General features: G+C 38.4%; 18 protein-coding genes, 1 long non-coding RNA gene and 2 pseudogenes across 42 annotated transcripts in view; 9 read left to right on the top strand and 12 right to left on the bottom strand.

Annotated features, from left to right (window-relative positions):
• Positions 1-1,756: 1,756 nt before the first annotated feature.
• Positions 1,757-24,743, bottom strand: LOC111327710 (protein FAM135A). Its single transcript, XM_022931951.2, has 24 exons — positions 24,675-24,743; positions 23,886-24,078; positions 22,192-22,277; positions 17,904-18,058; positions 17,222-17,292; positions 16,231-16,404; positions 15,668-15,779; positions 14,984-15,039; positions 13,577-13,674; positions 12,815-12,864; positions 12,350-12,415; positions 11,851-11,940; positions 10,882-10,955; positions 10,378-10,538; positions 9,820-9,921; positions 8,120-9,125; positions 7,364-7,423; positions 6,949-7,046; positions 6,225-6,316; positions 5,698-5,795; positions 5,048-5,199; positions 4,374-4,484; positions 3,597-3,713; positions 1,757-3,063 (listed from the first exon to the last, which is right to left on the bottom strand). Exons 2-24 carry the CDS (start codon positions 23,963-23,965, stop codon positions 2,858-2,860), a joined length of 3,315 nt encoding a protein of 1,104 aa, XP_022787686.2. The 5' UTR covers positions 23,966-24,078; positions 24,675-24,743; the 3' UTR covers positions 1,757-2,857.
• A 69-nt stretch (positions 24,744-24,812) lies between these two features.
• Positions 24,813-30,549, top strand: LOC111327685 (protein phosphatase 1 regulatory subunit 42). The gene is made up of 7 exons (XM_022931913.2): positions 24,813-25,014; positions 25,423-25,589; positions 26,438-26,576; positions 26,749-26,865; positions 27,704-27,821; positions 28,541-28,919; positions 29,558-30,549. The coding sequence occupies exons 1-7, from the start codon at positions 24,883-24,885 to the stop codon at positions 29,658-29,660; spliced, it is 1,155 nt and encodes a 384-aa protein (XP_022787648.1). The 5' UTR covers positions 24,813-24,882; the 3' UTR covers positions 29,661-30,549.
• On the bottom strand, positions 29,793-44,831 carry LOC111327684 (regulator of MON1-CCZ1 complex). 3 transcript variants are annotated; one of them, XM_088743410.1, is made up of 27 exons: positions 44,499-44,831; positions 42,235-42,314; positions 41,278-41,362; positions 41,087-41,143; positions 40,430-40,516; positions 40,141-40,212; positions 39,703-39,771; positions 39,348-39,451; positions 38,463-38,558; positions 38,294-38,363; positions 37,855-37,890; positions 37,557-37,665; positions 37,369-37,422; positions 37,059-37,112; positions 36,643-36,701; positions 35,564-35,633; positions 35,318-35,427; positions 34,667-34,713; positions 34,494-34,560; positions 33,789-33,866; positions 33,300-33,365; positions 32,978-33,016; positions 32,410-32,478; positions 32,230-32,283; positions 31,728-31,839; positions 31,455-31,514; positions 29,793-31,319 (listed from the first exon to the last, which is right to left on the bottom strand). In XM_088743410.1, exons 1-27 carry the CDS (start codon positions 44,592-44,594, stop codon positions 31,228-31,230), a joined length of 1,992 nt encoding a protein of 663 aa, XP_088599536.1. In that variant the 5' UTR covers positions 44,595-44,831; the 3' UTR covers positions 29,793-31,227. The 3 variants fall into 3 exon arrangements, with proteins under 3 accessions (XP_088599536.1, XP_088599537.1, XP_088599538.1); XM_088743411.1 differs by having other exon boundaries at positions 42,231-42,314; positions 44,499-44,541; XM_088743412.1 differs by lacking the exon at positions 44,499-44,831 and having other exon boundaries at positions 41,092-41,143; positions 42,235-42,290.
• Positions 44,832-44,888: 57 nt separating this feature from the next.
• Positions 44,889-49,075, top strand: LOC111327686 (uncharacterized). Its single transcript, XM_022931914.2, has 2 exons — positions 44,889-45,343; positions 47,242-49,075. The coding sequence occupies exons 1-2, from the start codon at positions 45,026-45,028 to the stop codon at positions 47,485-47,487; spliced, it is 564 nt and encodes a 187-aa protein (XP_022787649.1). The 5' UTR covers positions 44,889-45,025; the 3' UTR covers positions 47,488-49,075.
• Positions 49,076-50,084: 1,009 nt separating this feature from the next.
• Positions 50,085-75,807, bottom strand: LOC148718173 (otoferlin-like). 3 transcript variants are annotated; one of them, XM_088743415.1, is made up of 11 exons: positions 75,517-75,807; positions 56,878-57,048; positions 56,310-56,467; positions 55,561-55,700; positions 54,814-54,902; positions 54,190-54,430; positions 53,627-53,726; positions 53,164-53,342; positions 52,337-52,437; positions 52,081-52,228; positions 50,085-51,514 (listed from the first exon to the last, which is right to left on the bottom strand). In XM_088743415.1, the coding sequence occupies exons 2-11, from the start codon at positions 57,018-57,020 to the stop codon at positions 51,482-51,484; spliced, it is 1,332 nt and encodes a 443-aa protein (XP_088599541.1). In that variant the 5' UTR covers positions 57,021-57,048; positions 75,517-75,807; the 3' UTR covers positions 50,085-51,481. The 3 variants fall into 3 exon arrangements, with proteins under 3 accessions (XP_088599541.1, XP_088599540.1, XP_088599539.1); XM_088743414.1 differs by lacking the exon at positions 75,517-75,807 and adding an exon at positions 57,776-58,011; XM_088743413.1 differs by lacking the exon at positions 75,517-75,807 and having other exon boundaries at positions 56,878-58,011.
• Positions 58,053-81,253, top strand: LOC148718174 (uncharacterized). Its single transcript, XM_088743418.1, has 3 exons — positions 58,053-58,187; positions 60,268-60,403; positions 80,653-81,253. Exons 2-3 carry the CDS (start codon positions 60,352-60,354, stop codon positions 80,988-80,990), a joined length of 390 nt encoding a protein of 129 aa, XP_088599544.1. The 5' UTR covers positions 58,053-58,187; positions 60,268-60,351; the 3' UTR covers positions 80,991-81,253.
• LOC148718175 (uncharacterized) lies at positions 64,011-66,379 on the top strand. Its single transcript, XM_088743417.1, has 2 exons — positions 64,011-64,445; positions 64,641-66,379. The coding sequence occupies exons 1-2, from the start codon at positions 64,333-64,335 to the stop codon at positions 65,902-65,904; spliced, it is 1,377 nt and encodes a 458-aa protein (XP_088599543.1). The 5' UTR covers positions 64,011-64,332; the 3' UTR covers positions 65,905-66,379.
• LOC148718176 (uncharacterized) lies at positions 65,896-67,904 on the bottom strand. The gene is made up of 2 exons (XM_088743416.1): positions 67,649-67,904; positions 65,896-67,506 (listed from the first exon to the last, which is right to left on the bottom strand). The coding sequence occupies exons 1-2, from the start codon at positions 67,820-67,822 to the stop codon at positions 66,454-66,456; spliced, it is 1,227 nt and encodes a 408-aa protein (XP_088599542.1). The 5' UTR covers positions 67,823-67,904; the 3' UTR covers positions 65,896-66,453.
• Positions 81,254-88,564: 7,311 nt separating the features above from the next.
• Positions 88,565-131,393, bottom strand: LOC111327721 (otoferlin). Of its 10 annotated transcripts, none has more exons than XM_088743399.1 (52): positions 131,158-131,393; positions 128,632-128,687; positions 128,073-128,161; positions 127,831-127,930; positions 127,058-127,494; positions 126,174-126,237; positions 125,478-125,609; positions 125,293-125,355; positions 124,811-124,864; positions 124,241-124,348; positions 124,069-124,119; positions 123,821-123,861; positions 123,570-123,658; positions 123,333-123,379; positions 122,786-122,836; positions 121,180-121,248; positions 121,026-121,069; positions 120,279-120,352; positions 116,113-116,208; positions 114,986-115,009; positions 112,816-112,913; positions 112,164-112,283; positions 111,710-111,818; positions 111,352-111,599; positions 110,527-110,627; positions 109,732-109,948; positions 109,006-109,158; positions 107,998-108,126; positions 107,764-107,818; positions 107,569-107,646; positions 107,038-107,219; positions 105,556-105,717; positions 104,751-104,867; positions 104,167-104,328; positions 102,621-102,780; positions 100,089-100,210; positions 99,488-99,508; positions 98,205-98,447; positions 97,411-97,545; positions 97,190-97,315; positions 97,004-97,039; positions 96,516-96,607; positions 95,819-95,989; positions 95,211-95,368; positions 94,034-94,173; positions 93,288-93,376; positions 92,660-92,900; positions 92,097-92,196; positions 91,632-91,810; positions 90,804-90,904; positions 90,548-90,695; positions 88,565-89,981 (listed from the first exon to the last, which is right to left on the bottom strand). In XM_088743399.1, the coding sequence occupies exons 1-52, from the start codon at positions 131,234-131,236 to the stop codon at positions 89,949-89,951; spliced, it is 5,994 nt and encodes a 1,997-aa protein (XP_088599525.1). In that variant the 5' UTR covers positions 131,237-131,393; the 3' UTR covers positions 88,565-89,948. The 10 variants fall into 10 exon arrangements, with proteins under 10 accessions (XP_088599525.1, XP_088599529.1, XP_088599528.1 ...); XM_088743403.1 differs by lacking the exon at positions 116,113-116,208 and adding an exon at positions 117,425-117,490 and having other exon boundaries at positions 131,158-131,392; XM_088743402.1 differs by lacking the exon at positions 114,986-115,009 and having other exon boundaries at positions 131,158-131,392.
• Positions 131,394-141,268: 9,875 nt separating this feature from the next.
• On the bottom strand, positions 141,269-141,980 carry LOC148718177 (uncharacterized). The gene is made up of 2 exons (XR_015994826.1): positions 141,840-141,980; positions 141,269-141,623 (listed from the first exon to the last, which is right to left on the bottom strand). It is a non-coding gene; the product is annotated as an uncharacterized LOC148718177 (long non-coding RNA).
• A 1,941-nt stretch (positions 141,981-143,921) lies between these two features.
• Positions 143,922-148,732, top strand: LOC148718178 (melanocyte-stimulating hormone receptor-like). The gene has a single exon (XM_088743674.1). The coding sequence runs from the start codon at positions 143,969-143,971 to the stop codon at positions 144,911-144,913; it is 945 nt and encodes a 314-aa protein (XP_088599800.1). The 5' UTR covers positions 143,922-143,968; the 3' UTR covers positions 144,914-148,732.
• Positions 148,733-151,152: 2,420 nt separating this feature from the next.
• LOC111327737 (intraflagellar transport protein 52 homolog) lies at positions 151,153-160,953 on the top strand. Its single transcript, XM_088742724.1, has 15 exons — positions 151,153-151,188; positions 152,132-152,268; positions 153,391-153,478; positions 154,133-154,262; positions 154,832-154,911; positions 155,105-155,169; positions 155,611-155,737; positions 156,837-156,923; positions 157,535-157,603; positions 157,856-157,933; positions 158,804-158,883; positions 159,410-159,497; positions 159,934-160,042; positions 160,223-160,368; positions 160,843-160,953. The coding sequence occupies exons 1-15, from the start codon at positions 151,156-151,158 to the stop codon at positions 160,891-160,893; spliced, it is 1,368 nt and encodes a 455-aa protein (XP_088598850.1). The 5' UTR covers positions 151,153-151,155; the 3' UTR covers positions 160,894-160,953.
• Positions 160,954-161,848: 895 nt separating this feature from the next.
• Positions 161,849-163,858, top strand: LOC111327695 (uncharacterized). The gene is made up of 3 exons (XM_022931928.2): positions 161,849-162,054; positions 162,221-162,703; positions 163,290-163,858. The coding sequence occupies exons 1-3, from the start codon at positions 161,945-161,947 to the stop codon at positions 163,717-163,719; spliced, it is 1,023 nt and encodes a 340-aa protein (XP_022787663.2). The 5' UTR covers positions 161,849-161,944; the 3' UTR covers positions 163,720-163,858.
• Positions 163,859-164,531: 673 nt separating this feature from the next.
• Positions 164,532-175,458, bottom strand: LOC111327696 (palmitoyl-protein thioesterase 1). Its single transcript, XM_022931929.2, has 11 exons — positions 175,301-175,458; positions 174,186-174,295; positions 174,049-174,087; positions 172,915-173,003; positions 167,801-167,871; positions 167,617-167,704; positions 166,645-166,659; positions 166,226-166,316; positions 165,710-165,808; positions 165,248-165,319; positions 164,532-164,773 (listed from the first exon to the last, which is right to left on the bottom strand). Exons 1-11 carry the CDS (start codon positions 175,404-175,406, stop codon positions 164,651-164,653), a joined length of 903 nt encoding a protein of 300 aa, XP_022787664.1. The 5' UTR covers positions 175,407-175,458; the 3' UTR covers positions 164,532-164,650.
• LOC148718179 (uncharacterized) lies at positions 168,754-172,014 on the bottom strand. Its single transcript, XM_088742723.1, has one exon. It carries the CDS (start codon positions 171,872-171,874, stop codon positions 168,995-168,997), a length of 2,880 nt encoding a protein of 959 aa, XP_088598849.1. The 5' UTR covers positions 171,875-172,014; the 3' UTR covers positions 168,754-168,994.
• Positions 175,459-178,902: 3,444 nt separating the features above from the next.
• On the top strand, positions 178,903-185,132 carry LOC111327711 (L-threonine 3-dehydrogenase, mitochondrial). The gene is made up of 6 exons (XM_022931952.2): positions 178,903-179,130; positions 179,472-179,514; positions 180,164-180,234; positions 181,237-181,559; positions 182,369-182,726; positions 183,086-185,132. Exons 1-6 carry the CDS (start codon positions 179,013-179,015, stop codon positions 183,229-183,231), a joined length of 1,059 nt encoding a protein of 352 aa, XP_022787687.2. The 5' UTR covers positions 178,903-179,012; the 3' UTR covers positions 183,232-185,132.
• Positions 185,133-185,755: 623 nt separating this feature from the next.
• On the bottom strand, positions 185,756-200,873 carry LOC111327681 (uncharacterized). Of its 6 annotated transcripts, none has more exons than XM_088742928.1 (8): positions 200,849-200,873; positions 197,354-197,435; positions 196,077-196,327; positions 193,896-194,216; positions 191,342-193,060; positions 190,461-190,652; positions 189,533-189,781; positions 185,756-188,990 (listed from the first exon to the last, which is right to left on the bottom strand). In XM_088742928.1, the coding sequence occupies exons 2-8, from the start codon at positions 197,362-197,364 to the stop codon at positions 188,617-188,619; spliced, it is 3,117 nt and encodes a 1,038-aa protein (XP_088599054.1). In that variant the 5' UTR covers positions 197,365-197,435; positions 200,849-200,873; the 3' UTR covers positions 185,756-188,616. The 6 variants fall into 6 exon arrangements, with proteins under 6 accessions (XP_088599054.1, XP_022787643.2, XP_022787645.2 ...); XM_022931908.2 differs by lacking the exon at positions 200,849-200,873 and adding an exon at positions 199,693-199,832; XM_022931910.2 differs by lacking the exon at positions 200,849-200,873 and adding an exon at positions 199,448-199,586.
• On the bottom strand, positions 194,432-195,251 carry LOC148718180 (uncharacterized; annotated as a pseudogene).
• LOC111327682 (uncharacterized) lies at positions 200,159-201,346 on the top strand. Of its 2 annotated transcripts, none has more exons than XM_022931911.2 (2): positions 200,159-200,291; positions 200,964-201,346. In XM_022931911.2, the coding sequence occupies exons 1-2, from the start codon at positions 200,159-200,161 to the stop codon at positions 201,167-201,169; spliced, it is 339 nt and encodes a 112-aa protein (XP_022787646.1). In that variant the 3' UTR covers positions 201,170-201,346. The 2 variants fall into 2 exon arrangements, 1 of the variants encoding a protein (XP_022787646.1); XR_015994580.1 differs by lacking the exon at positions 200,159-200,291 and adding an exon at positions 200,307-200,704.
• Positions 201,347-207,110: 5,764 nt separating this feature from the next.
• On the bottom strand, positions 207,111-209,915 carry LOC111339790 (uncharacterized; annotated as a pseudogene).
• Positions 209,916-210,973: 1,058 nt separating this feature from the next.
• Positions 210,974-213,595, bottom strand: part of LOC111327729 (uncharacterized) — a 17,574-nt gene continuing 14,952 nt past the window's right edge. For all 5 annotated transcript variants that reach the window (XM_088743757.1, XM_088743756.1, XM_022931973.2 and 2 more), the window contains 2 exons: positions 212,188-212,330; positions 210,974-211,284 (listed from right to left, as the gene is read on the bottom strand). In XM_088743757.1, the coding sequence (XP_088599883.1) occupies positions 211,172-211,284; positions 212,188-212,330 (256 nt within the window). In that variant the 3' untranslated portion in view covers positions 210,974-211,171. The remainder of the gene's footprint in view (positions 211,285-212,187; positions 212,331-213,595) is intronic.

Consider the following 213,595-nt stretch of genomic DNA (forward strand, 5'->3'; position numbering starts at 1 on the left):
GGCTTCGGCTGATAACGCTTACCTCGACTTTGGTTGTTCCGGATATCACAAAAACTGAATCCAATAATTGTTGCCAAAAATTATGCTAGCATAATCTATAAAGGCCTACTTCCGGCGCGCCAAGGTGGTTGAAACGTCCGCTCGCTACCATCGACAACAGCGGTCAAAGCAAACTCTCGAACTCGTCAAAAAACAATTAAACTAAGTACAGCATGGGTTTTTCAAAAAAGAGAAGGAAGTTTGGTTCGCTTTAGACAATTCAAGTCAAGCAACTGGGAAAGAACGACAGTTTTTCGTAAATTCTAACTGACTACAGACAATTTTTTAAACTGCGATATTGGATTCATAGGAAACTTCTGCCTCTGGACATCTTTTCAATCAAGCAGAAAAATATAAGAACGCTCCCTGGATGCAAATAAAACACGATCACCTAATAGCTACTGCCCAGACCGTTCACATTAATTTGTCTTTTCTTAGTATTTTAAAATTACTTGCTAGTCAGTGAAAACAGGGGAAAACAAACAAACAAACAAACAACTGACTTGGACGCGTAAAGTTCGCCAAACGAATTCCCCGCAGAGGTGTCGACGGCCAGAAACTTCATTCGATATACTCGTGAGGAGGGTCACTGCTGCTTGCGTTTCGTCAAAGAGAATTAGACCGCAATACTATAAATTTGGAGATATTGTGAAAAGTCTTTTTATATTTTTAATCACTTTCGCCTGAGTATGGTGAGGGTCGCACAACAGAGCGAGGCTCCAAATTAAGTGCGCCCAATATCCCACCCCAGGGGAGGACATCCATCACACAGTAATCTCGTGTGTGGGAAATTAACGTCTCCTACCCCAACCCTGCGGGAGACGGGACCTCCATGTATTCGTCCCTATCTGAGAAGACTAAAACATCTAACCATTTCTTGATGTTATAGAAAGGTAGCAAATTCTTCTCAATTATTTTAAGACCCTGAGTGTTGGTCCGGCCGGGGCTCAAACCCTTGACCTCCCGCACAACAATCCAGCGCTCTATCCATTGAGCTACCCGGGAGGCTGTTGATGAAAGGCTAGGTTTCTAGGTATTAGTAAAAGGCAAACAAACTTAGAAAGTATTTGTGACGTACACGAAAGGAATCAGCAATCTCTCAAATGAGCATATAAACTGATAGGGGACTTGGACGATGACGTCAAATCGCAATGTTTACCAAAATGTCCAACATGGTTATCCAAATCAAAGTTTTTTTTCCGACAGTAAAAGGCGAGATGATCCGTAACACATCTTCGCTTGCACGCATTACGTGACTGAATGTGCCCCCCAGTGGGATCTATCACATCTTTCTACTGGCGTGCTATTGGTTTAGCTTAATTAGGGAATATCCTGTGAATTCAAGCAATATTCCCACTTACTGAATCCTTGCATCCCAATGCCATGAAAATGAGATTAACCCCAAAAAGACCAAAAAGAATTGCAACATTCGCCACCTCGTGCCAAGAGTGACTCATCACTTCCCGAGTTTCTCGTCCCATTGCCGTTGAAGGAAGATTTTTCTGGGTATCTGGAGATTTCTGGTATCTCAGAAACTAACTGATGGATTCAAAGTATGGGTGTATACCTTTGTCATCAGATAGAATAGGGGGGGGGGGGGGAAGGGGGAATATTTGATGCGCAGAGCGGTGAAACACCAAAATTTACCTTGGATATTCTATTTACCAAAATGAAGCAATGCGTATTCACATTACAGTTAACCCACAATTAATTACAATTCTTTGTTGACAACTCTTTATTACTTTTTACGTTGTCCGTTGAGTATTTATTAATAAATATTGCAACCGAGAGTCAAAATTACGAGTTACCACAACGAGTCTTTTTATCCTTCCTAGATGATTTGTGCACTGTCTTAACTAAGATCTACGGGCAACAGCAGCCTTGTCAACTAAGTAACTCAGTCACATGTTCCAAACCAAAATTATCAAAATTTTTGAGTCCCGCTCAAGCCTTGCTTTATGATTTCAATTGTTTACTTGGAGCAAATAAAAAATTCACTTCAAAAAGTTCACTAGCCCAATTAAACTATACAAATCCCATCTTAAGTGCTTTGCGATTGGTGATGCGAGGAACCGCAAATCACTTCATCAGGATAAGGAAGAATAAGAAACAACAAATAATCAAATAAATAACAGAAGGAAAACACGCAAGAGGCGTATAGCGTGCAAGGGAAACACCAAGGAAGATATTTATAATGGAGAAACAAAAAGTTAGATGCATGTGCTCAAAATATTGGAAGGAAAACCCAATTTTCTAGAATTGTTTTCAAACAGATCTCTCTCTAGAGAAGAAGACTGAAGACCACATAATCAGAATATTAGAACTCGCAACTACAGGTACACACGATTTTCCTGAATTCTCTCGCTATTAGCCATATAAAATCCTAATAATAGTAAATAAGCTATTATAACCGATTAATCAATCAAAAATTAAATTGAATCTATACTATACCATAATTCAATTTACCTGGCATTACAACACTATTCAACTACCTTTCCCGTCTATGTCTTTTGTCATCACCGGTTCCTATGGTCCCGTAAAACAAGTTGAGCGCAAGAACAGTTCTAGTTTTGGGCTAAGGTATGATCGGAAAGACGTCGGAGAACTACGATATTCAGGCGAGTTGCCGATCACAACATCGTAAATTGCGCGTTGTTCTTTCGGATTGAGTGATTACTGTCATGAACTCTTCGTGCGTGTTTCGAAGGGTTGTCGAAAATGTACCGATAGTTTTCGGCAACGCAACAACGTCTTACATCTTTGACAAGGTTTACATAATGTGCTACGCGCTTTCTTCTAGCACTGTTCAAACGTTTACCTATCTAAAGTAATCTAACGCAGAAACTAACAGCAATTTTTCGATAAAAAGTTCTGAATCGAGCATTGCTATGTGAGCAGCTCGGCCAATGAAGGAATTTGCTGAACTCGGAAGATTGTGATAAACACTGTAACGGACAAGGTTCATGTCTTTCCTCCCTTCCAATGGTTTCAGAAGGTTGTCAATCATCTCTCTGTAAGCAACAGCTGGTAGAAGTAAAAACAAATTCAAGTTAGTTACATTGCAAGCCGTTGTTAAAATGAGTTAATCACTTGAAAAGTGGAGGGAATCCTAACGACGAACCGAAACCACGTTCAAAGAAAAAACACGTAATCAATTCCAAACTCGAGGAAATACGTGATCAGAACGTGCCTCGTTTTGGTCTTCCATCTCACTAGTTACAAAGACGACGTCGACGCAAGTTTCTAAAAACCAATCACAACGCACGCCCAAGAAAGCGCGGAAAAACGTTTGTGATCGAGCAATCTTCGGGTCTTGTTTTGGGATCTGATTGGTTACGGAAAACAGCATTGAAAATGAAATTTCCCACTCTTCCAAATTGGCCACTGTATCAGTAAGAAGATATATTTAGAACATCTCTCTGCAAAAAATGCTGTTGCAAAATATATTGCACTTGGGCCTTAAAGAGTTAACGCCCCCACAAAATCCAACATTACCAACAACCACATAAGCAAAAGTGCTCTAAAATACAATTAACCATTCTTCGCCGAATACTCACCGACATCAGAGTTATCTTTCACGGCAGCTCGACAACTTTCTATCCTGGCCGAGTGATAAGGAACATAATGGTCTTGTACAGAGCTGACCAGAAGAATATTTTTGAAGTACTGTAGGCCTGGAAAAAAAAGGCGCAGAGAACCTCGAGTTTCATAAAATTCACCAGCTTGGTTATGTCTAACCCAAGCTTAAACTGAGAGAGTTTAAGACGCCGTGTATCAGATTCACATGAAAGTGATGAATTCCGAGACGATATCTGTTGCTGTTATTTAACACGAGACAACTTTGTTGCGGCAACGGTACCTCACACAAGACAAGATGTCTAAAAAAACACTCACAGAAAAAGGAATGACGAGACAGGGAAATACAAAAGGAAAAGAAGAAGGAAAAGGGCAAAGAAAGGAGCGAGATTTAGCACCGTGCTTACGTGAAACGGCAAACGTCTGCTTTGCCTTTCACGTTTCGCGTAAAATAGCGTGAATCTTGCTGCTTTAGCTTCACGTGAGCTTGCGTCATGGTGGATTTGAAGGCTTCCCTGTATGACTTACAAGGAACAGTTTTGGTTCCCCTTTTACCGGCAATTAAATTCTACACTGTGAGAGAAAAAGAGAAGAAAATCTTACGTACACAGCAAAAGCAAAACAGATTACTTTCACGAAGAAACGGCAAAGCCCAACCGGCAAACGTAAAAAAATGGCGGGAAAAACAAGGTCACGTGGTAACTCTTGCCGTTCACGTTTCATGTAAACGCGGTGCTAAATCTAATAAAGGTGATTACCTTCTGACTGACTAAGTCGATAAATAAACGTCTGCCGAGGGTCAGAATGATCATGTAATGACAATTGCAACAACGAATCGGACTTCTTCCATTTCTGCATGAACCACAAGCCTAGAACGAAAAGACATGGATAGGTGAAAAAAAAATAGATATATTTGGGCTCCCTGTGGTTCAATTTAAATTTGGTACAAATGGGTAGTTTTGAAGGCCAACAGAACCTCTATTCCAAGGGATACCCTGTCACATTTTGAACATTTAGACTACTGCGGTTTCCTTTTCCTGCATTTTGAGGTAAAATCTTAGTAATGTTGCTTTTTTGTGCCTCTAAGTCATAAATTTGAAGAGAATTATGCGCATGTTGGAGCACAGTGTCATTTCTGTAAAGCTTACAAGAGGGTGGCTATTGCATTGTGAACGGGTAGATCTACCTGCCACCCGGCTACTGTTGGAACACTGGAGGCTCTTTGAGGTTGATTGAAGTAAATTTCAAGCCAAAGTAATTATAAAGGTTCTGTAGAAATGAAAAGCACCACAATGAGCCTCTAGACAGTACATAATACACCATACAAACAGCCAGAAGAGCATGAAAACCCTTTATGTCACACAGAAACCGGAATAAACGCCGGCAGCTTTGCGAGGCAGTCTCGTGTGAAACAAAACTAAACCCGCCTTACCAGTGCTGACAAGTGAACTTGTTGGAAACAACATTCCCAAATGAGGACCCGAAAGGGACAAAAACGTGTGGATCTTGTCTAGGAAGGGCCTCAATTCAGGGTGGCCGAGAGCGGATCGGATGATAATGTTCCCAAGAGAATGACCAACAAAACTGTAGAGACAAGAACAAAATAAGGAGTCTTATAATACTTGTTCGATTACCAAAACAAACAAACAAACAAACAAAAAGGTAAGCGAAAAAAATAATGTTGAAAACTGGATGCCCTGCGAATGGGGCCAGTAAGATTTTAAGTCAGAGGTGGATGTTCTAGCTGGCTTTTGTATCACTCAGATTTTAAAGGTCATGTGTAATACAAAAAACACTTTGGGAAAAATCAAACAGCGGGTACGTTTAGTAACCGATGGAGTCGAGTCAGTTCTAAGCACATAACACAAATCCCATTCCTGCTATCAAAACAACCTTTTTCAGATGCAGAATCAGGACACGACGACCTTAGTTACCTCGTCACAAGTTACCGAGTGCCACGCTACAAAGTTCTTTTACAAAAATAATTGCGAGTTGTCATTTCACGTTCAGTCACCACATGGCCAAAGTGACAAGGAAATCGCAGGGCAACCCTAGGACAACAACCATCAGTCACCAACAAACCTGATTTTCGTGGGGAAGAGATTATAAGCTTCGATGTGATGCGTTATTTCTTGAACCAGCTTCTCAGTCATTTCTTCAAATGTCACAAAAGTGTCAGGCTGCGAAGCGGAGAACAGGGGATCACACCGTGGTTTGATTATTGATCGTAAGTTAAAATTCAGAATATTCTATGGGTTCAGGAATCGTAAACCAAACCCACAGTGTAGCCTACAGGCTATGTTTTGCACTAAGGAAGAGCATACCTCGAAGGTATAAGTCGTTATAATGGGTCCTGTGGTTCAAACGCGGCTGTGCACGTTACGAACTAAATTAACTATAGAAACTTTGGATTAATGTCAGTTTCTGAGCAACTGCGCAGCCACCCCCCCCCCCCCATCCCCCTAGCCCAACATCAGCCCTAACTTGTTATCAGTTGACTGTTGTTGGGTTATGGGAGGGGAGGGGTAGGTGCGAAACTTTGAGACAAAAATTCCAATAGATCATCAGCAGTGTAGTCTACAATGATAGCGATAGTTTTTTTTTTCCACCTGGTTGATTTCTGACATGAGGAAGTCTAGTCGTGTAGAAGGAAGGGCCATTTCTAAGTAACAACGTACAAGACGAAGATCACCGCTGTTACCTGGGGAAAAAAAATACTGTTATCAATTCTGTGTGCTATGTAAAGTTTAGGCCACCAAAATATCTTACATGTCTAGACAATTTATTAAAATTCATTAAATTTAATAAATTTTTAAAAGTGCAGTCAGTACAGCTTTAAACTAGTTACAGAAAATAAGCTCGTTGTGAAATTATACTGACCGAAGCTAAGAAAGTATTACTTAACGCCATGTAAACCATGTAAGTGAAAAAACACTCCAACTAACTTCTACTTTCAACACACTACTGCGAAAACTTCAAAACTCAAAGTTTTAGTTTTGAAGTTTTCGGAGTAGTGTGTTGAAAGTAGAAGTTAGTTGGAGTGTTTTTTCACTTACATGGTTTATATGGAGAAAATAAGCTCAAGTTTGCATAGTGCTTAACCCTTGAACTCCCAAAATATGATTGTTAATTCTCCGCTCTAGCTGCTTCACATTTCCTTGTAAGTAAGTTACAGGAATTTGGTGTTAGACCAAGATAACAATGTAACTCTCATTACCTGTTTGCTGGATGATGTACGGATATTACAGGGAGAAGTTAAATATTAATCACTTTTCGGAATTTAAGGGTTGTAAGCGATAAAGAGGTTTTGTAACATGTACATGTAAAGCTTACCGTCCAGACCATGGACACACACGATCAAATGCGTCTCTATGCCTTCAGGTGCCCCAGCGCTAAAGTACGGCTCACGAATTCCTACCAACTGGCGATCACTAAAAAACCAAATAAATGCTTTTTAATCATGTCGAGCTAAACCAAATGAAAAGAAATATGAATAAAAAGGGTGGAGGGGGTACGTTATTTTCCAAAGAAACTCTGCTGCTGCGACGTTAAAAGTGCTTTGGAATATGGCTGGGATCTTGGCAAGCTTGCCAGAAGAGCGGATCACTTGGAATGGCAAGTTGTTTTAGACAAAAAAAAGTCGAGTATAGATGTCGTTGTTCCTTCCCTCTTACTCGACGACAACTATCTAACAACTAGTGCATTAGCCAGGGCACTTCATATCAAAACTCGCAGACTGCCGACTCACCTGTATACTTGACATGCGTAGTTTAAACTGCGTTTGACTGATCTTTTCGCAATTTCAAATCTAACAAGAAGAGTGCACAAAAAATGAAGACCAGCGAAATTTTTGTTCGGGTAAGCCCTTCCTGGGACTTAGAACAACTGGGCCCAGAGTATAACTACGTGCCCGCAAATTATCAGGGGAGTCTAACGAAATGCTGCGGAGGAGGAACATTACGATGGACTAGACTCCCATCTAGGGGGGGGGGGGGGGAAGGAAGAAATACAAGCTCCAGCCAAATGAGTCACTTGGCTAGAGTACAGAATAAACCTTTTGACCCCTTAGAGGGACTGGCACTTAATTTCTCCTTACAAGATAGATAGACGTTTATTAAAAATACCTTAATAGCAGCTGGAAGGTGAATTGCAAAGGTGTATAATTTATGTAATAGAACTATACAATAAAATCAAACCTAAAAAGGAACTAATTTACATATACAATTATAATAAATGTTAGTTAAAATGTCTTGCGCTTGCTGGAATGAAGGTATCTCTGAACCGATTTGTTTTAAAGGAAACTCTGAATGGTCTGCGTCGTCGTAATTCCATAATAACACTTCTGAATCACACATTACGGTCACACGAATAAAGGAAATGATCACCAACAAAATAAGCTCTTGATTGGTTCAAATTCTTCTTGCCAGCATCTTAAGAAATGTAAAAAGAACAGTATGGAGAATATGCATACTGATGTTAGGGTACCTAAGAAATTTCAACTGACCTCGATCTCAGGCTTCCTCCGTACACAGAATCTCCTCGTGACAAAGTAAATGCAGGTGATGTGTTTCCCGCGCAAGCCAAAGGAAAACAACCTCCCAATGAACTCGAGGAAAGTCCTTTAGGGACGCTTTTCTTTTTGTTTTTCCTCGTTTGCCCAGTGGGCGCACCATCGGTCACAGTCACCGAGTTACGAGACGAAATCCCACTGATGTTCGGCTGTTCAGTCACGACGTCGGATTGATTTCCCGAAGTTGCACACGTGGACGCTTCGGAAGACATCGGCGTTTCGTTATTACTCGAGTCTGCGGCAGTGTCGGTTGCTGACGAAGAGAGTAACTCATCCTGGGAGCCATTAGCGATAAACAGTGGTTCAGGATCCTCGGAATTTTCCTCGTTCGAGCTGTCAGTGATTTCAGCAGACTCTTTGACAGTATCATTGCAAACCAGTGCTGACTCAGCATCGCTTTGAGCATTGGCTTCCTTTTCAGTTTGTTTTTCTGGTGCGTTTTGCGAAGGACTATCGATTTCATCTGACGGGTCAGAATTCTCAACGTCTATCGTAGCACTAGGGGACATTTCAATCCCATTTATTGCTGCAGCGTCTACAAATTCCGACTCTTCATCACATTCGAATGGTTTTACCTCACTAGTCCTTTCGACTTTAACATCTTTATCTTCAGACTGTGTTTCACAATCAGAAATGTTCCCATCCTCGGCAATGAGCGGTTGAGTACTTTCTGAGTTTCTCAAAAATGATGACAAATCTTCTGTTAAATTAGAAGAACTTTCGTTTGGTGTATCGTCTATCTCGCCATTTAAAGCAATGTTTATATCATCTAGAGCAGCAGTGCCATCTCCTTCGCCTGTCCCCTCTGTTAAATCCGTTTCTCTGTTGAGTACCTTCTCTGTTGCACGGCTTGGATCACCTTGTTGTATCTCTGGTTGATGAACACTCTCTTCCGAAACTGTTTTCGACGCTGTACTGTTCTTGTCAGCTTCATCAGAATCTAAAGAAGTTTAAACTGTTTGTTATTTTCAGGCAATATTCAAAGCTAGACAGATCTCCCACGACCCCATAAGCTGCATAGCTTTTATTACTATCTTGCTAAAATAAAGGTTGTCTGTCTGACGATTAAAAGAGCCTAAATTCGAATAACTAATAACAGAAGTTTCTCCATTATGTGGTTGAAAAACTCTGGTATAAAATCCACCCGACCAATCAGAAACGAAACAAGTGTTTTTCTTTAACCAATCAGGAATGAGTGCAAATTAGTCGTGGAATGATTTAGGCACGTTTTCCGCGCTTGGCCCTTTTTTCTTTGCGCTTTGAAATCGTCGATCTTTTGCTAACCTTTCGCAAGAAGTCCGTTTGTGGGAACGAGCGAGCGAGGACTACTGATTCTATCTTGTCCTTCACTGACTCTTTTCCTCTGAGCACTCCGAAACGCTTCACTAAACAGCTAACCAACGTGATACCTAACTATGGTCGTATAATTCTTCAACCTGCTGGCATGCTAGCAGTATAGCAGGCGAAGTATCGCTACCATCATTTGAAAGTGACTCACTCGATAGCAATAGTGTGATTTACCAATTATTAATGGTGTTCAACGCGACAAACAAACCCATCTGTTACCGCAAAATGAGTTGTATTCAGCGAGCGGGAAACCACAGAAAGGGTAAAAAAGGCCTAAGAAACATTACCTTGACCATTGATTACAAGAAAACTTTCATCAGTGATATTATCAGTCTCATCCGAACCAACTGTGAAAAACATTTCTTCCATCTCCGGGTTTCTGGGGATGTCTGAAAAAACAGGTCATAAGAAATAGACTCTGTTATGACGTCAGTTTTTAAGCACGTGTTTGCAAAGGAGCGCTTTTCGTTTGACTGACTTGACACCAAAACAAAGTAATCACAATAGCCAATCACAGCCAGGGAAAATGTGGCAAGGAGCCAATGGGAATTCAGAGGAAAAAAAAAACCAGCAAACTGCACGCGTCTTAGTTTTCCAACTGATTGGTTGAGAGTATGGCGCGAATTTTTTGGACCAATCACAGAGCAAAGTTAAACAAAAGCGATGCAAACCTAGATCACTTTAGACTCTTACTAAGAACTTGCTCAAAATGCATTCTACAAACAATTGTTTCAAAGTATTAAAAACAAAAACTCTTTGATATAATTTATATTATTAAAAGTAGAAACTTCTCACTCCAAGAAGTGAACTAACGACTGTCCGTGTCTAGAGCGATTCGACAGTACCTGGCTCTCTAGGCTCCAAGAAACTAAACTTGTCTTCAAATATTATTGGAATAGAAGAAGGATCTCCATCTAACAGAGGACACTCGACTTGCACTGGAGGAATACTCTGGTAATAACGAGATGTCTTCACACTCTGAGCCAAGCTTTGCTGCTGTTGATATCTGTGGGGGAATGAATGGTGACGTGTTTAACCAACCCATTTCACTGTACAGATCTCTGATCTTACTCTCAAACCAGTACTAGTCTTACTCAGCCAAATTTCTCAACTGGAAACTGAGGTAATCGTGTCAACTCTGTTCCAAGGCTCACTTGAAAAATAGCTAATGTAAACAGCTGACACAGAAAAGCCTTGTGCCAAATGTTCTCTATGTCACTGATTTTAACTCTAAAAAGTCTTGTAACAACACGCAAGCCAGTACTAGTCTTACAAACAGATGGCAACGAAAGGTCTTCGGATCCCTGTACTAGCTCAATTTAAGATTGTCACAAAGATAAATTACTTACAAAAAGTGTGGCGCATTTTGAAGTTCATTCCACGGATACTCCTTGATGAAAAATGCTTCAGAAAAATGAGAGAGCTGTGAAAACAAGTACAATGAAAATACATCATCACAGCATTTAAAATATAGCCGAATAATTAGATGAGCTTTTAATCTCACCAAAGTATTAAGTCATACTATTGTATTTCATTTAGAATCCCACGGAAGTTTGCCTCTGAATTCAGATTTTACTGCAGTGAAATATCAGAAAAAAACATTGCAACTCCTCTCCTCTTGGGTAGCAGATTCCTCCTGATATTCGCTTTGACCTTATCTTTTCTTTACACTCGCTTTCCTCGTGTCATCGTTTCATCATTCATTTCTCTACCTCATCCCCCCATTTTTTTTCAGCCTCCTCTCTCCTGTTCCTTCTCCCCTTTCAAACCACTCCTGATCCTTTCTAAAGATTTGTACATTAAACAGGTGGGAGAACAATAGGACATGTAGTCCCCCCTACTAGGTTCATCCACCTAAACCCAACCCACCCATCCCACCCTGGGAAAGGACATCTTTAATCACACAGTAATCTCATGCGTGGGAAATTAACATCTCCCATTCCATTAAAAATCCGCACCCCCCCTATTGAAGGCTTTCCTGTAACACCCCTCCAGAAAATAAATTTTTTAACCCCCTTCAGAATTGCTTGAAATTACCCCCTTCAGAATTTTATGTGGTTATCAAGCAAACCAACTGAACCCCCTTCGGAAACTATTCGTGAGAATTTCTGTCAAGGGTACTTTATGGCGACCCCTCTCAGATATATGGTTCAACCCCCCTAAGAAAAATATAGCATTGACCCCCCTCCCCCTAAGAAATCCCAGGCCTTCAATAGGGGGGCTGCAGATATTAAATGGAATGGCCCGACCTCCCGCACAACAGTTCAGCGCTCTATCCATTGAGCTAACCGGGTGGCAACAACATACTTAATTCTTACCCGCTGTTTGTGGTGCTCTCTTCTCATAAAAGGCAAGATAGCTTTGTTGAGGCTGAAGAACTCAAGAAACTGTGACCATACTAAGGAAAGCTGTAAAACAATAAACAAGCCACAACTTAAGCAAGTCCCAAGTTTGGCAAGGGAAGCAAACTTAAGCTGTATTTTTATCCAATTCTCTACAGGAAAATCATGTCTTCCTCTTCTTGGAATGCCATGCAATCTTTACATCATTTACCATGAAAATTTCAGGAAAAATGCACGAAAATTCTTCTTTCAAAACAGTCAGACGGGGTTGAATTTCACAACACATTACTGGTAAGAATAGAATACAGAATATAGTTGACTATAAATAATAGTTGACTTGAAAAGTCCAGAGTGCTACAAACTATTGATAAGCAAACCAATCATTTCCCTTGTGGAGACATGATTTTTATCAAGACAATAGTTCACTGGATCTTCGAGCTTTCTTAATCTACCCAAACTAACAAGTTTAACTTACTTCAGAGCTAAGGTTGTTAAGGTCACTACAAACTTGAGAAAATGTTTCTTCACAACCAACTGTACCCTGGAAAAAAGAAAATCACAAAATGTTAATTAATTTTTTTGAGAAAAAAGTGTCATAATTTCAATACAACTGATTAGTGTGTAGTTGTTCTGTTGCACCATAAATACTCAAGGGTGAATTTTCTCAGGAGTTTTAATAATTTACTTCTTCTATAAGCAGCTGCTGATGGTGTACATGTATTAGTCTGCTGTACCTAGGTGTCTGAAAAGGGGCCCTAAAGTGCACCTTCCACACAAGACAAGAGTCTACTTGCAAGCTAAACAGATGGCACTCAGATGTCTCAAAGGCAGCCAGCGGCAGACTGCATGTAACTGGCTTGTAAACTTTCCAAAGAATTCACATGTAACAGTCGTAACTATTTTCACTCAATAGACCAGATGAGAAATTATGACCACATACCTCTACTGCAGTACAAAGTACATCAAGCTTTTCCCCAAAGTCGACAAATCCTGACAAACAAGAAAGATTTTGTAGCTGTTGTAAGCTTTAGGAATAATTTAAGTCTTAAACCTTCACACCCTAACATCAGTATCTGTTTTCTCCAAACTGTTCTCCATACATCTCCTTGGGTGCTGTCAAGGAGAATTTGTACAACAATCAAGAGCTTCTTTAGTTGGTGATCATTTCCTTTATTCTCGTGACCATAAAGTGTGATTCAGTGACGATTTTGTGTGGAGAAATTAGATGTTGGTCACTATTAGAGGTCAAAGGGTTGGATAGAATCATTTGTGAACAAGCTCACCAGTTTGATTTCAAATTCTTTGAAGTAATATTTCAAAAAACGAGTGCGAGTGTTTCATCGGGGTTGAGTGTTCGAAAACTCCAATGAAACACAAAGCATGAGTTTTTGAAATTGCTTCTCAATCGTGCATCATTAGCCAAGAACAATGAAAAAATTCTGACTGATTTTGGCATCAGTGGGGTTTGACATTTTATCAAGCTCTAGGATTTGATAGTATAGTGGAAACGCCTCTGTCCAGTGTTTCATCGGGGTTTCTAAACGCACACATGTGGCCAAATTGGCGTATCGTGATTGGTTTGTAACCTGATGAATTATTAATGAGTTTGAGAAACAATTATCTTGGTCATCTAAATATGCATTGAAGTTCAAAGGACTCTTTCTGCGTAAATCAGGCAGTAGCAAAAGACAGTAAGTCTTACCGATATCCATTCTTTGATTATCAGGAAGCAGCTCACTCAAGCATTGGAAATAAGCTAACAGATTCACTTGGGCAGACAACAAAGTGCTACACAATGACCTGAATCAACATTGAAAAAATATAAATTAGCTCATTAGAACAGTAAAATAATATTATGTGCATCATATTCTCACAATTAGTGAATACTTGATATCTGCTTATACAGAGAGAAATGATTCATGAAACAATAGTTATCATTTTTTCAGCCACTGATTTCTCCTCCCTCACACTATTCAGAGTTATTTCCCCTTCTTGCCCACAACACACCCACCCCCCCCCCCCTCCCCCACCTCTTGGAAGTAATATATGGCAGTTAAGAATGCAGGGCTTGACACTGACAGTAGAAATTCAGTTTTGACTAGTGGTTTTTTATTTCCACTTCGCCTCCCGGTTAGCTCAATTGGTTAGAGCGCTGGATTGTGTTGTGCGGGAGGTCGAGGGTTGGAGCCCCGGCCGGACCGATACTCATGGTCTTAAAATAAGTGAGGAGAATTTGCTACCTTTCTATAATCAAGAATTGGATAGATATTCTAGTCTTCTCAGATAAGGACGAATAAACCGTAGGCCCCGTCTCCTGCAGGGTTAGGGGTAGGAGACGTTAAATCCCCACACACGAGATTACTGTGTGGTGGATGTCCTCCCCTGGGGTGGGATGGGTGGGAATTGGCTCTGAAAAGCCCCAATGGGGAGTGGTCAAGTAACGTACGTATGTGTGTACTTGTCATTTTTGCTAGTAAACAAACTGAAATTGTCATAACATAATTATAAGTTGTCACTAGCCACTTGGCTAGTAAGTTGAAAAGTTAGAGTTGAGCCCTGGAATGTTATCTTTTAATTTGAACATGAGGACAACTAGTAATAAAAGTCAAACAACAACGAACATATGAAACATATGTGTGAACTGCGGTTATGAGACGTATATGAGCACGATCCTTCGCAGTAAAGCACTATTTGAGCAATAGTGAAAATCAGACCTGAAAAAAATTTCAGGCCTGTACGGGATTCGAACCACTGACCTCTGCGATACTAGTGCAGCGCTCTACCAATTGAGCTAACAAGCCAACTGGGAGCAGGCCATCAAATTAATTCGACATAAACCCGTAGATGATAAATCAAACAACAACAAACATATGAAACATATGTGTGAACTGCGGTTATGAGACGTATATGAGCACGATCCTTCGCAGTAAAGCACTATTTGAGCAATAGTGCTTTACTGCGAAGTAAAGCACTATTGAGGTCAGTGGTTCGAATCCCGTACAGGCCTGAAATTTTTTTCAGGTCTGATTTTCACTATTGCTCAAATAGTGCTTTACTGCGAAGGATCGTGCTCATATACGTAGTAATAAAAGTACAAGGACTGTCAAACCTGTGTGTGTCATAAGCAAACTGCAGCTGCTTCTCAACAAGTGATGTCTTAGAACTCTGTAAAGTTAGTATACAAGCATGTTAGTATCCTAATGATGACAAAGTTGCAAACAAATAAATAAATATTATGGTATTGGTGGCTACCAATAGTCCCCTTTCCAACCACTGTTTGGTTGGGTCACACAGTGGCTGAAAAGGAGAAAAGTTAGGCACATGTAGCTTGAGCACATATATTTTTGAGATTTGAACTTTCCATTAGAGGAGAATAATTATGTCTTCTTCTGAAAACTCTTACATTGATCAGTCCATTTAGGGCTCGACACTAACTTTTCAACTTGCTAGCTATAGCCAAGTAACATCCTAGGTGTTTTTAGATGTTACGACAATTTCAGTCTGTTTACTAGCCAAACTGGCTAGTGGAAATTTAAAACCACTAGCCAAAACTGAATTTGGACTAGTCTGTGGCTAGTGGGCTACTGTTAGTGTCAAGCCCTGCCATTGGAAAGCCCTTGGTTTTAGTAATATTTTAAACTGATGTTACAGAAAATGGATCTGTAACAAGCCCTATGCAAAAGAGCTTTACATTGATGGCTGCTATCTGTCTCTCTGGGCATCTGATTAGCATCCTCTTGTTTTCAAGAGTACAACTAATCTGATGCCAGTTAAGAATGAAAGGATTCCTAACCTGAGGTATTAAAGCTTTATTACTGAAGAGTACAACATAGAAAGCTGGTGTTGATACTCGCATATTTGATGGTGGTTTGCCAAGCCAGTTGTTTTTCACAGGTCTAACAATGCTAAATGAAGAGCAGAGAGGAAAGTGAGAAAAAAAAATTTTCATCACTGAGGTGACTTAACAGCAACAACATAAATTACATATTCTTCTTTTTACAAAAATGCAATGTTTTTCTTCTACCATGTACAGGGTTGTAGCAAAGAAATTACGCTGCTGGCTGAAATTTCAAGTGAAGTGGCTCAAAGATGGTCAACCATTGTAAGTGTGTAAAATCAAAGTGCCTGTTGTGTTGTACCAAGCGATCACAGCTAAAAATCAAGCTGGCAATCACCACTTTTTCCACCGGTGAATTTTGCCAGCAGCTGGTGCTTAGCCACAATCTTTGCATGCAGACTGTCGTTCTGTTGTCAGTGTACTGTTGACTTGTGCAAGCCTTAATCAATTAATAAACACAATATTTTAGAATAAAGTGACAGGCTTTGCATGCATCTAGAGAAATTTTCTGCAATTACCTGTGATCAGGAAGACCCAGTGCTGTTACGGTGGCATGAATTGTCGTGTCGATGACAGCAAAGTGATAGTAGTCAAACAAGATAGGCACATGGTGATGCAGACCTTTCACACAGGACATGTGCAGTTTTAACGTTTGTGTGCTTACGTTTGTGAGAGATTCAACTGAGTCAACTCTGTGTGATAAGAAAACACAGATGATAAGAATTACGCCTTGACTGGAGAGAGCAAAACACGAGAAATGTGTCCTCTTGGGATTGAATTAAAATATCCAGTTTACTCAAGTCCCCAGAGTCTATAAGCAGTCCTTAATAAGGTCTGTTATGTAAGTCAAACAAAAAAAATATGTGCAATAAAATTGATGTTAGCCTGGTGCACTTACATCAATTTTTTTCTCACTGATTTTTTTAACTCCCATGACAGACTTTGCCAAAAAGGAGGGACTGCTCATAGTCTACTATATTTTCCTTCAAGTTGTTCAGAGAGAGGACACAACTGATCAAGTTGCTACAGAACTGATGAATTAGTGACAAGCAAAGCTGGAGCAAAGAGCATGAATATGTTATGTGGAAAATCTCACACTAGGAAAAGTACCGGTATGTCATTGACAAAATCAAAACATTTCAAACTCTCAAACAAGGAATGGTACATGTATGTTCCTGACATAACCGAAACATTTCAAGAATTGCTTTTCTTCCTATTAAGGAATAATAGCAGCAGTCATAAATTTAACATTCAGGAGAAACAGAAAAAATCCTCCTAAATTTTAATACCTTTTTTAGAGTAGATCAAAATACTTAGAATTGTGAACAAACAAAAAAAAAACTGATTTCTGGGATTGAGATAAAGAAAAGACAGCCCTCACAAACATCCATGTCACAGCAAGAAAGTAATTAAAATGAATTTTCCACAGTATTAAATATATGTACTTCAAACCATTATGTGAGTGGGCAAACTTGTTGATGGTGTTTATCTAAGAAACAAATTTCTTACCCATAGTCTGAGTCCGAGAAAAACAGTTCCACCAACATTTGATAATCTGCTTGGTCAACTTCCTGGACAATCTAATATGAACAATTATAATAATAAACAATAATAAGATCATTTTCAATGCAGTATATCTGAATCCATTACACCCTGATACAGGTATGCATGTATTCTCCTTTACTGTTCTCTATAAATTTCCTAGAGTACTGATAAGGAAGATTTGTTTAACAAACAAGAGCTTCTTTTATTCGTTACTAGTGATCATATCCTTTATTCTTAGCTTGTGAACTTAATATTGTAGGGAGAAATTAGATGCCAATTACTCTCAAGGGCAAAAGGGGTTAAGCCATCTCTTCTACATCTGTTTAAAGGATGCTAGCCTTCCTCACTGCATGCAAAGATTGCTAGGATTTGCCAGTCCTGGTAACAGTCACAATCTAAGAGTTCTCGAAGGGTCTTCTTAAGTTTTTGTGTGGCTTACACAAAGTATGTAGCCACATTATGGCACAATCAGATTTATTTTAAGTAGACAAGATGTTGTTGGAAAGTAGCTCGGGTTTGTTACTACCACCAGTTACTACTAACACCAGTCAATCTTTTTTATAACTCTCACACCATCTTGAGTTTCTGACACTCAACCATACAGTTTTCAAAACTAATTTGAGAGAGAGTTCAAAAGGACTTTTACCTTGTCACTGTTAACCAATAAATGGAGACGAAAAACAAAAGAATCATTTAACACAACAGACTCATTTCTGTAAAGAATTTGAAATGTTCTGGAGATGGCTGTCTGTCCAGAAGAGTCGATTGTTGCTCCAAATTGGTATTCTGCCCCTTGGCTGTCTGTGATGTAAAATGAAAATAATAAGTTGTTATAGTGATGTCATAACTACACCATAACTTCTTATCAACCAAGCACAAGGCCGCACTATATCTTATTAACCAAGCGCGAGGGACGTACTGGGAGAATATAGGCCCGAGGTCTTGACAGTATGGACCGAGCGCAGCGAGGTCCGTACAAAAAAGACCTCAGGCCAATATTCTTCCAGTACAGTCCCGAGCAAGCTTGGTTAATAAGAGATTTATTACACGACATCACTGAAGTTCAAAGGGACACAAGTGCGGTATCATTCGGGACCATTCGGGACAGTGCCCGGGTCCAATACTCAGAGAATATTGACCGGCTATAGAGCATTTTGATTGGTTGATTTTAGTTATTGGCCCTTTGACTGCCAGAGTCGTGTAATAATAGGGAATATTGGCTGGTCATGGTAGTTCAAACCTAATGCAGCAAGATCTGTACAAAAATGACCAAGGAACAATATTCTCCAATACAGCTCAAGCAAACCAGGTTGGTTAGGAGTTTATCAAATGGCAATCCGACCAAACTTGTTTGTTTTGAATTTAGCAGCTTTCATGCACAAAATAGTTTGATCATCACCATTTCAACGTAAATGTCCATATGGCAAAATACTGACCACTTGGAATGCTCCAATTTACCACATCGCTACCTTCCCAAATAATAATAATACCACACACTACCCTTATAAGATAGTACAGCCCAATACAAATAATAAAATAATAATAATAATAATAATAATAATAATAATAATACCACACACTACCCTTATAAGATAGTACAGCCCAATACAAGTAATAAAGTAATAATAATAATAATAATAATAATAATAATAATACCACACACTACCCTTATAAGATAGTACAGCCCAATACAAATAATAAAATAATAATAATAATAATAATAATAATACCACACACTACCCTTATAAGATAGTACAGCCCAATACAAATAATAAAATAATAATAATAATAATACCACACACTACCCTTATAAGATAGTACAGCCCAATACAAATAATAAAGTAATAATAATAATACCACACACTACCCTTATAAGATAGTACAGCCCAATACAAATAATAAAATAATAATAATAATAATAATAATACCACACACTACCCTTCTAAGATAGTACAGTCCAATACAAATAATAAAGTAATGTGAAGATGATTGTTTATTATGATATTTTTTTCAGTAACATAGGGATATAAAGGAAAAAGAAATGGAAATTTTTAATTTTGGGAAGCCATCCTATGACATCTTGAATGCTCTTGTATTGAAATTAAGTGGGTTTGATAAAAGTCATGGTCTCAATAAATGGGGTTTTCATGAATTAAGGCCTGATCCAGCCTCTAACTGCTGTCTGTTCAGAATTTAAATCAGAGATTTGTTTGGCTTCTTTTGAGATCACAGCCGGTAATTCCGCCCTCAACTGCTTCTTGCAAAAAAAATTGAAACCAATGCTATGAACCAATATTACTCTATAGGTGTGCCTACTTTTAGGATTTAAATGCATATCTAGTCCCTGATTTTTTAAGACTTTAGCTGTGACCAATTAACAACTAACCCACCAAAGTAGAGGTGGTTAGTGGTGGATATGTTGTAGTTCAATTTTTTCTTTAGTTTAATTTTTTTAAACTGGTTTAAAAATTTTAAATTGGTTTAGAATTTTCAAACTGGTTTAAAATTTGTAAGCGCACAGCCCATTCTTATTTATTTGATGTTTTACATGCAAAATGTACTCTGTATAAAATAAAGTTGTGTTTTTAAGGTGTCCACATTTTAGCAAATGTTCATTTTGCTGGTTGGAGTTAAGATTAGGGTTAGGGTTAGGGAATGTATTGCAGCAGTGTATTCAAGTAAGAAAACCTTGAATTGTTTGAACAAGTCTAGCTCTTTTTTTTTCTTTAAAAGTACTGAATAATGTTTTTGCAACACATAAATTTTATTACTGAGTCTTAAGTAACAAGCAATACAAAAATGGGAAGGTAGTGAAGTCATTATTTATAATCTTAAATGTTAAATAACAATATTGTCCAGGTGTGAGGTTCTGTGCAGTTGCATGGACTGTCTCTGAAATCCATTAGGTCAATCTCAACAAGAGAAAGGAAATGCAGAGACTGAAGGGGTTTTTCTACCATTTTCACACGACTGGTAATAGAGTTTTGTTCAGCATGAAAATGACATGAAGCAACAAACAGGCTGATTACTTTACTGTTGACTTCGCCGTAGTTATTGTTGATCTATTTGCTGGATATCTGTCTTCCTCAGTGATTTATGTGTTTGTGTGCAAGGCTTAAAACCTTATGAAGCTGTCCTTTGGCAATTACTTTCTTTTTGTCTTTCGTTACTAGCGAATCATTTTCATAGGACCAGTTCTTTCGCTTGATTGTGTCCATCTCCCATTTGGTCATTTGTAAATAGGTTTGTTCTCCTGAATCTAGCCCGAGGGACTTTTCGGTTTGCTGTTTTGAATATCTCTTCGCCTTGTCAAAAAAATTGTCGCCGATAAACAAAGTTACTAGCGATTCATTTTTGGTTTGTTGCGCTTTTAAATCATGTAATTTTTGAAGAAAATTTTCTTTTGAGATGCACGAGTTCTCTGCCATTTTTTCTTTCGAAGTCCAAATTTGCATCAAATGTGCATGTGTGTAAGCATACGAATATTTTAATAATAAATTTGGCCGAGCAGAGGAGAGCCTGGGACTAATAAATTATAATAGAGTAGAAAGTGGTGAGAGTTGTCAACGAAATCTAGCGTGGACTAATGGATCAAAGAGACGGCAACAGATTCTGAAAATGTTGGTGCATGGTTCAAGTCCAGGTGAGTTGAAATAATGATAGAGCGCCTAGTCTTAAGTCAGGAATATAAAAGAAAAAAAGATCTGAGGAGTATTAGGGGAGTAGATAAGGAGAGAGTAAGGAATAATATGGTGATGAGAGATAAATGGAGAAATTTCGTTCTTATCTGCAGTCTACTTCTTTTTCAGAATTTCCCCCCAAAAAGCCGAGCCCCATTTTTCAATCCACACCCCAAAAAATGAAGGCCCTTTTTCAGACAGTTGATTGAAAACTGCCTTACAAAAATTAAACTGGTTTGGAAAAATTAAACCAGAAGAAAAAATTGAACTACAACTGATATTTACCGAGCCGCGAAGCGGCGAGGTAAATATCCACCACTAACCACTGACACTGAGGTGAATAGTCGTTTTAGTATATACTAAAACAGTGAGATAATACATGCCACCGTCATTACTTTGAGTGATCTCTTCGCTTGTCATGGATGCAAACCAGGATGCCATTTTTTCCTGAGTTGCTCAGAGGTAAATAGCAAAGGATATTAGGATTTTCACTAGCCAATCAGAGCGCACCTTCAACGCTATCCACTGCAGGGTTCGACACCTGGCTACCTGCACTACTAGCCACCGGGCTAGTGATTTCTAAAATTCACCAGCCCGAAACACAACTTGGTAGCCCGGATCAATTTCCCTCAAGGTCTACTTAAACCCCAAACAAGTAAACCTTCCTCTAAACTTATTGGCAAGGTCTTCTAAAATGATAAAGAATGGCATTTTTTTCTTTAATTGTGATAACATAATGTGCTATTTAAGGAAAAAGTTAAGTAAATTTTCAAGTGCGAGGGGATCGTGCAAGGCGATGTGCAAGGGAATGCAACATTGGTAGGGAGAAGACTGGGAAAGATATTGACCATTAAGAGCAGTCTGGGATCTAGCAATGTTTACGATTGACACTTGAGACAAAAAAAAGATGCCAGAAAATGAAAGGTTTATGCCTTCTTTATTGGCATTATCATTACAATTTAAACCTTCTCATCTTTTAATCAACTGCGAGCAAACTAATTATAAATAATTTCTTTCAATTTTTCTACTAGCCAGCAGGCTATTAAACGTGGCTTTTTACTAGCCCAACCAAATTTTTACTAGCCTTGGGCTACCGGGCTAGCAGAGATGTCGAACCCTGCACTGTTTTAGTATATACTAATTCTTGATATCCGTAAAAATGCAGCGGATATCACAGTGACTGTCATTCACAAAAAATGCAAAAATACAGTGCTACCTATTGCAATTAACTCTTACACTTATTGAATTACTTACCTGAAACAGTGTCAAGCCTTTTCTCTACCTCTACACTTGCTGCCGCTTTCACAGGAGGTTTGAGAGTACAACGAACATGGTAATACCTGCCAGTAAAAATATGGTACCTCAATTCATAATCATATAAAATCTTTTCGCACACAGTACTCCAAGCTGTACTGTGCACCATGACAACTTGGAGAAAAAATATGGCACGTGAGTTAAATAATATGTCATTTGTCAATTTAGCAACCCGTGCTTGACACTCTTTAAACAAATTGCTAATAATTTCCACGATCTAATGTCAAAGAGAGATAAAAATAAAAAAAAAAAAAACAGTACTCCTGTTCCCTTGTCATTTTTATATAAAATTTGCATCTTTCTCCTTGTGTTACAATTTGAAATGTTGCATGAACCTCAATCTCCTAGAATGAATGCCAGCCATACCACTTATAGTCAGCATTAATTTTAGCATGTTATGCAATATTGCACAAAGTTTTTCTCTCTCTCTTTTTTTTTAATGAGGACCATTTTATTATTTCAAGTCACTGTGTGATGCCTTCAAAAAGATGAGCCTGTAGCCTTGTTAGGGCATTTCTAATCTCTTAAATATTTTTGGATCAAACAAGAATAGTCTAGGACACATCAAAAATTTAACACTTAACACAAACTAAGAAAATAACAGTTTTGTGAATTGTGCCCTTTGTGACCTTTTAAATCTGTGATTTCTCTTCTAAATTCTGGATTCCTTTCTACCCCACAACGTGCTAATAGCAGATCTCCATTTGAACTTAATATCAGTTCCTATTTTTGCACTCAACAGGGGGTACCATTTCAATATCATTTAAATCTAACCCCACTCTGAACCAAATCATTTTTCAATATTCAATTTATCTGTTTTTCATCCAAACAAAGAAAAAAAAATGTGTAATAATCGGAAGAAATCAAAGAAAACCGTGGACAGAAACAAAATTAATTATAGTACGTAATGAGGAGGTCTAAATTTAGAAACCATGACGTCTATGATATTGGGCCTCCCTATAATGCTTTTATTTAAATACAAATTATTACAATATAAATTGATAGAGAAATTAACTGTTAGGGAAAATATAACAAAAATTTATTAAGTTTCTTTAAATATATCTCAGGTATATCTTTAAAGAATGCAAAGAACTTGAATAAAACTCAGTTAGAATTTTAACAGGAAAAAGAATTCCCAACAAAAATAGGACGGTGTCTCTACAAATATAAGAGAACTTGTAATAGAGTACGTGTAAATGCTTCTTTTGGAGAATGTAATTAGATTACTTCGTCTAGAGCTGACGCCTGGAGGGAGTATGTTTCTTTTTTTTTTATGACAAAAGATCAAAATGATGAGCAAAGTAACTGACAGTGGCAGTGTAGCTTCCCTTAACAAATCTCAAATTTCTGAGTAGGGTGTTAAGATCAATAGGTTTCTCACATCTATGAATTTCCACTCATTACATTCTGATCCTATAATAAATAGATTTAGATGTCAAACAAGAAAATCCTCACTAGAAAAAAAAAATCACGCGATCAAGGTCACTGACTCAATTTTTGCTTTTATTATTACAATTTGAAGTGGTACATTTCTTTCTAATCCCTGGAGTAATCAAGGAAATACAGATACCATAAAAATTTAATTAATTGGCCACACACTTTCTGCATAAAAAATGATTTCAAGTGTTACATACCCTCGCTGAAACAGATCAATGTTGTGAAACGTGGAAAATTCGACGGCAAATTCTATCGTTGCTTGTAAATCCCCGGACATCGTGGGATCTTCAACAGAGTAACAACTTCAAGTGGTAATTCTTTTTATCAAGGCAGCGTCCTACATCGTTGTTGATATTCTAATCTTCTTCACAACTTTACGCCTTGAGATTGCTGAAAGAGATTGACACTAATGACAAGTTACCAATATATTCAATTCGATTCCTTGACCGGCATGGACTGAATAATACGCGCGCTTTCATGCGCGACACGAACCTGGTCAACTTCAAAAGTCAGCGTTGTTAAACTCAAGACTTTAAAATCGGCATTACCCTCAAGTATTCTATGGGTTGTGGTTTAGGGGTGCTTGAAGCAATCTTTCACCAATTTGAGAAGCTAGGGAACACGTCATAATAATTAGGCATTTTCGATCCGTGGAAAAACACGAAACGTTGTAGTTACTCCCATTAAAATAACAACTTCAATGTCAAAGACGAAAGTACTCAAAATTAGATAACGAAAAGTCGTCTCTCAATTCCATTTGACTGTAAATATGACCAACCCTCTTAAGAGCTATGATCTTTACGATGCCAATTAACCCATGCACGAATATTTATCCTTTTATGTCAACTTGACCATTCATAATTTACTAAAAATGTCAATCGCTCTCGAATAAAACAACCGTGCATTAATAATGCAAAGAGCACATGATACGTATTTATTGGAAGTTGTTAAGAGGACTTCCAAGTCTCTTAGAGAAAAACACAAACCTGTCATACATCGACCCTCCGGCCGCCATCTTGTTTGTCGTCGAGCGTGTGGCAAGAGTACTTCTCGTCCAAGTAATTCCGGAGAGTCTGGGTACCAGAGATTTGTTTCCAAGGAGACGAATAACTGTTTTCTAGTCACGTGACAAGTGCTTTGATAAATGCCCAAAAATTTCTGGACAGATAGTAAAGTTACAAGTATTATTTCAGAATGGGAAAGATCACCTTAGAAATGCTGGCGAAATCTCCAAGCCATACAAAGAAGAGAAGAGATGAAACTGTGCAACAATATGTGCGGAGGTTGACTCACTTGTATTTCTCAGAGAAAAACATTGATGAAATTGTAAGTAATGATCGATTAGCAAAGCGTAGATTACTGACCGTAGATGGCGTTTTCCACAGATATCCTTGTCATTTAGCCGTCGTGTTTCATGTTAATCCAATAACTTATATATTCGACATGAAGCTATGGATAACAAAGCTCTCCCTTGGGTCAGGGAGCTCACAAAGTTCTTAGTTTTCAGATGGTTGTAACTAAAGTTAGCTTACAATCATCGATCAGAAAACTTAGCACGTAGCTACAGGGCCTAGGGTTAGAGATTTTGTAAACGTTTAATAACTTTAATATGTTATAGTAATTGTACATGTGTTGTCTGCAATACTTTGCATACCTTCTGTAGGAGTGAGGAAATTCTTATATGTGATCAGGGTGAATTTACAGCGATTTGTTGCTTGTATTGATATATTGCAGGATAATCTGCATCACTGCCGAAATCTATCAGTTCTCTACCTTTATGACAACAATATCGCGAAGATCAAGAATCTTGGTTTTGCAACCAGCCTAACACATTTATACCTTCAGAAGAATGAGATTACTAAAATAGAGGGACTTGACAATCTCAGGAGATTATCAAAGTTGTAAGTATCTTTGTGTTAATTCACCTTGGGACGTTTAAACTTTTTTTTTTTAACTAAGAGGTACACAGTACTGCTCAAGAAAGGTTGATGGTCCCTTGAAACTCTATCCTCGATCTTTGATCCTCGATTGAGCATCAAGCCATGTGTTAAAGTTAAAGAAACTTGGCTCATCCTCGGTGTAAAAACCTGTGAAGCTCACGAGTGACGTAAAACAAAGACAATAAAACATTATAAACAATAGCATAGTACAGCAAAACAATACCTCATGAAACAAAGAAAACCTCATCAGGTTTTTACACCGAGGATGACCCAGAAACTTTATGACCAAGGTATGGCTGGCCTGAGCTTTGGTGCATGGGATGTTGACGAACAAGGTTATGTCCTGATTCATTCTTGCTCACTGTATGCAAAAAATGAAGCATGCTTCAATCAAGGCATGCTCAAGGACAATGGCAGAATTTTCGTGTATGGAGTCCTTCAAATTCTTTAGTATCATACTGGCATTGAGGGGCATACATGGTTGTTTTTCATTCCTAATCTTTTCACTCTGCCCTGTTCTATTTCTGTCTTATGTTTCCTAGTTCCACTCTTTTACCTTCTATCAAAATTCTATTCTGGTCACTCCAGAAGGTAAAAGGGTCAGAATTCATTCACTTTTCCTTTCATTAAGGGGGCATAACTATTCCTTATGACCCCCCCCCCCCCCTTGAAGTCAAGCAATATCACCCCAAAAGAGGGAAATGGTCAGTACAAGTTATACAATCAAAAGTGCAACACCCTTGTTTCAGATAGTTTTCCTTTGTAACTAATGACAAGTGATTTTATCAATTTAACTTTTTCACCTGTAGATATCTTGGGTCTAATTCTATCACTGTTGTGGAAGGGTTGGAGAAATTGGAGAGTCTGCGAGAGCTTCACATTGAGAAACAGAATCTACCTCGTGGTGAAAAACTTCTCTTTGAGCCAAGATCACTTGAAGCTCTTTCTGTGAGTTCAAAATTTATTTTTAACAGTTAAATGTCTCAGTTATCTATCACTGCCAGTAATTGGTTTGAAACCAGTTGTGAACAGGGGATTGTGTGTAATCATGTTTATATATTGAAACTAGAAATAATGCCAGCTATAGCTGTATTATAATAATTACTTTTCTTTCTGGTAGAAATCACTCTGTGTGCTGAACATATCTGAAAACAACATGGACTCCGTTGAGGAGCTGAGATGTCTCAAGAACATGACACAGTTTTTCACAGAAAACAACTGCCTCTCAGATATGAAGGTACAAAACTTAAATAAAAGTTTTTCCATGTAAAATTTTCTCCTTGTATCAGCAAGAAAGTATAATCCTTCATCCAGGAGGTACTGTTAGTTCCCATGTGGGGAACATTTTGCAATTAGCACTTCCCTTTTGAATACCAGCCAATCACAGCTGAACATATTGTTTCATAAATATAAGATAGCAAGTATCCAGTTGACCTAACTGCATAATTGAAGAAGAATTGCAGTATGCATTCAAATGGTACAATCCACATTGGAAAGAATGCATGGCTAGCATCCAATTTCTTCTTGCAATTTCACCCCTGAATCACACATAAAGGTCACAAGAATAAAGGAAATGATCACCAACTAAAGAAGCTCATCACTAACTACAAAGAAACTTTTGATTGTTAAATAAATTCTCCTTGTCAGCACCTTAGGAAATGTATAGAGAACAGTATGGAGAATATGCATACTGATGTCAGGGGGTAAAGGGTTAAATTAAAAGTCACATAGTGTATTCACCAGAATGAGTGATTACAACTTTTAACATAATATCGTTTATCCATTACGTCTTTAAGATGGCTCAGGAATTTAAGAAATATATTGACCAGGCTCCAGTTGTTCAAAGGACAGATAACTCTATCCAACGGATAAATCGCTATCCAGCGGATAAGTGTTAACAAAACGTACTGCGCTCTCCACCGGATAGAGATTTATCCAGTCCATAGCGTTATCCATCCTTCGAACAACCGGGGCCTGATGTTGAATTTGTGCATTTTATTCTGTGAACTCTCTGTTGTAGAGAATCTTTTTCCAACATATTTAATTAATAAACTTTAAATGATTTGTTCATAAAGGAGTTTTCAAGAGTCTTGGTATCCTGGCCATCATTGTGGAGGTTAGAACTGACTGGGAATCCTATTTGTAACAAGAAAAAATACAGGGACAGAGTCATTGTCATGTCCAGATCATTAGGTAAGTAAAGGAGCAGGGGAATTACCATTATACAAGAAGTATGATTTGTAGTCTTGTCACCTGTACCATTTGTCTGTAATGTCATTCTAACAAAGGAGCAGGGGAATTTCCATACAAGAAATATGATTTGTAGTCTTGCCACCTGTACCATTTGTCTGTAATGTCATTCTAACAAAGAAGCAGGGGAATTTCCATACAAGAAATATGATTTGTAGTCTTGCCACCTGTACCATTTGTCTGTAATGTCATTCTAACAAAAGAGCAGGGCAATTTCCATACAAGAAGTATGATTTGTAGTCTTGTCACCTGTACCATTTGTCTGTATGATGTCATTCTAACATAAATAAGTTATGCACAATCATAGCCATTGCATAAGTGTAACATTAATGCTAAGGGTTTCAGCTCAGATATTAATTAATTGGGCTGGGGGCTGAAATTTCAAGTGAGGTAGATAGCATTTTTTGGAAGTGCATAACGTTAGAAGTGCCAGACTGGGCTTTACTAAGTGATTAATGGTCAAAATTCAGACAGCAAGGGGGGGCCACTCTTTAATTCATCCAGCAAATTTCATTAGTAGCTGGTACTTAGCAACAACCCTGAATATTGATGATGGAACGGAGAGAAATCTAACTTAAAAATAATTCATTCTTGAATTGTACATCCTCAGTGTTCGTAACCATTTTTTAATAATAGTTACTAAATCTTGTTTTAATTTGCAGTTATGCTTGATGGCAAGGAAATCAATGAAACTGCCAAACGATTTTTGATGAACTGGAAAGCCAGCAGGGATGCAAGAAGGAGACAAAGAAAACAACTACATTTCCTCGAAGGCGGAGCATCAAATCTCACATCAGATTCATCAAATGTATTGTCTAATATACCCTCTCTTCCACCCATTCTGGGGCTACCAAGTGCTGATGAAGGATATATGATAAACCCTGGGGTTAATCCATTTCTTTATGAAGGAGTTGTGGCTGGTGGACCCCAGTCTCTAGCACTTCCCAGGGGCACAAAACCATTTGCAGCCATAATGCAAGCGAGAGCTCCAAACTCAACTCTTCTAAACAGGAAACCTGTAGAAGATGTGTCACAATCAAGGTATGGATAATCTCAAATATTGTATGAGTAATCAATTGAAAGTTACAGCTGTAGAGATACTTTTTTATCGGAAGAAATCCCAACTGAGGTACCAAATAATTTGAGACAAATGTGTGCAAGAATCCTGGACTTTTTCGCTTTTTAGCAAGTCTTTTTGTTTTGCAAATTCAGTACGGAAAAGCGAGGCAACTTTGGTCAGGGTTACAGCTTTTATTTAGTGAAACCCCTATTTTCTTCCTCCCTTGATTTGTTAACCTGATCTTGTCAAGATATATTTGTGTTAGTCACTCAAGACAAACTTTTTTTTTCACTAATTTGAAGTATTGATGTGGATAGTTTCCATGTTGTGAAGTGACCAATTGGACTCACCCTCAAGTCAGTTTGTGGATAAGATTATACAAATTTTAGAAAGCATATTCACCCTAAATGTCCAAATTTTCAGGTAGAAATAATAATAAAAAAAAAAAAACTGAAAGAGGTTTTTTTCTCTCAAAGGTGCAATTTTGGGATCATGATCATTAGTTGACCTTGATACATTTTTATTCAGAGCTCATTAATATGTAATTCCCACACATTTATATATGAAACAAAATCTAATATAGTTTATTAAGTTTATTAATTTCTATGTTTTATTTCAGGTTTCCAAACATCTTTGCACCACCACGCCCTATCATTTCTGAGTCAAACTGGGACACTGACAGTGATGTCCACAGTGGACCACCTGTGTCACTACAGACATAGTAGATTTTGGACAATAAAAATTTCTAAAAAAATTCTTCATCAGTAAAACAAATTTTTTGTATGTTTTGGATAAAAAAAAACCCAATGTTATTGATACCAAAATGTCTAAGCAATAAAGTGAGCACTTGAATATAAATCTTCAAAATTTTTTTTTTTATTCAATTGGTAAATATAATTCTAAATTGTGTTTTTCAATTCAGGAAAGGTTTACAAGTATATCTAATTGTGTGATTCATTACTACTAAATTATATCCTAGATTATTGCTGGTGAACTTGAGCTATAGATATTCAAGACTGTTGCAGCCCCCTGTAAATTGTAAATTAGTCTGTATATACATTGTTAAATGTACATGTTAATAATTATGACAGAATGTATTTATTAACTATACCTAGTGCCAAAAAAGCACAAGACTGAGTTCGTCTAGAGTCAAAAAGACACCAATTTTGATACATCGAAAAAAATTATTTCAAGGGTTTTTACCACTTCTCACTTGATGATTGAGATATGTATTTTCTAGCTTTATCACACATTACAGGATAAATGTAATGTGTGACTGAAAACTAAATATGTTTCTTTTTTTTAAGTTTGTTCCATGTTATTTTAGCTTGGCAATAGAAGGTATTTTTCTTCACTTGATGGGGTACCTCATTTTTTAGTACAATTTCAAAATGCTATAAAAACTTATTCGGCAACAATTCTAGATATGAATTTCTTCTCTCCAAATTTTGTATTTAATTTTATGGGTATGATCACTGAGTTCAATTCACAGTTAGATACAACATAAAATTCTTTTATAAAATGAAAAAAAAAAATGAAAGAAAACTTGCAAGGTCTATGTTGGGACAGATTAAGAGTTTGAAAAGAAATAAAGTTGTACAAGTGATGATCTTCTTTTTCTCCCACCTTTTATACTTAGTTTTATATTCCAGCTCACCATAGGCTTACAGTTTTGGCAGGCAATGAAAAACTGCAGTGCATGAAAGAGAACTGGGGCATATAGGAATTGCAGATAAAAAAAAATGAGAATTTACAATTGCACCGGTTCCTCCCATATATCCTGAGCCCAACCTCTCCTGTGCTCCAAGCTCAACTTTTTGTCCAAGTTGCCATATGGTGACCCATTGTCAGAAGACATACTAAACCCATGGACGCAATACTTCTCTTTGGAGTAAAGCTATATTTACTTATGAAAGACTTTTTAACTTTCAACCTGACAGCTGAATACAGCTAACCAGATTAGTGACTTCTGCTGCAAATTAGTCACCACCACTACCAAAATGGTCACAGCCAGGAACACTGCCATCTGTTAGTTTTTCTAGTACACACACTATTCCCCTTGAACCCACGAGCCAAAAGCCTGAAATGTCAACCATTTCTTTCTTACATCAGCTCTACTCATAAAATCTTGACACTTTATCCTGTACATTCAGGTTATAATCTAAAAACCTGCCAGCCATTAGCCTCTCACTGGGGACATTGATGCACAGGAAACTTGCTCCATCTTCAGCTTTACTCTGCATTCTTCATCTTATTTAACACTTGTCTCTAATAATGCTGCCACCCCATTCAGTTGACTCCACCGTTGCTGCTTGATTGTGCATTTCGATTTGACCCAAAACGGCACTCAAACTTTTTAACATACACATCACAGTGTTCCCCTGGACCAAGATACAAAGACGAAAAGCCTTAAGCTTAAGTCTGAACAGGTAGAAGTTTTCAACTTTGGAGGTCATATTATTCTTCAATCTCAATGGGTTCAATAGCATACAAATACAGAAATCAGATGTTCATACCTGGAGCAAAGTCAGGGCTTCCACGGAGCCGCACATTACGTTGTTCGAAAAACTTGTATACTGCAAAAGAGAACAAGAGATCACAATCAATTTCTTTAAATTTAGTTAGTGCTTGCAATCATGTTAAGTCAGAATTATCACATTTTATAATCATTTACGCTTAATAGTCTCTATTTGAGAACAAGAAGAGAGTTATTCTTCTCAACCATAACTTTCACAAGACATTTTGGGCAGTAGTTTAAGAGTAGCTACATTTTACAGCACATGACCTACCAGTATAGAAAAGCATGGAGTCCTCAGGATTTGAAGCAGCCTCTAAGAACTTTCGGGGTGATACAGAGTCTTCTGCACCTATGGCACGCACATAGCGCAAGGCAGGCAACAGCTGTGCAAAAAAAAAAAACAATATCTTGACAAATGTTAAAAGTAGAAGAGAAGAATCACCAAGAAAATGACATTCTAGCTTGCCAGCAGCCCCTCACAATCAGCAGGTTCCTCTGCCCATGGAATATTCAGGGGACGTTTTTCTAAAGTCTGGCACTAATAATCATTTTTTGCGCTGGCCCAATCTCAAGCCCAGGGTCATTTTGGTTCCTTGCCAGCAATATGGTCACCAAATGATGATCCTGGGCTCGAGATTGGTACTAGACTACTTGCCAGTTCTTGCAGTACAAGTCTTATGCTTTTCCTGCAGGCAAAGAAGTGCTCACACAAAATGCTAGTAAAAATTCTATCTGACTTAATTATCTTTTCAGTTTGGTTGCAAATGACTAACCTGGCGTTTTGAGAGAAGAACCTCAATTATTTCTTCATTGGCTGTGTTGAGTCTCTGGGGAGAGAATGACACTGAAAGTTCACTATCGGGCTGAATAAGTCTTGATCATTAATTCATAGAGAATGATCTAAGATATATAGGTACTATAAACAAATGAGACACCTGTTTTCAGTTGGTTACCTTTAGCATATCTAAGGCCAGTTGGTATGAAGGAGGGTAAGTACTCTCCAGGGACAGCATCAGACATGCCTGCAACACATAATAACATAATAATTATTTGAACATGCACTTATTATAAATTATATGAAAAAGTATGAAAACTGCTTATAATAATAAAATTTACAATGCTTTACTGAGAAACTCATAAAATATGTATGGAATAATACAACATTGTGTTTCAAGGAAAAAACCAAACCAGACATGAGAAAACTCAGCCGCAAATAGCAAAGGCAGTAAGTTTTGTGGTTTTGTGATTTTGTATCGTGTCTTGAACTCTTTGTGATAAGTCAAAACACAATTGACCTCTCAGAATTGCATCAAAGTTTTCACAGGTTTTTTTTAAGTTCCGCAGTAACTAATTTAAAAAAGATATTTGGGAGAATGAAGGGAGAATACCTGAGTTTAAACCACATTTTCAATTTATCCAGAAAGAAACAGCCAAGGTCTTTATCAATTGAAAGTTAAATTACGTAATAATTACTTAAATTGTTGTTAATTTTTATTTTAAAAAATGTTGATTTACTCTTACCAGCGGTTTAGAGTCACTAATGACATGGTATTGCAGGAACTAAAAAATACAAAATATCATAGAATCATTTATTTGTTTGCAATTGAATGCATGCATGGAATGTAAGACACCACATATCAGGTTATTCTCTGAGGAGTGTGTGCTCAATATTCCAATTGAGAGCTTATAAAAGCCACCATTTTGGATTGGTAAGATTAAGGAGAGCCTAGAGTAAGCAAAACAGGGAACAAGGTGTTTGTCAAAATAAAAAACAAGTGAGTGATTTTTCATTTGTTCAGAAATAGAACACAAAGAAACATATATTGTTAGAAAACCACCACACCTGGTGCAATTGGTAGAAACACTTGTTGTGTACCAGAAGATTTATGATCAGCTCATAGAGATAGTGCTGTTGAAGTGAGAAAGAAAAGGGTCACATCAGTCAGATCATAGCTACGTCTTGGTCACTCATGGAGTTAAAAGGTTACCCTACAGGGTAACCTTTTAACTCCATGAGTGACCAAGACATAATTTCTCCTTACAATATCAAGCAGACAAGTAATGAGAACAAAGAAAAATATAAATTAGAGTATTCCCATGTAATCCAAGACCAAATCCTCCAAACTAACATCATATGAATTGTATAAGGTACATGATATTAGGTTGATTAGCTGGAACTTGGAATTAAAAACAAAATTTCAACAAGACTGGGTGTCCAATGCACCAAGCCATCGATGACCAACTGAGGTCTTCTACAAACCTAATTTTTTAGGATTCATTGCTTTTTCATTTCTCAGATTTTAACTAACTTAAATTCTGTCATTTCCCTTACCTCTACAGCAATCTCAAACTGATTCAAAGAGCGTATATACTCCACCAGCACAGCAACCATGAATTTATAATTCACTTTCTAAAAACCACCATTGCAAGAGTAATGGAAAGAATTAGTGATTCAGTCTGTAACTTGGATTAATTAGTAGTAAACAACACAATGTCACATTAACTTTTAAGACACCACCCACTTAACTCAATATCCAATGAAAGTACCATTCATGATTTTTTCCAAGATAGTAATACAGATTTAGATATACAGCAAGTTTCTTTCCACTTGACATGTATGTTTGAACTCCTTTCCTCTCCACAACAGTGACAGGTAAAAATCAAAATCATAATTACAATACCAGGAAAGTGTAACAAATGACCAGCAGTTTATATGTATTTGAAATTGTGCACAAATTGGAAAACAGTCCATATTCAGTAATACTTGCTTTTTTTTTTAAATGCCTTTCCAAGCAGGCCCTAATAGTGATAGAAGTCTCTCCTTTTTGGCAAAGTCCATTGTACGAGTTTAAAAAAAAAATCAGCCAAAAAAAAAAGGAGAGGCTGGCACTAACCACTTCAACTAAAAGGAGGGACTGATCATAGTCTGCAAACTGGCCTTCACAGTTACAAACTAAGTTGAAAAGGTATTACTGGACAGGTTCAATTAATAAGGGTTGGATGAAGATGCAGTATAATTATAGCAGCAGTTTTGTACCTTACTCTCAACAAATGTAGAAAGCACATTGGAATACATGTCTTCTTGACTGACAACTGTCTGGCATCTAAAAAAGGCATGACTGCATTTAACACTTGAAGACACATGTGACAAAAAACATAACTAGCATATAGCTATAGTGAAGACAAGGAACAGAATCTGAGTTCACTAACCTAGAGACCTGTTTTTGGGGAGATGGGCTCTTGGAACCATCACTTGACTAGGATAACAAAAAGTTCATTCCTCAATCAGTTACACATAAATACTTAGAAAGAAATTTGAAGAGTCACAGTATAAACCTCTGATTGATATCAAAGGGGAAATCGATATGTATTAGCTTCACAAATGACTTCTTTATAATTTTTCTCTTCCTGTCTATTTTCTGTTGCTCTGCCATTTCTCTCTTCAAGTTCCTAAGATATACATTTTCTCCAATCTTCCTTCTTCTCCTGTCTCCATTTACTATGTCTTTACTCTGTTATTCTATCCAGTCGATCAATAATTAACACTTCATTTTCCTATCCATGTCATCCGGCCTCCCACCTTGCTTCCACTTAGTAATCTGCTCTGCTTCCATTCATTTCTACCCTCATTGTTTCATCCAGACCTTCATGCCTCTACAAGTTGTCAGTTTTGGTTTTTCACTTCTTTCCTTACCTAACCCTCTCATCTTTACTGTTCTGCACTCTTTAGAAAAATCTTTCCTGACCATTTTCTCTCACTGATATTTCCCTCTCCTAGCCTTTCTTTTTCTGTCACTCTCTTAATCATTATACTCACAGCAGGTGATAACTGAGTCACCTTGAGAACAAATAAGGACTAACCTGTTGTGCATTTTGTTCAGCTTCCAGCGAGTAATTTCTGTACACCAAGTTCACTTTGTCAAACATGCGAGCTATGACTGGAAGGCCGCTCTGCCTTCCTGGTGTTAAAGCTATTGCATGATGAAAGAAAGCAAAGAACTATGCTGTCACATCTTGTGAAAAATAGATGGCAACAATAGACGGAAAGGGTAATTCCAACCATTACAATTAAGACTATCAAATACATTGGCAAAATGGTGTACATACCTTGTTTGAAAACTGTTAGAATCACCATTTTGCTTTCTTTTCTCAGAAGTAGGAAGTCAATCAACAAGCCCTAGAACATGAAATAAAAAAGCTCAAATGTGTACAACATGCAACATTGACTTTGTCAATTTAGATACAATAATGAGGAAATATGATGCTAAGAGTGGACAATCAAAAAGTGACAAAATGATCCTCATCCATAAACTTAGTATATAACACATCAGATGAAATTATACTGCTTTCACACTCCCTGATTGGCTGGTTCAGAAGTAATTAGCAAGTTCTATTCAATTCTGAGCAGGCGAAGGGACAAAATCTTACAGCAAGAGTTTCATTTTCAAAACAATTTACTTTAAGATAATATATTGACGGAGATAAATAATATAGTATATTCTGTGGTTTTATGTGTGGTATATACAAATAAGAACAGATATTCACTCAGTGTCAGTGAAAGTGCAGGATATTAACCTCACAGCTCTTTAGTGCAGTAAATACCCCCCCCCCCCCCACCCACTATTCATCTCCACTTTCAGCAAATACAATTGCGAGTTAATAAAACTGATTATTACATGACTCGGGCAGTCAGAGGGCCAATAACTAAAATCAACCAATCAAAATGCTCTATTGCTGGTCAATATTCTCTCAGTATTGGACCAGGCACTGTCCCGAATGGTCCCAAATGATACCGCACTTGTGTCCCTTTGAACTTCAGTCGTATTATAAATCTCTTATTAACCAAGCTTGCTCGGGACTGTACTGGAAGATATTGGCCCTCGGTCTTTTTTGTACAGACCTGGCTGCATTCAGTCCGTACTGTCAAGACCTCCGGCCGATATTCTCCCAGTACAGCCCTCTCGCTTGGTTAATAAGATATATTTAACAACTACACGTGATAAAGCCAGAGAAAAAAAATTAAATAAAAAAACAGTATCCCAACTTCAATGGGGCTGGAACCCTGATGATATGACTACCATTATGAACCCACTGCCACTCTTTGTTAAAGGCAAGGGCGAGACCTGCCTCTGTCTGTTATACCAATTAATATCTCAGAGGACAAAAAGCATACGAAAAACACTTACCTTGTCACCAATCATGGCAACTAAGGGCTCCAACTTAATCACAACCTCCCACAAACAGCCTGAGAACAAAACATGACAGAAGCATTTTTGTCACTGACGTTACTTGGAAATACACAAGGTTGATTTTCCCAGTTCCAAGAAAACTGAACAGCCCAGAGAACACCCTCAGGCACAGGGATATAAATCTACAAAAAAACTCTTACTATTAGAAAAATTCGCATCAAGACACACCCACATTGAGAAATATTCTGACTAATTATCTGCTTTCCCTCCTAGCTTCCCCACTCTCCAAGGAAAAATCTTACTGTGGAAGTCCCATTTTAGTTAATTATGAGTCAATTAGATTTCTCATAGCAATAAAGGATGATAAGATGCAACACTTTCAAGAACCTAGTACAGTTGAATACAAAACTTACCAAGTTTAGCATCTATAATGATGTTTGGTTGAAACACAATCCAGTTTTGAGAATCTGGAATCAAGACCTTGTTAAGAAACATAGTGCTAGCACACAGTTAAAGGTAATTTATACAGTCATCTATCTGAAAATCCCTGTGTCAGATGTATGAATCTCTGAGAGGGTCTTAAGAGTTTTTCACATCCCATGTTAATGATATAGCAAATAACATCCTCTTTATCCAACAGCTGGGCTTAAAATTTACTATCTTCCCTTATCTATGTAATCTAATTATTAATCTTATTGCATGCATGAGTCTGTTTTTGGATACACATTTCACAGAACACCCTCTTCTTTTTAACTGCACCTGTAGAATCCTTCTCATCTGAAAAATAAAAGATTGGAAGAAATCAGCACACTAAGATTAGATCCACAAATTTTCCAACCCAATCATGAACTCAAGACAATTGTACAGCCAAAAGCTCTGTTGTCATATTTCAAACTCTGAACATGGCTTACCTGATTGCAAGACTGCTTGTTCAAGTGGCAAAGGTGCAAGCACTGGTTGAAAGTATGTGATCTGTCCATCAAAATCTCCTCCAAGTCGAATATCAAACAACAAAGACATCTGCAAAATCAGAGCAGATGAGTTGAACCTCAAATATCTGGCCTCGTGGAGACTTAGTTTATTACTCCCCATGATCAAAAATATGAATATAAATGATCATAGATAATAGGACCAGAGAAGCAAGTCTAAATAATTGAAAAATGCGGATACTTGAGTTTGCTTTTCCCTTCAAGTTGACCAAAAAATTACCTTTGAAGTTTGATGATGGACAATTACCAGGTTATCCTATGGAAAACAATTTAAGTGAAGAACAATCAATCTGCTTATCAAAGCTGCAAATAGCCATTGGCAACCTTCCATAGCACTGAGTTGGAAAAAAGATACTTATTTTACCCTATTAATTAAAAGGAAAATTTCACTGTGACAAAGAAAATGCAAAGAGGTGAATGACTCAATCCCTCATGCTTTTATAGATCAGAACTGTGACTTCAGAAGGACGTTAAAGAAAACCCTCCCACTTCATCATTTATTAAATAAATTATTTAATAAACAAAATGACCCAACTTAAAGAGGTCGTTGCTTTCTATTTGGTTTGAATAAATTAAATGCTATAGCACAAAAATTGGTTCATGCCATGTGAAAAATAAAATAATCTGACCATGTCATTGTCTAGTTAAAATATATTTACCACAACATTGACTGCAAATCTTCCGTTCATGTTTAGTTGAAGAACAGCTACCTTCTTGGCTGGGATATCTCTACAATTATAACACATCTAAAAATTATTTTTTACTCTCAAATGACAAACTCTTCCATTATTATGGAAATTCAACAAATAATGATTGACTTTGGCTTACCGCTGTAGCTGGTAGAGAACTATCTCTGCCCCAGTTGGTCCAGTTGTTTGACTTCTCTGTTGGTTTCTGAGAATTACCACGTAGAGCTGGCCATCGCTGAAAGAACAGAAGTAAGAGTAAATTATGGAGCCTCACCAACACCAATCTGAATGCCATAGTAACCCTCTACACCCTAACATCAGTGTATATATTCTCTGTACTGCTCTCCATACATTTCTGAAGTTGCAAACAAGGAGAACGGGAGGTCGAGAGTTCAATACTGGCTGGACCAACACTCACGGTCTTAAAATTAATTGAGAAGAATATGCTTCCTTTCTTTAACATCAAGAAATGGTTAGATATTCTAGTCTTCTCGGATAGGGACAAATAAATGGAGGTCCCGTCTCCTGCAGGGTTGGGGTAGGAGACGTTAATTTCCCACGCACAAGATTACTGTGTGATGGATGTCCTCCCTGGGGTGGGTTGGGTGGGTAGGTGAAATCACTACGGACTAAACACGGCTGCCAGAGGCGCCTGTCTGATTTCAACCTTAAAAAAAATTGTAACTAAACACGTATGTTGTTTAGAGAAATAGAGACCTTTACATTTACCTTTAGAACTTGTTTAACAATCAAGAGACTGTCTTTAGTTTTTGATCACTTCCTTTATTCTTGTGTTCATAATGTTCGATTCAGGGGTGATATTGTAAGGAGAAATTAGATGCTAATCTATTCACTTTAAAGATGGTTTTCATGCACATTAGCACAGAGCAATATGATCCAATAAAAATCAAACTGATAAAATCAGAAGTCAGAGTTTCTGGAAAAATGGTTCATAACTAGGTTCATTTTGGAGTTGAAAGGTAACTGACTGGAATGGATTTTTGGCTGGACAGTTACGACTCACATGTTTGCAAGAGTGACATCCCTTTCCAACAGTGCAGTTTTCTGAGCTTTGGAGGCTGCAGGGATATCTACCTCAAACTTTGGTAGCCTCATGACAGACCCTGCCTGTAGTGATATGAAAAATGGAACAAAATAAAATGATGCTTTATTTTCCTTCAATTAATTTCAGATTAATAATTAAAAACCACCAACTCTTAGAGGGTCACCATATATAAATTTTGTAAAAAACACCAAACTGCCCAAAACACTTATAGAAAGGAACAGTCAATAAGTATTATTCCTCTATTTGATGAACATTCTGCACAGATTTACTTCAGTGATAATAATTGATTAACCACATTGGGAATAAAACTCACCCTAAAGTGATATGGATGAATAACATTTCCAAGGCCAGATGAAGACAATAGAAGAACCGCACTCTCAGGCTTCAGAGAAAGAAGATGAGAGAAGTTAAGGTAACTTGGGTCATAAATTTTTCTGAAAAGTTTTACGGGTACCTCTCGGCTGTGAGGTTTGTAAAACTAAAGATCGTCATTATTCTAAAACTATACATCAATAGCTTAATCACTGCAGATGACCCTTCTGGCATTTAGAACAACTGCAAAGAGCACAGCCTGAGAAGAAAAAAAAAAACAGGATTTTCCCAGAGATTAAAACCCATACATTCCAAGGCCAGATAACAGTTGGGAACACCTACCAACTGAGCTAAAAAGCAACATGTCAAGACTGCAAGGAAAATTTCAACTCGCTGATGGTAAAATATTCATGAATACAGAAATAACATTTTGTCTTACCAAGAAGACAAACCAGTTGACTTGCACACTATAGTTCTTTATCATTTTAAGGCTTCGCTTTTCTGGTAATACCTTTGAAAAAATAGCACAAAAAGATTTATGATCCTTACTTTGGTTAACCCATAACTTGACCATCCTCAATGTAAATCATTTGGATTTTTCTGTTACTAGAAGCTTGAAGAAAGTTGTTGGACACTGAGTTGTTACAAATATGGAACAAACATAAAACTAAAACCATAATTTCAATTCAATTTCTAAATACCATTATTATATCAATTAACACCTGTACCTGATAAAATTCTAGACCTTGATTTGTAATAAAGACAATTTCATTCAAATTAGTCCAGTTGAAACCAATAACGTGGGCAGACTTGCTCTGTGAAGAGAACAAAATAATAACAAATTAAAGAAATTCTTTACATAAACAATTCCTGAAAGCAGTTGGATCCCCAGCTGTCAGGTTGTAAAGGAGGCAAAAAATTAAGATCTTGTATTCTTACTGATTAATGAGGTTAAGCTAGAAAATGAGGCTTTCTATATATTTGGTCCACATAATTCACAGCCGATCTTTCCATACAAGATACTGGTGTATGAAATTTTCCATTAAAACTGGGCCCAGTTGTTCGAAGGCTGATAAGTGGTAACTTGCCAAAGGGTAAGGGTAAAGTTAATTTATTTATTAACATTAACTAGGGTTAGATTTTAATCAAGTTTTCTTTATCCCTTTGGTTAAAAGCCTCTCTTAGATAATTTTCTCTATTCTTTGAATGGCATCCAGTCATCAAATTGTAGACAAAAGTAACTTTATTGAATTTTCTCTTTAAAGCTTTCAGATCTTAAATAAGATTTCACACTAACCCTGGGTTATCTTAACCAAGCTTTGAACAACCTGATCCAGCACCATAAGTGGTGTAAAGCTTAAACACAATAATTAAATGTACCACACCTTACATGTCTGACTATACGGTTGGCTATCAATTCCATCTGCAAAGTTAAGGAACTCCTGGAAATAAATTAGATTTATAGAGAGAATGCAAATATTTGAAAATACCCCTTTTTGATTAGTTTCAATAATTATTAAACATTTAAGTAGAGAGTGAAAATAAAACATGAGTTAAATTGAATTGAATTCCTTACCACAACTTTTAAGGATCTCTGGATTGCTAGTATCTTGCGATCATAGGAGAATTTAATTGACTGTACATATCCCATTGTTTGTATGCTGCGAATGCACATAATAAGATATATGAAATAACCTCAAATGGAAGGAAGGGAAAGGAGAGTAAAGGAATGGGAAGAGAAGCAAAGAGAAGGGAGGGGAGGGAAGAGAGGAGATGGAGACAGGAAAATAGGAGAGCAGTAAGATATGTAATCCACTTGTTTTTCAAATGGTCAGATCCACAGGCCTAAGGCTAAAAATCATGTGGTTTACAGCTTATAAAGTTAACTATCTCTCACTTCGCTCTGACGAAGGGCTAACGCTCGAAACGTCAGCTTTTATAATCGTAACAGTGTCCAATTTACCATTTCAATTTTGTTGATATATTCAAATTATCTCTCATTTAGTAACTTCACAAATTTTGGTACTATTTTAAAGTTAGGGAATTTCTGCCACCTCCCTAAATCCTTTATAAAAATGCTTGGAATTCTGCAATTCCATACATATCAGCTCCAAAAACATTGCAAGATATCTTGTTCCTTCTGCATCTTCATTGCATTTATTTATTAACATTAATATTTAGTTCTTATTAACCAAGCAGGAGGTCTGTATGGGAGAATCTTGACCAAGGTCGCCAGTACAGACCAAACGCAGTGAGGTCTGTGCCAGCGACCGAGGTTAAGATTCTCCCATACAGACTGACCTAGCTCGGTTAGTAAGAAGTTTAATATATGGCTGTGTCTTACATGCCAATTTTTTATATTCTTTTTTTCCCCTTTTTTTCTAGACCAGTCTAGATGCTAGTCTAGATGGGAAAATCTAGACCGCTTTCAATATTGATTTCAGCCAATCAAATTTGTGAATTCGGTAGTTCCCAGTCCTTGTGAGGCACAGCCATAGACTATAATAATGCATAATACAAGCCAACGACCTACTTGAAGACGACAAATGACTTCAGATCAGGACCTCTGACTACAACACAGGTTTTTCCATCCACACTGGTAACAGAGAAGACCTAAAAGAAAATTCTTACACATTTAAAGGAGCACTCTTATGAAATCACCCTATAATTTGAAAACCCAAGAAATTCAGTTATTTCATTGAAATATGAATTTTTGTGATTTATGAAGCCTTTTCAATGATAATTTTAGTTGAAAGTCAATTCTAGGGCGAGAAATCACGATTTGAAAACCATTTCACCATTAATTTCGTAATCCCAGCCAACTTATCTTCGGTCAGCGGTCACTCCCATTGTGATGTAGATTACTCAAAACACTGTTGGTGTCTTTTTATATTTATACAGAAACCTCGTGATATTTAGTGAAATAGTCTTAAAGGTAAAAGGTAAAGTCTGTTTACGAGCCTCGTGGCCTATCAGGCCGGTGCTTAACTCCAGTTTCTGTAGCATTAAGTGACTGGGAGTATTTCCACTCTCCCTGGATGGGATGCCAGTCCATCGCAGGGTTACCCCCAGCATTAAATTGCCGGTACCCATTTAAATACCTGGGTGGAGAGAGGCACTGTGAGAGTAAAGTGTCTTGCCTAAGAACAACACAATGTCCCGGCCAGGGCTCGAACCCAAACCACTCGATCCGGAGTCGAGCGCACCAAAAACCTCGTGAAATTAAGTGAAATAGTCTTAGCCTTAATGTTATAAAAGCTATACATACGATCAAAATACTGTTTTTGAAAATTAGCCATGAGCACGCTGCATCAAATGAGTAATCTACATCATGCTCCAAACTCACGCCAGTCTTCTTGAGTCTGGCAAGTGATTACGAAAATTAATGGCGGAATGGTTTTCAAATCGTAATTTCTCGCCATGAATTGACTTTCAACTAAAATATATTATTGAAAAGGCTTTATTAATCACTAAAAATTCATATTATAATGAAATAACTGAATTTTTTGGGTTTTCAAATTATAGGGCGGTTTTGTAAGAGCGCTCCTTAATGGCAGAAGAAAGTAATGAAAAGAAAATGAGATTTCAAGACTCTTTACCACACCAGTGCCCAGGCTCCACTCAAAAGTTTGAATTGGTATCACAAAAATATTAAGAAAACCTGACAAAATGCTGGTGGGAAGGGATAGTGAGATGCAGTAACCTCTGATTGACTAACATCCCATCGAGGAATAATGGGTATACCTCAAGGCACTTTATGTTGTACTCACTAGGATAGGTTGCCCTACTATGAGGGCCCCTTGGTACAAGAGGAGATGTTTACCTTTTTACTTTTTAGCCCTGATCAATGATATAACAAGTTTTCTAAGAATTATTTATGTCTGATTATGATCAATCTCATGACCCTCTCCTGCAATTCAGACGCTGTGACACCATTTACTAGTCCTCAATGTACATCAGCCGTGGAGGAGATTCACAGTGTAGGCAAATTAATTGTTTGCCTATTCCACATATACATTTAACAATTATTCCACAAGTGCGCGTTGGATATGAGATGATAGATAGCCAACGAGGCGCTACGCACCTCGTTGGCTATAATCATCTCATATCTAACAAGCGCGAGTGGAATAATTGTTTTATTAAAAACGCCCCTAAGAAATTATTAATTTGTAAGAGGAAACTGGATTTTTTAGCTCCCTTTTGATTTTAAGCTGATGCATACGCTTACCATATTTGTAGATTATGGTATATTGGCTGATATACCATAATGGCTAAGCCAATAAAAAGTCTTGAATTGCATTATCCAATGATCCAGTTTTTAATAAATATATAGATATACATCCAATCGTGTGCACTATTCAAAATTTCTAATAACGAAAGGTTTAGAAAAACACTTCTGAATAAAAATTAGCGATATTAAAACATGACATTTCGGCGACGACTGTCACCATTATTAAATGCAAATTATATATAGTAAGTTCAGTAACGTTATATAAGAAGAAAGTGTGAAAATACATATTATATGTTTATTTTCGCCTCACTGATATGTATTTTCACACTTTCTTCTTATATAACGTTACTGAACTTACTATAATTTGCATTTGATAATGGTGACATGTCGTCGCCGAAACTTCATGTTTTATTATCGCTAATTTTTATGATGAAGTACTCTTCAAAAGCCTTAAAAAAATAAATATGAAATTTCTTCTATCGTGTGGTTCCGCTGTGGTGGGCCGAGGGTAAGAGGTTCCCTGAACGAGATCCCAAGCTACGACTCCCTATCTTTAATTTCCTTACCTGCCGGTTTGCTTCGTCGAAAAATACACTGTTTTCTTTGGTCACAGGCTCAAACCGGAGAGGATTAGGGCAAAGCTGAACATAGTGGCCAGACATCTTTGTTGTTTCTTTTCCCGTTTGGGACGGATGGATTTTTCTGCAGAGAGCTGTTACTCTGTGATCACCTCAGCCTCAAAACTTTGGCTAATACCTCAAGCATTCCGAACCGAAATAAAGTATTATAAAGAAATCTAATTATGATAAGAGGGAGTGAAAAGAAAGCGCGAAACGCACGAATTTTCAAATTCTAAACCAGTCAAATGTGTCAAGTGAGTTTAGCTTTCCACCATCTTGATTTTGATGATGTTTGGAGAATTTATACTCTCATCAGGTGATTTAGTAGTCACGTGATACACGCACTTTACCCAGTGGGTGGGTGATTACTCTAACTACAGTACGTGGTCCTGCACATGAAAAATACTTCATCGAGCTGCCACTCTCAGAGCTGACATCCGCGATTATTCTCAAAACACCGGACTGTTTTCCAAATGGATCGCAGCTACGGAACCCCAAGATCTGTAGATGCTGTCGATCCCTCTTCTTCGTACGATGCTTGGCCGACCTTGCCATCTACGCGGTCGATATCCGAAGGAAGCTCGAGGTCTCGTTGCTTCTGCTGTCGATTGCGGCTGTCTTGGACAGCTGTTAGCGTGGTGGAGATCGCTCTGATGATTGCCACAGTTGTAGCGTATTATTTCCTGCCCAAAAGTTTTCTTTTAAAAATGTTACCGACTGGGAAAAGCGATCTTGTTACCGAAGTGGCAGAATGGATGATGCGGATGGTCGGAAGTATGGTTAGCGTTCAGGTTAGGAAAACAATACTTTACCTTTCGTTTAATGAATCTAGAGTCCTTCTTGATTAAGAAAAGGACTCTCATCCACTATATCAATTACTGTGTTAATTGCAATTTTGCAGTTAACTATTTAAGGTGTCAAATATGAGGTCATAAAAGTTTCATGAAGTTTTATTAATGCTTCCGTTTTTCGTTCGTGATGTGGTTCGAAACTGAGACATTATTAGCGCAGTTCGCTTTCAATTCAGTGAGTTGTTTATATAAATCGAAGAAAAATTAGGCTTTCTTATACTAGTCGTTTGAGATAATAATTGAGCGATGGTTATTCGGAGGTGTTTTCCAAAGTTTCCATTGACAGCTTCGAGATTAATTATGACGAGTTAAGAACCCCCCACCTCTCTGTGAACCTGCCACCCTCCATGGGAAATCACATGAAATATGGCCAATTTGTAACATATCGAAGAAGAGAACACATGTCTTTCACATAAGTGGTTGATGCAGAACTGCATGCACTTATAGAATATCTGTTTTTTTTTTTTTTTTTATTTTTTTTTTTATTACAGTGACACATACAGGTTTCCTAATTCATCAGAGATTATTTTCTGTGTCTGGGGTGGGGGGGGGTGGGATGGGGGTGGGATGGGGTGTGAGGGGTGGTTGAGCATAGAGAGGGATTGGTGGAACACTCATGTGCTCATATACAAGTAAGCTTTCCTAGTTCTGCCAGCCAGGGATTTGTCATAAAAGAAGTAAATTGAATTTGGAGCTATTGGCTCCATCAAATGGTAATATTGTTGATGAATTTTGAAAACAACCAACTGTGGAGCATACAAAGTTTAACTCCTTTACTCCCACAAGTGACAGACTTCCTCCTAACAATATGAACACAATATCAAGCAGACAAGTTAATTTAATTTAATTTAATTTAATTTAGTCCATTTTCACTGCATTAAGTTTTGCAGTGGGGAAGGACTAGAAAGGAACATAGGAACCATTCGTGCTAGTCCACCCTCCCACCTATCCCACCCCAGGGGAGGACATCCATCACACAGTAATCTCGTGTGTGGGAAATTAACGTCTCCTACCCCAACCCTGCAGGAGACGGGACCTCCATTTATTCGTCCCTATCCGAGAAGACTAGAATATCTAACCATTTCTTGATGTTATAGAAAGGCAGCAAATTCTTCTCAATTATTTTAAGACCCTGAGTGTTGGTCCGGCCGGGGCTCGAACCCTCGACCTCCCGCACAACAGTCCAGCGCTCTATCCATTGAGCTAACCGGGAGGCGGTTAGCTCAATGATGAGAATAAAGTCATTTAGTATAATTTCAGAGCTGAGCAAAGAGTTTCCAGCAATCTGATTGGTCCAGTGGTTCCTTATATGATGCTATATAAACCACTCTACTCGATTTATATAAAATGTTGAAATAAAATGTTAATAAATGTTACTAAAATATTATAATTTTAGAAATTTCTCTGTTTTTCAGCTCTAAAATTATACTAATTAAAACAATTATTTGCCTCAGGTTTGGTGAATATCGTCGAATAATCCCTTCGACTTCATCTCGGGAATTATTCGACGATATTCACCTCGCCTTCAGCGAATTATTGTTAAATACAAATTGGGAGATTACAGGTTGATCCAATACCAAATTTTCCAAACTAACATTGGGAGAATTATATTGCTAGCAGACAGTAAGTAAAGAGAATTAACAATGAGATCTTGGCAATGAAAGGGTTAATGATATAGATTTTTGATAATTTCAGAGAGTTTTTTATAATAACAGCTGACAGAAGATTTCTATTAAAAAAAATATTAAAAAATACAAATATAGCACCAAAAAATAAAATAGCTTGCCTTTGCTTGTGAAATAAAATTTGCATGGAATTGTGTCTTGTCTTTGTTTCAGATTATTCTTCTCATTGGTGGGATTGGCTGGGGAAATGCAATAACCAGGAAAATCATCTACTGGGGAATGTTAACGGGAGACATTCTGCTTGTCGCTATCCAAGCAGCTTTCGTACACAGTATGTCCAACTGGAACGCAATCAACTTGTCCATGGTTGTTACTGCATCAGTATTTGCCCTCTTCAGAATTATAACACTGATATTCAATCCAAGATGGTGGCTCTGGGCCCCTGAACCTAACTTCTAAAGATTGGGTTTCATTAATGTAATCACAGCTGGAGATGGATTCATTAAGAGACAGGCAGAGGGATGCAATTATCATGATTTTTACAGATTATGATTTACACCTAAATGTTTTTTTGATTGTACTAATGTTGGTGATATTCTTTCATTTTTTTTTGCAAAGCTGTTTCATGTTCAGTATTGTAAGGACCTGTAAAGCAGATCCTAATAAGACAAAAAATTTGAGTGTGAACAAGGATTCACCTGAACCAGGTGCCCAGTAAGTGGTTTAATAAGTGATTGAAAACTACGTGTGAATACCTTTTAATTAATTTATGTCAGGTACAAACAAGTCAGAATTTGACGGAAGCATCTGGTGTGTAATATAGTGAAAAAATTATGGAAGTTGTATTGGATTGAATTTTAGGTTGCATTACTGAAACTGTCATTTCTTATCCTCCTGAAAGGTTGGTACATCATGTGGATATTCTTGCAGGAACATTTTTCCTTGTGGGATCTTCCCATTTTGCAAGAAATTTAGCTTGTTCCAGGCATTCAGTTGCTATAATGGAGATGATGTGAAACAGCTAAAACCTCTCTCCCTTTTCGACCCAAGCCAAACCTTTCTGCCTTTTTTCTCTGCTGCTACAATCGTGCTTTTAATTTTACCATCACACTCTGTTTTACCAACTGAGTGCCTTGAACAGCCTACCAGAATTCTGTTTCCTGAGAAAAATTCAACATGTATGTAGAGAGTTTGCACTGGCATGTCCTCACACCACACCCTTTTTTGGGTGCCAACCCTCTGCTAAGGTTATGAGAAAGGTTTGAAATAATGAACCAATTAAATCCAAGCAACTTTTTACCATTTTTTGTTTTGAAAAATTAGATCTAGGTTGCTCAGAGTAATCATTCTTTTACAAAGGAGCAAGTATTTTTTGATGCTGTGAATAAGTATTTATAATTTGATTTAAGTTGCACACCTGTCAGTCTTTTTAACTTGATTAGAAGACCTGTTCTAATGCAAAGTCTCACCTTTTACTGATTAAATATGTTTTATAGAATTATTTTTTTTCTCTTCTCAAACAAAGTAAGCAACAGTGCATAAGACCTTTTGATGACCAGTGATACTAATTCTTAGATTTTGATGTAGTTTTATTGTTATTTCTTATCAGGATCATAAAAACCCCTATAATGACTAGATAGTTGTATTTCAAGGCAATAGGCCATTTTACAGTTGTGTACTTAGTTGCCAAGCCTTTGATTCAGAGTGAGGCTGAATGTGACCTTGTTGTGATAGAGACCTGTATCTACTTAGCATAACTAACAAAGTGATTTACATTTGAAAGGCAGCAAGGTTTGTATCATAACAAGGTCAACCCTTGCCTTACTCCCATTCAAAGGCTTGCGAACCAAGCACACAACTGTAAAATGGACTATTCAAAAGGTTGTTGGGTCACACAACTATCATGTTCATCAACAAAAATAACGAAATGTAAAGTGCCTTTTTAATGTGACTCCACTCGTAGAGATGGTTGTAAAATGTAGTGTTTAAAGTGTAAATAATTACATGGAAGAACAGCAATCAATTAAAAATGTTTGCATTAATCCTTCTACCCCTAAGATTGACTGGCTTCTAATTTCTACTTACAATTTCTCCATTATTGAGAAATATATGAGGCGTGAGTAGTCCAGTGGTCAGTGCGCTGGACTCTAGGTCAGATGGCCCGGGTTCAAGTCCTGGCTGGGGCTTGACGTTGTGTCCTTAAGCAAGACGCTTCACTCACATTGCTTCGTCTTCTCGGACAGGACGTAAAGCCGGAGGTCCCGTCTCCTGCACCTATCAATTAGTTAATTTCGGCTAGGGACGTTAAAGAACCCACATCACGAGATTACTGTGATGTGGTCTGGCCTGTTTACTGGGAAGGGGGGGAGGGGGCATCTGTAAAAAATTTCTCCTTTATTAATTGTAAACTGCCGCCGGCAGTCTGGAAAAGTCCCCCGCACAGTGTTGTAAAGCGCATTAGAGCATTTACATGGAAATGCGCTATAGAAATTGATATATATTATATTATTATTATTATTATCCCCCTTGAATCAAATGCACAGGTCAGGAGAATAAAGGAAATGATCACCAATTCAAGATGCTCCTGATCATTGAACAAATTCTCATCAGTCCCATAGGAAATGTATAGCAAACAGTATGGAGAATCTGCATACTGATGTTAGGGTGTAAAGGGTTAAAGATGTCTTGAGGCTCTGACAATTGATGGTAAGGAGTACATATTCACACAGTGGCACCACCAAATTTTAACAGTGTGGTTACAATTTTATTTTTTATTTACTTTTGGTCCTTTGTAAATCAACTGGTCAGTGACAGAATTAGTATTAAAACTCCCAACATTTAGAAAGTAGTTATGCATTGGTCAATTCAAAGCTGCAAAATCACGCCCCCCCTCCCCCAATGCAACCCCATTGGACATTTGAACTTTTAAAAGATTGGCCTATTCAAATAATATTCCTTCCCCTGCGCTAAAACTACATTCAAATGTCCCACCTAAAGTCAAATGATTGTTTTTGTGATCAAAGGCTACCTTGGAAGGTTCAACACAATACAACAAGTCACCACAATTCTCTTTATTGCTATGGATATTCACGTTACCCGCATGTATGACACTTCACACTGATTACTGATAACTACGACCCACTTGTAACTTTTACCTGATACTCATACCACGGTTAAATATACTACTTATATTATGCTACGTCATGTCATGATCCTCCGCATTATTTACAACTTGCTGTGGTACACGGGTGTGCCATCTCATTCTGTACAATTTCAACTCATTCCATGGCCTAAAGCCACTTAAATTTAAATTCTCTCCCACATCAGAGAGCTAATTAACATCTTCATCTGCGATAGAGAACCACTTGGTAAGTAACGCAATCTTCGATATTGTCACGCAATCTCTCGCGATGAAAAGTTTTGATTGCGTGACCACCAAGGGTCCGCAGAGAAGCTTGAACTCATGTGAGGTACATTTAGCACCTAAAAAGAAATCCGCGGGATAAATAAGAGACAAATAAAGAAATACATATCTTTCCCTCTCTAAGAATCGAGCAGTATATTCACTTTCTTAACGTAATGCACGTAGATTTCAATTCCATGCTCAACCCTTGTATCTACTTCAGCGGTATTCGTGAAAGTAACAAACCAGAGTTCTAAATTACAATTCAAAAGAACGACCTGCGCTAAAAATTAAAACGTACAAACTATTTAGAAGACATTTGGCCATATTTCGCTTGGCATTCTTCATATAGCCCGGAGCTCAGAGCCCGGAGCCCGGAGCCACGTCTTACCCAATGCACCTTAACCTAACTTCCAGTTCACTTACGATCAACGCTTAGAGAAGAAGAAAGGTACTATGTTTTAGGAATACTTTTCATTTCTTTTCGTTTCACATGAGATTTCTCGTTTAATATCATCGGCCACGAAAACTATTCCTTCTTGAAACATAACAATAAGCAAAAAACTTCCAAATTGTAAGGTAATCAATTAAAAAACAACAATTAAATACTTATAAATAAAAATGTCGGATAAATACTTTCAATGAAAGATTTTAACGAAGATTTTGGTCTTGCGACCCGTCTCAGGCGTATCAGTTTACCACGAACTTGATCAAACCAAAATGCCTCAGTAAGTGATTTTACTGAAGTATTCCTTTTGGAAAGGAATAAGTGCAAAACAAACGGAAATCTAGCTGAAAACCAAATACAAAACTGAAAAAAAAGTTAATAAAAATAAATCTCGACAATCGAATCTTGTAACTGTACAATGCTTTTTTATTTTAACAAAATAAACGTTTCTATAACAATAGCAGCTCCTATTCAAACGGCGCCTATATTGCGCCTTTTTAAATAAACCTTCTTCAACTAGTTTTTTTAACGTAATAAATAGATAAATAAATCGAGAGTAGTCCAGATAAGGATTCAACGGTTGTCTTTGCTTTGTACGCTGTTTATGCTCCGAAAATCTTCTTCACTGTATAACCCTGAAGGAAACCAAACACAAAAAACTTTTTAGTTAAAGTAAGGGACCATTTGATACTGGCTAGATGAGCTCACTTTTCATCCTGTAGGCTTCGGAAAAACAATTGTGGGAGAAGGGGGGAAAACTCGAAACGCCGGTCTTTGTGGTGGCAAATTTACATTACCAAATCTTTGTCACATGCGTGCGCATTCCTTTCATCAACTTTATAGATAGTCGTGGAAAGAGTCAAGAAATTCCGAGTAAATGTCGTTTGGAGAGGGCCATTAGTTACTGACATCTGTTGACAGCGGTTTAGATACGTACAAGAAACACACCTATCACGACCGACGGACTTGAGGTTAGCCTTACAGCCCGTGGCATCGCAGAAAAAAAACTGACCAAAAAACCTCTAGGTTATAGATTTGTTTTCGTCCAACGTAAAACAAATTTTCATTGTGACTTTGATCACTATTTCCGCACCAACAAAAGTTCTTTCTGGGGCTGCCCTACCTGGGATCATCACACCATTTTGATTACAAGACAAAAGGACCTTAATAGGAATGTTTCATGTTCAAAAGGGGCTCTTACAGGCATGGAGTAGAAGAACAAGCCCATAAGGGCTACAAGCAGTCCAATGACCAAGAACTTGATGAGGCACATCTTGTAGTTGTTCCAAAGAAGATACTTCAGGGACTTGAACGGGTTCATAAACCAAGTGAAGGTTGAATCAGGCCGGCTACAAAAACCAAGACAATTCAAATAAGTACACGACTATTGCCCAAACGTGGACCAGGTCATAAGAATTTATCCAAGATTGATGGAACATCGAGGGACATGATCTTACTTTGGTTTCTCTAGAGCCTGCGGGTCCTCACGCGCCCTTCCAGCGGGTTTTTTCTCAGCCTCTTCCTGGGTCAGTAATTCCAGTTCAGCTTCCACTTTGCCCTACCATTAAAATTGGAAACCAAACCCGTTAGAAATAGTTTTGAAATACCTTAGTTAGAGTCAGAATGTTTGTAATTTCAAAACACCCCTATAACCTTTTCACTCCGTAGAACTAGTTTATCAACTCTCCGCATCGCTTACGATAATTTTCTTATCATTTTAATTCTGTGAAATAGGAGAATTTGGAGTTACATTATACAGCCTTAGGAATGTATGGCAAGAATAGCAGAGTAAATTGTACTAAGTGCGTGGTCTACCGCAACAAGCCCTGTTGAGATCAGTAGTAAAGAGCTAGACCTACAAACGGGGGACTGTGGGATCGCCATGTTTTTCTTTTGTCTCGTGCAAACCTCTCTCCGTACGATATACGGCTGTTGGTAGAAATGTTGTCGGAAAAAAGGACTAAAGTGCAAATTACTGGATAAATTCATCAAAGCCGCTGTGCCTCGTTCTTACAGTGACCTCTTCTTGCATTTCCCTGAAATCCTGAGGACAAGGAACCGTGACCTGAAAACTACTCACATCACCTTTCGGAATTCCTCGCGTCGCGTGCACTTTTACGCTTTGTCTCCGGCAACCTTTCTCGAAACAGCTGAGTTTACGTCAATTTTGGCAAAAACGTTATTGCTTAACTATTCCAAGAGAGAAATCAGATTCGAGAAAAAAATATCAGCTATACTTCAGCCTTTTAACCCTAACGAACGAGTTTACAAACTGTGAACTTACGGCCAGTTCGGGTACTTCTTCATCAGTGTTGACAGTAAACGGCCAGAATCCCTTAATGTCCTTGATTTTGAAGAAGGAGACCTGGGGCACACTGCCGTCCTGTTTGAGTAGGTCTAACGTGCAAGTCTTAGCGGACTTCGCACCACGTGGCATGCGCGTGAGGTCAAGGGTCAGATCACCTGTTGAACACAACATGACAGTTTGTGAGGTTCCTTGACTGTGAAGTAATTGGTTGAAGATCAAAGGCTTTTTTTTTTAAACCAATAAGATCTTAGATGTAAGACCAAGCCAACTGCGACTAAGGTGAGAGCACGGCTTCCCGCGCTTTAAGCCGGTCACATGCTCTTGAAGCGATTTCTGATTGGTTCCTGGCATGACTACGTCTCTAATGATTGGCACAAATAAAAAGCTCTTTATAAATACATGAACTAAGAGTGGCTCACTTTTTTAGAATGTTACTCACCTATGAAATCGTCAGCCGAGAAGGCGTCCGCATCCCACACTTGCAGATGCAGTCTGGCAGGAACTTTCTCCTCTGATTCGTCCCAAGAGAAGAAACTGGCCTGTAAGACAATACACAATAAACAAGTGAAGACAAGATCCTCGCAAGAGAGCTTCAATAGAAGAAACTGCAGAAAAGAAGCCTGAACAAAAGCCAGGCTCGGAAAGGATTCAAATCCGTTCCTCTCAGTTACCAATTAGGCGCCTCTACCAACTGCGCCACAAAGCTTCATGTTAGGAACGAAGCAAATCTGAGTGAATGAACTAAGCTCTATTTTTAACCTGCGGAGGTCAAAACCTTAATCATTCCATACAATACACAATAATCAAATTTGAAATGTGGGCTCTGTAACTTTCAATCAGATGTTGTAATTCAAGGACGGTTCTTACAGATTCAACATGAAAGATAAGCTACCTTACAGCAAACCTTCCTAGACTGACTTCCTTGATGTTATTGTTTGGCTACATACTGTGCGAGATGGAACATAAGCAGAACACAACGCTTACAGATGAAACAAAGTTTACCTTTCGAGTAATAACAATTCTCTCTTCTGCCTTCTGGTACTGGAAAGGGAATATGAATCTCCAGTTGAAATTGCCTTCTCCAGTAAGGGACCTGTAATGCACATTTGTTTGTTGCTTGTCCTCTTTCATTCCTTCGAGCCAACCTTTGACAAAGATGTCACTGCACTTCTCTCCCGTCAGTATGTTGGATTCTTCCAAAAGGACATCTTCCGTGTTCCAGATAACAACTCGAAGCTCATAACTAAAACGAACACAAGTATCGCCCCGTGATATGAAGTGAGAAACACAGCATTTCTTGTTTGGATGATTGTTTGGTCTCAAAAGGGAAAAATTCTCGAAAAAAAAAAAAAATGGTCAACTCAACTGGAATCAATTGTTACTTCTTTAATAATTACTCTTACACTTTAACTTTCAAAATTATTCCACACTTCGATAAAAGGCCAAATGAACACAAAATGTTGCGGGCGTAACCTCCAAGTGGTCAACGTGCAATTTCTTCTCACTAAACAGCTAATTGATGTGACACCAAATTCTCTTCGGTATGTTTCAAGAAATTACATAGCAGCTAGACGGGAGAATGAGGAGAAGAGGTCTAAAAGTTAAATGACTAAGTGCCGTCCTTACGTTGTCGGTTTCCTTGGAGTAATGTCAACAGGAGCCCCAGGAGATGGCATGTCCATAGGGAACATGTCCACCCACATCTCAATTTTACCCTGCAGAGAGACGAGAATATCGGTGCTTAATTGTACAATCCATTCTTCATTTTATAATAAGAGAAATTTTGATTGGCTCTTACTTATGATCTGTAGGAGGACAAACGCATAGATGACGTCATCATCGACAGTTTTTATTTTGCTAGTATATATTATACAAAACAAATAGTTTCCATTTTGCCGTGAGTCTGTTCAGTAATAGATAACAAGAGGCATCACATGTGGTAAGAAAATTGGTGACACACTCGTTTGCGCCTCGTGTACCACTCTTTTGCCCTACTGAACATGAAATCTATTGTTCGAATGATTAAAGGACTGTGTTGCTACGTGTGGGGAGAGATTGGGGAGAGTGAAACGAACAATTTGAAACAATACTAACCTACGAACAAAGTTGAAATGGTAATAATAGTTTCTTTAGAAACTATCAGCCTTTAACCTACGAACACCCGTGAATATATCAAAACTAACATTTTACTCCTATGGTCATTTGTAATTACAATTATTTTGGACGTTGGCGAACTGGCATTAGACGCTGGCGAATCGACCTCATTCATTAGCGAACTGTTCGTTGGGGAACTGACACGTTGGCGAAACGAACCGTTACCGTTGTTACCCTTCAAATAGACTTGAGTGACCGTTCTGGTAACAGAACACCAACCTGTTCCACTCCAGGTTTCTCTGGGTTGTACAGAGACCGGGTCTCCACATGTTCTGGCACCAGATTGAAACCTCTCTTCAGCGCATGGAAACCACGTAGGGCTTTCAGTGCGACAGGTTCATCTGATTGTTTAAAATGACCTAAAAAAAAGTGAACACAGAAGTATCCAATGAACCACAAAGAAGTATATTAGCTATTTTTAAAGCGAGACCATGAAAAATGATTGCATTACCGCGCAAAATTAGAACAAAAGCAATCATCATTTAAACCTTGTTCACAAAGTTAACGTACTCTGGCCTCTTAATATGATTTCCTCTTCTAGCGAAAATTTGCCAAGATATTCAGTAATAATAAACAGAGAACAACCGGGTCCATTTATGCGTCATTAACACCCGAGAAAACCAAAGTTTTTTTCTTCTTCTAGGTTAGTCATGCACTTTGTTTTGATGACATACTTTGGTAACATTCGGATCTAACACATTCAACGGTGTTTGGGTATTTACTCGATACCTGGAATTTGCTATCCAGTGATGCCCCACATAATTCTACTCTTTGAAAGTAGGAAAGTTCAGGAAATGTTAAGAGGTACCTTTAGTTAACGGTCTGTAAACACCAGAGACATTTCGTGGGACATGTCACAAAGACAACTCCTTAACTTCAACATCGAGAATCGACTGATAGTTTTTTCCTTGAAAAAAGTGGTCGAGAGAAGATAAGGCAATTTTTCTTAGAGAAAAAGTCCAACATACCACTCTCCTCAAGAACTTGCGAAGTGGCTCCAAACACTTTGTTGTCAATGCGAACTCTTCCCGTAGAGTAATGAGGTCCGTCCAGGCCCTCATCTTTGCAGATCTTAGCAAGAACCTGGGTCGGGCGCATTGGGTCGCGCCATTTGTTGAATCCAAATCTGTGGGTAGAAGAAAAAAATTCCTTCTGGTATTAAATTATATTCCTATAATTGACAACAAAACTTCAGGTTTCCCTAATTTATAAATCACTTAAACAAACTTTTGTCCCTACCAAGAGCACAGAGAGACTTGAATACCAGACAGTTGAAAAGGAAGCCTAAGCAAACATTGGCAAGGGGGGAGGGTGGGGGGGAGTGACCTATGATGGACTGGGATCTCACCCCGTAGGAGCTACAATACTCTAACCTGCTCATTTTTTGCAAAGCAATGAAATGAAAATCTAGAGTTCCTAGGTACCTCTGTAATTCTAAGCTTGCCCGCTTCCTGCTCTATTTTTTTTTTAGCAAAAATTGGAAATCCTCATTGTGAAAGGGATTTGGGAAAATGCCAAAAAAATCTTAACATTTACGTTGCATAGCTCTCCTGCAGACCACACGTGGGTCGATGTTTGCTGTAGAATCTGTTCTCCAAATCAACTTTGCTCTCCCCAATGAGATCATCGCTTCCAACTAGATCCCAGTCATACACGCCAACAGTTAAGACTGAATCCATGGGGATGATCGCCTCAAATTCAAAGCACCTGTAAGCGTAGTAACATTTCAGTACATCACAGTTGCTACCATGACACATCGCGTCACACATGTCGTATCATGTGATCACACATCACCTAACACATATCATATCATGTGATCGCGCATCACGACACATTGTGTTACACCACGTAACAGCACGTTACGCTACATCAGAAACACATCTCTTGGAGAAAAACATAACAAGAAACCCTTAAGTTATATTTTTGCTCTTCACTGGCCCGGCGGAAAAGGTCCAACAGCCGAATTTCCCGATCCACTAAAGGCAAATCTAAGACCAGCGCAAGTAAGTTGAGCACATGCTCCTAAGAGGAAAGCACCGAAAGAAAGAGAAAATTCAGCGTCAAAGAAATAGAAATTATTCAATGACAACTGCCTGAACATTAACTACATAAACTACATGAACTGGCATAGAAACACAATCAGTATTGAGCGAAATATACAAAAATCCGCCGCTCGTATCTTACAAAAGAGGGCGATCGCTCAAAAACATGCTCGTGAGAGCCAAACTTTGAATAGGCTATTCTAAACACGCGCTGGGGAGTCGTGTAGGCCTGTCAACCCCCTTTTTACATTGTTTACATAAGAATTTCTTGAAAAACTTTGGCAGCAAACCATTTTCCCTGATCGATTGCCGGATCAAGGGTGTAATAATTCCCGCATCTCACACAGTCTGTACAAGATCTTCTCGTTTACCACTTAATTTTAAGCCCCTACATTTTAACCACCGTTTTAGCTGGTCTACAGTGTATTCTTCCGGTTCTCTTTCAAATTTGGAGCCAGGAACGCCGTCCTCTTCGGTCAGAACTGTAAGAGAATAAGCGAACTACTCGCCATTTCCCTTGTAGCTCTCAAAGAAGTGGAGTTTGTTTGTCTGAGTCACGCGGGGGGTCTAAAATTTCATGACGTCATTAGTATAAAGCGCTATTGTTCTGATTGGCCTTCTAAATTAAACAAGCAACCTTATCGGTTGAACTTCCCTTCATATCATAGACTTTTGCTTCTCAGCCACGTTTGTATATTGAGGGCGCTGGCTATCGGAGCACTTTACCAAACTATAGTGGAAGGAAACACAGAATGAAGTGTCTTTTGCTGAGCATTTTCGTTATTTGTGCAGTTCTTGTAACTGGTGAGTTTCTTTTTAGCTGTTTCTGTGAATCTTACATATAGCCAAGTCCGCGTGATCGCTCTTGATGAACGGTCAAGCACATACCTCGCTTTGATATCCCGTTGAAGAACACTAAGAGCTCTGAGATCGTCTAATCAAAGCTTCGACACCTTTTGCACGCGGTTGTCGGTTTTGATCGAATTCAGTTAGCGCTTTTGTGGTTTTGGATGATAATTTTCTACGGTTTTGCGTATTTCTAATGGACCCAATGCCGTCCTCCACTGCCAACAGTAATTCCATCACACAGCTTTTTTCTATCGGCTGGGATCTAGTCTTAGCCGAGCAGGAAGATCACAGTGTAATCGAATTTGCATCCAAACAGCACTAAAATCCTGTGATATAACATCGGTATCTAGAATCCAAGATTCAAGTTGTCATGTGATCACCGAAAGGCCACGAAGCAAACTCAACAGAATTATCTGAAGCTGTTATACAAGAAAGTGTAAGAAAATGGCAAGCAATAGGTAGGCGAGCCCAGAAATATGGTCCGACAACTCTCTGAAGGGGCACAAATAGCAGTGCCTGAAGTTCTTGGCCGACTACGCTTTAACACTACGGCATTTCGTGGCTGGTACGAAGCGCGAGCTACAGGCCGCCATCTTCAAAAAGGGTAGAAGAGCGATCCAGTGGCAGGAAGAGTTTTAAAAAGACGAAAGTCGGAAGACAGCATCGCATTTCAGTGATCAAATAAGTTGTAAAGTCCTTATCGTGCTTTCTCGTCGACTGGATTCATGACAAACGAAATCCTAAAACACGTAACGATAATCTTTGCAAAACAACTCTTTGAATGCAGAACCGTTTTCTGAGAAATCACGTGTAACGAAAGTCCTGACTGCGTGATCTTTATGAAAATAATTTTCCGTGTGTGGAATTTAAGTTCAAGAAAATGGCAAAAGTATTCGCCTTGCTTTCCTTATTTTAACTATTTGTCGTAAAAAGTCAGTCCAGTACAGTTTTGCCCAATTTACTGTATGAGTTCGTTTTGTATGTGTATGGTGGCCGAGAACTGCCATTAAAAATATTCAAATTTATAGGAATTATTTTTGTTATTTTTTTTTTTCAATTTCGATTTATTTCTCATTTTTCTTTTGAAATAAAAGCAAGTGAAAGTAAAATGTAAAATAAAAATAAAATTAAGTATAAACTTATTTGATCACTGAAATGCGATACTGTCTTTCGACTTTCGTCTTTTTAAAACTCTTCCTGCCAATGGATCGCTCTTCCACCCGTTTTGAAGATGGCGGCCTAGTAGCTCGCGCTTCGTACCAGCCACGAAATGCCGTAGTGTTAAAGCGTAGTCGGCCGAGTATAAAGCGGTTAGCAGTGATTATAAGGGCTTTCACACCAGGTATAATGTGGAAATTACCGAGTACCTTGGATGATAAGGTGACTGGCACCGATTATAGCAACCAGACCACCGAATATCATAATACAAGCACCGAAAATGATAAGAAAAGCACCACGGAGAAAACAAAATATCATAAGACAGTTATGGCGTTCCATATCAGTCACTGTTAAAATAGAGCTTATGTTTCTAAGAACTGCAGGAATTATTTTCTTTAGTCTTGAATCAAGACACCTCGTGTGTCTTTCTCACTTGTTATGTACCCAATCGTTGATGAATTAAAATGCAGTTCGACCCTAGAACTTTTGAAATTTTCCGTTAAAACCGTTCGGCTCCATTTACTGACTCTGGTTGGACTCTTCCTCATCGCAATTACAATAAAGAGGATTTCTGCTTAAGTATCAATTGTCAAGGACTCGAAACCAAACTCTTTTAGTTATTCTTACGAAACCTAACCGAAAGCAAAAGGAAAGACCAGTGACGAAGGCGTAAACAGGAAGTTGTCACAAATCAGTAACTGTTAAAAATATAATAGAGCTTATGTTTCTAAGAACTGCAGGAACCCTTTCGGTCCCTGTGTATTGATGTTCATTGATTTTTCTTGGAAACACTCATTGAAAGTTGACACATAGTTAAATATTGGCCTTCTAAATTAAACAAGCAACCTTATTGGTTGAACTTCCCTTCATATCATAGACTTTTGCTTCTCAGCCACGTTTGCATATTGAGGGCGCTGGCTATCGGAGCACTTTACCAAACTATAGTGGAAGGAAACACAGAATGAAGTGTCTTTTGCTGAGCATTTTCGTTATTTGTGCAGTTCTTGTAACTGGTGAGTTTCTTTTTAGCTGTTTCTGCGAATCTTACATATAGCCAAGTCCGCGTGATCGCTCTTGATGAACGGTCAAGCGCATACCTCGCTTTGATATCCCGTTGAAGAACACTAAGAGCTCTGAGATCGTCTAATCAAAGCTTCGACACCTTTTGCACGCGGTTGTCGGTTTTGATCGAATTCAGTTAGCGCTTTTGTGGTTTTGGATGATAATTTTCTACGGTTTTGCGTATTTCTAATGGACCCCAATGCCGTCCTCCACTGCCAACAGTAATTCCATCACACAGCTTTTTTCTATCGGCTGGGATCTAGTCTTAGCCGAGCAGGAAGATCACAGTGTAATCGAATTTGCATCCAAACAGCACTAAAATCCTGTGATATAACATCGGTATCTAGAATCCAAGATTCAAGTTGTCATGTGATCACCGAAAGGCCACGAAGCAAACTCAACAGAATTATCTGAAGCTGTTATACAAGAAAGTGTAAGAAAATGGCAAGCAATAGGTAGGCGAGCCCAGAAATATGGTCCGACAACTCTCTGAAGGGGCACAAATAGCAGTGCCTGAAGTTCTTGGCCGACTACGCTTTAACACTACGGCATTTCGTGGCTGGTACGAAGCGCGAGCTACAGGCCGCCATCTTCAAAACGGGTGGAAGAGCGATCCAGTGGCAGGAAGAGTTTTAAAAAGACAAAAGTCGGAAGACAGCATCGCATTTCAGTGATCAAATAAGTTGTAAAGTCCTTATCGTGCTTTCTCGTCGACTGGATTCATGACAAACGAAATCCTAAAACACGTAACGATAATCTTTGCAAAACAACTCTTTGAATGCAGAACCGTTTTCTGAGAAATCACGTGTAACGAAAGTCCTGACTGCGTGATCTTTATGAAAATAATTTTCCGTGTGTGGAATTTAATCAGAGAATGTTTAGAAATACATTTGATAATAAAAATTAACGGTAAAAAACTACGACGTTTCGAAGTCTGTATGACCTCATTATCAAGTAAAATGTTAAAACTGATGTAAAATTGTAGCTCAGAGATTATATACAAATAAAATGTGATAACTTCATTAGAATAATGAGCGTTCATTGTTATTGGTGTTTAGCATGTCAGATCGTGCAGTATATGTTTAAATAAATACTTTTGCACGTATTGAGTCAGACTGCGTGTTTAGCTTTGGTTTTTGTTCGCGAATGAATAACATTTCGTGAATTAGGCAGTCCATTTTCCCGCGGCATTTCTTGAGAACGGAAAACATTTCCTCTAGGCTAGTGGACGCTACACTGTGGGCTTCTTTCAGATGCTTGCCAATGACAGAGGCTTTATGTTCTTCTATGCGTTGATGAAGATGGCGTGTGGTATAACCGATATAATCCGCATCGCACGAATCACATTTAAAAGTGTAAACAACGCATTGGTGGTTAATTAAAGCGGGCTTCTCTTCTTGTATCTTGAGCTTTCCCTCGATCTTACGACTCGTGAAAACTGGTTGTAGGTCAGTTCCGATTTTCCGGCCAAGATCTTTCAGCTGATGGCTTACTGTGTCGGCCGATTTTTGGTCTTTAAATGGTAAAGTTATTCTGACAGGTTTTTGTGTAGCCGCGTCAAGTTCAGTTGGGGTTTCGTGACGGCTTTGGATCGTAGAACTCGTGTACCAGGCGATAGCTGAGTTGATGAGTTTCACTGGGTACTTAAGCTTAGTAAACAACTGGATCGCAACAACAAGTTACCAAGTTTCTACAAAAGGTACGTCGATGACACATTAGCCACGATGCCAAATATTCAAGCCGCAACAGCTTTCCTTTCAACATTGAACGAATGCCATCCTGCCATACAGTTCACAATGGAAATTGCTGAAAACAACAAGCTTCCATTCCTCGGTATGATGATTGAGAAAAACGGTTGCCACCTGACAACAAGCGTATATCATAAACCAACTGATACAGGACTGCTCTTACATTACCAGAGCCATGTCGATCAGCGTTACAAAAGATCTCTGCTGAATACAATGCTGAACCGAGCTTACCGCCTGTCATCAACGAAAGAATCTTTTACGAAGGAATGCCAGCATCTCAAGCGGATGCTTACTAAGCTTAAGTACCCAGTGAAACTCATCAACTCAGCTATCGCCTGGTACACGAGTTCTACGATCCAAAGCCGTCACGAAACCCCAACTGAACTTGACGCGGCTACACAAAAACCTGTCAGAATAACTTTACCATTTAAAGACCAAAAATCGGCCGACACAGTAAGACATCAGCTGAAAGATCTTGGCCGGAAAATCGGAACTGACCTACAACCAGTTTTCACGAGTCGTAAGATCGAGGGAAAGCTCAAGATACAAGAAGAGAAACCCGCTTTAATTAACCACCAATGCGTTGTTTACACTTTTAAATGTGATTCGTGCGATGCGGATTATATCGGTTATACCACACGCCATCTTCATCAACGCATAGAAGAACATAAAGCCTCTGTCATTGGCAAGCATCTGAAAGAAGCCCACAGTGTAGCGTCCACTAGCCTAGAGGAAATGTTTTCCGTTCTCAAGAAATGCCGCGGGAAAATGGACTGCCTAATTCACGAAATGTTATTCATTCGCGAACAAAAACCAAAGCTAAACACGCAGTCTGACTCAATACGTGCAAAAGTATTTATTTAAACATATACTGCACGATCTGACATGCTAAACACCAATAACAATGAACGCTCATTATTCTAATGAAGTTATCACATTTTATTTGTATATAATCTCTGAGCTACAATTTTACATCAGTTTTAACATTTTACTTGATAATGAGGTCATGCAGACTTCGAAACGTCGTAGTTTTTTACCGTTAATTTTTATTATCAAATGTGGAATTTAAGTTCAAGAAAATGGCAAAAGTATTCGCCTTGCTTTCCTTATTTTAACTATTTGTCGTAAAAAGTCAGTCCAGTACAGTTTTGCCCAATTTACTGTATGAGTTCGTTTTGTATGTGTATGGTGGCCGAGAACTTCCATTAAAAATATTCAAATTTATAGGAATTATTATTATTATTATTTTTTTTTTTAATTTCGATTTATTTCTCATTTTTCTTTTTAAAATAAAAGCAAGTGAAAGTAAAATGTAAAATAGAAATAAAATGGAACCAAAGATAAATGAAATCAAATCAAAATTAAATACTGCCATACATTTGTTCGTGGCCGAACGCTGCCACAAACTTTTTTTTTCCGACCGCGAAAAAAAAAAAAAAAAAAGAAGAAACTAGTGGCAGTCCTCGGCCGAGTAGTATTTAATTTTGATTTGATTTCGTTTATCTTTGGTTTAATTTTATTTCTATTTTACATACTTTCACTTGCTTTTATTTTAAAAAGGAAAATGAGAAATAAATCGAAATTTAAAAAAAAAAATAAAAATAATTCCTATAAATTTGAATATTTTTAATGGAAGTTCTGTGGCTACTCTTGGACGGGAAAGTTGTTCAAATTATGATTTCAACATCATTTCTTTCGACGCAGGAGGGGTCACACTGTGGCCTTAATTTTTTTATGTGGCGTCATAAGATGTCGAAAGGGTGGCATAAATCCATCAGTTGATTTGTCAGTCAATGCAGACTATCTGAGAAGTATATCTCAATATAGCATTTTGGTTTGGGTGTCTCGAAAACACAGACCTCGAAAACACAGACCACAGACTGTGGAATCTGGTGACTAGTAGTCTAGACCGCAATATTATTAACCTGCGGTGTGCGTTCGGCACATGCGCAGAGACAGTTCACGAAGCCGAAATTGCGGAAGATGACGTTGAACAGTTGAAGGCTGGCCAACAAAAGCTCGTAGATGCAAGACCCGAAATAGAGTGCCGAAGTGTGACGTCATGTTACCATGGTAGCATTTTTGCTGGATCTAAACACTATTTGGCGTCTTTCGTTACATCTCATCATAAAATGGGCCAATGCTTCGTTCCCGACTGCAATCATCAGTCAGAAAGTCACAATTGCAGCTTTTACCGTTTCCCCAAAGATCCTGCTCAAAGAAGAAAATGGATTTCTCTAATAAGGTAGGTTGATTTTTGGTACAATGACCACCATGATGCACGGCCACGTGTCGGTTATAGTTACGCGGAAGATGGTTTTATTTAACCACTCAAAAGTGCACTGACCTGTGGATTATACCTTTGAAAGACCTCTAGAGAGAAAAAAAGCTTTTTTTTACGTTATGATTAAAGTTTAAAACCTTCGTTTTCTCTCTCCAGACGAGCTGATCGTGAACCTGGCAAAGGCGCTCGAGTTTGTAGTTGTCATTTCCGAGGAAGTAAAGAAGAAGGCCCCGAGGTCTTTTCCTGGAATAAAGACAAACTATTTGAATCTCGAAATGCTCCAAAAAGGAAAAAGCAAAGAACTGAAGTCCCAGAGACAACGACTATCGAGCAGATCCTTTCAGAATCTTCGACGAAGAGCAACCAGAACGAGCCTTGCGAGCTCAGTTGCGAGGAGATGCAAATGAAATGCACTACTTTGCAGACTGAAAATATCCTGCTACAAGCAGAGCTAGGGACATTAAAGACCCAAGTATCCGAGTTGAAAGAAAAAGAAAGCTACTTAAAAAGAAACTACAGCTCTTTTAACATGGATTCAAAGGTAATCAACATGGAAACTGGCCTCCCAAACAAAGAAATGTTCCACATTGTTGTCGAATATGCCGAAAGATACCGCAACGATATTGTTTACGTGTGTGGCTGGAAAGTAGACAAGATATCTTTTGAAGATCAAATATTGATAACATTGATGAAGATTAGACATAATTATCATAACTTACATTTAGCTGAACTTTTTAGTTGCAGTACTGCTACAATAGCGAATATTGTGACAACATTTATCCATGTTTTGCACCAAATTCTATATGAAGATCAAATGGAGATAGCTGTTCCATCCAGACAAAAAAACAAAACTTCACTTCCAGGCTCATTTAGCTTATTTGGAGACTGTCGTATGGTAATAGATTGCACCGATATCGAGGTTGCTACACCTAAGCTTATGAGTGACCAAAAATTGACATATTCAACGTACAGGGGTATGAATTCTTTTAAGACAATTGTTGGTGTGGCACCCAACGCGGTTATAACTTATGTAAGTAAACTTTTCCCTGGCTCAGTATCAGATAAAGTAACGGTTCAAAAGTCAGGAATATTAAAGCATTTTGTTGCTGGGGATATTATACTTGCGGATAAAGGGTTTTTGATAAATGATATTGTTCCTAATGGTGTATATGTGAACATTCCCCCATTCTTGAACAATGGAAAATTTACAGAAAGTGAAGTTAAGTTAACAAAGAGCATTGCAAAATGTCGTATACACGTAGAACGTGCTAATGCTAGATTGAAGAACTATAAAATTTTAAATTTTGTGCCACCATACTTGCGATCCCTCTCTGGTAAGATTATACAGCTATGTGGTGCTTTAGTTAATTTACAAAACCCATTAATTAAGGAAACCAATGACACTGTTGACTTTGATTAGTCATTTTAATTGAAATATTGATCATCTTACATCAGTTTACTAAGGCCTGGTATACATTGGCATTGTCTGATCATAGTTAATCAATTAACTGTATTCTGATACAAAGAGTGGACAGGTGTTGTGTGATCTGTGAAAAGCTTGTAACCCTATTTTACTTGCTCATGATACAAGGAATCATGATACACAACTTAATGACAAACTATTTATTTCTGATCAGTATTCCTGCCACCACACCCTTATGCTAGTCTTATTATGAATTCAGATAACCAACTGTATTCAAATACGATTACAATGAATCTATCATTTTCTTGTCTCAAGTAGCTAATGTAAAAACCCCAGCAAATGTTGCTGTTTAAAGAAAAACAATTTTAAGATTAACATGAACATTTTTATTTTATATACACCCTTCAGTTACTGCATATTTGTTGTAAAAGTTGCAATGATTTTACCAAATAAAACAATATTTTAAAAAATATTTCTAAAAGTATGTATTATCAAATCCATTACTTTATAAAAAACTACATTAATTTTACAACAAAGTCTTAAAATTTAAAGACCACCATCAACAAGTGCAGGAATCATGTGAATTGTATAAAATTCTTGAAGTGAAAGAAGATTTGGTTCCCATGTGCAGTCTTTCTGGATTGCCAACACAACAGTTTGCATTGTTGTCCAAACCACAAAGTAACAGATTTGCTTCCCAGTTATAAACAGCTGACCCTGGACTTGATGCCAGTAGTGGTGGGATTGTTTTAAACAATAGCCAGCATCTCTCTTTACTAAACAGAACTTAGGGTCTTTAACAGCCTCCTCAATTGTTGAATTGCGATGTGTGTAAGGGCATTTGACTTCAATGATCGCATTGTCATCAACAAGTCCATCTGGTGATGCACCCAAAACACCAGACTTGTGTAGCCAAAGGCCACAATCCTTTACTACTTTCATTGTTAATTTGGTGAAGGCCTTTATTCCTTCTTTCTCGTTAACGACACCCCATCGAACAGCCTGCACTCGAGAGATGTCGTATTCTCCAAGAACACGCTTGATAAGGGAAGGAGTGACTCTTTTTGCTTCAAGAACTGGACCAAAATTGCTAGCAGTCAAACGTCCTTTTCTCACCACATGCCACTCTCCACATTCACGTTGCTCTTTCGTGATCTCACAGACTGATTTCACTTGCTGCTCACTTACTTTCAATTTTTCCAACAAGAAATTTGTATCAAGTCCGCTTTCAACAAACTCTCTCGATAAAATGATTTCTTCGACTGTGGAGATCGGCAGACGATTCTCTTTGTCAGGTTCGGGGCTCAAAAGCCATAACATTCCTGTGAACTCGCCGTATCTCTTCAGCTTGTTCCGTAGCCATTCTCTGTCCTCATCTGTAGTTTTTCGTTTTAGGACTTTAGTTTCTTTGGGTGGATACAGATCTTCTACCGTTTTAACCACCTCGGATGCCTTTTGTTTCTTCCACTGACATTCGATGTCAGTTCTACTTAAGTTGTGGTAGCCATGAAGGAACAGAGCTACAGCGTGACTACACTTTGAACCGCCACGAGGGCACTCGCATTCTGTGGAACGTATTTCGTTTTCTTGAAGATATATCTGCGAAGGAAAGAGAAAAAGAAATATAAGCTTACTTTTCAAGATTTCCTTTAAACGAAGATTCGAAATCACTTAATTTAAATAAGTTTTGGTTTGGCGATGTTAACGGATAGACATCGAGTAATAGAAATTTTACACTTACTGTGACTTTATACGTCGTACTTTTCATGCTCGCTTGCACTGACCCTCTGATAATTCCATCACAATAGCAAAAAGATAGAACGTGTCCAGATTGGTAATGGTTTTCGCCACGGTTTAAAGATTTAGGCTCATCTGAGAAGTATTTTGCGAACGATGTTATCGACAACGCCGCCATGTTAAACACATGTGAGTTTGTTTAGATCCAGCAGAAATGCAACCATGGAAACGTGACGTCAGGGCTTCGGTACTCTATGAGGCAACTGGACAAGGAGATTCAAAACCTTCGCGTAATACTAGGAGAGGAGGACACAGCAGATCAAGATTTCGTCGATGCGGACAATATTTCTGATACGCATTCAGCCTTGTTGAGACAAATCGAGAAACTCCTCCTTCGCGATCAGCAGCCGCAGAGCTCTAAATCCATCCCACATGCCGACTTGGGTGGCTCCAAGCAACTGAAACATTCTGCACTCAAGTTGCCGAAAATGTCATTGCCAGTCTTTGATGGGGATCGAAGGAAATGGCTCAGCTTCTGGGATGTTTTCAAGTCCGAAGTGCACGATGTGAAGGATATCTCAAAAGTCACGAAGTTCAAATTTCTGAAGGGCCAGTTGTCAGAGCATGTCAAAGTGAGAGTGGAAGGTATCATGGCCACTGAAGATAACTACGATTTGCTGATTGAAACACTACAGGATAATTATGGTGACAAAACTGCTATCAAAAATGCTCATTGTGTTGCTCTAGTTACAATGGTTAAGCCACAGCACACAGCTTCAGCTTTGCGCACCTTCTATGACAGTCTTATGAGTGACATGAGGTCTCTTGCCACACTGGATCTTCCCACAACCAGGTATGGAGACTTTTATGTTCCAATATTGCTTGAAAAGCTCCCAGAGAAGCTGTTAACCAATGTTTTGAAAGAATATCCATGTGCCAATCCCACCAATGACCAACTAATTCTGATGATACACAATGAAGTTAAAAGGCTTGAGCAAGTTGTCTATATTAGTAATAACAACCAACCATGCAAACCCAAACCTCCATCTCCTCCAAAAGCTCCACCTTCTTCAAAACCTCCATTGCCCAAGGTTCATCCTATCAATGGTTTCGTGAATGCAACAGTTCCACTGGGTACAGCCACCGCACTTCCTGCAGCAGTAACCTCTTCTGATCAGTATAAATCAAAGAAGTTTAAACAGTTTAACAGGCCAAAGAAAGTTCCATGTCGCTTCTGTGGGTCTACCAGTACCCACAATACATTTCAATGTGAACTTTCTATCCAGGATAGAATCTCTGCAGTTGAATCCAAGCAGTTGTGCTTCAATTCTCTCAAAGGGGGTCATGCTACTACTCAGTGTCAATCGCAGTTCAGATGTTCGGTTTGTCGGCAACCTCATCATACTACCCTTCATGGAGCTTCAGGTCTTCAATCGTCACTGACTTCCCCTCCCGAATTAATCAGTATGCATGCCGCACCTGCTTCAGAAAACACACTGCATGGTGACCCAAGCATCACTCCCACCCTCCCATCAAGCTTTGCCAACCACAACTCTGAGCATGGGCTCAATCCAAATGAAACTTTGTACTCATGCCCTTCAGAGTACAACACCGTGACTTCGTCCCACAGTCAGTCTAACCCAATTATTCTGAAAACTGCTGTCACTTCAGTCAATAATGGTGAAATCACTAAAACAGCAAACATATTTATTGATGAAGGATCGTCTCTTTCATACATCAGCACACAGTTAGCTAAGGAACTCTGCATTAAACCTCATTGCAGCAAGAGTGTGCGTATTAACACATTTGGTGGGGCTACTTCCAATAATATGTACCCAGTAGGATCAGTCAACATCATGACAGATGAGGGAGCAATCAGTGTAGACACTCTCATCAAAGATGTTATCATCACTCCTATTGATCGCACTAGTTGGGCCGATAGCCTCAAATCTCCTCACATCACCAGTCTTCAGCTTGCAGATGACTTCAGTCAGACTTAGTTTCCTGTTCAAATTCTTATTGGTCTGGATGCAGTGTGGCAGTTCCTGAAACCTGATGTCATCTATGGCTACCCTACTGCTCAAGCGTCTAGTCTGGGATATCTAATTTCTGGAAGACTCTTTCCAACCACTGACAGTACCAATGATTCCCAAACAGCTTCACAGTGTCTTGCAGCAGGTCACTCCCTTGACAGCTTTTCATTTGATGACAGTGAATGGTATAGTTATACTCGTGCAAAGGATCTTGAGGTCCACAACAAAGTTGCAGATTTCCTTAAAATTGAGACACTAGGAATAGAGGACCCCAGGGATACCAGTCAAGAGGAATATTTCCTAGAGCGCTTCCAATCCCAAATCACATACCGTGATGGAACCTACTTTGTTCCACTGCCGTGGCTGGACAATCACCCTCCTCTAGCTTCGAACTTCAACCTTGCTCACAGCGGTCTGCAACAAGTAAAGAAGAGGCTCCTCAAACTGAATCTTTGGACACCTTATGCAAACATCATTGCTGACCAAATTGACAAAGGTTATGTGGAAGCTATCCCTGCCAGTGAAAATCCCTTGAGTAAGAGTGATGCTCATTATCTCAGCCACTTCTTCGTTCTACGTCCAGAGAGCGAAACAACACCCATTCGCGTTGTATTTGCAGCCAATGCAGGCCATGTCTCTCTAAACGATTGTTTATACATCGGTCCCTGCCTTCTCAAGTCATTGAACACAATCATTCATCGCTTTAGAGTTAACAAGTTTGCCCTTGTTGCTGACATTGAGAAAGCCTTCATGAGAATCAAAATTAATGAAGAGGACCGTAACTATGTCCGATTTCTGTGGTTTGAAGATGGTGACCCAGACAAACAAATTAAAGTTTACCGCTACACATCTGTCTTCTTTGGAGGAACAAGTTCTCCATTCATCCTTAACTCCACAATTCTTCATCATCTTTCTAAGTATGAGAAAGATCGAGATCCAGTGGTCCAATTTGTCGCTCAAGACCTTGAAGAGAAGCTTTACTGTGACAATGTGCTTACTGGAACAGATGATGAGGATACTGCCATTCAGTATTACAACATCTCAAGGCATGTTATGAAGGATGCTGACATGAATCTCCGCCAGAGGTTTACAAATTCGCCAGAGCTGACCACCATTATTGACAAGATGAGGACTGGTTCTGAGAGAGATCATGCTGGCCTGTTAGGTATGAAGTGGAACCCCAAGGAAGACACGCTACAGTTTCCACGGAAAGCCATTGTCATTCCTCCTGACGTGAAGTTCGCCAAACGACGCGTCCTCAGTTCTGCTTCCTCAACATTTGATCCTATTGGCCTCATCTCCCCTGTACTTGTTCCAGTCAAGAAATTCATTTCATCTCTGTGGGATAAGAGATTTGACTGGGACGAAATTCTCCCTGACGAACTCCACCAGCAATACAACCAAATCGCCGAAGAAATAGAAGCAGCTTCAGCATTTGTCACCTCACGTTATTTGGACTTTGACAAAGCTTTACCAGTAGCACTGCATGTATTTTGTGATGCATGCCCCACCACTGCTGCCGGTTGTTGTGTCTTCTTTGCTCAGAATGAGAAGGTCAGATTCATTGGCTCCAAGGTCAAACTTTCGTCATCTAAACATGCACGAACAGTTCCCCAGTGGAAATTAATTGCCATGGTAATGGGTGCTCGCCTTGGTGCAGCTATAAGAAAAATTTTCAGCAAGGATTTCCCATCCATCTCATGCCACTACTGGACTGACTCCACCATCTGTCTCCATTGGCTGTTCAGTATCAAACAACTGTCAGTCTTCATTTGCAATTGCACAACAGAGATCTTGAGGCTCACTGACCTATCCAGCTGGTCCCATGTCAGTTCAGCAAACAATCCTGCAGACAAACTCTCCCGCGGATGCAGTGCCGATGAAATACAATCAGCATTATGGCAAAGAGGTCCTCCATGGTTAACAGACCATACACTCTGGCCAAGATGGAGTCCTCACAGCTTTGCAGAAGACGATATTGTCTCAGTCACAGCTGTAGACAGCCATGTTCATGGTAAACAGTCTAACATAGACAGTCTCCAAGACTTGATTGACATCTCACGCTTCCATTCCTATGAGAGCATGCTTCGCTCAATGTCCTATGTCTTGAGATTCATTTCCAACCTGAAGTATGCCTCTGATAAGTCACGTGGGTCACGCCAGTATCCGTCAGCTATTGATTTGGTAATTCCAGTTCCCACAGCTGCTGAAATATCCCAATCGGAGTTGGTAATTCTTCGTGCTCACCAGCTTCAGCATTTCAAGCTAGAACGGGACTATCTTGGTACAAAGCAGTCACGACCCACCCGTCAGCACTTCAAACCCAGACCTCCGTTGGTTCGTCAACTTAATCTGAAGCTCAACACAAACGGCCTTCTAGTTGCCCCCGGCAGACTCGAGCATGCAATGCTCCAACAAGACGCAAGAGAACCAATTCTCATCGCTAAAAAGTCTTATTTCACAACTCTGCTTGTTCGTTCAGTTCACGAGAGACAGCTTCACGCTGGAGTAAGAGACACTGTTGTAGCACTGCGTAAGAGATTGTGGTTGCCATCAGCTCGAAGTGAAATTGCAAGGGTGCTCAAGCATTGTGTCAAATGCCGATACCAGATAGGCAGAGCGTACAAGCTACCCCATTCACCCCCCTTGCCTGACTTTCGCCTTAACAAGGTGAAACCGTTCTCTACAGTGGGAATCGATTTTACTGGTCATCTGATAGTCAAGAATGGTAACAAGACGGAGAAATGTTAGGTCTGCCTGTTCACCTGTAGCACCACTCGCAATGTCAATTTGGAGATTGTTGATGACATGACCACCGATCAGCTCCTTCTTGCATTCAGACGTCCCTGTGCGATCTATGGAATTCCTTCACTAATCCTGTGTGATAATTCCAAGACATTCCAGAAAGGGGGTGAAGAAATTCAGAAGCTGTTGCAAGTCATAGAAGATCAGACCGTGCAGCATCACCTTGCCCAGAAGAGAGTTCAGATGAGGCATATTCCTGCCAAGTCACCGCACTGGGGAGGCATGTATGAGCGACTGATTGGAGTAGTTAAGATGTCAATCAAGAAAGTTCTTCGTCGCGCGCTCATTAGTCTACCCGAGTTACAAACACTCATCAAAGAGGTTCAAGGAGTCGTGAATGATCGCCCAATTACATTCGTCTACCATGATGCGAATGATCCAGAACCTTTGACACCGTCAAAGTTGCTGTATGGTTTTGATGTTACAGCTTTGCCACACCCTGTTACTGATCCAGACGAGTTGGAGGACGAAAACTTCAATGAACATGATCAACTCAAGAAGGCCTTCAGACGACGCTCATTGCTGTTTCAGCACTTTGTCCAACCATTCAAGAATGAGTACCTTGCTTCGCTGCGGGAGCGTCATGTGTAGCAGTCTAATAAGCGAGGATCGCAGGAGGAGATCATTAAAGTTGGGGATGTTGTACTTATACACACTGAAAGTGTTCCTCGTAGTTCGTGAAAGTTAGCCATTATAAAGAAAATTCTCCGTGGTAGTGATGCCCTAGTTAGAGCTGCAGAGATCAAAACAAACTCTGGAGTGACCAATCGTTCAATACATCTCTTGTACCCCTTGGAAGTCACACTGACGGATCCTAAGGAACACTTTACAGGAACTGAACTGCAGATTCAACAGGTCAAAACACTCAGAAGAAGCAAACGAATTGCTTCACGCCCTCGCCCCCAGTATGTGGAATCTGGTGACTAGTAGTCTAGACCGCAATATTATTAACCTGCGGTGTGCGTTCGGCACATGCGCAGACACAGTTAAAAAACATGTGCTCGAGTGCATGAGAGAACCGCCATGTCGAAACTTGTACTCGCTATGTACTCGTTGTGTTGTTTTACTAAGCGTGGCCGCCCCGTTTTATTCTGTCACTGTTAGAAGTTTCTGATTAAGTATTCGTTGATTAAAGTCGATCAATTCAGTCTTGTGGTTTACACACAGACCGCAGACCTCGAAAACACAGACCTCAAAAACACAGACCTCGAAAACACAGACCTCGAAAACACAGACCTCAAAAACACAGACCTAGAAAATCTTTTTTCGACATTTCGAAGAGAACCGCGGTTTTGAAGCAGTTTTTTTTTTTTGGGATGAGAGAGATTTAGTCAAAACAAGCATTACGTGCGACCGGAAGTAGACAAAGATTAATTACAATATTCGCTTCGTGTTAAAGCCAGTGGTCTACAAACAAATAAATTTTGGTAAAAGTCGCTCTGAGTTACTTGAATAAAGCTTACTTCGATAATTTACGCGAACACGTCCAACTTTGAGGGCGGTACAAACTCATTTATGGCTCCTTAATAGACAATCCCTGGTTTCAGGTCGCGGTTTACACATATTCCTTGAAGGCAAAAATTCAAGTCCCTCGTCAGTTCGGCGATAGCAATCGCTGCCTGGGAAAAACCACTACGGTGTAAAATGTTGAAAGGCTTCGCCTGCTTGTGTGCTATCCAGGCAATTCAAAAATGCGAGGAGATCTGAAACCTAAACATCAATACCGAATGGCTGGCAGGAAATGAAAACACTGACTCGTACGCCACCATTACGCATTACAGCGATCGGTTTAGGAGCTGGACTCAGCTGCGACCTTTAGATGCCGCACATTTTGTAACATCTTCGTCTCCTTTGCTACGACCTTCAGATTTGAGTCTCCCGGCGCCGCCGAAGAAAACAAAATCGCTTCACAACCATGGTTCTCTTTGAAATGTCGTAAGCAAATTTTCGGGGTCTGCGTTTTCGAGAAACCCCCTGGGTTTTCTCGAAAACACAGACCCAAAAACGTAGACCTCGACAAACTGCAAACTGCAAACTTTACTAGATGCCGCCTAGTTTATAACTTCTTGGTCTCACAAGCAACGCTTTACAACCATGGTTCTCTCCGAAATGTCTAAAACAGTTTTTAATTTGGGTCTGCGTTTTTGGGTCTGTGTTTTCGAGAAACCCCCTGGGCTTTCTCGAAAATACAGACCCAAAAACGCAGACCTGGACAAACCGCAAACTTTACTAGATGCCGCATATTTTATAAAACCTTAGTCTCATAACCATTTTCGAGGCCTCGACATTGCAGTTCTCGAAAAGGTTTTTTCGACATTTGGTTATGATAAAAAAAAGGACTTTTATTACGGGAGAATGCACAGACTTTAGCACACCAATGTAACTCGTCTCGGTTCCAAGTTTTTGTACACACGTTGCTCGTACCTCCGACGGATTCTTAAAGCTTTATAATCAGACGTCAACTAGACTCTTTAATAAAACATTCCTCTCCCCTCTTTGCTACTTTCATTCTCGCGATTAATAAACATGTCTTCAACACAATTTGACATAACGCGTTAGTCACGCGAGGCATTGCGTGACGAATATTCCCGCGCTTGGATCATCTGCTGGTGCTGATCATCTACTTCATCAACATGGTTGTGAAGAGTTGTTTAAAATATGCGGCATCTAGTAAAGTTTGCGGTTTGTCAAGGTCTGCGTTTTTGGGTCTGTGTTTTCGAGAAAACCCAGGGAGTTTCTCGAAAACACAGACCCAAAAACCCAGACCCAAATTAAAAACTCTGTTTTAGACATTTCGGAGAGAACCATGGTTGTAAAGCGTTGCTTGTGAGACCAAGAAGTTACAAACTATGCGGCATCTAGTAAAGTTTGCAGTTTGTCGAGGCACAGGCAGCCCAAGCTCACTACTAGAAAAGCGGACATGACTCTTACCATGTTGCGCAACGTTTTATATTTATAAAGGTTTGTATGGGATGTTATCGGTTTGCCTTAAAAGAGAGAAAAAATGCCTTGTTTTGAAATAAAACGGGCTTACCTTATTGCCGTGTTGTTTTCTTTGTTGATTCCTAGCGTCTCAGGCCATTTTGAAGCGTTTTCGGCGAGTTAGCGGTGTTCAACTACTAAAAGAAAGACAAGGCCGGAAACCTATTTTAGAAGTGTCCGTCGCCCGAAGCGAATAATTCCGCCAAAAGATTACCCCTAGTCTCGATTCCTCCAGAAAATCAAAGCAGAGATATTACAGTTCCATTTACATTCACTCGATTCTCAATTCCTCAAACAGATCTTTCACTAGCGATGCTTTTATCTCCAGATCGATCGGCTCTCCAATTTCGAATTTGGCTGGTTGAAACATTTGCGGGCCCGTTCGCCGATCGCACAGTATGTTGGGTAACAAAAATAAGCCCGGCGAGGGTAGCCAGCGGCCTGCAGTCGACAAACAAACCAGTTAGCTCCCCTGGCACACAAGCAGGCGAAGCCTTTCAACATTTTACACTGTAGTGGTTTTTCCCATGCAGCGATTGCTATCGCCGAACTGACGAGGGACTTGAATCTCTGCCTTCAAGGAATATGTGTAAACCGCGACCTGAAACCAGGGATTGTCTATTAAGGAGCCATAAATGAGTTTTTAACACCCTCAAAGTTGGACGTGCCGCGTAAATTATCGAAGTAAGCTTTATTGAAGTAACTCAGAGCGACTTTTACCAAAATTTATTTGTTTGTAGACCACTGGCTTTAACACGAAGCAAATATTTTAATTAATCTTTGTCGACTTCCGGTCGCACGTAATGCTTGTTTTGACTAAATCTCTCTCATCGGAAAAAAAAACTGCTTCAAAACCGCGGTTCTCTAGGAAATGTCGAAAAAAGATTTTTCAAGGTCTGTGTTTTCGAGGTCTGCGGTCTGTGGTCTGTGTTTTCGAGGTCTACGGTCTGTGGTCTGTGTTTTCGAGGTCTGTGTTTTCGAGGTCTGTGTTTTCGAGACACCCATTTTGGTTTAACTCACAGACTAAACATCATATTCCCATTGCAACACTGAGTTTCTTTGGTGCATACTGCAGAGATTAGTAAAAAGTGGTAATAAATATGAACAGTAATGCCTAAGTGGTATTTGATGTCGCTAGGATATGTAAGAAACGGCAAATAAAGGGTTGAACGGTTTATTAAAAATCACACTGCGCCAGGACGACCGAACTACGTGCTGCTCCTGGAATAACACAAGGTCCTCGCACATGCTTGGTTAGTTTGGACAATGACGCATACAAAGCTGATTGACAGGATCACAATAGAGTATTATAAAAAAGTCACACAAGTTGTCACAGATACACACATTTTACCTCTTATCAAACCATTTCCACTGTCTAGCCATTTTGTAAATATTTCTTGGGTAAACATTTTATAATCACAATCAGTTGGCTGACTACACTCAAGATGTCTTTCGATTTTGTGTCCTCTCGTCTTATCTGTGAAATCCACGCGTTTCGGCGATGTTGTGTTAGCTGTTTCTACTTTCACCGTTCTTCTCAACAACGATAGGTATACGGAATAGACTAATACCTTCCTTGTTTCCAGATTTTACTCCACAGCCTGGTATTATATTGAGAACCATCGCACTACAACTCACACACATCTCTCTCTGCACTTCTCTGTTTACTTTTAGAGGGGCTCCACAATGGCGGTTAACGACGGTTGTCAAGGACTAAGTGTTACTTTCATACCATAATAGTTCGTCTGTTTATATTTAGCCGTGATTCCTGCCTTGTCCTCGTTGATTATCTACTTCTTGCGCAACTGTACATACTTGCGTAACAGGTTTAGCGATCGGATCTCATTGGTGTAAGGGACGTAGTCCTTTGAGAGGTTTATTGTTGCAACGCTACATGTTCGCTAAACGCTACTTTCTTTTTCACCGCCACATACCAGCTACCCATTACCGCTAGGAGCCACACTAAAGTAAGCCATTTTATTTACTTGATTGTTATAGCTAGCTTCATTATCTTAATTAGCATGATTATCTTTAGCGCCTGTGTAGTTTCGCGATTCTATGCCACGTGCGTCTAGGTCAAGTAGTCCATCCACAGGCGTCGGCTTATTTAGGTTCCTTTCTTTGCTCTCTAGTTCGAACCACATCAAACCTCACTGCAACAAGATCTTACCGCTACGCAAAGCTACATATCAAATCACCTATCTATCACTCTACAAGCCGCTGCCCTTTTTACGCTATTCCAATTAAAGTTTACGTTGTGCGTTATAATTGTCTGGCCTCCAAATTCATCGCTTACGACCCTCGCTGCACATGTGACCTTTCGGGGTTACACTAAGGCCATATATATGGGTGAAAACCAAGAATATGTCGCGACATTTACGCCGCGGGAGTCATGGAGGTCGCACTTGTGCGACATAAATTATATTTGAAACCGGACTGTCAACTGTCATTTCACGCGCGAAAAGAGCACTAAATATAATTTTGTAGACATGACGGAGGTGCTAGTTTTATTAGCGACATTTCTTCAATCTCTTTTTGTTTGTTGTACGATGAGTGTTGTACAATGCGTACAAACCTACGGTGGCCTAGAAGGCTCAACGCAAACAAAAAATATACTGCAGCAAATAAAAAATATACTGCAGCAAATAAAAAATATACTGCAGCAAATAAAAAATATACTGCAGCAAATAAAAAATATACTGCAGCAAATAAAAAATATACTGCAGCAACTAAAAAATATACTGCAGCAAATAAAAAATCAAAACGCAAAGAAAAAAAGTACCGCAGCAAATAAAAAATGCAACGCAAACAAAAAATACTGCAGCAAATAAAATATGCAACGCAAACAAAAAAAATAAATAAAACGCAAACAAAAAAAATTGGAACGCAACGCCAAGGAAGACTGGGTAATAGTTCTTAGTTTCCGGCCAACACACGTTCCATCCTTTGCTTGTTCACCTTTCCGAAACCATGTTTTGCAGCGAACTTATGACAGTACCATGCTGCTCCTTAAAAAAATCGATAATAACTCTATTTTCATACCCTTGATGAAAGTAATCTTCTATAATCCTACGCAGATCGCTTTCGTCCATAGCCAAAAGCGAGTTCCACTTCATGCTGTTTTGGCGGGAAACTAAGAACTATTACCCAGTCTTCCTTGGCGTTGCCTTCCAATTTTTTTTTCGTTTGCGTTGCATATTTTATTTGCTGTAGTATTTTTTGTTTGCGTTGCATTTTTTTATTTGCTGCGGTAATTTTTTTCTTTGCGTTCTGTTTTTTTTATTTGCTGCAGTATATTTTTTGTTTGCGTTGAGCCTTCTGGGCCACCGTACAAACCCTATTGGTTTGTACGCATTGTACAATACTCACCAACGGCAAATGTTGGCTCTTGCAGCATTAAACCGAAGTCGACGGATGCAAAAAAATGGGAAAAGATCTGCGAGCCAAAGGGTGAAAACAAGCCATCCCCAAACTGAGAATAATCAGGTCAATAGTGCAAAGTTGTAAATTGGTATGGGTTGAAATTCACCCAAAGGACCAGATGAAACGTTGTAAAGAAAACTGGTAACATGTTGTCTTTGCAGAATTTCGAAAATTCAATTTTTGCCAGTATTTTGGACTTGATTGACGTTGCGACAGAAGAAAAGCAAAAAATTGTCATTTTAAGGCCATGTGTTAGAAAATTCTTTACTGGGTTAATCATGTATTTACCATCTTTAAATAAAGAACATTGTATTGTATTGTATTGTATTAGCTGTGGTTACACTAGACCTTTTGCCCACGGGAAAGTGAGACTTTACCCACGGGAAGTCTGTGTTTTGTGTGTGACCTCTATTCCCACGGTGAAACTGCCCATGGGAAATCGCTATGGATACATAAAAAAGAACAAAAGAATTACCCATGACGTTTCCCGAACCAAGTCGTAGGGTTCAGCAGTGGTTTATCTGACCACAAGAGTAGTTCAACCAGTCGGATGGAAGAAAATAGTAAATCCAGAAACCGCAGCACATGCTGGGCATTTTTGTGGTGTTGCGCTGAAATCGCGGCAAATATCCTCGCAAGTACCAAATTCAAGACACGCGGCATCAAACATGGCCGACTTTCGAGGTTCACATTAAGAATATTTTACTCGTCTTTGCTCTGAATACTCCTATAAAAACCATAAGTTTCGCGGTTTGTGATCTCCATGATGAATTAATTTCCCGCCAAACACTGCTAGGTCAAAAGTTGACCTCGGGTAATTATTTCCGATGTAGTCCGAGGATTAAACCTGATCGGAAACCCAAACCCATCCCAACCCAAGGTTATTACCCACTGGGTTACCTCGGGAAGGAGGTGAGTGTAACCACAGCTATTGCATTAGACAAGATATGACCTGCTTCGAGGCAGGACATCGGCTTTTTTTATCTTTAGGTCCTTCGGACCGTAGTTATGTCTAATCACGACAATAGGGGCGCACTTGTCGCAAGCATGCGATGACAGATTTTCTGTCCAATGTAAACACCAAAAGCGTTAGTGCGACCCTGCCTCTTTCATTTGCTTTATTTTCCTGCATCTTGCATTCAATGGTCAAATTAAATCGTCTGCGTCTGTGTCTGTGCGTTTGTGTCCTGTCACAGTTTTATCTGTGATATCATACCCCCTTTTTACTGAGTAAACTTAACTGCATTAGCAACTGTGAAGTGAACGGATAGTTGTCAATCAAGCAAGTTTCAATCATAACAATTTCTAGCTTAAAATCATTTTAGTAACGTAGTGTTTTGTTTTCTTTGTTGCCAATCTCCAATGGGCTTTTTGATATGTGCGAGAACGATTTTCACATGACAAGCTGATCTAATTGATTCGGCTGATTGGGTCCATGAGAGGTGTAAGAAGGTGCAGCACGCGAGAATCTATCCAGCAGGCAATTTTTTCACTTTCTCGAATCATTTTTTTTTTTTTACGAGCATGTCTCGTGACAGATGAAATTAATAGGTAATTTGCACGCAAAGTCGGACGTTTTAAGATGTGGACTTTTTTTTTATCCCGCCTGAACAAATAGTCAGAGGATATTGTTTTGTACAGAGTAAGAGCGGGAATTGATCACGTAATCGACGACGCTGCAGTTAAATTTTTTCATATCCGACTTTATAGCTGCCTTTTTATTTCGAGGAAACTTACACACGTTTCATAATTTATTCCACAACAGTTCACAGCCTCAGGTGTTATATGTGTGGGGGAACAGATGATGACTGCAATAAGTATAAACTGGAAGCTAACAAGATCAAAAACTCTACCGACTGTCCAGGCGGTACTTGTATCAGAGCCTGGAGAGAAACAGGTAATAAAACCATAGTTTCTAACTACTGTGGCACTGAAGCCCTCTGTGAAGCTGCCAAAAACGCATGTAACGGCTTGGAAAAAACTTTCAAGAACTGCGCAGTGGACTGCTGTGACACCGACTACTGTAACGCTGGTTCGTCTGTTTCCTTCAGTGTGTTCCTGATGACCATTAGTTCTGCCTTAGGCCTGGCACTACTAAAGTAGAATAAGAACACTGATAGAGCCCTAACGCGTTAAATTTTATCTAGCTGTAGTTGTTTTTTTTTTTCCTTTTTTTTCCGAAAATATTTTTCATTTGTCAGATAAATATGAAGAGTGGAAACTTGATCTTTGCTTTGCTTTTGCAGCTCTTTTTTCACCTTTTTTTTCAATTTAGTCACCTTGTAACCAGTTGCTTTGAACAGCATCATATTTGACAAAACTTCTGTAATTTGAAAAGTCTTATTACATTAAATGGGTGAAGTGTATTCAAATTCTGTGTTTTGAGGGAGAAACCTGATTACTGCCCAGTCATTTGCTCTCTTGTAACAAAGCTTATTCTTAGTAGCCATGGCACAAACCCAGATCTTGCATGAAAATAACAGAGAAACTCAAGGAAGTATAAAGAACGTGGACTCTTGAATGCTTTCACATTTACCATATTTTCCGTGAGAAAACAGAAAATGCTGAAACCTCCATGAAGGGTCTAAGAACGTGCTACTTGAGAAAATATTTTTTTTCAAAACTCGAAAGCCAAGGAAAAAATAAAACTAAGCAAAAATAAGATGTTCTGTCAAGGAAAATCTCATTAAAAAAGTTTAGTTAAATCATTAGTCCCTTAAATTAAAGATTTGAAACAAAGATACAGCAACCATTAACAAAGATATTTCAGGAGTGGTCACAATGAGCATTAATTTTGAAGAAAAGATCCTTCAATCTTACAAGGAGTTGTGACTTAAGAGTTAATAAGGCCAAAAATAGAACATTTTTGAGTTATTTTTTTTAAAAAAAATAACTATATGTTATCGTATAGATTGGTGTATTGTGGTGTAGTGTAATCTGATCAGCGCAATTTGGTGTATCTCTAAGCAATCTGATTGGCGCATCTTTTTTTTGGTGTATCTCAACGCAATGTGATTGGCCAATCTTTTGGTGTATCACAAACCAATCAGATTGTAGTATTTTTCGATGTTGCACCAATCAGAGCGTTCTCGCTTATTTGTGGTTTGACAGGTCTTCAAATTTCAGCGAATCAACGCTTGAGTCGGAGAGAGCGGTTCGCGAATTAAGGAAATGTATCAGTCGTGTTGGGAAAGTGGTGGAGTTGTGATCGTTGTACGACTACGCTTATTCTTCCTTCTGAAGGAGACTGAGTGGAACATGAGAAAAATTTTGAATCAAATATTACTTCAGATGTTGATAGGAGCAACTTCAGGATATTTCATTGCTATATATGAGTTCATCAGCGATTCCAATTTTGAATTTCGCTCAAGGAACGAGGTAAGATGACATCTACAAGAGTTGAAAGACCATCTATTCAGTGTAATGGCTCATGTCCTTCGTGAGGATTTTATCGCTATGCCGGATCTGTCTGGATTTGAAAGGTCGTCAGGAAACTTTTTCTACCGATTAGCGAGTTAAAACGTGCATGTTTTGTGTACCGCTCCTTCACTTACGATACACCGTCAGCTGGAGGCCTAACACGAATTTAGCGCTATAGCGTGTTGTTTCGGAAAGGCTAGTTTTATTGACTCTGGTAAATCTTGCGCAAGATATTTGCGTAAATCATATTTTATTGATAATCTTTTTTTTTGCCATATGGTTGTTCTTTTAGCAGGGGTTGAAACGACCACCAAGTTACATTTACTTTCTGCGTCGACTGCAATGTTACATATCCGTTTCTTTGCTTCCAAACTCCTCCATGAATTAAATATTGTTTAAACAATACTTTCCCGTTACAATTGCGTGTTACTTTTTACTCGCCAGTATGGATTAGATTTTTTTAGATGAAATGCCATTTTCCAGTAAACAACGCAAATTTTGACATAAATCTACCTCAATGAAAAATATTTCACAAGGGACAGAATGGTACGGTCGGTTAATTTTCCACGCAACTCTCACGTGCGTAGACGTTTTCTACCAATAAAATTCGCTTATAGCTAACCTGGACTTTACCCCATTGCGTGTCAATTTCCTGTAAACAACCTGCATTTTATCACATATTTCGCACGCAAAGGGCAAAGTCCAGATAGGCAACAATCAATTAAGTAGCCCACCTTATTATCCTTTGAAGAATGATACTTTCTCTTGGTTCAATCTACTTTCACTTGTTCGAAGAACGGAGACCGGAAAATATCTTTGTCCAGAGGCTGTAAGAGATTAAATAGAGCTTTCCACTGCAAAATTATATGGAAGAGTATTTTGAGGCAACCATCTGTTACTGAACAAGAAGCTACACGGAGCCTATATTTGGGCCGGATTTGTGGATCAGCGGATTGAATTGAATTGGTTCGAATTGAAGGCTTTGCTGTTTTAGCAAAATCGCTGTCGAGTGCTTTTCATGGTTTGTTAACATGGAGAGTTATGGAGACTAAGACTTCGGAACAAGTTGATGCCATCCATGACAATTTGGAATTACTAAAATCGCCGGAGGAAAGGCGGGATCACTCAATAAAATTTGCATTTGAACGCGATGACTTTATTTACAAGGATTTCTCTTGTTTACATCTAATAACAAACCTTTGAAGTTTTGTTTGCCTCGGAACGATATATCACAGAAGGCATTTTATAGACCTCAAGTTTTTTGACTGATTGAAATTAAAGGTATGTGGCAGTGACTTCCACAAGTTTTTTTTTTTTAGTCAGGAAAGTACAATTGTTTTGTTCGCAATATTTATTTACGGATGGTTTCAATCGCCAATGTTTACATAAGATGGTTGTTTTAATTAATCGAATTAAACAATCGGCCAAAAATTTTACTGTTCCCAAGGGTTGTTGTTTTCATCAATACGTTAACAATTGTAGTGATTCACAGTATTAGGTTTGTACTTTAAATAAATATATTTAAGTTCACTCGAAAGATGAGTATAAACTGTAACAAGGTTATCGTTGATGCGTGGCCAGTACTTCAAATCTGACTGACACTCGATGCTAAAACTCAATCTCGTTCCCTGGATATGCCACCACATCACTTTACGCCAATTAAAAACTGCACGCTATTGTGCATTTTCTTGCACGGGAAAAACCAAACAGAATTTCTGATTCTGGCCCTTAATGGTCAGAATAATAACTAGGACTTTGTTTCTGACGAAGGAACGGCAATAAGCACAATTTTAAGCTACGAGCAGGTCGTTGTTTGGTCTCGTCATGCAATGTTGGAAAGAGAGACAGAGCGTTGCGTGACAAGTTCAAATTAGGGCTGTGGAGGGGACTGCAAGGAGCGTTGTACCAATGCAGGTTATTTTTGCCAACAATTATTCACACACCAGCATCAGTTATTTAGTGTCCCATTTCAACCTACGTATCCAAAAAAATAACTCCCGCATGCGTTGCATGCCTATGTTTAAGATATGGTGGCAACAGCAAAGAAATCGATAAGGCTCATATTCTCAAGTTAGATGGGCCTTACGGTAAAACAAAGCACTACATAATTCGTTTGGCTGAATATTTATTTATTGTCGAGTAAATCGATAACTGAATTTCGCCAAAATGCCGCTTTTGAAACTCAAAATTTCAGACAATTCTCGGAGCGTCGCGCCACGAATTGAAAACACGTTGGAAAGATAAAAAGTACCACATATTGAAAACAACATCAATATAATACATATGCTGACAGCAATTAGAGCAATTCTTGATCGTTTATTTACACGATCTAATTTAATTTATCCGACCTTCTTCTAACAAGATTTAAAAGAGGTCAAAGTGTAGTATTTAACTATGTGCTAAATAAGATAGTCGACTGAAAATCTGGCTTTTGGAAGGCGGAGTATAGTTCTTTTCGATCTCCAAAGGATTTTTGGGGAAATAATTCAGTGCTATTTAGTCAAATTTTAAAGTTGGATAAAATGAGCTGACTTGATGGTGCCGTCCGTTAGTCGAAAATGTACACACCACTCGCAGACTCAATTGTTTCGAATTTTACTGACTTGATGGTGCCGTCCGTTAGTCGAAAATGTACACACCACTCGCAGACTCAATTGTTTCGAATTTTACTGGATAACTAGCTTTGCAGAAAATTTATTTAGACTTTCAGTCCACTTATGATCACATTAACGAAGCAAATTAGTCATTCAACCCACTTATACATATGAACTCACTCGCTCTACAAAATAATATTTTTCCGTAACATAATTTACACCATATAAATGCTCACCGTGAGCAAGCAATATAACGCCTCGAAATAAAGTCCCTGAGTGTTTTAGTTCCAATGCTGTCATTAAAGGCATTCTCTCATCATTCTCTGCCTCCTCTAATAAAAAAAAAAAAGAAAAAAAAAAAAGTAGGCAGTACGGACTGCATATGACTACCGCTGCCGCATCCCACATATTTCTGATAACCTTGTTCCACAAGAGAAAGATGATTCAAGACCAATAATTAAATTGTAACAAATCATCATATTAACAATAATAATATAGAGTATCGCGATCTTCTTATACAGTAAAAACCCGCATACAAGAATTCGAACATGTGGATTAAGAACACCCAGGCTGAAATTTGGTAAAAAAGAAGCATATATATATAAGAACACATTCAGCCTGAAAATTGAAAATAGTTCTTAAAAATAAAAACTCTCTCCTTTTCAGTTTAATAGAACAGTGTCTGTAGCTTTACTTTGGTATTGCACTAAGATCTCTGTATAAATGCTAGTAATTTCACTTGCTGTGTCAGTATTGCAAATGTACAACAACTGAAAAGTCTTATAATTACAATTATAAGTTATGTATTTCATCATAGTTAGTAAATCCCTTACATTTTTTTAGAAGTAAAAAATTAAGAACACTTGAGATCGCTTTCAGGCTGATTTCACCTAAAATACCCGATATATGAGAACCCAATTAACCTGAACCCCGAAAATGAGTGTTCTTGTTTGTGGGTTTTTACTGTAGTTTTGGCTATGCGCGAGCCGTCAATATTTACATTTCTTATTATTAAAAACTAGATCATTGGATAATGCAATTCAAGATTTTTTATTGGCTTAGCCATTATGGTATATCAACCAATATACCATAATCTACAAATATGGCAAGCGTACGTGTCAGCTTAAAAATAAAAGGGAGCTAAAAATTTAATGAAATTTAATAACTTAATTTAACGTTTTCAATAAAACAATTATTCCACTCGCTCTTGTTGGATATGTGATGATTATAACCAACAAGGTGCTATCTATCATCTCATATCCAACGTGCACTGGTGGAAATTGTCCGCCATTTCTTTTTCGTAACTACAATTCAACTATTCGCTTGCGCGATGCGAGAAAACCTATTTAGCCAGTACTCTAGAGTACAAATACTGCGTGATATTTGTACTCGTCTATGGCGTTATTTATACTCGTCGCCAGTACAGACCGAACGCAGTGAGGTCTTCACCAGTGGCCGAAGTCAAGATTCTCCCATACAGAGCGACCTAGCTCGGTTAATAAGATGTTTATTCTATGGCCGGGTCTTACTGTATATGCCAATTTTTCGTAAAGCAGATCCTAATAAGACAAAAAATTTGTGTGTGAACAAGGATTCACCTCAACCAGGTGCCCAGTAAGTGGTTTAATAAGTGATTGAAAACTACGTGTGAATACCTTTTAATTAATTTATGTCAGGTACAAACAAGTCAGAATTTGACAGAAGCATCTGGTGTGTAATATAGTGAAAAAATTATGGAAGTTGTATTGGATTGAATTTTAGGTTGCATTACTGAAACTGTCATTTCTTATCCTCCTGAAAGGTTGGTACATCATGTGGATATTCTTGCAGGGACATTTTTCCTTGTGGGATCTTCCCATTTTGCAAGAAATTTAGCTTGTTCCAGGCATTCAGTTGCTATAATGGAGATGATGTGAAACAGCTAAAACCTCTCTCCCTTTTCGACCCAAGCCAAACCTTTCTGCCTTTTTTCTCTGCTGCTACAATCATGCTTTTAATTTTACCATCACACTCTGTTTTACCAACTGAGTGCCTTGAACAGCCTACCAGAATTCTATTTCCTGAGAAAAATTCAACATGTATGTAGAGAGTTTGCACTGCCTTTACACTCTCTCTAATGCAAAAACAGGAATGAGTCAATCAAAAATCACTTGCTGATATACTTTGCATGGAGCACACTGTGCCCTTTCTCTTCTGCATGTGTCTTTTGTAGTACAAGTGAAGTGGCATGTCCTCGCACCACACCCTTTTTTGGGTGCCAACCCTCTGCTAAGGTTATGAGAAAGGTTTGAAATAATGAACCAATTAAATCCAAGCAACTTTTTACCATATTTTGTTTTGAAAAATTAGATCTAGGTTGCTCAGAGTAATCATTCTTTTACAAAGGAGCAAGTATTTTTTGATGCTGTGAATAAGTATTTATAATTTGATTTAAGTTGCACACCTGTCAGTCTTTTTAACTTGATTAGAAGACCTGTTCTAATACAAAGTCTCACCTTTTACTGATTAAATATGTTTTATAGAATTATTTTTTTTCTCTCCTCAAACAAAGTAAGCAACAGTGCATAAGACCTTTTGATGACCAGTGATACTAATTCTTAGATTTTGATGTAGTTTTATTGTTATTTCTTATCAGGATCATAAAAACCCCTATAATGACTAGATAGTTGTATTTCAAGGCAATAGGCCATTTTACAGTTGTGTACTTAGTTGCCAAGCCTTTGATTCAGAGTGAGGCTGAATGTGACCTTGTTGTGATAGAGACCTGTATCTACTAAGCATAACTAACAAAGTGATTTACATTTGAAAGGCAGCAAGGTTTGTTTCATAACAAGGTCAACCCTTGCCTTACTCCCATTCAAAGGCTTGGCAACCAAGCACACAACTGTAAAATGGACTATTCAAAAGGTTGTTGGGTCACACAACTATCATGTTCATCAACAAAAATAATGAAATGTAAAGTGCCTTTTTAATGTGACTCCACTCGTAGAGATGGTTGTAAAATGTAGTGTTTAAAGTGTAAATAATCACAAGGAAGAACAGCAATCAATTAAAAATGTTTGCATTAATCCTTCTACCCCTAAGATTGACTGGCTTCTAATTTCTCCTTACAATTTCTCCATTATCCCCCTTGAATCAAATGCACAGGTCAGGAGAATAAAGGAAATGATCACCAATTCAAGATGCTCCCGATCATTGAACAAATTCTCCTCATCAATCCCATAGGAAATGTATAGCAAACAGTATGGAGAATCTGCATACTGATGTTAGGGTGTAAAGGGTTAAAGATGTCTTGAGGCTCTGACAATTGATGGTAAGGGGTACATATTCACACAGTGGCACCACCAAATATTAACAGTGTGGTTACAATTTTATCTTTTATTTACTTTTGGTCCTTTGTAAATCAACTGGTCAGTGACAGAATTAGTATTAAAACTCCCAACATTTAGAAAGTAGTTATGCATTGGTCAATTCAAAGCTGCAAAATCACCCCCCCCCCCCCCAAATGCAACCCCATTGGACATTTGAACTTTTAAAAGATTGGCCTATTCAAATAATATTCCTTCCCCTGTGCTAAAACTACATTCAAATATCCCACCTAAAGTCAAACGATTGTTTGTGTGATCAAAGGCTACCTTGGAAGGTTCAACACAATACAACAAGTCACCACAATTATCTTTATTGCTATGGATATTCACGTTACCCGCATGTATGACACTTCACACTGATTACTGATAACTACGACCCACTTGTAACTTTTACCTGATACTCATACCACGGTTAAATATACTACTTATATTATGCTACGTCATGTCATGATCCTCCGCATTATTTACAACTTGCTGTGGTACACGGGTGTGCCATCTCATTCTGTACAATTTCAACTCATTCCATGGCCTAAAGCCACTTAAATTTAAATTCTCTCCCACATCAGAGAGCCAATTAACATCTTCATCTGCGATAGAGAACCACTTGGTAAGTAACGCAATCTTCGATATTGTCACGCAATCTCTCGCGATGAAAAGTTTTGATTGCGTGACCACCAAGGGTTGAACTAATGTGAGGTACATTTAGCACCTAAAAAGAAATCCGCGGGATAAATAAGAGACAAATAAAGAAATACATATCTTTCCCTCTCTAAGAATCGAGCAGTATATTCACTTTCTTAACGTAATGCACGTAGATTTCAATTCCATGCTCAACCCTTGTATCTACTTCAGCGGTATTCGTGAAAGTAACAAACCAGAGTTCTAAATTACAATTCAAAAGAACGACCTGCGCTAAAAATTAAAACGTACAAACTATTTAGAAGACATTTGGCCATATTTCGCTGGGCATTCTTCATATAGCCCGGAGCTCGGAGCCCGGAGCCCGGAGCCACGTCTTACCCGATGCACCCTAACCTAACTTCGAGTTCACTTACGATCAACGCTTAGAGAAGAAGAAAGGTACTATGTTTTAGGAATACTTTTCATTTCTTTTCGTTTCACATGAGATTTCTCGTTTAATATCATCGGCCACCAAAACTATTCCTTCTTGAAACATAACAATAAGCAAAAAACTTCCAAATTGTAAGGCAATCAATTAAAAAACAACAATTAAATACTTATAAATAAAAATGTCGAATAAATACTTTCAATGAAAGATTTTAACGAAGATTTTGGTCTTGCGACCCGTCTCAGGCGTATCAGTTTACCACGAACTTGATCAAACCAAAATGCCTCAGTAAGTGATTTTACTGAAATATTCCTTTTGGAAAGGAATAAGTGCAAAAAAAACGGAAATCTAGCTGAAAACCAAATACAAAACTGAAAAAAAGTTAATAAAAATAAATCTCGACAATCGAATCTTGTAACTGTACAATGCTTTTTTTATTTTAACAAAATAAACGTTTCTATAACAATAGCAGCTCCTATTCAAACGGCGCCTATATTGCGCCTTTTTAAATAAACCTTCTTCAACTAGTTTTTTTAACGTAATAAATAGATAAATAAATCGAGAGTAGTCCAGATAAGGATTCAACGGTTGTCTTTACTTTGTACGCTGTTTATGCTCCGAAAATCTTCTTCACTGTATAACCCTGAAGGAAACCAAACACAAAAAACTTTTTAGTTAAAGTAAGGGACCATTTGATACTGGCTATATGAGCTCACTTTTCACCCTGTAGGCTTCGGAAAAACAATTGTGGGAGAAGGGGGGAAAACTCGAAACGCCGGTCTTTGTGGTGGCAAATTTACATTACCAAATCTTTGTCACATGCGTGCGCATTCCTTTCATCAACTTTATAGATAGTCGTGGAAAGAGTCAAGAAATTCCGAGTAAATGTCGTTTGGAGAGGGCCGTTAGTTACTGACATCTGTTGACAGCGGTTTAGATACGTACAAGAAACACACCTATCACGACCGACGGACTTGAGGTTAGCCTTACAGCCCGTGGCATCGCAGAAAAAAAACTGACCAAAAAACCTCTAAGTTATAGATTTGTTTTCGTCCAACGTAAAACAAATTTTCATTGTGACTTTGATCACTATTTCCGCACCAACAAAAGTTCTTTCTGGGGCTGCCCTACCTGGGTTCATCACACCATTTTGATTACAATACAAAAGGACCTCAATAGGAATGTTTCATGTTCAAAAGGGGCTCTTACAGGCATGGAGTAGAAGAACAAGCCCATAAGGGCTACAAGCAGTCCAATGACCAAGAACTTGATGAGGCACATCTTGTAGTTGTTCCAAAGAAGATACTTCAGGGACTTGAACGGGTTCATGAACCAAGTGAAGGTTGAATCAGGCCGGCTACAAAGAACAAGACAATTCAAATAAGTACACGACTATTGCCCAAACGTGGACCAGGTCATAAACATTTATCCAAGATTGATGGAACATCGGGGGACATGATCTTACTTTGGTTTCTCTAGAGCCTGCGGGTCCTCACGCGCCCTTCCAGCGGGTTTTTTCTCAGCCTCTTCCTGAGTCAGTAATTCCAGTTCAGCTTCCACTTTGCCCTACCATTAAAATTGGAAACCAAACCCGTTAGAAATAGTTTTGAAATACCTTAGTTAGAGTTAGAATGTTTGTAATTTCAAAACACCCCTATAACCTTTTCACTCCGTAGAACTAGTTTATCAACTCTCCACATCGCTTTCGATAATTTTCTTATCATTTTAATTCTGAGAAATAGGAGAATTTGGAGTTAAATTATACAGCCTTAGGAATGTATGGCAAGAATAGCAGAGTAAATTGTACTAAGTGCGTGGTCTACCGCAACAAGCCCTGTTGAGATCGGTAGTAAAGAGCTAGACCTACAAACGGGGGACTGTGGGATCGCCATGTTTTTCTTTTGTCTCGTGCAAACCTCTCTCCGTACGATATATGGCTGTTGGTAGAAATGTTGTCGGAAAAAAGGACTAAAGTGCAAATTACTGGATAAATTCATCAAAGCCGCTGTGCCTCGTTCTTGCTGTGACCTCTTCTTGCGTTTCCCTGAAATCCTGAGGACAAGGAACCGTGACCTGAAAACTATTCACATTACCTTTCGGAATTCCTCGCTTCGCGTGCACTTTTACGCTTTGTCTCCGACAACCTTTCTCGAAACAGCTGAGTTTACGTCAATTTTGGCAAAAACGTTATTGCTTAACTATTCCAAGAGAGAAATCAGAATCGAGAAAAAAAATAACAGCTATACTTCAGCCTTTTAACCCTAACGACCGAGTTTACAAACTGTAAACTTACGGCCAGTTCAGGTACTTCTTCATCAGTGTTGACAGTAAACGGCCAGAATCCCTTAATGTGCTTGATTTTGAAGAAGGAGACCTGGGGCACACTGCCGTCCTGTTTGAGTAGGTCTAACGTGCAAGTCTTAGCGGACTTCGCACCACGTGGCATGCGCGTGAGGTCAAGGGTCAGATCACCTGTTGAACACAACATGACAGTTTGTGAGGTTCCTTGACTGTGAAGTAATTGGTTGAAGATCACAGGCTTTTTTTTTTTTTAACCAATAAGATCTTAGATGTAAGACCAAGCCAACTGCGACTAAGGTGAGAGCACGGCTTCCCGCGCTTTAAGCCGGTCACATGCTCTTGAAGCGATTTCTGATTGGTTCCTGGCATGACTACGTCTCTAATGATTGGCACAAATAAAAAGCTCTTTATAAATACACGAACTAAGAGTGGCTCACTTTTTTAGAATGTTACTCACCTATGAAATCGTCAGCCGAGAAGGCGTCCGCATCCCACACTTGCAGATGCAGTCTGGCAGGAACTTTCTCCTCTGATTCGTCCCAAGAGAAGAAACTGGCCTGTAGGACAATACACAGTAAACAAGTGAAGACATGTTCCTCGCAAAAGAGCTTCAATAGAAGAAATTGAATAAAAGAAGCCTGAACAAAAGCCAGGCTCGGAAAGGATTCAAATCCGTTCCTCTCAGTTACCAATTAGGCGCCTCTACCAACTGCGCCACAAAGCTTCATGTTAGGAACGAAGCAAATCTGAGTGAATGAACTAAGCTCTATTTTTAACCTGCGGAGGTCAAAACCTTAATCATTCCATACAATACACAATAATCAAATTTGAAATGTGGGCTCTGTAACTTTCAATCAGATGTTGTAATTCAAGGACGGTTCTTACAGATTCAACATGAAAGATAAGCTTCCTTACAGCAAACCTTCCTAGACTGACTTCCTTGATGTTATTGTTTGGCTACATACTGTGCGAGATGGAACATAAGCAGAACACAACGCTTACAGATGAAACAAAGTTTACCTTTCGAGTAATAACAATTCTCTCTTCTGCCTTCTGGTACTGGAAAGGGAATATGAATCTCCAGTTGAAATTGCCTTCTCCAGTAAGGGACCTGTAATGCACATCTGTTTGTTGCTTGTCCTCTTTCATTCCTTCGAGCCAACCTTTGACAAAGATGTCACTGCACTTCTCTCCCGTCAGTATGTTGGATTCTTCCAAAAGGACATCTTCCGTGTTCCAGATAACAACTCGAAGCTCATAACTAAAACGAACACAAATATCGCCCCGTGATATGAAGTGAGAAACACAGCATTTCTTGTTTGGATGATTGTTTGGTCTCAAAAGGGAAAAATTCTCGAAAAAAAAAAAAAAAAAATGGTCAACTCAACTGGAATCAATTGTTACTTCTTTAATAATTACTCTTACACTTTAACTTTCAAAATCATTCCACACTTCGATAAAAGGCCAAATGAACACAAAATGTTGCGGGCGTAACCTCCAAGTGGTCAACGTGCAATCTCTTCTCACTAAACAGCTAATTGATGTGACACCAAATTCTCTTCGGTATGTTTCAAGAAATGACATAGCAGCTAGACGGGAGAATGAGGAGAAGAGGTCTAAAAGTTAAATGACTAAGTGCCGTCCTTACGTTGTCGGTTTCCTTGGAGTAATGTCCACAGGAGCCCCAGGAGATGGCATGTCCATAGGGAACATGTCCACCCACATCTCAATTTTACCCTGCAGAGAGACGAGAATATCGGTGCTTGATTGTACAATCCATTCTTCATTTTATAATGAGAGAAGTTTTGATTGGCTCTTACTTATGATCTATAGGAGGACAAACGCATAGATGACGTCATCATCGACAGTTTTTATTTTGCTAGTATATATTATACAAAACAAATAGTTTCCATTTTGCCGTGAGTCTGTTCAGTAATAGATAACAAGAGGCATCAAATGTGGTAAGAAAATTGGTGACACACTCGTTTGCGCCTCGTGTACCACTCTTTTGCCCTACTGAACATGAAATCTATTGTTCGAATGATTAAAGGACTGTGTTGCTACGTGTGGGGAGAGATTGGGGAGAGTGAAACGAACAATTTGAAACAATACTAACCTACGAACAAAGTTGAAATGGTAATAATAGTTTCTTTAGAAACTATCAGCCTTTAACCTACGAACACCCGTGAATATATCAAAACTAACATTTTATTCCTATGGTCATTTGTAATTACAATTATTTTGGACGTTGGCGAACTGGCATTAGACGCTGGCGAATCGACCTCATTCGTTAGCGAACTGTTCGTTGGGGAACTGACACGTTGACGAAACGAACCGTTACCGTTGTTACCGTTCAAATAGACTGAGTGACCGTTATAGTAACAGAACACCAACCTGTTCCACTCCAGGTTTCTCTGGGTTGTACAGAGATCGGGTCTCCACATGTTCTGGCACCAGATTGAAACCTCTCTTCAACGTATGGAAACCACGTAGGGCTTTCAGTGCGACAGGTTCATCTGATTGTTTAAAATGACCTAAAAAAAAGTGAACACAGAAGTATCCAATGAACCACAAAGAAGTATATTAGCTATTTTTAAAGCGAGACCATGAAAAATGATTGCAATACCGCGCAAAATTAGAGCAAAAGCAATCATCATTTAAACCTTGTTCACAAAGTTAACGTACTCTGGCCTCTTAATATAATTTCCTCTTCTAGCGAAAATTTGCCAAGATATTCAGTAATAATAAACAGAGAACAACCGGGTCCATTTCTGCGTCATTAATACCCGAGAAAAACAAAGTTTTTTTCTTATTCTTGGTTATTGATGCACTTTTGTTTTGATGACACACTTTGTTAACATTCGGATCTAACACATTCAACGGTGTTTGGGAATTTACTCGATACCAGGAATTTGCTATCCAGTGATGCCCCACATCATTCTACTCTTTGAAAGTAGGAAAGTTCAGTAAATGTTAAGAGGTACCTTTAGTTAACGGTCTGTAAACACCAGAGACATTTCGTGGGACATGTCACAAAGACAACTCCTTAAACACGAAGGCGCGCTATATAAGGAAGTCTTCCCTGGGAAGACCAAGGCTCATTTGCCACTCACCGTTGACGTGTGCGGGTCAGATTTAAATGCTGGTAGACGAACAAAAGGAGCTAATGAGATGTCTATTGTTTACTTCCACCAGCATGGTGGCATGAGGTAACGTGCGAACCATCTACTTCGATCTCAAATTTACCGCCACAAATAAAGACAGTTTCCATTGGAGAAAGGAAATACAAATCTCAAAAATTCTTGTATTGTGATGAAGACATAAAACAATTTTGAGGAATGCGCCCGCTGTTCACTGCTTTGGAGTAGCTGTAGTTCAAGCTGCCTTGACTCTTAGAATTCTACATCACACGACGGTTGATTGACAAATGGTCCAGTGGGACCTAAGGCTCCTGTCATAGCACGCCTTCGTGTTTAACTTCAACATCGAGAATCGACTGATAGTTTTTTCCTTGAAAAAAGTGGTCGAGAGAAGATAAGGCAATTTTTCTTAGAGAAAAATTCCAACATACCACTCTCCTCAAGAACTTGCGAAGTGGCTCCAAACACTTTGTTGTCAATGCGAACTCTTCCCGTGGAGTAATGAGGTCCGTCCAGGCCCTCATCTTTGCAGATCTTAGCAAGAACCTGGGTCGGGCGCATTGGGTCGCGCCATTTATTGAATCCAAATCTGTGGGTAGAAGAAAAAAATTCCTTCTGGTATTAAATTGTGTTCCTATAATTGACAACAAAACTTCAGGTTTCCCTAATTTATAAATCACTCAAACAAAATTTTGTCCCCACCAAGAGCACAGAGAGACTTGAATACCAGACAGTTGAAAAGGAAGGCTAAGCAAACATTGGGAGGGGGAGAGGGGGGAGAGGGGGGAGAGGGGGGAGAGGGGGGAGAGGGGGGAGAGGGGGGATTGGCCTATGATGGACTGGGATCTCACCCCGTAGGAGCTATAATACTCTAACCTGCTCATTTTTTGCAAAGCAATGAAAAGAAAATCTGGAGTTCCGAGGTACCTCTGTAATTCTAAGCTTGCCCGTTTCCTGCTCTATTTTTTGTTTTAGCAAAAATTGGAAATCCTCATTGTGAAAGGGATTTGGAAAATGCCAAAAAAATCTTAACATTTACGTTGCATAGCTCTCCTGCAGACCACACGTGGGTCGATGTTTGCTGTAGAATCTGTTCTCCAAATCAACTTTGCTCTCCCCAATGAGATCATCACTTCCAACTAGATCCCAGTCATACACGCCAACAGTTAAGACTGAATCCATGGGGATGATCGCCTCAAATTCAAAGCACCTGTAAGCGTAGTAACATTTCAGTACATCACAGTTGCTACCATGACACATCGCGTCACACATATCGTATCATGTGATCACACATCACCTAACACATATCGTATCATGTGATCACGCATCACGACACATTGTGTCACACCACGTAACAGCACGTTACGCTACATCAGAAACACATCTCTTACTCATAAATTTACATTATGAATATCATCTTTTTGTCCCATACGACCAAGAAAACCATCGCTACCAATAATGAATGCTGATTAAGGCTAGCAATTTTTAATGTCTAAAATATTCCCGTATTGTATCGGTTCAGCCTACATCATTCTGTACTGGGTCCAGACAACTCGCACCACTGGCAGATTTAGCACCACCCTCTAAACCAATTAGATGTCAAACTGACTTGTCCTTGCGTGTTTTCCCGCGCTTCAAGCAGTTCATTGTTTTAGCTCTGTTGCACTAATGTGATGACTCTGGTTTTGATTAGTAGGACACACAATCGAAAAGCGCTCTCATGAACGTGTCGTTACCTTCCAAACACAGGATTGAGTTGCTTTGACACATAGTTATCTCGGTCCCTCACTTTGTGTTTTCCGAGGGTAACCACAAGATAAGGATCAGCCTGAGAATCAACAACACAATCATATCAGCATTTTCCCAAAATTCCATCACTTTTCTTGTTACTTTACGGTGACCTCATGATCAGTGCGCTCGACTCCGGATCGAGTGGTTCGAGCCCTGGCCGGAGACATTGTGTTGCGTTCTTAGGCAAGATACGTTACTCTCACAGTTGCCTCTCTTCACCCAGATGCTTAAATGGGTACCAGCGAACTTAATTTAATTCAGGGAGGAGTAGAAATACTCCAAGACGTTTCATGCTACGGAAACCGGAGATGAGCGCCGGCCTGATGGGCCACTTAGCTCGTAAACATACTTTACGTAATGGTTCTACAGCCTTACTGTTTGTTCAATTAAGCTGTATAACAAAAAGATTACCACAACACAAACTCTCGCTCACCTTTCCATTCACATCTGAGGGATGCAGATTGATGGCCTGTAGAGATACAAAGACAGCAGCATGACGGTCAAATTTAGAAAAAAAAAAATGAGGTAGTACAAATGACAACCCAACTGACAATTTCTAAATATTTTTTTGGTTCCCAAAAAATTTAAAGGCAAAAAGGGTTTGTTTATGGTGGAGTACCTTGATGACGTACACCCGTGCGAGCACATTGACAGGCTCATTGCTGGGTAACTTCAGGAATGTTCCAACGATTGGGTCCATTTCCACATGCTCAGGCAGAGGGTACTTCCACACCTTCAAAGAACCCTGTAAAAACGGATCAAACGAGTAAGGACCCTAGTCGAGTTCTTTATTCCTAGACACCATGTGTACAAGTTAAGTATTCTGAAGGTTAGCAATACCTTGAATTTTCCCACAATCCTATGGTCGTCGTCGTCATCTTCACTTGTCTTCTTGCCACGGTAGAGTGGGAACGAATGAAGCCAGTCGTTGAAGCCGTTGTACTCTGGCAAATTTTCCAATTCTGAGTCAAAAATCTGCCATTAAAAAAAAAAATCTATCTCACAAAAACAAGTATTTTCATTTTGTATAACTTGATAGTCAAAAATAAATTCAGCAGTAGATGCCAACACTATAGCAAGTAACCAATACGAAAGCAGCGCGACCCTGAACTCGCCCTACTTTCTGAACAAATCAGATTCAAAACTGAACCGACCCAGATAGGTCACTCGCGTTCCCGCTTTTCTTGACCACTTATTAGCGAGTTTAAGAAAACTACGACAGCAACGGCAACGGGAACGACACCAAGCAAAAGGTTTAAGCAGCAGAACAGTGGCTGTGCACGTGCGTTATAAATCTTTGTAGATTTCTTTGCGCTCTCTGCAAAACAGCAACATGAAATGACCAAACTTTGCGCTGTCTGGAGAACGTGAACGCCGACCGCTGATTTTTAAATTTCTTTTTCTTATTTAAGGCTGTGTTCCGATTTCAGTTTCGATATAGTTTTGACCGTGAGAAACAAACTAAATGACTTTAGAGTATCGCGGGACTCGTCGGTAAAATATAAGTTTAATTTTTAAGCGACGCTGTCCCCGGCGTCGCCGTCGTCCTTTCTTAAACTCCCTATTAGCTTCCTGCGACAGTCGCTCAAAAAAATAAAACTCGCCCCCTCTCCCCCCCCCAACGATCTCCTCACCGTTAGCCTTGGAATCTTCTTCTTCAATTTCTCTTCCTCGGATTCTTCCTCTCTTTTATCCTTCTTCTTTGAAGGCCTTGATGCTTTCTGGTCGTCGTTTCTCTCATTCCGTTCACGGTCCTTGAGTGTCTCGTAGTACCGTGACCACCAGTCCAACGCATCCTCACCGTCATCATCTTCTTTGCCTTTGCCTTTTTCGCCTTTTCCTTCACCTCCTCCTCCCTCAGCCTTCTTCTTTTTCTCCTGCAGCTCAGATAAAAAAAAGACGACAATTCTAAGTGTTGGGTTGCATAGAAAGATTCTTTTTGAAAGGAGGTATGACAAGATCATGACTTAACGTCCTTTTATCCGACACAGATAATCGTCTTGAAAATCAAAGTTAAGTTCACTTTTGAAGGTTGATTTAATAAGATCTACGGGTAATCAAGATGAGAGATATCCGCTACCAGTTTTCCCTTTTGTTCCTGTAGATAAAATTTCTGACCAAAGCGCGTAGCAACCTGTACGAACGGACGTTCTTATTACTTGACCTACGGTCAAGTAATAAGACCAAATTTTCTCGGCTTGATGGGTTATTACCAAATTTGTTTAGGTATGGTGCATCAGTGAATCGATCAATCGCACTATGGTGAGACGTCTTATTGACAAAAAGCAAATGGGAAAATTTGCTGCAGATATCATCTTGCTGCGCACTCGTAGGTCTCATAACATCCACTTCAGAGCCGACTTAAAGAAACACAGGGCTAAACATGAACTGACCGAGTTAAGTTAAAAAATGAGAGTTTACTGCAGAAGAAAAATATCAACATGGTGATAATGAACCAAAGGAGGATACGAATGGCAAAGATGAAGAAGTTTAACACAGTTTATAGACGGCACCCATGCAAAATTTCACGCAGAGAGCATGAATCCGCTTTTCAGAAAAAATGGGAGGAGAAAGAGTTGGCAGTGAAGAGCATGATAGAAGAAACGACGCAAAAAATATTCTCTATGAAAGGACTCGAACTGCAGTCGTATGACAGAGGATGTCTACAAGAATGCGTACAAAGATTACAGTGATCAGTGAGCGACTAGACAAAAGTAACGATGAAGACAAGCCTCATTTGGGACCAAGAGAATTTTTTATGTGACAACAAGGCCAACACCGCTGTCGTCGAATTTATACATCTGCTGGTGTGCTTCGTGTAAAACTTGAAGTAAATTAAATTTTTTCGCTCAGAGCGGCAGTCATTTATGAAAACAAGTTTGACATGAGCTGTTAACTAAAGGAACAATACGCTCACCTTGAGTGTGTAGGCATAGAGCTGTGTTGAAGACGACGACGAAAGAGAAAGAGAAACAGCGCATGAACAAGATGAATGAGAAGAAGAACGATGAAACACAAACAGGTACATAAAGGGTGTTTAAGAACTAAGGGAACTCTCATATACCACAACTGTTGTAGAATCGCTCGAGACTGGAATGGGTAAACAGAGCTTTGTTCTTTACTCAAATTTAGGGATCAACGTTCAGTTTAACAGACATGGTTTGACGCGTCCCACGGATGCCACAAACATATAGAGAAGAAGGATACGGTGGCTTCCTTGGGGAAGAGAAAAAAAAAGTAGAGGGCATACGAGCCTGCCTCTCAGCGCGAAGAGAGAAGAGAAAAGCCTTGAGATCAGACAATCAAGATAAAACCTTCATACGCTCAAGGAGATTTTTTGAATGACGCATCACGACAAAGAATGATGACAGCAATTAATGTTAAGTGACGATGAAAAAAAAAAAATTAATCGCAAGTGATAAATCTTTCAACTCCTAAGATCTGATTGTGAATTCTCCTTTCTAGCTGCTACACATTTCCTTGTAAATTAAATAAAATGAACTAATCTAGCAGCATACCAGAGGCTCAGAGTCCGCTGCATCCGGAGGATCCTCATCAATCTCTATTGCCACATCAGCAGGTGCATTGGGAACTGGTGAGGTTGGACGAGAAGTGGCATTCCCTACTCCTACGACAGCTTCTGTTGTGGAATGAGATTAAAAGTCAATAGTCAAGTGCTGTTGTGGACTTTGGCTGAAGGCTCTACGTTAGACCTTCTGCATTTTCCATGAGGGATAAGAACAAAACCCAACAACCCAACAACTTCAATTGAATCTCCTGGGAGGGGGGGGGGTATTCCAGGGTCAATTCGCGCACCCTCGCGATAAGAAGAGGAATAAACATAATAATAACATTCGATACAAATTTTTTAATTGACAATGCTATGGCAAATATAGGCTAGACATTTTTAAAATTTGTTTTTACAGTTTTTTTAGAGTAAGAATGTCATTTCCCTTCTCATATATTTTTTTTAATGTAATTTACTTTCCTAAGGATAATTTCGATGCACGTTTTTTTGAAATTCTTTCAATACGAACTAGTAGTTGCTTTCGTGATTTTTATATGTAGGTCGTTTTTGCTATCAAAGTTAGTTTGGGTCTGATACGAGTCTGATCCTAGAGAACCGAATTTAACAGATGTGTTCCGTGTCAATTAATTTGGAAATGTGCGAGAGGAAAAACCATTTTAAGTTTTGAAATAAAGTTATTGTCATAATAATAATAATAATTTATAAAAATAATCCTTTATTCACCATAATCACAAAAATTATAACAAAAATTATGATAAAATGTTTGAAAATCGAAAAAAAAATGTGTTAAAATGTCTAATAAAAATGTAAGAAAAACTAGAGGATACACACTATGATAACGATAATTCACTCTAATCATCAAAAATATTTACTGTAAATTAAGATAAAATCCTTAAAAAATCGAAAAATACATGAAAATATCAACTAACAAATTATCTAAAAAAAAAAAAAGAAACTAACTAACAAATGGCAGCCTCTGAACTTTGAATATCTAGGTCTACATTAGTAAAATCCAATTTGGGCCTTTTAATTGAACTGGATCCTCTTAGGCAGATTAGGGCGGATCTTAATAATGCAAACGATAATAATAATTATAATAATAATAAATATTTTTAAGGAAGAATCTATTATTATTATTAAGTTAATACCGAAGAGATTCAAAACTTTTCTCTCAGTTAGAGACTCTTTAAACTTGTTTTGTAATATTTATACCTTAATTATGATCATCATTATAATTATTACAAGTGTGTATCCATGAGCTTTTTCTGGGATTTTTACTGGACATTTTGACGCATTTGTTTTCGATTTTTAAGCATTTCATCATAATTTTTGTAAATACTTTTAGTGATTATAGTGAATAAAGATTAATTATAATAATAATAATAATAATAATTATAATAATAATAATAATAATAATAATAATAATAATAATAATAATAATAATAATAATAATAATAATAATGGGGGCGGTCCCGAGAGCTGGATGTCATGATGCGCGAGCTGGTGGGAGGCAGAAGCACAGACGTACTGCGAAAGATGCAGAGGGCAGTGTTCTCGGGCACGCTGAATATTGCCCGGACTTTCAAGGTGGCAGTTTGAGCTCCTGTTAGAAGGAGGACCGTAGACACAACGGAAAAGCCTTTTAGGATTAGTTAATGTACATTTATTTTTTACTCCATGGCTCACAGCTTACGGTTTTCGCCCTGTATTCCTTGACTAGAATGTAGCATTAAGTTGAATACTCTGCGATAATTCCATAGTGATGTATGGAACCTTTAGTGTTTTGATTGAGGGTTTTACTACATAGCAATTAAGTTTAGGATTTTTATTACTAGGGTTTTCATGATTAGGAATTGCTACAGGAAATTTAATTGTAAAGACTTTCGCCGTTGCATTGATTGGCCACGGCTTGCCGCCCAATCATTGTATAGGATATCTTCACCACTAAATTTTCTCCGGTTCTTATTGGTTTAAATCGATCACGTGACGCGATAGTGTTCATCCGTGGAGAGACACTATCAGCCCATAGTGCCCGCCCGCGGAAAATACCCGGATGGATAGTGCCCGTCCGCGGAAAATACCTGGATTGATAGTACTCATCCGTGAAAAGTTTTGAATAGTTTGACGGCCGCGAAGTTAGGCAGATCGGAAAAACAGTGACATTTTAATTCTGACAGGTATAACGTATTATTTAGCCAATGTACGGTTGCGAATTATTGACATTTGTGACAAGCTGTAGGCGTGGAAGAAAATTTAGTGGTGAACAATAAAAACAATAGAGTGTTTATGTCTCGGAACTATCGGTCTGATAGTTGCCCCTTGGAAATTTGATGTTCTTAAAACTAGCATATTTGTTTTAAGAACATCAAATTTACGCGGGGCAACTATCAGCCGATAGTTCCTCGACAGAAACACTCTATTGTTTAAATAAGACGTTGGTGTAGGCCTTCCATATGGAAAAATTCCGCCTTGGTCCTGACCCTTCCGGAAAAAAATCTAAAATTAAATTAGGTCGTCTGACCTGCTTTCTCTAGTTTCTCCTTTTCTTTCTCTCCAGTCTGTAAGTATCGGTGCAGTGAGTTCAGCACATGAGTACCAACCAGTGTAAAGCGACCAAATGTACGACAGTCCCTTACACGGATGGTCAGCGGTGGGCAGTAACGCTCATTTTCAGGAAGTTCCTGTGGCAGTGAGAAAAATACTAACAATTAATGTTGTGAGGGTTAAGATTGTCTGAGTGAGAAACTCTCGACACTGTCAACTTGAGGAAGCAAATTAAATATCTCTTAAGGAAAACCTTAAAGAGAAAATGCCATCATTTTGACAGTGTTTATGAAAGTTAACCAGCCCCGACGGCCTGCAACTCAACAACAGTGGTATCGTTTTAAAGATCAGTACCACAAAAAATTCTCACAAACTTAGTAAGGAAATTATGATATCTTACGATGGAGACAGAGAAAACATTTCTGATATGGGAAAACTTTTGGGAACTTTTTTATTACTTCCTTAAAGAGCTTAAATTCTAAACTCAGATTCAGGTATGAAAAATATTATCAAAAAGTTGTCGTAGTAGTTTGTCGTGAGTAGTTTGTTTCCAAGGTATTTTTCCACTTAAAAACTAACTCAAACAACAACAAACATATGAAACATATGTGTGAACTGCGGTTCTGAGACGTATATGAGCACGATCCTTCGCAGTAAAGCACTATTTGAGCAATAGTGAAAATCAGACCTGAAAAAAATTTCAGGCCTGTACGGGATTCGAACCACTGACCTCTGCGATACTAGTGCAGCGCTCTACCAATTGAGCTAACAAGCCAACTGGGAGCAGGCCATCAAATTAATTCGACATAAACCCATAGATGATAAATCAAACAACAACAAACATATGAAACATATGTGTGAACTGCGGTTCTGAGACGTATATGAGCACGATCCTTCGCAGTAAAGCACTATTTGAGCAATAGTGAAAATCAGACCTGAAAAAAATTTCAGGCCTGTACGGGATTCGAACCACTGACCTCTGCGATACTAGTGCAGCGCTCTACCAATTGAGCTAACAAGCCAACTGGGAGCAGGCCATCAAATTAATTCGACATAAACCCGTAGATGATAAATCAAACAACAACAAACATATGAAACATATGTGTGAACTGCGGTTCTGAGACGTATATGAGCACGATAGTGCTTTACTGCGAAGGATCGTGCTCATATACGTCTCAGAACCGCAGTTCACACATATGTTTCATATGTTTGTTGTTGTTTGATTTATCATCTACGGGTTTATGTCGAATTAATTTGATGGCCTGCTCCCAGTTGGCTTGTTAGCTCAATTGGTAGAGCGCTGCACTAGTATCGCAGAGGTCAGTGGTTCGAATCCCGTACAGGCCTGAAATTTTTTTCAGGTCTGATTTTCACTATTGCTCAAATAGTGCTTTACTGCGAAGGATCGTGCTCATATACGTAAAAACTAACTGTTGATAACACACGATAGAAAATGGATATTATCAAAGAAGAGGCATGTGATGAATAAAATTAGACTTTCAGTAAAAACACCGCCCTCTTACCACATCAAAGAAGATGACCGGGTTCTGGAAGTTGGGATTTTTCTTAGCATTTGTGATGACAGTAGATTGTATGACATGTCCAGCAAGATCGATGTCCACTTGAGGTCTGTCCACTGTGGTTAGATTTATCCTCTTCATCTCACGGACGCCCCAGAACAAAGCCTAAGGAATAAGGAAAGATACAGTTCATACGCTAGGATAATAACTACGTTCGTTTCTTAAGTCATGAAGTCGGTTAGTCGGTAAACCAGTCGTTCTTTCTTCACTAGATTGGTAAGTCAATAGGTCGGTCGGATGGTCAGTTGGTTGGACGGTCCGGGAATGGTCGGTCAGTCAGTCAGTCAGTCAGTTGTTTCCAGTTGGTCGTTCCGTCATAGGTCATTCCGTCCATGAGGGCATGAATTCGATAATTCGTTCCTTCTTTCTTTTACTCCGATACCACTTCCCACTCTCACACACTTACAAATCTATACCATCCTTTCTACCAAGTGATATTGATTCATTTCTTGGTTCCTAATTTATGTCACAAAATCAACCACAACAACGACTTTCTCTTCAGAAATGTAAATGCAACCTTATAGTACCTCGATCCTGTGTTTCCTCATAACGGGCCTGATCCCATCAGGGACGGGTGTTATTGGTCCATCAGGAGTGTTTACAGGTTCGACTTCAGTGGGCAAGAAGCATGTACCCTCAGATAGCTGAAAGGAGAAAATAAGAAAGATTGGATTTGAGATTTTCACTCAATCACTGCCTAACTCCAATAACCGTGGCATGCAAATGGCGTACTTTCCGATTGAGTGTTCTAAGCCAAATCAACGATAATCACAACGACCAAACACAAGTCAGATATCAAAAAGAATCTATGAAAACTCAGATTTAACAAAATAAACAAACAAACTGCCTGAAGCGCGGGAAAACGCGCGCGACTACGACGCGCTTGGTTCCAGCTTTGAATTTGATTGGTTGAGAGGGTTGAGGGAACTTTCTAAACCAATCAGAGAAAGAGATAAAGTAAACGAAATGCAATCCTGGATCCTACACTGTTGCGCCAATTGAGCGACACATGGCAACTTGGCGCTGAATGCTTGGTCATGTCAGGTACACCAAAATGAAGTGTTCGTATGAATTATTCTATCCCAGACCCACGAAAGGACTGTATTGTGGCAATGCAGGTGAACTCCAAATGCTGTCCAAATGTTGACCACTTCAGCTCTTCATCGTTTAGGAAAAAAATTCTGCGTAACAAGCGAAGCAGACTGGTGCGATTTCAAGAAATGAAGCTGTTCATTTTCAATCCACCATATTGTAAACTTAGTCACAGCGCATGCACCAGACCCGATTCTTGAACAGAATTTGATTAGCAGATGAAAAGGTGAACTAATTTACCTGGAGGAGTTCAAAAGCAGCTAATAATTCTCCAGCTTTCTCCTCTCCTCTGAAAATCTGGAACCACTCCAATGCTGGCGGGAAGAACGGCTTCTCGTAAGGTTCACAGGCCATCTTTACTATTGGTCTGGCCAGCGCACGACCAATGAACTCTGAGTCACCCTAGCGAGAGTTTTGAGAGCAAATTGTAAGATTCACTAGCTAAAAAACTTATCAAGTTTTACTGATGGACCTATGTGACTAAAACTAAGGCTGGCTAAATAACTGACTAGCTAACCAACTAATAAGCTGACAGAGAGACAAATGAATAAAGAGGGTAAGTTTCCACAGAAACTATGCTGATATGTCGGTGGGTGGAGTAAACCAAGGTAATTTAGGTTTTACAAACTGAGTTGATAATGCAAATTTGCCTTATTGATAATGTAAATTAGCTTTGAAACTCTTTACGGTGGCCAATTTACATTATCAACTCATCTGATAAAGCCTAAATTACCTTGACAGACAGACAGACAAACAGGTAGGTGGACAGACAGGTAGGTAGACAGACCGACCGACCGAAAAACAGACAGGTAGGTAGACAAACAGACAAACAGGTAGGTAGACAAACAGACTGACAGATAGAAAGACAGACAGGTAGGTAGACAAACAGACAGATGGACAGACAGGTAGATGGACAGACAGGTAGATGGACAGACAGGTAGATGGACAGACAGGTAGATGGACAGACAGACAGACAGGTAGGTAGACAGACAGGTAGGTAGACAGACAGACAGGTAGGTAGACAAACAGACAGATAGGTAGGTAGACAGACAGGTAGGTAAACAGACAGACAGATAGACAGACAGATAGGTAGACAGACAGAAAGACAGACAGACAGGTGGGTAGGTAGACAGACAGACAAACAGGTAGGTAGACAGATAGACACACAAGTAGGTAGACAGACAGAAAGACAGGAAGGGGGGTAGGTAGACTGACCGACAGACAGGTAGGTAGACAAACAGACAGATAGACAGACAGGTAGGTAGACAGACAAACAGACAGGTAGGTAGACAGACAGACAAACAGGTAGGTAGACAAACAGACAGATAGACAGACAGGTAGGTAGACAGACAGACAGACAGGTTGGTAGACAGACAGACAGGTAGGTAGACAGACAGACAGGTAGGTAGACAAACAGACAGATAGACAGGTAGGTAGACAGACAGGTAGGTAGACAGACTGACAGATAGACAGATAGACAGATAGGTAGACAGACAGAAAGACAGACAGACAGGTGGGTAGGTAGACAGACAGACAAACAGGTAGGTAGACAGACCGACAGACAGGTAGGTAGACAGACCAGACAAAAAGAGAGACTAAAGTGACAAACAACCAGACAGATAGAAAGGCTGCAAGGCTGACATACATACTGACAGACAGACAGACAGACACGCAGCCCTGCAAGCAGGCAAGACAGATGAAAAGATTGATCAAATAACTTACTCCGATATCTTTGTCAAATACTTCAACGACAATGGTTGGAGGATTGACAGCAATTTCATTCACATCTCCCCACAGAATTAAGTCTCTAAACAACAGCATCTGATCCCAGGTTGGACTCCTTGTCTCCCAGATCACTCGGGTGTCAGCCACAAGGTGTGTAAAGATTACTCGGGCAAAGGCATCTGCCATGAAAAGATGAGTTGAGGACCAAATTAAAGGAAACCACATTAGTACAAACAACAATTTCTGTCTTACGCAAGCTGAAAGTGCGTTAGGTTAAACGTCTCACGAAAAATTAAATCTTGTACCACTAACGTTGGCAAAAGTTCACTTCCTTTAGCTACGCAACCACCATTGGCAAAACGTGGGTTCCATGTCATTATATGAGCAATTACGCACTTACCCCTCCCTTGACCCAACAACAGTCAACTGATAAGTTGTGGCTGACGTTGGGCTAGGGGAGGGGTGGGCGCGCACGCAGCTGCTCAGATATTGGCATCGATCTAAACCTTGCACGTGAATGTATGTTACCTGAAAGTCCAGAGGCATCGCTGCCAATCAAACTTCTCGCCTGGTATGTGTGTGCCCGCAGAAGGAACTTCTGTTTCTCTGAAAGGATTGATATTAAACATGTGCTCTTAAAAGTCTCGTTTACTTCACTTCACAACAAGATTAAGTTTTTTTCATGGCGAAAGAAATAGTCTGTAATTAGTAAAGCTCCATTACCTGTGTAGATGAGGTGATTTGGAGGAGGAGCCATCAATTTGTGAGCGTTCTTTGGCTGCAAGAATAAAATACAAAAGATTTCACCATTGATCCAGTTCAAACATTCTCTCTGCTGTCGGCAACATCTTGCACACAACTATCACATAAGTGAAAGGGGTGGGTGCACAATTGCTCGGACAAAGACATCGATCCAAATCATCACTGTGTCACGTGCTAATACTAAAACTACAGTACCGTCTGGTATCCCTTGGGAGCATCTTTCAGATAATCTTTTTTATGTTTGTGCAGACCAAGCCAGATCATGACATTCAGTTTGGCTTGAATAGCCCATCCCTTAGGTCCATCACCACGCTTGCCAGGAAGCTGAAAAGATATTAAAAAAACAACAAAACCAATATTAAAAAGCCTATTTTCTATCTATCCGAGTGACAGAGATGGTGTCCTTGGTTGGCCACAAAATAGACTATAATGGAGTCAAGGGCGTAGCCGGGGGGGGTCCTGGGGTGCCCGTGACCCCCCCTTGGTCGGTCTTCTCTAGAGCAAACAACCAACAGTATTCAGGTGGTGAAAACGCCATGACAATATCTTGGCCGTAAAAGCCATTGATATGGGCCTTCATGCCGCGATAATACGACTGAGCCCGCTGATACACGCGGGAGAGCAGCGGTGTAAATGGTGAGTAGCCTCTGTGACCCCCCCTTTGAAAAATCCTGGCTACGCCCCTGGGAGTTAAGGTTCTGAGAGGCCTGCAGCACATACCCAGCGAAAATTGACCCGAGAACCACCCGTCCGGGGTTTAAATGTCCGAGTGAGATCGCCCTTCATTCTACTAAAGGTTTATTCATAAGTCTTGCTTCACTATCCTTGGTTCGTGATTAGTCCGTAATTCTCGCACCACCCTTCCAACCAATCAGGAAAAACTAAAACCAATCACGCCTTCGTCACTTCCGTTTCGCCGCGCCTCAAGCGGCAAATGACTCGTCATTGGTTCTCTGTGATATTTTCGTTTCCTCTGATTGGCCGTTTCAAAAGGCCATTTCCGAATTACCCTTGGCCTCTTTTTCAAAACGAGGCCTGGTGCTCAACCACCCTTGTGAGCATGAGTTTAATTTGCATGTGAATGAAAACTTATAATAATATGAAAGGATGAGCACCAGGACTCGCTTTAAAAATGAGGCTAAAGGTAATTCGGAAATGGGCTTTTACTTTCAAAACAGCGCTCTAAACAGAGGGTTGAATTACCCTGAGAAACACTGTTTGCATTCTGCCCGCATCTTTTCCTCTCTCTTCTTCCACTAAGGAGTAGATGATATGCTGACTGGGAATGCGGGTGTACGCCACTCGTTTGCCTCCACACAGCATCCAGATGAATACATCAGGGGTTGTTTCTTGTGGCTACAAAGAGAGAGTCAAGCTCCTCAGTACAACGGAATCAGAGCATCTAACTCGGCGTGAAAGGGTTATCTCTTACATTCACCAGAGTCCCCTTTAAATCGATAGTGTCATTTCGCGTTTTTGTTTTGTTTGTTTACATCAGATTCTCAGTATTTTTTTTTTCCGAGAGATCTTGCTGTTGCTGGTACTGGTTTAATAAGGGTAAGTAAGAACATTGTTTCAGTTATCCCCCCGTAAAACAAAGTTCAGTGATGTTCGAAGTATCGGTTGCTACTCCACACTCTCGTTCGCTTTTAAAATTAAGGTCACGAACGGTGTCTTAAATGTTCTAAGGATGAAAATTAGTATCTGTGACAAACAATGCAATAAACACAATTTCTCTTCAAGAGAAGGAAAATATTAGTTATGATGAAAAACCCCCTCGGAAGCGACCAGCTCAAATGTCAAGTCAATCTGGTAAATCAGAGGATGCCGTGGCATAAAAGAATTTGACGAGGAAAGGGGTGGTGGTAGTGACCCCTCCCCTACATCCACAACTACAAAGGATTTCTAAGAGAGCAGAAAACAGTATACCTCAATAGCAATGTTGAGCAGCCTTTGGAGAAGCGCATTTGCAGCCTTGAGATTGTCCTTGATGTGGCTGTCATCCCTTGTGCTACCCTTCAGCTCCTGAGCTGACTGACACACAGACTCCACTTCATATTGACACAACTTTAGCCGCTCCTTATCCAGCTTGGTGCGTCCAACATGAGAGGCGGATGGCATTGATTTAACCAAGTTGAGATACTGACTGTAATGGAACGGGATCGTTCAATTTGAGGATACACCTCCTTCCAAATGAGGATGAAGTGGTACAGTGTTTATTCAATTTTAGTGCAAAACTACAGCAATATTTCTTTTTCTTTTTTCTCAGCTGAATAATTCTATGCTCATACAAGAATCTCACCAGTATTTCTGTTGTGAAATCTGATAAGTTTTCCCAATTTTGCTCATCCATATTTCGTTTTGTTTTAGTGTTCCTGATGAGTTGTTGCTCAGTCTCCAAAAGATTTTGCGATATTCAGGGCTCGACACTAACGTTAGCCTACTAGCCACAGACTAGTCGAAATTCAGTTTTAGCTAGTGATCTTCGACTTCCAGAAGCATGTTTGGCTAGTAAACAAACTGAAATTGTCGTAAAATCTAAGTTGTCACTAGTCAATTGGCTAGTAAGTTGGAAAGTTAATGTCGAGCCCTTACATTTCAACCAAAGGTCAGCCCTGAAATTCTCTAAAATATCATTACCGACTCCTTTAAACTCTAAGAAAAAGAGCGTAGTTTTCACTGGAAATATTACTGGAAAATTACGCTGAAGCATGATTTGCTTACTTGCAGCCGTTGATGAGTTCTGCAAGAACTCGACTTAGCCATCTGTAAGTGTTGGGCAAGTCCATCTTGACTCTCTCCAGACAGTCCGTCAAACCATCCTCCTGTTAAGCACAATGATAGGTCAGGCCTTTCTACTCTGAAAATTCTCCCTAGAGCAATTTTAAAGCGAGCGTCGAAAGTTTGCTTTGGTATCGCTTAGTCACGCTCTGTGATTGGTCAATAAATTTTCTTGCACCACCCTCTCAACCAATCAGATGCTAAGCTGACACCAATCGCGACCTGGCCACTCGCGTTTTCCCGCGCTTTAGATAGTTTGTTTGTTTTCACTGAGAGTTTCCACTGGCACCGTGTGATATTTTCCTTCACGTTGACTGAATGATACCTTTGGTTTTGGTGTTTGGTTTTTGGTTTTTACAACAGCCAATCAAAAAAAGTACTCAAACACCCACTGAGCGAAGTTGGCCATCAGATCCAACATGACCTGACAGTTCCCTACGTGTTGGCTACGAACTCAAGAGTTCTGCAATAAACCTCGTAACGGGAATCCTGGAGAATTCAGCGTAAGAACACAACGATGACCCGACCGGGGAGCCCTGGTGACTTAAAGACCCGAAGACATATTTTAAATTATAGATCTGAGGAACGGTGCAAAGGGCCTTAGCTCAAAGAGCATTTCAGTAGGGTATGATTGCCGAATTAAAAATCTCTCAATATCTCAGTCTTTAGTGTAAACACAGAAAGCAACACTACAGCTTTCTCGAAAAACTCCTAATCCATCAAGCTTGCTAATCACTAGTACACTGGAGAAGGCATGAGAAAACTAACCAGTCTTTCACAGATTTTCAGCAACACATTAGAGTTGTACAGTCGTCTGCGATGATCTTGCCAAGTAAACTTCACGTGTGCACAGGGTTTGGAGTCCTCCCAGGGTATATGGTAATACTGTCTGTCATTGGTCACTGGTCTGACTGGCGGTGTAAGTGGGTGGATGAATGGGTTCTCGCCATTTTTTCGTACCTCGTCCACTACCTCACCAGGTAAAGCTTGTCCATCAATTGTGTTGCCATAGTTACCTGAAGAAACGCACTTGTTGTTAAGATTCAAGGTTATGGTTCTACAGGCCAATATATTTCACAGAAGCCACAACGTGAATCAACGACGATGAAAACATATGTCCACCTACCTATGCTCATCTCAAACTGAATCATCTTGTCGCCAACCTTTCTCTCAATCATGCTTGCTTCGTAGAAACAGGCATATAATTGGAATTGATCTTCTTTGCCAGCTGCAGTCTGAAAAAAGAAAATGATTGGTAGCGTCATCCATGTGAAAATAGTACAGCACCTATGGCTGTAATAAGATGCGTAGGTTATGTTGCACCAGATCCGGATTACAAGCGGAGCACCATACTCAAGAAATTTGGTAACACAAAGAGCCACGACAGTTTGGTCATGACCTCACGATCGACCATCCATTACTTCATCTGTCCATCCATCAATTGATGCTTTTGCACATGAAACCGTTCCAGGTAAAATCAGTTTTCAAACTCACATTCAGACTTAGATTTACCACAATAGTACGTGGTGCTTCTACGATTGATGCTAAGACTGTATTTTGTCTACAGAACTCCAACTTACGTCAGAGATGGGAGCTGTTGGTTCCACCTCCACTTGACGGATTCCAGCCTCTGATGCAGATTCTCCAAACTCTGCCTGCACAGCCATCAACAGTCGTCCTCTGTAAGCCACACCCTCTCCCTTAAATCAAAATTAGGGCAACAGGCAATCAAACCGGGTTATTTCCTTATCAAAACTGATCCACTGGCGTTCTCAACAAAAACAAGTTTACTTTTTAACTTCTCATTAACAAAGATGATCTAAAGGGAATCTAGGATCTTCCATACAAAGACTAGTGCACGTGGTATCAAACAAAAACTGTACTTTTTAATCAGTAAATAAGAGCAATGTGTGGTATTTTTAGTTTTTTTTTTCTTTTTAATGGAGGCAAGTGTATTAAGCGACGTGACGCGGCTGTCGAATTTGCTCCTTGCTCTTTATTCATGATAAACAACTCCATTAAACCCAGCGCATTGGTTTCCGAAGGAGATGCGAAGGAAATAGCGAAAAAGGAAATAATTTGAGGAAATGACAGTTCAAATTTTGAACGATCACTAGGATACCTGATCATATCTGGAACTTTCGTAGACAGGTAACCTTTCATCACCAAGAAACACTATCAAACACTACACCTTTTTTTATCAATCTTACAGTGTACGCTTGAATGACCTACCAGTCCATTGTTTAGATCGTTGTGTTCGTCAAATAGCGAGTAATCCCTTGTAGACCCATAAAGGTTCACCCAGCAGGGACCAAATGTGGGCATAAAACCTGTGAGCATTTGTTAGTCAGAACACCTTAACAACAGAATCTAATAAGTGTGTATTTAAAAATTAACAAACCACTAGCTACATGAAATTGAACCACTGATTCCTGAAGAGTAGAGATCTCCTTAAGGTCAGATTTACAGCTTGTTGTGTGGTGGTTCAAGCAGCGAAAGGGGAAAAATCCGCAAATTTACCCTCCTTAGAAATGAATGAAAGACTGTCTAAGATAATCCCCCTCTTCAGAGACTCAAAAGTTCACAATTTCAGTATCATAAAGTTAATAATGAAAGAGACCACTTATTTTTTGTGACAACCCCCCTCTAAAAATATTTGAAATTTTTTACTAAACCTTTGCTTAAGCTGACTTTAAATACCACACCGATGGCTTACACGACCATGACTTACGACAATATTCATGGTAATAAAAACCAACCACAAAAATCACACACACACACACATGATACTTTGGTTATTTACTTTTCATGCATGTTGAACTCCTTCCCAAAAGCTAAGTCATTCTGCTAAACCAGCTATAACACTGCGGAGCAATGTTTAAGGGAACGGCGATTTCATTCTACCAGCCAGTTTTAAAATCCTCATTAACTACATTCACTCAAAGTGCATAATTTGTGAAAAAAATATATATGTTGTGTAGCATGGAGCATTTAGTAAAGGAGTCGTAGAGCAGTGAACCCTTCTCCTGGCAGAACCCCAACATGCATTAGTCTATTAACAACAGAATTATCAGACGTACAAAAATGTACTAAATGAGTTTACGAAAATGAAGAATGTTCTAGGATTACCAAGTGATCTAGAAAGATGAAATACGAAAGATCTTTAAATGAATGTTGTGATGTAACAGCTTGTTAAATTCCACGAGCATTGTTTTGAAAATTATATTCTCCCAGAACATATAAGGACTCAAGTCACCTTGCATGTTTCGGATTGGCCATCATTTTAAACACGAAGGCGCGCTATATAAGGAAGTCTTCCCTGGGAAGACCTAGGCTCATTTGTCACTCACCCTTGACGTGTACGGGTCAGATTTAAATGCTGGTAGACGAACAAAAGGAGCTAATGAGATATCTATTGTTTACTTCCACCAGCATGGTGGCATGAGGTAACGAGCGAACCACCTACTTCGATCTCAAATTTACCGCCACAAATAAAGACAGTTTCCATTGGAGAAAGGAAATACAAATCTCAAAAATTCATGTATTGTGATGAAGACATAAAACAATTTTGAGGAATGCGCCCGCCGTTCACTGCTTTGGAGTAGCTGTAGCTCAAGCTGACTTGACTCTAAGAGTTCTACATCACACGACGGTGATTGACAAATGGTCCAGTGCGACCTAAGGCTCATTTTATAGCGCGCCTTCGTGTTTAAAGGAAAGAATTTCCATAATAGTCGCAAGAAGGTCGATTGCCTGATCATTTAAAATTTACTCTTAAGTATTCACGATATTAAGATCAATTCCTAAAAATTTATACCAAACAGCACTTATCAGTATAATTTTGAGAATTTGGTGTTGGATTAAACACTATTCCCTAGTCTAAATTTTTCTTTTTCCCTTTCACTTGAAAATGTCTTGATAATGTAAGGAGAAATTCCTTTCCAGTCACTCCCGGGTTTGTGAGTGGTTCATCCCTTTCCAATGTGTTGCAGAATAAATAACGGGGTGAGGATGTGAAATGCGTTAGTGTGCTAAAGAATGCTTGACTTCCAAACCAACAATTATTAACATAATGGTACAATTAGTGAGAGTGACAAGGGAGTAAATATTTCAGTTTTGTATTAACAAAGGAAATTATCTCTCTGTTCTACCTGCCATTGTGTTCCTTCATATGACGGCTTCAAAAACCATTTCTTCTATCTACTCTCCCATTCACATGACAATAAAAAAAAACTGCAGATAATGGTTAGAGGGTAGTAACATCTTGATGACACACAGTTACTGGTTTGTTTTGACCGAAAAAAGGTTTAAGCAAAAACCCGACTTTTTAAAGACTGCTGAAGGAACATAATGGCAGGCACCGATAGGCATTAGTTAGATTGAACATAAGTAAAATATTTACCAATATCAGCCGGATATTTATGAACTTCACAGGCCGATGTCACCCCGACATGTTGAATAGTGACCACCAGCAAATACACAAAAATTCCACACACAAAAAAAAAAAAATGGACAAGATACATTTAGCAAAATCATTTAAGTCAACAAAAATTCAAGCTTGAACCAGGAAATAAAAAAAATTACACTTCTATGTTATGATGTTTTATAGGCATTAACATACATAATCTATAAGCATCTTCAAAACAAACTCTAGCCAATTTACAGCCTCTCTGCTTCAAATTCCTACACCACTGCACCAAAACAAGTTGAAATGACCCAGTTCAAGCTCGAATTTAAACTTCAAACATTGGCATGAATCATATAAACAAATTAAGTCCAATCTCAATATTAAATCAAGTTATTGTCTCCTACATTACAGTTTTGAGAGAAACCTTTAATTCAATTTTATAGCCAGAAATTTCAGTTGTAACACCACGGCAACATTAACTTTTTCATCAAATTTTTTTCGCGAAAATATTCTTTACAATCACTTCCGTAACAGCTGTTGTAATTCCTCAAAACTGCAACGAGTAAACAACTGACAAGGATTCCAGCTGGGTTTCCTGGTTTGTACCAGGTATTTTAAAGGGAACCTCCACTGATGAAACAATATGTCGTGAAATTAAGAAAACTGATCTCTAAAGCTAAACCCCGTTGGTATACATTGGAATGCTGTATTTGGTGCAAGAAAAAATTCAAACAGATATTGGCTATTTTGAAACTGGAATTCGTTGGTTTGTGAGAAGCTTTCTGGTCAACACTTTCATCTCCATGGTCCCCTTATCAATCCTACCAATAAAAGCTATTGTTTGAGGATACCACTGGCACCACTAGCCTGCAATACAATCTCATCCAATCTAAAATTTCACCTACCAGGAGATCAAAAGGCCGGTATCGCTTGTATTTGTTTCCCGTTTTAAAACCATTTTGGTTTTGATTCCCATTTGTTTCACCAATACTTTATGTTTCAAGACAGTTTCATAAGTTTAACGACACCCTGTCCTACCAGCGGAGGCTTGTTTTACGAATTAACATTCTGGGAATCTAGTGATTGCAAAGACGCTGCACAGGCCCATGCAACTAACATACAATGGATCCATTCCATTGGTTCACTTCCTTGCGGTAAAGCTGCAGGCACACTTTCAACTGAATAAAACAGAGCCACCCCTTCATTCTCACCTGGGACTGGATTTTATAAACAGAGAAACTAAATCACTTTTGGTTAAGGTCTGGACAATATTGGCGACAAGTCTGAGGGACAGCTATCTAAGACAACTTGATAGGATGAAGAACAAGTCACTGCAACAATTCCCTTTGGGTGACAGGGTTTGTTTTGGTGAGATTCTTTGCCTCTGCAACAGATTGTTTCCTTGTGATTGTTCACATAAATTTAGACTGCTTTGATTTTGTGCAAAAGACCACAGCAGCAAAATTTTGTCCCATGAATAAGTCTTTTCAGAGCGAATTCTTCATCTCACAAGAAGCAAATTGTTGCGTTGCGCAACCTTGTTCCCTCAAAAAGACTTGTCGCCTGCTATCTCAGCCTTTACTGCTTAATCAAACAGTTTTTTTTTTTTTTCAGTCAGATAAGTTAATACCTTTTTTAGACCAGTTAGTATAACTTGTTACAAGAGACGTATGAGGAAAAAAGGAATACCAACAAAATTGACTCTTCAGAACGTTTTGACTCTTCACAGAAGCTGAGAAAAATTTGAAGGAAAAGCACAAGCCCCAGATGTAGAAGGAAGAGGTTAGATGGAAGTAGGAAGAGAGCTAGGAGACCAGTTTCGAGGAAAGTGTGCAAGCAACTTTATAAGTGACTGTTCATCAGTGGCGAGGGAATTATCAACAGGTGCATAAATCTTTTACAGTTTAAATGATTTGATTCTTAAAGCAATAATGGTGCTTATAAACTCTGTGAAAGAATATTAAAAAGGATTCAAAGTATAGCCATTGTCCAGGGTCTATGACAATATTTAAATCTGGTACCAAAGTTTCATCATAAGTGCATTCAAGGAAAAAAGGTAGAAAAATTTTGAAGAAAACTTACGGGTGAAACTATATTTTAACTCCAGTATTTAGTAAGTATTGAGGAGAATATTAAAACATTGAATCGGTTGGTGCACGTTACATGCAGCCATAGATTCTTTAGAATTTGGCATAAAATCTACAATTTACATGATACACATGCAGAAGTTTAGGGTGGATTTCTTTCACGTTGTGTTATTTTTAAGTGCACTTACACAGTCACAGGAGCGTAGGGATAGTAAAGGATGTAAAAGTTCAGGATAGATGTCTTCCAAGTTGAACTACTTTTAAGTGCAGTTACACACACGTACGTAGGAATAACTAAGGATAGATTTACGAACTAGAGAAGCCAGGCAGCAGCATATATACACACCAGGAGCCTGAATTGAGCCAGGAACTTTTATGCCTGAGCCTGGAATATAGACCTCTGATAGCCACCCTGTATAGTCAGCCAGCTTAAGTTAGACATGCAGAGAGGGACTCACATGCATACACAGACACGCCCAATCATCTCACTAACAGCCGCGAAGGAGATAGTTGGAAAAGCTACACTGCGCAAAACTGTGAGAGGAATCAGTCTAACAACCATTACAGCATGCATTTTTATGGCTGGGATTTCATGACATGACAACTTTGGACATGTGCACTTTAAATTTCTAACCTTTTGTTGCAAAAGACTTACATTTCTCTGTTTATATTAGTATAAATTGTTGCTGGTTAAATGGCAGTTATGAATAGGGTACCATCACACTTCACATTCAAAATAAAAACCACTCAAGGAAAACAATTATCAATTCATCGCAACCTTTTTGGGTAAAATGTAAAACAAACATGTTGGGAAAAGAAAAGAAAAAAAGAATGTTGGCAAAAAGAAAAAAATTTTTCTTTAAAACATCTTCCTTGGTCAGAATACAAATTTTGCATTTAGTTAGTCTTTACTAAACATTTCACTACCTCAAATGTCATATTTATTCAAACAACATTTCTTTTGTGCTACAGAATATCTGATCCAGTGCTTTTTACAATACACAGACTAACTATAGCCAGTAAAAGCAATGTAAAAAAATCTCATGTTTCAGTGCACGTAAATGGAGTACTAAATGTGGTTTCAAATTGCTTTTTTAAGCAAGTCTTGCAAGTTTCATCTGTGCTATACATTCATAAATTATATAACAATTTGAATAAGACATGATTTATTTTGAGTTACAAGTATATACAATGTGTCATGTGAATTTACAGCTTGAATGCACATCTACAATGCCAAAAAGGTGGCAAAATTTTCAGCGAAGTGTTCTTGTTGAATGTGTCAGTCGATATATAGCCATGCTAACTTGAATAAAATTTAATATGACAAAAGAGGTGGTGAAATGTTCTTGTGCAAAGCTAAAAATGTGAGCTATCTCCCCATAAAGGGCAGTTTACAAGACAAACATGCAGTTTGAGTTTAAAAAGTAATAATATCATAATGGCTCTCTTTTTATTTTTATTTTAATTTTCTTTTAAATTTCACTTTTTGTTAGTTGATCATAAATACAATTAATTTCATCAAAACATAATTATATAGTTAAACTTCTCACTTAAAGTTTTAAAAACATACAACAAAATACAGATTGAAGGTAAATGAGCACTGATTGTGCTGTGCAGCAAATAAAACAAGTAGAAAACCACTAGTAAACAAACAAGAGTACTAGAACTGGCTGACCTTTCTGAAGAGTTTAGGGTATATTAAAATAAGTACTCAAAGACAAAGTTCCATGGCTCTGTTTCATTGGCATTAAAGAGAGGCAAATGAAGAGTTCAGAGATGCAAGACCAGTGTTATCAGTTGTAATAAAATGGCAGCAAAGATTAGTCAAATAAAAGACAACAAGAACGTAAAGCTGCACAAAAAAACACCAGAGTTTTCAGCAGTGAGATGCCATGGAAAAACATTAACCCAAAAATCCGCGACAAATAAGAAACAGGCAAAGAAAACTAAACTGGTCATTGAAGCAAAGAGAAATAAATAATAAGAGCAGATATTAAGAATTTTTTACTCTGACACAATTTTAATTACTGAATGGGATGTATGGATATTTAATTCTCAAACTTTACATTAATGCATAGCATTAAGTTAGGTATGAGCACGAGAAAGTGTTAGATGTATTACTAACAGTAACCATGCACAGAGGTCCAAATGTAAAGTGTAATACACATCAAATAAAATCAGACTAAGTACAAACAGGTTCAAGGGAGAAGTATGTTCCAGAAAAGATGCACTTTTTCCCTCTACCATGCAAAAGTACATTCATCATACACTTTCAAATGGTTGAGGTAAAATTAATATTTCTCAAGAGTTTCTGTAGCATACTTCCCCTATCAAAATAGACTATACTGATTTTAACCCATTCTGGCCCAGCATTGAAGTGAAAATTTAGTACCTCCAATACCAACTGATCAAATTTTTTTCTGATTTTACTTTGAATCAGTTGTAATTATCATAAATGATAACTTGACGATTTCTAACCAACTTTTTGCACAAAAAATAAAAATGATGCTTCAGTGATTCAAAAATTTGAAGAAAATTATCCCTGAATACCATCTCTGATTATTGAAAAATATGTTTTGATCAGAGAGAAATCATGCTAAAAATTAACACTTTTTAAGACACATTTTTACAGCCTGAATGAGAATGGGTTAAAAAAATGACAAAGACATCAAAAAGAAATTTCCTAACTTAAATGAAATCACTTTTATAAGTCATTGAGGAACTTACAGTGAGGTTAGATAGGTTGAAATTCACCCAGATTTTAATTAAACAAGGGAATATTTTGAATGTTATACAAACGCCACTGGGTCAGATGCAAAAAGAGTCTTTCTGATGCCTTTGTCCAGTCCAGGGTTCGTACACTTTTTCAGGCCAACGATTCAAGGACTTTTCAAGGACTTTCCAGGACCCTACTTAGAAGTTTCAAGGACTTTTTGAAATGACAATTTTACCTCAAAACCAAGAAAAATGTTTCTGTTAGCATCTATATTTTTCGATGTTGTTCAATAAAAAATCAAGGACTTTCAAGGACCCAAAACGAAATTCAAGTACTTTCAAGGCCTTGAAATCAGCCTCCTGAAATTCAAGGGTTTTCAAGGGTTTTCAAGACGCGTACGAACCCTGCCAGTCACACAAATACAACATTAACACAAAACAATAAGATACATGAAATGAAACTGCTACAAGCAATTGGTTCATACCATTAGCACCATCATTAGATATCCTGGACAGGTCGATGAAATGTGTGCCAATCACCTCATCAGAAACAGAATCACTGAATAAAAAGGAAGAAGGATCAAACTTCATAAATATTCATTTCCATTCATTTGATATTCTACTTGTATTTCAGCCACCTTTGTCTTTTTTTTTTTAAAGGGGTGTATGAAGACAAAAACAAGCAGCCAGCCAATCGATAATTATCAATTGAAAGTTGAAAGACTTAAACCAACCAATCGATTATCCAAATGACTGACAGACCCACTAATTAATCAAAATAATGACCGACCAACCATCTGACTGAACAATAGAAAAACCAAACAACAGGCTAACCTAAGGACAGATCAACCATTATGGACCAACAGACCAACCAAAGGACAGACCGACCCACCAACAGACCAACCAAAGGACAAACCGACCCACCAACCATAGGACAGACTGACCCACCAACAGACCAACCAAAGGACAGACCGACCCACCAACAGACCGACCAAAGGACAGACCAACCCACCAACAGACTAACCAAAGGACAGACCGACCCACCAACAGACCAACCAAAGGACAGACCGACCCACCAACAGACCAACCAAATGACAGACTGACCCACCAACAGACCAACCAAATGACAGACCGACCCACCAACAGACCAACCAAAGGAGAGACTAACTGACGATTACCATAGGACATAACAGCAGACAGACAAGCTGACAGATAAACAGATAGACAGTTACCTGTCCTTTAGTTGAACCTTCATTCTTCTGCAAAGTGGAGGAAACTGTAAATAAAATTGGTTCCATCAGTATATGCTTAATAACAAACAAATTAAAGCCACATTGCATATTTAAACAAAAGACCTGAAGAGTGCCAAACATCATAAAAACATACCAACTCAGAGAAAACAATCTGTTCATTCCATTTTGGTTCATACGTGTTCTTCTTAACAGTTGTTCTGGCCTGCAAAATAAAAGGCGAAAAACACATTTGCATGAATTTGTTTCCATCAAAATTAAGGTTGATAGTTTCGAAAGAAACTGTTTGGGGCTGTGTCGGTGGGAGTAACGAAATAATTTGGATATATCAACAAAGTTGAAATGGTAAATTGGCCACCGTAATGATTACAAAAGCTGACGTTTCGAACGTTAGCCCTTCATCGGAGCGAATAGAGGAATTGTGGGTTGTGTGTGCTTTTAAAGGCAGAAAATGGAGCTACGTTATTGGTGGGTGCATGGCAACGAGAAAAACATGAATAAATTAGTGGAATGAAAAGCGTTCACTGATCCCTGTGGATTCTTTTCACCCGGCTCTGAAATATACTTGGGAAATTTCTGACAATTCTTTATCCTTTTTAGACGTCAAAGTTTCAATTAAAGGTAACGGTTTATGCACTAGTGTGTATTACAAACCAACAGACTCGCATAATTACTTGTTATATTCGTCTTCTCATCCATCTCACGTTAAGAATTCCATTCCTTTTTCTCAGTTTCTAAGACTTCGTCGTTTATGTAGTAATGACTCTGATTTTCACCACAAATCAGATTCAATGTGCCAGTTCTTCGATAAACGTGGTTACCCTGTTTCTGTCGTTCAAGCGGGTTACCACCACGCTCAACTTATTGATCGACATTCAGCACTACAAATGTCGCATAAGGAAGATTCCGACCGCATTCCATTCACTCTCACGTTTCACCCTCACAACCACTCAGTTAAATCCATCATTCTTAAAAACTTTAAATTACTTCAAAACGATCCAGAGACAAGCGCTATCTTTTCGCAGCCTCCGCTCATTTCATTCAAACGCGACAAAAACTTAGGCAATTTTTTGGTCAGAAGTTCTTTTCAGACTAATGAGCAACAAGGCACTTTTAAATGCGCTCGTGCACGATGCAAAACGTGTCCTTTCATTCACAACACTGATAAAATATCGGGACCTAAACAATCCATTAAGATCACCGATCACTTCACGTGCACCTCCGCTAATGTAATCTATTGCATAACTTGCACTTATTGCAAAAAGATCTACATCGGCGAAACAGGCAGCAGACTAGGTGACCGATTCCAAGAACACCTTCAAGACGTGGAAAGGAATGACAAGGACACATCGAAACCAGTCGCTAGACATTTTAATTTACCTATTCATTCTAAGCAACATATGGCAATCTGCGGTCTTTCCTTGCACTTAGGTAGCACGGAAAGCCGTAAAAATCTTGAACAAAAGCTCATATTTCAAACCGGCAGTCTAAATCCCACAGGGATCAATGAACACTTTTCATTCCACTAATTTATTCAAGTTTTTCTCGTTGCCATGCACCCACCAATAACGTAGCTCCATTTTCTGCCTTTAAAAGCACACACAACCCACAATTCCTCTATTCGCTCCGACGAAGGGCTAACGCTCGAAACGTCAGCTTTTGTAATCATTACGGTGGCCAATCCATCAAAATTAGCCAAGTGGTGAATTGTGTTTGGAAATTATATCTCAAGCAAAACTCACTTTGTGTCCTGCAAAACAGACTTCCACATATGGGTCCACAAGGTCTCGTACCTATCAGGAAATCAAACTCAACTTTGTTAAATGAATGCTAGCCTTAAATTTCCTACTGATGACATCAGAAAGCAGATAAATGTGATAACATACTTATTAGCAAAGCCCACATAAAAGACACTAAAATGTAAGCTAGTAAACTTTGTGGGAGGCATGGTGGCCTCATGGTTAGTAAGCTCAACTCCGGATCAAGTGGTCCGGGCTGGAGTCCTGCTCAGGACATTGCATTGTGTTCTTAGGCAAGACACTTTACTCTCACAGTGCCTCTCTTCACCCAGGTGTATAAATGGGTACCGACAAATTTAATGCTGGGAGTAACCCAGCGATGGACTAGCATCCCATCCAGGGGGGAGTAGAAATACTCCTAGTCACTTCATGCTACAGAAACCGCAGTTAAGCACCAGCTTGATGGGCCGAGAGTTCGGCAGATTTCAATTCACTTCTTGAGTAACTCGAGCTTCAATCATGAAATAAAATTGCACTGCTGCTTTCTTACTTCTCCTGTGAATGCTTTCTTGACATTGGCCATGAGACCACTATTCACTGAAAAAAATAAATAAAACAAAAATTCAGAAAACATTTGTTCATTCTCTTGACAATTTTCTTAGTCTGCAATGGAAAGCTCTCAACAGGAGAGATTGTCTTGTAACACCAAAATTCTCCGGATAATCAAGAGGCCATAGTTTCAGGATCTTTGAAATCATAGGATCGTCATTAACTTTAAGGCCCTTACTCTTTGGCAATCCTTCAGCTCTGTAAATTTTCACTATGATCCTAGCTTTTGGTCTTTCTGCAGGAACTCCTTCAGGCAGTAGAAGATTCCTGAGAACACAAAAAATGTTCCGTTTGATGCTTATTTATAATTCAAATTAAATTTGCACCATGTAACTCTATTAAAGAAAGACACCACTACAAATTGCTTAAGTAAATATCAAATAAATATTTATTTAATAAAATTATAGTACTGTAGAAACAATGCCATACCCTTCGATATCGTCATCACTGTCCTTTATACCTGGAGGCTCCTACAAAAAGTGGAAAGTTTTTTCGATTCAGTTTTCAAGGCTATTGGGCTAGAATGTCAAAACGCATCACAATTTCTTTAAACTGACAACTGGGCTTGAAGGCAGAGGGATATAGGATAGCTAAAGAATGAAGATCAAGTTTAGAAAAAAGCTTAAATTTCCCAGATCCACAAACACTTGCAAAGAATGTTTGAAAACATGGCATACCTTCGCAGGATCACCTTTGCCAAGCACAGTGATGTCCACCTTAAGATAACCCTGATAAATGGAAGTGTTACAGTAATGATTAATAATTAAAAAGAATTTGTCAAGAATAGCTTGACTGTGTTCTCTTCGAGAATAGCCACAGATGACTAATGCAAGCAGTCCATTCTCTCACCTTGATACCTGCACCAGAAGCCCCCAGTGTTTCATCAGGATCTGTCAACACTGCCCATCTGCGGCAGAATCTGTGATCTGGTTGAGCATAAACAGTTCCTATATCCAGCTAATCAAGCAAAAAAGATATGCAGACTGTGTCAATAGCTTCTACAGATCTGAAGTGGTCTAAATTCAAATAAAATAAACTTGAAAAAAAGTGTACACTGAAATCAGATTTTTTTTTTAGTTCAGGTTTGGTAAAATCTTCAGTTCAAACTTCATTTCAAGAGAATCAATAACAAAAAAATTGCATAACTATGTGAACTAGTCTTAAGGAGACAAAGATATTACAACAAATGCTGTCATTTTTTACAGTTAGGAACAAAACCACAGGTTATTAGGGTTACACAAATAGACACTAAAAAAATAAGGCTTTCAGTTGATTCCTTTCAAACAAAAGTTTTAAACAGTCTTACTTTCACATATTGTTGCTTTGTATCTCTAACTGTAATGATTAATATCTATCTCCCTGACCATAAGATTTATTTATAATTTATTTACAATTTATTTATAATAATTACAATCTTACCTTAAATCCCCCAATCAGGTTACCCTGACTGACCAAATGCCTTCCAGTGAAAACCTTCAAACAGAAACAAGCAAAAAATGTAAAAAATTAAAATTTAAAAAAAAAAAAAAAACTGTGAAAACTAAATTAGCAAAAGCATTTTAATATTGATATAAGATACAATCATCAAGCGACATACTGCTCTCTGGCATCTTGATTACTATCATAATGGGAAACATCAAGAAATTTTCACATAATCATTTACGATCATACCAAAGCAAGGAAATTATTTCCTCTTCAGATCTGTCCAACAGTTATTGTCAACTGTTAATTAAATAATCTGGGCTGTCTGTTTGTTTTGCTGGGGCTGAGTGGTCTGGCACACCAGCTACAATTATAGCATTAATTATAATTTGTAGATGTTTGTGTCACCATCATTGTAATAAATGTGGCAAAAAAATTAATGTTATGGTCACCGTGATAGGCAGAGAATTGTTATTTACCTGGAAGTTGATTATCTTGTCAAACAAAACCATGGGAGGCATCTTGAAATCAAAGACGAAAAACTGAGAGAAAAAATAACAAGTAGAATAAGTCAAAACTAGAAGGAAACACATTGAAGCAATTACTGACAGCTGATTATCATATCTTGCTGCTATAATTACCTAACGCAAAGAATTTATCTCACCTCATCCCAAAAGGGGCAGTTGGTCTGTTCTTTTATTGTTGTACTCTTTTTTTGATTGCCAACATTCACAGTACAGACAGGATCAATCTGGGTACCTGCCAGTTGCCTTCCCTCAAGAATCCGAATTTGTATCTAAGAAAACAACAGATGACTACTTTTATCCCCTTAGAGCAACTAGTATCTTATTTCTACTTACAATATCACCCCTGAATCACGCATTAAGGTCAGGAGAATAAAGGAAATGATCACCAACTATGTAGAACCTCTTGACTGTGGGTGTAATCTGACTAAGGGTTCCCTTTATTTATTGCTTCTCATGAGAGGTAACTTGCTGTTATTAATTACCCACTCAAGGGTTTCAGGATTGAGAGAGAGACTGAAGAAAAAGATTAAATTTGTTAGTAATCTAATCCTTTGAACCCCAAGGGTGATCTGCATCTGCCAAGTCATCCATTAAGATCAGGAGAATTAAGAAAAATAATGATCACCAACATAAGGAGCTTTTGATTATCAATCCAACCCACCCTGTCAGTACCTAATGAAATGTATGAGAAGAGTGTACTGTGTACTGGACAGATGTTACAGTGTAAAGGGTTTGAGAGAACTATTTAAAGGGGAAAAGTAACCAATCCAAAAAAATAACAGTTCCGATATTTAACAATGCGAGCAAAATGACAAAAATCAATTTCACCCTACCTGATAATCCTGTTCTCGAACTGACATTTTCTTCTCAGCCCTCACTCTTGGATGGGCATGACTGCTGCATTTAGAATAAAGAAGTAGAGGATGTTTTTTTATCTGTGCAATACTATGGTTGCATAATAATACTGTCAACCTAACTTTATAAAAACAAGCTTCCTAATACAAAAAAAAGAGGGTTATTACAGTACTTTAAAATGAAGTTAATGAGTTAAACAAGTTAAAAAGATATTTAAATGAATAAAGACTGATAGTTTCTAGAGAAACTGTTAGGGGCTGTGTCGGTGGGGGTAACGAAATAATTTGGATATATCAACAAAGTTGAAATGGTAAATTGGCCACCGTAATGATTACAAAAGCTGATGTTTCGAGCGTTAGCCCTTCGTCGGAGCGAATGCAAAGGGCTAACGCTTGAAACGTCAGCTTTTGTAATCGTTACGGTGGCCAATTTACCATTTCAACTTTGTTGATATATCCTAAAAAGATATTTAGCTAACTTAAGTGTTTATACCACTGCTTAAAGAATTTGGTGTTTAACAACACGGTAATTTCCTCTAATTGGCATTTTTCTCTCTTCTCGTTGCCTTCCTCCTTGAAAAGGCATCGCTATGCAACGCTCCTAGCTGTGACCATGTTTGTTACCACGGCAAGTGAAAAATATATTTGGCAACTAAAATTTTGACAAAAGTAAAAATTTGTGACCCTTGGTCAAATTGTCTAGGGGGGTGGGGGTAAGGCAACCAAAATTTTCTTTTTCTGGTGACTATTTTACAATTGAAGGTTGCCAAAAGGCAACTTTTTGAAAAATTGAGCTTGGAGCACTGATATGGAAGGGAGAAATTCCTTTTTGGTCACTCCTGAATGTGAAAGAGTTAACTTACCACTTCATACTCATGCTTCTGTCACTCTGCATACTGATCTGTGATCCTCTTCGGCTTCCAAGTCCTTCACCTCCTTTCAACATTGCATCAAAAGGTGACCCTCCCATCCCACCCTCACCAGGTGTGATCAGGCGTCCACCTCCTCCAAAGGAAGCAGGCATTGATTCCTTTCGATTATGGTGCCGCTGACTTCCAGAGGTGAGGCTTGTCATGGATTGGCTCTTTGGTGCCTTGCTGCCGAATGTGCTTCCCACGAATGACGCCCTCCTTTCTTCTTTTCTGCCATATGGGTCAGAGTGGTATGGGTCCATCTGGTAGTGCCCGTCTGGCATGTAGCCAACATGGGGTGGGGCATCAAGGGAATCATTAATATTATTCACCCACTGGGATACATTTCCTTCGGGAGGGTTGTATTGCAACTCAAGTTCAACATTGGCCTGGAACAGAAAAGGCAAAAACCTTAATTATAGCTGTTAGGATTTAAACATGTATTAGTTGAACATAAATGATTTCTTTACTCTTCTTTGAGTACTGTCCAAAATTTCACCTAATTTCCAATTGAAACCATTTTAAAAGTTTAACCCCACCCTGATACGAGCCACAACTAATTCATGGTTTAATTGTATAGCTGGTGGCTAATCTGAAATTATCAGCATACTGATAGCTATTATTCATTAATTTTTTAAAACCGTTCAACAAAGGATTAATTTGGATAGTTTCAAACTATCCAGGCAAACTAATCCTTAACAAATAAATTTATGGCAGAATCTCACCTTGAGTACTGTGTTGTTCATGTCAATAAGACTTTCTCTGACTTCCAAATGCCCATCTTGAATGAGCTTCTGGAGTACCATGCGAAATACTCCAACCAGTCTAAAATCAATAATTTAAATATTATAACCAATAATCATCATTAATGTGGCTGTTTAGCTCTGAAAACCTAATTGCAACATAACAATGAGAGAATTAAATAAATTCAAAATTCATATGATCTGTATTTGAATGGGTATCCCACCTGTTATTGAAGATTTTGTTGAAGTTGTAAACTTCAATTTCAATGAATTCACTGGGGTCCAGTGGACTCTCCAAAGGCCACTCAAAGTCCTGAAATTAAATATCATCTATTATTTAATTGGATATAACATCTCAAGTTGATACAATTTGCTTAATATCTTACCTTGAAAAACCAGCAGGGCGCAGTTGTATAAAGGGCAGATAACCCTTAATCCAATAGTTAAGTCATAATCTAGCAGATGATTGATACTAAAACATACCGTGCTGTCCACTGGATAAAGATTTATCCAGGGCAGGGCTCCACACTAACTTTCTAATGTATTAGCTATATGTCTAGTGACATCTTAGATATTATGACATTTTCAGTTTGTTAACCAGCCAAACTGGCTAGTGGAAATCAAAAACCACTAGCCAAAACTGAATTTCTACAAGTCTGTGGCTAGTTGGCTAGTACCGTTAGTGTCGAGCCCTGATAGGAAATGTATCCGAACAGTATTGAGAAGAGCCATTCTGATTTTAGAATATATAGGATAAATCAGAGTTTAAGGGAGCTCACATACCTCATCCCAGTCAGCTTCAGAACAGTTTTCAATTACACTTGTCTGATATGTTACACCTAAAGACAGACAATAACATGAATTCCCCTGAGGTAATTAACAATTATTCCATGAGTGTGCATTGGATATGAGATGATAGATAGCCTATGAGGTGCATAGCACCAAGTTGGCTATAATCACCTCATATCAACAAGTGTGAGTGGAATAATTGTTTAATTTATTTTAAAAAACACCCCCAAGATATTAGACAAATCTTCTCGACTTTATTTTGTAAGAAGAAACTGGATGTTACAATGTACAGATATTAGATTATGGTATATTAGCTCATATACCATAATGGCTAAGCCAATAAAAAGTCTTGAATTGCATTATCCAATGATCCAGTTTTTAATAATATTTATTCTTTATCCTATAACATGTATATTCCATATTAGAAAAACCTTGAATCTGAACTTTTTAAACTTTCTCCTTGGTTAAAGGTTTTCCAAAAAGTTGGAATTCTAGTTTACTTTGACCTTTTAAATAAACCACTTGAATCTAAAATAACAGAAATGAAAAGAATTCTCTTTAGAAAATCTTATTATTATAAGAACTATGCTAATCAAATTGCACTTCTGGAAACAAACTACACTAAAACAAAAACGTGCTTCCAACTTGAGTTCACTGATTTACTGGTTTATTTAAAAAAAACAATCACTTCAACAAAATATCATGATTTTTTTCATACAGTGTGGCTTCTTTTGGGAACACAAGATCCAGGCCATGCTTTTTTTTCCTTAAATCATACGAATGGTTAAAACATAAAGTACCCAAAACTCAATGCCTGAACGAGTTTTTATTGATTGATTGATTTTTGTCAAGACTGATTTTAAGACAAAACAGCTTTACAAAAAAGCTATTTAATAGAGGGAAACTACTCAATTCTGTCAGTGCTGTAAGCCCCTCATTAGAAATTTTAACCTCATCACCTGTTAGCCTCATTAAAGAAAATTACTTTACATTTTTTATACTCAGAAAATTTAATTTGGATATCTAGATTTCCATGTTTGAAATTCACACCGACACAACCAAGATCAACAGATAAGACCACTTTAAGCTTGCTGATAAAAGATAAAACACAAATATCACAGTTTTTCGGGAGCATACTTTGTCTTTCTAGTATAGTCTGGTAATCTGGCATTCGATTTATTATTACAAGTAACTAAAATTAATGTAACTCGTAGGACTACGTACTGCAAATACAATTCAATCATCAGTGAGATATCCTTTTCTTTTTAAAGCAAGAAAACATATGCTTTATAATAATCACCGTTTACCACGCATTCAAACGAATTCAAATAAGAATTATATAAATGTCAAGTCGCTTTCAAAGCCGTATATACATTTATTTTTCCCGCTGAAACTTTTTACCTAAAAATATTACAATTAAATTTCCAGTTTGTTTACACAATAAAAATATGTCACACTAAAAGTAATTTTTGCGATCGATACATATTGACAGACAAATTTAAGAAACATACCCTCTTATAAACAGAAAAATTATTAAGAATACTGAAAAGTCAAATTTCACAGTCCCACAAAAAAAAATGCGACATAGATAAATATAGAATCTACATTGCCCGCCGCCATGTTTGTGCCGGAAGCATTCGAAGACATTTTAGTTGACGGACCAACATTGAAAATCTTCTTTGCAGAATAGATAAAATATTGCCTTCTGAAGCCAAAATAAATGACGCGGGTTTTAGTATAGCCAGCGTACTGAGACAGTGTTATTTTTAAAGAAGAAATGACAGCTTCGACATTTAAAAGATATTCAAACTATGTTAAAGTTTGCATGCATGGTTGAATGATTTTCTCGACCACCGCGATCGGTTTACGGAAGGAAGGTTAATAACAAACGCTCATAACTTCTAAAGCAATATACAGAATTAATCGTAGATTTTTCGAGGAAAACTTGTGTTTCGACAATTTCTGAGATAAAGACAATCAAAATACTTCTCATTTACCTTAACTGAACTTTACCTAGGTTAACTTTCCAAAAATTTGCCACATTGAAAACCATGTCAACTCGAAATATCACTGCCGACAAACAAACAGACATATACTCTCGGTGAAACGGACTCTTGAATAACTGCAAGGCAACTAAAGCGGTGTTTTGTGAGCTTAACAAGGCTCGGGAATCACAAAAGGGATAAAACGATGAGAATTTCCGACGAAGAAAACCATGTAAAACGCTTTGCGCGCAATTAAGCCGAACTACACAAGTTGAATAATTAAGAAAAATTCACCAGTTACAACACAAAGTAGTCTAGAGAACGGATCGTTCCTTTGAGAATGATTAAAAATAACAATTTCGAAAGTATACCAGCTAAAATATCAAAAAGATTACGGGAAAAAAATTATCGAGAGCGAACTTCGAAGCCCGCTAACAAAATTTTCCGCCAATCGTTCGCGATCGAAAGAAAGGCTTCCTCGGCAGCTTCAAGCTGCTGACAGCTGTTAATTCTTGAAGAATTTACAAAATCATACCTCTAAAAGTGACCCGTGCTATTCGGTCAGACTTCCCTCGAAGATTGGAGCAAGTTTTTAGAAGTAAAAGCAGAGACATTTTCGTAAATCTGTCAACTCCGCAACATGGCGATGGAAAATGCGAGGGAGAACTCTTCTGTTAGTGATGAACGGACCAATCAGGAGGCAGCTTTGGCAGCAGTTGGTTTAGCAAAGAATAATTGATCTTCGATTTGCGCATTCGTTTGATTTTGAATAATTCATATTTTCTTCTCGGAACAGCAAAAATCCCAAAAGAAAAATCTACAACAAATTTTTTTTTTTTTTTAAATATTCTCGTCTCCTCGTCAAAAAGATCTCTCGTAGTGCACAGAGAAAGTGTTTCTTTTTTAATCAAGACGAGAAAAATTGGTTCGAAGATAGTTGAGTTACGATTAAGCGGCTGAAGATTTTCTTTTTACCGGTGTGAATTCCTGACAACGCAAGAACACTGAACATTTACATAGAATGTGGGGGCAGAATTTGTTCTTTAAATTTTAATGCGTACATTGTCAATTTTCTTTGGATAGTTTCGACAGCCCGAAAGAGGTGTTTATTCGATGAAGATAATAAAGGCCGTGATTTCAGTGGCTTACACTGATCAGTAACCATAGTGAGAATTTGCGTCATACAAGAGAGAAAAGCGATTTGCTTCAAGAACAAGAAATGGTTTGAGGCAGGTGGCGAGATGAAATGCTATTTTTAATCATCTGACGTGCAAAATATCAGCAGAATGGACGAGTGGGATATGATTTCAATTTTGATTCATCCTTTCTACAACAAATCGACCAACTTTCGAATTATCCCTGTGAACCATAGACACCCAACCGGGAAAGAATAGCTTTAAAAAAAGGGGCATGATGAAAAAGGAAAGAAAAATTTTGTGTTTACAAACAATCAGGGTATTTCTTTTTTTCCCAAAAGTATCACACAGAGGCATTAAAAGCCAATTCTAATTTTATGGTAAAATTAATCATTGTTCGTCTACACTATCGTATAGCTCTGATTGCATCACCATCAACCACACGGGAGAAAAACCAAAGTTTAAATTTTCAGCAAAGAGTTTGTCCATATACCCCGCCTATCCATATCTGTCAACCACTTCGAAAAACCTCGTCAGATCGCAACTAAATAGCCACTTCTGCGCAGCACGCAAAACAGAAGCCGAACATAAACGGCAGAGAAGCTAACCATCACTAGCGAAATGGAATTTGGTTTACGTGATGGCTTTTCTTAGTTTAAATTCGATTAATTCTCTGATCACATTGCACCATGGGAGGGTAGCTTTTCAAACCAAGTACTGTTCTTCCCCACACACTTAGATTGTGAGAGTTTTAAATTCCTGATAATAATAAAAAACCAAGACAAGGTGCAAGTCAAAGGGCGAGGGCAAAATATTAGGTAATTGTTGTTTATATGTCCTCACCCTTAGAAATAACACATCAGAGTCGATCGTCTTTTACGCGATATCTTCCATATGGGGCTTCCTTCCAAAATATGATCTGTTAACCACAATGGCGGAACCAATCATTTTGGCCGAAAAAGTCAGAGGATAGAAGATAATTTTTTTCTCTCGCTTTCAATACTCTGAGGTGTACAGAAAAAAAAAATTGGATGTCCTCTCTTTAGAACCAAGAGCTCCTAATCTCTTATAATTAACGAAACAGGTCATCGGGTGGTTTGAAAATTTTCTCCATAGTCTCAAAATTACCACCTATTTGATAGTGATTAATCAATTTTATGAGCTCTGACTACAGCGTGGCTAATATGACGGTTTCACTCAGAACCAAAACTCATTCAGCTCTCTTCACTTAGCCGGTTCAAAGGAATCACCTTTTATGTTTTGTCACTCAAAATATACTCTGACTGACAGGGAAGGGGGAGACGGGGGGGGGGGGAGGTAGCGTATACACGCACTTGTTTGAGTAAATGAATGGTATAGTACTTAGAAAGATTTATACCATTATGTAGGTCCTTCGGATTCGGGCGTTTTCTCAAACCTTACCTGTAGTAATTGTATGTGGTTTACATAAAAAAAAAAAAACAACAACAACAAAGTTATCTCCCAAAAGAGGGTGGTCACGAACTCCCTAGACCCCCTTAGCTACGCTCCTGTGCTAATTTATTTATTATTATAATTTAATGGCGATACTGATAACATGGTCTGAAAGAGAAGAAAATTAGTAAGAAATACATACAAGGAATTAAAAGGACACAAGGATGGTCAGCAAGAGAGACTAAGTCTTCATACTAGGCAGACCACCTAATAAAAAGAAAAAGAGATATAAAAAATTCCAAACAACTAAATTGGATTAAATATTCAGTCTTGAAGTTAAATAATCCCTTACTCCCTTTTTAAAGCCGGAGATGCTAGAAGCATTACGAGTTGACAGTGGCAACATGTTCCACATGTCAACTATCCTATTAAAATAGTTATACTTAAAAATATCAGTCCTAGCATAATGTTTCTTCAAAGTCAGATCATCCCTTCCTCTCAAGATGTATCTGTCTAAATGTGAATAAAATTCGATAAAAGAGGATGCTTCTATATTAATATACCCATTAAGGACTTTATAAAAAAAAACAATACATCAATCAAGAAACGCCTGTCCTCCAACGATAACAAGTTTAGTTTTTCTTTGCGAATTTGATAGTCCTCATCAGTTTTTAGGATAAACTTGGAAGCTCTTCGCTGAATCCTTTCCAATTTGTTAATGTTTCTAGTTGTAAAAGGTGACCAGTCAATAGAATAGTGCAATATTCTAGTTGGGACCTTACCAAGGCACAGTACAAAGTTATTTGAGTGTTAACATCTTTCAGACCTTTACGTTGTTTTAATAAGGCCAAGAATTTTGTTAGCCTTGCTACATAACTTATCAACGTGGGCATTCCAGGACAGCTTGTTACAAGTTACTAGACCGTCACAGAATTCGGACGTTTCTTAATTCCAGAGAGCTCCCATTCAACTTAAGCCGGTCAAAATGAAAAGGCATACTATTACTTCGTGATACGGAACAATTTACACTTCTTTACATTGAAGTCCATCAGATTTCGCTGACTCCAAATACATAGGTTATCCAAGTCAGATTGAAAATCTTGTTCACCTGATGGACAGGTTACCACTCTAGATATTTTACAATCGTCTGCATACAATGCAATTGTGTTCCCGGGCATAACCACTTCAGGCAAATCGCTGATGAATATCACAAAAAAATAATGGCCCTAGTAAGGAATTAACCCTGTGGCACACCAGATGGAATGACAGGCCAGGTAGAACCTTGTCCATCTATGACAACTCTTTCCTCTCATGATTGCTCAAGTAATTCTCACACCATTTAAGGCGGGGGTAAACCTGAAATTTGCTCCCTGGGTTTGAAATTTGTATCCCTGGTGGTGTTTGTACAAGAGTGGCAACACATGCAAAAGACAGTAAAAGATTGGCTAAGTCCGATTTGCAGGTTATGCAGAAGGAAAAGAGACGGCGTCAAGGGGAGCGACTTCTGAGGACTCGTCGAGAGGAAGCCCTTCGAGAAGCTGAAGGAGTTACTTATGAACCAGGATGTTTTTAAATTACTTTTAGATACTCCTGTGGACAAAATATGGACACTTGGGCCACTATAGTGGTTACATATTGTAAAAAATTAAGTTTGATTGCTATCTGTAAGTTTAAAGGCCATTTTATCATTACGCAATAATTTTGTCTTCTAGAAAAGATATCTTGACAACAATTTATCCAATTGATCTGAAATTTTCAGCATTTGTTCCTTTTAATAAGTTTTGTGTTATAAGCAGAGCAATTTTCCATATGATGTATGTACTTAAAGTTATGAAGTGAAACACCCCTCTGATTTTCCATGTCAAATTTAATTGATCATCATTTAAAATGTTTTCAACATATTAGAAATCCCTCTGCTTATAACAGTAAGCAACATGTCTTCTTTGAATTGATACTAAAAACGTTATTTTTCATTAATTCCAGAAGGAGTTATCTTTTCTTAAGTAACCCCTGGTAGAACCCAGCAGGGAGCTCAATTAAATGAGTGGTATCCTATTACAATTGACATGTTGAGTCTAAAATATTTTTTTTCATGATCTTCAAGTCATAAGCTTTCCAGGGATATATAGTTTGCCTAAGTTTTGAAGTAAGTCCTAGCTGTGAAAAATGAGTGAAAAATGGGCATTTTTTCAGGTTTACCCCCGCCTTAAGTAAGGTACCAGAGATTCCAAAATTACACAGCTTCTGCAGGAGTAGATCATGTGATACTCTGTCAAATGCCTTCGAAAAGTCTAATACACGACATCCGCCTGCAATCCATCATCCAACGCTTTTGTCCACTGATAGCGTGTTAAAACCAACTGGGTGGCACATGAGCGACCCCTTATGAAATCATGTTGCCAATCTGTCAGGTATGGGACCATATGGGAATATATGGCATTATGTACAATCTTCTCTTGACATTTACTTGGAATGGATAGCAGTGAAATAGGTCGATAGTTCCGTCAACTATAATAAAAAATCAGCCGCCAGTAACCAAAATCGTAAATCAACTACCACTGTCCAAAATCAAAGATCAGGCGCTAGCGTCAAAAATAAAAATCAGCCAATGATAGCAAAAGTCCCAAAACATTTTTTCCCATTTCGGCAACAAATGGCCGTTTTCTCATTTTAAGTAATAGTGGCCAATATGGGATTCTAACAGCTAGTAACCTTTTTTTCATTTTAACCACAAAAGGCCGTTTCACCATTTTGGCTGCCTGTGACCCTTTCGCCATTTTGGCCACTAGTACCCGTTTTTCCAATATGGCCATTAGTTGCATATTTGTGAAGATAATAAAAGCAATTTTAATATAATAGAAAAAATCCGAGCCCCAGATTTACAATTTTGGACACCAATAGCTGACTCACCATTTTGGCCACTAGTGGCCGTTTTGCCATTTTGGCCAATAGTGGCCGTTTTGTCATTTTGGCCACTAGTGGCCGTTTTGCCATTTTGGCCACTGGTGGCCGTTTAGCCATTTTAGCCACTAGTGGTTGTTTTCCCAATTTCGCCACAAGTGTCCATTTTGCCATTTAGACCATTAGTGGCCGTTCTCCCAATTTGGCCACTATTGGCCGTTTTGCCAATTTGGCCACTAGTGGCCATTTTACAAATTTGGCCACTAGTGGCCGTTTTCCCATTTTGGCCACTAGTGGCCATTTTACCATTTTGGCCACTAGTGGCCGTTTAGCCATTTTGGCCGCCACTAGTGGCCATTCTGCCAATTTGTACTGCAAACAAATTGACTCTAAATTCATCTGAAACTGAATTCATGTTAATTGGATCGCGGCAAAGGATAGGTACTTACGATACTTCCCCTAAACTAATCATAGGCGGTGACATAATTAAACAAGTTAGCTTGGTTAAATCTCTGGGTGTGCATAGAGACGAAAACCTTTCATGGAATATGCACATTGAAAAAAATAGCCAAGAAAATTGCATTGGGCATTGGAGCATTTAAACGTTGTAGGCCTTATGTGAACCGAACCACGATGGAGTCAGTTTTCAATGCCTTAGTTTAACCGTACTTTAGTTACTGCAGCGAGGTCTGGGGGCATAGTAACAAAGGTCTTTCGAATAAGCTCCAAAAGTTGCAAAACCGGGCTGCCCGTATTCTGACCTTCTCCAGTTATGACACAAGCGCTGATCCTCTTTTTGAGCAACTTAACTGGAGACGGTTAGATACTCGATCAGCGACAAATACAAGTGGCCACCATGGTCTATAAATCTATACATGGTCTTGTGCCCAACTATCTTGGTTCTCTTTTCACTAAATATGATCCTCCTTATAATCTAAGGAACTCTGAAAACAAACTAGCTGTTCCATTGCCCCGCACCAATTTCCTGGAAAATAGCTTGAGCTATAACGGTGCGGTTATCTGGAACAGCTTGTCCCCTGAATTGCGGCAAGTAAAATCACTTCAATCTTTTCGAAATGGTTGTCGCGATTTCTTCGTCTGAATCGACAAAACGCACACGGCATCTCTGTAAAGCAGAATTTCATTACTTTTTCTATTTTACTTTTAAATTTTGCTTTATGTTTGTATAGATTACAGTAGAATGAAATTGTAATAATACATTATAATAATATTATTATTTTATCTGATAGATTTACCGTGTCTAAATAAAAATAAAGTTCAAGTTCAAGTTCAAGTTGTCCACTAGTGGCCGTTTTGCCAATTTGGCCACTAGTGGCCATTCTGCCAATTTGTCTACTAGTGGCCGTTTTGCCAGTTTGGCCACTAGTGGCGGTTTTGCCATTTTGGCCACTAGTGGCCGTTTTGCCATTTTGGCCACTAGTGGCCGTTTAACCATTTTGGCCACTAGTGGCTGTTTTCCCAATTTGGCCACTAGCGGCCGTTTTGCCATTTTGGCCACCACTAGCAGCTTTGCTAATTTGGCCACTAGTAACGCGGTTTTGCCATTTTGGCCACTAGTGACCGTTTTCCCAATTCGGCCAGTGGTGGATGTTTTTCCGTTTTAGCCACTAATGGCCGTCTTCTTATTTTCGCCACTAGTTGATGTTTTGCCATTTTCGGCACTAGTGACCGTTTAGCCACGTTGGCCACCACTGGCAGTTTTGCCCATTTGGCAAGTAGTATCAGTTTCGCCATTTCGGCGACGTGACAGTTTTGCCACTTTGGCCACTAGTGGCCGTTTTGCTAATTTGGCCACTAGTAGTCGTTTTGCCATTTCGGGAACTAGTGGCCGTTTTACAAATTTGGCCACTTGTGGACGTTTTACAGCTTTGGACATTAGTGGGCGTTTGCCATTTTGGTCACTAGTGGCCATGTTGCCATTTTGGCCACTACTGGCCGTTTTGCTAATTTTGCCACTGGTGGCTGTTTTGACCGAATTTGGCAACTAAAGGGCGTTTTGACATCCTGACCACTAGTGGCCGTTTTGCCATTTTGGCGAGTAGTGGTCGTTTTGGCAATTTGGCCACTAGTGGCCGTTTTGCCATTTTGGCAACTAGTGGTTGTTTTGCCATTTTGGCCACCAGTGACCGTTTTGCCAATTTGGCCATTGGTTGCCGTTTTCCAATTTTGGCTCATAGTGGCTGTTTTGGAACTAATTGCCAAATTAGCATATCAGCCACTAGTAGCAAATTGGCTAAATGGCCACTAGTGCTCAAATTGGCAAAACGGCCACTGGTGGCCAAAATGGCAAAACGGCCACTAGTGGCTTAAATGGCAAAATGGCCATTAGTGGGTAAAATGGCAAAACGACCACTACTGGCCACTAGGGCAAAACGGCACTAGTGGCCGGCCACTTGTGGCTGTTTAGTGGTTGAGTTACTAGTGGCTGTTTAGTCATATTGGCCACTAGTGGTAGATTTGGCAGTTTTGCCACTAGTGGCCATTTTGTCATTTGGTCACTATCTGCCGACCTGCAATTTCAGCCAGTATTGGCTTTTTTAGCATTTTGTCTACCAGTGGCGGTTTTTCCATTTTTTTTTTGCTCGTAGCAGTTTTTAAATTGTTGCTTATAGTGGCCGATTTGCTATTTTGGCGACTAGTGGCTGTCATGCTATTTTTGTTACTTTTGGCCGATTTGCCACTTTGTTTAGTAGAGGCCTGTTGAGCTTATTGGCCACTCGTGGTCGTTTCGTCATCGTGGTTATTATTGGCGGATTTGCTATTTTCGCCATTAGTGGTTATTATGCCATTTTTGCCACTACTCTGCCGATTTTTCTGTTTGGCAAGTAATGGCCGTTTTGCCATTTTGGTCACTAGTGACATTTTTGCCATTTTGACCACCTGTTGCCGTTCCGTCGACATTTTGGCCACTTGTGGACTATTTCCTATTTTGGGGATGAGTGGCCATTTTGGCCACTTGTGAGTGTTTTGGAATTTTGGGCACTTAAGGCCGTTTTGTGAGTTTTGCCGCTAGTAGCCGTTTTGAAATTGAGCTGTTTTGGAATTGAGCTATCCCAATTGAGCTAACCGCCGCCTGGTTAGCTCAATTGGGATAGCGCCGGACTGCTGTGCGGGAGGTCGAGAGTTCAATACCGGCCGGACCAACACTCAGGGTCTTAAAATTAACTGAGGAGAATATGCTTCCTTTCTTTAACATCAAGAATTGGTTAGATATTCTAGTCTTCTCGGATAGGGACGAATAAATGGAGGTCCCGTCTCCTGCAGGGTTAGGGGCAGGAGACGTTAATTTCCCACGCACGAGATCACTGTGTGATGGATGTCCTCCCCTGGGGTGGGTTGGGTGGGTAACAGCGCTTTGGACAATTAGTGGATTTTAGCGCTATATAAATAAAATTATTATTATTATTATTATTAGTATTATTAGTGGCCGATTTGCTTATTTAGCCCACTTGTGGCTGTTTTGGGATTTCGGCTACTTGTTACTGATTTGCGATTTTAGCTACTTGTGGCGGTTTTCGGACCTTGACTTCTACTGGTTGATTTGCAATTTTGGTCACTAGTTGCCGTTTTGTCATTTTTGGCTACTAGTGGGTGATTTGCGACTTTATGCACTAGTGGCCGTTTCGCGATTTTGACCAAAAGTGGCCGTTTGGCATTTTTTCCATTAGTGACTATTTTGGAACTTTGGCCGCTAGTTGCCGATTTTTCATTTTGGCCACTAAAGGCTATGTTTTAATTTTTGCCACTAGTTGCCGTTTTTCCTCTTTTTGCCATTTTGGCCACTAGTGGCCGTTTTGCCACTTGGGCCACTAGTAGTTGTTTTGCCGTTTTTGGCCTCTTGTGGCCACTTTGTCGTTCTAGCCACTGGTGGCCTGTTTGCCATTTTGGGGTCTAATGGCTATTTCGTCATTTTCCCCACTCGTGGCCGTTTTGGGATTTTGGCTACGGGTGGGTGTTTCGCGATTTTGGCCTCTAGTGGCCGATTTGGAATTTTGGCCACTAGTTGCCGTTTTGCCATTTTAGCCACTAGTATCTGTTTAGGACATTTGGCACTAGTGGCCGTTTTGGGATTTTGGTCACTTGTGGCCGTTTTGGGATTTTGGCCACCTTTGGTTGTTTTGCGATAGTGTTTAAATTCCAAAATCGGTCAGCTAGCGCCCCTTGAGCATGAGTTGCTGATTGAAACTGTAAAATGTTCAAAATATTCTTCCAAATATTGTACAAAAAAGAAAAGAAACTTTATGTATGTAAGTAAGTAGTTGCTCGTCTCCTTAAATGGGCGGCTAACAATACACCTTCTCAGAGAGAGAGTTCTCTTAAATGTTGATCATGAAGGAAAGAGGCGAACTAGCAAGAAATGACCAAGACTGTTTTTAATCCCTGTGAGTGATCAATAAAAAAGCCGTTGTGTGTGTTTATTCGCACGCTTCTCCTTTTGCGCTATCAGTTTTATTCTTCCTTGGATCTACTGTTGCGCAAACGGGATTACACGATGGCAATTAAGAATCAACTAGTTGATGACGCAGACGAGCCTTTCTTTAGCAAATTTTATATGCGGGCTAATTAGAGAGGGATGTATTGTACAGGCATCAGAGTTTAAGAGGATTAGCGAGCTATTACTGCTTTGACAGTGAAAACTTAACTTATCATGCAGGCTTGCAAGATAATGGAGACTTATTTTCTCAGAAAAAAAAATTGACATTAAGGTCAAAAAGTAATTAATACTTACCGTCTTGTTCTAACATATTATGAAATTTCGCAATGGTCCTTGGCTTCCAATATAAAAATGACTGGTCAGTTTTGTTTTCAAACTCATGTCAAGGCGTATCGAAATTTGCCGCTTAAGGATGTTTCATTGTTGTCTCCCTTGGCAACCAGTCATGTGAAAAATTGCAAAACAATTCGTGTAACAAAAGACCGGGTCATGAAATCGGTCGGTCTATTATTCCATTCGACGACAGTTTGCAATGTAAACAGAAACGGAATATCTCTGTTGCTTGAAGTACGTCAAACTTCGATTCTATAGTTTATAGCTAAGAGGCAAGTTCCATCTGTTGAGGCAGGTAACGAGTTGCAATTGATTTTATGCGGCTAATACGATGATGCAATAGCGAAGTTATTGCGCGATTGCATTACGGATCTAATTGAATTCAGCTGTTGAGAAGGACACTTGGATGGTATAAGACAATTTAATTAATCTCAGTCCTAAGTCCTTGAAACGACATGGGGACACGCATCGATCAGTCTAACTGGCCCTATAGAGCAATACAATCGAACTTGCAGCGTCCGAGATATGTGTGCATATTACCGATGTATCCGTTGAAGACAGATGTTCATACTATGCCAGCTCGAGTTTCCAAGGCACTTGAGTACACGCAAGATGAGAAAGGTTACATCTTCACGAGGATGCCTCAAGAAAAACTAAGCGTGTCTAATAAAAGGACTTCTATTTCCCCGCCAAGATCGCTGTCTAGAACTTCTTTGTACACAACTTCGCAAACTCCTTCAAGACTGTCCCCGGATACAAGCTCTATAAGAAATACGAAGAGGGATTTAGACGCCGGTTCAAGTATGTCAACATTGAGAAGTCAAACTACGGAAAGCGGTAGCATCTCGCTTGTACCAGGAGTTTTTCAAGGCAAAAATCCAAGACCGAGAATTTTTGTTCGGTATCGGCAATTATCCACGGAAGAAAGGGTCATAGAATGGCTTTATAAATATTGCACTCATTCGTTAAAGACATTACCTCTGCTATAATGCTGTGATTAATTCGAATTAGGGTCTCCATTTCGTGAAACGAAAGGTGAAGTAGATAACTTCCATATCATTTACCCTTTCGATTTCCCCAGCTTCATTAGGTATGGCACATATACATGCATAATTAGTGGCTTGTTGGGTAGTTAAAGTTAGTGAAATGCACTGAACTTGACGCGATACAGAAAGGCAGTGAATAGTGCATTGTGGGTGCAGCTAGCATTACTTGTTTGTTATGCACCATTTTGGTGGCAATCGTGATCGCTCATAGTAAAACATATCCATCACACTTAGTAATCACATGGAGAGTATCAGTTGCCTTACTTTACTTAAACTCGACATTCAATCCATTTCTTTTACTGCTGGAAGATTAGTGAAGTAAGACAAGCAGTGAAACAGACAATCAGACAATCACTCTGCTGTCCATGGAGTTAGATCGCTCTTAGGCCACACTCGAATGAATACTTTTTAACCTGACTCATTAACGATCATTACTTGATAACGTTCCTCAGATATGTTAGTGCCGGATAGGAGCAGGTAATAAGAAGCTAAAAAAAAAAATCGTTTCTGGCGGTTTGTATATAACTTTTTATTTAATGCACGTAAATGAATAAAGGAAAGTCAATGGGAACAATGATGATATTACCAATTAAAACTTTATTCAAACAAATCACAATCGAAGACAGATAGGCATCCATTCCAATCTCCTTTAAGAATATGAAGTCGTTTTGTATACGTTACTGGCTTTACCAAAAGTGTATGAAATAAAGTTGACCATCAGTTGTTACAAAGTTTCTTTCAGATCGACAGTAAATTTTTTGAAAATTTTGTGTTAAACTGACGAACTGGAAATAAAAAAAAGACTTACTATATCCCAAGTGTTTTTCATGCTGCTATAGTGCTACATAATTACAGCGACTCGTAATCGAGCGCAACATGCTCCCTTAGGAAACATTTGGGGCTCAATTTTTTTCCCTTCATTTCATTTCATTTCATTCACTTCATTTCATTCCTGGGGCACTTTGCTGGTTCCGAAGGACAGTTTCCTGACGCACTTTGAATTAGTAAACGTTGGCGAGGAAGTCTTTAAGTGTTTATTGAAGGAAAGTTTCACTTATCGTCGCTCAGCGTGCGCTGTCTTCGACGAAATATTTCTTGTTACTAGGGCAGATAATCTCGGTTAAAGAAAAAGGAAACGAATACTGAACAACGTCGACAACAAATTGATTTCCGACCAATAAATTGCTTTGTTCACTGCAGTATTAAGATGGAAGTGTTCAAAGGAGAATGATTAATCGCACCAGAGAATCCTGTCAATCCTGACAATCGCGTAAACGCGGAAGCTTGCTAAATAAAAAAACCATTTTTCTTATCTAGTTAAACCAGACGTAGCAAGAACTTGAAGGAAATGACTTCATGCGGTCAAATAGGCTATATTTTGCTTGTCATTGTTAAAGACAATCACTACGAATTCTTTTCAGCGAAAGAAGAGATCGCTTAGAGAAAGAAATAGAAAAAAGAACTGGTTTGTTACTCTAACATCCTGTTTTGGTTACGTCTTTTATTTTAATTCCAGGATGCCAAACAGTTAGAAAAAAAAAAAGAAGCTAAACGTTATTTCCGACAAATTAATTTGAATATTTTAAAAGAAGTTCGTGACTAAAAATTTAAATTTGAACAGTATTATCTATGCGGGGTTTGTTGCGATTCTAATTTATTCCCCGACGAAGTGATTGAACTTTATCAATTTCAGTTTCTCGACAGTGATAACGATTCAAGTCTTAACTTCACACAGATAATATGGACACTTGATTAGCACCCATATCAATGAAAGTTCATGTAGGTGTAGAAACTGTTTATCGCACCATAAAAAAAAAACGGATGCCACAAATGTCTTCATTTTTGTCTTTTCTTGCTATTTCATGCCTTAGCAACCCACAGGTGCAAACTTCTGACGCATTTTAAATTATCAAAAGCTGGTGAGGAAGTCAAGGGAGTCTTAAGTCTCTTTAAAAGGAGGGTTTCAGTTATCGTCGTTCGGCGTGTCCTGTTTCGACGAAATATTTCTCTTTGCAATTACAGATACCCTCAGCACATAAAAAAGGAAACGAATATAGGATAATGGGGACAAAAAATTTCACTAGAGGTGGAACACAGGCGGAAATATTTACGGAACTGCTTTGCTCCCCCTTTTTGGTGGATGGGTTTCAACAAGAAATAAATTTTTACGCAGCAGTTAACATTTTCCTCTCCATCACAGCGTTTCTTGGCAATTCTCTTGTCCTTGTTGCCCTTCGCAAAGAATCTTCCCTTCATCCACCGTCCAAACACTTGTATGGTTGTCTGACAGCAACTGATCTGTTGGTTGGCCTTGTGGCCCAGCCTTTCCATGGTACTTTTCGGATGTTCTTTACTCACGAACAATGGAATCTTTGTCGGTACGCAAGCTACGCAAACTTCCTCATAAGCTATGTATTATCTGAAGTCTCTTTGCTGACGCTGACAGCCATAAGCGTGGACAGACTTCTCCTACTGTTGTTTGGATTGAAATACAGACAAATTGTTACTTTGAAGAGCACGTATATCATTGAAGGTACTTTTTGGGTTTTATCTCTTGTCGCCTCTTTATGTTTAATTTTGGAACCCCGTATAGCATATCTGTACGGCCACATAGTTATAATTCTTTGCCTAGTTATTTCTCTCGTTTCGTACACAAAGATTTTTCACGCTCTCAGGCATTATCAGACTCATATACAAGATTCTGTTCAACAACAGCCGTGCCAACCAAATGCACTGAACCTGGCGCGATACAGAAAGGCAGCGTATAGTGCACTGTGGGTGCAGTTAGCATTAGTTTTTTGTTATGCACCTTACTTTATAATGTCAATGGTAATCGGTTACAGTAAAACATATTCATCACGCAATCTAGTAATATGGGAAGTAGCCGTTTCTCTAGTTTACTTCAACTCGACATTAAACCCGTTTCTTTACTGCTGGAAGATTAGTGAAATAAGACAAGCAGTGAAGCAAACAATCAGACAAGCACTTTGCTGTCCATGGAGTTAGATCCTTCTTGAGTTGTGTTACAGGAGAATGCTCTTCAGATAAAATTCAACTTTGGAAGAAATAAGAAGTACAACAGAATTCTTGCACGAGCTGTTGTCGATATTCTTTATATCTACAGGAACAATTTGACAGCAGCCAAGTATGTATCGCGCCACCACGCATAATTACAAGGTGCAATATAATCTAAACAAAGATGTGTATAAATTTTACTCTTGTGTTTACTCCTCTTAGGAGCTAATGAGGGCATTGGATAAAACTTAGAAGAGTAGTCTGAGAGATTTGCGCGAGATCATGTTATGATAAAAAAAAAAATCAACTTTTTGTTGCCTTCGTGAGGGCAAGCGCAAGTCGAGAGATTGGTGGGGTGGAACAAGCAGTGAAGTGGGCAATGAGACAAGCACTCTGCTGTCCATGGAGTTAGATCCCTCACAAGGGATGCTTATATTACTTGCAAAGCCGACCATTAAGTCGCGATTATTGTAAGAAAACACTTATAACTGTCATAGGATAGGACGAAACAGGAAGCTCAAAGAAATATTTGCTGGAGGTTTGTACAAACTCTGAAGGAAAAGCAATGGAAACACCAACCACATCTCTTTGAAAATATTACTCGTGCCACCAATTCAAAATTTATCATAATTATATCTAATCATAATCGAAGAAAGATATGAACGCATTGGATAAAACTTTTAAGAGCAGTTTAAGAGTGTTCGAGGTGTTTGTGTGTTACGATTAAGACATTTCAACTTTTTTTTTTCTCGCTAATCCGTGATAAGCGTTCAATGTTGACGCCATATTGCCAAACGAGCTGGTTTAGTTTTAGTCTTCAATTGTTTTTGGCTATAAGAAGAATGTTCATTGTAATTATTTATATGTGAAGATGATTTTTCACTTGCCGAGTTTGCCAAAAGATGTGAAATACACGTTACCATATCATCGGTTGTTGCAGAGTTCTCTTTCAAATCGATCGACACCGAATGTGTAGCCCGTAGGACTTAGCTCGGTGCGAAAAAAAGGTTTTCCGTCTCACATATTTTCACCCAAAATCCACCTATCACCCTGTTTTAGTCAATGATGTCTCGCGTTTTCCCGCCGTTCAACAAGTTGGTTTTTTTCTATTTTTAGTGCATATTACCTCGTTGTGGTATTTCCTTTTCGTTATTGGACCTTGAGTTTCTTTTTTCTTTCTAAATTAAAGACTTTGAGATTTCATTGCGATACGAGTCGGTCATAGAGCCAGTTACAAATTTGAATTTGTTTTTTATTTGAAGAATGTCCATAATCTGAGTTTTAGAGATGTTAATATTACTAGTCAACAATGTGTTAGTGTGGTGTTTACCAGAAAATTTACAATCCTCGGTTCTTATAGACTTCTTTTTAAAATCTCTCGTTTTTCCGAAATTGAATGTAGTACTGGATCCTCTTCGCTCAGCCATGAATGAATTTCTATCTAAGAAGACGGAGTTTCAAATAAGATGTAAAATAACAATACTGTCACAGATGTCTGTTCAGTGGTTTGACTCTAAATGCTAACTTATTCCTAAATTAAACTCTACCGGTTAAACTACCACGTAGTTATGGCGCAAAATAGACTCCTGCTGTTATTGTTAGATATTTTATGGAGATAAAACCAGAATAAGATGTCACAAAATTTCTTTTTACTCTCGAATTAATTGTCTCCTTTTACTGTATATGATAATTTTAAGGTACAACTATGAACTGTTAAAAAGAAAAGATTGTCATGGCTACACGACCCCCAACTGATTTCACTCAAAATTGGCTCACTTGTTGCCCACAATGAACCTACAATCTAGACCGAACGGTTTATCTAGATACTAAGTTTTTAGAGAGCCCTACTAGTATTAAGCTTTTGTTAAAAAATTAGCAAAAATCCGTGCCAAAAACGCAGTGAATTCATGATGTGGGTGTTTCTCCAAAATCTCCAGCCAACAAAAAAATATTTTGCGAAGTGAAAGTAGAAACCGAGATCTTTACGTACAAAAATAAAAATATATATATATATATATATATATTTGTGAGCCATCAATCAAACTTGACAATTTTCACCATTTTGTTAAATAACGGAAAAAAACCTCTAAAATATAGCGGGAAAAAGCAAACAAGGCCGCCATGTTTTGATTCAATTCAATGCTTTTTCCAGCTCGAACAATCGATGATCTGAGCAATTACAAAAAAAAAAGGTATGTGATGTTTACATCTTGGATGAAGAATTTTCCCTTGAAATACAGCAATCTAGCGTGCCTGGGAGGGTTAGGTGACCCGCGCCAGAAATATCATAATACAGAGTCCGTTTGTTTCTAATTATAAACTGGAGACTTATAAGTCTTCATAACGCAAGGAAAACCTCGAGAGAATCTTTAGGAGCATTTTGAAAAACCATTTTGATGTTTCTTTCCAGTTTTATATTATCTTAAAATCATATGTGAAGCCCGACCGCTTTTAATTTTATTATTTTTTTTATTGCACCACAATTTTTAGGCTCTTTTAAGTAAGAAAAGTATTTATTTGTTTGCAGTAGAAGCAAAATAATGATCAGGTATATCGAAAATGCAAATTCAATATATTAAGACTATTTTTGTTTTCCGACGGCATTATTTTGGTAAGGCGCTGAGAGGATTGCTTGACACGCACAAGACACCGACATTTCCCACGCCTTCCATGCGTAACGTATTGTAGGGATGGGCGATTTTAAATGTGTTTGTTCTTTCCAGCAATATTCTACGAAAGAAAGTAACCTTTCTGCTCGAAACAAGAGCGCTAGATCCATTTTTATCGTTAATAATTGTTCAAGCGGCACCAAAGAGCACTTCTATGGTTGTTTTAAAGCCTCCAGGGAAGTAGTAGAGGAAGACGGCGGTAAATTATGTTTGGCCTGCGTTGGATTGTTAGACGAGTGCGGAGAAGATCTCACAATTTGTCCCGAGCACAGAAACGAATTCAGCTTGGAATGGCGGCCAAGTAAAGTTTGTAAATATCCTGAGCATCAGAGCAAACAGAAACCGTACAGAGGGATATCTAGGGAGATGTCGAGAAAAATATCCTTACATTTCGGTGTGCTTTGCGAGACTGGACAAGTTAATAAAGGGAAGTTTCACTTATCGTCGCTCAGCGTACGCTGTCTTCGACGAAGTATTTCTTGTTGCAAGGACAGATAATCACAGTAAAAGAAAAAGGAAAAGAATACTGAACAACGTCGACAACAAATTGATTTCCGACTAATAAATTGCTTTGTTCACTGCAATATTAAGACGGAAGTGTTCAAAGGAGAATGCTTAATCGCACCAGAGAATCGCAAAAACAAGAATCAACCACCTGCCGTAAACGTGGAAGCTTGGTAAATAAAAAAAAAACATTTTTCTTATCTAGTTAAAACGAAACAGGAAGCCCAAAGAAATATTTGCTAGAGGTTTGTGCAAAGTCTGAAGGAAAGGCAATGGAAACACCAACCATATCTCTTTGAAAATATTATTAGTGCTGCCAATTCAAAATTTAACATAATTAGATCTAATCATAATCTGAGAAAGATATGCACGCATTGAATAAAACTTTTAAGAGCAGTTTAAGAGAGTGTTCGAGGTATTTGTGTGTTACGATTACGACATTTGAACTTTTTTTTCTCACTAATCCGTGAAAAGCCGCGCTTAATATTGACGTCATATTGACAAACGAACTGGTTTAGTTTTAGTCTTCAGTTGTTTTTGGTTATAAGAAGAATGTTCATTGTAATTATTTATATGTGAAGATGACTTTTCACTTATCGAGTTTGCCAAAAGATGTGAAATAAAATTTACCATCACCGGTTGTTGCAGAGTTCTCTTCCAAATCGATCGACACCGAGTGTGTAGCCTGTAGGTCATAGAGCCAGTTACAAATTTGAATTTTGTTTTTTTATTTCAAGAATGTCCATAATCATGAGTTTTAGAGATGTTAATAATACTAGTTAACAATGTGTTAGTGTGTGTTTACCAGAAAATTTACAATCCCCTGTTGTTATAGACTTCTTTTTAAAATCTCTCGTTTTTCCGAAATTGTATGTAATGCTGTATCCTCTTCGTTCAGCTATGAATGAATTTCTACCTAAAAAGACGGAGTTTCAAATAAGGTGTAAATGATAACAGTACAGTCACAGATGTCTGTTTGGTTTGACTCTAAATGCTAATTTATTCCTAATTTAAACTCTACCGATTAGACTCCTGCTTTTATTCTGAGACAGTTTACGGCGGATAAAACCAGAATAAGATGTCACAAAATTTCTTTTTATCTTCGAATTGTCTCCTTTTATTGTAAATGATAATTATAGGGTACAACTATGAACTGTTAAAAAGAAAAGGATTGTCATGTTTGCTACGTAAAGCCAAATTGTGGGCGCATTTTTAAAGAGTCAACGGATATGAGGAAGTCTTGAGTTGAATGTTGCCGATGAGGTTAGAACCAAATAATCGTTCGGCAACTTTTGATAATTCATAACTATTCAACCATTGATTTCTTACAGCGATTGATCAATTGCTTTTCTTCAATTAAGTATTAGGACGTCTTATAATATAAGGAACATCAATGGTCCAGATAATGGCAACAATAAGATTTGAATCACCTGCAGCTTGCATGATACTAAGATATTTTTTCTTATCTCGTCAACTAAAGGGATAAAGAAAGAAAAAACCTGAAAAATATATCGTAGTGCCCCATTGGCAAAATTTTGCCAGTTGTTGTTAAAAACAACCAATCACTATGCATTTGATAGGCACTGGCAAGGTAGAGAATAAAATGGCAAAAAGGGTTTGGTAGCAAAGCATCGAGTTACGATTTTGTCTTTAATTTCAGTCCGGGATGCAAAGGGGAGAGAAAAAAAGCTCCAAACCTTTTTCATTACAAATTTAATTCAGACACTAAAAGAAGTTCGCACCTATGACTAAAATTTGAATTTGAATAGTATGACGCATTCGGAGATTGTCACGAATCCAATTTTTTCTAAGACCTAGTAAAATCGTTATCTTGAACTTTTGTTTCCAGTTTTCCATGGCTGAAAAAGATTCACGTCTCAACTTCTCACACATGATATGGACACTTGGGTGGTTAAAGTAACCTAAGATGGATTATGCAAGTGCTGCGAGGAAAACCTTACATTCTTTTAAATTTCTTTATCAAATGGATGGTACAAATTTTTGTAAGATTTTCGGAAACTTTTTTAGAATTTTGGCAACTTTGGGCTTTTTGAGGTTCTTTGAAGCCACTTTCTTCACGTTTTGAGCCACATTGGTCAGCTTTCGATAGACATTGCTTTAATTCATTCTAAAATACAATAATTAGCCCCCCCCCCATGGGTTGATTTTTGTGATGCCTTATTACGAGGTCAACTGTACCACTTTGCACGTTTTTCAAGATGGCTGACAATTACAGTGATATTTGTTGATGTTTTATTGTTTTGTTTTAACGACTTTACCGGGTGGGACTAGACCCGGAAGGTTAGTGCGAACGGAACACAAGGTCCATGCGAGGCACCACCCCTCCCCCCAATTCACCCTGGATAGACACTGCACAAAGATAGACCACAACACCGGGCACTACGTGCCCTACTCTTTTCGAGGAGTGTGTGGTTTCTTTAACGTTCCACAAATTTAAATCACAGAGACGGGACCTCCATTTATCGTCCCTATCCGAGAAGACTAGAAAGTCTAACCGTTTGCAGATATTATTACAAAGGCAGCACTTTCTACTCAGTTATTTAAAGACCCTGAGTGTTGGTCCGGCCGGATTTGAACTCTCGACCTCCCGCACAACAGTCCCGGCGCTCTACCAATTGAGCCAACCGGGAATTGAGCTAACCAATTGATCAAATGAAATGGAAAGAACCTCTGATATTATCATTGGACTTTGACAAATAAAGTTTTGATAAGAAGCAATGTGCCAATTTTCAATCTTTAACACCTAAAAAAGGTACGAAAAGCAGAAAAATTTTGGTAACTTTTCGGCAACTTTGGAAATTCAGCAACTTTTCGGCAACTTTTTGAAAAAAATAGCAACGTTTTGGCAACTTTTAGACACTTTTATCGGCAACTTTTTTGGGATTCATCGGCAACTTGTGGCTAGGCCTACTGAGTGCAAACATACATACTATGGGTGCGTAACACATCCTTCATCGTACTAAGCGGGAAGACTAGGCCCGGCCGATCCAAAGGCCTTGGCAGAGACTCCCTGGAAACTAGCCCAAATTTTTGCTGCCAATGATCAAAATGGCGCCTGGCACAACAACACAGGTAGGAAGTTCGCAAAGTTTACTCGAAAAAGGTTACTAAATATTAAAATCAGGGACAAGTGATCCGTGAGAATTTGTATAAAATGATCAAATTTTATTACAATCCTTATGACAAGGGTGTATCGCTTCTTTATGCACTGATTTTCTCTCCCGAAAATCATTAGAAAATCGAGCGTCATAATATTTACTTTGAAGCGTACCATGCATGTTGCTAAGGAATCGGAGAAACCCGCTTAAAGCTGCAAATTATCACTAAAACGCAGTGTTCCATTATCTCTCGTAAATTTTCCCTTCCCTTTTTGTGCAAGTAATATGTATTGAGTTTAATTGAGCGGGTTCAACATGCAGCTGAAGAACAAATTAAATAATATTACCGTGTGGAAAGTGATTAGAAAAAAAGCAGATCTTGTACTTCAAACTTTAGGATCTGTAAAATTCATGATATCTCTAAAAAAAAAAGACTCTTTTAGTTCATGGGAAATAAGCTACTGACCGAGGGAACAGTGCTTAAATTCTTAAGTTATATATTTAATTTGCTGGCCAACAGATATTCCTCACTTGTAGAACTATTGACGGACCAGTCCTGGCCATGTACACCCTAATATCAGTATGCATATTCTCCATACTGTTCTCTATACATTTCCTAAGGTTCTGATAAGGAGAATTTGTTTAACAATCAAGAGCTTCTTTAGTTGATAATCATATCCTTATAAATTATTGTAAGGAGAAATTCAACATTAGTCACCCTTAGCTATATAGGAGTTAAAGGGTTCATTGTTTCTGTCTTAGAGATCAGTTTAGAAAAGTGTCATACAATGAGTTCCTAAATTTTGAACAACTCTCAAATTGGAATTATTGTAAGCTGTAAGTCTTTATTACAAAGAAATATTTCACTCAAGGGATTTGTGACATTTTACTTTATGGATTATTTTCTTCTTCTCTAGGAGGCCAATAATGAGAATACTGAAGGGCAGCAAAGCAATACAATTATCTTTAATGCATCTAAAGGAGAACTTTTCACACCAAACAATGGTTTTAAATCACTGGTTAGAAAACTGAGATCCAATTGGAAAGTCATCACGTATGTATAACTATGTTTTTGTTTTTGTTACTAACTAGCATAATTTTAGATAGATGCTGTAACCCCTTTGCACCCTGACATCAGTATGTATATTCTCCACACTGTTCTTTACACATTTCCTGTGATAATGAGAAGGAGAACATGGTTAAAGATCGGGAACTTCGAATGCTGGTGATCACATTTCCTTTCTTCTCATGACCCTAATGTTTGATTCAGTGATGATGCTGTAATGAGAAAATAGATCTTCATCATTCATAGGTGTTTAAGGGTTAAAGTAATTCAGGGAAGGTCCTTAAAACCATCATGTAATGCTGCAGCAAACACAAGTGGACAGCAGGATTTTAAATAAAAAGCAATGGAAACAGATCAATATACTATGCATATACACTATACATTCACATATACACTATATATTCGCTCCGACGAAGGGCTAACGCTCGAAACGTCAGCTTTTATAATCATAACGGTGGCCAATTTACCATTTCAACTTTGTTGTTATATTCAAATTATTTCGTTACCCCCACCGACGCAGCCCAAACAGTTTCTTTTAGAAACTATCAGCCAATATAACGCAGTTGCACCTCGATTATCCAAACCTTTTGGAACTAGACAAAAATAGTCTGGATAATTGAGGGTGTGGATAATTGAGAATATGTACATTAATGAGGAACAAAGACTGGTTAAATTAAGTAAGCAACATTTAATCCTAAAACAAAACATTTAAAAATCTTTTTGAAAAAGATATGGTCTACATCTTCACTGTCCTACGTGAATACCTCTACAAGTGTGTATCAACAATTAAAATTAATGAAAATGTTTTTACATTGGCTTAAAATGTTGAGGTAAGTCAGTTTGTCTTAAATAAGAACATTGCCTGTACTTCACTTTTCAATGCTGCAGTTTTAAAAAGAATCTGGCTATAGATCTTGATCATGACTATGTACCAGAAAAAGTCTAGGTAATTGAGAAATCTGGATAATTGAGGTTCAACTGTACAGTATAACCCTATAACTAGGTTATGGAATATATGTTTCTATCATTGTAAATATTGTGTGTGGTAAATGTTATAAGTGGCTGCAATATGGCTATAGTCTTCAAGATACCTTTGCTCATTATTTTTAGTAACAAAGATGAAATTACACTGGAAAGAATTGTAACAGCCAAAATAATGATATTTGGAGGGCCAAGAAGAAAGTTTACTACTTCTGAGGTAATATATAAGTGGAGCTATGCTAATTACAGATAGAAATTCCTTTAAGAATAAATAAATATAATTATTGTTCTTGAATATATTTGGTTTGGTTGGGTGTGGTCAGGGGATGAATTTAACCCACCCCTGTTTTTGTTGCCTTAAGTGAATATTTAAAGCAGTTCAGTAACCTAACTGCCTCCCAGTTAGCTCAATGGATAGAGCGCTGGACTGTTGTGCGGGAGGTCGAGGGTTCAAGCCCCGGCTAGATCAACACTCAAGGTCTTTAAATAATTGAGAAGGATATGCTACCTTTCTATAACATCAAGTAATGGTTAGATATTCTAGTCTTCAGGGATAGGGACGAATAAATGGAGGTCCCGTCTCCTGCAGGGTTAGGGGTAGGGGACATTAATTTCCCACGCACGAGATTACTGTGTAATGGATGTCCTCCCCTGGGTTGGGATGGGTGGGATTTATTGGGTGGACTACTCGCATGGTTTGCATAGGTTCCGTTCTAGTCCTACCCTGCTGCGGTAATGCAGTGAAAATGGTTAGAATTAGAATGCTAAGCGTGAGTAAGACCCAAGTGTTGTACACCCCCTTTATTTGACAGCTGTCCTGTCTATGCCGCTGAGTAGTATTTAGAAATGACTGTCATGTGTTTTTTTCCAGTTTGATGCACTTAAGCAGTACATTGAGAAAGGAGGAAGTCTTCTTGTCCTATTGGGAGAAGGAGGAGAGAGTCGTTTTGACACCAACATCAACTTTCTCTTAGAAGATTATGGAATCATGGTGAACAATGGTTAGTACATAATTAACAATTATTCCACGAGCGCACGTTGAATATGAGATGATAGATAGCCAACAAGGTGCATAGCGCCAAGTTGGCTATAATCATCTTGTATCCAACAAGCGCGAGTGGAATAATTGTTTTATTAAAAACGTTAAATTAAATTATTAAATTTTATTAAATTTTTAGCTCATTTTAATTTTAAGCTGACATGTACGTTTACCATATTTGTAGATTATGGTATATTGGCTGATATACCATGATGGCTCAGCCAATAAAAAGTCTTGAATTGCATTATCCAATGATCTAGTTTTTAATAAAAGCTGTTATTAAGAAATTCATCTCATCCATGGCTCTCTACCATTTTTCCTTTCTAATAGAAATGTTTTAACATTTAACCTTGTCCTCTGCAGTAGCTAGTCTTCCATGTAACAATTTGTCAAGTTTTCCTTTATATTCCTGAGGTGAAAGGGTCTCTTTGAGTCAGAGTAAACTATCTTTCCCATGATAATAGCACAATGACACCTTCTAATAAAAGTATGTAAACACAGCATTTAATCATAAAAATATCTTAATTACAGACTCAGTTGTGAGAACTGTGTATTACAAGTATTTCCATCCCAAGGAAGTGTTGATCTCTAATGGAGTTCTTAACAGGCAAGTTGTGACCATTATAATAACTATTTCATATTTTGTGACTAACGATAGAAATTATATTTTTCCAAAAAAATTATTTTGTTTGCTCATATCCCAATTTTATGTGCCATCATGCCTATCACATTCTTATATTCGATGGCTAAACCTAAGAATGACAGATGTTGACTTTGTCTTTTTCTGTCCTTGTAATTAGAGAGATCAATCGAGCAGCTGACAAGTATGTTCCTGGAATGTCAGATCTTGAAAAGACAGAACTTGGACAGTAAGTTTCATTTTTAGCAATTGGCCAGTATGAAATCCCATATCAAAATTTTTGAAACATAATATAGTTGGTGAAGATGCAAGCTGTTGAGTGCTCTCCAAACTTTCCAAGTGCCTTACATCTCAGTCTGTGAAGCCAAGAATTAGTTAATTTAAATGATGCTTGAAAGGAAATCTTCTTCACGATGTTTCGACACATTCATACACATTTTTGGTATGTGCTAAAGGGGTACCAAGCATGCCCTCACCATTGATAATCAAAAGTTATTATGATCAAATTGATTATAATAATTTTAGTAGCTAAATTATTTTATAACTTGATGTGCTTTAGATGCCATGATCAGTGAGTTTATGCTTGCATATATACAGATGTGCTGTACATTTATTTAGCAATTAGGATTTTCTTCATATATTTTGGTCAATTTTTCCTTTCTTTTCACAGATCTCTTACATTTGTATATCCGTTTGGTGCAACACTGAATGTGATGAAACCAGCCATTTCTGTTTTATCAACTGGTAGTGTGTCCTTCCCACTGAACAGACCAGTTTGTGCCTTCCACTCAACTAGAGTAAGTGTGATGGCCAGTTAAGTTTTTTCTAAAGGTTTGCTTATGTCTGTATGACTACAATGTGCATCTTTCAGAATATAAAATATATAGAAAACTTTTCCAAATGGTGTTGCATACCTGAATGCCCTTATCTGTACCATTAATTAAGAAATGATCATCTGAATTCATATAATCCTTGCAAAAACAAATCTCTATTCCTCTTTCAAATTTGTAGACAGTTGAATGTTATTCTGTAGACGCTCAATAACTACGGACACTGTTGTTTCAGACGGGCTTAATCTCAGGCTAAAACTACAAATTATTTTTTGTAGGAAACAACCTTTGCTATTAGGTCTTGTTCTCATTATAATGCACAAGTTGGCTGTTTAAAATATAAAAGCTAAAAGTTTCTAAAGAAACTGTGGTGCTACGTCGGTGGGGGTAACAATGTAATTTGGTTATGTCAACTCAGGTGAAATATGTAAATTGGCCACCGTAATGTATAAAATATGAATTTGCTTTTATATGTTATATCTTGGAATAACTACATCTGGACAGTATATTGACTTAACTTCAAATTGGGTACTGGTATTGTTTATCCCTCTGCCCCCCTCCCTCCTATTTAACAATTATTCGCTGAAGGCGAGTGAATATTGTTGAATAAACCCCGAGATGAAGTTGAGGGGATTGTTCGACAATATTCACCGAACCTGAGGCGAATAATTATTTTAGAAGTCTAATTTCAGAGCTGAACAACAGAGAAATTTCTAAAATCATAACATTTTAGTAACATTTATTAACATTTATTGTAACATTTTATACAAACTACGTGGAACGGTTTATATAGTGTCATATAAGGAACTGCTCGACCAATCAGATTGCTGGAAACTCTTTGCTCAGCTCTGAAATTATACAAAATCCTAGTATTGTGGGATTTGTATTACACGTAGTAAATGACCATCCTAAGTGCATTTTTCTTTTAATTAATGCAGAATCAAACTGAGTGCATGTTGTTGAGCTACCATTCAGTTTTCTGGGATCTTTATGTACCTTAAGCTACACCTATTATTACTTCCCCCCTCCTCTTTAATTTAATATTGACATCAGATACTTTCCTCAGCATTCAAAAGGCAAAATGGTCATCCTGGGCTCTGTGCATATGTTCAGTGATCAATATCTGGACAAAGAAGAAAATGCAAAGGTTCAGGTTGGTAAAGAATTAATTCTTCAGGAAAATTTATCATCATCCTCTAAAACTGTATTGATTTTTATTTTAATTATTCATTAGTTATTATTATGCAGCAGTTTCAATGAAGGAGTTGGTCGGAAACAAGAGTAAGGGAGTTCTTCAAAATATGCAGCAGAAGGCTGTGATCTCGAGAACACTAAATATCTCTTAGACATTTAAAGTTGTAACATGAACGATGAACATCGCTTTCCATTTAACTCTTTGCCTTCAAAAATTCTGTGGATTATTAGAAACTTAGGAAGTGATTGTCACTGATTAACTCTTTCATATAGCCAAAATAAGTAATAGGTTTTTAAAGATTTTTCAAAAAATATTTTATAAAAATCTGTATTGATTTTTATTTTATTTATTGATTATTATTATTATTATTATTATTGAATTTTTTGAGAGGGGGTACATTTGTGAAAAATGTATGGGAAATGATATAGAGAATAAATATTATTAGATTGTAAAAGTGAAAGGGTTATTACATGCCTTTAGTTACTAAAAATTATTTTTACACTAATTTTAACAAATAATGCTAGTAAATTTAACAATAAGGTCTTCTCTCTCTCTCTCTCTCTCTCCAGGATGTGGTATTCCAATGGCTCACAACAAATGACATACAACTCAACAATATCGATGCAGAGGACCCTGAGGTATTTTAACTTTTGTTATCAGTGATTGTTTATTTCAAATGCATTGAAGGTTGTATTAATTTAATAAGTTGCTGTAGTTTGTAGCCACAGAGAGAGGTTTACTGCTAGAATTGATGGACAAGTTACCTCTCCCTATAATTTCCACACGTTATCTAGCAAACGTGTAATGAGAATACTTGTACTTTACAATCACACAGTTATCAGTTGTGATAATTATCCAAGGTGAAAATTAAAACAATTTGTCTGTTTAAGATATCAGACTATCATTACATCCCCGACACTCCCAGGATGTCAGAGAGGCTGAGGGTTTGTCTTCAAGAAGGAGATGAGGTACAGCATATGCATAAAACAGGATTGTTTTCATTGATAAAAATGGAATGTTTTCATGACAGGATCCTCCTGTATTGTAACATGTAGAGGGACATATCAGCGCTTCAAGTCTAGGAGACGAAAGCTTCTTCTGGATTAAAATTCTTTATACTTGCAAGGTGCCCATAATTGTGTCCATGCTAAGGTAGTGCTGAAAAGAACTGTTGTAATTGTGATAGGGGTAAATGTTTTAATAAGCCAAGAGGAAGTTGTTGTCAGAGAAGACTCTTGAGGATCAGACCTCATGGTGGGTGGTCCCTGTAGGGACTGTGTGTCAGTCTGAAAGAAATGTTATTATCACATGACTTGTCTGGCCCTGCTCGTGCAATCCCAAAGAAAACCATAGTGAAATCTGACGTGTGCAAGGCCATCTAGCTGCCCTCAAGTTGCTCTGTTGCAAAAACGTTAAGGAAAACAGAAATGAGAAAAAACTGTCGAGTTTTTCAAGGAATTGGGAGTTTCTTGTTCAGACTTGAAAAAATAGAGTAAAAGTTTTAATTGTAGAATTTTTTTCTGCTCGTGTGGCGCCTGCATGTGCCCATTTATCACATCCTATATATATTTGGGTTGAAATTTTTAGACACCTCGTGGTTATATGACAAAATGCTTATTGACTGGGTTTGGTTGGGCTGCATGGACAGGAAAATATTTTGTTCTTGGTCATGAGGTGCTGACCTCTCTGTGCTCGGTCCGCACATCATGACATGGAGCCGGATATTTTCCCATCCGGCCTTCACACTCAATCAATAGGTACTTAGTCACCTAAGGTGGATATTATTGTTGAAAGTTTTTAATTTGGTAATCTTACAGTGTGTCACTCATTCTTTACAGAGTGCTGGCTCAGATATCACAAAAATGTTTGACGAAAATCTGTTCAAACTTGACACAAGTGTAGTCCCAGCTGCCATAAGGTATAATGTTACAAGGATTACCCAATTTTATACAAAAAAACAACAACAACAACAACACCCTTAAACTGTTATTTCAATATTTCGAATTCCTTCACCTTAAAGTTTTCCTTTCAAGGTTTGGACTCAGCCTGGTGGATTATAAGAAAGTATCACCAGTGCAGCAAGAACAAACTAAAGTAATACCCAATTTTATGTTACAAAAACATCACCTTAGACTGTGATTAGGACACTTGCTAGAGGGAGCCTGTTATGCAAAAGCCTTGTGGTTTTTCATGGGCTTCCTTGCTACCTTAGAAACTTGATAATTAAATTGATGGAAAATAAGTATAAAGCAATACAGACCAAAGGGTGATAAGGGCTTGAGAAAAATGTTGAGTAAACTAAGACTTAATTGAGAAACTTTTTCCTCAAATGACATATAATCACAGTATTGAATGACATTTGATGACCACTTTTGAATAATATTGCATACTGTTAAGTTCTTTGATAAAGGCTGATATTTCTGTATGTTGTTTCTACATCACAGAGCATATGAAGACCTTAGAGTGAAACATGAATCACTGTTACTAATAACTCCACAGTTTGAGACCCCACTTCCACCACTTCAACCTGCGGTAAATTTATTAGCAAAACTCTCCTTCAAAACAAATAGTTATTGTCAGTAGCATATTAAAAAAATTAAAGCTCTCTCGCATGAGAAACAAACACTGTTCTGCAAAGTCTTATTTAGTTCTGGCATTGTCTCCATTTTAATATTTTTCCTTATTTGCTCTGCAATTCTTCAAGAAAATTCATGCCACTCTCTCAACTAAAGAGGAACTGGAGTGGGCCTTGTTTTCCGACCCCCAGACAATTGGCTGTTTTTCCATTGAGTTCTGATCATACTGTTTGGTATTTCCCTCCACTCTGGTTGAACTCTGTCTAAACTTATTGAAGTGCTCAAGCTAGTTTTAATTGGGAGGGTTATTTCTTTCACTTGAGTAATACCATACTGAAATGAAAGAATCTGACATGACTTACTTAATAAATGATATTAATTTTTTCTTGCAGGTGTTTCCACCAACATTTCGCGAGCTACCTGCTCCAGCATTGGATTTGTTTGATTTGGATGAGTGTTTCTCATCAGAGAAGACAAGACTGGCTCAAATAACCAACAAATGTGAGTGCACCAATACCAAAAATATTATCGGTTGCTGATGTTGTTCGTCTCATCATGAGCATGGTGGCTATTTGGGAGAAAATCTAATCTCCTATTGGATGGAGTTGTTAGGACTACTGCTTTATGTCCTCTCAAAAGGTGAAAAAAACAGTTTTTTACTGAACTTCTCCTTTGTTGTAGGTACTGAAGATGATCTTGAGTATTATGTTCGTGAATGTGGTGATATCCTGGGTGTTTCCAGCAAGTTACCAGCTGCCTCCAGAGATGCCAGACACATTTTGGATTACATTTTCCATCAAGTTGTGGAGTTTAAAAAGCTGAATCAGGTCAGTATTTGATTTTCATTGCCCCATTTACACCTCACACAGCTGTGGGGCTTCAAGCTTAACTTTTTCTTAAAGGCCACCATTTGGGGACCTAAAGTAATTGTGTGATTACCAGAAATAAAGTTTCAGTTGTCTCAGGAAAAGAAAAGGTGAAGGAGAAGGACACTACATGCACAATAATATTGCAGGAGCTATCATACTGCTACTTGTCTTTGAAATAAGTGGGACTGCTGTTTTGTTATTTGTCGTATGGCTCGTAATTGGAAACTTAAAGACAACTTTTGCTTCAAATTCAGTCACCAAAAGTTTTCTTGTCACTATGAGGAATAAGACAGCTACAAAGTGGAGTACTTAGATCTCATCTGAGACAAAATCTGAGAACAGTTCAATGACAGAAGCCTATGCCACATATTGCATTTTTTATTAGAATTATAGTACTTTACTATGGACTTCTTTGATTTCTATTTGTCGCAGGAACCTCCAGATGATCCTTCAAATGAGCCTGACTTTGTAGATGCCATGTGAGATAGTCACATTCAGGTCTTGATTAATTTAAAAGCCTTTGTGGAAAACAGTTGTTATAAACTTATTTATTACATCTAAAGCAGTCTGTAGAGATGCATGCCAGATGAATTGAAGAACAGTTCTTTAGACAACTTTTGTTTGTAGGAAGTTTTGTCACACCTTCCAAATAGGAATCGGCTGGTTTTAGTTATCCCTCCCTTCAGAGCATTAACTTTTAGCTTCATACAGGGGTGCATGGCTTGATCTAACACCAATTTCTTTAAGCTAATGTATAATAGAAAGTATACGAGCTAAAAGGGAGGCTTAGGAAGCTAATCATGTGAGTTATGAACTAAAAGGAGCTATGCCATGATATATTGAATTGTTTTTAGCTTTATAACTTCAGAGCCAATTTCAGTTGAGTGTTGTAAAACCAGTGTGAAATGTAAATATGCATAAAAGGTGAATAATAAAAAAAGGTACTTCAGATAAAAGTGAAAGATGTTCTATTTATTGTTTTACTTACTACCATAGTCTGCAAAGCCCTTGAGATAAAGAAAGATGTTGACATTTGTCTAGTCTGGGACAGGTCACAGATGATGTCAAAATGTGGTAAAACGAAGGTAAGAGGAAGTCTCAGGCCATTAGGGGTGTCCCTGAATTGTTTTCTTTTTTTTTTTTATTTGTCACTTTATGGGGGCATGACTTAAGATTGGTCTTTCTCGAGTTTTTGCCAACAGTGAATTGAGCAAGTTAATGGTGGGGATTCCCAGGTAATTTCCTGCACATGGTGGGAAGTGGAGATTCCACAAATCCTCTGAATTTAAACTAAAGATATAATCTGGTTGTTCCCCAAACTCTTCCAGGAAAAAGAAAAAGAAAATCAAACAGCACAAAATGATTGAAACACGTTACTTCCGGTTCCCTATCTTTTAATCTGGGCGAGATTCCTCAGAGGACTGGTAACTAAGCCGAACGAAAATAACTTCTAAACAACTGATTTTCTTTGGCGGCGACGATATTGGAATACTTAAAAGAATCGAAATCACCCAAACCATACCCTAAGATTAAAATGATACCGTGGAGAATACCATTTCCCTTTCCGAAGATAAACACTCGAAAATTTTGTACGGTATCTGTCAAAAGAGCGCGGTTTGCGATCCAGCAGGCTTGGAAGCAAAGGTAAGTCGGAGAAATACCCATTGTTTACAACAGCACCCTTGTCGAAAAAGAATTGTGTGGAATTCCTTTCACTCTTTAAGTGTGTGAGCTTCTAACGAGAAATGTTTCACCTAACTGTTATTTTATTGATTTTATCCCTTTCTGTCGCTGATGAAACGTGTAACAGGGACGCGGGTAAGTGTGAAGACACAACTTTCAAAGTGAAACACGCGAAATTGTACACCACAGTTCCTTCAAGCAGTGAGGATGTAAACATTTCTTCAGTCTTGACTCTAAACGACGGTGTAAAAATCCCCATCTTTGGATTGGGTGTCTATCAAGCAGGATCTGGTGAGGAAACTCGAAATGCTGTACGATGCGCTTTGGAAAATGGCTACAGACAAATTGACACTGCTGCTAGATACGAGAACGAAGATAGTGTAGGCGATGCCATCAAGGAGAGTAACATTCCTCGTGAAGATATATTTGTCGTCACAAAGTTGTATGACGATGATCACGGTTTTGACAAAACGCTAGTAGCGTTCAACAAGAGCTTAGGAAAATTAGGAATGGAATACGTGGACTTGTATTTGATGCATTCCCCGGTTCCCGATAATGTTGTACCCTCATGGAATGCTATGATCAAGCTACAGCAGCAAGGACTGATTAGGTTTGTAGAGATTTCTATGCAGCCAGTGTGCGAGAAATGTTTTTTTTTTTTTTTTTTTAGTTCGCCTATCCTAATGTACACTCAGACACAATGAACATACTATTATTTTAATATTGACCTAGCTTATAACTTGATCTCAGGGATTCTGATTAATTTTGCACTTCTGAAAACTGTCTTGGTGGTATGCATATATCATGAGAGAAAGAGATTGCTCGTCAATAATTCTGAATGAGAACAGCCTGGGCACAGCTAAATATTGAATACTAGCAGTTAGAACCTTAAGTACACTTATTCTAACCCGTGAGTCACCAAGACAGAATTCCTCCTTACTCTATCAATACAATTATATCCATCAGACAAGTGACGAAAATAAAAAAATATCAGCTAGGGGATTATTGGTTGATCTAATACCAAATTCTCCAAACTAACATCGTAAGAATTGTATTGCAGACAGTAAAGAGAATTATGAATGAGATCTTGGGAGTGAAAGAATATAAAGGAGACTATATACACTACTGTAAAATAGACCTGTTGAATTTTTCTTTCATGGAAATTGTTAAAAATAATTTGAAATGTTTTGTTACAGGTCAATAGGTGTGTCCAACTTTGGTATTCACCACCTTGAAGAGTTAAAGAAGCACTCAACTGTTGTACCTTCTGTCAACCAGATTGAAGTTCATCCCTTTTTACAAGAAAATGATGTGGTCAACTACTGCAAAAAGGCAGGCATTGCCATTCAGGCTTATTCACCATTGACAAGAGGCAAGAAACTTGACCACCCAACAGTTAAAGCTGTTGCTGATGAGCATGAAAAAACTCCAGCTCAGATTTTATTGAGATGGTGTTTACAGAAGGACTATATTTGTATTCCAAAGTCTAGTCAGTCAACCCGCATTGTAGAAAATGCCAGGATATTTGACTTTCGCCTGTCTGTAGAGGACATGGATGTTCTAGATGGGTTAGAGGAAGGTTTTAGGACTGGAAGACCTAAAATACAAGTACCATGGAAGGGATAGTGGTACGAATATTGCTGTCACATAAACAAAGAATTAATATGCTCCAGGAGTCCAATATGCAAATACATGTACTATAGGTATGTTACAAGAAATAAAATTTAGCCCTTAAATTCCCGCGAGTGACCACAAGAGAACTAGTCTTCTCCTGACAATATCAATACAATATCAAGCAGAGAGGTAATGAGAATAAGGAGAAAAGAAAATCAAGGACTTATCATTTGATCTAATACCAAATTCTCCAAACTTACATCATAATAACTGTATGGCAGACAGTAAGGAGAATTTCTTATAAGATCTTAGAAGTGAAAGGGTTAAAATGCATGTGCCATAGCCATCCAACCGCATAGGGGGAGGGGGTGGGTTGACAGAGGTTGTTTCAGAACTTTGCACTAAAGCTTGGAAATTGCAAGAATGAAGATAAAATTGCTGAAATATTTACTACCAAATTTTTAACTGTCTAGTGCTTTAAAACATATTTTTTAATTACAGAAAAAAATGCTATAGAAATAATTATACTGTAATTAATATTACAAGATAGCACTGCATTGAAGCAAACCAAAGCAAACTTTTAAGGTATTTATTTTTAAGATTTTACAAAATTGGGTACTTTTGTGCCATGGTATTATTTAAAGTAATAGTTTAAGTATTTAATTAATAAAGAAATGCAATGTTGATGTCCTTTTTTTTGTATTTCATTTTGATGAGACAGTTTTTAACATTTTGTAAGTATAACAAACACTAGCTTATATCTGATCTCAAGTGCCATCAAAATATCAAAAAGTCATTCTATAAAAATGTGAAATACCCAGTCATGCATTTACAAACACTTTATCATCTAAGTTCTTGTAATTAATCCTTTTTCTACAGAAGGTTAAACAGTCACATGACCGTTGAAAGAGGAGTTATTAACTGTTCAAACACCTTGTAAAATTTACTTCAAAAATGGAATGATCTGTTCATAAAAAAACTCTTCTGTAAACTGCAGGTGATCACCATCAGCAGTTAGGAAATGGAGCTTCTTGTCCTTATCCATTTGCTTCAGTCCAAGCCAATCCTACAATACCAAAAGAAAGATTATATTACAGAAACAAAATTCAAGTTTGTGGCAGTCACAGTCACAGTCTGAGCTGGATTGGAAGTGGTCAAATTTATTTTTTTCATTATATACTTGCCATTCACCCAGTATTTGGGATGAAGTTTTCTTCTGTTCCATGCAACATTGATAAGACACTTTTGTTTCATAAAAACTTGGATTGGAACAGACTTGAATCTATTTCTCAATGCATTTCAATGACATTCCATTACAAATAGGACAAATTTTGCACCTACATTCAGTCCCTACACCCCCCATCCACTCCCCTCTTAAATGTAAGCTTCCAGTGAGAAGCACGGGCCCTTTTTCAACCTTGGAAATGCCTGAAAGCCATTTCTGAGTTGTTTTTTCACTTGTTATCACAAAAACATCATATCTAGACCCTACAACATGACTACATCTTAAAAAAAAAAAAACAATAGCAGAGTGACCCACCTCTTGGTACAGTGGACTCTCTTGCAGAGTATATTTCTCTACTCCTTGGCCAGGCTTGTAAAAACCAAACCACTGAAAAGTTAACAATGAAAGAAACATTGTCACGTTGAAAGTAAAAACAAAGTTCTAGCTCCTTAAAAATCTGTTGTGCCACGGATTATAAACATGACTTTCTCACTGGAGTAATTTGACTGAAAAAAAAGGTAGCCTGTTATGGATATTTTCCCAGGCTAAAACAATTTTTGAACTGTTGCTTTGGCTACTTTCACTGTTTTTTTCTAAGGTTGATGAAAAACTTAAAGCAAAGACATATCATTTTTTCTTCTAGCCAACTGCACATTTAAGCACTCCAATTACCAAAGAACTATAAATGCTAAAATAATAATCTCACCATTATATATTTTCAAGAAACAGATCAGTCCATCCCCCTTAGAATCCTTATCATGATAAAGTACCTCATACCTCAGATTCCTTTGGATCAACCATGGTGTCTTTGCCAAACATGACCATCACAAAGTTCTTTAATTTCATTAGGTTCTCTTTATATTTGGGCTTCTTCTCCTGTTAGTATAATAATAATAAAATTTTTCAAGATGAATTCCTTGGGTCTTGCATACTAAAAGCTTTTAAAGTTGACTCTTGTGTAATGCTACAGACACCCCTATTTGAAAAAAAGAAACTAGATCCAAGCTCTAACATCAAAGAAATGTGTAAACAACTGTACAAAGTTGTAACTTCAGACTTCAGATGGCAGAATTTCTCCAATCTTAAATTATGTAGTGATATGAAACTCTTAATTGAATTCATTTTGTTTTTCCATTCCTGGCTAATGCAGCCTATCTTTACTACAGATACCAAAAAACTAATCCAAAGGCCAAGGTATCCACAAAAAAAAAAAAATTATCCTGATTTCAAGGGGCGACCACAATCAGTGTACGTACTAGGAATGTGCTAAAAACCATGATTTCATCTATTTACCTTTTCTTGGTTGATATCTGCTAGGAACACACTCTTTTCTCTGTACTCAGCCTCATTCAGAGGGTCATGCCAGTACTCAGCTTGGACAAGGCTGAAGAATAAGACAATACCTGATTAGAAATGAGTTCACAGACTTCCTTCAAAATTTGCTTCTATCAGTTCATTTTACCACGTGATTTCCCAAAAAGTAAAAGAAAATAAACAGAAACTACAGCATAAAAAATGCAAAATAAAAGTATATACAATCAATCAGTACTAAAGAAATTAGAACCCTAACTGAACACAGCTCATTCCAGCAAGTATAAAGTAACATGCTAATTATAAGCATACAAAATGCATTCTCAGTTTTCTTTCAGTCAGATGTGGACTCCTACTGTAATCTTGATGACATTATCAATGGTTTAAGAAACGGCACTTACTTATTTTGAATCCATCTGTAAAAAAGGGGAAAAGGGGAAAAGGGAAAAAAAAAGGTATTAAGAAAATAGGTTATGAATATAAATTAAAACTGTTACTTATTTAAATAATAAGAAATATGCTCACCCTCTCTAGTACAATTAAGTCTACAGACTGAGGTTCTCCTGCATTCTGGCAGGTTGAGTTTGTTTTTAGTATGGTTTGAATCCCTTCCACTCCCAGGTGGCCTAGAAAGGAATATTTCTCATACAGGCGAACCTCGATTATCTGGATCATGATTATCCAGATTTCTCGATTATCCTGACTTTTTCTCTGGTCCCAATTTTGTCATGAATATTTAATAGACATGATCAAATCCATAGCCATATTCTTTTTAAAACTACATTGTTTAAAAGTCAAGGAAAGGGCGATGTTCTTCTTTGAGACAAAATGACTTACTTCAACATTTTAGGCCCATGTAAAAAAAAATTTTCACAGTGAAGATATAGACCATGTTTTGTTTCACGGTCAAATGTCACTTTTTTAATTATATCAGTTTTTGTTCTTAATTAACATTGATATTCTTGAGTATCTAGACCCTCAATTCTCCAGACTATTTCGTCTAGTCCCAACCAGTCTGCATAATCAAGGTTCAACTGTAAAATATATATTCACTATTTAGGCAGAGAGGTGATTAGAACAAACAAAACTACCCACTACGGGATATCATTTTATTTAATACCAAATTGTCAGAGCTAACATGATTTAAAATGTAAGAAAGACAGTAGGGAGAATTGAAGTTTACATGCTCGCAGATAAAGGGATGATCAATGACCAATCAGACAAACAAGGAAAAAGAGGAGTATAAACCTACTTCAATACTAGAACATTTCTCGCAATTTTGTTTTCGCTGGAGTCAGTGTTCTGAAGTGATGCTGAATAAAACTGACAGACAAAATGAGCACTAGAACAATGAATTCTGGAGGACAACTTACGATTCATACGCTCCAAAATTAAGCAACTTTCTGAGCACAGAGCAAATGGTGGAGTTTTCTCCAGGGCAATGGGGAAATCCAAAAACACCTACACAAAGAGTGGAAGGTAAAAATTGAAATTAATTTCACTGGTTTCTACTTGAATTAAGATTTAAACAATAATTGTTAGGTTTGAATTTATCACCTTGGTGTTGTCCACCAAAGCTGATCAAGTTCAGCATGGGAGGGTTGGGACATCTCTGGGCAACAGCACGTCTTAAAAACAAACAAACAGACATGGGATAAAACTTACCAACAAACAGGCATTAATGATCCTTTAACATCCAAGATCTAACTGTTAATTTGCCCCTCTAGCTGCTACACATTAGTTACAGGAAATTGGATTTTTGTCAAATATAACAACTTCTGCCTGATAACTCCAAGTATTCTCATTACGGTACTTGTTTTCAGGGGAATGTAACAACAACAACAACAACTTTTATTTCAACACGATGGTAATTAAAGTGTTGCCACTTATGGGGTCATGCAATTAAAAACTAAAACCTAGGATAAAAATATATTATAAACGTCTCAATAATATAGAAAATCGTTATCATTGTGAGGCATTGTTTGCGGAGATTCCGCCTGAAAGTCCAAGTTGCGTAATTTGTCGGATTTAGAGGCCATTCTTGTATAGTTCTTGACATTGGATGTCTTTGCGAGATCCGGAGTGAGGAGATTCCACACAATCGAAGCTCTAAATGCTATTGAATTTTTCATAAAATAAGTGTTAAAGTGTGGCACTATTACCGTGTTCACAGTACGTAAATGATGGATAGCATTGTTATAAGGAAAAGTTAGAAGTTAATCACTTCTGGGAGTCGAAGGGTTATCATTTGATTAAAAAAAAAAAAGTACCATTGACATGAATAACTAGAAAATTGGAAGAAATACATAACAACATATTAAGTGTGCACAATTCCTGACAAAAAAAAGAAAAAAAAACTAAATTCTATGCCCATGAAATCTTTGATTGAATAACTTTTTGGACTGTTAACAGTTATTTCTGTTTAAGATACCATTTGGACAAAACCACAAATCAAATATCCAATTAAGATCAGTAGCACAGTTCTGATGTACAAAGGCGTAACATTGGGGTAAAATTGAAAAATATTTTAATGAATCTATTTTTGTTAGAAATAAGTCAGAAAGGGAAGGAAATTAGTTCCTATCTTGAAATTAGGTCATCTTGATCAATTCGGACGCCTTTCAAGCTAATTTTCTATTACCCATGATGCAATGCGACCACGCCCTTTTTTTAAAAAAATGCATAAATACCATATTTTAAGGAAAGTTTCGGCAAAAAATGTAAATTTGAAGCTACTAAGAGCAAAAACAGTTAAAGGGATGCCAGAATTTGTTCATGTTCATCCAACGGAACTTGATAAATTGGTCTTGCTCTCCTTCGCTTTGACACAAGTGGTCCACAAATGTACCGCACAGTTCCTGGGAATACTCCTGCCACCTTATCATCTAGTTTGTATGTGCGATCAATAATGTTCTCCCTTAAAAAGAAATTTCCAAGAAGAACAGCTTCTCCTTTGGAATAAATGCTTCCACTATAAGGATCCTCAAAGTTTTCTTGAAGGGAAATGACTCCATTGCTAGTAACTTTAAGGAGGTAGTAATCATAGTGGCTATCATCTTCAGCTGCCACAGCCACAGTGCTTTCTTTCGTTGCCAGGTCGGCAACTTGAACTGAATGTTCAATGGTGCTTGCATCTTCAGTTGTCCTGGTCATGACACCTGAGGGCTCTCTTGACAGAACAATCTCCTTCCAGTTGCCCACCCATTCCTTATTTTCACAGCTGTCAAAATCCTCAACAATGCAACCATGGCAGTAACAAGACCTTTCTCTTGTGTAGACTTTTAGCTGTTCACTGCAAGTTCTTACAGAGTGTAGTTGGCGGATGCCTTTGACAGTGCAGAATCTTCCACCGTCCCTGTTACGTGCAACACTCAGCTCCCCAGTAGATGGCAAATAGAAAAAGATGCGCCGCTTTAACTGCACTGACTTCTGCCTAGCAGGAAATGAGGAAGCAGCTGGTTCAGAGAAGTTCTCTTTCAGAAAGTTACAAAGATCTTTTGCATTTGATAGTGTGGCTTTCCTGGAGAGAACTGCTGAGGTTGCCTTCTGTTTGACATGGGAGCCAGCTGCATCTTGTTCTCCCTTTGCATGGGAGGTGGCAAAGTAGTTTCGCTGGACTGTATATCCAAGAGTTGCCAGGGAACATGACAGGTCACCATAGCAGTGTCGGCTCTTGTACTGTCCTGCACATCCATCTGTGAATTCATGCATTTTCTTGATAGTGCAGTTTGATTCTTCTAAATGGTTTGAAATTAACTTCTGGATGTGAAGGACAGAGTCATGATCCTGGGTGACGTCATCGGAAATCACAAACAAATGCTCTTTACAAATTGCTGGTTCCTCTTCTGTGCTCTGGATGCCATCCACCTCAGCACTTGAATGCCTGTAAAGAATTGTGACATGAAGACTTACTTTGTTTACGTCAAAGTATTGGGACTGGATTTCATCTTGAAACCGACAGGCATAACCCTCGGAATAGTCGTGGATGCACACAGCTTGATCAAGAGGAAGGTTTTCAAGAAGAGAATCTAGCTGCTCCCTCTGCCATTTAGCAAGAAAGGAATGGTAAGGAAACTGTCCTAACAGCTGAATAAAATAATCAAACAGTTCCTTTGGTCCTGTGCACTTCTCGACAAGGGCTATTTTCTTCATGTCTTTTCCATCAGTGGTAAGTTTTCCAGTCGACACATAGTCATAACGCTTCCATTTCACTTCGTGATTGCCAACACCTTTCTCCTCTGGCAACAAAACCAAGTTGTGAACTCCACAGTCTTTGCACTCCCTTTTCAAGCATTTCAATTTATGATAGTCTTGATCTTCGGGTTTGGGACAAAGTGTTTGCGCAATAATATTTCCAACTGAGTTATACACTTCTGTAGCTGCTTGATTAGCTTCCCTGCTTTCATCAATCACTCTCTTCCTAAACTTCATGCAGTCTTTGAAGACAATTTGAAGTTCAACGTGCTGACGACACATGCAAGTCTGCCTATCTCGTTCCCTTGCCCCCCTAACAAAATAAGGCTTCAGGTTTTCAAATTTTCGCTGAGATATCTTTATCTCTGGATGCATTGACGCAAACTCTACGTAGGCTTCCGTTTGGGTTTTTTCAAGCACGTGTTTCGGATGTTCAACCCACGTTTTCACTCCAACGCGTTTTCTAATCAAGTCTTTCTTGTTTCCTGTCGGTCTACTTGCTACCATTTTCCAATAATCATAAACAAGCTCTTTGGTTTCTTCAGTGACTGCATCCCGCCTGGTTTTTCGTTTGGTTGCAAGCCAGCTTGACTCTTCACCTTTTAAGATCATTTCGCGTTTTTCAATTCCCGACTTGATGCTTCTTCTATCCAAGGCTATGAGCTTTGAAAGTGTCTTCTGGCTTCTACTCTTTTTAACATTTTGACCAAAAGAAAGTGATTTTGCCGCGACAAGTGCAGCTCTTCCTTTGTTTGACTTGTCATTTTTGACGGCTTTAAGGCCTTGGGTGAGATCGCTAGCAAGCGCTTTCAGTGCATTCACTTCTTTCTCCTCTTCTGGTGTTTTCATTAGTCCGCGTTTCTCGAGTACTTTCCTTGTACGTGGACTTTCTGATATAGCTGCCATTATTTCTGCTTTCTTCTCCGGTGTATCTGGGAGACTCTTCTTAGTTCGTCCAATGGCACGTTTCTTGGCCATCCTGTTTGGGAACGGCGTACCAGTAACGTCGATCGGTGTGGCTTCCGCTTGAACCTGTGCATTTTGGTCTTTCTTTTTTTGACGGTATCGCTTACTTCGTTCTCTAGCCATCTTTCTCTGTTCCTCAAGTTTCCCTTTATTTTTTGAACCTGTCTTTTGCTGGTTTCGTTCGCGCCGACGTTTCTTTGTGGCATCTTTGATAGGAACATTCCGCCGTTGTCCGCTCTTGGCTTCTCGACTTTTCTTTCTGGCTTCCACGACCTTTTCAATAATTTTCTCTCGGTTTTTCTCATAATGTGCTCTTCTTTTCTCTTGTCTTTCCTTCTTCTTTTGTTCTCGCCACATTTGAATCCTAGAAACTCCAGAATCCATAATCTTTGCATTCAATTTCACAGCCTTGTGCTTGCGAACAACACAGCCTTTTGTACTTACGTGTACTTGACTGCGTCCTTGAAACATGCGGCACGTGCTCAGGGGGTTTCCCGCTCATTTCTGACGAAATGCAATATTTTACTTCCTAATAAGGAAATCGAAAACAATGCTTGATTCTGTAGACTTTGGGACGATTTGGAAGCGAAGGAAGCCGTCAAAATGACTAGAGCGTCGCGCTTGTTTTTTCTCGAAATTCGATCACTTACCTTCCTCAGGATCAAACTTGTCGACCAAATGTTTCGAACAAAACTTATTGCTAATATTTTCGTCGGCTTTCAACGGATTCGATCAATTTTGGTAGCAAAATTTAGCTTGTTATTTGAGCATTTTGCGTATGTTAACATTTACACGCTCCAGTGCACTCTTCTTAAACAAGACGATTGGGAAATTCAATGACCAGAATTATCGCGCGGCAGATCACACCGCTTGCCAACTGTTTAGAACGCAGAAAAAAATTCATATCTCGACAACGCTTCAATAAAAACACAAAAAACGGAAGGAGAGCGAAAAGCAACTTATGAGCATTACATTTTGAGGTTAAATTGTTCTGTCACTCGGGAATTATGACTCGCACAATGAATTGAAAATGATCTGTCTCTACCAAGCTTTAAGCGTGATGCATTATATGTTGAACACTTTTGTTGATTTTAACAAAGATTTAGCCCCAATTGTCAGGATTTTGTTTGCCACTTCGCTTAAAAGGGAACCATTTTCATCACCTGTTAAGTTTTACGGCTATAGACGAAACTTACGCTGGCAAAAACAGAAAAACAGTGAATAGTGAAGCCCACGCGAGTTACGCGTGACGCCATGTTTTTGTCGCTAACTTTACAATTCGGCTCCGATTCAATTTTTTCAAAAAACCTTTATTCTACCTCTGTTTAGTCCAAAATCATCTTTAACATATGTGTAACTATTTTGGAAAGTCTCAAGCAGGTCCGATCATTGTGCGCCGAGAAATTCTTAAAAGATTCGAGCAAATCCGTGATTTTTCCATTTGCGCGTGACAAGCGTGCTACTGATCTTAAGTGTACTATAAAAAACTTTTCATGAGCACTTATACTTACAAGAACTGTCCACCTTGCGAGAATCCCAGTGCATTATAACCATTTTTCAGCTTTGGATCATTGGCAACTTTGTCACACACCTGTTTGATCTGTGGGGAAACATTCAATTTCAGGTAATGCTGGAGTAAATCAACAGACCACAAGTTGTCCAATAAGGTTTACCAAACCTTTTGGTTCCTTCCCACACTGCTTATGACTGTCACGCTTTCCCTTTCCATCCAGTGACTGGGATGCCTAACTAATCCTTTGACTTCTAGAAGTGATTAACATGTAACTTTTCCCTTATTATCCATACGTTATCCCATAGACAGGTAATTATGGGGAGCAGGGATGGCGCAGTGGTGAGAGCACTTGCCTCCCACCGCTGTGCCCTGGGGTTTGATTTCCTGGATCTGGTGTCACATGTGGTTTGAGTTTGTTAATGGTTCTCGTCCTTGCATCAAGGGTTTTTCTCCCGGTTCTCTGATTTTCCTCCCTCCGCAAAAACCAACATTCCAAATTCCAATTCAATCTGGAAACAGTGGACAAGAAGAGCCACCCAGAGGAATATCCATTGGTAAATTATTCCTTTATTTATTATTCATCTAATTAAATACCCAAACTTATCATGTAGAAGTTGTTGAGAGTTAAGAAGTAAGCATCAGATCTCTGGAGTTTAAGGGTTTAGACAGAGTCTCCCATCTACTTGATGAAACATTTTTGTGTCAAACCTAGGATTGGCAACTACATTCACATGAAAAAAAAAAAGCCAGGGGAATAGACTATGAACCACTTACTAACCCGGATTAAGGTTTGTGCTGTAAGTTACAGAATGATCAAGTTTAATCTGCTCAGATTTAAGGCCCAAGTACAAACCACACAGACCCCTTTAAAGGACAAATTATCATGCACATACCAACTGAGAGATGCTGAAAATTCCCTAGCTGAGAAAAAAGTCAATGCCAGATATTGCAATATTTTAACAAAATTAAGTACCATTTTACAAAATAAGGTATACAGGCATTTTAACTAGAAACTTCACCAGTTGTTCAGTAAAATATTGTACAAAAAATTGGTAATAGAAATTAAGCATCAATTAATGTAGCTAATGAATATAAGCTGGAGATTACAAAAGAATTGAAAATGGCAAAGTACCTGGTCATTAACATTCATAAAGAAGCCATTCTCAGTGTCCTAAGTTGAGAGAAATATCACATTTTTAGTTTAATCATGGTCACAGTCAAGCTGTTGATAAATCAAAAGGAAGACAAACTTTATTCTCATGTCCTTACCTGTATGACATTGTCCCCAATCATCAATGAACGCACATAAATACCAGGAATTTTATTTTGCAGCATTGTCTTAATGGATCCCATGCTCAGAGGGTTACAGCACGAGTCACCTTCACCAAAACCAAAACAATCAGCATCAGTTGGCAATTAAGGTCCACATTTTAGAAATTACTGTCCAATTTACATCGCATTGCATCTTTCATGAGGTCACACAAATCTTTATGATACAGTGACAGAAATCCCCCTGTTAATGAACAAGAGAACTCCAACCATGCAGTTTCAAAATGCTGTAAACTGTACCTCCTTTTGTGTGTGTGTGCATGCATGCATATCTGCACGTGTGTGCATACTGAGTGTGCATGTGTGTGTGTGTGTGGGGGAGGGGGGGTTAAATATTGATTTATAGTAAATGTTTTAAGAGTTAGATTCACATTCATTATAGGATGGTAAATTCTCTTTATCAAACTGTTGCATACTTTATCCATACTTTATCTGTTGCATACATTTATCCACTTTATCCATTCGTTGTGACGAAGGGCTAACGCTCGAAACGTCAGCTCTTTAACTTTTTATGGGGGCCAATTTACAATTTCAACTTAGTTGATATTACCAAATTACAATGTTGCATACTTTAGCCCAACAACTGGCTTCCATGCGCACGCACGACATTGCAAATGAGCTGAAGAACAATCAAGACAAATATTCCTTAGAATGATTTGTTGGAGGTGTTGTATCCTTGCTGCACATGCCACTAAACGCAAAAGGCTTTTAGAGTGTGTTGAGCAGATTGAATAAATTAAATCTTTGGCTAGTCACGGGTGACGACTGAACATTTTCGACTACGTGATGAGGAAGAAGAACGAACTGAATTTCCTTCGTCCCTCTTTGCCACAGCAATGAGGATTTCGCAAAAACAAACACACCACCTTCCCTTACATTTGAAGTAAAAATTAATTTCTATCCCTTGAACTAAAACAATCTAATGGTCGGTCGGTCGGTCGGTTGACAGGAGGCAACCGCCTATCATGCTGAAAGCGAAATTCACGTCATGCAAATTGACACTTAAATTTTTCATTTTGCTACGTATTATTTCATATTCAGCCTTGTAAACTAACCCATTCCATGCCAGATTATTGCAGGTATTGTTCCATTGCTATCACAACTGCAGAAAGTCAAAAGTGAAGCAAGAACTATAGCAAAATAGGCAGAGTTTCGCTTCATCTTCTTTCGTGCAAGAAAATTCTGCTCCAGGAAAGAAGAAGTACAAAAATAAAATTGTCGCGTGATTTGGGTTCCATGCCCCCGTTGGTCAATTTATCCTGAGGCCCTGGATACCAGCTTCCGAAGAGTTGGAAATTTCTCCAAAAGCTACACCTTTATTCGTTTATGTCAAAATGGATGCCGAGTTACAGATATTAGTATCTTGTTTTGAAATAAACGCATTACACGCGCAAACCTGTGTAAAAAGATCTTTACATAGCTAGTTTTAACCAATAAGGAAACTCGTGGACATCTTGATGCAGAAAAAACTTTAAACACTTTTTAGTTATGGTCTGTTAAGCTTGTTGGCTAATCGGCCTTTTTACTCTTAAACTCCCAAGATCTGATTGTTAATTCTCCCCTCTAGCTGCTACTCGTTTCTTTGTAAATCAATTACGAGAATTTGTTATTAGATCAAGATAACAACCTTGACCTGATAAGTTAGAATATTATCATACCCTTTTTCCTAGATAATGAATCGCCGCCATATATCAAAGGGAGAAGTCACTGGTTGATCACTCACTGTGTTAAGTATAGAAGATAACCCGTGAGAAATTAAAAGCTCCAGGTAAAAATGAACTCGTAGCAGAGTTCTCTGTTAAAAGTCGAATGTTTACATTGTTATTATCATCATCCAGTGAGACTGAAATAACACGCGTTTGCAACTCTTTACGAGAGGGTTCAAGAACGGACACTAGGGACCCTAAGCAGCCACGACCGCAACGGCAACGAGGACGTGGAAAAACAAGAGATCTAATTGGCAGAGCAATAGCTCAGCACGTGCGTTTTGAAACTTTGTACATTTCTTAGCCGTCCTATGCAAAACAACAACGTGAAATCGCTAAAATTTGCGTCGTCTGCGAACCGAAACTGCGCCGGCAAATTAATTTAATTTCCACTTGGAACTCAACGCTACTTCTATACGTCATGCTGAAGTTCAGCTGTGGCGCCGTATGAGACAGTAAGCTCATGCAGCCATTTTTGAAATTCTGACTAAGTGTAGAAATGCATTTTATAATCGAAGTCTTCCTTGGCGTTGCCGTCCTGACTGCTTAAGGTCCCTACTATTGAGACGCGAGCGTCAGACCGAAGTTGAAATTTTTTTCCCCTAGCACTTGCTCAACCTCGTTCCCAGGTAGGCCTTTATAGACTAAGCTAGCAAAAGTAGCATATCATGCTAGTAGCATTGCTTTTTTTTTTGGCGAAATTATGCTAAAATTATGCTCTTTTATCCAAATTATGCCTCTTTTTTTTTTTTTAAATTATGCTCTTTAAAAAAATTGCAAGTAAGTCCAAAAAATACATTTTTTTAATTAGAAGCCGTTGGTCTACAAGAAAGAAACGTAACAAATCCAGAATGAAATTCAAATAAACATGTGTTTCATGTTAACCCGGGCTCAGACCGTTTCAGAAGGACGTATACAAAACATGGACCGAGTTCCATGGACCACCCCTATGGACCCGGTCCATGAACCACCCCTAATTTTTAAAAAGAGATCGCCCCTGTTAATATGAAAATTTACCGGAGGTCAGGGTATGAAAAACACGGACTCGTATTTATCGCGCCCCCATAACTGGGAAGACCATAAACTCGTTTTGAGATACAGAAGATCGAGTGCATTTCTACCCCCAATAATCTCATTCCAACACTTCCATATTGCAATTCGATCGGGAAGACACCCCTACCCCGCTTATTATACTCTATCGTGCATAAAAATAAGCCGATCTATTTTATAAGCGAACTTTACCCTACGAACACAAATTTGTAATCAAGGTATATTGATGAAAAAGTTTATTGGATAGTTTGTGATTTTATTGAGAGAGCACAGAATTATTTAGTTTCCATATCAAACGAAGCGTAACCTTGGAGGGGGTAGGTTGCCAGATAACCCTTCGCGCTCCCTCATCCAACATGGCAGCTGCCTTGAAACGATCCAAAGGTCAGGTGAGTATTTATTGCTTGTACCCACAAAGTACGCCTGTATTGCGAGCTATGTACAGTCGCAAGACTTTGTTGTACAACTCCGAGTAAAAAGAACATCCAAAATTGTAAAATAGCGACACTTTCCCTTCTCATCTTCCTCCATGTTTCCCACGTGCACGACAAAACTCAGTTCCAGTGGGGTGGTCCATAGGCGGTGGTCCATGGACCGGGTCCATAGGGGTGGTCCATGGACCTCGGTCCATGTTTTGTATACGTCCGTTGCAGACGCCGCTCAGTGATTCACAGTGAACTACAAACTTGAGCTAAAATATCGAATAACGTCACCATGCAAGTGCTTGGGAGTAGAGATGAACAATGACGGGCTCCTGACAACGATCAAATTGTAGCATCAAAAATGATCCGATAAGTATCAAAATATGCGAATTATATTAGATTTGCTACTTGGCAGAAATTATGCCAGTTTGCTTAAATTATGCCAAAAATTATGCTAGCATAATCTAGAAAGGCCTATTCCCAGGGCTTTTTCCCTTAGTGGTGGCGCCCCACCTCCAACCAAGGGTAAAAGGCCCTGAGAACGAGGTTGGAACTTGCTTAGATCTATGATTATATGTTTTCTTTTTCCTCGTAAGATTGAGCAAATCGAACCTGATATGGTTCTTCTGAGAGTGTAAGTTTAAAAGTGCGCTCTGACTTGAGCACCATGCTAGATTTTGTGTTTTTTTTTTACTTCTGCACCCTAACTATATTTTCGGATCTCGGTTAAATTAATTTGTCAAGAAGTTAGTTGATAAAACTTCCTGATGGCGTTAGAGTCCACCTTTGCGATCCTGATTCTTCCTCGATAATAAACTGGCGATTGGTTTCAAAAATCCGAAGAAGGATCCCCATCGGACAAAAACGAAACTTGAATGTACTATGAATAGCTTAGTATTTTGTTTAGTTTACTTTTTGAAGTAGTAACGGTCATGACCTACGAATTATTTAATTAAAAATGATTGATCATAAATCATACATTATTAATACGGAAACCTTTTGATCGTTACTTACTCCGGAAGGGACAAGCAATTTGATTTTAAAAACTAGGGTAAACTGACAATAGAATGTGCTTTTCATTATTTACACCCTTTCGCCCGCAAACTTTCATTTGTCCATACTAAATAGACTGAAATATGTTAATATTCTTCATTAATTATACTTGCACGGTTGCTACTACATCACATAGCCACACCTGAGTTATTTTTCCGTTTTACTTTGAAGCTTCTCAAATTCCTTAGGAACAGTCACGATCAGCAAAGACTTCAATGGTTTTCTTTCCGATGAGAAGAGTGAAGAATTAAGACGGCATTAAGATAAAGAAATACTCATTTTCAGTTTTCACGCACAGATCACGTTCACATCACGAATTCAATGTAAAGAGCACGTGAGCACTTGCATAGGCTACCCCATTCTGCCTTATGATTGGTTGAGGGATATAACACACCTCCTGCACTCCCCCCGATACGCCCCAGTGCAAAACAAACGCACATAATTCATGAGTCTACGCGAAACAAACCTTTACAACTTGGGTCAGAGAGTAAGGTGTAATATATCATATTGTTTGAACCTTTTGATTTTGGACAGAAATGTTTGCGAAAAACTTGAGATTGGGCCACTTCGTTTGTATGACCGAGAATGTTCTTGGAAAGACACGTACGTTTTACTCAGTGGCGAAGAAAGATTCCCCGCGAATTTTGATCACTGGTACGTCTGTTACGAATTTGTTAGTCTTCTGTTAATATTAACGTCTGCCTCGTAATTGTCCCGTATTTGGGATAACTTTTAACTTAAGTTTGTTCATCCATCGTCAAAGAATTGTTTTGAAGTGTTTAAAGCAAAGAAACGTTAGAAATAAGCCTGGAAATGGGGAGAAATGTGGATTTCATTCACGAACACGTCCTACAACGAACGCATTTACGTAACCACGTTTCTTGATATTATCGCTTCATGCGTCAATGCTTTGGGAGATGGACACAAACTGGTATCCGTCCTTGTATCTTAATGGCAAATTCTTTATAGTAACTGAATTATTTTTGTGCAAACAGGGAGTTTGGGACAACTTGGCCGTGGTCTTGCTAAAATCTTAAGGTAAGGAAAACGGAATAAGCGCCTGTCTTTGGTTCAAACTTATTAGCAATCGAAAGTTAATGAACTTCGCACGGATTTTTATACCACGCGGTTTGAACCTGATACAGTTTATTTACGGCTCGATTATGACATTTTTTATTCCACACGTTCTATTTATCTCCCCTGTGACGTATTTGCTTTATTTTTACTCGTAAGTGCATCGTCAACGTGACGTGGTGTAAACTAACGTGGTTAGACGAACAACTCACTGAAATATGCAAGAAATGTCGAGAATTCCACTCAGAAAAAAAAGTCACTGTATATATTGTCTACAGAATAGCGTCTGTTGAGATTGTTAGTTAAGAAAAAAGTTACTGTATATGTGGTCTATAGAATAACACCTGTTGAAATTATTAGTTATTCAGACGATTACAAATAATTGGAAAGTTTGCAAGGTTCTTTGCAACGTCTGGCAGACAACAGCAATAGAAATCGGTGCGCGGTTAATCCATAGAGATTAACATCTACTTTTGAGAACAAAGAAGAAAAATTATTTCTTATATGTTGCCAAGGATGCCTTTTCATCCAAAGTAGTTTTTTATAAATGATTTTTAAAACTGATTGAATTTACCGATGTTTGGCTGATTAATCATTTCCTTCGCTGCCTAAGAGAAAAGTATGGAAGGGATAACGTCATCATGTCAGACATTGCAAAAGCGTCGTGGGATGTTTTGGAGAATGGTAAGTTTTCCGCTTGCTATTTCTTGTCTTTTTATGTATTCACACACATTGTGATAAGCAGCTCGTTGTGTTATGCCTTTGCATGTTAAATTAGCACATTTACTATGGTTATCCCTAGATGGAAAGTTTTTTGTTCGTACTATTTGCAGTTCGCGCTTAAAATAGAATTATTCGCAGTGTGTGTGAGTGCAAAACATTATACCCCACACAGGAAACACAATCTTCCCCACATTGTTCTTTAGTTGGGAAAGAGTTCCATATAACCCCATACATTAATTATGCATTCCATTTCATAAAGACTAAATATAAAGGTTTCTTTGCAACACTCTATGCATAATTAATGTCTGGGGTTTTATTACACGACTCGGGCAGTCTGAGAGGGCCAATAACTAAAATCAACCAATCAAAATGCTCTATTTTCTGGTCAATATTCTCTCAGTATTGGACCGGGCACTGTCCCGAATGGTCCCGAATGATACCGCACTTGTGTCCCTTTAAACTTCAGTCGTATAATAAATCTCTTATTAACTAAGCTTGCTCAGGACCGTACTGAAAGAATATCGGCCCTCGGTATTTTTTGTATGGACCTCGCTGCACTCGGTCCGTACTGTCAAGACCTCAAGCCGATATTCTCCCAGTACGACCCTCGCGCTTGGTTAATAAGATATGTATATGGAACTCTTGCCTTTAGTGGTAATGTCTTAATTAACCCTTCAGTTTCTAACATCGGTTTGTATTTTCTCTATACTGTTCTCTATACATTTCCAAAGGCATTGACAAGGAGAATTCGTGTAACAATCAAGAGTTTCTTATTCAGAATTCTCCAAGCTTTAATTAAGGCAGAACTGCATGTGAATGTCTTAGCCTCTACTGGTTAGGTGATGAGAAATATAGGACAATTGGAGCTTAAGTACACTGAGTAGAATGTACAGTTTTGGAAAAGATGTGATTAAAACCCTAAATCAGTAGCTCTGCCAACAATTTTGGTTTCCATGTTCATAGGTCCATACCTATACGCTGACATCCTGGACTTCAAAAACCTTCAGTCCATTGTGGTCAATGAACGCATTGATTGGCTGGTTCATTTCAGTGCTATCCTAAGTGCTGTGGGGGAACAGAATGTGTCACAAGCTCTACAAGTGAATGTTGAGGGTGTTCACAACATCTTTGAACTGTGCCGCAGAAATAATTTGAGGCTGTTCTGCCCGAGCACAATTGGAGCATTTGGTCCAGAAACACCATCAAACCCTACCCCTGATGTGACAGTTCAAAGGCCAAAGACCATCTATGGGGTTTCCAAAGTTCATATGGAACTTCTCGGAGAGGTGCTTGTGGAGTTTTAAATCTTCCCTATCTGTCAGTCTAAACTTGTGTTCTTGTCTGCTTGTTTTTTTGCGTGTGTGTTTTTGGACAACAAAGAAGGCCATGACCTTTAACCCTTGAACTCCCAGGATCTGATTATGAATTCTCCCCTCTTAGCTGCTACACATTTCCTTGTAAATTGGTCACAAGAATTCAGTGTTCAATCAAGGTAACAACTACCTGATAAATTTGAGTATTCTCATTACCTGTTTGCTGGATTACGTATGGATATTGTAGAGAGAAGTTAGAGGTTAGTCACTTTTGGGAGTTTAATAGGGTTAATCCTTCAGTTTCCTACACCAGTTTGCATATTTTCCTTACTGTTCTTTTTACATTTATTATGGTGCTAACATGGAGAATTTAATCAACAATTTAGAGCTTTCTGGTGGTTGATCATTTTTCCTATCCTCATGAGTGTAACCCTTTAACTAAGAGTGACTGGCATCTAATTTCTCCTTACCAAATCACCCCTGAATCAAATGTTATAGTCATGAGAACACACAAAATGATCAGCAAAGAAGCCCTTGATTGTTGAACAAACTCTCTTTGTTAGCACCTTTGGAAAGAACAGTATGGAGAATATGCATACTGAACTTAGTTAACTTGACACTGTAAGGAGAACCAAGATGATAATCACTCCTAAGGGAATGTTAAAGGATTAAGATTACCCTTTGGATAACTTGTCCAGTTAACCTGCAAATGTTATCATCATCATTATTTTTTGCATCACTTTGTTACTGTTTTTGTTTTTTGTTCTTGCTCTCTTTAACAGTACTACCATCACAAGTTTGGTTTGGATTTCCGCTCAGCCAGATTCCCAGGCGTCATCTCAGCTGAGACTGCCCCAGGGGGTGGTACTACGGATTATGCTGTCCACATTTTCCATGAGGCCTTAAGAACTGGCAGATACAAATGTTATCTGCGCCCTGATACACGAATGCCAATGATATATCTCCCAGATTGCCTACGAGCGACTGTTGAGTTGCTAGAGGCACCCTCAGAGAAGTTGAATCTGCGCACATATAACATCAGTGCCATAAGCTTCACACCTGAAGAGCTAGCTGATGCAATACAAAAATTCATTCCAACATTGAAAATGGAATATGAACCTGATGAAAGACAGGCTATAGGTAGGGTTTTATTTGTAAGGGGAGGGGGGTTGGGGAAGGTTAGGGAGGCTAAAGCCAATAGTAAGGCATGATATGGAAGGGGAGGGCTGGATTTAATTTATTCCATCTAGTAGTTACCAGTCCTAAATCAGAATTTCCAGTGGAATTAGTTGTTGAGGATACAAGCATGTTGCCCAAACCACACAACAGTTTGAGGGAGACTTATTAATATTCCCCAAATGTCTACATTATCAATTATCCAGCTTATTGTTGATACCTGTTTTTGAGTGAGAATGAGATTTTTCCATTCCTTTTTTTGGGATTTTTTAAAAACAATTATCAGTATAAATATTTTAAAATAGAGCTTTGTTCTCTTTCAGCTGACAGTTGGCCCCAGGTTCTGGAAGACAGTAATGCGAGGAAGGATTGGAACTGGCAGCATGTGTATGATCTACCAGCGATGACTTCAGCTATGCTGGAAGCATTAGCACCAAAGGGAAAAATCAGTGCCTCATCCATGCTTTAAATTCCCATGTTTTGGCCTTCACTACCATGCTGATTAACCCTTCAACACCCAGAAGTAGTATTCTCATTACCTGTTTGCCGGATAACATGTGGATATTATAGTGAGAAGTTACATGTTAATCACTTCTGGGGGTTTAAGGGTTATACAAGCATGCAGTAGACCCAAGTATTTTGTTTAAATGTACAAATGATAAGTACAAGTTATAATTAATACATTTTCCAAAGCATAACCGCCTCCCGGTTAGCTCAATGGGTAGAGCGCTGGACTGTTGTGCGGGAGGTCGAGGGTTCGAGCCCCGGCCGGACCAACACTCAGGGTCTTAAAATAATTGAGAAGAATTTGCTACCTTTCTATAACATCAAGAAATGGTTAGATATTCTAGTCTTCTCGGATAGGGACGAATAAATGGAGGTCCCGTCTCCTGCAGGGTTGGGGTAGGAGACGTTAATTTCCCACACACGAGATTACTGTGTGATGGATGTCCTCCCCTGGGGTGGGATGGGTGGGATATAGGGCGCACTTAATTTGGAGCCTCGCTCTGTTGTGAGACCCTCACCACACTCTGGTGAAAGTGATTAAATATTTTGACCAGCCCCATGATGACTTTTTGCTGGTGGGCTTAACCACTGACTCCTGTGAGTACCCAAGCAGGAGAGAATTTCTCATTACAACATCAATACAATATCAAGCAGACAAGTGATCCGAGAACAAATACAAATTTCAATTAGGGGATTATCGGTTGATCCAACATCAAATTCTCACAACTAACATCGTAAGAATTGTTTGGAAGACAAGAAGGAGAATTACTTCTGAGATCATGGGAGTGAAAAGCTAGGTTAACTTTTAGAAGCAATTTGACATCAATGGTGCCAAGTATTTGCAAAGATTACGACCTGTATATTTTTGTCTCGCAAAGGAAAATCTACTGGTATTTTAGTGTACAATTTTTTATGTCACCCGGACAAGGCCTCATGGTATATGCTTCAGAGTAAAAACTATCACTGGCTCATATTGATAATCACAAATAATGCCTATTTCCAATAATTTTAGCATGGCCAAACTTTCATGAACATCAAAACTACACTGTTTTTTTTTTCTGCCATTAGAAAATGAAAGTTTGGTCACCAATCAGAATGAAACTACATTGTATAGTATTGTTAATGAATGTGGTGAAGTGTACCAAAGAACTAAATATTGGTTGAGTGGAATACATTCTGCTTTAAGATATGTGACAGTGAAAAACATATATTATTAATAGTCAAATGTAAGTATTTAGGAATGATTTAAGTCTTATAAAGTGAATCACCAAGTATGCTGAACAAACTACACTGTTTTATACTTCAATCCATTGCAGTCTCCAGGGTGAAATGCAACAGTTGTCATAACTTTGCTGTATATGTCAATACAATATTTATAAGTATACACAGACCCATTTCAGGCCCATGCAATTTTAGGTAATTTGGTGATATCAACTAAGTTGAGATTGTAAATTGGTTGCTTTAAACTCTGACAAAGGGCTAACACTTGAAATGTCAGCTTTTTAACTCTTTATGGTGGCCAATTTACAAATTACTTTAACTTTGTTGATATTACCAAATTACCTTGTTACCCCCACTGACGCAGCACCACAGTTTCTTTAGAAAGTTACCCCCTTTATCCATGCTATTCTAGTCAAACTAGTAGACAAAATAGTAGAGGTGATATTTATTTCTTAGATTTTTACCTGAATATTTTTCTTTTCATTTGCCCTTTGAAGAAGCCACATTTGCACAGACATGAAATGGTTTCATAGTTACATAACCTTGCAGTTTGGAAATATATTTCAAAACTACAACATTGTTAAGAGTAGTGTTAGGTATAATATTTAAAGGGTCATGAAAATATAAGTTATTTTAATCTTACTTTGTGGTTTACATGAAGAGAGAGTTTTACTTTACTTAACAGTTTGTTACATACTTTTTTATGTGCATGTATCCAAGCACAATAAGATAATTCAAAAGGGAAAGTTGTCTGTTTTTTTTATATATATATATCTGCAATTTATCATGATCCAGGTTCAAATGTAATTTGGAAAGTGGGTTTTTATGGAGGGAGGACAACAGGATGACCCAGAGGAAAACCCTTAGAACAGAGACAAGAACCATCAAAAAACTTACCCATCTACTGCTGGGTTTGGGAATAGAACCCTAGCCATGGTGGTGTAAGGTGAATGCTCTCACCACTACCCCATCCCCACTTCCCAATGACAGTCTAAATTTTGCATGTTAGGTTTGGTGATGATGGAGAACTCAAAATACTCAACTTACAGGACTATTCTCTCATTTCCATGAGAGCACGTCAATCCTTCCCCCTCTCTCTCGCCCCACCAACAATAGAGACTGCAATTATACCTTGCAACAAGATATGAGTGCAAAAATATACAGATTGAGAAATAAAGAAGCAAACTGAGTGTCCACTAAGAAGGGGGATGGCACTATAAGAGGTAATCTGGGCAATAAGACAATTAAAATCTCCAAAGACAAAATTTCAAGTGTCACTGATTTATTGCTCTGTCTCAACATGTAGACAACAAAGTCTAGCATCCAAAGTTGATACAATTGCAGAACCTTAAAGTATATTCAAAACCTTTTAGTGTAAGCTAATCCAAGATAGTTCCATTACAGCAAGATTTGGCCAGCTGGTAGAAACAAATTATAGTTTTATATAAATGAATAAAGGCTGATAGTTTCGAAAGAAACTGTTTGGGGCTGCGTCAGTGGGAGTAACGAAATAATCTGGATATATCAACAAAGTTGAAATGGTAAATTGGCCACCGTAATGATTACAAAAGCTGATGTTTTGAGCGTTGGCTCCGAAGAAGGGCTAACGCTCGAAACGTCAGCTTTTGTAATTGTTACGGTGGCCAATTTACCATTTCAACTTTGTTGATATATCCAGATTATATAGTTTTATATATATTTACTAGTTCATTAAATATCACATGAGATCATTCTTGATTAAGGCCTTAAAGTGCTACTAGACAAGATGAAGTTTTTTGGTTCAATTCTAACGTGTGAAGTGTCACTGTTCAACAAAAGAGATGAAAAGTAAATTACAAGGGGTGAATATCTTGAGCAGGAAAGCTTGATTGACACAAAACAATTATGAGATAGCTAAGGCGTCACTTAAGGACATAAAGAAACAGCATTGAGGTACATTGTCGTTACAAAAAGTATCCTCTTACTCCACCCAGGGATGACTTGAAAGCCAAAAATCTAACCTAAATGAGTTGAGGTTTGACACAAAGGAAAACATGAGTGAAATGAAGTTCTGAAGCAGAACCATTCACAATTTTAAATCAGCTCTATACTACTGTCACCAGCATATTTCTGGCATGAAATCTGACCTAATGGCTAAATATAATTTTAATTCTTAACATGGGTATGGCAAGGACATTTTCTGGAACATCATATACCTCTGCAGAACCCTAATCACATTTCCTTTGATACTCAGCAAATCATGATCACACTCTGATTCCTATTGGACAAGTCAATTGTATCCTGAACAATCACACGACAGTAAAGTTCATACCCAAGTAAACCTCAACACTTCTCCCAAATACATTTGCAGTTTGTGATTCATTTCACAATTTTTTTTCTAAAGATCATGGTTTTCTGAGTTGTGTAAGAGAACAAAGATTCAAAATACCAAAGAACCCTGTTAAAGAATGTAGACCCAATTAAGAAAATTACTTTTCACACTTACGTTTAAGTTCCACAGTTTTTATCCATTTTCAAACGGAGCATCACATGATTGGGCATGATTAGTTAGCTCTTATAAATTAAAACAACTCTAAGAACTTACAATTAATAATATCAAAAGTCGGCCTGCCGACTAAATAACACTGTTTAACTCAATAAATTAATGCAAACTGTGACCACAGTCTATATGGTCTACAATAAACTTTCAATTATGTGAACTACTTGGTAGGCAAAATAATTGACCTAATGGTGAAAATATCATTTTGAAGAGAGGAATATATCATCCTATAGAGCTATCAATAATAATTTGCTTTTAAAACACCACATATTTCTAGGAAAATGTAAAAGATAGCTTACACACTCTTTTAAAAAACTGAGGCATTTGCCATTTATCTTTCACTGAAGAATTGTTAACTTTGTAATGATCATTTCAAAGAAGTGCAAATCTCTGTGCTTGGCTACAATTTCCCAGTTGACCAATAATTTAAAAACACCCATGTCCCTGTAATTTTGCACCAATCACAGAAAGAAAGACAACGCATGAAAACGTTAGTTTTAAGAAGCTTAATTACAAAAAAAAAAAGGTACATGTGGAAGTGAGTATGTCTGATTTGTGACACATGGTGATAACTAAAACCAGCAAACCAAATTTTATGGTGAATGCAGGTTTTGGGTCAAGGAAACCACTTGATAATCTATATTCAGCATAATAACTTTATAAATAAACAGTGATTGAAGTAACTAATATAATTATGTTATGACAATAACTGTTATCAAAATATTGATAATTAACCAGAGGGCACAGGCTTACTCTTTTAAGAGAGCCATCTTGACAAAGAATGGTTTTCCTGTGGGGTAGGTAAAATGCTGTCCTCAAGAAGTCCAACTTTAAGTTTAGGGCCACTTTCTTGAAGGTTTTGTTAACTTAACAGGCCCACTAAAGCTTTTCTTTTCTTTTTTTTTTTTTTTCCTTTTTTGAAAATTCACAATACAACTACATGTATCAGCTTAAGAAAGAAAATGGACTGGTTGGGGTGCCAGAACCATCTCCTGTAATCTTGACCTGTCAAGTTACCAGAACTTTCAAAAAACAGGTCCCTCTGGACCCTCAAAAAAGCGTCCAGAAATGAGATACAAAAAGGAGCCCAGATTCTATACCTGCACCCTTGATGCCAAAGTGCTCTCCCAATATTTACACTGTACAAGTCACTAACTTAGATTTAAAAGTAAACGAGTTCTTGCCTTTTATCACTGTCAATAATTTCTTTCCTGAAACATCACTGACAATAAGCAAGCCAGTAATAATAATAATTTCAGGTTCACAATATATTACTAATTATTATTAATACTTAATTGTTATAGTTATATTTAATACCATAACTTTTTAGCACTGCAATCCTTAGATGTGACTCATTTTTTCCTTTGGTCTTATAAATCTTTCATGATACCACAACACCTCCCACATCATGACAGCAGAATTGTCATACATCTAAACTTTGCATTTTGCACTGAAAAATCAAATACCAGAAGCTTGGACAACTGATATGATATTTATGGAGTAGTAATTAATCTGACTACTTTTCTCATTCAATTTTATTTAATGTTTATATATTTTTAATGGCTAACTTAGTGGCCTCCCTTTCCATTAAGCATGAATTGCTGAATGCCTTACAAGGTCATCTGGTCTTTGAAATTTATTGCCATCGTCTTCACACCTGTGCCGTGATGACACGTCAGAGTGTAGACGGACATGATCTTGCAAATGCTCAGCAATGCAGAATTCTTTATCACAAACAAAACACTTGTAAGGCCGCTTTCCATTGTGAATGTTCATGTGATCTTGAAATGCTGCTTCTGAGAAAAACTTCATGGAACAGATCTTGCAATCAAAAGGCACAACTGTTCCATTCTGCTCACGAGAGTGTGCTTCAATGTGTATCTTGTAGCTTTCTGCTTTTGTGAAAGTCTTAAAGCAGTAGTTACATCGGTGAAAGGATCTGCTTGCTTTTACAGGTTGCACTGTTCACATAAAGTTAACAACAATGATCCTTGTCAGTGAAACAGTCTTTGGAGAAATCAAAAGACTGAGCGGTACTTAACAACTCCTTAAACCTTAACATCAGTTTGCATATTCTCCATACTGTTCTCTATACATTTCCTGAGGCACTGACAACGAGAACTTGTTTAACAGTCAAGAGCTTCTTCAGTTGCTGATCAATTCTGTTATTCTTGTAACCTTATTGAGTGATTCAGGGGTGATATTATGAGGAAAAACTTGATGCCAGTCACTCTACAGCATCAAAAGGTAATAAACTACAATGGAATCCCGATTTCTTAAACCCTCCGTTTCTTGAACCTCCCGATATCTCGAACCAAACCTTGTTTCCCTTGGATTTGCTTCACTTGTAATTTCACCCCTGATTTCTCAAACTCCCAATTTCTCGCACCAATTTGCATTTCCCCTAGAGGTTTGAGAAATCAAGATTCCGCTGTTCCAACAAAGTTCAAACAGCAATATATGAGTAGCATAAAGTAAGAAGTTAATTGAAAACTAATCTTACCATTATGCATTGCTCTGTGCACTCTTAAAGCATTTATATGCAAAAAGTTTTTCCCACAATGTCCACAAGGCATGTTCCCCACTTTGTGTCCTAGCTTATGTTTGCGAAGTGCATCAGCTCTGCGGAACTCCATGTTGCACTCCTCACACTTGAACTGGTTGGCTCCAGTGTGAAGATTGATGTGCTTCTTTAAATCGCTGGACTGTTTGAAGGCTTTTTCACAAATGTGACACTTGAAAGGTCGCTCACCTTAAATAAAACAACAACATATTCTTAAATGAATTACAAGAGGCTGCAAATAGTGGTTTCACTAGATCCTCCAAAATGGAAATGAAGTGAACATTTGGTATGTGACTCAAAAGTATTGGCCATGACACTGTTTGCAGTATCCGTGGCTATGTAGAGCTTCTCTTTAAAGGCTTTCCATAAAGGCTTGGACCATCAAGTTAGGACATGAGATTGCACTTTCTTTACTTTTGTGGGCCATAAATGGGTTACTCTCATTTCTATAGGGGTCACCTTGTGTTTTGATTGCCAGAGCCTGGAAGATATATATGACTGTAGGGTTATTTAGACTTGAGTTTTTCTACAGAAAGTAGGCTAGTAGTAATAATAGGGCTCAACAATAACTTTTCAACTTACTAGCCAAGCGGTTTATAGTGACAACTTAGATGTTATGACAATTTCAGTTTGTTTACTAGCCAAACTGGCTGGTGGAAATAAAAAACCACCAACCAAAACTGAATTTTCACTAGTCTATGGCTAGTTGGCTACCCTTAGTGTTGAGCCCCACATACACTTTGCTGAAAAATGGCATCATCTTACTCTGCAACTTGTAATAATGTGAACTGACCCAAGTTCTTAAAATCTAATGTGAATCTATAACTTAGTGTAAAATATTTGCAACTGTATGCAACAACAGACAAACCTGTATGTATTCTAGTATGATCACGCAGGTGGCTGCGTGTCCTAAACATCTTTCCGCACACTTCACAGCGGAATTTAAAGCGCTTATTACCCATGTGGATGACAGAATGCTGCTTAAGTAAGCTGGAGCGAGAGAATGTCTTCTTACAGACTTGACAGTGGTGAATAGCACTCTCTGGAGAAGATCTCTGGTCTATAAAGATAAAAAAATTAGAAATATAGTTTAAGTGATTTGAAATCTCAGAGGGTTTGCTCTAGCCGAGAAAAAGGCATGGTCTTATTTAGGAGTGGGGTGATATTGTCACAGGTGCAATTGTGCCCACATTGTTTCACTGTGACATTGTTTGGGGTTGTTAGTACAAAATGCAATCTGTATATGATCGGAACTGAGTAGGTAGCTGAATTGTCTAAAGCTTATTAAGTTGGTATGTTGCAAAGCAACATGTTCTTCTATGGGGCTTCCGGGAGGTATGCTCCCCCAAAAAACTTGAAACTCTCCATGACATGATTTCCAGCATTCTAGGACATATTTGAGTAACTTTTTCTACCCAGACATTGATCTTAGAAGTAGTTATTTTCTGTCTTTTAATCACAATTCACAGAGTAGTTGTTGACAAGTGGTCTGACAGCTGCCAGGGTTCTGCAGCCAAGCAGCACCGTACCACAACCCTGACATCATACTCCTAAGAGGAGAGAGGCACTGTGAGTATTCAGATATGTGTTTGGCCAAAGAACACAAGACAATAGCCCCAGACATGGTGCAATCTTGGACCAACCAACTCAAAGCTCAGAACATTAAATATTGGGTCCCTCAGTCTCCCAGTAGCTCTCACACATAGTGATTTCTGGTCAAAAACTATAACAATATTTAATTGTGCTCACCTAAAGGCTCAGAGGCTAGAGACTGTGGGTCAGAACTTGCTGACACTTTCCTGTGTTGAAGAACACTGCCAGAGTCTGACGTATCAGAAGTCTCCGAATCATTGCCACCCACAGGTGATTTTGTCTCCTTTCTTGTCTCCCCCTCCATGTCCTTCACCTTGGTGTGTTCCCTTGCTAAGTACTTCAACATCTCAACAGACCTCTCTTGCAATGGCGAAGAAGCAGAATTGTGCATATTTGCTGACAGCTGTACCTTTTCAGGAGAGAAGAAATTTCGTTGGCCGTTTTCTAGTATATGCTTTGGAGGGGGTAGCTGCCCACTTTGTTCACTAAGCATTTTCAACCTTGTGGCTTCCTTTAAAGCCCAAGAGTAATCTACAGCATGGTCATTAATCTCCTTGTTCCACATCTGTAACGCCGCAGTGCTTTCAGCGGTAAGGGGTAGGTATGGAATTCCTTCTCTGGGAATCTTGGCAAAATATTTCATACTGTTCATGAAGTTGTAGCTCCTAAACTGCTCTTCCTTACTTCGTAGATGATCATCACACATTTCACTTTTCAAAGCTTCTGATGCCTCTTGTGAAATATCTTTGATCATATTTTCTTCATTTCTTTCACCGGTTGGGGATTTTTGTGCGCTAGAGTGATACTGAATGACAGACACTCGATGACAAGCCACATTGTTCATTCTCTCTGGAGACTTTCTCAAAACACTGTCATCCTGAAGAAATTCCTCTCTCTTTAAGCTGTTTTCACTTAAGTTGCTGTGATCCCTTCTTTGGCTTTGTGAATCAAACTTTTCCGGGGAATGCAAAAAATTCTGGGAAGCACCATTAACTACAAAGTGGTTACCATTGACCAACTGGCTTGTTTGCACTTCTAATGAAGAAAAGCTAGCTGCATGTCCATACATTTCTGCATTAGGTAATGATAATTTTTTATTCCCTTCATAACAGGAATATTGAAAAGGCAGCCGAAGATAATCCTTTTCCTGCTGGATTTTAGGTTGTACACTATGGCTGTACATCATGTGTAAACTTGGGGGAGCTTCAGAATTTGCACCCTTGTGAGCCATTTCAGGTAAAATGACATTTGCCTGATCCTTGTGACCTGCACTTGAGAGTGACATGTTTGCAACTTCCTGACGGATCAAACTAGGGCTCACTGCCACAGGAGGTTGTGGTCCGACAGGCAAGCCTTGGCTGGGTGGCGACAACTGTCTGAGACTTGCTTCGTCCCCAGAATCTGACAATGTCTCTGATCCACTGCCTGGGGTACTGCTTGGCAAAGGCCGCGGCTGCATCATCTTGTGCAGTTCAAGCAACTGGTTGGCTGCATCTAATTTCAGGTTTTTTTCTATTGAGTCTCGTTCACTAGTGTTAACTGTAGATTCTGACATCTTGGACAAGACAGCGGCTTGACTTATTGCCTGCCTGTTAGATGGAGCTCTCTGTTCTGGATCTGCTTGCTCTGAGGGATGGAGTTCTTTATGTTGTTCAAATGCTTCCTCAGAGGTAAACAAGGCACTGCAAACGACACACTTGAAGAACTTGTGCACAGAATTCATATGGCCTCTACAGTGGTGCGAACGTGTGAAGGCTGATGGGCAGATAGGACACTTGTACGGTTTATCCAGGGTGTGGGTGCGCCGATGCTTCTTCAGGTCACTGGACTGCTTGAACCCCTTGTGGCAAATATCGCAAATGTATGGACGCTCTCCTGTAGAATGAAAGATCATTCAAAGACATTAATGAGAAGCACACATGCATAACACATCCTTAACTATGAACTTGCAATGATCAGTTTGAAATTCCTTATTTAATACTGAGCCAAACTTCAAGTCAACAACTAGTTCTAAGCTTGTATTATAAAATTCAGAGAAGATCCCGATATCAAACAAGTACTTTTGACCCTCCACACCCTAACATCAATGTGCATATTCTCCATACTGCTCTATATACATTTCCAAAGGTGGTGACAAGAAGAGTTAATTTAACAATCAAGAGCTTCCATATTTGCTAATCATTTCCTTCATTTTTGCAATCTGTAATCTTAATATTGGATTCAGGCATGATACTGTAGGAGAAATTAGATGCAAGTCACTCTGAAGTTATTAAAAGCATTACTACCCTGCCCCCCCCCCCCCCCCCGATGGAATGCTGGTCTTTGGCAAGTTACTTTCCTTGCCATTTTGTCAGATTTGCCTGACAGATTACCAAAATGCATTTACACCCCTGGGTGGAGAGTAGAGAGAGAGGTGCTCTTAGAATAGAGTGCCTTGCTGTAGATTGCAACAGAATGACCCAGCCATGAGGCCATTTCTCAAAGGTTCTGGTAATTTATTCAGCCTGTAAAGCTGTTCTATTTTCATTCAAGATGAGGGTTTTAAAACTTTTGCCTAAAAATAACAAAATGGACTGGTCAAGGAACTAGAACCTGCTTTTCTGTTCTTTAAATTTCAATTCTTAAATAAAGCTTTGAGCCTGTTAATTTACTAGCCTAAGGACTCTTGAGAAACAGGCCCTTGGTGTCTTACCCAAACATTTTAACTCACCTGTGTGCACCCTAACATGGTCTTTCAGATGCGAAGACACTCTGAACTGCTTGCCACAAGTGCTACATTTGTACGGCTTTTCTCCAGAGTGCAACCTTAAGTGGATGTTACGGCTGCTTGGATGGCTAAACAACTTTCCACAAACATGACACTTGTAGTATTTTTGGTCACCATGAACATCTCGGCAATGCTGCCGTAACATGGCCAGACCCATGTACTGTGAATTGCATCGTTCACACTTGTACATGCGCAGTCGTTTGGATCCACCATTAACCTCTTGAGGCGAGTCATCTACACCAGCAGCTGTTTTGGAAGGTGAATCTAGGATGGGAATAAGAAATCCTTTTTAACATATCCAATATCTTTTGAAGATAAAAATGAACGGTAAAACACGACGTTTCGACCGTGCTTCGGTCATTGTCAAGTGAATGGAATGAAATACAGTAAATATATGTATATATACACGTACGAAATATAAAAATTTTTTTTCAGGTGTAAACAAACAATAAAACTACAAAGAAAGTGCTAGTAAAAAGCTAATTAAAAACCTTAGCACAAATTGAATCAGACTGTACGCTGAGAGTAGGTCTTAGATTGTGAATAAAAAACATCTCATAGACGAGGCAGTCAAATTTGTTCATGCACTTCACTAAGGTGCTAAAGTTCTTTGTAAGATCCTTTGGAGTCAAAGAATGTTTGTCGCGAAAATGTTTGCCAATTGACGAAGAGGAGAAGAGGAGTTTTTATGTTCTTCAATACATTGGTGTAGATGACGGGGTGTGAAACCAACATAACCTGCATCGCACAGGTCACATTGAAATTTGTAAACAAGGCACTGTTGGTTCACAATCAGCAGCTTAGCTTCTCGCAATTTGAGGTCTCGACCAATCTTCTGGCTAACAAATACAGGTTGTAAGGTCGTCTGGATCCAATGACTTAGATCTTTAAGTTGGGCATGAACAATATCAGCGGATGCCTGATCCTTATACGGTAGGACAACGTGAATGGGGTCCGATCGATAGCTGACAGCAAGTGAGGAAACTGGCTGATCAGATAATTTAGCAGCAACAAACCATGAAAAGGTAGAATTGACTAAATTATCAGGATATTTCAAACGAGAAAATATTGATTTAAGTCGATCGAACTCTTCAGAGAAATAACGCCAATAAGATGAAAGTTGAAATGCACGATCAAGCATAGTTTTTAATAACCCACGTTTGTAACGATCATCTACATGGCTCTTGTAATGTAGTAAAAGGCCAAGGTATTTTATTCACAAGCTAAGACCTGCTCTCAATGTACAGTCTGATTCAATTCGTGCTAAGGTTTTTAATTGGCTTTTTACTAGCACTTTCTTTGTAGTTTTATTGTTTGTTAACACCTGCAAAAAATTTTTTCTATTTCGTACGTGTATATATACATATATTTACTGTATTTCATTCCATTCACTTGACAATGACCGAAGCACGGTCGAAACGTCGTGTTTTACCGTTCATTTTTATCGTCAAAAGTTTTAAGAAACCCTTGCTTATACCAATATCTTTTAACCCTTTAATTCCCAGAAATTATTAACATGATATAGCTTCTCCCAAAATATCCAAACATTATCCACCAAAATGACTGTGAAGATACTCAATCTCATCATGCAGGTAGAAGTTGTTGCCTTGATTGAACACCAAATTCTTGTAACCAATTTACAAGGAAATGTGAAGCAGCTTGAGGGGAGAATTTACAATCACATCTTGGGAGTTAAAGGGTCAATTGAGTGCGAGAGTCAAGGAAAAATTTATCTCTTAGAACTAGAGACACAACCATCCTGAGAAAGTTGGCAAGTCAAAGGTTTAATAATAATAATAATAATCGACTTTATTTAAAGAGGGTAGACACATAACAGCTTGCGCTGATAAACCAGTGGTTTGCTAGTTGCTGAGGAAGTTGCCGTGGGTAAACAATCAGTAAGTTATAACTTTACCCTAAAAATCCTTAGAGTGATCAGCATCTAATTTCTTTTTTAATTACAATGATATTATACACTCCCAGCCTAAGTTTTGATTGTTAAAATGATTTGACCACATCAGCAACAAAAGAAATATGTAAAGAAACATATGAAGAATATGGATAGTTATGATACAGTGTAAAGGATTAACAGACCTTGTGAAAGCATGCTTATATATATCATACCTTGTTCAACCAGTTCTTGAGGACTCTGGACCTCTTCAAGACCATTAATATCTCCATCTGCCATTTCATTATCCTGAGTCATATCTCTGGCTTCATCCTTATTCACAGCTTTGCTTTCTTCATGACTGTCTTCTTTCTCACCTTTTGAGATCTTCCTGTTTATTTTTACTGGCATGCCCTGTTCATTATCCTCTGGTATTTGACCCCCTTCAATCTCAATATCTGCATGGACTCTTTGAAGACTTAGTTTTCTGGATTAAAAAATATTAAGGTAAATTGATTGATACACATGCAGGATCTCTACTTGATGACTAGCAACATGACAAAGGTGGCAACTTGTCAGCAAATGTGAAACATGTTCACAAGAAAAACACTGTTGCATGACCAAACATTTAACTACTGTTGCATGTTCACAGCACTTGCTCATTGATGCAACAATATTCATTGTGTCTGTTGAGCGTATTTTCAAATGTAAATGTTCACATTTTTTTTAATTTTTCCAGAAAACCACTGAACCCTCTAGCATTCACAACAAAGCCACAGAACATGACTGTTTCTGCTGAATTCTCTTATTTTTCATGTGCAAGTAGCTGTGATATTTTAAGATTCAACTCCTGATAATTTCCAGAATCAACAAACCTACTTTTTTTTTTTTACTTAATTATTCATAAGCAGTGTACGTGACTGCTAAAAAATGACCACCACACTACTTGCAGAGAGAAAGAGGCAAAGGAAGATCAGTGTCCAGAGACTAAGAAAAAAAGTAAACCGTAGATTGCCCTCTGAGACTTAGATTTAAAAGTTGATTTTTCTGCAGTTTTCGTCCATGAGAAAGTAAGCGGGAAAAGTTCATTGTCTTGCAATGAAATCTAGATACACAACCACTGTGAAATTACGCAACACTGATGGTATAGAATGTCCTGGGGTGCAACCACATTATCTAAATGTCAATGGCTGTGCATTTTAAATCAAAGAATTGCAAATGTTTAATTAACACAAATTGTCTAAATGTCAATGACTGTGCCTTTTACATCAAATAATTGCAAATGTTTCATATCTCTAATTACCTTGTATACAGATTGACTACCATCATGATGCAAGTGAAAAAATTGTCACGTAGCCCGGAAGACTACCGACACCTCTATACCTCTATTAATTATTACAGAGAACTTTCCTTGCACAGGAACTGTGTTGAATAACACTAATAATTAATTCATATCTATCTTTGTGGCACTTATTCATACTTGTATGGTCATCACGATTTCATCAAAACATACCTTTGTATCATATCTGGAATGATATTTTCAAGCTGCAATTTCCTCTTTAATTTCAACAATGATTCACAGCATCACAGTTGGACTGAAAAAACAAACATACAAAACGTTATTAATACAACATGAACTTTCAAAAAGCCTAATTGTTATGGAGGAAGAACACAAATTGTTAATTTCAGATGCATACTTGGCTTTGGACAAATGCTAACCATTTCCAGAATTAATGTAGATCAAACATCACTAAAACGTTAACATCTATCAATGTACTATTGCATTCGAATGTAACTTCAAAGGTGTCTATCAAATGCATCTTTTCTAATTAAATCCAAATTTACAGACATTGACTTACACCTACTTCGTTATCCTAAATTGAAATACTTGATAACCTCACTTGAATCTCTGGTTAAATCCCAGATTAGATTCCATTGATTTTGTACGTCAAACCCAACCCGAATTGTAAACTGTTGTTTTGCCAAGTCAAACGTTGAACCAAATGTGGACAACCTTAACACCCAAATGCCTCAAATTTAAGAAAGCATTGTGCGTACTTCACCATGATGCTATCTACACAGCTTTTAAAATGAGCTGGTCTTCAGCTTTGTCTGTGGCTATACCAGCTATGTAACTTGATTCAGATGATCCAAATTCTTTAAAGGGGTTAATACCAGTTTGCAAGATGTAATTGGCTGAATGATTTTCACCTCATGTGAAGTACCGCATTTGACCCTAGTCTCAGAAACATGTCACATAAACCAAGACATCAAATTAAAATACCACAACTTTGCTATAATAACCTTATGCTACAGCTTGCTTTAGCAAAACCGACTTATAAATTAGATCCCTGGCTAAATAACCCAAAAATGTGTGCCAAGATTGATATTAATCTACCCCAAAATCAATTAAGTTAAGGGAAGATTTGATGAAACAAATACTTGCTTAAACTATGCATAATTAATTTTTCTAGAATATTTTCGACGATTTCATGTTAAGCGAGAGAAAAAACTTTGATTTCTAACCGTTTGTGGGAAGTGTTTAGCAAAGTTTGAGTTGAACTAAGAATCGTCATTTTCCGGGTGTGATGTGAGTTCGATATGGGAGATATCGTCAAAATACTTAAGTTTATAAAACGTTTTCTAGAACCGGACGTAGAGGTCAAACACGAACGCACATCGGACCAGAAATTCCAAATGTTTCCGTTGCTAAAATTCTATCGATCAAAAATTTCGGACGATCAACTTTTCCCTTAGCAGCAGTTACGAGTACGAAGCAGCGACAGAAATCCCGTATTTTTCCTGGTTGAGTCGAAAGCGGAATTTAACTTTATAACCATAAGCTAAGACGTGGATCACGATTTATACTGAATTCTCGCGAGCAAACTAACGATGGTAAAGTGAATAGAGCTGTTATTTTTTACGAAAATGTTAATGAGCTTCCAGAAGAGAACGGTACGCGTGAATGTGCACACCAACTAATGAAATAACACGTGCTTAACTTACTGTAACTGAGAAAAAACAAACCTTGATGATTAATTGTCGTAAAAACAAATCATATTTAGACACGAGGTAGCACCAACCATGCCCTCTAGACAATGAAAAAGCCACGAAATAATTTCATCTAGCAGTATTTTCTATTAATGAATCACCAAAGCGCCTTCGAAAGACCGAAATTAATGTTCAATGTACAGTTTTGGCACGTGCAATTTCTTTTAACGCTACAAAGAGTTGAAACGGTAAAAAGCCTTCTTCTCCACTTTTGGTCAAAATTTATGTATTACAGCCAAGGAGTTACGCACATTGTTATCCGGTAACGCATATCTGTTCCACCCTGGTAATACAGACAGGCGAAAAATCACAAGAACGCCAAGAATGGCCGAAAGACGCTAAACGTGAACGATTGCATGCTAACTCTTTAGCACAAGATTTACCACTCGTGGGAAAGTGAAAATTACCTTCATTGACAGAAAAATTAAGAACATGACTCCCTGATGTCGGTTAACGGCGAGAAAAACGAAATAAACGAGTTTGCGAGGAACGCAGCGTGTCATTACTGAATATGGTGGTCGATCGTTCACGTTTTGACGAAGAATGATTCACGTACCGTTTTGTTGGCGCATTCTTGTTGCTGAGTAACTTTTCAAACCCCAGCGAAGGCCAAAAAGTACTCAATATGCGAAAAAATTTCTTTACTGCGGTGATAATTCTCTTTAAGAAGGAGTAAACTCGATGAAAACGCTAAAGGAAGCAAGCGGAAGAAATCAAGGGAAACGACCGCTGGTACGGTAACTTGACATCACATTTCACGTAGGACGGAACGTGTAATCAATTGTGAAAAAATCGCCTTACCTCGCTAAAAGGCCACCAAGATCGCTGATTGAAACACTGATCTATCCTTGAGGGTGCTAACTGCTAGAATAAGCGATTTAACCGACTAGGAACACAGCTGTGAAAGCGGAATAACAGTTTTCACGTAGAATAGTGAAATTTTGACGCAAGCACCAAAACGTGTGCTATGCCCCAGCACCTGGCGGGTCAACGTGTTTGTTTTTGATCGACGTGTTTCAAATCGCTAGGTCACGTGGTGCTAAAAATATCTGTCAATGTAATGCATACTTATCCTTTTACTGTGCACTATATCGGTTCCGAAACAACAAGATGAACTAAAAGATAACAAAGCCAAGAGGATAAAAAAAATAAAAGCGTTGAGATTTCTTTATATCCTCTAGAGTAATCTTCGAACACTTCTTTCCCATGCACAGTGGTTGTGAAAAAAGGGGGTGCGAATGATTGCTTTCAACCGCAGTAACCCCAAATGACGTCACAACAGTTCCCCGTAAACCGGAATATGAACTCTTCGTTTAAAGAAACTGAAGTACACAACTTTTCGAGCAGAAAATTGCACGTTCTTGGCTTGAGTGAGAACACTTATCTTATGTTTGGCGCAGGTAAATTCGCTTGACAACTGATGAAACGTCACCAGCGGTAAACTTAAGCAAGACGGAAAAAAAAATCACCGTTTTGAAACAGTTTTTCCCTTTCTAGTTAAGTCATGCGTTAGCGGTTTCGCTTTTCGCGTTAGTTATTAGCGAGTCTTGTACGAATTGAAAGTATCACTGTATTCAAACGGATAGAAGCGCATATTCTCACGACCTTGGCAACAATGTTAGGTCTGGTGTTTTCTTTTGGTAATGTAAACATAGCCACGCGTTTCATTTGCATCCGCTGTGGTGAAACTTGGACCGGAAAGAGCGCATGAGAAACCTATTTTTGGATGATTAGCAATTCAACATTTATCTGCGATGTGTGCCAGCAAATATTTAATAACCTTTGATCTTAACTGAGGAATGAGGAGACGAAGGTATCAATTTGAATAAAAACTGCAAGTTTAGCCAAAAGTTTTACCATATCCTAAAAATATTTGCTAATAAGACAACTAACAATATAACAAAAAAAAACCTTCGAGCAGAGGCCGCGTAAGCGACTACAGTATGAAATCACTGACCTATTCTGCTTGCGTGTAACAAGTCCTCCAAATTCTTTGCTTGCGGTTTCCGAAAAAGATATATGCTTTGCTGGAACAGACGTAATGTGTTGAAGGTAATATTGTTGTCTTGCAGGGTTTCAGGAAGTTGCTGCCCTTCTGGATTATAAGACATATAATATCGCACGTAACCATGGGGGTTTCCAGGGAGGCAGAAATATATCCGATTCTGTTTTAATTCCACCTGTGGTCGGCTTGTCTGATCTGGCATACGAAGACCACGAGATGGGATCCATTTACGGACTTAAAGATACCCTGTATGCTGATGAAATCGCAGATTAAGTTTTCTCGCCCGTTAGCACGCTTAGTTGAATTTATCAGATGCCTTGAGGATGCAAGCCTATTTTAAAACGGTCTCGGCCAAACAGCCTCAGGCAAATTTGAAAATGATCTATTCAATACAGGCTTTGTAAGTTTTCTGTTAGCTTATTTGTGTTATTAAAGAATAGCTTTCCCATACTCGTTGATTCGAATCATATATTTCTTTTTAAATTATCGTGCATCGGGACTGTTTGTCGGAATGAATTGCATTCAGTTTGAAGAACCCCAGTCATGGCTTTGTTTAAGAAAAGGCAGGAAAACCTGAAATAATTGTTTTATTGTTTTGTTTTGTTTTTTTTTTTTATCAACGAATCCGATTAAACTAGACATGGTTCAAAAGCCTTGTAACCTCAAAAAATATTTTCCACAAACACATCTGGAAATCACCCTTATTTTTTTTTTAAGTTATGTAACACAAACAAATTGCTAAATTTATCGCTGACAGGCGAGAAAACGGTCTGACATCTTTTGATCGCGCGAGAATCACGTTAAAACCACCCCCTCCCTTTTCTCAGGAAAGCGGAACCAGTTTCTGTATTCAAATTTAGGAAATAATAACTATGACAGCTGTTATTCTAAAAGTATTACGCTAACCACCTGGTTCTCTACCATGTTTTCTCGACTTCGGTTCTAGTGAAGAGACGTAATAACCCGCAGACACAAGGAGTCAGTACTTTTCAAGACCCCTCGAAACTCGTCGAAACGAAGTATTTTTATGGGTGAAAAATTTAACGGCAAATGCCTATATTGAACGTCTGACTTGGTTATTCAGAGACAACATTCTTCGTTCTTCTCTAATATGAGTTTTAGAAATTCATTTCAATCAAGGAAGACCAATAGAATTCTATGCAATTATCCAAGCAACACATTAACCGTATTTTGCCCCAGTCCTGAATGATTTGCGTCAATGGAGTGCAGCCCCTTCAGACTAAGCTTCATAGCGTAAGTCGACAATGACGAAAACGAGGAGGTTTTCTGACCTTTAATTACCCTTACGCCAATGTACGTAGCTTGCGGTTAGACATCTCTTTAACTCATCGAGAGCAATAAATGATTATAAATAGTGACTGATCCGATAATTGCTGTGACGCAGCGTGAAATATCCCGTTATTTTCCTAGACTCCCAATGAAAGCGAGGTACTGGGAACAAGGCTAGTAAAGAACCTCGCGTGACTTTAAATGCAAATTTCAAATTTTTTTGTCACGCAAACCTTAAACAAGCGAAGCGCAGTTATCTTTTTAATGTTTGACAGTTACACTAAGACCAGGATATAAAATGGGCGGAAATTTTGTTCTATCGGTTGAATAAACACGGCCCCCGAGTAAATGCTGTATATAGAAGCAAAACTACCTCTAGATACCGCCCCCGAACACATACAATGCCGCGGATGGAAGTAAAATTATATATAAACACCGCCCCTGAACAAGCGTCTCATCAGAAAAACGTGACGTTTACTCGAGGCTCAGTAGGTTAACAAATATAGCATGATTATATTTTTCATTTTTGATCTATAAATCACCATGCACCAGCCTGACAATCGGGAAAGAAGGGAGACATTGCAGATTTAAACCTGTTTCTGCGATTTACTCAAATTTTTCTTATTGATTCAAGAAATATTATTTTGAAATAAAGTTTCCCCTTGAGCAGTTAAACAGACACCGCATCGGAAACGAAAAAAATAATAATCGTGAGGATTCGGTAACTTATTTTGTTTGCTAAACTTTAAGATAATTTATGATAAATATGTTGTCAGGCCGATACAGAATAAAGAATACCTTTATTAAAAGTACGTCAATGCAAACGCAAAAGATTTGCTGGGAAGATAAGACCGTGTTCATTCCCAAGTTCATTTTCCCTGCGTTGGGACTTAAATCGGAAACTGAATTATCTTACGTCTCGCACACCTTTGGACACGCGGTTAAATGTTTTTCAATAGCACAAAACACACACACAAAAAAAAAAACAGGAAATGGATCATATGAAACAACAGCTTTCGCGAATTATCTGCTGAAGAAAGGTCAACAAATGATTTAAATTATATTTCATATTGCTTTTGAGCGGGTAGCCTACGTGTGGCCGTTCCCTCTCCCGGAGGAGAAACGTTTCTCCTCGGTAGGGGGAGGGTACGGCTAAACGTAAGCTGTTGACCGGGTGCGTGTTTGGTGATCACGTACTGACGGCTGAGACGGAAATTCTTCCGTCACGTAGTCTCCTGGTCTATTGTTTTAACAAATGAGGCGGTTTGATTGGAAGCATGTAAATACAAAAGTCATGATGTAAATTAATGAACAAGAATCACGTATGTTCAATTTCTTTCTATGTTCATGTACTTGTCTACGATTTAACGTTTTCAAGCAGTTCTTTCCGTTAATAACTTACACCATATGTTAGGCTGTTAGCAAGTTGTCACGCGGGAAAGGAGGAGGGAGATCACCTGATCAAATCGGACAATCCAAATTTTGCCGGACACAGACATTGAGAATTCTAAGACACGATGGCTAGTTCTCCTTCATAACCCAACCCTCACAAATAAGCCATCACGTTAAAGAACTTTAAACTTGACATCGAAAATTGACGGGAACATTTTTCTTACGTATCTTTTGTTTCACGGAGTTTTTTTTCGAGTTTTTCGTTTAAGTCAATTTGTTATCCCTCAATTTGGAATTTTAAGAAGTTTCGCATTTTTCATTTAAGCCGAATATTGTGGTTATTTTAATACATATTTCATTTAATATATATTTTCTGCAGAGCAGGAGTTTTTACAGCGTTCTTTATAATAAAAATTACAAGAAGCCTGTTGACGCGACTAAAATCGTTAATTGGAGCGATACATAATCTGCTAGCTTACCTGTTCGACGGAGGAAATATTATTGAAAACAAAAGTGGAATAAAGGATCTGTTCGTAAAGAAAAAGGAAGACCAATAAATATTTGTCTTTACGTGACTGAAATCGATACACGGCCTATCGGCTTACTTGTTTTTTGTTGTTTTTTTCTTAAGCAAATACGAAGGAAAGAAAAGAGAAAGTGAAGAGAGCTATTTTAATTATAACAAAACCAATGAAAGTTTGTCTACGTGACTAAAATCTTAAATTGTATTGAGGTTTGTCATGCACTCCTAAAAAAACGCGCTGAAACGTCACTTAAAAACAAGGAACTAAAACACTGGGATAATATCAGTTTTACGTATTTTCAGTTGAAAGATAATCTTCCTTTGTTGTATGTTTTGTTTGTGGTTAGATAGCTCGTTCGACAATCACGTTTTGAGAACTAATACGGAAGTAATTCATATATCTTATTAGACGTTTTGTTGTGTAGTATCGCTGGGTATTTTTACGAGTTGTGCCGTATTTTGACGAGCCCGTAGGGCGAGTCAAAATACAAATAACGAGTAAAAATACTCAGCTATACTAAACAACAAAATGTCTAATAAGTTATTTATTATCCAACACGCCAAACTGTTATTTCAGTGCGGGCGAATTTCGCGGATATTTATTTACGGGGAGTGCGTGACAGAAGTATGCGATGCGAAACGGAATTGGCGCGTTCTTGTGTCGCTGTCTCTATTTTCTTCCTTAAATGAAGAAATTTTCTGGTCGTCAAGCTGTTTTCCTTCGTTCGATTCATCTAATGAACATGGACCTATATTTGCCAGCCATTCTGACTCTTCGTCGTCAGAAATATGATTCAAATTGTCCGCCACCTTTTTTTTTTTTTTTTTTTTTCGTAACTACAATCCAATTCTTCGCTTGCGCGATGCGAGAAAACCTGTTTAACCGGTACTACAATAGACGAGTACAAATACCGCGTGATATTTGTACTCGTCTATGGCGTTATTTGTACTCGTCTAGATGTAGTTGGATAATAATGTCACATACTGTTGTGAAGGCTGTTGAATGCTAGAGAAGACTCGATTGAAAATACGGCATGCCGAATGCAAAGAAAAGAGGATTTTAAGACAAGAAGCTAATCCATGGCTCAACCGATCGCGCCGCTCATGATTTAAACCTTTCTTCAGAATCAATAGACCACAAAATGAATGTCACGTACAGTCTGTGCGAAGTGGAAAATCGGAACTGAACGTGGGAAGGAAAGTGGCCACAAAACCAAAACAGTTTGTGCCCGTGACAAAAAAAAGCGATATTACGATTTTTTAAACAAAACGAACGCACCGTTAGACGTGATTCGAAAATACACACTGTCGCACGAGGAAAAATCCCAGCGGGATCTTTGCTCTAGGAATGTTGAATCTCTCCAAAGCCAGCTATGTAGTTTTCGTGAGCGTGGAACCGGGATGGCCAGGAGCCAGCATATTATATATCCCTCGCAGATAAAAGGTTTTTATCCTTTAAGTCAGCAGTGTTTATCGAGAATACGTGACACGTACAAATAAAAGCTGGCATTGACATAGTAATTCAGAGGCGTAATAAGGATTTTTCAAATTATGGAGAGGAAGGCCAAGGTCGATGAATTTGAAGGGGTTCACATGGTTTTCATGGGGAAGGGTGGGGGGATATGCCGTCGCTCACAGGATATATGGGGGGGGGGGGGAATACAGAAAAATGACTGTTACGTTCTAATTCGCTTCGCTCAAACGAACGTAAATTATTTTACCCTTAGGGCCTGATTACATGAGCCGGGCTGGCCCGGTTAGCCGGGCTGATTTCTTTTGTTTTCACGCTTTGGCGAACACCAAAACAAAAGAAATCAGCCCGGCTCATGTAATCAGGCCCTTAAACTCCCGTAATATAAACAGATCACACGAGAAATATGGTAGGATGCGCAAGCGGATCCAAAACACAGTTTATTATAAGATAGAAATTAGAAAGTTATAATTATTATTATTTATTTAATTAATTTATTTATTGTTTTTTATTTTTTACAATTCTTTAGATACTACTGTGTGCAGAAACTAATATACGCTCGACAATATGTTACAAACCTAAATACTTGGTTACATGTAATCTGTTTTCAAGGCTTTCTTCAACATACATATCCTTGGCAGAATCGGATTTCCACCTACCATGTATTATAAGAAGTCTCTCTGAAATCGAGTTCCCACTATTACGTACCGCAGATGAAATACCACCGGATCTTAAACTATAAAGACCATAATCATTAGGGTTGTAGCCCAACCTGACTTAAGGTATTCCTTAAGATATCTCTACAAGTAGGTTAAGAAATCTTTCAGCCTCTCAGGGTATAGGTAGAACTACTAGGGGACTACTCAAATCAATACCAGAGAAATCTACGTAACGTTGTAAAACACCAACAGGACAGTGCTTAGACCTGGATGCACTAATAAAGACGAAATTCCCTTCCCTGTAAACATCTGCCTTACCACGAGGCACGAAGATTCGTATATAATCGCTGGGAAATTCAATATACTTAGGAGCAATATTGCATGATTCATCATAACGAAAAAATCCTGCGAAAGCTAAAGAGCATAACGCAGCGATACGAAGATTCTTTAAATTGGCATCTTTCTTGTTATGAATATCTAAAATACTCCTTATGATGTCTGTGGTAATAGGCTTCTTTTTCATAACTGGCTGTGACTTCTGGCGTTTAGCAGCTTCGATGATCTTCCTGCAAAATTTACTATCTAAAGGATTACGATCCAAACTAGGAACAAAAGAATGAAAGGGCCGCATGGGCTAAAATTACTGAGGAACTAGAAGCGCAAGACCGCTGAACTTCAAATAGATACAGAGAAACAACACTAAGAGGAAAAGGTAACTGCATTTTGAAATGTCTACTTTTAGACCAGTCGAAAAACTTTCTGATGACACGAATGTAAGCTTTAGTAGTTGTATCCGCCCTGGACCTCAACATAACTTCTAGAACCTCGTAAACGTTGATTGAAGAAAATTGCTGAAAGCTTTTCCAGGAATTACTTGATAGCATTATCTAGAAAGACAAGAACAAAGCATAAATACTAAAAGAACAAAGAAGAACAAAAGAAAAAACGTCCTTTTGTAACCGTTCAAAACTCAATCGTTGTTGGGGCCAGTGCTCCGTACGACGAAAGACTATCGCATGGGCCAGAGCCGCGTAAATCAACAACCATAGATTGGGCCAGCGCCACATATATCTACTATACTCCGTTTAAGCCAGCGCCACATGAAATGATAGACTATAAATAGGCCAGTGCTTCATAGATGAACAGTACACTGCCTTGGCCAGCGCCACCAAATGTAAATAATCTTTAGGCTAGTGGACACTCCGTCCAATGAATTATTCAGTAAATTTCAATCTAAAGGCAATAATATTTCTTGTGAAAAGATCAGACCCTAAGAGCGAATTAAGGTTCTTCCGTAGGTTAGAACCTCATTCTCGATATGAATACTGTGAGCCACAAGATAACGACTATATTTGTGTGCAGTTAAAGGCCAGAAATGAGCCGAAGGCCAAAGAGGTACAACGAGCGTACCAACGGCCTGCTGGGATTTGAGATAATGCAAAACGCGTGGGATGATACCAACTGGAGGGACTACTAAGCAATTTTCTCCCCTAAGAGATTTAAAGAAAAAATCAACCCCCGAGGTGTTGGGGTTCCAAAACCTGGAAAAATACTTGGGGAGCTTGTGATTATAATAATTAGCAAAGCAATCTACACTATGCGGGCCCCATAGGCCATCAAGAAAAAGAAAAAATTCTTTAGTAATTTGCCAATCGTCAGTGTCAATTAAACGACTTATATAATCAGCTTGCTGATTCGAAGTGCGAGGGATCCATTGCACTTCTAAAGGAATTCCCGATCGAATACAAATATCAAAAATTCTTCGGGCCATTTTATGCAAATCTAATTTCATGCTGCCCACTTCAACAATCTTAGCAGCTACTTGGCTATCTGTAAACCACTTAACGTGTGATCCTTCCAACGCTGAGGCAAATGATTGTAAAGAAAACTCAATAACGGACAACTCCCTCCACGTTGAACTTTGACTTCTCTCGTTCTCCGACCACATTTTGTGGCACACAAAATCATTGTTAAAGTCAATAATTGCTCCACCTCTAGTAGCACTGGCATCCGAATAAACAAAATAACTTAAATCTTTACTTACAAAGCAATACCTAGTGTTGATATTAGCCATATTTTCTTTCCAAAAATACAGTTCTTCCTTGCAGTGATCGTCGAGAAGGGATATAGAATCCCAATTATCCCTGCACAAGGTGGACAAGACACAATGTCTGGTCATTATCCTGCCAATGCTACCAACTACGGGGCCGGTAGAGATCATTTGACCTGTGAAGGAGGCCAACTCTCTAGCAGACACTTTCAAATCGACTTCGATGATATGATCAATTGCATTGATGATCTTAACAATTCTTCTTTCTACAATTTTTAAAGTACCTAGTGCGGAATTCCAGGTTAAACCCAGCCAGTCCAATACTTGGGTGGGTTCCCATACCGATTTGTTTTCATTGACAATAAAACCCGCGTTACAGAAATCCGCCCTTACGGCCAGGGCCTTAATGGGACAACTTTCGCTATCCTGAACAATCGCCCAACCGTCGTCCAAGAAGATAGCTATAAAAAGACCCTGTATTCTCCGATACTTTTCTGAAGGCTTCAAAACCTTTGTGAAAGCATAAGGGGCAGGGGAAAGACCGAACGGGAGCACAGCAAAAACATGAAATACTTCATTGATGGAATTAGGCGCCCGCCATGAAAACCCCAGAAAAATTTGGTGCTCTTGTGCAATGTCGATATGATGGTAACCGCTTTTTAAATCGAAGGAAAACATGTACGCGTCTTTCACAAAATAAGACATAGCAATTTTCCAGTCCTCGTACTTAACACGTTGCTTAATTAAGGACTTATTGACGTGGCGCAAATCGAGAATTAATCTCTTCTTACCGCCCGGCTGTATAAGAACTGACAAAGGATTTACAACAAAAGGCTGCTCATGAACCATACGCACCCGATCAGAATTAAGAAGCTCAAGAACAGCTTGGTCCACGAAATCAGGATGAAGTCGAGCTGACTTATTATTCTTAAGCTTTACGGCCAACGGAAAGGTGACGAACGGCAGCCTGTAGCCGTTTTCAATAATAGACAAAATAAATTCTGGAGCACCTATAGATCTCCAGAACGCTAAACTATTCTTCAAATTACCCTTAACACTTAATAAATGTCCGCTTTCAAGTTCGTACTTCTGAGCAATTTGATCTACCTGCGCCAAGACATCTTCATAGCTTTGGCTGAATTGGTTGGCCTGCGATTGGCCTGCGGTTGGCCTGCGGTTGGCCTGCGATTGGCTTGTTATAGGAGATTCCAGGGAATGACTTGTAGCTAGGGGACTGGTAACTTCCCGGCTGGGAAAAGGATCAACAGTCCTTAACCCAGTGTCCAAATTTTCCGCATTTGAAACAGCGGAAGAAGTCGCCAGAGGTGTCTCTACGGCCTGAAAGATAAAGGCAATGACGAAAACTGTGGTAAGAGGGAGGTGGTGGGGGGCGGGGGGGGGGGCGCGTAAACCAAAAAGATGAATAAACTGTATGGAACCGCAAGCGTGAATGGGACTCAAGAGACAGCGAAGAGTATAAGTACTAATAATAGCTAGCCAATCAGGAGATACATGTCAGACAGAATGTACAATAGTGGGTGCGGCAGGTGTGAAACGAAAACAACTGCAACTGATTACTTGGAATAATAGCGGAAGATACATTAAATGAGAGGGTATCATTAGAATGCTACAGCGCCTTAGGTAATATCAGGACCACCCCACCCCCACCCCCACCCCCACCCCCAAGCGATAAATAATAATTAGACCCTAATGGAATGCAGCTTATACCGCTGCTCTTCGTTGTGCATCAGCGGACTCGTAATCCAAACAGCGTGAAGAAAAGGCAAGTAAGGAGCAATTTTCCTATTTAGCGTCGAAAGTATTTATTCCGTCTTTCACTTAGCTCTTTACTCGGCTCTCGGAAGTGATCAACATGTAACTTCTCCCTCCAGTACAATCCAGCAAACAAGTTATGAAAATATGCAAACTTATCATGCAATTGTTATCTTGGTCTTACACCAAATTCTCATCATTAATTTACATGGAAATGTGTGGCAGTCAGAGGGGAGAATCAATAATTAGATCCTGGGAGTTAAAGCCGGGGTTAATAAGTTGATCAATGAGTGCGTGAGTCCAAGATAACAATTTCCTGATAATTTTGCATATTCTCATAACTTGTTTGCTGGATAATGTATAGATATTGGAGGGAGAAGTTACATGTTGATCACTTCCGAGAGTTGTTTTTCAATTGTCTAAGTTAGACCAAATAACGCCTGCTCTTGTTGACCTACACTAGCTCCCTTTAGAGTTCCGAGTCCAGTTCAAACTGCTTCTAATTGTCTGAGTCCTTACATAACCGAGCTCCAGATTATATTAACGATCTTCTGTCTATGAAAACCGAATCCAACTATTCTCTTCGTTCGTCCTCACAGTTTCTTCTGTCAGTCTTCAGAGTCAACTGCTGTACATTTGGGGGTCGCGCTTTCACCCACGCTGCACCGGTTCTATGGAACTCTTTACCGCTGACTATTAGATCTAGTAGCGGTATTTCTGTGTTTAAAAAAAGACTGAAGACTTTTCTTTTTAGAAAGGCTTTTAATTTGTGATTTTTGGTCTATTTGATATATATTCTTATTGTACAGCGCTTTTGAATATTGACCAATAGCTAAAGCGCTCTATAAATATATTATTATTATTATTATTATTATTATTATTAGACCACAACTGTAGTTGATTACAATGGGAGAGTGTAGGCACTAAATTTGAAAATTTTATTTACATTTGCAAACGCCATAAACGGCGGTTTTTGTCGTTTGTAATATAGGAACATCTGAGAAGACGAAAATGATGCTTTGCGGAAATCCTTTTTCATCAAATGTTTATTCAATTCTCTCGCTTTGTTCTTGATTTGAGCAAGACGTTGAATACGCCAACAACAACTTCATCCCATTCATTCTATGGCAGCAGCAACGCAATAAGCAATTCCCATAAGAAAGAAGAACGGTAACAAAAACACACCCAGTATAAGGTACCCTGGCGTTAGAAGTAATACCCAGAAGCAGGCTGTAAGAGAAATGAAATGGTGATCATTTCGTGGCTTAGATTTTTTCAGTTGCTCGTCCACCATGGGCCGGTTATTTACAAGAGACTTCCCCCAAACCACAGTTTTACGCAGTCAGTGGGCCTTAGACTTTCACATTAAGAGGTATGATTAAATAAAAACAAAAAATGTCCCTCCACTGTTAGCTTTCGGCCCTCTTGACACTGTTCACTATAATAAAGGTTCAGGTAAAACTAGACCCAGCTAAATCGGGGATTGTTTAGGACTTCAGTGGTTTTGTTAAACAACGGCTAACTTTGTTTGAATTACCGGCCCATATGCGTAAAAGCTGGGAAGAAGTCATTTCATTCAAGACATCGCGAATACAACTCAATTAAGTGCCAAGACTGGTTTAATAGCAATCAAAACATGTAGCAACTTTGGTGGGTTTGGTCCGCTATTGTTTAGTCAGTTACTGAGAAGTCGGTTTATTTGTAACACATAAGGTGACAACTAAACGAATTAGGCTAAGCTGGGCCTCAAAAATTGTACAAATTGTCCAGAAACTAAGGGGATTGGGTAGGAGCACACACATGGGCTCATAAAAACAATTTGGTTGAGGACTTGTGTACTCACGCCCATAACAGATAAATTTATGAGCCAGCTTTCTCAGTTGCTTCATTTTTTCCCTTGGTATTTTTTTCACATGAAAACTTGCGCCTTTTGGCCAATTTATCTGATGTAAAACTAAACCAATCGCCACATATTTGTCGACGCCCATTTTCCCACGCTTAGCTAACGCGCATTTTCTCAGATGTTTATGCAGTTCATTGTCATGGTTTCAATGTTTCCTTCAATTCAGTACTAGCAGCGCAGTTAAGGTCTTTCTTTTGTATTACTTTCATATCAGTGGAAAAAAAACATACCTTTACCACGAATACTGTACCACGCATGTCCTTTTTCACAAAACAAGCAACCACAACAATAATCGCAGCGGTATTCTGTTGGGTTCGCTTTCTCGACAAATTCCTCTGAAGATGGCTGGGTTGTTAGAAGTGGTAAGGCATCGCTGTAATGATTATAGAAGAGAGCTTATCATCGCTTAGATAAAGAATCAATTTTTCAAGACGAGGAAAGAAGGAATATATATATATATATACATAAATATATATTATTTAAAAATTATTCGCCGAAGGCGAAGTGAATATCGTCGAATAATCCCCGAGACTTCGTCTCGGGGATTATTCGACAATATTCACCGAACCTGAGGCGAATAATTGTTTTAGTATAATTTCAGAGCTGAACAACAGAGAAATTTCTAAAATCATAACATTTTAGTAACATTTATTAACATTTTATTTTAACATTTTATATAAACCGCGTGGAGCGGTTTATATAGCGCCATATAAGGAACCGCTCGACCAATCAGATTGCTGGAAACTCTTTGCTCAGCTCTGAAATTGTACTAAATAGAAATATAAAGTGTAAAATTTTGACTTTCGTAAAACAGCGCTCAATACATAGGAGTAGAGCGATGTATATATTGTGGGAAGAAAAAGAAAAAATATATAGATATATAAAAACGAATAAACAAGAAATAAAATTGTTTCACTTATCTTCGGAGTGCTCGATGAAGAAATGCGCAGAGCTAAATACAAATGTGAAAGAAGGAAATTACTACTAGTAATAATTTCCTTCTTTCACATTTGTAGATATTCTGTATACAAGGGGAACCCTGACCCTGTACACCCCCAAGTAATCATACTTAGATAGAATAAATGTTTGAAAAGAAAATTTGCCCTGAGCGGGATTTGAACCCACGTCCCCCTGTTTACTAGTCAGGTGTGATTTTTTTTTATTTTTATTTCTATTGAGACAGCTCAATGTGAGCCGCTTCTAAGCTATTCTATTTACAAGGAGACAAAGTTGAGATTTCTTAACTATTACAGGTTTTCTACTTATTGCAGTGTTACATTTATTGAGGCTAACAAGTGATAACATAACAAAAGGTCAGGTGTGATTACCACTACACTATCAGGAAAACCATGCTGGCAACATGGCAATCGAAGATGTGATTTACGTGATCGGGGACGTGGTCTCCCGGGAAACTTAATTTTCAAGGTGACAGGGTAGGCCACGTCTCCGATCACGTAAATCACATCTTCGATTGCCGTGTTGCCAGCATGGTTGTCCTGATAGTGTAGTGGTCATCATACCTGACTAGTAACAGGAGGGACGGGGGTTCAAATCCCGCTCAGAGCAATTTTTCTTTTCAAACATTTATTCTATTTATATTTATATGAAATATACATACAAATATGATATATATTTACA

Source organism: Stylophora pistillata, chromosome 13, assembly GCF_964205215.1.
Source record: "Stylophora pistillata chromosome 13, jaStyPist1.2, whole genome shotgun sequence".
Taxonomy (NCBI): domain Eukaryota; kingdom Metazoa; phylum Cnidaria; class Anthozoa; order Scleractinia; family Pocilloporidae; genus Stylophora; species Stylophora pistillata.

Bases quoted from the DNA above. Each gene is read 5' to 3' on its own strand.
- LOC111327721 (XM_088743399.1), bottom strand. From the start codon at position 131,236: ATGTCTCTGCTTTTACTTCTAAAAACTTGCTCCAATCTTCGAGGGAAG. The intron at 125,610-126,173 runs GTAGGGTGAAAT...TTGTTTTCTTAG, and splicing joins TTCGAGAACAGGATTATCAG to ATACAAATTCGGATTCTTGA. The intron at 120,353-121,025 runs GTAACTGTCTAT...CTTTTTATTCAG, and splicing joins AAGGTTCAACTAAAGGACAG to TGATTCTGTTTCTGATGAGG.
- LOC111327710 (XM_022931951.2), bottom strand. From the start codon at position 23,965: ATGTCCGGGGATTTACAAGCAACGATAGAATTTGCCGTCGAATTTTCC. The intron at 18,059-22,191 runs GTAAGTAATTCA...TTTACATCACAG, and splicing joins AAGGCTTGACACTGTTTCAG to ACAGCCAAGGGGCAGAATAC. The intron at 12,865-13,576 runs GTAAGACTTACT...CTTGTTTGTCAG, and splicing joins TAATCAAAGAATGGATATCG to GATTTGTCGACTTTGGGGAA.
- LOC148718176 (XM_088743416.1), bottom strand. From the start codon at position 67,822: ATGGCGGCGTTGTCGATAACATCGTTCGCAAAATACTTCTCAGATGAG. The intron at 67,507-67,648 runs GTAAGTGTAAAA...TTTCCTTCGCAG, and splicing joins GTACGACGTATAAAGTCACA to ATATATCTTCAAGAAAACGA.
- LOC111327695 (XM_022931928.2), top strand. From the start codon at position 161,945: ATGATACCGTGGAGAATACCATTTCCCTTTCCGAAGATAAACACTCGA. The intron at 162,055-162,220 runs GTAAGTCGGAGA...AACGTGTAACAG, and splicing joins CAGCAGGCTTGGAAGCAAAG to GGACGCGGGTAAGTGTGAAG. The intron at 162,704-163,289 runs GTTTGTAGAGAT...GTTTTGTTACAG, and splicing joins CAGCAGCAAGGACTGATTAG to GTCAATAGGTGTGTCCAACT.
- LOC148718175 (XM_088743417.1), top strand. From the start codon at position 64,333: ATGGGCCAATGCTTCGTTCCCGACTGCAATCATCAGTCAGAAAGTCAC. The intron at 64,446-64,640 runs GTAGGTTGATTT...TTCTCTCTCCAG, and splicing joins AAATGGATTTCTCTAATAAG to ACGAGCTGATCGTGAACCTG.
- LOC111327685 (XM_022931913.2), top strand. From the start codon at position 24,883: ATGGGAAAGATCACCTTAGAAATGCTGGCGAAATCTCCAAGCCATACA. The intron at 25,015-25,422 runs GTAAGTAATGAT...GATATATTGCAG, and splicing joins AGAAAAACATTGATGAAATT to GATAATCTGCATCACTGCCG. The intron at 28,920-29,557 runs GTATGGATAATC...GTTTTATTTCAG, and splicing joins GAAGATGTGTCACAATCAAG to GTTTCCAAACATCTTTGCAC.
- LOC111327737 (XM_088742724.1), top strand. From the start codon at position 151,156: ATGATCAAAATGGCGCCTGGCACAACAACACAG. The intron at 152,269-153,390 runs GTATGTATAACT...CATTATTTTTAG, and splicing joins TCCAATTGGAAAGTCATCAC to TAACAAAGATGAAATTACAC. The intron at 155,170-155,610 runs GTAAGTTTCATT...TTCTTTTCACAG, and splicing joins GAAAAGACAGAACTTGGACA to ATCTCTTACATTTGTATATC.
- LOC111327684 (XM_088743410.1), bottom strand. From the start codon at position 44,594: ATGTCTGGCCACTATGTTCAGCTTTGCCCTAATCCTCTCCGGTTTGAG. The intron at 40,517-41,086 runs GTGTGGTACATT...TTCTCTTCACAG, and splicing joins CGTATAGTCAGACATGTAAG to AGCAAGTCTGCCCACGTTAT. The intron at 36,702-37,058 runs GTAAGTTTTGTA...TTTTGTTCTCAG, and splicing joins CATTATAGATGCTAAACTTG to GCTGTTTGTGGGAGGTTGTG.
- LOC148718174 (XM_088743418.1), top strand. From the start codon at position 60,352: ATGAAGTGTCTTTTGCTGAGCATTTTCGTTATTTGTGCAGTTCTTGTA. The intron at 60,404-80,652 runs GTGAGTTTCTTT...ATTCCACAACAG, and splicing joins TTGTGCAGTTCTTGTAACTG to TTCACAGCCTCAGGTGTTAT.
- LOC111327711 (XM_022931952.2), top strand. From the start codon at position 179,013: ATGTTTGCGAAAAACTTGAGATTGGGCCACTTCGTTTGTATGACCGAG. The intron at 179,515-180,163 runs GTAAGGAAAACG...TCGCTGCCTAAG, and splicing joins GGTCTTGCTAAAATCTTAAG to AGAAAAGTATGGAAGGGATA. The intron at 180,235-181,236 runs GTAAGTTTTCCG...CCATGTTCATAG, and splicing joins GTGGGATGTTTTGGAGAATG to GTCCATACCTATACGCTGAC.
- LOC148718178 (XM_088743674.1), top strand. From the start codon at position 143,969: ATGGGGACAAAAAATTTCACTAGAGGTGGAACACAGGCGGAAATATTT.
- LOC148718179 (XM_088742723.1), bottom strand. From the start codon at position 171,874: ATGTTTCAAGGACGCAGTCAAGTACACGTAAGTACAAAAGGCTGTGTT.
- LOC111327686 (XM_022931914.2), top strand. From the start codon at position 45,026: ATGGATCGCAGCTACGGAACCCCAAGATCTGTAGATGCTGTCGATCCC. The intron at 45,344-47,241 runs GTTAGGAAAACA...TCTTTGTTTCAG, and splicing joins GAAGTATGGTTAGCGTTCAG to ATTATTCTTCTCATTGGTGG.
- LOC148718173 (XM_088743413.1), bottom strand. From the start codon at position 57,110: ATGTGTGACGCGATGTGTCATGGTAGCAACTGTGATGTACTGAAATGT. The intron at 55,701-56,309 runs GTATGTTGGACT...ACTTTTTTTTAG, and splicing joins GCAAGTTCTTGAGGAGAGTG to GTCATTTTAAACAATCAGAT. The intron at 53,343-53,626 runs GTGAGTAACATT...TGTGTTCAACAG, and splicing joins CTCGGCTGACGATTTCATAG to GTGATCTGACCCTTGACCTC.
- LOC111327696 (XM_022931929.2), bottom strand. From the start codon at position 175,406: ATGAAGCGAAACTCTGCCTATTTTGCTATAGTTCTTGCTTCACTTTTG. The intron at 174,296-175,300 runs GTTAGTTTACAA...GTTTTGGTGAAG, and splicing joins AATAATCTGGCATGGAATGG to GTGACTCGTGCTGTAACCCT. The intron at 165,809-166,225 runs GTAAATAGATGA...TTATACTAACAG, and splicing joins CAGATATCAACCAAGAAAAG to GAGAAGAAGCCCAAATATAA.
- LOC111327681 (XM_088742928.1), bottom strand. The intron at 194,217-196,076 runs GTATGATATATA...TTCCCATCCTAG, and splicing joins TCAAGAACTGGTTGAACAAG to ATTCACCTTCCAAAACAGCT. The intron at 188,991-189,532 runs GTAAGATTAGTT...TTATGTGAACAG, and splicing joins GCACAGAGCAATGCATAATG to TGCAACCTGTAAAAGCAAGC.
- LOC111327682 (XM_022931911.2), top strand. From the start codon at position 200,159: ATGACGTCACAACAGTTCCCCGTAAACCGGAATATGAACTCTTCGTTT. The intron at 200,292-200,963 runs GTAAATTCGCTT...GTTGTCTTGCAG, and splicing joins TTATCTTATGTTTGGCGCAG to GGTTTCAGGAAGTTGCTGCC.